The sequence below is a fragment of the Desmodus rotundus genome, chromosome 3 (assembly GCF_022682495.2).
Source record: "Desmodus rotundus isolate HL8 chromosome 3, HLdesRot8A.1, whole genome shotgun sequence".
Taxonomy (NCBI): domain Eukaryota; kingdom Metazoa; phylum Chordata; class Mammalia; order Chiroptera; family Phyllostomidae; genus Desmodus; species Desmodus rotundus.
Genome location: NC_071389.1, coordinates 23875688 through 24157003, shown reverse-complemented (window position 1 = coordinate 24157003; position 281316 = coordinate 23875688). Strand labels below are relative to the sequence as shown.

General features: G+C 50.7%; 6 protein-coding genes, 1 long non-coding RNA gene, 1 other non-coding gene and 1 pseudogene across 15 annotated transcripts; 6 read left to right on the top strand and 3 right to left on the bottom strand.

Moving 5' to 3' along the window:
- Positions 1-19943: 19943 nt before the first annotated feature.
- RSPO1 (R-spondin 1) lies at positions 19944-39480 on the top strand. Its single transcript, XM_053921785.2, has 6 exons — positions 19944-20305; positions 25341-25715; positions 35260-35451; positions 37460-37609; positions 37851-38039; positions 38777-39480. Exons 2-6 carry the CDS (start codon positions 25622-25624, stop codon positions 38941-38943), a joined length of 792 nt encoding a protein of 263 aa, XP_053777760.1. The 5' UTR covers positions 19944-20305; positions 25341-25621; the 3' UTR covers positions 38944-39480.
- Positions 39481-54691: 15211 nt separating this feature from the next.
- Positions 54692-77212, top strand: GNL2 (G protein nucleolar 2). The gene is made up of 16 exons (XM_024554585.3): positions 54692-54874; positions 56528-56612; positions 57731-57825; positions 59783-59922; positions 62615-62799; positions 64701-64767; positions 65626-65784; positions 66327-66440; positions 70180-70308; positions 71209-71313; positions 72063-72221; positions 72442-72555; positions 74813-75270; positions 75640-75722; positions 76261-76346; positions 77018-77212. Exons 1-16 carry the CDS (start codon positions 54811-54813, stop codon positions 77171-77173), a joined length of 2199 nt encoding a protein of 732 aa, XP_024410353.2. The 5' UTR covers positions 54692-54810; the 3' UTR covers positions 77174-77212.
- A 568-nt stretch (positions 77213-77780) lies between these two features.
- DNALI1 (dynein axonemal light intermediate chain 1) lies at positions 77781-85212 on the bottom strand. 2 transcript variants are annotated; one of them, XM_024554804.4, is made up of 6 exons: positions 85086-85212; positions 84414-84559; positions 82534-82703; positions 81416-81594; positions 80923-81087; positions 77781-78977 (listed from the first exon to the last, which is right to left on the bottom strand). In XM_024554804.4, exons 1-6 carry the CDS (start codon positions 85164-85166, stop codon positions 78942-78944), a joined length of 777 nt encoding a protein of 258 aa, XP_024410572.1. In that variant the 5' UTR covers positions 85167-85212; the 3' UTR covers positions 77781-78941. The 2 variants fall into 2 exon arrangements, with proteins under 2 accessions (XP_024410572.1, XP_045046782.2); XM_045190847.3 differs by lacking the exons at positions 80923-81087; positions 81416-81594.
- A 1274-nt stretch (positions 85213-86486) lies between these two features.
- SNIP1 (Smad nuclear interacting protein 1) lies at positions 86487-93957 on the top strand. Its single transcript, XM_024554803.3, has 4 exons — positions 86487-86794; positions 88069-88168; positions 88952-89553; positions 91113-93957. The coding sequence occupies exons 1-4, from the start codon at positions 86571-86573 to the stop codon at positions 91375-91377; spliced, it is 1191 nt and encodes a 396-aa protein (XP_024410571.2). The 5' UTR covers positions 86487-86570; the 3' UTR covers positions 91378-93957.
- Positions 93958-99671: 5714 nt separating this feature from the next.
- MEAF6 (MYST/Esa1 associated factor 6) lies at positions 99672-118944 on the top strand. Of its 4 annotated transcripts, XR_008426426.2 has the most exons (9): positions 99672-99807; positions 100922-101037; positions 103811-103898; positions 104047-104092; positions 112338-112530; positions 115897-115926; positions 116032-116089; positions 116718-116751; positions 117240-118944. XR_008426426.2 is itself a non-coding variant. In XM_053920756.2 (8 exons), the coding sequence occupies exons 1-8, from the start codon at positions 99718-99720 to the stop codon at positions 117246-117248; spliced, it is 606 nt and encodes a 201-aa protein (XP_053776731.1). In that variant the 5' UTR covers positions 99672-99717; the 3' UTR covers positions 117249-118944. The 4 variants fall into 4 exon arrangements, 2 of the variants coding, with proteins under 2 accessions (XP_053776731.1, XP_053776732.1); XR_008426427.2 differs by lacking the exon at positions 115897-115926; XM_053920756.2 differs by lacking the exon at positions 116032-116089.
- Positions 109302-109408, top strand: LOC112299693 (U6 spliceosomal RNA). The gene has a single exon (XR_002974285.2). It is a non-coding gene; the product is annotated as a U6 spliceosomal RNA (small nuclear RNA).
- Positions 111504-112257, bottom strand: LOC112299361 (large ribosomal subunit protein eL36-like; annotated as a pseudogene).
- A 7898-nt stretch (positions 118945-126842) lies between the features above and the next one.
- Positions 126843-138767, bottom strand: ZC3H12A (zinc finger CCCH-type containing 12A). 3 transcript variants are annotated; one of them, XM_045190844.2, is made up of 6 exons: positions 138748-138767; positions 135099-135562; positions 130570-130709; positions 129353-129587; positions 128598-128704; positions 126843-128428 (listed from the first exon to the last, which is right to left on the bottom strand). In XM_045190844.2, exons 2-6 carry the CDS (start codon positions 135485-135487, stop codon positions 127548-127550), a joined length of 1752 nt encoding a protein of 583 aa, XP_045046779.1. In that variant the 5' UTR covers positions 135488-135562; positions 138748-138767; the 3' UTR covers positions 126843-127547. The 3 variants fall into 3 exon arrangements, with proteins under 3 accessions (XP_045046779.1, XP_024410351.1, XP_053776719.1); XM_024554583.3 differs by lacking the exon at positions 138748-138767 and adding an exon at positions 136371-136492; XM_053920744.2 differs by lacking the exon at positions 138748-138767 and adding an exon at positions 136371-136485 and having other exon boundaries at positions 135099-135437.
- Positions 138768-148580: 9813 nt separating this feature from the next.
- On the top strand, positions 148581-154650 carry LOC123479089 (uncharacterized). Of its 2 annotated transcripts, XR_008426401.1 has the most exons (5): positions 148581-148736; positions 151157-151299; positions 151807-151988; positions 152391-153740; positions 154257-154650. It is a non-coding gene; the product is annotated as an uncharacterized lncRNA (long non-coding RNA). The 2 variants fall into 2 exon arrangements; XR_006654580.2 differs by having other exon boundaries at positions 152391-154650.
- Positions 154651-281316: the final 126666 nt, after the last annotated feature.

Below are 281316 nucleotides of genomic sequence, written 5' to 3'. Positions count from 1 at the left end.
ACACCTGGCATGGAATTCCAGAAAGTCACTGTGAATGTTTTTAAGGGCAAAAGGGCTAATACTGTTTGTCACCTGAGTTGCTTTTAGAATCGCTTTCCTGAAGTGTAAAAGTTACTTGTACAACCGCATACTTTAAGTGCACAATTCGATGACCTTCGGTGAAGGTCGAGTCGTGCGACTGTCATCATGGTCCAATCGGAGAACCTCTCCATCCCCCCAGACACCCCTCCCGCCCAGTCACATTCATTCCCTGTCCCCACCCCGAGCCCAGCCACTGCTCATCTGTTTTCGGTCTCTGTGGACCTGCCTCTTTCCAACACTTCCTATGAATGGAACCCTAAACGGGTGGCCTTTGGTGTCTGACTTCTGTCATTAAGCATCACCTTTGGGCCTGACCCGCGCCGCTCCTTTTCACTGCTGAGTCGGTTCCGTCGATGGGTGGATCGCAGGTGGTCCCTCCGCTCACCCGGGTGATAGACATGTGGGTGTCCACAGGGCACTTTAAGGGTTATCAAAATACTGAACATAAAGTGATGAGATCAGAACATGTCAGACAATTTTAAACAGAGGGAGGACAGAGAGCAAAAAATTTCTTTGCAGGCTGACCCAGTGCCAGGCCCAGTTGGGGGCCCTTTACAGTAATTTACTCCTGTCTCCACCCCTCTGGGGTGGGCCGGACTAGCATCCGCTCTGCTTGACGGAGGAGGAGACTGCAGCTTGGAGAGGGGACTGGTTTGTCTGCAGTCACTCTGGGTAAGTGTGGAGTGGGGACTGAGCCCTGGGAGCTGGCTGCAGCCCCGCGTGGGGGGTGGGGGTGGATAGCACCTGCCCACTGCCTCTGAGCCGAATTCACACAGGCCTGCACTCTCCACACCAGCGCCTGCCTCCACCCACAGGGCCTGCCGGGCCCTTTACATCCCCCCTCCCGCCACATTCCCCCGAGGCCCCAGGTCGTGTCAGGCACTGCTTCACAGGTGCTGCACCAGTGGTCCACTGTAACCTCGGGCAACCCTGGGGCATGGGGCTGTTGGTGCGAAGACTCAGAGAGGCTCAGAAGTTTGCCCGAGATCACACAGTTCACGCAAGTGGCAGAGCCCACATTCCAGTATCTGCAGCTGTTTGATTCCAAAGGCCACTCTCCCTCTCCCTCCCTCTGCTCCCACCCTCCCAGGGGATGGAGCTCCACATCTGGCTCCCAAATGACCCCCCAGGGGAGGCAAAGGACACTGGGCAAGGGAGGGGGGGCTCGGGGGTAGGCAAGGCACTGCTTCCCTGGGGCTGGCAGGCGGCTCAGCCCGGAGGCCCTCCCTCGCACCCCAGGGCGGTGGGGGGGTGCTGAGCAGCCCTCTCCTCTCCTCCCAGCTGCTGCCCCGAGACAGGGCGCTTCCCAGTGGGCTGGCACTGGGATTTGCAGACCCCCCATCTGACTGTGAGGGTTTGGTAGTGACTGCGCATCTCACCTCCTGTGATGGGGAGAGCAGTGAGGTCTCTCCCACTTTCCGGAGTGACTCCCGCACACTACGAACAGCTGTGCTCTGTCCTCCGAGTGCCAGCCCAGAGGGGCAGGGAGCAGGCTTCCGGGGAGAAGCCCATCAGAGCAGGGGTGTCAGTGGGGGCTGAGGATAGGCCACCTGCCTTCCTCTGTGTCCGTCGGTCTGTCCAGGGATGGACGAAGCCTCCAGCTCTCTGTTCCTCTGTTACCTCCCCTCTGATTAGGGCTCCCTGAAGGCCGAGCTGAGACCTCAGCCTTTCCCCACACCCAGCGGGAGGACAGCACGAGGCAGCAGTTAGGCTGGGGAGTGTTTTGTGTGTTTGGGGGGAGTGCGGGCAACTGCCCGGCCGAAGCTTTGGGTTCACAGTAGAGGAGCTGCGTAATGAGCGTGTAACTGAGTTAGGCCCCCATGGGAGCCTCTGAAGGCTCCGGTTTCCTCCCCACCAGCGGGTCTGTCTGGGTGACTGCAAGGGGCTGGGATGCCGCCTTCTCAAAGGTTCCAGAATCCTCTGAGAGTCTGAGCCAGGCCTGGGGCAAGGCAGGGGCCACCCAGGAGGGGGCAGGGTGTGAATGTCACACTGCCGGAGCTCCCTGTCACTTCCTACTGTGCACAAACACGCCCTGTCACAGCCACACAGGCACACAGAGACCCACAGGAGACCCTCACTCTGACACGCACACACTCACAGGCGCCGTCTGCTCAGACGCACTGATGTCTGTCCTTCCAGTCACACACACTGCGGGGGACTAACACACATGGACAGCCACCCTGTGCAGGCAGGTAGAGTCACCTGCACACTCACACCACTTCTGGGGGCACACCCAGGCGTGCACGTCACCAGGCTCACTGGCAGGTGCACAGACTGAGACCTGTGGCAGGCATACTCGGCACGTCCTCATTCCCAGGGCAGTTTTAGGGCTGAAGGAACTGTGAAAGCGCATCTCGTCCAGCCCTGCCTGGCAGCCTCCCAGCCCTCCGCAGCTGCTGCTCTATCACCTAGGCAGAGCCCCGCTCTTGCTCCTGACTCCAAGGTCAAGGAGTTCTCAAGACATCTGACTCTAGACCAGTGGACCTTGTTGATCTGGTGCTTTGGGAACCGCCTCTGGTGACTCAAAACCTCAGGAGCTGGAGCCCGGGGCTGTCTCTCAAAGGGAAGGGGTGGACCAGTAGGAGGGTGCACAGGTGGCCCCAGCCAAAGAGAATTGGTTTGCATTAGGAAGGACACCTTGTCCCATCCAAGCTGAGAGCATTCATTTTATTTGTTTCCTTAAAGAAAAGGAGGAGCAAGGGGCCCAGGCCTCTGATCCTGTGATGTCCTCAGTAAACAGGGGTGAGGACCAAGTCAGGGACAGGGGAGGAAACCTGAGCAGGATGGCCAGTCTCCACACCCTCCCCCTTGGCCCCCAGTCTGTGCAGAATGGTTTGGTAGGGAGGAGAGGCAGCCTGGGCTTTGGGGGAAGGGACAGGGAAGGGCTGAGGGTCAAGTGAAGGAGGACAGGCCCCGCCCTGTCCACAGCCAGAGGACCAGAGTGAGCACCTTGAGAATGAGCTAGAACAAGACTTGCCTCCACTGGGACCTGAGGCCTGAGCCCCAGGTCACTGGAGCTCCATTCAATTACTCCCTTCATTCATTCCTAGGTTAGAGCCTTCCTCTGGGCTCCCACCACTCCTGGTCTGCAACTGTGTCTCTGTAGTGTTACCAATTGTCTGCCCCCCTCGAGATGGTGACCTTATTTTATGTCATTCATTCATTCACTCATTCGTTCATTACTAGATGCGTAACCAGGGGCCATTAATCATCTTCTCTGAAGGATGGATAATAATAGTATCCTCCTCAAGGATTTCAAGATCAAACACGTTGTTATACATGCAGCTCACGAACATCACTTGGCACAAAGTAAGTGCCATGGAAATGTTAGCTTTAAAAACGTATAGCCACATGCCGGACACTAGTAGGCACTGGGGACACAGCAGTAAGGTGGACACAATGTCTATCCTCAAGGAGCTCCAAGTCTTGGGGGCTGGGATCATTCTCCTCCCCCCATTTTTTTAAGAGAGAGAGAGAAACATTAATATGTTGTTCCACTTAGTTATGCATGCATTGGTTGATTCTTGTATGTGCCCTGACCAGGGATCAAACCTGCAATCTTGGTGTATCTGGAGGACGCTCTAACCAACTGAGCCACCTGACCAGGGCTATGGGTGTCATCCTTGATCAAGTAGTCACCAAAATGGGTGATGGCTGCTGTGGTGGGGGAAGCAGGATTTTATGGAAGCACCAGGCAGGGGTCCTTCCTCACCTAGATAGAGGCCTGGGAAGAGGCCTCTGGAGGCAGGGACATTCAAGGTGAGACCTGAAGCTCCCTTATCCTCACTCTTCTTCCTGAGCAGGGTCTCTGACATCAAAATCTGTCCATCCTGCCCTGACTGGTGTGGCTCAGTGGGTTGGGCGACATTCCACAAAGTGAAAGGTGGCCGGTTCGAGTCCTGGTCAGGGCACATGCCTGGGTTGTGGGTTCAGTGCCCAGTCTGGGCATATGAGAGGCAACCAATTGATGTTTCTCTCCTCTCCCTCTCTTTCTCCCTCCCTTCCTCTTTCTCTAAAAATAAATAAATAAAATCTTTAAAAAAAAAATCTGTCCATCTTGAGCCTGTGGTCTGAACTCCCACACCCAGCTTCTCGATGGCCTGGACTGGAGACCCTGGCTCACTAGGCCCACCTCTGCCCATCTCTCCCTCCCTGGAATTCCTGGGCGCTGCATCTGGCTTCTGTCAGAGCAAGGCCTCGGGGCCTCCACTCCCCGGGCAGTTCTCAGGAGTGCGTCTGCAGCTGTGGCAGATGTGGGCCTGGGCTGAGGCCATGGTGTGGGGTGGGGGTGAGGCCTGCCAGCATGCCCTGTGTCCAACACCCCTCTCTAGGCCCCTGCCGGCTCCACCAGCCCAGCTGCAGTTTTCTTACCAGACCCTTCAAACCAACACATCTGGGGACAGCAAGGACAGCGTGTATTCCTTTGGAAAAGTGAAGTCTGGGAGGAGGACCGTGTGTGACTGTGAGGGTGCAGGGCTGGAGGTGCTCAGGCCTCGCCGGTGGACCTCAGCAGCCTGTCTCCGAGTTTAAAATGCTTTTCCCTTAGGGTGCCAGGTCCCAGGCCCCAGTGCAAGCACCAAGCCCACTACACAGATAGGAAAACCGAGGCCTGGGATGCTCGGAGGGGCTGGGGGCAGGTCTGTCTGCCCAACCTCCCAAGGCAATCTGTCTTTCCCGGGAGAGAGGAGGCCAGTCTGTCCATCCTCCCACCCTCCTGTCCTCGGGCCACTCAGCCCCCAGCCCCTCTCAATCCTCCCCGGCCTGTCCCCATCGACCCCCTTCCAGGGAACGTGATGAAAGGTCTATTTATTATACTTTAGCTCACACAGTTGTTTCAGATGTTTCCAATCCGTTAGCCTGCTCAGACATCTGTTCCTGGTTGAAGTCAGCGAAGAGAAAGAGAAAAAGACCACTCGGTGCATTTCGCGCACCCTCAGTCCAAGACATGGCCTCGCACTTTCCCACCCTCTCTCTCCCATGCCCCAACGGACCCTCACAATCCGCTCCTTGCCCCCACCCACACTCAGGTCCCATTCCCGTTCTCCCCACTGCACGTGTGCGCACACCCCGCGGATGCGCTCACACCCTGACACGGCCGTGCCGTGTTTGATCGAGCGGCTTTGCCGTGCTTCGCAGATGTTGTGTTTCACGGCCTGAAGGTGAGCCCTTTCACCAGCAGCAGATTATAACTCGCTTTATGGCTGTGCTGTCTTCATTGCGGCGGCCAGCTAGTGACTGGCAACATCCCCGAGGCGTGTCTACACCCAGCTTACACTCGCAGCCCCACGCGCAGAGCCTCGTGCCTACACGCCTCCCGCATCTGTCCCCTTGTGGGGACTCACACCCCCTTCCCCAGCTCCTTCACTGTCCAAACACCCTACAGGCCACAGGCGAGCCTCACAGCCCCGGAGGGTGGCCTGTGGGCTGGGTTTCTGACCCTCTGAGTCCCGTGACCTTGCTCTGGTTCTTTAGAGTATCCGTTCCCTTGTTTACGGAATGGGGTCGTCACCTTCCTTACCTAATGGGGCTATTGGGCTGGTCAAAATCTCGTGTGTAAGCACCTGGCCTGGCGCCTGACAGCTGCTGCACCCGGATCGGCACCTGGTCATTGTTACTGTCTCTACTCCCCCTTCCGCAATGCACGCACATGCACACCCACACACACAGCTGCTCCGGCACTAAACACACGGGCTCAGGATGGGACTGAAAGATCTCCGGGTCCCTGGGATCCTTGAGGTTCTGTGATTCCTGATGCCCCGCCCCCAGATGTGCACATCTTCGCAGGCATTTGTGCTTTAGCAACCCAGCCCAACACACACATGTGAGCAAATGCACGTGCGCTCAGAAGCAAAGCCTCCCACTTACCCACTTCTTAACACATGCGCACCACCACAGTGCACACTTGTACTTGCACTACCCTTCTCTCAGCTCATTCACACATTCCCATCCAGCTCTACACACTGTAATCCCAGGGGGAGGGGTTAAAGATTAGTGGGGTGGGGCAGGTCTGCGTTCTTGGACCAAGGCTGGACTCACTGGGGTGGGGATGGAGGGAGGGGGTCAGCCTCTCCCCAGCTTCTCTGGGGCCCGCGGTTGGAGGGCTGGGAGATGATAAACACCTCTCCTGATGCCTGGCATTGGCCACCCCAGTCTCCCCCCACACCCCGCCTCTGGAGGAACCCCCGAGCAGTGAAAGGGATGCTCTGGGTGGCAGTGGGCGAATCCGCAGGGTCAGAGTGTTGACTCCCCTGCCCAAATAGTCCATTGGTTGGCACTTCAGATCTAGGCCAGGACCTTGGAAACAGCAGCCCCCCTCTCTCCTCTTGCCTCTCCCAGCTCCCTGCGACCACAGGTGGCCTCCATCACGGCCCCGTCAGACCAGCCCAGGACCTCTCCTGCCTGGGGTGCTCCAGGCAGGCCTAGCTGACTGCTCCGCTAGGCTCCCGGAGGCCCCAGCAGGACAGGCAAGTGGTGGTGGGCTGCTGTGGGGCTGAAGAGCTCTGAGAACAGGGGGCAAGGAGAAGGGTGTCCAGGGCCCCACCTGGCACCCTCCGCTTTTCCCCCAGCTGACCCTCCAGTGTCTGTGACAATGTGTGTGTGAGTCATGGCCCCTTCCCCGCCCCCCGCCCCCTGCACACCCCGAAGCAGCTGGGAGGACGGATTTTGCTTGTTAGATCTCAATGATCCCAGGGCAGCTGAGGCACCCCTGCCCCAGCAGCCAGCTCAGCACCTGAGTGTGTTAGGGGGTCCTGAGTCAGAACCCCGCTGCCAGGAGCACCCCAGTTCCCCAGCTGCCTTCCCTGCCTGAGCTCAGGGTTCTTAGGCAAACCAGGGCCTCCTCCTCCTTCTCTCCTCTGATCTTAGAGTCAGAACAGAGCCCAGCTCTCAGCTGTTGACTTGCTCTGTGATTTGGGGCGAAGCATTTAACCTCTCCAAGCTCTGGTTTGCTTCCCTGCCAAATGGGAGGACAGAGGCCTTGTGGGGAGAACCTGTGGAGACCGTGGCCACAAACACCTGACCCTACCTAGGTGCTCACGGAAAGCTTGTTGAGTCAGGGCTGGGGCCAGGTGGCCTGTCTCCGCTCCAGGGTGGGCTGCACCCTTGGGAATGTCCTCCACTCCCATTTGTGCCTCCACCTCAGTAGGAGGGGTGTCCTTCCTGGATGAGGAGGGACAGCATCCCCGTCAGGGAGCCTTCCCTGGCTCTTCCAGTTTTCCTGTCGAATCTCCTACACCCTAAAGATCACAGGCCCTTGGGGAAGTAGGGGTGCTACTTGGTTGCAGGCGGTGCCCTCTGAGGGAGACTTCTCCTAGCCACAAGGGGGGACATTTGGGACATGAGCCATTCTCCCCCTCCCCATCCCAAGGCCAAGGGCAGCGCTTGCTACTGTTACACTTTTAACTATTGCACCTCTGCAGGGTTTGCAGTCGCGTGCCCATCCCATTTCTACCCTTGAAGAAGGCTTCTGAGGGTTTGTGGGCTGGGGTCAGGAACTGTGGAGGGAGGAAAGGAGGAAAGGAGGGAAGGAGAGGGGCTCTTGCCTTGATCCTCACCCAGGAAGTAATATCAGAGAGGAGGAGAGAATAAGGAGTACACATTTATTGCCCCCCACGGTGTGCCAGGCTCCGCATCAGGGTAGTATGTGTGTACCAGAACGTAACTCCATGAGGGCAGAGGTTTTTCTGTTTTGTTCGCTGTCATGGCCCCAGTGCCTGGCACAGTGCCTGGCATATGGCAGGCACTCAGTAAATATATGCTGACTAAGTAAATCATACCTGTTATTCTCTCATAACACTGTGAAACTGGTGTAACTATTATCTCTGTGTGATATTATCTTCACCTGAGGCTCAGGGGAGTTAAGTGACTTGCTCAAGGTCACACAGTCAGTCCAGTGAACGGCAGATGTGGGCCTGTCTGGCTATAAAGCCCTTACTCAGTCCACCTGACTCCTGAGCAGACCCAGGTGATCTATAAACGCACCTGTCACAAGGAACAGATTCAGTCTCTCCCTGGGAGCTCCTGCCTGACCCCGCTACCTGCCTCATTGCCTCTGTCCCTCCACCTGTGCCCCCCTTTCCTCAAACCAGAGTGCACTGCAGGGCTGGCTGCACTGAACTGAGGGTTCACTCTGCGGGGGCGGGGGTGGGGGAGGGACTCTCCGTTGCCTGTCCCCTCCCCTCAGAGTCCAGGGCCCCAAGCACCTGAACCTCATTGGCCGTCCTGCCTGCTCTGCGGAACTCCCATCTGAGGCAGGCTGGCAGAAGGAAGGGCTGGCAAGAGCCCTGTGGACTTGGACTCAAGCCCCCCTGCCCTCCCACCCTGCCCTCAGGCCAGCTCCCCAGTCGGGTCTCCAAGGACCCAGGACAACACCCGCTCTGCCCCTTCTGCCCATGAGTGTGTCTCTCGCCGGCCGCCTCGCCTGCACGCTGTCCCCTACCACTCTGCCTCGAACATTGCAGCAAGTGTGGCCAGGCTCTCAGAAATCCGACCCTGTGACCCCTGCTAAAAAAGGAGTCTTCAGAGCTCATGGTGTGCACTCCGTCATCTCCTACTTCCACCTTTGGCCTCCAGGACTCCCACGTGCTCTCACCCTCCATACGGGACCTTTCCCTGAGGCTTAGGGAAGTTAAGTGACTTGGTCAAGGTCACACAGCCTAATAAATAGCAGACCAACCTGTGCTCACTGGTCCCAGCTGAGAGTCAACTTCTTGGGGCATTTTTATGGCTTGTCCCTCTCTGTTCAGGGCTCCCATTGCCTCCAATTCACCTCAAAGGAAGCGCCGTTCCTCTGAATTGCAATTGCTGCTGTGTTATTTGTCCCTCCTCCCCTCTGGGCTGCTCTCAAGGGCAGGAATGAAGTCTGTCTTGTCATTGTTTTCTAAATTTTGTTGTTGTTGTTGTTGTTTTAGTTTAGAACTTGATATATAGTAAGTACTTAACAAATACTGATTGAATAAATGAAATGAGAGAGTGAATGGGAGCTTCAGCTGTCTCTTTATAGACACCCTGATTTTGCTTGAAGGGGCTGGGTGACTAGAGCTGGGACATGTGGGTTCTGTTCTCTAAGCTGCAGTGTGACCTTGGGCAAGTCACCTCTCCTCTGGGGCTGGTTCCCTCCTCAGTGAGGTGGAGGAGAGCTGATAGCCAGAGGCTTCTTGAGGCTGTTTCTGCTCTGCCCCCCATGTGCCCAGGGTGTCTGGCTTCCCAGTCTTGGCCCTGAAGTCCCAGGGCAGTGGGCCATTGCTTTCCGGGAGGGGCCCAGGGTGTGGGTTGGGATCTGCGTATCCTTCATTCCACAGAATAAAGCCTGGCTCTCTGGTTTGGCATTCAAAGACAGTCCAGTCTCAGCCCCAAATTCTTCCTGATTTCCTTCCCTCCCCTCATTCCACGCAATGCACACACATGCACACACACATGCACACACACACACACATGTACTTGCTCACATTGGGCAAAGCAACCACTTGGCTGAGGCTTCGAGTCCAACCCCACAAGAAAACAGGGTTTGGGGCCAGCACGTGTTCCTGCTTCCTGGCCTGGGCTTTCCCCAGCATCTTGGGGTGACAGAGGAGCATGGGTAGTGGGACACTTGAGTTCGTATCCAGGCTGATGGTGTGCTCATGGGCAAGTCACTCAGCGTCTCTGTGCCTCAGTTCCCTCATGAGAAAACTGGAAATGGTAATACTGTCCCTGTGGGGGAGCTTTGATCAAAAGAAGGGAGAGTGTCCACGAAGCACACTAGGTACCATGTCACCCTGGAGAACGATTTAGTCAAAACCTGCTTTGTGCCCTGGCCAGTGCGGCTCAGCGGGCTGAGCACCAGCCTGCAGGGCACACGCCTGGGTTGAGGGCCAGCTGCCCACTGGGGGCGTTGGAGAGGCAACCGATGGGTGTTTCTCTCGCACACTGATGTTTCTCTCCTTCTCTTTTTCCCTCCCTCCCCCTCTCTCTAAAATAAATAAATAAAATCTTAAAAAAAAACACAAAAAACCAAATCTGCTTTGTGCTCAGGCCCCTGGCGAGGATCTGAGAGACCCAGGATGCATCTGAGGTCCAGCTGCTCCTGCCTGTTGAGACTTGCGGTCTCGCCAGGAGAATGGACGCACACTCAGGAGCCGCGCTGGTCACGTGACGGACGTGACAAACCGCAGGCTGGCGGAAAGTGTTGCAATGAATATGACAGGCAAATAGCTACAACTCTGGCCACATAACGACTTTATACAACTTAAAGGGAAAAACCCCACAAAGACCCCAGTAGACTAGTAGCTCAGTCATATGGATACAAAATTCACAGGAGACATATTATAAAGGTTTAGTGGTAGACATTTGTTAAGTATATTCCATCTTACCGATGATCAAAGAGGCAAGTTAAAGCAATGATAACATTTTCTGCCTATGGAATCAGGAAAGTTACTGTTCTTGAAAGAGAATGCCCAGTGTAGGCAACATCATAGGGAAAAGAGGACCTCAAACATCGCCATCCTTTTCATTCATCAGTCCGGTGTTTCTCAGGCACCGCTCCGGGGCTGGAAAGCAGGTTGGCAGTAGAGCTGCCGAGGCTTCCAGGCACTCACACCAGCGATGCGCCCAGAAGCCGTGTCTATAGCGCTAACCGACAGGGTTGAGTCAGGTGGCCGTTCACACAGCCGTGACTCCAAACCCAGGGTCTGTCATTACTGGTTGTGACCCCTCACAGGGGCTGCCTCGTGGGCAAGCCCTGTCTCCTTGTCTGTACAATGAGGATAAGAATATGCAGCTCACGGCGGTGGCGTGAGCACTAAGAGGAACAACACCTACAGGCATACCTTGGAGATATTGTGGGTTTGGCTCCAGACACCGCAGTCGAGACAATATCTCAATAAAGCGCATGACACACAAATTTTTTGGTTTCGCAGAGCAGATAAAAATTACGTTCCTACTGTAGTCTGTTAAGTGTGCAATAGTGTTGTTTAAAAAAAGGTGCATACCTTAATTAAAACATACTTTATTTCTAAAACATGCTACTATCCCCTGAGCTTTTAACGAGTCGTAATCTTTTGGCTGCTGGAGGGCCCTACCTTCGATTTGGAAAAAACGCAATATCCGTGAAATGCAATGACGTGCAGTGCAATACAATGAGTTGCACTTGTGTGAAACGGCAGGCCTCGCGTGGCTGCCCAGTCAGTGGCGAGCCTGTGGAGTCAGGATGCCCACGGAGCACTATTTATAACAGGGGAGCCAACGGTGGAGGAGGAGAAACGTGTTGTGACATTCACCACTTCACCTGCAGAAGTCGTTCAAAATGGCACTTCAAAAGATCTTTAATGACACAGCCCCCAAAATAGCAAAATGACAGGTGATATAGACTGTATGTGACGAGTGACATAATTGTTGCAAAGCAGCGTACGTGGAAGGAATGAATTCTACCACAATGGCGGGGGGAGGGGGCACGGTTAAAGGGCAGTTCTAATCTCTCAGGCAGTCACCTCAGTATCCCACCCCCAGGGGGCTGCATCAGGGGCTGACCAGAGACTCCATGTGGGGCAGCTGAACCCAGTCTCCCTGCCATGGGCTGGGACACTGAGAGACAGAAGCAGACAGTGGGTGGGACGGTGTGTGGTCACAGAGAGTTGAGGCCACGAGTGGACATGTGGAGGCAGAAGAAGCCGGTCTTCAGAAAGAAGGCGGAGATGCGTGCGTACCCAGAAGTGGTGAAGAGGGAGAGCTGCGGAAAGTGACTGTCGCTCTCCCGGTTCCGGGAAGCAGCCCGTCTCTCCTGCACTTGCAATCCTCTCCTGCATCCTTACCAGATTATGGGTTGCAATAACCCTCCCTTTCCTTAAACTGGCTTCTGAGGATTTCTGTTGTTTTGCCACCGAGACCTTGAGTTAAGGTGGGGATATTCCACCGTACGTGTCAAGTCCCTGGTGAAGTGCTCGACTTGATGCTGGCAGCAAAATACAGTCAATATTATTATTTCACTGACTCCTCAAAGTAACCTGATGAGACAGAACGTATCATATCCATTGGAAAAATGAGGGAATTGAGGCTCACCGATGCATTCCACGATACTACCAGTTGAGTCCCACTGCTGGGGATTCGGAGAGACAAGGTCCCTGCTTTGAAGATGCCTGTATTCTAATGGGGAATATGGACAATGAAGAAGTGAGTAATAAATGAGAAGATGTCGCACAGAGACAAAGTGCTATTAAAAAAAGCACGCAGTGTCGCTCATTAGAGCTACTGTGGACAAGAGCAAGCCTCTCTGAGGAGGTGGCGTTTGAGCTGAGACCTAAAACGACAAGAAGGGGCAGGACGCACAGCAGCAGAAGGAAACACGAGAGAAAGTCTTTCCGGCAGGATTGGGTTTGGGGCCTTCAAAGGACAGTGAGGGGACCCCCGTGGGCCGGGTAGGCAAGCAGAGGCAGGCCCCCGAGAGTCTTGTGAACCAGGGGACATGTTTGCCTTTAATTCTGGGCACAGCAGACGGATTGAAGAGGGTTTTGCTAAACAGTCCCCCCAAGATATTTACACCTGAATCCCTAAAACTCGTGAATGTGGCAAAAGGGATCTTGCAGATGTGATTAAGTTAAGGTTCTTGAGATGGAGAGATGATCCTGGGTCACCCAGGTGGGCCTGATGTAATCACGAGGGTCTCTGAGAAAGGGAGGCAGGGGAGTCAGAGTCAGAGAAGGCTACGGATGATAGAAGTGGAGTCGAAGTGGTGCGCGGAAGGGGCCATCAGCCCGGGAATGTGTGCGGCCCCGGGAATGTGTGCAGCCTCCGGCAGGCAGAAGAGGCAGGGAAACAGGTCCTCCCCGGAGCCTGCAGAAGGAATGCAGCCCCAATAACCCGTTGTAGACTATCGACCTCTAGAACTGTGAGACAATAAACTTGTATTTAATCCACTGAGTTTGTGGTGATTTATTACAGCAGCAGCAGGAAACTGATGCGAGCGCTATGATATGATTGATGTTTTTTAAAAGTCAAAGTGGTGTTGCGGGTGCAGGAGGGAAGCCAGGGGACCAGGCGGGCAGTGATGGTGCTTGGGGCAGGGTGGTGGTAGAGGAGATGGAACCCCGCTCATGGGTCCAGATCTCTTCCGCAGACAGAGGAGAAAAAACTTGCCGCTGGGTCAGATACAGGTAGGGGGTAAAGGCAAGACGCCACCCAAGGGTAAAAACTCCTGGGTTTTGCCTTGAGCAGGTGGGTGGCCGGAGATGCTGTTTACTGAGGTGGGTAAGAGTAGGGGAGAAGCAAGTTTAGAAAAATCAAGGGTCTCTCTTGGATGCAATCCTCCAGCCAGCAAGTGGCAGATCTGGGACTAGAACTTGGATGTCCTAACTGTCAGGCCCAACAGGCTTGTATCTGTGAATAAATCTCATTAAGGAAAAGAGTTTAGGAGATTTTTAGTTAACATTTAGTTGATACTGTATTCCGATTCTCCAGAGAAACAGAACCAATAGTGTGTGTGTGTGTGTGTGTGTGTGTGTGTGTTTTAAGGAATTGGCTCAAAATCTGCAGGGCAGGCCAGTAGGCTAGAGACCCAGGGAAGAGTTGGTGTTGCCTTTGAGTCCAAAGGCTGGCAGAATCCCCTTTTCCTCAGAGGTCAGTCTTTGTTGCGTGGAGGCCTGCAACTGATTGGACAAGGCCCACCCACATTGTGGAGGGTAATCTGCTTTAAAGTGCACCAACCTAAATGTTAATCTCATCTAAAAAAAAAAACAAAACCTTCAGCCCTGGCTGGTGCGGCTCAGTGGATTGAGTGCAGGCCTGAGAACCAGAGGGTTGCTGGTTTGATTCCCAATCAGGGCACATGCCTGGGTTGTGGGCCAGGTCCCCAGTTGGGGGCACGTAAGGGGCAACCACACATTGATGTTTCTCTCCCTCTGTTTCTCCTTCCCTTCCCTCTAATAAATAAATAAATGAAATCTTAAAAAAAAATAAAGCCTTCATAGAAACATCTGGGATAATGCCTATACCATGGCCTAGCCAAGTTGAAACAGAAAATTAACCATCACACTTACTTCTTATTAGATATTATACTTTTTAAAAAGATGTTATTCATTTATTTTTAGAGAGAGGGGAAAGGAGGGAGAAAGAGAGGGAGAGAAACACCAACGTGTGGTTGCCTCTTGTGTGCCCCCTACTGGGAACCTGGCCTGTAACCCAGGCATGTGTCCCGACTGGGAATCGAACCAAAGACCCTTTGGTTCACAGGCCGGCGCTCAATCCACTGAGCCACACCAGCCAGTGCAGATATTATACTTTTTATCTATATTAGTTCATGGTGGAAGAGAAGGGCAGAAGGCCAGAAATAACTATGGGCTTGCCCACAGTTAAGGGCCAAGAAGAGAGGTGGGCAGAGGGACAAGGAACAGGAATCAGGACAGCGGAGAAAAGCATCCCAAGAAGGAGGGGATGTCAAGAGGTGCAGAGCTACAGAGGAGGAGGAAATAAAAGGAGTTACAGAACACGGTAATTAGGAGGTTGTCGGCGACCTTAGTGATGGATGGTGCAGGAAGAGTGAGGGCGGTGGACAGAAGAAGAATTCCTTCACATGCAGGCACTGGGAACTCGAGTCCAGTAGGGGAACAAGCCAGTAAGCGATTCCAAAACACAAGGTCCAGTAAAACGGAAAGGCAGCTCTGATAGGGAATGATGGGGCACCACTCAGATAAAGAGGTCAGGAAGGGCCCTTCTGACAAAATGATGTATCAGCCGAGATTGGAAGGAAGAAAAGGAGCTGCCCACGTGAAGAGCTATGGGAAGGGTGAGCCGGCAGAGGACCTGTGCAAAGGCCCTGAGTCAAGAGAGAGTGTAGAGTTCTCAAAGAATCGAAAGAAGCCCAGTAAGACTGAAGCTGAGAGACAATACATGAGGCCAGAGGGATGTGGCCTTATAAGGGATGGTGTTTGGATTTCATTGTAAGTAGGACGGAAAATCACTGGAAGGTTAAAGCAGGGAGTGAGTGATGGGACCTGCTTCATAATTTTCAAAGTTTTCCCGGGCTACTGTGTGAAGCCGGTGTTGGTCGGAGATAGTGTAGAAGTGGGGGAACCAGTCAGGGATGCTTACAACCACCCAGGTAAGCCCTGTAGGTGGCTTAAAGCGGTAGCAGCGAGGTGAGCAGTAGATGTGTTTTGCGAAACGGTCTGGAGGTAGGTCCAACAGAATTTGCCAATGGAGTGGATGTGGGAGGTGAGAGAGGGGGAAGAATGAAAAACAACTCCCGGCTTCCTGTTTATCAGGTTTGCTGCTGTTTACCAAGGGGGAAATCTGGGGAGAAAGAGGTTCTGGGTAGGGATCACAAGTGTGGTTTTAGGGGCAGGAAATTGAAGGAGTCACTCTTGGCTGTCTGGGCTGTCTTGACGAGGGTGGGGCCTGAGTGGCTGGGGGCCCAGTTGAGGCTGGCTGTGACTTCGCGGTGGCTCTGTCCCAGGTAGCTGGAGGATTCTCTTGCAGAACTCAGCAGAAAGGGGTGGAGGGATGGCAGGGTGGCTGAGATGTGGAGGCAAGACCAGCGTGGAAGTCATTACCCAGTGGTCAAAATGTCAAGAATGTGAATTAGGAGGAAGAGAGCAAGAGGTTGGGAGCAAAAGAGGGTTCTGGTGGGCATCTGGGGGGCGTCTGGGAGTCTGGGGTCTTAGAGTCTATGATCTCAGGGACGGAGTGCTTTGGGTGAGGCCAAGGGGGAGTGGCCATGTGATTGGGAGGCTGAGTGGACAAGAGCATTGGAGGATGTTGGTTGTGGCACGGACAAGGAGCATGAGGTCCCCAAAATGATGCTGGAGCCCATGATGGAAAAGAGGACCTTGAGACAGATGTCAAAGTCCTATGTGAGCAAAGAAGTCACCAAGGGCCACTTGGCAGGTCCCCAATGTGAGAAGAGGAGGGAGGTATCAGCAGGATGGGGAAGGGAAGGCCACAAAGAAAGGACGCAGGGGCATGGGGGGGGGGAAGGTGCTCACTCCTCCTATGACAGAATGAGTGGTTTTCCAGACCCTGCTAGGTGAGGGCTGCTTTGTCCCGGGTAGCCCCATTTGTCCCTGGGATGCAAGAGCTTATGGTGTAGCAGGTTCCCAGCTGACACAGCAGGACCTCTGGAAGGGACACTACAGGAGGAAAGGGGAAGAGCCCAGCAGTACTCTTGCGAATGATCCCCTGACCGTCTCTAAATGGGGCTCCCTACCTCCTTCAGTCTCTCCCTCTCAAATTCAGCCTTCACAAGAGCTCCCAGGCATTCCTTCTAAAGCCCAACTCCAGTCCTGCCTCTGCCGCTTCATAATCCCCAAGGGGTTGCCCCCTGCAGTCCAGGTACAGTCCTTGCTCTTTAGCTTGGTATCTGAGGCCCTTCTGGATGGATCTTAACTGCTGCCCTCCTCCTGGCCTCTCTCATCTTAAACCCCCACAAACCAGCGCTACTTGTAGCCTCTGGGCCTTTGCACGTGTCATTCCCTCTACCTGGCAGGCCTTTTCATCTCGTGTGCCTGGAAAATGCCAACAAGTCTTTCAGGCACCTCCTCCTAGGAGAAGCTTCTCCAACTCCCTCAAGGAGCTATGATCACCCCTTCCTTTGTGCCATCACTCTGCCTCACCTACCTGCCTCTCCCACTAGACCAGGAGCTCCTTTGGAAAACAGACACTGTGGTACTCATTTCTCTATGCTCCATTCCCAACCTGGTACCTGGGATGCAAGAGCACTCGGCAACTATGCAATAAATGAAAGGATGACGTTATAGGAAATTATAAGAGCCGCTGTACTGAGCACTCACTATCATCCCCAGCACCACATGAAACTCTGTTTAAACGCACCACCTGTGTCATCCTCCTACGGACTGACAGTGGGAGGGATGGTTTTGAACTCAGAACTCCGACAGGGCTAATTCCAGTGTCCATGCACTTACCCACTATCCTCTATTGGCTCCATAGAGGAGAGAACCACAAGATCTCAGAGAACGGGAGGGCCAGGGAGACTAAGGTGTGCGGGGGAGTCTGCGAGAAACTGACAATAACGAAGTCAGCTTTTCTTGGAGTTAACAGTGAGGATCACAAACGCCATTGGTTGCCTACCCGAATGCCCATTTCACCCGCCTTTGGTGCTTCCAGAGTTCTCTTCTTGCCTGTGAATGCCCTTGGCCACACAATGCAGGTGCGCCCTGACTGGTCTCAGCTGATTTTAGTGGCATCATCTCTCTTGTCTGTGATTGGCTCATTGGTGGGTATGTGATCCAGTTAGTGCCTTAAAAATTTTTTTAAATTGTGGTAAAATATACATAACACAAAATTTGCCACTTGAACCATTTTAAAAGAGACAGCTGAACTCCTTGCAGGACTTGGTTGGTGAAGATGCTGTGCCTGGAGCTTCTGCAGCCATCTTGGGATCATGAGGATAGTAGCCAACACAGTGAGGTCCATAGAATGAAAATATCGGAAAGAATGTGATGTGGTTGCAGAGCTACTGGATCACCCAACCTCAGTCCTTCTTGACACCTGACATAATAAACCACCCTGCTATCTAAGCTATTTTGAGTGGTCTTCTATTCCTTGTAGCTGAGAATATATTGAGATGGCAGCAATGCAAGTGGTAGAAGAGTTTTTTGCCTGGTGAAGGATGACACAAAGTATATGAACTTTAACAATCTCTAGGAGCTACTGCCCTGGTCTGGTCCACTGATCTTTGGTCTTCGAACGAGAATGATGATCTTGGTCTGGGTGAGTAGTGATAGCGACTTGGGACATCATCTGAAGGTACAGTCTGGCAGCCTTGGGGTTCAGTTTACTAAATATCAAATAAGTATGTCCATGGTGCTGGGACCACAAGGATGAATCAGACACAGTCCTTGCCCTTCAGGGACTCACAGTGTAATGGAAGAGCAGATCACAGCCCAATGATGAGTGATGCACAGTCTACATGAGGCCCAGAGGCCGATGGGCGAGGTGGCCGGGTAAAACTTACATGCCGGCATTTCAAAGGATCAGAGAAAAAAAGCATTCCTAGGCAGGATGAACAGCACATGCAAACTCAGGGCAAAATGGTTCTCTCAGGGAAATTACAAGTCGTTGAGCATAATAGGAACTAGGCTAGCCACTTTCAGGTCATGTGTCTCTGAGCAAATTACTTGACCTTTCTGAGGCTCAGAATTCACATTTATAAGAAAAATAGAAAAAGAAAAGGAAAGCAAAATGGTTGCAAAATTAGGTAACAATGCATATATGTAAGCACAGTGCTTGGCGTATATTAGGTGCACAAGAAATCCTCTTTATTATTCATCCACTGTTGTCACATGGTTCTAATTCATTATCTCCTCTGACCCAGGTGGCTTGCTTCCCTTTCTCACTAATTCCTGAGCCTAGTAGTGAGCACTGCACCCACCCCCCACACACACACCCACACCAACTCCCACAGACTTTACCTCGGGCTAGAAACCCGAGCCCACTGCCTGGCCTGAGACAGCTTCTAGGGCTGGGTGGTTTGTGTTATTCCTTCTCTTCTCTCTCCCTTTTTTTTCTCTAAATGCAACAAAATAAAACCAAACAAAAAGCCCAATGCCTGGCGTGGCTTGTCGGGGAGTTATGCAAGTGTGTAAAAAAATAAAATAAAATAAACATTGAGTTTTTAGCATTTGGGGCTGTTTGATTAGGCACGGAGCAGAGCCAAGGGCCGGTGAGACATAGGGAAGGCTCAGGGCGGAGGGGAGAGGGGAGGCGCTGGAGAGGGGGCTGGAGGGGGCCCAGGACCAACTCGGAAGTGGCCGTTTGCCTCCTGCAGACTTGGCAATGCTCTGGCTGACTGAGCCCAGGCACAGGGCATTTGGGACCCAACTGCTCCACTTTCTCTGGCCATCCACCATCCCTGTTCCCTGGCCATCAGGACTCACCAGGGGTCACTCCACCCTTTCCCCCTTCACGGCAAAAGACTCCCTGTGCTCTTTTCTCAATAGTCAGTGTTGCCCCCCACCCCCTCCTGAGAAGGAGATTGATTCCACAGCCTGTCTTCATTACCCACCACCCCCACCCCACCCCCACAATCAGTATAGCTTTTCAATGCTCTAACTTAACTCCTGCTAACTACGGTTTGTGCCCATTTTCCTTTACCCTGTCTAAAATTAAGCTGGAGGACGGCTGGGTGCCACTGGCAGAGTGAGTCTCCCTGCCTCCCTTCCTCAGGCTTGCCTCGGGTATCATCTGGGTCACTGCAGGTATGTGGCCCTTCGGCCGCCTTCCACAAGCATTTGTAGAGCCCCTGCCATTTACCAGACAGTCGAATCCTTTATTTCATGGAACCCTCAGAACAGGTAACAGCCCCGAGGCTCAGAGAGGTTGAGTAACTGCAGCCTGACCACACAGCTACTAAGTGATGGAACAGGGTTTGAATCTAGGATGTATTTCAAAGTCTCCCTCACTCGCCCACACCAGTTCCGTGTGGAAGCGCCCTCACCTGGGTTCTAGGACCGCGGAGCGTCCTGTTCTCTCTGAACCGGGAAGATGCTCTGCAGACCGACCTGAAGAGGAGGAGGGCGTGGCCCGGACAACAGACCCCGTTGAGCTTGTTCCTGTCACTTTCCATGATCCCGAGAGGGAAACTGAGGTTTCGAAAGGCTTTTCGGCCCTGTTCCGGCCCCAGGACGCCCGGACCTGCAGCCCCTGCTCTGGCGCGTGAAATCCGCGGGCGGCGGGCGGGCGGGGAAGGGCGGAGCAAGGGCACAGGGTCCGCGCCAGGGTCCTGAGCGCGCGCGTGCGGCCGCCAGCCCCGCGCTCCAAGCGCAGCGACCTCGCTGCGGGCAAGGGTGGGCGGGAGGGGGCTACGGACTCCCGGGCCTGGCGCTCCAGTCCGTTTTTTGCTGCGGATCCCGGGCAGCGGGGCCGGCTCGGGGGTGGGACTGCAGAGGGGGGGTGGGATTCCCTCCCTCGTGCGAGCAGAGGACTGGCCCTTCTCCGGGCTGGGAGCTGCGGCCGAACGGAGGCGCGACGGAGAGCACGGCACCGGGCGGACAGTGAGGGGCGGACCGCCAAGCGGGGCACTGGGGAGAGCGAGGGCCGGACCGAGCCGCCCCAGAGGACCGATGTGCCGGGTGGGGCGCTGGCCCCGGAGGGCGTGAGCCGCTGGCAGATTGAGCAACTTGGGAACCAGCGGGCGGAGCGCGGGAGAGCCCGGCGCCCAGGACAGTCCTGCGGCGGGCGGGTGAGCGGCCGCACCCTCGCCCCTCCCGGGTCTGCCCCCGCCGCGGCTGGCAGAGCGGAGGTGAGTTCCCCCCTTAGGTGCCCTTTCCTCCTCCCTGGCGCCCCCTTCCCCGGGACCTGGGGCGCTGCGGGCCCTTGCGTCGGGGCTTGGCCGAGCTGAGTTGCGGGGGGCAGACAGCGAGAGCAAGAGGACTCTGACCGCTCTGGCGGGAGAGGGTACCACTTGGAGCCCCTCCTGCAAGCCCCGCTGCCCCTGGCCCGCGTCATCCCTCAAGCCAGGGAGGGGGCAGCCCCCTCCCAGCTTCTGCCTCGGGTTCCCCTCAACCCCACAAACGCAATGATCGACTTCACTCGCAGTTCTGAACGCCCCAAGTCCGCCAGCCCTATTCAACACCACCCCTCATCCAGAGGCTTCGATTCCTGGTCTCATCACCTCGGATTCCCCCGAGTCCCCCGGTCCCTGGTTACCCCCCGACCCAGTCCCGCAGCTCGGGCCCCGGGTCCGACGTGGCAGGCGGCGTGCGGGGCGGCCCCTGACACTAGAGGTGGAGCGGCTCAGGGGCCCGCAGGGTCGAGCGCCGAGGGCCGGATGGCATTCGTTGGTTGGGGAGAGGTGGGGGCTGTTTGCCGCGGACTCCCAGGAGGGCAAGGGCGGACTCTGGGCGCGCGCACTTGGGTGCAGGAGTTTTCTTATGAAATCGGCCTCTGGACTTGGAGAGTACGCTTGGATTTGGGGGGGCAGTCAGGGGGACTTCGGGTCTGCCGGCCCTCTCCCTGCACCTGTCGGGCCTCTCCTGGATGGTAGGAGGGAAGAATTTACTCGCTCGGAGCAGTGATGGAGGAATGAGGAGAAGCAGCCTTCCCCGCTGCCCCTCGGTTTTGGGGGACGGGCTGGGCTGGGGGGCGGGGGCAGGGGCAGCTCTGGTGGACACTCTAATCCCGACAAGTCGGACAGGCACGTCCTTGGTCCCTCCCCCCGCCCAGCAGTTCCTCCGTCCCCACCCGGCAGCCCACTCTGCAGCCAAAACTCTCCACCCCCTAGCGAGTCTTGGGGAGGGCTGATGAGAAATGATGTGGATGGTTTACATTTTTGGGTCTGTGTCCCGCCCCAGACAGAATACCAATTTATCCTGATAGTGCTGCAGGCAAGAAGGTGAAAGGTATTCCAGCCCTCTAGGGGGACTGAGTCCCCGCCCTCCGCTCCACCCCCAGCTGTGTCCCCCTCCCTAGCTCTGGCCCTCCCCCTTCCCCGGCAGCCTAGCACGTGAGTCCTCTCTCCTCAGTCTCCCTCTTAGGTCTGCCTCTGTCTCCAGTCCCTTCCCTACCTCCTAGAGTCTAGTCCCCAAACTAGGCCGTGTCCCCCCACCCACCCACACAGCTCCTCGCCCCTTGCCCCACCCCCTAGATCCCCTGTCCCGAGTAAGCAAACTGGCGGGTCATTGGGTAGGCAGTGACCACAAGACTCTTAACCTCTCAGTGCCAGTAAAATGGGAAGAATTTTACTTTCCTCCCTGAGGAGTACATGAGGGCCTGGCACGTAGCAGGTGGTGCAGGTTCAGGAGGAAGGCGAATCCCTCACCCCAGCCTGGCAGAGACAAACGGCCCTTCCTCGCCCCGGGATGCTTGCAGCCTCCATCGCTGCCGGCAGTTCCCATTACTGGCTCTGCCTGTGCAGAGTAACGGGCCTCAAAACAGTGAGCTGTTTGATTTTTAGAGAGGGCCATGTAGCCCGCGGGGCGAGGGAAATCAGACAGAGGAACTAGTAGAAATGAGGCAGCTACTCGGAAGAAAGTCCTCAGCTCGGTCTCCTCGCTCAGCCCCAGTCCGTGTGGTACTGGGTGGGGTGTGTGTGTATGTGTGTGTGTGTGTGTGTGCGCGCGCGCGCGCGCGCGCTCACTGCCAGTGTGGGGGGTGGGCAAGGACCAGCTAGGGCTTGGTGTTTCAGGGTTCCTAACCTGAGACCTACCCAGCTATTAAAATCAGAGTTCACATACATTTCTGAGTTTTCCACCTTTAAAAATATCAGGAGCTCTGGCAATACTGAGCCGTCGTTTCTGCCCATCGACAATGAACTGGAGTTGAACAGCATATGCTCCCTTTATGTGGGGCATTCGCCCTTCGGTGTGTCCCCCACCCCCACCCTCCACACATGCACACACATTCAGCTTCCTTCCTATTTGTTGCTTGTAACCCTGGCATAATGAACTCTATGTCCTTTTCACGGTTGATGCTATATGTATTTTTTTAAGTGCTTGAAACACTTCCCATCTAGTGATGGGTGACAGAGGCCAGTGTCACTTGCTCCAGTGAAATTCAGATCTGGATCCTCCTCCCCATTTCCCAGCCGAGATCCTGGTTTGATGGTGGTGCAGGTGGGAACGGGCCACATAAGATCCTCACTGGCCAGACCTGGGTGAGCATGACGAGAGCTGGGCTGAAAGCTAAGACCTGGGAGGAGGGGGCGTGGCGGGGCTGGAGAATTTAGGGGAAAGTAGAGGAAGGGAGAGGAAGGTAGCTAACTGTTGCTGAGCTCCAACCCTGAAGTGTCAAGACTGTGCAGGGCAGACAGGGAGTGCAGAAATTCCTGGGAGACCTTTTCTGCACCGAGGACCCCAGGGGCACTGATCCCACAGGGAGACCAAAGAAAGAAAGTCTCAAAGACCCAGGATATTTTTTAAATTGACTTTTAGAGAGTGAGGAAGGGGGAGAAAGAGAGAGAGAAACATCCACTTGTTCCACTTACACATGCACTCATCGATTGATTCTTTGTTTTTGTATGTTGTCTTTTTAATTTTTTAATTTTTATTTGTTTATTTATTTTTAGAGAGAGGGGAAAGGAGGGAGAAAGAGAGGGAGAGAAACATCAATGTGTGGTTGTCTCTCCCACATCCCCCACTAGGGCTCTGGCCCACAACCCAGGCATGTGCCTTGACTGGGAATGGAACTGGTGACCCTTTGGTTCTCAGGCTGGCACTAGGTCCACTGAGCCACACCAGCCAGGGCCATGGGTTGATTCTTGTCTGCGCCCTGACCCGAGATGGAACCCACAACCTTGGCATATTGGGACAGCACTCTAACCAACCTAGCTCCCTGGCCAGGGCCTCACAGACCCAGGATCTAAAACCAGGTGTGTCTGCTGTGGTCTTCTCCTCCAGGGTCTGTACCTGCCTGGGCTCCTCAGACCTCAGCTTGAGAAATGCCACAGTTAAAGGTTAACCCCTCACTCTGAGTGATCCCTTTGGGGCCAAGGTGACCAACGATAGAGATCAATGCAAATACAGAAATTCTATAACAGTGCTCAGTGTTAAGATACGTCTCTAGAAGATACAAAAGCTGTTTATATTGCTTCTTAGAACCATTGGAATGTAGACATAAAATAAAGTCTTGGTCATAGAAAATACAGCAGATATTATTGAGTTATCACTATGTGCCAGGCACATTCTAAGCAGTTTCATATATCAACTCATTTAAGCTGCAAAAAACAAGAGCCCTCTTGCAGATAAGGAAACTGAGGCTCAGACTAGCTAAGCAACTAGCCCAAGGTAACAGCCAATAATCAGGAGAGCCAAGATTCGAAGCCAGTCTGACTCTGAAGTTTATGCCCTTGACCATCACGCTCTATGGCCAACCTCTGAGACTATATGCTTGGGGCTGAAGTCCCCAGTTTGGTAAACTGAAGGTGATGGAAATGTGCAGTGGGGGCTGGGGAGGGCAGGAAGGCATTGGCAGGTCGTACAGGGAGTACTGGAGGGGCAGGTAGGGGCTGGCAGCTAACAGGGCATTGGGGGCGGCTGGCCACAGCAGCAGGTGGGATTCATCAGCCTTGTGTAAACACTTCTCCAGGCAGCTTAACCACTTGAGTGTGTCTGGCCTTCAAAGCTGGTGGGAGAGGCCGAGGAGGGAGGTGCTAAGCTCTCCTGTGGGATAATGATTTATCTCCCAGGCAGGTGGGCTCCCCTGGGGCCTTCCTGAGAGGCAAAGGGGGTAGAAGATAGGGGCAGGGGCTGGGCGGGACACTTCCACTCCAGCATTCAGATTTCTCATTTGTAAGCCAAAAACTCAGCCAACTGTCAGAGCAAGCTTGTGAAATAGATGTTAACTATCCCCATTTTATAGATGAGGAGACTGAGGTTCAGAGGGACTAAGTGACTCGTCCAAAGGCCTCTAACCAGTAGAGGAGAGGGTGATGCTTCCCCAGCATCTACAAAGCTTCCCACAGGCACCTGTTTCCTCCTGAGCGTGTGTGGGCGCGCGGCAATGTGTGGCCCTGTGTCTGCTCTGTGTTCAAAGTGTGTGTTCCTGCGAGTGTGCACCGGGGTTTGGTCTTCTGACTCCCAGGCTCCCAGGTTGGGCTCCAACTTCCCAGACACATTTTGCTGGGGAGGGACCAGCTCCCCCTGCCCCCAACACTAGGCCAGCAGCAGTCCAGAGACCTGGCTCTCACCGGGCTGGGGGATTATCCCCATTCTCTGTGTCTCTGCCCAGGGCTGGCGTAGCTGCCTCTTTTATCCCCTCACAAAGGCCAGGCCCGCCGGGCCTGCTGTGTCAGAGTTTCTGTGGCCGGGGGAAGCCTTATTTCCTTTCCTCCCGCAAGCCCAGAGGGCCCTGCAGAGACGTGCTGCTTGTCAGGGGCCACTGTTCTAGCTCTAGGACAGGTGAAAGGCACAGTGGTGACTCAACACCGGAGGAAAAGAAAGCTGAGGGGTCACTCACAGAAGGACAGAGAGCTCCTTCTCAAGAGACACTTTATTCCTGCAGTGTGAGGTCTGTAGGGCAGACCTAAAGAAAGATTTTTGGTTAGAACTGGCCAATAGTGGGCAGGGTGAGCCAGCTGGTCCCGTGTCCACAAGTTTAGTGCTGTGCGGGTCCACCAGGCTCCAGCTGCTTGGGTCGCCAGCTCTTGTCCCAGGGAATTCTGCAAGATGGGAAAAGGAGCAGATTTCTCCTATAGGGTTGCCAGATGGGCAGCTTGTCATGTCTGAACATCCTGAATTCTCATAGGCTTCTGCGTAGGAGGCCACATGGGAGTGTAGAAGGCATAGGCTGTGGACCCGTTGGTACCCCAGAATTAACCCTTCTCTCTCCTCCCCCAACAGGTTGGGTTTTGGAGGTGTCCCTGCTGAAGTGACAAGTTCTTCCATGTGACACTTCAGGTGTCTTTAAGGAAAGCTCTCTGGACCTCCTCATGGGCTGATGGAGGAGTGGGCTCCCCATACCCTTCTCTGCCCCCAGCTGAGATCATGGTGGATTTGGGACTCAGCCTGGGCCTGGGACTCCTGCTGCTGACCCAGCCTCGGGGGCGTTAACAAGAGCCCTGCGCCATCCATAGCCCCAGAGACCACCCCTCCTACCAGGGGCCCGGAGCTGGCGAGTGACTATGCGGCTTGGGCTGTGCGTGGTGGCCCTGATTCTAAGCTGGATGCACCTCACTGCTGGCAGCCGGGGGACCAAGGGGAAGAGACAGAGGCGGAGTGAGTAATGATCGGGGCTGACCATGGAGGGCCTCAGAGCTGTGGGTGTGGTAGGGGGGCCCCTGGGGGACCAGAGGGCTTTTGGTGGCTTCATTCCATGATGACAGTTCCTGATTTCTGCTTGTGTAGATTTGTCAGTAGATGATCCTGTTTGTAGATTATCCAGTTTGTGGATTAATGTGTTGAGATTGCCTGCTCTGTAGATTACTCACTTGGTCTATTTTCTCCTCGGTAGACTCTGCTTTCTAGATTAGCCCCTCTCCTGTGAGGATCCAGTGTGTGGATTATGCCCTTTGACATAACACCAGCTGTGTGTGGTATCCATGGAGATGATCCTCGGGCCCCAACCCCTGGGATGCTTGGTTCCCTCTGCCCTGACAATTCAGGGCCCTTTCTTTCAGTGGTGACTGAAGTGTAGCCCTCAACCCTTTGGGTCCGGAACTCTGCCCACCTGGGTGGTAGGCCACAGCTTTCCCCACCCAGATCATGGGACAGGCACAGTGGCGCTGGAAGATCGTGAGCCTCTCCACTCCTGTGGCTTTTAACCCTGCCCAGTGGGAATCAAGGAGTTGCACTAGGGGGTGAAGGAGAGGCAAGTGGGCAGGTGTCAGGCACTGCCCCCCTTCAAGTCAGGGCAACTTTGCTCTTTCCTACTTTCTGTTAGATTCCACGTACGATATCATTGGCAGAAAGGGTTCTCAGAGATTAAAATAAAATAAATCCATCATTGTACAGATGGGGAAACTGACGCTACAACAGGGGAAGAGACGACAGGCCTAAGGACACACAGTCAGCATTGGAACCCAGGTCTCCTACTTCCTGTGAGCCGAGTCTTCTTGAAAACAGAGCTTGAAAGAGTTCAACTTGAACCTGTCCCCACTGCCCCCACTGCTGCCCTCACAGAGCTTTGTTCTAGGCTCTCCCAACCTCTCTCCAGCGATGGGGGTTCCCTACCTGCCTGTTAAGTTGTGGGAGTGGCCACTGCACGGTGAGACGTGCGTCAGGAGTGAGGCGGAGCCTGTGTTGCAGACCTGGGGCTCAACCCCAAGGCCTGTCTTTCAACATTCTCGGTCAGAGACCTCCCTCCAGTGGGCAGGCAGGTCCTCTGATGCCCGGCCCAGCCCTGCTTGCTTCCCTTTTGAGTCTGGTAGACCGACGCTTCCCGTAAAGGTTGGAAGGCAATGGAGTTTGGTTGGGTCTCCACAGGAGTGGCCAAGGGCAGAACCCAACCCAGGGGCAGAAGCTCAGAGAACCGGTGAAGCTGAAAATCCCCAGCTTAACAGACAATTAGAGATGGTTAGGTTCAATCAGCAGTGAGGCCTCGCTTTTCCTGCCTCCTCCTCTGTCATAGCCAGCGTTTTGGACTCGGACTCCGCGGGCCAGAGGTAGTTGAGCAGTTTATAGTGTCTCTTCTACTTCCGAGATGAGAGAAGGAGTCTGAGTGCAGCCACTCGTGCTCGTGTGACATGCACAAGTGATCGCATTGTCCCTGGCCTGGGCAGGGCCACACACCCACCTGAACCAGGGGGGCAGAAGACCTGTTGTTCTAAACTTTGTCCTAAAAATAAAAATACTGGCCTGGCCATCAGAAAAGGCCTGGCCCCAGCCATGACCAATTGAAAACAGCAATTGTGACACTTTCGATACAGCCACATCCCACAGTCTCGGCAGCAGTAGCCCGGTTTTTATTACCAAGTGATGCGAGGGGCAGACACTGTTGATGGTGAGATGCAAGGTCGGGATAAGGTGAGGGGAAAGGCTTGGGGCGCAGTGAGGGTCCACGAGGGACGTGTGCTCAGCGAGGGAGGAGGGTGGCTGTTGCTGGGCAGTACTGCTTAAAGAATACCCGTAAACCTGCAAGCGTCATTGCGTAGGAATATGGTGAGGCTTGTGGGAGAGGATGTGTTGTGTAGTGAAACCTGTGTGAAATACAAGCTCCGCACTGACTTCGGGAGGCGTGTCGTTGTTATATAAGCGATGTGTGGACTATTTTGCCCCGGAGTGTCCAGGGAAGTGGGGGAGGGAAGAAAGAGGAGCCAGACACCTGTGTGTGGGTGCTCTGGCCTGCCTCCCCCGTGGAAGGACACTGGGCGGACTGTGGGGCAGAGAAAGGCTGCTATGCATATGAGCCTCAGGTCTGTCGACTCTGTCCAACACCCTGCAACCGTGTGACTGTGTGGCCACCAGAAGCCACCTGATATAGCTCTGATCTGGAGCCACACACCAGTTTTAAGCCCCCAAATGGCTGGAGTGGGGTATGAGTGATGGTCTTCCTGCATGGAGGGGCAGAAGTTGAGCAAAGAACTTTTCAGCTGCGTTATAAACCCCAGTAGGGCATCCTTCTGCTCTTCAGCTTACTGAGGATGCGTCCCAGCCCTGAGCCTCCTGCTCACTCACCCTCACCCTGTCCTGACCACCTTCCCACCCAGATGTCCTGCCTGTCACGGGGCCCTTCTTCCCTCCCCATCCCACACATTGAGTGCCCCTCCTCTTGCTGAGACCCTTCCCCATCAGATTCCTGGGCCTCTTCACTCAGTTCTGCCCCCATGAAACCCCTATTCCTTCCCTGACCCCTCCAGAAGCTGGACCCCCCTTTTGTCCTTTCTCACCACCCCACTCCCCATCTGGAGCTTTCATCCCCTCCTGCACTGGTCATCTGTAGAGTTCTTCTTCCCCCACCGAATCCCCATTCATTCCTGGGGCCATTCCACAAACGTCCATGTGGAGCCTACAGAGCCTGGCTCTGGGTCATAGAAGTGAACTTTGGGAAGTGTCTGGAGGAGGTGGAGGAGGGACAATTTCAATCTAGTGTCTCGATGCTACAACAGAATGAAAGGGGGGGCTGGGAGGGCCCAGAGCCAGCGCCTCCTGAGCTGTGATTTTAGGGATCAGTAGGTGACCTCTGGCATGGGAGTGGGTGAGGGTGAGCCAGCATGGACACAGGTGTGGAGTCGGGAGGGGAAGAGACTGTTTGCTCTGGAACTGGGGGGGGTAGCTAGGAGTTGTAGATGAAGAAATGGTTTGTAAGGGGAGTTCTGGGGAGCCCTAGCGTTTCAACCGGGGCAGCTGTGCTCGCATCTGTCTCGTGCCTGGAGGATCTTTTCTATTAAAAACAAGGGCTGTGCTGTTGAAACGAACAGCCCAAACCCCCTCAGGATAGAGCACAGACAGCCGCCTGGGGCCGAGGGAGAGTCTTGGGGGGATGACGCTGCAGAAGCGGGCGGAGGTCAGGTGGTGGAGCACTTTGTACTCGTCAGGCCGAGGAGTCTGCACTTGACCTGCCTTGAGCTATGGGTAACGAGGAGCCATTGAGAGGCTTTAATCAGAGGAGCAGCAGGTCCAGCTGCAGGACAGGGTGAGGGGAGGTGGCTTGAGGTGGGAGGCAAATAGGTCAGTTCAAAATTTATTTGGGCCCAGGTGAGAAAAAGTGAAGGTCTAAACGAAGCTTCCCGTTGAGTTAAAGAATGCTGGATCTTCCCAGGGAGGCATGCCGGATGACCTTGGGCACCAGGAATAGATGTGTCTCCCGGGAGAGTGTGAGGCCTGAGAAGGGCCCTTGCCTACCCCCTCACTGAAGCCCCTATTCCCTATCACCCCCTACCCCCACTGCTGCCAACTTAACTCAGGTCCCTTACTGAACCGATTTCCAAGGTCATTCCTCCTCTGAGTCACTTCAAGTTCCTCTCCACCCCTCACTGACCTTTATCCAAGCCTCCCTGAGCCCCCCATTCCTATTCATCCCTCTCCCCACACTCTGTCAAACACTCAGTGAGCTCCATTCATACACCTGCCTCCCTGAGCCACTGTCCCACTCACCACACCCTCAGCCCTACGTGCTGGGGGGGCCCTCATCCTCTCCCTGGGCTCCCACTCAGAAATAAGACAGGTTCTGCCCTCCAAAGCTCTTTCAAGTGGGAAAAAAGATGTTTAGAAATGATAATGACACATGGTGGTATCTACTATGATAGATGCAAGTACTTGGGACGTGGGAACATAGTGAAATACTCTACCCAGATTCTGCAGAGGGGGCAAGATCAGGAGAGACCTCCCGGGGGAGGTGACTTTAGTTCTGAGGCTTGAAGGAGTCAGGCTCTGGAGGAGGCAGGCTCTGGGGGAGGCATAGAGTGTCCCAGGCAGAAGGACCAACTTGTACAAAGGCAAGAGGTGTAAAGTGGTGTGATGTGTCCAGAGAAACAAAAATGGTTCCATATTGCTTAGGGATAGAGTTGAGAGATGAGGCAGGTAGGATCAGCTCTTGGAAGCTTTTTAGGAGAGGTGGACGTGCTGAGTCTTAATTCTGCAGGCATAGGAAGCTGTTGAGGGATTTTACACAGGGGTGAGACAACCTCAGTTTTGGTTTTAGGAGATGGGTAACTGGGAGAACACGCGCCATTCTTCAGGGAAGCTGATTATATGGACATCAACTTGAAGAGTTTTGGACAAGGATGAAGGAGGAGGAGAAGCAGCAGAGAAATGGAGGAGGGCACAGCCTTGCCTCCCTGGCTCAGTGAAACGGGCTTCACTGTGTTTGGGAGCAGAGTGGGAGGGGGGTGATGGGAAGGGCAGAGCTGTGCCAGGGGGCTTGTGAAGACATTAGGAAGAAGGTGCCACCCCCTCTTTAAGCCCCCCTCGACTGAGCCCACCCAACCTCTTTGGGCAGGCTGCTGCCCGGCAAGGCTGCTCCTCTGCATGCCCCTCCCACCCCCCTCACAGGCACAGGAGCTGGAGGGAGACTGTCCAACTGACTCTGACCATGCCCTTCGGTGGTCCCTGGCCTTGCCAATAGAACAAAGCCCTCTTTTCAATTCTGTGAACACCCTAGGTCGGTCAGTGCCTCGGAGCCTTTGCACAGGCCCTTCCTCCCTCTTGGCACACCCTCTTCACCTAACCGGCTGGGGAAGGGAGTGCCTTCCATTGCTCCCGAATTCACCACAGTGCATAGCCAACCCTGTTTCCCACATTCCTGGGTGGGTTTTTGTTGCTACACCTCCACACTCCCGGCTCCTAGCAGCTCTGGGCATGTGTTAGGTGTGCAATAAACGTCTACGGAGTGAACAAGCTTTGGCTTTTCCCTTTGCATCATTATGCAACACCCCCAACGCACACAGAGCCCCCCACCCCCTGGCTCTCCACCCCCTCTCTGCCCATTCTTTTGCCTTGCTAAGCTGAGGACACCCTTTGATTCCTATCCCCTTGATAAGATAAGCATCATTTTCCTCATTCAGCTGACCCCAGCCCATCAATGACCCCCTCTCCTCCTTGCTGAGCCCCAAAACCTCATGGAGCTCAACTCCCTGATCCCTTGTCACTGACCCTGGCCTTAAGCCTCACCTGTGTGCTATAACTTGACCCTCCCATGTCCTTGGGCCTTCAGCCTGGCTCTGAGTCTTGAGATCACAGTCCCACTCCCAGATGGTCTCTTCCCTCTCACTCTCTATGTTCTCTGACTCTGTCTGTCCCTCTCCTTGCTTTACCCCCACCTCCAGCCCTTCTGCTCACTCTCCATCTCACTGTGGTTTGGCTCTCATCCCTACCACTCCACCAACACTGCCCTTCTCAAGGCCACTCCTAATGCAAGCCTCCCTAGATTGGCCTGAGAGCTCACCGACCGGGGTCTCCTCCCAGCCCAGGTCCCTGTGATCTCTCCCTTTTCAGCTCGGCTTCCAGCCCCACTCTCTCTGTCTCCTCCCACCTCTCTAATGATTCCCACTCAGCTTCTCTCTGCGCCCCTCTTCCTCTGCTTGCCTGCTGACCATGAGTGTTGCCCAGCCCTTAGCCTTTGGACATCTTTTCCAGCTGCACAGCTCCGGGAGAGCTTTTCCTGCCCCATGCCTTCCACTCCCAGGCTTTAATGCCAGTGACGGATGGATCTCGAGTTCTCTCCACCTTCCCAGCCAGCTTCTTGAAATAAGATGGCTCTCCTTCCTCACCTTCCTTTCACTTCCCAACCACTGCCCCCTGCTCTCCATCCCCACCTGAGGCGTCAGCAACCTGCTTGTTGCTGTTCTTTACATGACAGCTCAGCAGCTTTTGGCGTGTGATGCCTCCCTCCTCTGTGGAGTGTGCTCTTCTCTTGGCTCCCATGATGCAGGATGCTTTCGAGTGTCCCCTGCCTGCCTGGCTGCTCCTTCTTGGCCTCTAAACTAGCCCTTATTTTCCTGTCCTTCTCTTAAATGTCTGACCCCTCCTCTCACTGTCTGTACCCACTCTCCTTGCCACCTCATGGACCTCCATGCCTTTGATGACTATTTACGTTTTAAGGACTCCATGTCTCAATCTCCAGCCAAAGTGTTTCCCTTGAGAAACCAGACCATCAGTTCAACTGCCTCTGGGTCTCCCACAGGAACCACAACATCAACACATCTGAAACTCTGCTACTCATCATTTCCTCACCCAAAGCTGCTCTTCCTCTTGTGGTCCCTCTCTTGGTGAAGAGCCGACAACTACCTTGTCACCCAAGCCCGACACCTCCAAGTCATCCTCAACTTGTGCTTTCCCCGACGTCACCTAATCTTGTTGATTCTACCACCTGAATACTTTACATGTGTCTCCTCCCTTCCATCCTCTTGGTTCAGCTCTGTGTCTTTGGACCTGGGAGTCCTCCAACCTCCAGTTTTGCCCTCCCACAGCCCTCTCTGCACATTACAGAGTGATCTTTCTAGAACAAAACCCAGACCGTGTCCCCTGTTTTAAAGCCCACAGTGACTCCTCATTGCCTTTCAGATCCCCACGCGTGCCACACTTCTTCTTGCTGCGTCATTGACAGATCCGAAGGGAAATGCACTCAGGGATCTGTTATTGGTTGAATGGGAGGTAGGCAGCGGGATTCTGAGACGGCCTTTTGCAAACCTGTTCTTCACCAAAGTGGTAAGGAAGGAATAAAGGAGTGTGGGAACCTAGCTGTAGAGGCTGCCTATGGGACCCCTGAATGACTTCAGTTATTGAAACCAAGGCAGAAGCCTAGAGGGAGCACTCACTTCAGCAATGCATTAAATAAAAATCTTGAGTAATAGAGGATTTAATGTATTTGAGGTAGAAATGGTACCTAATATCCATGGTGATTTAATTAATTTCTAATACAGTTGAGTAAAGGCCCAAAGTGGAAAAGGAACCCCAAGGCTCTCTCATGGATCCAATACAGCATTTGAAGTATTTTTGCTCTCAAAATAATTAAACCAACAAGAGCAATAGTAGCTTTTTAAATTTTTTTATTAATTAAAAAGCACCGACTCTGGACAAATAAATTTAAAAATCAGCTAGTCACACTTTCAGTCTCCACGTTGCCTCGTATTGCCCCACCACTGGCCCCATAGACTTCGTGCCCTCTGCCTGGAACACATACTGGCTGCGAAGGCTCATTCCAGCGATTCGGCTTCTTCGTTTCCTCAGCAGTGAAAATGAGGATTCAAAAGAAAACAATAGTACCCACTTCATGGGTTTAAGGATTAAGTGAGTCAATACTTGTGAAGCCACAGAATGCCGACCTTTGGAAACAAGCTGCCGTTATGAAGATTATGATTTTCTTGTTATAGTTGTCATTGTGTTTGTTCTTCTCCTCTTCCTTTCCACTCGTCTTCCTAAGTCTTACTCCTCTCCTGTTGTGAAATCAGGGCTCATCCCTGGAGCAGAGGCCGCTCCCCACGGCCCTCCCAAGGGGGCATCCTCATGTCCCTTTTTCTGAGGTGGGAAGCCAGGCTCACCAGTTGCAGGGGGACAGGCTGGGGATGGGCTCCAGGTCCAGCCGACACTGAAACCCAAGTTCTGGGTGCTGCGGGACCTCCTGCCATCTCCATTCTCCTTCCCCCAACTCTCTGTCTCCAGCCTGTAGCTATAGCTCCTCGCTGCCTGGCTCCCCCTTAGTGACTCATAACTGCTCTCCTTCCTTCTCAACTTGCTCCGCTTCCCATGGGTCTCTTTTAGGGACTGGCCCCACAGTTCACCGGTACCCTAGGCCTGAATACTGGACTCCTCCCAGACTTCTCTTCCTCCTATTGGTCACTGGGGCCTGTTGACTGTACTCCCTCAGCATCTCTGAACCAAATTTTAAGACTCTCTCATCTTTCTCACCTGGATGATCTGGTCAGTTTCTTTCCAAATGGTCCTTCACTCTCTGGTCTTCATCCAGGCTGCCAATCAGAGCAGGCCTTGCTCCCACTTAAAACTTGCCAATGACTCTCTGTTGTCTATTCAGCTGTGAGCAGGGTCCCAAGAAAACCTCTGCGAAATGTTTGGGAAATGAAGCGCTCTCTCTCCCTTTCTTGCCATAGAGAATCTTGTTTAGACCTGTTGGACCCAGGGGTTCTCGGTCTTACCTGATACAGAGGCCCCTGTGAACATTTAGGGGAATCACTTTCCGAGGAATGCTCTTTGGGAGACGCTGCCTGGCAGGATCAAGTGCAAGTTCCTTAGCATGATATGAAAGGCCCCTTAACATAGGACTCCTTATCTTTTACCACTCCCCTCCCCACTCCCCTGCACCCGAAATTACCTGCTATTCCTCTTGGGTTTTTTTATACCTCTATCGTCCTGCTCCTGGAGAGCCCTAGTCTCTACTTTCTAATGGGTAAATCTACTCATTCTTTAAGAGTTGGTTCAAATGGCACCTGCTGTGTCACTCCTTCCCTCTCTTCTTTTTGGGTCTACTACTGCTTGGTCTTGTGGCTGTCAGCATTTGCCTGTTTGTGGGCCTGTCTGCGCCACTGAAAGATCGCTGCAGGCTAGGTGTCTCTGCCTCCACGTCCCAGTCGCTCACACTGCACCTGGTACCTGGGAGGGGCTGGGTGAGTGTTGGTGGAACAAGTGGATGAGGAAACAAGATGAAAGGTCTGCTGTGGGCTGGCCATCACACTGCCTCAAAGGACGATTCCAGCCAGGGTTGCTCAACCTCAGCACCGCTGACATTCCCAATCAGATGATTTGTTGAAGGGGCTGCCCCCTGCACTGTAGGCTGTTTAGCGGCAGATCTGGCCTCTCTCCCATAGATACCAGCAGCAACCCCCTTCTCCAGTGTAACAATAAAATTGTCGCTAGACATTGCCAAATGTCCCCTGGGGAGCAATATTGCTTCTGGTTGAAACCCCTGTTCTAGACATAGGCATTCCAGTTGTCTTCTTATCTCTGGGCGGGTGATGTTTTTCTCCGATAGTTCGAACCCATCATCCTTCTTGTCCTTAAAAGTTTCTCAAGGATGAAAATCCCTCCTTCTTTTGGAGAGGGTAGGGATTAAGTTCACAGAAGGGTACGGCTTCAGTAGCTTCTCTGGTGAAGTAAGCCTGGAGGGCGAGCTTATGCCGTGCCTGGAGCTGTGGAGGCATTTCTTATGGATCTGAGCTCTTGCTCCAGGCATATGTGCTAGTTCCCCCAAATGAGGACCCTGGGGAGGTTTATAAAGCAGAGAGCTGCCAGCCTGGCCTGCGCTTTCTAAGAAGCACATTCATTCTGCAGCAGGGAAGTCCTAGTTACTCACTGCACATCCTTGTGGGAGCCTGGGAAAGCCTGAGGTCTCTCCCACAGCCACCTTCTCACCTTGGTTCTGTCCTTGCAGTCAGTGCCGAGGGGAGCCAGGCCTGTGCCAAAGGCTGTGAGCTCTGCTCTGAGGTCAACGGCTGCCTCAAGTGCTCACCCAAGCTGTTCATCCTGCTGGAGAGGAACGACATCCGCCAGGTGGGCGTCTGCTTGCCGTCCTGCCCTCCTGGATACTTCGATGCCCGCAACCCCGACATGAACAAGTGCATCAGTGAGTGTGGGCAGGACTGGGGAAGGGCTCCAGAGACTCCGGCCCCGGGGGAGGGTGCTTGGAACTGTTGGTGGCCAGCAAGAGGTGTAGGGGGGCTCCAAGAAAGGAAGATGAGGCTTCTGATTCCAGAATCTGGTTGTTGCTGGCCAGACATCTCCCCCGATATCCCATCCACATTTCCAACTCTGTGTGTTGGTATCAGAACTGCATCTCCTCCCTCCAGACCTGCACCCACCATTATTCCCACAGGTCAGTCTGTGTCCCAAGCCACCACCCAAACCACAGACCTGAGAGCCAGCCTCTCGTTGGTGCCATTCCCCATCCATCTAATAACCAAAGCATGCCTGTACCATCTCCCTTCTGTCCTCACTGCCATTGTCATACCCAGGCCCCCTCTTACCTCTCCTGGACAATTGCAATAGCCTGTTGATCTGTCCTCCGACCCTCCTCTGGTTCCCTTCGACCTGCCCTCCACACTGCAGCCAGGAAGATGCTTCTGAGACACACAACTATCCCATCACACTTTGGCTTAAAAACCGCCGCTGGCTCCATGGACTGCAGAGAAATGCAGGCCCCGGCCAGCCCGCCCATCCCCTGGTCTTCTCCCTCAGCTCCTTTCTCCCACACCAACTATGGTCCAAGGGATTCAAGGCACGTGCTGTCACACCTCCGTCCCATCTCAGCTGTGACATGCTGGGGGACACACGGTGAACACACTCCAGTGAACAGAACCAATCCTCCTATTTGTTCAGTGCCTTGGACTTTAGAATGCATTTCCAGCTCTCGTATCAGAAGGGAGATGGGCCCTGAGTGGCGGTTCTCTTTTTATAGCTGCTAACAGCGAGGCTGGAAGGGGTACAATGGACCCCAGCTCGGCCAACCCAGGTTGTGCCCTCAACTCGACTACCTGTTCATTGTGTGACTTTGGGCATGTCATAACCTTTCCAAATCTCATCTTTAAAATGGGAGTACCAGTTCTTACCCCTGAGGTTTGTGTGGGAGGCATATGTAAAGCCATTCATGTCTGGCACTCAGTAAATGGTAGGTGCTATTGTTCTTACTGTATTCCACCTGCAACCAAACCCAGGAATCAGAACGTGAGAGAGGGAGGGAGGGAGGGAGGCGAAGCTAAGATAAGCCACAGAGGCTAAGAGGGTGCAGCGGGGGTGGGGAGCTTTCGAGGTTGGAGGTAGGACCCTGGGGCTGCCGCCTTGGCCCTCAGGGTATTTGGGGTGGGGAGTTCCTGACTGTGCCAGCTCCTGGGAAACTGGCCGCCCAGGCTCCAGGTGCCAGAGGCTGAGAGGAAGTTAGCCCCGCCCACAGTCTGGGAAGAGAGAGATTGTGAAAGACCCTGCCTGCTTCTCCGGCCCTGAACCCACCCTGCCCCCACTTCTCCAGAGGAGGGAGAGCTGGCAGGAGGGCATGGGGAGGGACCCAGGAGTCCAACCGAGGCGATTCCTGGAACTCGCCTTGGCCGTGCAGAGGGAGAGGAATTTGCCCTGGGATTTCTTCCCCCTCCTTCAAGCTGATTCTTTCTATCCCAGGCAGGAGGAGATCCAGGGTTTGGGTCTTGTGGATGCCCAGCAGTGAGGGAAGAGGGGACCACACAGCCGTGGTCAGGAGGTCACTGTATCCCTCAGTTCAGCTCTGGCTGGGTGGTCCTCTGGGGGACCCTGCTCTCTCACCCCCACTAACCCCAGAGGGCCCTGCCCTCCTCCTCTGAAACTGACTCTTTTGGGCCTCACCTCGGGTTCCAGGGCCTGGGATTGGGTTTGGGTTGGGATTGGCTGATCCTGGTGAGTCCCAGCCAGCCCTGGAAGAGTGGGCACTTCGGCCTTCTCCCCCTGCCCCTGTCCTGTCCCAAGGCTCCTCTCTGCAGTAATCACAGCTCTGGACCACCATCCTGCTCTCGGTGTGGGTGGGCCTGGACGGTGTGCATTAGGATGGGGAGAAGGGGAGGCGTCCACTTCCAGGCTGAGCCGGCCGCCACCCTGGGTCCTCCCCGCAGAATGCAAGATCGAGCGCTGCGAGGCCTGTTTCAGCCACAACTTCTGCACCAAGTGTCAGGAGAGCTCGTACCTGCACAAGGGCCGCTGCTACCTGACCTGTCCCGAGGGCTCCGCTGCAGCCAACGGCACCATGGAGTGCAGCAGCCCTGGTGAGTCACGTGGGTACTGTGGGCAGGGGGTCCCCAGGCAGAGGGCAGGCCAGGGAGAGTGGGCTGGGGAACTGCCTGGAGAAACCTTACCCCATGACCACCCTCTGGGGTTTCTCTCAGGGCTCATCTGCCCTCTGGGCCTGAGCCCCAGGTAGAGAGCAGGTGGGAGGAGCTCTCCTGGGGCATTCTGGGCCTGAGGAGATGTGACCCTCCCCCTCTTCCTTCTCTCCCTTCCTGCCAGCTCAATGTGAAATGACTGAGTGGTCCCCATGGGGGCCGTGCTCCAAGAAGAAGAAGCTCTGTGGTTTCCGGAGGGGCTCTGAGGAGCGGACACGCCGGGTCCTCCACGCCCCTGGGGGTGACCATGCCATCTGTTCCGACACCAAAGAGATCCGGAGGTGCACAGTGCGGAGGACGCCCTGTCCTGAGGGTGAGCTGCAGCCTCTGCCTCCCTGGGGTTGGGGGTCAGGCACAGCCACAAGCGATCTGGCCACCTCTGCTTCCTGCCTGTGGCCCAGGAGAGGGTCTCAGGCCAGGGCCAAGTGAGGCATCCCCAACTCAGTAGCCCATGCTGTGCAAACCGGGGCCAGGTCCTGGCGGAGACCCAGAACTCTGTGTGGTGGGAGCTGGAAACGTCTGGGTCCCTATCCTTTCGGGTTCTCCATTTCTTCTGAGCCAGTGGATGCTGGCACTGGAAGGGTCCTCAGAGGTCAGATGAGGGCATGGAAGGGGGTGTGAAGACCAGAGAGGTGCAGTGATTTGACCAAGGTCACTCAGCCCGCCGTTGGCAATGATGTGGCAGCTGGCTGCAGAGTGGGGGTGGGGCCATCCTGCCTGTCCTAAAAACTGAACTGAATGTCTTGGCCCATTGGGATCCCAGGTCCGAGGAAGACATGAGGAAAAGGAGGGTGTGTGGTTTATCTAGGGATAGAGGATGAAAAGGCTCTTGGGACACCCCCATCATAGTGCAGGGTCCTCTGAAGTAGCTGATGGGCAGAGGAGGCCTTAAAGGAACCCCGACTGCCTAGAGGCAGCGTTTCCAGCCTCCTCCTGGCCTCCCCCTGCCCAGCTTCCTCACCACCTCCCTCCCAGGCCCATGGCCATGCCCGGGGCCTCCCTGCTTGTAGCAAGAGGTTCTGTGTTGAATCTTCCTGCTGTTGGTTGCAGGGCAGAAGAGGAGGAAGGGAGGCCAGGGCCGGCGGGAGAATGCCAACAGGAATGCCAGCAGGAAGGAGAGCAAGGAGGCGGGCACCGGCTCTCGGAGACGCAAGGGACAACAACAGCAGCAACAGCAAGGGACAGTGGGGCCACTCACATCTGCAGGGCCCACCTAGGGACATTCTTCAGCCTTCAGGCCCATGCAGAGAGAATGATGGAAGTTTTATTGAACTGGAGCCCGGGGTCAACATGTACACACACTCTGCACACGTACATGGACACGCAGACACACACACAGACCCCACGTCCAAATATGCAATCAACATACATGCAAATGTGTGTGCACACGTGAGGCCACCGGAAAACACTTCTGTCCCTCAGACATCACGGTGTGAATAGGGCAGGAGGGTGGCGGGGTCATCTCTGCTCAGAAGAGGCCCAGCTGCACACCCTTGGCCTGTGACGACCCCTGTGGATGTGGCCGAGAGAGCGTTTTTCAGCATCCAGGCCCACACTTTGCAGAGTGGAGCCTTCTGGAGGAGCTGGTAGGATGAGCCCAGAGTGGCAGGCAGGACCCAAAGCGTGAGGACTGGTCCACGTTTCCAGCCGTGTTACTTGATAGTTGTTACACATCCATGACCCATGCCAGGATGGCCTTGACTCTGAAAACTGCTTAAAGGTTTATTTCAAATTAAAAACAAAAAGTAAATGACCACAGTAGCCCCAGGCACCACATTCTTTTTCAGGGTACAGGGAGTGGTGGGGTATGCCTGGGAGTGGGAAGGGACAGGGCTGGACTTTAAGAGACCCCCCCTACTGGCCTCCCAGACAGAGCAGGAAGAAAATTTTGGGGATACTCATGGTGGAGCAACTTTTCTATGTCCATGTTACCCAGAGTGTGGTCTGGCTCACCACTGACGTCATCACTGGGCAGCTTGTTAGAGATGAGAATCTCAGGTCCCATCCCAGGCCTGACAGACCACAGTCTACATTTTTAAAGGGTTCCAGGTGACTGGCATGCCCAGTCAAGTTTGAGAAGCAGCGCGCTAATTACCTCTAAGGATGAAGGGATTCTGGTCAGCTACAGAGGAGGACTTTCTGTCTGGGAGAGGTGGATCTCTCTTCCGAAGGGCTGCAGTGGTACTCCTAGGGGAAGGGGGTGCTCAGGCTCTCTGAGACGGTTGGGGACAGTGGACCCAAGGGCAGAACTGTGCACATCTCGTGGCATTTGGAACGTCCACTGGCAGCCATCCATGTACCAAGCTCTGGACTAAGTGTTACGTTTCTGGAGGGGAACCAGACACGGGCTTTGGGCTCATGGAGCTTAGAGATTGGTGGGGGTCATAGGCGAGAATCCAGTACGCATCCAAATACATGTGTAATTCCAAGTGGGTGGAGTTAAGGACAGGCCGCCATGGGCACGTACCATAGCTGTGAAGGTGAATAAAAGTGAATACATGTAAAAGGCGCTTTATCTCAGGGAGATTTGTCACCTGCTTTTCAGAGCAGGTGACATTTGAGCCAAGCTCAGGACGAGTAGAAGGAGTGAAGAGAAAGAAGGACTGGCATTCTAGACCAGTGCTGTCCAATAGTAATGCAATACAAACCAATTATGTAATTTAAATTTTTCTAGTAGCCACATTTAAAGAGTAAAAAGAAACCAGTGAAATTAATTTTGATTATATCTTCTATTTAGCTAAATATATGCAAAATGTTACCTTTTTAACATGTAATCGATACAAAAAATTATTAAAGAGATCTTTCACATTTTTTCAAACTAAGCCTTCGACATGTAAAGTAATTTTATAGCATATTTTATTTTAGACACTGAATTTTCACCAGAAAGGATTGAGCTATATTAACACTTGATCTTAGCCAAAAGGCCGAGAAGAGATAGTTGAGCTCCATTTAGATTTCATAAAAATTAAAGTTGAAAAGTAGATTTACATACTCAAGTTCTTTCAAGAATAGTTAAGTCTGCCAACACTGAATGTTTTTACATTTTAAATGTAATTAATGAAAATTAAGTAACATTAACAATTCAGTTTTTCAGTTGCACTAGCCACACTTCACGTGCCCACCAGGCACCTGTGGCTAGTGGCTACTACTGTATGGGACGCACAGTTCTGCACAGCGGGCGTGGCACCTGCAGGTGTCCTGTGGTGGGCTGGAACTCGGTGTTCAAGGCACCGAAAGAAGGCCAATATGTCTAGAAGGCCTAGGGCGAGTGAGGTGAGATAATCTCAGAAAGGCCACCTGGAGCTGGGTCTTTATTCTCAGAGCCAGGAGAAGCTGCGGAAGGGTTTTTAGTTGCAGGCCAGCATGACCAGATTCGATTTGTACCTTGCCAAGGTCACGTTGGCTGTTGTATGGGAGACAGATGGGAGGGAAGCCACTTTGGAAGCTGTTGCTGTGATCCAGGTGGCAAGAGTTGAAGGCTCGGACTAGGGTGTGGCGGTAGAACTGGGGAGAAGCAGACGAAGTCGAAAGGTATTTCGAGGATAAAGTTGGCACAGCTTGGCGATAAACTGGATAGGAAAGAAGGGAGAGAGGGAAAGGGAGGTGTCAAGGACAAAGCCCCTGTGTCTGGCTCGAACACCCAGACAGATGATGGTGCTGTGCTCTGCGATGGGGATCCCATGCAGAAGAGCGGATTGGGAGGAGAAAGGAGAACATCACTTTGATTTTGACCCTTGGAGTTTGAAGTGCCTCTGAGACAATCCAGTGAGTCGCCATTCTGTCTACACAACATGGGTCTGCCGTGCACAGGGGACGTCTGAGCTGGAATATAAATGGAGGTAGAGAAGGCCATTGAGGCTGTGGGTCTGGAAGAGGTTGCCGAAGACAGTACTGGGTGACCAGAGAGTTCAGGACTCAGGTCTGTGGCCCTGCAAGTGTGAAGATCAGATCATGGCAGATCGGTCGGCCAAGGAGTCAGAGAAGGAGCAGGCAAGAGGGAAACCAGGGCAATGCCGTGTCCCAGAAGCCAGCAAGCAGGAGGGGAGGTGGAGAGGCCCAAAGCCTGCTGAGACACCAGGTAAATGAGGACTGGAAATTGACCACTGGACTTCCAACAGGTGTGCCAGTAGTGACCTTAGCAAGAGCTGTTTGGGGAAATTGATAGAAGTAAAAATCAGTACAATTTCTCCAGGAAGTTTAGCTTAGAAAAGGAGAGAAATAAGTGAGGGGCTAGAAAGAGAGATGGGGTCAAGGGAGCGTCCTTTTCCTTTTTGTTTTTTTACGTGGGATTGACTTTAAAATGTTAAAAACTTGCTGGGAAGGACCCAGTTAAGGGAAAGAGAATGAATACAAAGGAGAGACCAGGGGGAAGTCGGTAGTGGAAGGCACAGTTGTACAAGAGCAAGGAGAGGGTGGTAGAGGTGTGGGAAGGCTAGGAGTTTGGACGGTGGGGCATCTCAGGTCTGCCCACCTGACACTCTGTGAGCCCATACCTGTGAGCCCCTTTACTGCTGGTCGGGAGCCGGGGTGGTCACAGGCTCCCCTCCACCAGCTCTGCCCCTCCCCCAGCTCCTCACCTTGCCTCCTTTCCCTGACCGTGATTCTGTCTTTGCCAGCCTCTCTGGCCGGTCCCAGTCTTCCATCTCTGGTTTTGGTCTCTCTGCCTTTGCCCCTCTCTGTGTCTCTGATGCTGTCCCCTCCTCCGTCTCTCTTTTCCTCTCCCTGTCTTTCTCTGTTCCTACCTTGGCCTCTGATTCTATGTGTGTGTGCCATTGTTTCTCTCTGTCTTCCTGCCTCTCTTCTGGGTATCCATCCTCAATCCCTCTGTGTCTTGGTTGTCTCTGGCTCTGATTTGCCCCCATCTCCCAGATCCTCAGGTCCTCGATACTCCAAGTGTGGCCTCGGATCAGGAACCTTGGTCTCATCTGGGAGCTTGTTAAAAATGCAGAATCTCAGGCCCCTCCCAGATCTAAAGGATCTGAGTCTGCCCCATAACAGATGACCCCCCAGGTACTTCATGCACATGTTAAACATTTGAGGAGTGTTGCCTTTAGCTTCCCTCTAAAACAACATCCAAATAAAAACCCAGAGTTTTAGCAACATGGGCTGATCTAGATCCTCCTGTACCTTCTGCACCACCTTGGAGACGCTCTGAGGCACTCAGCTTCTCTGCATCATCTCCCTGGGTGTCCTGAAGCTGCTCCTGAAGCGCTAGGCAGCTAAGGGAGGGAACATAAATAAGCTCCCACGTCTGCAAGGTACTGGTGGGAGGGAATTCTCCTGATCCTAATACACTGGGTGCTCCCAGGTGCAATCCATCCCTGAAAACATTAGCCCCACCTGGGCCTACTTCTGCCTGTCTCACTCTGCCCTTTCAAGAGTAAGACTGTTGTGCCCTGGCTGGTGTGACTCAGTGGCTTGAGCAGCAGCCTCTGAACCAGAACGTGGCAGGTTTGTATTCCCAGTTAGGGCATGTGGCTGGTCTGTGGACCAGGTCCCCAGCCAATGGATCAATGTTTCTCTCCTCCTCTTTCTCCCTCCCTTCCCCTCTCTCTAAAAAGAAATAAAATCTTTTTTAAAAACAGACTAAGAATATTTTTGAGCAAGAGTTGCGGTGTGGATTTCAAGATGGCGGTCAGTTACCTAGTCACAGACCTAGAAGCCGCCCACCCGAGGCCAGAGACCATAGGATGGCTCAGAAGTCACACATGACTTTCAGAGTGAGTGGGGTGCTGGAGAGAGAGGGAATCATGTGAAGATTCCTGCCTTAGCCGGGTAGCTCAGTTGGTTAGAGCATCCTCCCTATACGCCAAGGTTGCAGGTTAGATCCCTAGTCAGGGCACATATGGGAACGAACCAATGAATGCATAAATAAGTGGAACAACAAATCGATGTTTCTCTCTCTCTCTCTCCCTTCCCCCCACCTCTCTAAAATCAATAAATGAGTTTTTTTTTAAAGATTCCTATTGCTGCTCCCAAGGTTTAGGCAACAACAGCACATGGTTTGTTTGCAACTGTTATCTGCCCACATGTTCTTCTGGAAAATGTTAGCTTTTTCCTCTACAGGGTCACAGACTCGTCCAGATTAACACCTTTCTGTCCACCTCACCCAGTGCCAGTTCGGCGTGTTTCAGACTAAGTCTCCAGAGAAAGCATTTGTTTTCCATGTCAATATTTTGGGTGATGGGGATGTGTTTTCTAGGTTTGTTTCCCTTTAAGTATGTCCCCCCACTCTGGTTGGGTCGGTTTGGTTTGGTTTGGTTCAGAAGGACTAGGAGGGAATTTAGGAAAAGGGTGAGCTTCCTGGGCCCTGAGTCAGGTCCCTGACACACAGCCTGCGATCTAGGTGCTGGCTTCTTTGCCCCTGACCCTTCCAACGGTGGGCCAGACCCAATTGAAACCAAGAACAGGTGGAAACCTTGCTGAAAGGTGGGAAAGAAGGAAGAGAAGACCAGAGAGAACAGGTTCCGTTTCGAAGGGTTAAGTGGATTCATTGCAAACAGCCTGGAGGCCTGTCCGGCTGGTGGGAGAGAGCTGAACAAAAGCCTAGTGTAGGGGAGCAGAGAAGGTCTGGAGATCAGATGCCGCAGGGGGTGCTGAGCCCGAGCGTACCAGAGTCGGGTGCACCTGTTTGGTGTGGTCAGGTTCCTGGCTCTCCTGAGAGAAAGCCGACACAGGGTAAAGAATAAACAGGTTTTGGCTGGAGGCTTAGTTGAGGCTCCTTCAGCACCACAGAGACTCTGGATGAGCAGCCGATGAAGGGGGTGGTGGGACAGCTGCTAAACGTGGGCCCCCTTTGTCTAGCACCTCTAGCCTACCAGGTGGGTGGTGGGGAGGAGAAGAGACCCAAGTCAGTGGCTGGAGAAGGTGGCTTGGGTCCTACCCTAGAGCCTTCCAGAACTTAAGTAGGAAATTGCGAAACAGGGCTACATTTTAAAAGAGAAAGTATGTGAAATATGGTTCCTCCCTCGCCTGTCCGCTCTCCCGGAGCTTGGTGCGGGGAGGTGGGTGAGATGGGCTGCTGGCTAGACTCGGTCTGGCGTGAGAAAGAGGGCAGAGCCAGGCCCCCGAAGGCCCCGAAGGCCATGCCACAGCAGCTGTTGGCCTTTGATTATTGATTATTGGTAATGGGATGTACTTTTTCCATCTGGTGAGCATCAGCCTAGCCTGTGGATAAAGCCGGCTCCTTCCTCTGGCTGAGTTTTGTCTCCTGAAAGGGCTGGCTTCTGAGGGCTCCCTCTGCAACCCAATATGTACCATGGGCTGCTGATTAAATACTTGGAATGTCTTCAGGTCGACCAGGCCTGTCCATAAAATGGGAGGCATTTTGGCAGTTCCGAGGCCCCTGGCACCCAGTCTTGGCACTGGACCGTCTGTCTTCTTCAAGGAGCTGCGGTGGGCCTCCCGCCAGCATGCTTCCCTGGGAAACATCGAAGTGAGTTAAAGTCAACAATGAGTTCATCTCCAAAAGGAATAAGCCGGCAGCCTTCAGGGCAGAGAAATGGGAGGAGGGGGGAACAGGGAATTGGGGGCAGTGGAGGGGGTTAAGTGATGCTGGAACAGCCAGACCAGGTCCAAAGCCTGTCAAACAAGCTGGCAGCTCAAGGAACAAAGAAAAGTGCTTTCCCAGGCCAGCCCTGGAACATTCACTTGGCAAAGTTGGTGACAATGAGGGTGTCACAATCCCAGGGACCATGGGAAGCATCCTCCCAAGGGTTGGCAGCTGGAGCAAAACATTGACATGGCAAGAGGCTGGGGTAGTTAGGTTGGTGCATCGGTGAGCTCTGGTTCTGCTTGTTCCTGGCCTGCCTGCTGGGCATGTATGTGAGGATGGCCACTTGGGCAGGTGAACTTCACTGTCTCATCTTTGAGGATTCAAAGAGGGAGGACTCAGGTGTCAAGGCCAAGTGAAGAGCAGGCTCATGATTGCAGAACCCAACATCCTAATCCAGACATCTCGGTCATTAGATTTATCTCTGAGGGCTTTGCATGTGGATAATTGTTCCCGATTGGAGCCAGAGTCTCACTCCTGTGCCCTTCACGGCCTGGAGCATGTCCTAAAGGGCCTCAGAGGGCTCTCAACTCACTGCATCTGATGCGTCTGATGCTCTGGGGGCTGAGGCACCTGCAGCAGAGCCAAGCCCAGGTGAGCTGCACTCTGGGACTGGCCTGAGCACCCAGTGGAGGGAGGGAGCAGCACCTCCCTGCCTTGGACAGAAAAGCCTGATGGTGGCCCAGCAGCTGCTTGTGCCAGCGGAGATACACGTACCCCATCTGGTTCAGACTCTGGATCTGCCCCAGGGGCTGGGAGACTGGCAACAACTGCCACGAATATACACTTGACGTTTCTCCCAGGGGCAGGACCATTACCGACAGGCCGTGTTTGGTTTCTCTCAAGCCCTCACGTTCATCTTCACAAGGTATTTTATTGTAGAAGGTATTTGCCCACCATGCAAATTTGCAATTCTTTTCCCACCACCAGACCAACAAAATGTCCACAGACACTGCATCTCAGTTTCTCACAAACACATTCTTGTCCATTCCCATGGTTTTACCCTTTTCCTGTCCACCCCTCCCCGCCTTTTTATTTTGTTAAACCTGTTTCACCCTTCTGGTGCTTCCGATTTCTCTCCATGCCGGCCAACTTCGGCATTTCCACTCCACCCAAGAGAATTGCCTCAGCTCCTCCCACCATCATCCTTTGTCTTCCATTCTGATGTGCGACCACGCATGCTTAATAACCATGCCTTGCTAAGTCCTATTTCCCCTGTATATCTGACCAATTGCATTTGTCTTTTGTTATTATAGGCCAAGGTTTGTTGAATGAATGAAAAAAAGTGAATGAATGAAAAGGTCCCACTGGAATGAGTTTATTCTCATATGATTCCTGGAGATTATAGTTACTGATAGTGTCTATTCCTTTTTCCTCCTGGAAGGTAAAGCAAGGCCAACCTCAAAGTTCATTAGGGCAGTAGATCAAAAGCAACTTGACTTTGATCTTTTTGTCATGGGTTGAAAGCATGGGTTGTGACCACCCAGCTTTCCAGAATCATCTCCTGCCACTCCCATCCCTCCTCCCATCTACTCTTCTACTCAGAACTACTCAATAGTGCCCAATATTAATGAATTTCCAAATTTCAGTGACTTTGTACAGGCTGTTTCCTCCCCTTAATACAGTTCATACCCAGATCAAATTGTTATGTGAAGGAGCATGCTTCTCTGGCAGTTGCTCCCCACTCTGTGTTCCTAGGGACGGTGCACTTTTATTACAGCTAAGTCTCTGCCCCCAGCCTAATGTCAGCTCCTGAGACCAGGGGCTGCGGGGGTCATTACTATATTATTCCCTGTCCTTCCCAAGTCTCACAAAGCTGTGTCTGCATTGGAGACATAACTTACAATAACAATGACGAACATACCGCACTTATACTGTGAAGCCATTTACTGTCATTGCCTCACTTCTTAATTCTCAACCTGAGAGGGGGATACGGTTACTATGCCCACTTTACAGAAGAGTGTACTGAGGCCCAAAGAAGTGAAGGGATGTGGCCAAGGGCACACAGCGAATAAACGGTGGAGCCAGGATTTGCACTCAGCTAGTTTCATTGAATGACTGCCTAGCTGTGTGAAAAGTCACATTTCGCATGTCCTTACCCTACCTGCCTGCCGTGATATCCAGCCTGTTCAGTTTCAGCCTGGTTTATTGAGAAGAAAAGGGGGACTAGGGGATGGATCCCACTTGCTCACAAATAATGATTCGTGGGCGTCCAGGAGGCCCTGCCTCTTCACCCCAGCCCCTCATCAGCACCCATCACCCATGCGGCTGCCCGGGACGACCTCACCACGGCACGGCTGCCAGCATGTGGTGCCAGTGTCGGGCCTTCGAGCCACCGGGACTGCCGCGGGACACTCTGGAAGCTGCCCACCCTGGGTGCAGCTCCTGAACACTCCAATGCACCAGGACCATGTTGAGCGAAGCCAAGAGTCTCCTTTCTACCCGTGTCATGCTTTGCCTGGATTGCACCAAAGCCTGTCTCACAAAGGCTCTGAATCAAGGAGCTCCTTGGGTTTCTCCCTGAAGCCCCCTTTGTCTTTGGACTCAGAAAAAAGTCCCTGGGTTGGGCCAGAGGACTGACAGACGAGTGTTGCTCCTCCCAGACCCCCTTTTCTCCTCCTCGCAGACTCCCGGTGTCTCCTTCCCATGAAATTTCAAACTTGGCAGAGCGCCCCCTGCTGGCCCACTAAAGCTTCCGCTACACTCAGATGTGTGTAGTGGACCCCTCGTTTGAATCCCCAGAGCAGAAAAAAATTTATGTACCTCCACATTGGGACAGGCACTGTTCACTCTCAGAGGACAATGGCAACTAGAGGGTCAGCTGATAGTCAACATGCCTATTCTATGTGCAGAACACACACCAGAGCCCTAGGACAGAGTTGTGAGCAAGCTTTTCCTGCAAAGGGCCAGGTAGTAAATATTTCAGGCTTTGCAGGGCAGCTACTCGTCTCTGCCACTGTAGTTCAAACGCAGCCAGAGACCATCTGTAAACAAGTGGCATGGCTGTGTTCCAATAAAACTTTATTTATAAACACAGAAATTTGTGTTTCGTAGCGTCTTCACATGTCATAAACTATTCTTATTTTAAAAGCATAGAGACAATGGGCAAAAATTAGAAGCATTTCCCTTTAAGATCGGGAACAAGGCAGGGATGTTCGCTTTCACCTTTTATTCAACATAGTACTGAAAGGATTTTGCAGAGGGTTTGAACAGTGGAAGAGATGCAGGGAGAACTATGTGAGGTCCCAAGGTGCCTACTTGGAAGGGGACTGAGGTGTCCTTGTCCTATGTACACTGTTTCTTGTATCTTCTTCAATAAATGTCTCTATTTTAATATTTAAATAAATAAAAGCATAGAGACCGGCCCTGGCTGGTGTGGCTCAGTGGATTGAGTGCCGCCCTGAGAACCAAAATGTTGCCAGTTCAATTCCCAGTCAGAGCACGTGCCTGGGTTGCGGGCCAGGTCCCCAGTAGGGCGCACGTGAGAGGCAACTGGCAGATGTACCTCTCACACATCGATGTTTCTCTCCCTCTCTTTCTCCCCCCTTCCCCTCTCTTTAAAAATAAATAAATGCAATTTTTTAAAAACATATAGACCATTCTAAGCTCCCGGGTCACACAAAAATAGATGGCTGGTATTTCATATTTGGAGGGAGGGCCCTTGTTTGACCACCCCTGCTCTTGGAGATAAACTACTTGGTTTGTGTCTGGTGCATGCGGAGGTGGGGGAGGGGAGAGCACAGCAAAACCTGAGTCCCCAGGTCCTGGGCACTGTGGCCAGGCATCTTGGGGGGTGTGCCCAGCTCTGGGCTGGAAGCAAAACGGACAACTCTAAAGTCACTCAAATAGATGTTAAAGCCCCTAGAAGATTCCTCCAACCTGGTTACACTGAGTTGGAAGGATTGCTTTACTTGTCTTTTTTTTTTTTTCTCAAGATTTTATTTGTTTTTAGAGAGAGGGTAAGGGAGGGAGAGAGGGAAACATCAAGACATGTGGATTGGTTGCCTCTTGCACACCCTCAACGGGGGACCTGGCCCACAACCCAGGCATGGGCCCTGACTGGGAATCAGACCAGCAAGTTTTTGGTTCACAGGCCAGTGCTCAGTCCACTGAGCCACACCAGCCAGGCCTGACTGGTCTTTTTCTAATCAAGGCTCTACAGAGGCACATGTAGGTTTTGACCACTTCTTTCTCTGCTGCTTGAGAAGGTATTCGTTCTACCCTTCGGCCACACCTCAGTCTGAGTCTCTACTTGGGAAGGAAGATTTTGTTCTCAGGCCTGACCAGACCAGACAACCGAGCAAAAAGGACACAGGAAGCCAAGGAACACCTTAGTGTCTTGCTGGGCAGAAGCTGCCTCTTGGGCAAGACTGACCTTCTGACAGACAGAGGTCCCCCTGACACGCTGGTTTTGGGAGTTGACTTTTCAGGTTCTTTAACATGACATTATTCTTCTGGAAACAACCCAAGGGACCTGGTTAACATTTTAGAAAGTGTTTTCCTAAGGAAAAAGGCAGGGGGAGGGTGTAGGCAGGAGATGTGGGGGTAAAGAATTACACAAAGGTTTAGTCTAACGGCTTAAAAATCAAAAGGATCATTGGACAGATAGGTATCAAGTGTAATAGGAAACACACCGATCCCAGGGAGATGACTTAATAGGGGCTCTCCAGCCACCTTGGAGCTCAAACAGTTACCTACGATCTGGAATTATACTTTAAATTCCCGCATCAGTGTGTGTTCTGCATCCATTTCTCAGGACGCAGCCAGCAATCTTGAGTTATCTAGTAAACCAGGCTGAAAACTAGAGGCCATTAATAGCATCTCCTAAAATGGCTTCTCAGGTTTTCTTAAGAGGAATATGCTGAGGACCAGGGGGATTCAATGACAGGAAGGAGCAAAACGCTGTTAGTTATTTTTCCACAGCTTAATCTAGAGATCTTTTTGAAGAGCTCCTTACCCAGCAATGCGATGAGTGCCAAGACCAATACAGACCATGTTTTTCCCACTTAGGAGTGGTGACCAGATACACCATCCCTAAAGAGAAGTTTCTTGGGGTTCTCAGAGGTAAGTCTCTCAGCCACTTTTCGGAGCCATCCAGCCCACCAGCTTGCTGCACCCTTGTCCCCAAACTTCCAGGGCATCCTGGACTAAAAGCAGAAGGCCATTTGGCCCGCTGAGCTTCCATTTAAGGCACCTTACTTTTCTTACATTCCCTTGCAAACTTTTGAGGTTGTACGACCAAGGACTCCCTTCTTTCACTTTCTACAAACGAAACACAACAACAAAACCCTGAAAGCATATTCCAAGTGCTTCCCTGTTGTTCTTGGGTCCCAGAGCCTCTGACTGTTACTAGCCCCCAGTCAGAGCAGCAGCCCCTGCAGGGGCCCAGCTCTTGGCCCCAGCAGGCAGCGAGCAGGTCCTTGTGGACTTGCCAGAGCAGAGACCCAGGAGGTTGACTAGAGAAGCCTCTGCTCTCCGTTCAACCAGGAAGGAAAAACCAACAAGCTGGCACTAATTAAGAGCTAATGGCCTTACAATGGAGCATTGCCAAAGGATAACGACCCTCCAGCTGCAGCATAAATATCAAGGCATTTGGGGCAGAGCCAAGACATATATTTTCAGAGTGCGTTAGACACTGCTGCAGCCGTCCTCGGCCTGGCTCTGCGGAGGAAAATGAGAGGAGTTAAGATAGGTGGGACAGGAGCTGGGTCTTACTAGGGCTGCCTTCTGGTCCGCCAGTCGGAGAGCCTCAGGGAGACTTTTAGGAAAGACTTTGCTTTTCAGATCTCACACTTTTGTGTATAAATGAAGCATGTAAGGAGCTCTTTCCAATGGATATTCTCTGGACCCCACCTTCAGAGGGTCTGATTTCAGTAGCTCTGGGGTGAAGCCTGGGAGTCCACATTTTTAACCAGTTCTCCCAAGTGATTCTGATGCTGGTGGTCCCCAGGCCTCACTTTGAGAAATGCTACTTCTGAAGCTGCTGCTCCTTGTCCATTAGATCCTAATAAAAAATTTTTACAGAACGATGAAGGAGGTGAGGTCAAGATCCTCTACTTCCTGTGGAAACACCAGCTTATTCTTTCCTGTCAGAACGTGGCAGGAGGCTGTTTCAGAGAAGTGGCATTTCCTGACAGTTTCTGTTGGGGTCTTCCCATTCATACCAGCCTGTGGTTCCTGGGAGCAGGAGTCCAGGGAATGAGGTGCTAACCATGAGTCTGGAGGAACGGGGAAGGCAGCCCATCTGTACCATGTCGACAACGCTTTCGTGTGCTGTAATTCCTATAAACACACAGCTATCTTTCAGAGTAGTTGACGTGTCTGTTTTACAGCTGAAGCGATTGTAGATGTGTCTTGCCTCCACTGGTTACCGCGACATCAGAAAGGGGAGTGAAAATAGCCAGTGCATCTCGATTGCCGTAAGCAGGGCAGGCAAAGCAAACCCATAGCGTTAGCTTGGCCCACCTTGACCAAGCTTTACTTTGGCTGGTGGAACTGAAGTTGGTTGTCAGGATCAGCAAAAACTGTTGTAAAAGGATTGATGGATCAGGTTATAAAAATAGATGGAAAGTTTATATGATAAACGCAGCTGAGTATGAGAACAGGAGAGAAACAACCCACCATATCATCTGGGAAAATGAAACTCCTTGGCAAGACTTCACAACAGCCTGATTCAAAATTTCATAATGAAATTATGTCTCTGATCAAAGTCTGAATGAGCTCATGGGCTGATTTTTGCCATTCGTGTTTATTCTGGTCTGAACCAAACTGAGGCATCAGAAACACATTACCCTGGCCTTTGCTCTGGGAGTGGGCTATTGCACCTTCGTTTGGGGGACCACGGAGACAGTGCGAGGCAGAAGGGGACGTCTTTGGATCCTCATCGGTTTCTGATCGGCTCTCAAAGTCTCCCTGGGACCCCAGGTCAGGCCTTTGTAGCTAAGTTGTGTTTAATCTCCTGACACTTGCCCTGGGGGCAACGAAAGTGAGTCTTGAGGGAGAGAATGTGTTTCCCCCGCTCTTACTTAGGACATGGCCTTCTTTTGTTCTAGAAAGAATGTTTTTGGGTTTGTTTGTTTCAGACTCAGAGAAAAAAAGACTCAATCATTCCTTCCACAATTAGAGTACCTCTTTTATACTAAGTTGTTTGTTTTTACGGATTGAGCTTCATCACCGGCTGGAACCCACCTTCCTCCTGCCTAACCGCCTCTTCTCTGGCCTGTCCTGAAAACACATCGCTGGGCATTTCCTAGCAACTTGAAATGCCCTCCCCCGCCCCCCCCCCCCCCCCCCCCCCGCAAAGCGGGAGGGATTCTTGGTTGAAACACTGGGATCTAGAGACTTTATATTGACTAGTAGAAACAGAAACTGTTGGGTCTTACCCCCTCAAGGCAAGAGACACTCCCTTCTACTATTAACTGTGTCCCCTTAAACTTCACAGGTTGAAGTCTCTAATCCCTAGTGTGGTTTACTTGAGTGAGGGACATTCAGGAGGTAATTAGATTTAGATAAGGTCAGGCCCGGATTAGTTCCCTTGTAAGAAGAGGAAGAGACTAGAGCCTTCCCTATCTCTCCCACCTGTGAGGGCACAGTGAAAAGACAGCGGTATGCAAGCCCGGAAGAGAGTTCTCACCAAGAATCCAACCAGACTGGCACCCTGATTTGGAGCTTTCCAGCCTCCAGAACTGTGAAAAATGTTGTTTCAGCCACCCAGTCTATGATACTTTGTTACAGCAGGATAAGCTAAAACACCGTCTATTCATTCTTTCATTCAGTGAAATACTTCAATAGTTATTGAGTCCTTACTAAGTTTCAAGTGCTGTTCCAAATCTTGGAGATACCACAGTGAAGAAACTTATAAGGTTCCTGCTCTCAAGAAGCTTACATTCTAGTTTTGGGGAAGCAGCAGATAAACTTGTAAATAACATAATTTCAGCTACTAATAAACGCCGTGAAATAAATACAACAGAATAATGTAACAGAATAACTGCAGAAGGGTGGGAGGTGGCTGATTTAGAAAGATTAGTGTTCAGAAAATTTAACCAAGTACATTTGAAGTTCTAATTTACTTCTTAAGTTATAAATTAGGCAGTATCCCATCTAGCAACTGGAAGGGCACTCCAAGGATTTGTACAAGATGGAAGGTCGTTCTTTTAAATCTTCGCCCGATATGTTCACTGATTTTAGGGAGAGAGGAAGGGAGAGGGAGAGAGAGAGGAACATCGATGAGTTGTCTCCCATGTCTCCCGTGGGCAACCTGACCAGGGATCAGATAAAACCAGCAACATAGGTATGTGCCTTGACGGAGGTGGCAGGGTGTGCAGGCTGTGGAACGCCTGGCTTTTCGTGTATGGGATGATGCTCTGACAAACAAGTAACCTGGCCAGGGCCAAAATAGAAGGTGTTTACAGGCAGAAAGAGAATGGAACTAAGAAATTAAAAGAGTGAATTATTTCGGGCGAGGGTCCAGTTATGCAGATTATGTCACTATTGTTGATCAGGAAATTCCAGATTGATTGGTTTAAAAATCCCACTCCTGCGAGAGGCTGAAACTAGTTAGGTTAATCATTAAGTTTTGGTTTGGTGATGTAGCTTAGCAAAAATGATTCCATTTTGGCCTTTTCTTTTTTGTTTTTTTAACAACAGAAAGACCTCTCCCAGGAGGAAGGGTTGCCAGATAAATTACAGGATGCCTAGGTAAATTTGAATTTAAGACAATGAATTTCATTTAGCGTATGTCCAAAATATTGCAAGGAGCATGCTTATCCTAAAAATTATTCATTGTTTATCTGAAATTCACATTTAACTGTGCATATTTTTATTTGCCAAATCTTGCAACCCTCCTACCAGTAGGTGACATTTGAGCTGAGAACTGAATGACCAGGAGCGATTCAGGAAGAGGGAACATCCCGTGTAAATGTCAGAATAACCAGAGGAAGGGAGGTACTGATGAAGTCAGATAAATAGGCATGGGCGGGATCACGCAGAATTCTGTAGGGATGATAAGGAGTTTGAAGTTCTCTCTCTTTCTTACTCTAAGCCATTGAAGTTTTAAGACGATGGTGACAAAATCTGATTGATATCTGGCTTCTGTGTAGTCAATCTCTTTTAGAAGGACTTAAAGAACAAATTCAGATCATTAAACTTGAGCTTATGCCATTGGCCTGGGACGAGGCTTCTCTGTTTGGGGGTGGACACAACTAGCAGCTCTGGGCCCTTCAGAGGGTAGCTAGGCGGTTGCTACATAGGGGCAGCTTGGCGGTTGCTAGGGAGAGAGAGGGGCGCGGCCTTGGTGCGGGGCCTGGTCCTAGAGGCCTGGACGGGGGTGGAGCCAGAAGTGCGGCGGCGCGCTCCGCGCACTCGCAGGAAGTCGCGCGGGGGAGAAGGAGGGACGCGAGCGGAAGTGACGCAACCCTTCCACACGTGGTCCGGCGTAGTTCACGCGGGTCACTTCGCTTGGGTTTGGGAAGTTCCGAGCTCGTTTATCCGCAGTAGGCCGAAAGTAGCACTCGGCCCTCGATCCGTTGGCAAGATGGTGAAGCCCAAGTTCAAAGGACGGAGCAGTATCAACCCGTCTAAGGCCAGCACAAACCCCGGTTAGTCCCGGCAGCGGGGCGCGCGGAGGGTGGAGCTTGGAGGAAGCTTGGGGGGAGGGCTCCAAGGAGACAGAGGGGGCGGAGGGACACCAAAGTGTCGTTGCCTGGAGTGACTTCGAGCTGAGGGGCTACTGGGGAGTGAGAAGGTGGTTTTTACTTTCGGAGGCACTGTGCATAGCTAACATCTTGCACGCTTGTCAGGGCTGTATGTCAGGCCCCAGGTCTAAGGTCAGGAAAGTGAACGCTCAGGCCTGGCAGCCGTGGGGCTCCTCCAGTTGTGAGATGAAGAGACTGGGAAGCTGTCATTTGGAAGGGGCAGTTAAACTTGACCTCTTTGGTGTACCAGTGTGGATCAGGTGTTGAAGCCCCTCCCCCAATACATTTCAGTCTTAAAGGATTCCACTTTTCCAGCTCAAGGAATTTCCAGAAATAAATTAGATAAAGTCAGATTAAAAGTGGTGTAGGCCAACCCGGCTGGCCTTTTATACTTGACCACATTTGCCTGCCACCTATTCTTTGACCACTAAAATGAGAAAGGGATTGTAGATTTGGCTCTTAGACTCATCCCATGTCGTAAAGCTCAGAGAAAACCCTACAGATGAATACACGAAGGTGTTTTGGGAGATGCGTTTGAGTTTGGAGGAGGTTCCACCTAATAGGATGAACAAGATAGACTTCAGGGGAACCCCTTTCATTCAGATGTAGTTAATAAGACTTTGTTTTTATATATGATTTAAAGTTTTTGATGACTTTGATGTTGAATGTTTTCTCTGGATTGCTGATAAATTATTCAGTTTGTGTATCCTGGAATCTTAGAATGCAAGACCCAGAAAGGCCCTTAGAGGTCGTGACGTTGTAGGTGACACTGAGCCAAACCAGGGGAAGTGGCTTGTTACAATTGGTACAGTTAATGAGCAGTAGGGCGCCAGTCCTGTGGTTTTAGCCTGTTTCCTAGTACTTCACTTAGAGAGTAGACAAGTGATTTGAAGGGATCCCGAAATGAGAAACAGCACTAGTATTACCATGGTTAGTTGTCCTTCTGAGATGTGAAGCAAGAGTTACTAGCTGTTGCTCAGACTAAAATCAAATATTAGAAAGTCAGGAAACTGGTACATTAGGAGCACGTATCAAAATTATAGTCTCCATGGCACCTTGCATGTAGCAGACTCTTGGTTTTTGTTAAACTGAGACCAAGAGGTAGGTGTCTTAGAAGTTAAAAGCTCTAGTTCGAATTGTGGCTTTGCCATGTAGTAACTGTGGGACCTCAGGCAAGGTATCTGACCGCTGTGCATCAGTTTCTTAGCCTGCAGAATGGGGATAACGTGTCCATTTTTACGGGATTATTGTATGGATTATGCGAGATAGTGCCTGTGATGTGGATAACACAGTGCCATAACTAATGCTTAAAAATATTAGCCAAGATCATTGTCAAGTACAGTCCTATTGAGGATCAAAAGTTAGGTCAGCTTTGTCATACCATGTAACTTCCAGGAATAATAACTTTGTTGGGACAACACATGGAGAATGTAGAGATTTTGCGGCCAGGTGTCAGCCTGTCTACTCTGAGTGAACTAATTGGTGTGTTTAAAGCAGTGTTCATACTTAGACTTGTTGATTATCAAAGAGTGTACAGCCTACTTCTGTGTTTCCTAGATCGAGTGCAGGGAGCCGGAGGCCAAAACATGAGGGACCGGGCCACGATTCGGCGCCTGAATATGTACAGGCAGAAGGAGCGCAGGTGAGCATCGGGCCCTGTCCTTCTTCCCCTTTTCCTCCATGCCCTTGACTTGCAGCTGAGACCCATTTGGTAGTCCCACCCCCACGTTCCCCAAATAGAAGTAGTGTATTTTATTTTTTTAAATCCTCATCTGAGGATATACTTACTGATTTTAGAGAGGGGGGGGCGAGAAACATCGTTTGGTTGCCTCCATTATGCACCTTTTGGTGCACAGGACTAGGTACGCTGCAGCCAACTGGGCCACCCAGCCAGGGCAGGAGCAGTGTATTCTCAAATATTTTATATGGGTGGTGTTAGGATAAATTGGGATGTTTTGGTTCAAGATGAGGATGGTGGACGGTGACATTGTGAGTGTCTAACAAGACAATTAGAGGTCTCGTTCCTCACAGCCCCCGCCTCCATGAGTGACGCATTAAATCTCCAGTGAAATACCTGTCAGATAGAAACCTGGTTTTTAACAAAGCGTATAGGACTGTAGGCATAAAGGCAGCCAGCAAACTTGGGTTTTAGTGCCAAACTTTAGAGCACAACACTGTGGCACTTGAAAACTCGTCGCAACTCTGAGTTCTGCTGAGGCGGCCTCTACCACAGGGACTTGCTGAGTGTGGCATTTTGCTTGCTGCTCTTAATTTGTTTGATAATTAGATTCTTCGTCCGTTCCAAAAGCTGTCTGTAAGATACAAATGTCACTGAACCGAATCTGCCTTAGTCACCTACTCTGAAGTTTGTTTCCGACTTCTGAGTTCCAGCAGAAATCACCCTCTACTTAAAATTCATTTAAAGCAGCCTTTAAATAATTACCCCCAAAACCCAAGTATGTGGGGTATTTTTTTTTAAGCAAGAAGCAGTAAACAGATTTTAAAACATCAGCATTATTTGTTATTCATCTAGCAGAAATCATTACGTGCTCTGTTGCAAGAGGTTAAATGGCTTTTGGACAATCTGTTTCAAATGTAGAAGTGCTTTTTGTTTACTGAAATCTGTGTTTCATGATCATTTAAAACCAAAAAAGAAAAAATAGAAAAGGCCCTTTTGGTGGAAAGGGTTTTCTATAAACCAAACTGTGCTGTTGCCTTTCTTCTGTCCTCAACCAAAATCTGTTAATTTCCCCAATTTAGGAACAGCCGTGGTAAAGTGGTTAAGCCTCTGCAGTATCAGTCAACGGTGGCTTCTGGCACAGTGGCGAGAGTGGAGCCAAATATTAAATGGTTTGGTAAGTATCGTCCTCTGCGACAAAACATGCGCTGCATGGAAAAGGGTGGGATGTGCAGGTGTCTAAAAGGCAGGAGTTGGGGGTGAGTGGAACTGGCCAAGGGCAACATGAGGAAGGAATGAGATAAGAAGTGCCCGTGGTGGAAAAACAGCAGAGAAAAGTAGAGATAGTAGATTTTGTGATTAACTTCTTTTTGAAAAGAGGTCGTCGTCCTTAGTCGTAAGTGATTCTCGTAAGCAGGTCAGACCACCCTTAACAACCAGCATTCGTAGACCTTAAAACTCTCGTTTCTTCATTTCTGGTAACCTGGAGAGGGTACTGTTGGAGAGACGGCTTGTGGGTGTGTTTGGGCTTTCGCCTGGAGGGTGAGTGCATTAGCCTGGAGCCCCTCTGAAATGGGTTGCGTCTGACCTGAGTGACAGCGCACGGATCCCATTGTCGGCCCTTCCCAGGGCTGCCGTGGCAAAGTCCACCTTCCTTTCTGCCCGGGCTTTCGGGCCTTCCCTTAGCCACTGCTAAGGGTGTGCGCGTCAGGTGTTGGACCGCTCTGTTTGTCTGGCGCTTGACCTCTCTGCTTAGGGGCACGTGGCAACTGCCTTTGAATTTCTCTTACATCTTTTGATGGGATGCCACCCAGGAAACTGCAACACAGAAAAACATCAAAGAAAACTCCATAGGGAGGCCTTCAGCATGTTGGCTCTGTACTGCTTGAATCCCCTGGATTCTGCCGTTTCTGTGACCTTGGGCACATTATTGAGTCTGTCTGCCCGTCAGTTTCCTCATCTCTGAAAGGAGATAAAGACAGTAGTATCTCATAGACCTGTTGTGTAAGGGAGGGAGCCTGTACAAAGTGCTGATACGGCGCTTAGCCAGTAGTGTGCGGAAGACGCAGACGCACTGCCGATGCCACCGTCAGCGTTCCTGCCGCGCAGAGTCCAGCTTCTGAGTTTTGTGTCTGAGCAGCCACGTGCTGCTTGAGGGAACACGTCCTCCGCGGTCTCTCCTTTGCTAGGTGTTCTCTCCCCAGCTAGTGTCGTACACCTGTATTTGTCCCCTTACCTGGATTTGGTGGTTCATCTAACAGTCCCTTCAAATCCTCGTAACCCTAAGAACAGCAGCTGACCCTTGAGGTCCTGTGCTTCGGGATTCTCTGTGTGTACCACCTGATCAGCTGTGATTGGCTTCAGATTTCTTTGCCACGTCTAACAGGAAGGAGGACACTTGTCAAATCTGAGTTCCATTCAGTGATGTTTATTTTTTCAGTTTCATCCAGTCAGGAAGTTGGGCTTGGAAAACTGGAAACCCCTGTGTGTCTGGGCTGCTGGGTGAGTTCGTAGTGCAGTCAGTGCAGGAGAGGCGGCTTTCCCTGTTTTTGTCCCCCCACCCCTTTAAGTTTGAAAATGGCTACATGGATGGATGGATCAGGTATTTGGGTGGGCACGGGTAATTTAAACATTTTACTGTATTTTTTGGACTATAAGACACTTTCCCTGCCAAATTTGGGGCGGGGTGTGTCTTATACTCCGAATACAGCTTACCTGGTCGGGAGAGGGTGGGTAGAGCAGTGTTGGGTTTTTTTCTTCCTATTTTCCTCCTCTAAAACCTAGGTGTGTCTTATGGTCCTGTGCATCTTATAGTCTGAAAAATACGGTATTTGTTTTTAGAGAGAGGGGAAGGGAGGGAGAAAGAGAGGGAGAGAAACATCTATGTGAGAGAGAAATCGATCGGTTGCCTCTTGCACACCAGTAGCCACGGACCTGACCTGCAACCCAGGCGTCTGTCCTCACTGGGAATCAATTGCCGACCTTTTGGTTCACAGGCTGGCACTCAGGCCACTGAGCCATGCTGGCCAGGGTAGCAAGGGTAATTTAAAATCATACCTTTCACAGTGTTACTGGGAAGATCGATGCAGAAGCAAAAAGGAATTATTAAATGGCTACATTCTTTTATAAAACAGGAAACACACGTGTGATTAAGCAGTCATCATTACAGAAATTTCAAGAGGAAATGGATGCAGTTATGAAGGATCCATACAAAGTCGTCATGAAGCAAAGCAAGTTGCCCATGTCTCTTCTCCATGATCGAATCCGGCCTCATGTAAGATGGAGATGTCCCTGGCAATGGGATGTCTTTAGCAAACGCCTTGCAGATCCTATCATACTTGTCTCTCGCTTTCCCACAGAGGATAGTGGCTTTGATGTGGTACTGATGAGCTTTGCAAGGCTTTTCTCTCCACCTTTGTTAGGGGGTCTCACCTGTAGCATGAACCGCATTCTGTCAGTGAAGTTCGGTCGTATGCTCACCGAACCAGCGTGGGGGCAAGACCTGGATTTTAATCTTTGCCCTACCCCTTTCTGTGGCCTTCGTTCCATTCCCCTGAGCTTTCACTTCCCCAGCTGTGGAGTCAAGATAGCCCATCTGCTCACGGGACTGGGCGCAGATGAGATGCTGGGAAAACTATGGGCACATAGCGAGCACATAGCCCGCCACCTGATCAGCTGAGTAGATAGATCATAGCTATTACTTAACACTGTTCTTAATTTTTTTGGGGGGGGAGGGGTAGGCAAACTTGTTTAAGCAGTAATTCCATCAAACTTTAGAATTAGGATTGGGTTGGTAGGAGGGAGACCTTTGGTGGTGTGTACTTGCAGCTTCTGTGAGATCCTTGGAGATTCTCCTGAGCTAAAGAAAAGGGTGCTGGTCAGATTGGTCGGTAATCACTGAAGTTCAAAGTGCGGTAAGGACTGAATCTGGCTTGAGTAGAACGAGTTTCGCACAGAACCAAAGAAATGGCCTCATGTTTTCCTGCACGTTTTTACTTGCATTGAATAATAATTCCCAGAAACGGAGCCAGTGCATAAGCTCCAGTTCCAGTATAAGGAGGAGAAGAAACATCGACATGCATACATGGATTAACAGTTCAAAGAAAAGTGTTTACTTGCAAAACAAAATAAAACCCAAGGCCTGGGTATTGCCTCAGGTTTTATCAATTATGCTTTGTTTCATGACAGACTAGAAGAATGGCACCTATTAGTGGAATGACTGTTTTCTTTCAGAGAAACACATGAGTGTAATTCATGAACCACAGACAAGTTGCTCATTTCCCTTGTTCTCTTTGTCTCTTCTCCCTGAAGCCATCTTTCAGCAAACTATTGAATCCTGTTTATGAGAAGAACAGAGAGGTTCTATTAGGGATTTATGGATTTGTTGCCCATTCCAGTTCACTGTTCCCAAAGCCCAGCGCCTAGCACTCTGATGTGCAGGACGAGGGCTCCGCGGCTGCAGCAGTTAGCTTGCCCTTTGATGCGGGTGGGCACTTGGTGACTGATGAGTTTCCTGCTTCGGCCTCCAGAAACCTTCCCTGTTTTATTTTAGCACGATAACCTACTGCTCGTTCTAAAATCTAATTTGGAGGATTGCTGCACAGTGAAGTCAAATCAGATATGGTTTTAACTTTTGCACATTCAGTTAAATGTGCATTATAATTATATTTCTGTACCAGTACATTAAAAACACAAACTTACTTTGTATGTGTGCTTTGTGCGGTATTGCACAGTACTGCATTTTACTTGCTAACGTATAGATTTATATACACAAATCCATGGGTACTGTACCTTAGGTTATTTAGAAGACTTTCAAGGATAATTGTAATCATAATTTCCCCAGTGACATTAGAAGCTAGTTCCCATGTAAACACGTCTGTGCTTGGGAATGTTCCTTTGTTGGAAGGTAGCAAGTAAAACTGAACTAAGAGGTGGGCTAAGGATTTGAGAAAATGGTAGCAGCTTAAGGGTCTTTAGGAGTTGGAGGGGGATCTGCTCAGAAGCCACTGGGTTGTCCCGTCATCCGGGTAGAGTAGCTGGTGCTTATGGAGGAGCTTGTACAGAGGGGCAGAGAGTGGTTTTTTGTTTTGTTTTGTTTTTTCTTCACTTTTTCTTTTTCTTTTCTTTTCTTTTTTCTTTTTCTTTTTTTTTTTGAGGCTATTCTCTGCCGGCTGTTAACTTTGTTACGTGATAGATCCTAACTCAAACTTTGACTTTTATCCGGTTTCAAAAATTCCTATGCCCATAACTCCTTTACAGTCACATCTAGTTCTAGTTAGTATCAAGTTCCTTTTATCACATCTAAACTATTATTTTGGACTTTTGCTAGATGTTTTTCATCTGAAGACATTCCATGTGCATTTAATAAAAACGTTACCTAAATTAGGGAAAATGTTATCTGAAACTAAAATGCATCTTACAAAGCAAGCAATGCCTTTTAGCCATGAAAGAAACGAACTTCCAAGAAAAAGTTGGCATTTACAGTTGGTTTAAAAAAAAACACAAATTTGGGTATGATTGTCCTTGACAAAAATCTGTGAATTTGACAAATTTTATGCATTTATTGGAAAGCCCCCTTCCCCCCCAAAAAAAACTGGGCAGAAAAGATAAGTTTTAGGCATTGTAGCCTTAATTACATTTGACTGAAGTTTATGATAAATGAAATAAAGCAGAGTTTTTGGCAACTATTCATATTTGCTTTGACTGTTTGTATTACTTTTGTATTTCTCCAAAGAAGCGCACAGAACTTCAGAATATAGGAACAAGTGCTTTTGCTCTGTGTTTATTTTTGCTTTTGCTATTTACGTAAGCGTCTCTGATTTGAAGTCAGGGTGCATCTGTGTAAGTTTTCATGTGGCTTGAGCTTTGGGAGAATAAAAGAAAGCCTTTCCTAGGTGGGTTTTTCATTGTTTTTGCATTTTCTCAGTCTTTCCTTAGTTTTACCAGTAATTCTCCTTTCTCTTTAGAACTCAAAGGTGCATATTCTCGATACCGAAAGCTTCGAAACTACATTTGGCCCCAAGTCACAGAGGAAACGACCAAATTTATTTGCAAGTGACATGCAGTCTCTTGTAGAAAATGCGGAAATGTCCACTGAGAGCTATGACCGGGACAAGGATCGTGACTTGGTGACTGAAGACACGGGTGTGAGGTACAGTTTGCAGTTTACACAGGTCTCGTCGTTCGCTCTTCTACAGCGCTCTCTCTACGCTTGTTTTGCCCAAACGAAGCTCCGCGATTTAACTCAGAGATGGAGAGTTGCCCACTTCCCTTAGATTGGAAAAATCAGTGAGATCGGGGCCAGACTGAGTAATTTAAGGTGACTTGTTTACTGTTGGTCCCTTTCTTTCTTCATCCCCCAAATAAAAATGCATAACATTTTCTTCATTATAAGGACAGTATGTTCTGTCACAGGCACATTAGGAAATAGAGTTAAAGTTGAAATGCAACAAAAAATGCATTGTGAAGACGAGGACCACCGGGGGATTCGAGGTTGGCCTTTGCGGTTTCTGTGACCCTTTGAAGATGTGTGTGTGTGTGTGTGTACGTGCGTGTACCCAGATGTTGGGATTTTGCTGATTTTAGTTTTGTCTTGTTTGGGGGGGGAGGAGGGGACAGAGGGTCCGTACATTCATCATACATGTATCATATTCCCCAAGAAGGTGAAGGATCAGTCACCGATACGTATATTCTAAATCTGTCTTACGCTTAATTTTTATTTACAAATATAACACCTTCAGACTGTATTTTAACTAGCCTTTTATTTTAATACCTTCTTCTAAATGTGTTAGCAGCAGCACAATATTCAGTGTCAGAGCGGCGTCTTGTTATGGCCAGTCCCCTCCTGGACGTTTACACTGCTCGTAGTTTTCCCTGTGGCAGACACCGTTAGCAAAAGCCACCGGGGTGACCACACTTTTCTCATCCTTAATTACCGCCCAGAGATAAGCTCTTGGGGTGGGGGGTCACCTCATCACAGGCTTTACCTGCATCGATGAGCAGCTGCCACATTACCCTCCGTTTCTGGGGTTACTAGTTCAGTTTCCCTGGGCCGTGCCGGACAGTCCCCATACTGTCTCTCGTGTCTCCTAAGAGCCTCCTAAGAGCCTCGGCACAGAGCTGTTTGCCCTCAACTGCAGCGGTGCCACCTCAGCGCTGCCGTCAGCCCACGGCGAGCTCTGGGCCTCCCAGAGATGATATCAGGCCATTTGGGGCCCAGCCAGAAGAGACGGCTGGGTCATTTATTCTTAGAATTATTTGGACTTTCCAGCTGCCTTTGTGTTCTTCCTCTGAGTTGAAGTTTTTCTCCCTCCAAAAGGTACATTAGGTAATAGGGGGAAACAAAACTATTTTTGTTTCAGAGATATTGGTAAATGTCTTTGAGGCTAGAAACAGATTCTCAGCCTAATCAGAAAAGTTCACCTTACACAGGAGCAGTGGCTGCGTAGGTGACGGTTTGTGTCCTGCCAGTTCCTTTTCACAGTTCTCTGACATGTTGCCTAATTGCACTTGCTTTTTCCAAAACAGATTTTGCTGTGGTAAAATACACATACCATAAAATTTCCCACTTTAACCTTTTTAAAGCATACAATTGGTGGCATTAAGTACATTCATGTGGTTAAGAAACCATCACCACATTCCATCCTGAACTGGAACTGCACCCGTTAAGCAGTAGCTCCCCCTGCTCCCTCTCCCCTGCAGGCCGCCATTTATCTGCCTCCTGTCTCTCACGGGTTCGAGAGCAATTAGGAGCAATACCTCGTGGAAGGGCGGTCCCGTGGGAGTTGTGTAATGTCTCCAGGGTCATCCGTGTTGTAGCACTAATCAGAGCTTTACTCTTTTATTACCGAATAGTGGGCACTTTTTTTATCCATTCATCTGTTCGTGGTCATTTGGATAGAGTCACTTTTAAAATAAAGTTTGCTTTTGGTCCATCTGTAGCTAGTTTTGATCCCCTTTTGCTTTGGTAGATGGTTGACTCTCCGCTAAAACATCTCCTGAATCTGAATTTGCAGTGCCTCAGTTGCTCACTGTGGGTGCTTTCTTCCTCAGAAATGAAGCCCAAGAGGAGATATATAAAAAGGGACAATCCAGAAGAATATGGGGTGAGCTCTACAAGGTAAGGCTTTCAGTTCTTCGGCTTCCACCATCTTCCACGAGAAAACGGACCCTGATCCGCTGGAGCTCTGTCAGAAGAGGGCAGGCTCTGCCGCCCGCTCCCTCCTCTGCAGAGAAACGGGGGTCAGGCAGCCGTGGGCGTGCCCCTCGGACTGGCGACTGCATTGTGTTACTCCTCGCGTGATGGCCACAGCTGCCTTACATGCAGCCATCTATCTACTCTGTCAGTATTTCTTGGGGTCACCTGCTGAAATGAAAATCCTGTTTAGATTTACCATCCGTGGTTGGAGCTGCATAAGAAGTGTCAAGTTATTTAGTGCGGGCCTTTCATTTCGTAGAGGGAACCCAAGTCTAGAGAGGCTGACTACCTCACCCGGCCGGTTAGCCCTTGTGCATCCTGAGGCCTGGCCCAGTGCTTGTCAGCTGGCTGCGTTCTATGTCCACATGCTGCTAATGCTTTCTGTAACAAAGAACTTCAAGCATCGTTGCATAATTAAACAGTAACATAATAGGAAACTAGTCCCATGAAAGCAAACTAAATTTCTTGGTTTTTCTGTAAAATACACAAAACCTGTCACAGTAGAAACTTAGAAGTCTTAAGAAGTAAATGCTTCCATTCAGTAGCATGTAGTCATGAGATGAGTTTCATCTAAGCTAGTTTTCCAATTCAGCAGGTTTCAAGGATGATAAAAACTGCTGAATTCTGATCCTTGGGCATTGAGATTGTACCTCCAACTCTCATAAGACCGCTGTGAAGTTCTCGCTGGTGTTTTATTTTCCCGGGTTTTGTTAAATGTCAGCCCTTGTTCATTTCACCCTTGTCCGATAGCAAATCGTCTTTGCCTCTCTGAACTTGCAGGTGATAGATTCATCAGATGTGGTCGTCCAAGTCCTTGATGCCAGAGACCCAATGGGCACCCGTTCCCCTCACATTGAGACTTACTTGAAAAAGGAAAAGCCCTGGAAACATCTCATTTTTGTCCTTAACAAATGTGACCTAGTTCCAACCTGGGCGACAGTAAGTACAGCTGCTAATGCAGAACAGACTCCCGAGGCCACGCCACTGCTGTGAGCTTTGAGTGCCCACACATTGGGTAGCTTCATGGTTCCAGGCCTTGGGACGCGAGCTAAAGCGCTGCACTCTGTGACTGTAGTCACTGAAGTGCGCTCGTCGAAAACACAGCTGAAATGTGTTTCACCGGCTGGACAGAGTTTATTCCCTGATGGCGGGTAACCGGGCAGCTTCAGCACCCACAGGATGAGTGACCCGTGCCCCTTCAGAGGGAGGCCACTGCCACAGCCCCTGGCCTGTTCCACATTGTGTTACATTAATCCTGTTACATTAATGAAGGCATTGGGGGAATATTGTTTTGTATTTAGAAGACAAAGGACAAAGCATTAACTGTCATACTTGAAAAAAATGTTCAAAGAATCATAACTAACATTTTCCGTAGACAGCTGTATTTTTGAAGTACAGTCCTGTAATTCAGGCTCTAATTCTTCCTGTGTTGTAAATAAACACATTGCAATTTACCAGCGTCTTTTCTTTTCCCTCTTTAGAAACGATGGGTTGCTGTCCTCTCCCAGGATTATCCAACACTGGCTTTCCATGCAAGCCTTACACATCCCTTCGGCAAAGGAGCGTTTATCCAGCTTCTGCGGCAGTTTGGAAAGGTGCTCAAACCCGATCTGTTTCCCCGGTTGTGTAGCTGTGGGTTTACGTGACTGATTTCTCTTGCCAGTATGTCAGAAAGCTACAAACCCCACTTCCCACATCTTGATAGGAGAACCGTGTTCTACAGGTGTAAAAATGTAGAGTCTTGGGATGATAAGGGATTCGGAGACATTTTCTAGGTCAGTTTGACTCCCAAACCTGACCAACACTGCTGCCTTTTTTTTTCTTTTCTTTTTTTTTTTTAAGATTTTATTTATTTATTTCTAGGGAGAGAGAAAGAGAGGGAAAGAAACATCTATGTGTGGTTGCCTTTTGCATGCCCCAACTGAGGACCAGGCCCGCAACCCTGACCGGCAACTGAACCAGCCAGCCTTTGTTTTGCTGGCTGGCGCTCAGTCCACTGAGTCACACCAGCCAGGGTGCTGCCTTTCTGCCATATCCCTGGCACCTCATGGCCCAACCACTCCTTGATGATGCCTCCTCACCCCCCCCCCCCCCACACACACACATAAACACTCTCTCTCTCCCCTCTCCCCCCTCTCTCTGTGTTTCCTGCCCTGGGCTTTGCCCTCGGGGCCTGAGTGGTTTCTGTCCCCTCTGCCTGGACGGCACCCTGCCTGGACGGCACCCTGCCCAGCTCCAGCTTCAGATCCGGTCAGCTGTCAGTTCCTCGGGAAAGCCCTGAAACCAGATCACCCTAGCAAATGTTCTCAAAGCTTTGAGTTCTGCACCTGTAACTTTGTGTATTTAATTAGTTCTACCTGGCTGGTTCTAACAAAAGACACGCGTTCTCTGTCTCACCCTTCCCAGCTTCGCAGAGGCAAACACTTCCAGCTCTTAGCTGTTTACTTCTGTTACTTTCTTCCGTATTTTTAATACATGCTTATGAATCTGTTTTTAGGATGATTCCCTCCCTTTCCTGCTCCCTGCCCCGCCCGCCCCCCCGGCCCCCCCCCCACCCCCCCCCCCTCTGTTAGATACTTACATTCCTATGATGGAAAGTGAGGATTAGTTTTCTTACAGCCACCCTCCCTCCGCACATCCTTCCTTTCCCTCTATTCTCCCTGCATCATTACAGGTTTGGTTAAATTCGGTGTTTACATCTTACGGCCGTAAAATAACAGCTAGAGCTGACCCACACAGTGCTGTGATTCTAATCGCTTTCTAATAAAACCTGCTGTTTTCCCTGGTGTTAATTTGCTCCATTTTATTTGCCACTAATGGCCCACCAGATGCCCTGACGAAGTGGGACCTTCCAGAACATCGGGCACCTCCCTTCCAGTGGGCCTGGCTGCTCCCAGGCCAGCTGCAGGGTCTTCCTCCCGGCACTCCCTCCACCATCCAGAGAATTCTCGTGGCTGTTTTCTGTGTTGGATCCCTTGTTCATTGGGTCTCTTCTTTCTTAATTACTCCTTCCTTTTGATGGAAACATATTTTCTAAAAGGTTCCTGAGAAGGAGTGTTTAGCTAGGACATTTTTGAAACCTTGCATTCTAGAAATATCTTTACCCTCACACTATTTCTCCTCAGAATGTCGAGGGCATTGTTTTCTGCTGTTTCTGTTGAGAAATCAGAGGCTATGCTGGCCCCCAGTCCTTTGTGGCTGGGATCTTTAAAATTCCCGTTCTAACATTTCACCGTCATGTGCTTTCAGATGGGTCTTGTGTTATTCTGTGGGCTAGACTTTGGATGGGACTTGCAGTCTGATATTGTCCTATGTTATTTCTTGGAAATCCCTCCCTCCCCATGGGTGTTCTTGTTGAGGAATTTGGTTTTACCTCCTGGTTTAATTCTTGAGGGTTTTTTACCTTTTTAAAAAAAAATTTCAGTATATTTATGACATTTTGCTCTATTTTCTAGGCAGTTTCTTGACTTGATCATCTGACTGTTGTAGTGCAAAATTTATTTTTCCTCTCACTTTCAATTTTTAGTTCCGAGAGCTCGTGCTTAACTCTGAAGTGCTCTGCCCCCGGACAGCTGCTGCTTTCTTTTCGGGTGGATGTCCCCTCTCTCTCGGGGTGACAGGGGTGGTTTGAAGCCTCCTCTCTCCTTGCACTGACTCTGTTTCCCCCAGCTGCTTCATGTGTGTTTCCGTCTTGTCTGCCACACACACGCCTTAAAGCCTGGCTGTCCTGGGCTCTCCGTCCGCCATACGTTGCTGTGTACAGTGCGCGTCCGCGGTTGGTGCCCATCACACCCAGGGTTTTCGTGCCCACGGTATGCAGTCACTGTACCCACGTGTAATGTGCACCCTTGTTTTTCCCTCAGAAATTTGGGCAACAAGGTATACGTTATGTACAGCAAAGTACGGTGTATTTAAGAGCTACGGAAAAAAAGCTGATAGTTTTATTGGGGGGGTCGTTGGATGATAGACTTTATCGTAGGGTGATTGGATAGATACCCAGTATTTTTTTGAAGGACACCCTAGATGTCAGTGTCTGCAGATCTTTACTCGTGAGCCTGTGAGTTTGACCAGAGGGAAGTTTTCCCGTCTCCGGCTCAGGGGTGGATGGCCCCGAGAACCCTGGAAACTCAGAGTAAGGGCCCGAGGGTCGCACTGCTCCATATTTAGGCTTTCATTGTCACTTTGCTTTCAGCCACTGTTAACTCTGAGTCTAGGGTCCTTTTCAGGTTTGAAAAGTAGAGATCTTTCCAGAAATGCAGGGTTTCAAAACAATCATCATCGCTGAAGGCTCAGGGTTGGACAAGTTGTGTGTCCGTGATAACAGAGGGAGGGGATGGAGAGTTGGCTGTTTGTATACACTTCCCGCTAGTCTCCTGAAATTCTGTCCAACCTTAGAGCTATCTATATTGCTGAGGTCTTTTGTGATTCATTGACACTATTTTTGCTGGATTTTCAGCTTTTCTTCCTTGTTTAGCCACTTAGGTTTTCATGTTTAAAGATTTTATTTATTTATTTAGAGAAGGGGCAGGGAGGGAGAAAGAGAGGGAGAGAAACATCAGTGTGTGAGAGAAACATCTATTGCTTGCCTCTGCAACCCAGGCATGTGTCCTGACTGGGAATCGAACCAGCAACCTTTTAGTTCACAGGCCGGCGCTTAATCCACTGAGCCACACCAGCCAGGGCAGATAGTACTTTTTAACTGCTAGCATTTTGCTAATATCACGTTAGTTTTTATTGGCTCTTCTCCAGCTCATCCTTTGGTTTTATGCGTGTTAATTCCCACTGCTGTCATTCTAGTAGAGTTTGGGGAAGGAGTGAGGCAGGCATGGATATCCACTCCACCGTCTTTAGTCACAAGTCCCCATCCGCGTGTAGACCCTCTTCTGGAGCTCAGCCTCCTTCACTTCCTTGCGGCAGTGAAAATGCAAAGTATGTTGTGCAGAGGGAAGGAGGGAGAGGACGTGGGATTGACACTTGCAGCGTCTGCTAAGGTTCTCTTCCCTAAAGACATTTTATCAGTGGTTGGCGTTCTTCTAAATTGATGACTAACAAACTGTTTCTTCCTTTGTTTCTTGACCTACATATTTTCAACCTTAAAACATTCAAGAATAATTTCACATGGAGGACTGAGGAAATGACTCATCACTGATGTATTAATAGGTACATGTATCCAGCTGGCTCAGACCTCATAGGTGGTGTGTGTCTATGCTTTAAATCAAGTTCTAGCAACCATCTTGCATGGCATCCATTATATTAGGGAAGTAACACAACCTGTTTGTCCAAAGGAATTTTCATGACTGTGTGTATATAGTGTGTACTCTTTTCTTGGAACAGTTGCACACTGACAAGAAACAGATCAGTGTGGGGTTCATTGGCTATCCAAACGTCGGCAAGAGCTCTGTGATAAACACATTGCGCTCCAAGAAAGTCTGCAGCGTGGCCCCCATTGCCGGTGAAACAAAGGTATGTCTGGCTTGAGGGGTCGTGCTCACTTCCAAGATTTTTATGGAGGCTGGTTATTTGGGACGGGGATTTCTGTCAGCTTTTCTCTGTCTCTTTTTTTTAAAGATGTTATTTATTTTTAGAGAGAGGGGAGGGGAGGGAGAAAGAGAGGGCAGGGAAACATCGATATTCGAGAGAGAGATCAGTCAGTTGGCCTGCAACCCAGGCATGTGCCCTGACTGGGAATCAAACCAGCGACCTTTTGGGTCATAGGCTGGCACTCAGTCCACTGAGCTACACCAGCCAGGGCTCTATCGGCTTCTCTTGAAATGAAGACTACCATTAAAGGGTTAGTCTCAACACAATAGTTTGGACTGTACTGGAGTGGTTTCTGCCCATTTTGATAAGACCAAGAGTACTTTGTATGCCATTGTGTGGCTTTGGCATGGTTTGGTTAAGTGCCATTCATGCTTAAGTCTGTTTCAGATTGTCGCCGCAGCCTTTGCTTTGATCAGCAAAGCTAACTCAAGAATATCTGGTGGGTTAAGAAAGCTCAACATTAGGGTAGATTCTGGCAGAGTTGGGGGTCATACCCTGAACACGGAATATTTGGGGAGCCAAACAGTATTAAGCTCCCCAGAATACTTTTAAAAATTAGGAAAAGGCTCACCGGATGTTATTGCACAGTACTGGTGGGGATCCTGCCTCTGCATCACCTGTAGCCTCCTGGCTGACGGAGACTCTAGTTTGTGCTTAGTGAAGTGCCTGTGCGTGGGGCAAGTAGAGGAGAGACCTCGTAGCCTGATACCTCAGCAGGCAGCTTCTCTTTCACTCCTCCCACCGCCTTTTCTGTCGTGAGCATCGGGGGTTTGTGGAATTAGACTCCGAGCGTGTGACCCGGAAGCCTCTTTTCTGTCTCAGGTCTGGCAGTATATCACCTTGATGCGGCGGATATTCCTTATCGACTGCCCAGGGGTGGTGTACCCCTCTGAGGACTCGGAGACAGACACTGTGCTGAAAGGGGTCGTGAGTACTCTGGTCCTCGTGGGCGCTCGGTTTGCCTTTTGGGGGTAATGTTCCTTGGGGACACCAAATTCCTTTGCCTTTCCCTCCTTCCGGAGACAGATCGGGGCCGACCTGTCTGAGCAACTTTAGGGACATGATGCTGAGCAGGCAGCCTCCCCGCACCCCTAAAGCCTGCCCGAGGAGTCGGTGGAACCCTGGGCGGATGTGGTCAATGTCATCCCACAAAAGAGTTGGTCGTCCACACACAGGACCCGAAGGGAGGCAGGGCCTGCTTGTGTTGAGTGATAATTCATCTTCATGGGTTCATGGGTTGAGTCACTTTGGCACTCAATTGTTTCCTCACTTGTTTCTGAATATGACCAAAAACTTCTAACTGGTTCCACTTGACCTTAACCAGTGCGCATTCCTCCCCTCCTGTTCCTTTTGTGCCCTGGGATTGGCAGGCTTTTAACCATTTCTGCGAGTGAGAAGCACAAACCATTCCAAGCTGAAACTGCTTGTGGAAGCCACTCAGTTAGTTTGTGGTGAGTTGGGATTAGAGCTGAGTCCTGGGCGCCGTGGCTGCGGCCGGCTTTCAGTGGCGCTCCGTCTAGCCGACCACATCCACCCCCCTCGGAGACAGGCTCCTGCCAGGCCGCACTGCTGTGTGGTTTTGAAATCTTTTTTTAGGTATTATTACAAACAACACCGAGAACTTCCCTGCTTCCATGGTAAGGTTTGTAAGCAAGAGCTTTCCTATTAACATCCAGGTTCAAGTTGAAAAAATTAAGAGTCCCGAAGACCACATTGGTGCTGTACTTGAACGAGCAAAACCAGAATATATCAGCAAGACATACAAGATTGATTCTTGGGAGAATGCTGAGGATTTTCTTGAGAAGCTAGCGTTCCGGACTGGGAAGTTATTAAAGGTGAGCCAGGGGCGTGAGAGTGTAGACTGGGACGTCCTGTGGCACATGTGGACGTGGCCTGGACTGTGGCTTGTCCGTGGTGTGGGCAGTGTGGAATCTGACAGCCAGTCGATGGTGACAAGTAGATGGTGACGAACAGCTGGGAGAGCTGCCGTGCCTGCAAACTGGGGGGTGGTTTTGTTCCTTGAATTTAAATGGGAGTCTCTCTCTGACATTCCAGGGCGGCGAGCCCGACTTGCAGACTGTGGGCAAGATGGTTCTCAATGACTGGCAGAGGGGCCGCATCCCGTTCTTCGTCAAGCCGCCCAATGCAGAACCCCCTGCAGCCCCCCAGGTACGGACAGGTGGACCCACCTGTTGGAAAGCATAGTCTCCGACCTAATGTGGTGTCTTGATTACCCCGTGTGGGGAAGGTGTTTCAGCTGCAGTGTCTCCCAGTCCAGAGTGCCGTCACCATGCCCTTAGTGGTGGGTGGTGTTTGGAGACTAGGGAGGAGATGTGTGACAGAAGACCAATTTTAAATACCTGTCTTTAGGGCCTTGGAAAAGGCTTGTTCAATGTAAGTGCTCCTCTGGCACTTGTGTCTTTTCTTACACTCGAGGAACAGAGGCATTTGCACGATTTGTTTCTTGGGCAGGCATGTGTTAGACCCAGCTCCGCGCCCACCGGGCACGGGCGTGAGGGGTCCGTAGCATAACCCTTGCTGTGAAGCAGCCCTCACCAGGTGGGGAAGGACAGTGGCACAGGCGGTACTCACGAAAAGAAGCCTTGGATTTGGGGCCTCGGGGCTGGATTGAGGCACTTCTTCCTGCTCCATTTCTCTCACCCTGTGGACTTCCATGGGCTCCAGCTCTAGCACCTTAGTTTTCTCTTTATAGGATCGTTCCCAGAGCTCGGCGAACCATAGAGCTCTGGTCTCCTCTTACTTGAGCTCATTCCTAGAGTTTCAGTTGTCAGCTGGAAATTTCCGGTTGAATATTTTCTCCAGTATTTTATTTTATTTTATTTTATTTTATTTTATTTTATTTTATTTTATTTTATTTTATTTTATTTTTACGATTTTATTTATTTTTTAGAGAGGGCAAGGGAGAGAGAACGAGAGAAAGAGAATCATCAATGTGTGGTTGCAACCCAGGCGTGTGCCCTGACTGGGAATCAAACCAGCGACCCTTTGATTTGCAGGCCGGCGCTCAACCACTGAGCCCCACCAGCCAGGGCCCGAAAGGAGCTTTTATGAGCAACAGAAGATACCCTTGTCTTTACTCAGAAAATTCCAAGGATTTTTAGAACTCTTATGCCAGGACCTAGCTAGGGTCAAAGACCAAATAGGTATTTTTATTATACTGCAGGAAGAGAGACAGAAACCTAAACACCCGTCGAAAGTATTGATTGCAGTGAGGAGAACTGACCCCAGGTAAGGGGTCTGTGGCAGACAGGAGTGCTTGTGTATGTGTGGCGATCAGGGCCGGCCTCTGAGGTGGTGGCGCCTTAGCAGAGACCGTGACGACCTGAGGCAGGCGCCTTACGAGTGAGGAGAAGAACATTCCTGGCACGGGGAGCAGAGCACCCACCACCCCTGAGGCAGAAGAGGGCTTGATGTGTTCATAGTCCTGACGGAAGTCGTGGGGCGGGGACGTGTCAGGCAAGGGGAAGGTGGTGTGGCGGGAAGCCACAATCGGTCCTAAGTCAGGGAACCGCTGGGTCGGAGGCAGTCCATCACTGCTCTCTGTGATCCTGTGGAAGCAGTGGAGTATCATGAATTCTTCCTCCATATCCAGTCACTAAGTTTAGATAATTAGTTCCTCCATTCTGTGATTTCTTTTTCTTTTTTTTTTTCTTGTGGTGGTGGTGGTAGAAACTGCCTTGAGAATCCAAAAGCTAAAAAGAAATCATGTTACTAGAAAAATGTACATACATGTATGTATACATTTTATATGTAGTTCCCTGAATTTTATGGATTCCTGATTTATTTAGCAATTCTTTTTTAATCATTAAGTTCTGTGAATTTCAGTTGCAAGAATAAAACAGTACGTCTGAGGGGCACCAGTATCAAGTCTGGCACACACTTGTCTTTGCATCGCTACATAAAACAGGCTGTCATTTTCATGTCTCTGCCGCTTCTGAACTCACCTTAACACCCTTCCTTCTAGAGGCCTCCCCAGGGCCTCTCCTTAGTACTCGACGCTTTCTGAACTAAGGGCTGCTCCCCTTCTTAGGCGGCCGTGTGTGTGAGTCTTGACTGTATGTATCTCCACAGCCCCAATCCTTACAATCCTCAGGAAGCTGTGGCGAGTCTTCCCTGTCTCACGGTAAATCGGCGATCGGTTGCAATGATTAAATACTCTCTTGGTCATTTCCTCCTCTGGAACCACGGTTGTAGTCCTTTGATCTTTAATGCTGGGTTCTGGGTTTAACGCACGTTGGCTTACAGTACATCAGTGATGTGACTCCGGCTTGGGTGTTTCAGGGCTCCGCCCCAGTCCTGAGAGGAGGACCGCCTCACTTGAGAGCAAGGTGCAAATTCAGAAATTCAGCTTTTGTGTTCTGATTCCACTTCTCTCCCCCACCCCCGCCCCTTTTGGCCTGAACAGATTCCATCCTCGCCGGCTGTGGAAGCTGCCACAGAAACAACCCAGCACAACCCAGAAGAGAACGTCACAGGAGCCGTCGGCGAAGAGTCAGACTCTGTCACCGAGAAGAAGGAAGGAGGGGAGGGCAGTCACTGCGACACCAGCTCCGAGATGCAGCAGATCCTCGCGCGGGTTCGGCAGAACTTCGGCAAAATCAACGTGGTGCCGGAGTTTTCTGGGGATGACCTGGTTCCTTTGGAGATGTCAGATATCGAGGAGGAGCTTGAGAACTCTTCTGCAGAGGAGGAGGAGGAAGAACAGGAGCAGCAGGGAGACAGTGAGGAGGAGTATTCTCCAGAGTCCCAGGAAGGACACGTGGAAGATGACACCAAGGCCGTAATCAAAGCCCTGGATGAGAAGATTGCCCAGTACCAGAGGTTCTTAAACAAAGCCAAAGCGAAGAAGTTTTCAGCAGTCAGGTATTGTGTGTATCTCCTCGCCAACTGCAGTTTGCGCCTTTCTTTCCGAGAAACTCACCATGAGTATCAGAGTGAGACATTTATTGGGGAGTGGGCGGCGGGGGACTAGGGGGTATTGCCCACATTTTTTAAAAGTGATACTATATTTTTAAAAATTTAGCTCCCTGAAACATGAGAAGCTTTGGTGTTGTCTTTTAGAAGTGCCTGGAGAGCTGCAAAAACCGTTGGGTGATGTCTCCTCCCAGGGGTGGCGGCTGTGTGAAGGGAAGTGGGCCACCTTTCATCTGCCAGGCTGTGGCCAGTCAGCATGCGACTTGGGTAGTGGAGGGGAATGTGGGATGACTTTGTGATGTGGCTTTTCTGTTGCAGGATATCCAAGGGACTAAGTGAAAAGATTTTTGCAAAATCTGAAGAGCAAAGAACAAGGGCTAAAGAAGATGTGGAAGATGCAGGTAGAGTTAAATTATTAAATCATTTAGATATGATTTGCATCTTTGAATAAATTACCTTGTACCACCATTATCCACACAATCTTTACACTCAGCAGATTACCAGGGTTCCACAATCAGTTTACTACAGAAATTGGATTATCCACTTTTTGTTCTGTACATTTCTTAGGATTAAATTGGTAATTCAGGAAACTTCCTCTTAAACAGGGTACATTGTTGACCTTATAATTTAAGGTCTTCGGGCAGATTTTATTTTTTGCAGTGGGCTGGTGGTTCATGCATTTATTTATTTTTTACTCCACTGGACTAAATCAAGGAGGTATTTTCGCGACGTAGATGCACATGCTGCGTGGCCCAGGAGACCCCCCAGCCTGGCACCTCCTGGTCTCTGCTTCACTCTGCACTTTGCTCACCAGGTCCACGCGCTCCGGCCTTCTCCCTTCTCCCACCTCATCATGCTTATTCCCACTTCAGGGCTCTTAGACACATTTTGAATAAAATATTCCTGTTTGTTTTCTATGTGTGTGTTCGATGTTTCTAGCCCCTGCCAAAAAGGGAAAGAAGAGGAAGGCACACAGGGAAGAGGAGCATTTAAATAAAACTCGCAGGACGCTTACATCTAAGGAAGTACGTGTTTTTGGCCTTAAGTATCATCCAGGTGTAGAAAGTAGAGAGGAGGAACCCAGTCCTTAAGATGCACTCTTTCCGAAACTTGTGGTCTAGAGTTGAGTTCAAGGGGCCCCAGTCCTAAGTGGCCGAGTTGAGGGCAGTTACATAGCATCAGGAGTTGACCCCGTGGATGAAGGTCTTGAGTTCATGTCTTACGGTTTAGGACGTCCTAATCGCTGTCCTCAAGTGTGGCCTGTCACCTGGAACAGTTTGGTTTTATGTGGCCCAAGGAAATGACACACGATGAGCAGAGCTGTTACTAGGCAGGCAGATCACTGCTCCCTGTGACGTTAGCTTTGTAACTGGGCTCTTCAGAGCTGGAATGGGCCCTCTGGGGACGCTAAGGGCTTGTTGTCACAAGTGTTCGGCCTCTGACCAGGGGACCACAGGTCGGGAGCGCAGTAGAAAGGGTCCAAGCGCTGGACGAGGGCTCGGCCAGCCGAGTCTGTAACGTGGCGTTGTCACAGACCACAGTGGGAGGGAGTGCGAACTTGGGCCTGGGAGTGAGCCCTTGTCGTGGTCTGCACCAGCTGCCCACAGTTGTTGTGGAGGGAGCGTGGGAATGGAGCTCAGACACGGGGACCTGTTTTGTGATTTTCAGAGTTTGAATGGCTTGCCTTTTTTTACAGCGGAGGCGAGCAGAACGGCAGCAAAAATCCAAAAAAGTTGGTGTCCGCTACTATGAAACACACAACGTGAAGAACAGGAACAGGAACAGGAAGAAGACCAATGACTCAGAGGGACAGACACACAAACAAAAAAAATTCAAGCATAAGCAGCAGTAACGTTTTGAAGGCTGTTTATTAAATTACACAAAAATACGCCATTAGGAACTCATTTTCTTCCTGCCCAGTTGGCATTTTTGAGGCCACGGTGTCTTTGTTCCAAGGCTGACAGCCAAAACCATTCACCAGTGCCAGTGAGAGTACAGAGCCCCCGCCCCGCGGATTTCCGCAGTGGAGTCCACTGGCACCTCGACCCTGGAATCAGCCCTCTCGGTTCTTCCAGAGTGAAACCCTGTCACGTAAATGACAGAAATGGGTGAGGGCCATAAAATGGAGAGAGTGGTAGTATTTCTTTTGGACTGGCAGTTAGCAGTGTTTGGGTAGAACAGTAAAAAGAACAGTTTCAAGGACGAAGTGTTCAAGGCCTAGGCTTTAAAATACAAAGGAAAAAGCTACAGCAGTTTCTATTGTCCCTCGTTGCATCTGGTAGGTGGATCCAGCTGGGACACGCGTGCTGCCCTGCTGAGGAGTCCTGGCAGTGGTCCATCTCTGTGACCAGCATGCTTGCGCGTGAAAACGACAACGCAGACAGGTCCCAGGGAGTCTCAGACTGCTCAGGACCCCGGATGAGGGTAGAAGCCCGGACTTCAAGTTTGCGAGTTGCGTGAGTGGGGTGTGGCTGACTTGGTGGAGCGCAGCTGCGGGGCCGCCGTTCAGGGAGCCTCTGAGCCCCGACCGGGGCAGGTGGCAGGGCAAGGCTCCGCCACAGAGAGCCCCTCTTCACTCCTCTCGGGGCGATACCGAGCACCGGAGCAGCATTTCCACTTGAGAGGGACTGTTAGTTCCTTCTTAGGTGTGTTGCTTAGGAAATTTGAATGATGGGAGTCATACGGCTTACTGCCCTAGCCCACCCTGGTCTGCCCTGAATTAAGATTTATGCCGCTCACGTAGTCGTCTAGGTCTGCTAAGCCAGAAGAGACCTGAGCCTCCAAACTGAGTCTAACAAGGGGAATAGTAAAATGCAGTTGCCTGCAGCCTGCTGCCTGGTCATTAATAATCAGAACTGCATGTTAGGTTTGGGCACCTCTCCCGTTATTAAACATAGCTAGTTAGAGGGATGTAGGGCAAGGGTTCAATGTTCTACAGACTGAAATGAACAAATCGGTGTTGGGGGAGGAGCTGAGGTACAAGCAGCTGCCACTGGACACTGACTAGTAGCTCTTTCCAGGAAACAAACTTTCTTGAAAGCCATGGCTTTGCTGCCATTGCCCCCTCGCCTGGGCTGTCTGAAACGGGAGGAAGGGGTCCAGTCAACTTGGCAGGCGGGGGTCAGATGATGCAATACAAACCCCATACTCCAGAGTGAGCTACTACCGCTGTGTTGGAACAGTGCTGGTGAAAATAAGGGAAAGACTGAGGCCAGAGGAGCCCAAATTAGTGCACAAGATGAATTGTGAGCCGGAAATGTGGGGACAGGAGCAACTTCATTCGGCCAGAAGTGTGAGTATGGGCTGGTGAGAAAGCATTGGCTTCGCCTGAGAGGGATGCAGCAGAAAGGAGTGGATGCTGAGGTTTACTATTTGAGCCAGCAGATCCCAAGGCTGGCCGTGTACAGAGACCGTCCAGGCTGTACCACCTTCCACTGCCCAGCCAGGAGCCTGGCTGCCAGACCGAGGTGTTTCCTGGCACTGGGGCAATGACATGACTTCCGACAAGGACATAGATGGCGTTCGGGGGAGGGTATGGCATGTTCCTTCAGGAAACCAGCTTTTTATTACAAAGGTCTTAGGATGGGGTAGTAGCGCTTGTGAGACCCATATGGAAATTATCACTTCTTTGGTGCAATAATGCCTTCCAGTTGGGCCTGAAAAACAAAAACAAACTCCATTAATATTTGAAACTTGCAGCCTAACACAAATAGCTGAGAAGTGATAAAAGTCTCTGGGAAGGATTATCCCATTGCTGCCACTCCAAGCTATTTTTTCCCTTCATTCCCAACTCCATATTTTCTAGATTAGCTGGTTTCGCGCTTGGCACAGAGTCTTGCTACATTAGGAGAAACCAGAGCTGTCCTGGTTTCCATACAATAACAGCTCGGTGCACAACACAAAGCACTGAAAAGGAAATTGAATAAAAGTTGTTGAAATAGTGGTTTTTTGTGGCTCAGATTTCAGACCTAAATATGTCTGTGAAGCTAAACTTCGGGATCCTGGGAGCTCTGTGCTGGGACAAGAGGTTTGGGAAACAGCAAATTTTCAGCCACTGAGACAACTTGACACCCAATTAGAGAAAATTGCTACCAGTGAGGAAGGAGCTGTCCGTCTTGTATGTAAAGCCGAAGACACTCGGGAGTTGTTTGCTCTGCTCCTCTGGCAGCCAGTAACAACTCACCATCATGGTGTGTGGACAGACCCTCACGGAGGTCCATCCCGGGGGCTGCAAACACTGCTTTATTCGCAGTGCAGTTCTGAGCCAGTAAAAATAACTCACTTCTAAAGAGTCCTTCACTCTGGGGATTACAGGGTTGCCTGTAAATGTTAGAAAGATGCCAAGGCATTCCGCTTTGCTCTTGCTGCCAGTGCTATCCTACAGGAGGAACTGGGCTTATGATAAAGGAATACGGCAGATAAGGGAGGCAGCTTCAGAGGCTGCTAAGTAAACAGATGCACATCTGGCAGTGAATGTTTCTAGCTTTACTTTGTTTTCGTTAAGCTCAGCAACAAGAAAATCTCTCATCCCGCACTAGCTGTTAACATAAGCCCTTCTTTATCTTGAGTGCCTGTCTTTCTCAGTTGGTAGTGCCAACAAGCCTGGCAATCGCAAGAATGTAAGCTTTCTATGAGAGTAGGGAGGAGAGGGAGAAAAATCCAGGGGCCCTTTCTGGCCAGGACCATGGGAGACAGCCACAAAACATCAGTGGGCCACACATATATCTAGAACAGTGATTCGCAAGCTTGAGCGAACATCAGAATCACCTGGAGACCCTGTTAGACCAGAGTGTTAGACCCCAACCCCGAGTAGATCTGGGGTGGGGCCCACATCTGCATTGCGAACAATTGCCAGGTGATGAGATGATGCTGGTCAGAGACTCCAACCTTTGAGAACCTCTGGATGAGACAGCCTGGAGGGTTAGAGGCCTGGCCCCTGCCCACCCCTTTTCTTCCCCTGCCCCTTCCTTGCCTTTCCTTCAGCTCAGCTGGATCAAAGTATACACCCACAAGAGGGCTTTCAGGAAAAACATGTACAGCCCAGTTCCTCTGAGCACACCCAGGGAAGGTTCCTGATTTTAAGTGGTTCTTCTCGCTCAAAGGGCCTTCGTTGCCTGCCCCAAATGCAGTGCCTCGGAGGGGCTGACCGCGAGTGGACAAGCACTCCCATGCTGTAGCGCTCCCGCCACTCTAGGAAGGCTCCAGATTACTTGCCACCATGGGAAGGGAAGTCCCATGTCTTGTCATAGCCACCTCTCCCAAGGATAAGCAACTTTTTTTCCAAGTGGAAAAAACCTCCACTGGAGAGCCAGGCTGAGGTATCATGGAGCTTCGGAGTTAAGAATAGAGCCCCCTCCAGAACCAGATGGATGGAGAATCTGGGTAATGAACCTTCCTCTCCCACCCACCCCAAAAGTCAGCTTCCTTTACTCCTGGGCAGTGCATGTGAGCAAGTATTTAAACTTGCAGGGGTGTCAAACTCATTTTCACTGGGGGACTGTTATTTAAAGTCATCTGGAGGAAAAGGAACCCAATGCTTGGCCTGCATGCCTAGGGGGGCAGGTGGGCTGGCGCCTCCACCTGGGCTTGTGTGAAGATTACCTTCAGCTGCTGATTCGTGCGCTTTAGGAATTGAATCTCCTCGTTGTGCTTCTTCTCCTCCACCTGCCTCCTCTCACTCTCCCTCTTCTCTGTGGCCTCACATTTTGCCTTCTGCTCGTTCACTTGCCTCTCCAAGTCTCTCTTTTCTGCTTCTAATTCTGCAATCTAAGGGCAGAAACCCCAGTCATCCCAGGATGTTACCAACTGGATGGGGTAACTTGAATGCCTGGGTGAGGGGACCTGGAACACAGCTGTCCGACCCAACATTGCCAGGGTCTGTACTGCCACCCAGTGGGAGGTCAGTGCGTGGCATGCACGTCCAAGAGGAGACAACCCTGCCACAACCAGATGGCACTGACACTCCAACCCAAGGGTCATTGCTCAGGTGATGGAGAGCACCCTGGAGGCCAGAATTCAGTGCCAGAATGACAACCACGTGGCCCTGAAACAGAGGAGTCACAGAGGGCCAAATGCTCATGTAAACCCCACTCACTTTCCTCTCCATGTCTGACTTCCCCTGTTCAGCCTGAAGCGCCTTCCTCATGCCAAAGGCCACGCTGCTCTCATACAGGGTCTGGTAGGCGGCAATGGTCATGCGGATCTCGTCCCGGACTCGCAGCAGCAGCAACCCCCTCTCCGCACAGTTGATGGTCACCTCGCGAATCAGCTCATCTTCCGGTGCACACACACAGGGAGGTCAGAAAAGGCCGGGGGAGGGAAAATGCACCACGCCTACTGCAAACCACCCTTCCTACTGGGAAGGGTGCTAGGGTGTGTCCTGTCCCCTCACTGGGAGACAGATCTCAGGGAGGGGCACTTGGGAGTAGAGGCAGTCGGCCAGCCTGGGGCAGAGGGAGACAGGAGCCCCAGGTTTGTCTGCCGCATGAGGCCCCTTTCTTCCATCCTCAGCCAAGAACTGGATACTATTCGAAGAAATCTGACTTTTGAATTTGAAAATGGTGGCTGCTTTAAAGCAGCGGGAAAATCCTATGTGCCTCCTTGGCTGGACTGCTTTGGGGCTGAAAACAGCACAGTCTAGAGCTTGCCCACTCGTCTCCTCCATAAATGCTGACCTGGACGGCAAACCATAATCACACTCAGGCTGCAATTGCCCCAGGGTGTCCCCCTGGCCGGTGACACTGGGCTGGAGGACAGCCACCACACAGCGGCACGTGAGTGGGAGAGCTGGAACCCCCATGTCTGTCAGTTAACAACACATTACCCTGAATGTTTTCTGGACCAAGGGCCGAATGTTGATGGGTAGGTATAAATATAGACCATACATTTTTCTGATTAAAAAATCCACACATGCCTGCTACTGGAATCTTTGAAAACACAAAGATTTAAAATGGAAGTTCTTGTTTACTGCAAGCATCTACTAAGGGATGAGGAACCAGGTTGTCAGGCTGACCTGCAACGGATGGGACAGGCAGGGCTGGGAGGCAGAAGAGGGTGCATTTAGCAGATTCCAGGTGAGACAGGTTTGGGGAGACAGAAGATTCCAGATGGGGTGGGCTTCCGCTCAAGCATCCTCAGGGCTTGGGGCTGTGCTGAAGGGGAAGGGAAAGAGGTGGCATAGTATACCGTCCTCCCACCCCGCAGGCCACTCACCAAAACACTGAGAGTAGAGCTCCCTGCGGACAGGGCAGATGCCAGTCTCCCTGGCCTGCCGCTGCTGCAGCTTCAGGTCCAGCTGCTCCTGGAGGTGCACCACATCCATCCTGGTGCTGGGGGTGCTGGACACCTGCTGGATCCATAGCTGCGTGTCTTCCACCCACTCCCTGCAGCACAGACACAGCCAGGCTGAGCAAAACCCATTACCAGAGAGGGTGGGGGCTCAGAATGTGAGCAGAGATGGCCCTTTGAGCTCTCTGCCTGAGCAGGAGTGAGGGGCAGCTCAGTCACCAACCCACCAGAATCCTCTATCCTCCCTCTTCCTTTGCAGCTCCAAAGCCACATCCACTCAGCTGCCTCCACAGGGCCCCTACCTTGAGGCAGGCCAATCTCCACTTTCCCGTGGTCCTCTGGGAAATCATCACCCATGTTCCGATCTTACCCTCCTAATGTGTTGAGGACAAATTTATGGTTGTTGCTTGATCTGAACAGAAGGCCCAGTGGGAACTGCCTGCTGACTTGTGGGGTGGGAGACACAGGGCACCAGAAACCTTGTGCCAGTCAGAAAGAGGTGAATGTGTGCGTTCGGGGGTGGGGAAGCTCTTGAAGGTGTGTAGCCCCTCAGAGCAAACCCTGTGTCAGAGGCATGGCTAGGTCCTGGAATCACGAGGAAGGAGCCTAAGGGCAGAACCACCCTGGGGGAGAGGACTTTCATGCATTGGTGGGAGGTAATCAACAGAAAAATCACTCCCCCCTTTCTTTGACATCCATCTCCGGTCAAAAAGGCATGGCAGGCAGTGGTAAGGGTGGCTACAGAAGAAAGGAGCAGGGCAAGGGGATTGTGAAGAGGGAAGGTGCTCTTTTCCAAGGATTCTCAAGGCCCCCTTGAGGAAATGGCTTTTGAGCAAGACCCGCGTGAAGAAAGGAAGGGAACCAGGCAGGTATCAGGGGAAGAGCATCCTTGGCAGTAAGAACAGCAGCAGTCAAAGCCCTGAGGTGAAAAGAGTGAAGTGTTTCAGAAACAGCAAGCAGAGGGAACAAGAAAGAGAATAACAGGAGATAGGCTCACGGGTATATTGGGGCTAGATCGTGCCAGGTCTTCCAGATTGCTGGATGGACTTGGGGTTTTAGTCTGGGTAAGAGGGAAAGCCATTAGAATTTCTGGCAGAAGCCTGGCATGATCTGACTTATGGTTTTGGGGCTGTGTGGAGGAGTACAGATTGTCAGGGCAAAGAGTGGAAGCCAGGTGTCAGATGGGAGGCCACTGAAGGGGTACAGGTGACAAACAGTTACTAGAAACAAGATGGTGGAAGCAGCGGTGGTGAAAGTGGTCAGACTTGGGATATAATTTGCAGGTGGGGCCAACCGAAATTGGTAAAGGCTAGAACACGCGATGTGAATACCAACAGGGATGAAAGGTGGCCCGCACCCCTAGTAGAAAGAGAAGACTGGGGATAAGCAGGTTGGGGGGAGGAAGAAACTGTGAGTTAGTCTGGACATGTTGAGTTTGAGATGTCTATTAGCATCTTCATGAAAGTAATGAGCAAGCAGTAGAATGTATGGGAGTTTAGGGGAGAGGATAGAGCTGGAAACATACACGTGGGAGCCATCAGCATATAGGTGGTATTTAAAACCATAAGCCTTGGTGAGAGCACTCTGGAACCAGGGTGGGTAGAGGACAAGGCAGATCCACCTTCCCAGGATCCAGCCATCTGTAAGTTCTAGGAGCACTGAGATGCTGGGAGGAAGGAAATCCCAGCCAGTAACAGAGGCAGTATGCCTCTCTCCACATTCCCAAGTTCCGGGATGCAAAAGTCTGGGCCTTCGAGTCACTACGCCTGCTTTGTCTTTTTTTTTTTTTTTTTTTTTTTTTTTACCTCGGGGGTAGGATGGCATTCAAGATTTCTTCTGCCTGCTTTGTAGGGTCTGGGACACCAGAAGTTGAGGGAAGCTTGCTCTTTGGTGGCTGTGGGACTGGACCTGAGGGTCCAGGTTGCTGAGAACTGACTTTCAATGGCCGAGCCTGTGAAGAAGGGGTAAATCAGGGTAGGAGGTGAACAGACACTAAGCTCCATACATCCTAGCCCTTGCTCCAGGTCTTCCACACACCCCTCCCTTATTCCCAGCTCACTTTCCCCATCTGTCGTCTCCGCAGAAGTTATGTCTCAGAGCTAAAGGAGGCCATGAAGAGTCTCTGGTCCCACCCCAATCCAGTGCTTGTGGCATCCTGAACTGATGTTTCTGGCCCAGGTGCTCAGGCCTCTGTCTGCTTTCAGTACCAGATCTATTCTTGGACGCAGCTACCGTGAAAAAAAGTGAGCCGCATTCATCTCCCAGTGATTTCCTGCCCCGTCCTAAATCTGCCCTCTGGAGTCGCTCAACATTTGGGCTTCTTGTACTCCCCTCCCATCCTCCTTTCCACATCCCAGTTCCCTCTATTCCCAGTTGCTTCAGCCTCCAGCCCTCGGGACTCTGCATCCTCAGCGCGGGCATTTGTCTTTCCCTATTGGAGCTTCTGGGTTCCTTTACCCCCTGTGACCCGTCCTTACTTTTGGGCTCCGTTTCTCTGTGTTCCGGCTCACCAGTACCGGGGTGTCATATTTGAGCAGAGAGTCCGAGGGGGGAATCATGGCGACGGCGAGTAGCTCAGCAGCAGCCCCTCCAGGTAGGGCCCTGTTTACCGTCACCATGGAAACCCCTTGGGCACGCGTCCTGGGCGGGGCCAGCAGCACTTGATTTTATTTTTGCGCAGCTTTGGGGAGAAGTTCTTCAGCGCTTAGCTTGTCAGGCTTCATGCTTACCAGGTCGCTCCTGTACTCTTGGAAGAGGGGAGGATGGGTTTGAGTCACTGAGACGCGCCTAGCTCGCTATTTTAATGAGGTGGCAGATCACCTTCTCTGACCCTCGATTTTGTTATCTGCAAAGTGGAAGTCATAGAGGAAGGCATCTGGAGTTCCCCAGGTTTTAAAAAGCATTTGTTTTTAATTAAGTGGATAAATGACAAAGTAACAGAAAGTTCAAGAATACAGGGGAACCCTGGCCGAATAGCTCAGTTGGTTAGAGCGTGGTTCCCATAGGCCACGGTGGCGGGTTCCATCGGGTCAGGGCACAAAAAAGAATCAACCAATGAATGTATAAATAAGTAGAATAACAAATCGATGTTTCTGTCTCTCAAAAAAATCAATAATTTTTTTTAAATAAAGGGAAAATACTAAGGTTTGCCCATGATATACCATTTATGATTGCATTTCCTTCTTTCATTCCTTTCTATTTCTAAACGTAAATGTAAGCACAGTTTGAGCGCAATTTTGTATCCTGCTTCTTCCTTTAATGTCAGGTTTTGTTATTTTTGTCGTATAGAGTTTGTAGGTAGCACTGCAAATGGCTATATAACATCCATCAATTGCCTAAACAATTAAGCAGCTGCTGGGCATTTACCGTATTTTGCCATGTATAAGGCGATCCCCTGTATAATGCGCACCCACATTTTTGGCCCCAACTTTCAGAGGAAAGAATCTTTCACTTTAGTTTTTAAATTCAATTATTTATCTATATCTAGATACTTGTTTTCTGTGTTATAAAGGAATTTTACCATTTCTTTTTGAACATGTTATAGTACAAGAAATTTCATGTCACAAATAATTACAAAGCACAAGAACAGATACCAGGTATTTCAGGTACTACCCATGTATAATGCACATCCATATTTTTCCCTCAAAAATTTGGGCAAAAAATGCGCATTATACAGAGCAAAATACAGTAGGTGTTTAGGAATTACTAATGACGTGGCAATAGCCTTGAGCATAGCTGCTTTCCAGTTCACTTTTGAAACTTAAAACTCCCGCCACCCGAGCCTTGCCACTATGACCCCGCCCACAACGGAGTCGTAGTCACGTGTCTAGCCTCTGCACCGCGAGGGTTTCTGGGAGAGCGAGCATCCCAGAAACGGAAGTCCAGGGGTCTAACACGTCATTTCCTTTCTACGAGAGGAGCGCAACGGCTGTGTTTTTGCCTTGCTCCGCGGCTGTATCAGCATGAAGGAGATGAAGAGCGAGCGGGAGCGGGGAAGCCGGCGAAGGCACCGGGACGAGGACGTGGTGGCCACGGCGGCGGTGGTGGTCAAGCAAGAGCGCCTCAGCCCGGAGGCCTCGCCCCCGGCTCACCGCCGCCCGGACTGCTCCCGCGGTAGCGCGTCCCCGCCAGCCGGCGAGCCAGGCCGCCCCGGTCACCGCGGGACCCGAGCCCGAGGACATAGCCGGTAAGTGGGAAGCAGCCGGGGTGGACCTTCAGCCCGGCTCATTGAGAAAGGAGGACAGGGCTAGCGTTGGAAACACACCTTGAATGCCGAACTCAGCGGCTTGGACTGCATCCTAGGGCGGTGGGAAGTGACCCGGTGGTGCTTGTGGTGTTGTTTGCCCGTCACTGGCGTTGTACATGGGCGTTAATGGACAGGATCTCACCCCTTCATCTCTGTGTGCCTAGCACTTCAGTGATTAAAAGCTCAGCGGGAAGCACTGATCATTTAAATGGAAATGAACGGTTTTCCCCATCTGCCTGCGAAATGAGTGCGGGCGTTGCCCTTCCAATTATCTGCCCCAAAAGGTTTCCACATGGAGGGCCTAGGACATCTACCTGATAGAACTTCTAGGAAAAAAATTGTCTCTTTCTAGACTCGTTCATTTATTCACTCAGCGTAGCTTTACTGAGTACCTGTTATGTGCTAAAGACTGCCCCAGGCCCTGGGGCCAACAGGGTGAGCTAGATAGACGGTCACTACCCTCTCGCATTGATGTCCTCTAGCCCTGAGAAAATAACTGGCAAACAAAGGAAGTAGTTTTCGTTAGTTACAAGCGTTAGGGGTAGGTTTAAACAGTAATGTTACAGAGATTGGAGGGAAGTGAGAGACCTCTGTGAAAAGGTGCCCTTGGTGCTGAGGCCTGAAGGATAAGTCGAATCCAGCCTTGTAAGGATCCAAACAGGGGAAACGACTCGGGCAAAGAACCTGTAGTGGAATTGATTGTGGTTGTTTTAGAAATAGAAAAAAATCCAGCGTGGTGATCAAGGATGGTGGCTGGAATGGAGGTGGGGGAGGGAGGAGCCAGAGCAATCGGAGTTGCTGATGGATTTAACGGGATTGTGGGGGAGGGGTGTGGAGCGCTGTTTTGGGGGTGAGGACAAAAAGAATAGAGGATGACTTACAGGGTTTTTCTTAGCTTGAAGAACAGGGGGGATGGTAGTGCCGCTTACTGAGATGGCAAAGACTGAGAGAAGAAAGGTTTTGATGGGTTGAGAAAAGAGATGCTGTTATCTTAGGTAGGAGAAGGTTTGGTAGGCAGTTATGTCTGTAGGTCTGGAACTTAGGGGAGACCTTCGGCTAGGAAGATGAAGCTCCTGACTCCTATAGTGTGAAAAGCAGAGACCTTCACAGATGTGGTGTTTGTGTGATAGATAGGCCTGATATTCGAAGGTAATTAATTATATGGGGGAAGGGAAATGGAAGTAAAAATCCTGTTTATACCATTTTCTTCACAGGTCCCCGGCCAAAAAGAAAAAGTCCTCGGGGAGAAGAAGCAAGTCTCCTCGGAGTAACAGAAGCCGAAGTCCTCACCATTCAACAGTCAAAGTGAAGCAGGTAAGAGGATTAAGATTAAGATGGTTTGATGTTGGGTCCAGACCTAGAGCCCGTTACCATCACAGCTGAAGTGTTGTTACACATGTATCCCCCTGTACCTACAATGGGCTGTTCTCAAAACTGGGTGGGCTTTTCTCCTTGTTTTGCTAAATGAAGCTTTTTATTTTGAGATAATTGTCGGTTCACTTGCAGGTGTAAAAATAATACAGGTGTATGCGCTTTACCCTGTCTCTCCAAATGGCGACATCTGTATAGTCGGGACATAAAATGCCTCCATCGCCACAGGGACCTCTCCTGTTGTCCTTCTATAGTCACACCCCTCCCGCCCACTTTTACCCTCAACCCTTGCAACTGCTAGTCTGTTCTGCATTTCTACAATATTGTCATGTCAGAACATACAAATTTCTTAAATGTATTTCTAAGTATTGAATAATTTGTGTTACTCTTGAAATGAGATATTTTAAAATTACTATCACATTTTCATTTTGGCACAAGAGAAAGCTAGCTTTTTTTTTTTACATATTTATTTTGTACATGACTAGTTAACTTGCTTTGTTAGTTCTCCTTTCTGTATGTGGTCCCCTGTCAGTGTGCCTGCAGGTACTCTTGTTTCTAGGGCTCTGAACACGGGCTTGCACTGTTAGGGCTATAGTGCGGCAGTAGCACGGGATACGCAGTCAGCGTGACCTTGTGCAGAAACAGGACCATCACAGATGACTTTGAATGCAGCTAGTTCATAGATTGTGGACTGCCTTGAATGTACTGAATCTGTTCAAATTTCAGGAGCGTGAGGATCATCCCCCCCGGAGAGAACGGGAGGATCGGCAGCACCGGGAGGCGTCAGGACAGGAGCACAGGCGATCTAGGAACAGTGACCGAGACAGGCACAGGGGCCACTCCCACCAGAGGAGAACCTCTGACGAGAGACCTGGGAGTGGGCAGGCTCAGGGACGGGATCGAGACCTCCAGAACCTGCAGGCTCAGGAAGCAGAGCGGGAGTTCTATAATGCCAGGCGGCGGGAGCACCGTCAAAAGAATGAAGTTAGTGCCAGCGGTAATGAGCCTCAGGAGTTGCTTCCTCCAGCTGGTGGCAAAAACAAAGACAAAGAGGTGCCTGTTAAGGAAAAGCCAAGCTTTGAACTTTCTGGGGCTCTTCTTGAGGACACCAACACCTACCGGGGTGTAGTCATTAAATATAGCGAGCCCCCTGAAGCACGTATCCCTAAAAAACGGTGGCGTCTCTACCCCTTTAAAAATGATGAAGTTCTTCCAGTCATGTACATTCACCGACAAAGCGCTTACCTCTTGGGGCGACACCGTCGAATTGCAGACATTCCAATTGATCATCCCTCTTGTTCAAAGCAGCATGCGGTCTTTCAGTATCGGTAAGTAGATTTGCAGAAAGGAACTCAAGTGTGAGCAGAACCTAGTCTCAGTTAGTTAGCGTTACTAAATTTTGGGGTTTTTGTTTTTGTTTTTAAATCCTCACCGGAGGACATTTTTTCATTGCTTTTAGAGAGGAAGGGAGGTGCAGAAACATCGATTCGAGAAAGAAGCATTGATTGATTGATTGCCTCCTGTAGGCAGCTGGACTGGGGCTCGAACCCTCAGCTTAGGTATGTGCCCTGACTGGGAATTGAACCCACAACCTTTCTGTGATGGACAAAGCTCCAACCAGTTGAGCCATACTAGCCAGGTCAGGATTACTAAGTTTTGTGTGCATGTATATGCGGAAAAATCCATACCTGTAATATCTGAGATTAGTCTTGAGTATTGATCTAACTGCCCTTTGAATAATCACTTGTATTTGTATAAGAGCATTGAACTTGGTGTTGGGAATCCTGCCACTGCTACTTACCAGGTGTTTGACCCTGGACAAAGCCGCTCTCTGGGCTTTGGCTTCTACCTACCTCACAGGGTTATTATGAGGGTTAAATGGACATACAGTTGAGAATGCCTGGCTTATGTGTTGGCTTTGTCTGTATCTTGACAGTGTGTGTGGTACACCTGTTATTGTTTGGTCCTCACCACAATCCTGTGAAGTGGGTAGCACAGGTATTAAATTCCCATCTGACAGGTGAGAAGACTAAAGTTCAGTAAAGCCACATGACTTGCCTAATAAATGATCACCATAGCAGAACTCTGGCTCAAATCTAGCTCCCTTAACTCTGAGGTTCAAATCTGCTTCATTTCCCTGCCCTGGCTGGGTAGCTCAGTTGCTTAGCATCTTCTTGATTTGCCAAGGTTGTGGGTTCGATCTCTGGTCAGGGCACATGCAAGAAACAACCAATGAATGCATAAGTCGGTGGGACAACAGATGGATGTCTCTCTCCCCCTTCCTCTCTCTCTCTGAAAATCAATAAATTAGAAAAGTCTTCTTTATTCACATTGGGACAGGAGATAAAATAAGTTGAAATATAGGCGAAAGAAGCATTAGATTGATTATAAACAACACCAAAAAACCCCGTATTTTCTTAACTATGGCAAGAGGCCTTCGATTTTACATTTTAAGCTTCTGATCTACTGTGAATTTCCTGTCCTGCAGTGACCAGGTCTCACCTTTCTAATAAGTATTATTGAACTTGCTCCTGATTTCTAGATTCAAGGCCATACGTTCCCCTTGATTTCTCAGAGTTTGAACTTGAACTGTATTAAAGCCACATTATTTACCTCATCTAGGCTGTATTAGCAAAAAGCTGGATGATCTGAGGCAGGATTTGGCCTACAGGTTTCTTTTTTTTTCTTTTACATTGAATTTATTGGGGTGACATTGGTTAATAAGACTATATAGGTTTCAGGTGTACAGTTCTGTAACACATCACATGTATGTTGTATTGTGTGCATACCACCACAGGTCAAGTCTCCTCCCATCACCACTTATCCCCCCTGTACCTTCTTCCACTTCTCCACACCCCCTTAGGTTTCTCTCTCTCATCTCTTCTAGGCTGGTGGAATATACCCGTGCTGATGGGACAGTTGGCCGCAGGGTGAAGCCCTACATCATTGACCTTGGCTCAGGCAATGGAACATTCTTGAACAACAAGCGCATTGAGCCACAGAGATACTATGAACTGAAGGAAAAGGATGTACTTAAGTTTGGGTTCAGCAGCAGAGAATACGTTCTGCTTCACGAGTCCTCTGATACTTCCGAAGTAGACAGGAAAGAAGATGAGGATGACGAGGAGGAGGAGGAAGTATCCGACAGCTAGCGAACTAAGAGACGGAATCTTGAGAGACCTTTCCTTTCTGCGAAGGCTTTGTGATTGACTCCGGAGCACCACGGTGCCCTCTGTAACGCCTCTTATTGCCTTAAGTCTTTATGTTTGGTTGGACTCCTTTCTGTGACACATCAGCCACTCGCCGTGGGCACATGTTTTCAGAACAGTCTCACCAACACCTTGTGTTTCGTAGAAGCATTGTGGCTTTTGGTTGGTGCTTTCAGAACCGCTGCCTAGGAAACTAAACCCTCGGCTAAAGGGAAACTGTGGCTTGTTCTCTTTGTACAGTTACTTTATTTATAGGCTTTGTGAACTGGGTTTGTTTCGTTTTTGTTTCTGGGGCAAATCCCTTAACAGAATCTCTCTAAGCTTTGGTTATCACCAAAACAGCCTCCAGTATATACCAAAGCTTTGAACTGGTGAGCTCTTGAGTCACAGAAGTTGATTTTGCACTTCTTTTTTGGGGGTGGGGGGGGAGTTTACCACGTGACCTCATTGTCGGCTGTGGGGCTGAAACGGACGCTTTGTGGAGTCTGATTAAGCACGTGACTGTACAGGAAGATCATGACTACTGCCCGGGGGTGCTGATGCGCGTCCCAGGAGGCCGGGACGCGTGTGGCGCGGTTTCCTGTGAGGGAATTCTGATTTCTCCATGCAGCATGTACATAACAATTGTGATCATCTTATCTTTTCTTCCACTTTATATTTTTACTCAAATATCATCTCTTTTTTTTTCTTTTTTTGAGGAACACTGTCATTTATGTGGCAGGGTCCTCGCTTTATTCTAACAACATGTGTATATGTCTAAAGAAGGTTGTGTAGTTTATGTTTCATCTTTTTAAAAAACATTTAGAGAGGTTGTCTTTACCTTCCCAAAGCTGGAAAGCATGGAAATCGCCCAGTTTCCTAATTTTCCACTAAAGGGGTCTGTGTAAGCAGAAAATGTGTAACAACTTCCATATATATTGTGTTGTGTATATATAATTGTGTGTGAAAGAGCCGCACACTGATTTTCATATGAGAATGTTTTGTGATGTAAATGTAATACTACATTATAGGCAAAGGCCTCCCTGCATTTGAAGAGCAGGTTTTCATTTATATGTATTTTTGGGATGCAAAATAATAAAATTTGTAAATATAGCCCCATATCTTGGCAGGTGAGTGTTGGTCCTGTTGAAGCAGCAGCGTTTTCTCAATTGGCAGCGAAGGGATTTTCCTTCCCAGGATAGTCAAGAGTCGGGGCAGGTTGTACGTAGTGGGCCCGGCTGATTCACCCTCAGGTGGGACGGAGAGAAGGGAGAGAGGATGCAAGTCAGTCATTGCTGCTGCTAACTCTTGGGTTGACACTTCCGATACTATTAGATTGTTTTAGATTGTTTATATTGTTTTTCTGTTAAGGTCTCACATACACCCTTGTGTACTCGGGGGAGCAGCTGAATAATCTTTATTCAAAAGAAATGAAAAGACCCTCTTTGAAGAGTGAACACTTAATAAGATTAGTTAGATGTAAGGTTAAATGAAGGGAAGCTATAACCATGAGCGATTACTAACCCCCCACCGTGTTGGACATGGGCTGTTGTAACAGCTATTCGTTGAATTTTGATACGTCCCATAGATCACAGATTGCATATGTGCACGGGTTCCGTTGTGATGGATTTTTCCGTTGGTCATGGGATTAGGCACTAGTCTGGCATCTCACTCCAGGGCCTCCTTGTTCGGTCTGTGCTATTCCTACTGCTTCCCGTAGGCCTTGGACTTGGCTTCAAACACCATCCTGGTGGGCACTGTGATGGATGGCCATTTCGCCTACATTTTTCAATAAGAGGTTCCAATGGTGTAGTAAACTTTCACTTCCTGGATTAAGAGGTTCTTTATGCCAAAAATCTAGGAAGGTGCTCCCCACCCGCCTTTTTTCTTTCTTTTTCTTTTTAAGAAACAGGGTTAAAGAAAAGACACTACCCATCTCCAAAGCCAGGTATCACCAGCAGAGTTCTCATTTGAAGTTGACATCCTAAAGCTTTCTCCTGAGTTCATTGCTTAGAAAGTAATGTTCATCTAAGCTTTTTGCAACTTTATTCCTGACATTTTCTCCACCCTGGTTGGCTTGTCTATAAATCACTGTCAAAATCAAGTTACCTCCAGAATAGCCCTTTGCTTCCAGGACCCTCCCCCAGATGCTCTGTGGTGGTCTACACGTCTGCAGAGGTATGGGACCGAATCTTTAGATTTTCCCCATCAAGCCTTTTCCTAGTCGTCTGGTTCCCTCATTCTGACGCTGACTAAGGACAGCTCATTAAGTGCAGCTGGCGAAGTGGCTTCAAATACTTTTATCGTATCCTGGTGATAAGTGAAAGCAGAGTAATCAATGCAGTTAACTGAAAAAAAATTCTTTAATTGTTTTATTGAGTATGTTTGGTAGACTGCCCAAATGGTTATAGTTTTTTAAATTTTTCCCTTTGGGGAAATTGTGGATGTGAAAAATGAAGTGATACAATGTTAATTGAAGCCTAAGAGTGACATACAACACGCCCCTCCCCCCCCCGCCCCCCGCACTGTTCCTGGGTATATGAGTCTATATCAGCCGAAAGGCTACTTGATCTACATTAAAGCTTTGGAATTGAAAGCTTCATTGGGTCTCTTGGGTGAAGCTTCCAGTGTATTTATCAAATGGGAAACCATTTTAAGACTGTTGATTTGTTCACATACACTCTAAAGTGAATTAACTCACTAAAGCAACGGTTGCATTAGCTTACTATGCTAGCGCTTGGTTTACAGCTGTCAGAAGCAGGGAGCAATAAGATGGAGGCTGCGCTGTGACAAGAGGTGGCACTTAAGGCTTTCCTTAGAGACCAAGTGGATTTCCAACCAGTTGTGAGGAGCGGTCCAGGCCACAGCAGGGCTGCAGTGGGAGCTGTGGAGAGGGTCCTACAAAGCTGGTGAGTGGGGGAGCCAGAAGCTGCAGGTTCAGGGGCCATTCCTCTGGACTGTGGCTTCCCACCTCCCTGGCAGAGCTTAGTGGGGCGATGTGAGAGAAACAGGCTGTCCTATTCATAAGGGGTTCAAGGAAATCGCAGTGGGTGGGGTTCCTAGGGGTAGAGAGTGGCTCAGGCAAATCCTCGCCTCACCCCACCAAGTCAAAGCCAGAGCTGCTTGGAAATCATCATAGTGACTCATAAAAATAGACATTTTCAGTAATTGGGTGCCTAAGAAGTGCTATGAACCCAGACCTCAATAATAAAATTGGCCAACACTGAGGAGCACTTTCTCTGTGTGGAGCATGGTTCTAAGTATTTTACTCGTATACTAATGACACCTTAATTCATTTCTTCCTCATAAGCCAGGCCCCTTTCATCATTCTACTTTGTGGATGGGTACACTGAGGAACAGAGAGGTAAGCTCACACACCGGTAGGCAGGATTGGGGTTCAAACCCAGTCACTCTGGTTGCAGATGCCACATTCTTAACCACTGCCTCTTGCAGCCCTGGGATGAACAAGGTCTGGCTCTGGCAGAGCGACATCATCAGGAGCTGCAGACGGCGCTGGACAGAAGCACTGGGGGCCTGTGGAAGCTCAGAGGAATCATATTCAACAGAGCCTCAGTAGTCAGGGAGGAACAAGCAGTTAGAAGAGGCCGGTGGGGATGAGGAAAGAAAGGAAGACGTATTTCTAGCAGAGAAATATGAAAGACTAGCAGTCAGAAATACCCGAGGTGAGCCCTGACCGGTGGGGCTGTGTTGGCTGGGCATTGCCCCTCAAAGAGAAAGGTCGCGGTGGTCAGGGTACATGCTGGGGTTGCGGGTGCAGTCCCCAGATGGGGCATGCGGGAAAGGCAGCTGATCAATGTTTCTCTCCTTGCCTTTCTTCCTCCCTTCCCTTTGGTCTAAAAGTAAATAACTAAAATATCTTTTTAAAAAAGAGAAAGAAATAAATAGCTGAGGTGATAAATTAATGAGGCTTTGGAAACAAAGGTCAATAGGGAGAAGAGGGTGAGTGAGACCTGGATTCTGAAAATGGTGGACTAAATTATTTTTCTGAAACCTGAAAACAGTCAAAATTTCTGGATAAAATATAAGCAAAAAAAAAAAAATCTTAAAGCTTCCAAAAACTGACAAAATAGTAAAAAAGTTATCAGTCCAAAAGCGAAGATAAATACGAATCCAGAGAGAAATGGAGTGCAGATGCCTGGAAACATTCGGTCTAAAGGCAAACCATATTTGATTCTAGCTAATCAGACCTTACCCTAGGTTGCGTAAGATAGAACAAAACCCAGAGCCTACGTACAATGCGCAGTATAATAGATATTTCTCACACACACACACACACAAAAGCTGGCATGTCAAAGGGCTATCATTTTAAGAATAAAGGAGTGGATCAGAAATCGAATCCTCTCAGGTATTTGTAGCCTGGGAATTCAGGAAACCTCCAGCCTTGAACTCCATTTAAGATGACCTTGTACTATTAGTGCCTTCAGGTGTCTGATAGATATAGGTGAGCCCTGGCTGTGTGGCTCATAGGATTGAGCACTGGCCTGTGAACTGGAAGATAACCGGTTCAATTCCCAGTCAGGGCACGTGTGTGGATTGCAGGCCGGGTTCACAGTAGGGGGCGCACAAGAGGCAACCACACATTGATGTTTCTCTCCCTTTCTCCCTCCCTTCCCCTCTCTATAAAAATAAATAAATAAAGATCTTTAAAAAAAAAAGAAATAGGTGAAATTACCTTTTGGAAGGACTTTTTAACTCCCCTCCAGTTATTTCCAAATTTCCCCCCAAATATACAGTTTCTTTAAAGCACACAGTTAAAGGCCCTGTAGATGAAAACCAACAGAAATGACATAACAGAAACTGATTCTCAAAGAGCTTCAAATACTTGAGTTACAAGATAACTATAAAATGTTCATGATCAGTGGGAACTGACTATGGGACTCGGGGCAGGATGAGTGAAGGAGGGCAAGGGGGGAAAATTGGGACAACTGTAAAAAAATAACAAAAAACCTTAAAAAAATAAAATATACCTCTAAAAAAGAAAAAGAAAAAACATAAAATGCTGATGATCATTGTTTTCTAAGAAATAAATGACAAGTTTGAAAATACCCACAAGGAACAAGAAACAGCAACAAGTGAAACGGGAGTTATTTAAAAGACCAACTAGACTTGTTAGAAATGAAACATACAGTAACTACACAAAAACCCATCAATGGGCAGCTTTAAGAGAAGCTTCAGTGAGAATTAATGAACTGGAATACAGGCCAAAGGAAACTATCCATGCACATAAATTTACTTTTTTAAAGATTTTATTTATTTAGCCCTGGCTGGTGTGGCTTAGTGGATTGAGCACCAGCTTGCGGAACCATAGGGTTGCTGGTTTGATTCCCAGTCTAGGGCACATGACTGGGTTGCAGGTCGGGTCCCCCCCCCCAAAAAAAATATATATATAAAGATTGTATTTATTTCTAGAGAGACAGGGAGGGATGAGAGAGATGTGAGTGAGAGATGAATCAACTGGCCACCTCTCACACGCCCCCAGCCCGGATGCTGCCCGCAACCCAGGCTTGTGCCCTGATGGGGAATCGAACCAGTGAGCCTTCAGTTTGCAGTCCGCTGCTCAGTCCACTGAGCCACTCCAGTCAGGGCATGCATATAAATTTAACAACTTAGATGAAATGGACCAATTCTTCAAAAATTATAAGTTACCCAAATTCACTCTATGAAATAAATCATCTGAATATTCCTATAAATATTAAAGAAATTAATTAAAGAAAATTAATTAAAAAGCTGCTAAAAAGAGCCCTGGCCAGGTGGTTTGGTTGATTGGAGCATCGTCCTGTGCACCAGGAGGTTGCAGGTTTGGTACCCGGTTGGGGCACTTGCCTGGGTTGCGGATTTGACCCCTGGTCAGGGCGAGTACGGGAACAAATCGATAGATGTTTCTCTCTCTCTCCCTTCATCTCTCTCTAACACCAAAAGACATGCCCTCAGGTGAGGGTTAGGAAAAAAAAGTTAAAAAAAAAAAAGCTTCTGCTCTTTTTTATATCCTTGAAATATCGAGGCACAGATGATGATGGTTTCACTGAAGAATTCTATCGAATATTTCAAGAATTAACACCATTCTATACACCTCTTGAAATTAGAAGAGCAAGGAACACCCCCAATTTGTTTTATAAGGTCATTATTATTTTGGTACCAAAGCCAGAAAGGAAAGTACAAAGAAAAAAAAAGCTTATAGAACAACATCCCATGAATTTAGCCACAAAAATTCTCAATAAAATATTAGCAAATGGAATCTAGCGATATATAAGAAGAATTATACCATGACCAAGTGGGGTTTATTCCAGATATGCAAGGCTGGTTCGACACTTGGAAATGATTCTATGTGAAGCACTATACCAAGAGACTAGAGAATTAATTGACACAACTATGTCAATTAATGCAGGAAAAGTATTGGACAAAATTCAATACCCATTCATGATAAAAACTGTCAGGACACTAGAAATAGAAGGGAACATCCTCAACTTGATAAAAAGCATCTGCAGAAACCCTACAGCTAACATCACACTTGACAGCGAAAACCAATTCTTTCCTCCTAAGGTAGGGAACAAGTCAAGGTTGTCCATTCTGACCACTCTTACTCAACATAGAACCGGAAGTCCTAACCAGCATGGTAAGGCAAGACAAGGAAATAAAAAGCATACAGGTTGGAAAAATCCCTCCTGGAACTAATAAGGGAGTTCAGCAAGATCCCAGGTTACAAAAGCAACACACAAAAGAAGTTATCCAGAATGCAGCAGAGAGCAACAAAAAGATGAAAAAAAGATAGTTGACTGGGGGGAGGGAGGTATAAGGGGATTAAATGGTAATGGGAAAAGAATGCAATGAAGATTAAATTTTTAAAAAGACAGTGGGTAAAAAGAATAAAGGATTATTATATTTGAAGTTCCAGAAGGAGAGAGAAAATGAGGCAGAGGCATATTTAAAGAAAGATAGCTAAGAATTTCCCAGATCTGGTGAATTTCCACAGACTGTAGAGGCCCAAAGAAAAGAAGAAACAAGGGAAGGAGGGAGGGGAGGCAGGCAGGCAGGCAGGAAGGAAAGGAAACCCTACCTAGATTCATGAACGTGAAATTTGCAGAACCTTGAGACATGGAGAGAGCTGAGGCTGGAGAGGTAAGGGGCCAAGTGAAAACGACGTTTAAGAAGACTGGACTTAAGGAAAAAGGCTAACATTTAGGCAGTGTTATTACTGGCCAAGCCCAGAAAGACCCGCAGTGATTTACTCCTGGCAGCATTTATACTACGCAAGTACTGTTATTACCTCCATTTTACAGATGAGGAAGTTGAGACGAGAAAAGTTTGGTTACTTGCCCAAAGCGGCACAGCTTTCAGTGGCAGAGGTAGGATTTTTTTAAAAAATCTGTTTTTTTAAAAGAATCCTCATCCAAGAATATGTTTACTGATTTTAGAGAGGGAGGGAGGGGGCGGGGGTGGGGGAGAGAGAGAAAGAAACATGGATCTGTTGCCTCCCATACACATCTACCACGGTCAAACCGGCAACCTAACGGCAACCTAGGCATAGTGCCCTGACCAGGGATGAAGCCCCCAACCTTTCAGAGTTCAGGAAGATGCTCCAACTGAGTCCGGGGGCCAGGTTCTAGAGGTAGGATTTTGAATAAAGTAGTTCTGTCTCCAGTTTGCGTCCCTAGCCTCTATACACACCATACCTAGTACCTGACTCTATAAAGGGCAATGGGAAGTCATTGAAAGGTTAAAAACAAGGGAAAGGCACAACATTTGTTTTCCAGACAAATTATCTTGGCACCACTGTGGATCATGGATTAAATGCAGCTGATTGTGGAAACAGGAGTCTATTGGAATAACGTAGCCCAAAACAGGGAGGGCCTGGATGACCGAGGGAGGTGGCAGACAAAAGCAAATGGATTTGCGGGGTGTTCGGGAGCCAGGCCAGGGTACTTGGTTTTGGACGGGGTCAAGGGGTGAAGAGGAGTTTTCTCGCTTGGGCTGCTCGGTGGGCAGTGAAAGTCATGCGCTGAAGGGACTTAGGAAGAGTCTGGTTTGGGCACTGTGAGTTTGAGAAGCCTGCAACGGCCAGCCATCCACGAGGAGCAGAAACGCGTGTAGTACCAAACCCCGAGAGCCCCACCACCACGGTCGCCCGAGCAGCGCGCGCGCAAGCTGGACGTCCAGCGCGCTGCGCGGCCAGCGTCTCCGGTAGCCGCGTGCGCAGGCGCAGTGCGGCGCGGGCGCCCCCTGGCGGGCGGCGGCGCACAGGGACCGCCCCGTGTCCGGCGCCGCCGCTGCCCGCCTTAGCCCAACATGGCGATGCATAACAAGGCTGCGCCGCCGCAGATCCCGGACACCCGGCGGGAGCTGGCGGAGCTCGTGAAGCGGAAGCAAGAGCTGGCGGTGAGGGGCTAGCACCAAGAGAGTCCGGGCGGGGGCCCGGCGCCGGCCCACGCCTCCAGGCCCCAGCTCCGCCGCGCCAGGCCGTTACTTCGCGGGCGCTGCGCTGCGGCGGGGAATCCGGCGGCCTGAGGCTGGGCTGCGCATTCTGCGGCCCGCTGGCGCCTCGGCTTCCCGGCTGTGCGGGAGCCGGGGTCAGGGGCTGGGCGCCGAGCCGGAGCGGAGGAGGGGTGACTGAGCGGGCGGGGGGCATGGAGAAAGGATGGCGCCTGGGGCTGTGGGGCTTCAGTGTGGCAGCGCTGCAAAGGCGAGTGCCGGTGAGCTTTGGGGGTGGGTGAGGGCGGGTGTGTGGGTAGGCTGTAGGAGATTGGTTCGGGCGTGCTGGTGGGCTTCGGTGGGGTGCGGCAGGAGGTGGCTGTGGGAGGGGGACTCAGTCATTCATTCTGGCCCTTGGAGGATAGAGGGGCGCGTGTTCTTTTGGGGACTAGGAGTAGATTCATTGAATGGGATTTCTGGTGGGCAGGGATGCGATGTGTTTGGGAACGTCTAGAAGGTGACAGGCAAGGGGAGTGGACTCCGTCCAGGGAATTAAGAATTGTGACAGTCACCCAGGTCCTCATGCACCCTGGTGGCTAAGCCCTCTTCGCCTCCTGCGGCTTGGTTGGGCACCTGGGAGCCCATCTAACCTGAAGCCCTTCCAGGTTTCCATAGCAACTGGCTGTCCAGCGCAGGCGGCCTTTCTGAGCGAAGAGGAGTGAGTTGGCTAGCACTAGAAGGCTGCTCACCCTACCTTTTATGCGTGGGAGTGGAGTCTGCATGAGCCAGGGTTCTTCACAATTGGGTTTCCATGAACCCTCTGAAGTAGATACAAAATTTTGTATATGTATGCATTTTCCAGGGGACAGGCTCTCTGTGTTCCATCGTATTCTCAAAGGGCTCCAACAGGACAATTCTAGACTGTCTTAATCTGCTTGTCCCTCCCGGTATCATCCATCTCTCCACGATGTTAGTGTATTTGTGCTTGAGTTTATAAGTCTAATAGCAAGATTTCAGTTTGGTCAGATCTGACGCTTGCGTTGAAGAGGCAGTATCCATTTCCTTGTGTTTCATCTCTCAGGAAACGCTGGCAAACTTGGAGAGGCAGATCTATGCTTTTGAAGGAAGCTACCTGGAGGACACTCAGATGTACGGCAATATTATTCGTGGCTGGGATAGGTATCTGACCAACCAAAAGTGAGTGTCAGAAGCCTGTGGTGTTTGTATCGTGACCTACTGATACTTGTTTTTAGGACAGTGTAAGTTTTGGTAGCAACTTTGCAGGGAGGCGCTGTATAGTTAGTGGTAGTAGGAAAAGAGGTTTGGGCTTGAACTTGGACCCTGGCTCAGCCTTAGCCTCACTGAGTAATCCTAAACAAATCCTATATCTGTAGAACAGGGGAAGTCCCTCCTATGGCACAGGTGTGCGTGAGGCTTAAATGAAATACAGCGTATAATACCTTACACAACAGCGGCCTGTTAGTGTTTTCCACATTGAATCAGTCGTGATGAGTTCTACCCTCACAGTGTTTGCCACACCTGGTGCCAACTGCACCCCCATTTGTTTATTTATTTCAAAGGTTTTGTTTATTTATTTATTTTTAGAGAGAGAAGAAGGGAGGGAGAAAGAGAGAGGGAGAGACATTGACCTGCGATTGGTTGCCTCTCACATGCCCCCAGCTGGGGACTGGACCTGCCTGTGCCCTGAACGGGGAATTGAACCTGTGACCTTTTGATTCGCAGTTCAGTGCTCAACCCACTGAGCCACAACAGCGAGGGCCACAATTTATTAGTAATAATATTCTTGAAATCTTTTGAAACTTTTTGAAATTTTTTAAATCTGTAGAAAATTGAATGAATAGAATATGAGCACCTGATACCCTCCACGGGAATTCATCAGTGGTTAACTTGTTGCCACATTTGTTTCCCCTCTCTCTTTTCTCTTTCTCTGTTATATATATATAAACACACACAGCTACATCTATGTTAAGATTTTTTTTAAATTTTGAAATAATTATAGATACATAGGAAGTTACAAAAGCAGTACAGAGAGGTCCCGTGACCCTCCACCCAGTTTTCCCCGTTGGGTTTTATGAACTATAATATCAAACCAGGAAATTGCCATTAGTACTGTGTGTGTATGTTCTTCTGCCACTTTTATCGTGTGTGTAGATTCCTATAACCACCACTGCAGTCATGGTACAGAACTACCCTATCACTACAGAACTCTCTGTTATGCCGCCCTGTCATGGTTATAGCTCCTCTTTCTCCCTACACTTTCCTAGGGTTTTTCTTGCTACCCCTATTAAAGTTAGAAGGAGATGTCACGGCACATCGCCCCTAAGTATGTCAGCAATTACGTCCTCTAAGAATAAGAACATTTTTCTTCCCTAGCCACAATCATGCTGAGAAAATTAGCACAACATTAAAAGTGTTATCTAATACACAGCTTTATTAAAATTTCCCTAATTGTCCCAACATGCCGTGCCACCTTATTCTGATCTAGTCAGAGTTGTTCATTGTGTTACCTATGCTGTCTCTTTAGTCTCTTAATTTACAAGAGTCCCCCACCCTTCTTGGTGGTGAAGCTGTTGTTTATGACGTCATCTTGTAGAATGTCCCAATTCTAAATTTTTCTTATTGTGACCTCACGAGGGATCCTTTAAACATTTTCGACAGAAATGTTGCATTAGTGGTGTGTGTACCTCTCGTTTATTGCTATTGTGTCAGGAGGCACATAATGTCAGATTGTGCCATTATGGGGGCTGCTAACTTTGACCACGTCATTTTTCCATTGTAAAGGTTATTTCTTTTCTTTTAAATTAACATGTAAGTTTGGAGTTTATACTTTTAGACAGTAGGAATATACTGCTCCCCCTACGCCCCATTTTTATTCAGTGGTTTTAGTCTACATTGTTGATTCCTATCAGAGTAAGTTATTATACTGGAGGTTGCAAAATGGTGATTTTAATTTTACTATATATTTTTTTACATTTATTACTGGTATTCTGAAAGAAGAGCCATCCCTTTTTATCTCCTCCCTTTCTTTCTTTCTTTTTTTTTTTTTTTAAAGATTTCATTATTTTCAGAGAGAGGGCAAGGGAGGGAGAAAGAGAGGAAGAGAAACATCAATGTGTGGTTGCCTCTTGCATGCCCCCTCCTGGGGATCTGGCCCACAATCCAGGCATGTGCTCTGACTGGGAACCAAACCGGCAAGCAACCCTGCGGTTCCTAGGCGGGCGCTCAGTACAGTGAGCCACACCAGCCGGGGCTTATCTCTTCCCTTTCATCTTCTCTATCTCTGTCTCTCATTAATATCCCTATAGACTCATGGATTTTTTAAAAAAAATTAGTGTTAAAATCTAGCACTGTCACTTTTTTATTATAGATGTTTATTTTCTGTATAAATTAATTTATTGACATGTAGACAGAAAAGTGCACGAATCGTAAATATACAGCTCAGTGATTTTTCACAAAGCTGACGCACCCATCATCCTCCTTGATGATCAGTTTATCCCGAACGTGGCAGGAGGGAGCCTCCTTAAGATGACTCCTTTGTCCTTTTAACAGAATTCTATTAGTCTGAGCACCTCGTTCCCCTTTCTGTCACCTTTTTCTTGTCCCCAGCCATTTTTCTAAGGAACCCTGGTTTTTCCTTTAAATTTTTTAAATTTAAGTTTATTTAACAAAGATACTTCATATCACTGGTCTATACTAGTTGTTTTTTAAGTCATTAAAATACACATCTATTAAAATGAAAGCGACTGTGAGCCAGCTGAAGGAGCCTCGCGTGCCGCGGTGAAGGCATTGCTGTTTGCACAGGCCTTCAGCACAAAGGTCCTTGTGGTCAGTCCAAGTGGTGTGGAGGGAATAAGAACAAGACGAGTTCCGTACACGTCCCCTGGGACATCCTCAACTTGAGCCGTAGACAGAGCTTGGTGCTTACCATGAATCCTTGTGTGTGTTTTAGAAACTCCAACAGCAAAAACGATCGAAGGAACCGGAAGTTTAAGGAAGCTGAGCGGCTCTTCAGTAAATCCTCCGTTACTTCAGCAGCTGTAAGTGAGGTGGGGGGAGCTTTACGTGGCCCACTGTTGAGGAAGACCTCAGTTAAGTTTCTGTGACTTTTCTCGACCCCTTCTCTCAGTAAGAGCTCACCTAAGGTCTGTGATAATTTTTCTAGTAACTAGTGGTTTTTCCTTTTAGGCAGTAAGTGCATTGGCAGGAGTTCAGGACCAGCTCATTGAAAAGAGTAAGTTTATGTTTTCACTTTTTCATCAGTTTATTTTGAAGCTACCGTGGTTTCTACCTTTAACTCCTTTCCAACTGTGTATCTGAAGACCGCATCTCTTAATGCTCTTGTGTCTTCTTTCTAGAAGTCCTTCCTTCTGCCACTTCTGTCGCAGGAAGGTTGATGTAAGCCGCTCAAAACCAGAAAGATATGTCTTCACTCCTGATAAGTCTTAGGGAATTTTTTTAAAATTAAAAAAAAAGAAACTTGTATCATGAAAAATTTCAGACATATCCAATAAATCCCCATAGACCCAATTGAGTTTTCAGGAAATTCTGACCCTGCAAACAGGACGTACCTGCGGGTTCTTAAATGTAAAATGGAAGTAGATAGTGTTTACTTCGTAACGAACTGTGTCATTTTCTGTGAGCCGTGCGGCGTAATTCTGTTCTAATTCCTGGTGATGGGATATAGGCCCGCACACTCCTGAGTCGGCCTCTGTGTGGCTGTGCGGAGTGTTCTCCCTGTGCACTGGGTCACTTTGGAACGTGACCTCCTTCTCGTATTGTGGCTGTGCCCTTCTCTCAGATGGCATGTCTTGTTGTGGGGGTCCAGTGTTTGCTTTGGGGCAGTGGTTTGAGGAAAAGGGATTTTGGTAGTTTGCGAATTGGAACTTCTCAGCTACTTCAATTATTTTCTCTGTGGACAGATTCCTAAAAGTGTAGCTCTATCCTTAACCCCTTCCTGAGCTTTAGTGATACATTTTCTAGGAAATGTCTTCTGTACATTTCCATTCAGATATTCCAATGCAGACATTTTGTCTAAAGCTGAACTGTTCTATTTCCTTCAAAATATTGTCTGCCCAATTTTTCTGTTATAGTACTTCTCCATCGTTCAAAACTTTATAGACATTTTTACTCCTTTTTCTGCCAACCTCATCGGTTGTACGAAGTCCTGTGGATTTTTCTTTTGCTATGACTATCAGTTAAATCTTGTTTCTTCTCAATTAATGCCACTTGTAGAATGTAAGGCCATTTTATCTGCTTTGTAGAGTAATAAGACTGGTTAAGGAAAATGCTTGATCTCCCCCTTGTGAACTGAGATGGAGTGATGTCTCGCTGCTCAGTGTTTACAAGAGTCTCTCCTCCTGCCCCTGGCATAGTAGAGAGTCCAGTATATGGCTCTGCACCTAATTATTCACACAGAGTAGCCGTGCCTCGATACTGCTTTTCAGGAGCTTGACTGAGACAAGTACTTAAGTATTCAAGATTTTCTGAAGCATACGTAGACCATCCATTACCCTGAGACGGAGCTTCACCTCCGCAATACATCGTATTAGTATTCTTTGGTCTTCCCTATAAAGTTACATTTGGTCTTGTAAAATGTATCTCTGTGTATTGTAAGAGGATGTTGCAAATGTTGTTTATTATCATTCCTTTCTTTTAAAAAATATTTTATTTATTTATTTTTTAGAAAGGGGAAGGGAAGGAGAAAGAGAGGGAGAGAAACATCAGTGTGTGGTTGCCTCTCATGCACCCCCTACTGGGGACCTGGCCTGCAACCCAGGCATGTGCCCTGACTGGGAGTCTAGCTGGCAAGCCTTTGGTTCTCAGGCCAGCACTCAACCACTGAGTCACACCAGCCAGGGCTATTTATTTATTGTGTTTTAAAGAGAGGGGCAGGAAGGGAGAGAGAGGAAGAGAAACACTGATTGGTTGCGTCTTCTATGCGTCCCAGCTGGGGCCTGAACCACAACCTAGGCCTGTGTCCTGACGGGGAATCAAACCTGCAACCTTTCAGTTTATAGGATGATGCTCCAACCAACTGAGCCATGAGGTCAGGGCTTATCATTCTAATTATTATCTCCTTTAGGAATAGTTGTTTTCCCTGAGGGACTAGTTTTTTAGTGCAAATCATGTAATTGACTGTTTCCCATTTTGCATGGGTGCTAAATGCTTAAAGCCAGATTGGTGGTGCCCCTCTGGAAAGCAGACGGGAATTTATAGCATGCGTTGTGGGACTGAATCTTAGTACTGTATCCGGCTTATTTTCCTCTTTATTCCTCTTTGCCTTATCTCATTTTAAATTTATTTTACTGGATTTCATTATATAAACCTTGGCAAGCTGCCTTGAATTTTTTTTTGGAATAATGCAGAGTATAGAGAATTACATAAATACTGGAGTTCATTCTTTTAAATGGTTAGGGCCCCTTTAAAGTAATCCTATTGCTCCCTGGAAGGTATGGCTCAGTGGATTGAGTGCCAGCCTGAGAACTGAAAGGTTGCTGGTTTGATTCCCAGTCAGGGTACATGCCTGGGTTGTGGGCAAGGTCTCTGGTTGGGGGCGAGCGAGAGGCAACTAACTGATCAATGTATCTCTCACAAATCGATGTTTCTCTCACTCTCTTTCTCCCTCCCTTCCTGTCTCTCTAAAATAAAGACATAATTTAAGAAAACATCAAAATTGGTGAGTTTTTGTGTAGCCATTTTAATATTGAAGATAGAAGAAAATACACAACACTTTTGGCATATTATGCTTTATTATTTCAAGAAAGGTAAAAATACAACTGAAATACACACAAAAAAGATTTGTGCAGTGTACGGAGAAGGTGCTGTGACTGATCGAACGTGTCGAAAGTGGTTTGCAGAGTTTTGAGCTGGAGATTTCTCACCGGACTGCTCGGGCAGACCAATTGAAGTTGAGAGCCATCGAATTGAGACATCAATTGAGAACAATCAACATTCTGCCACGTGGAGGACAGCCGACATACTCAAAAATTAAAATCAGCAGTTATTGGTGAAAGTAAAAATGTCTTTCATTTTACGGAAAAAAACTAAATGGTCTTTTTGGCCACCCCAATATCTTTTTGTCTCTATACTGCATTATGAGTAATTTTTTCCTGACGTACCAGTTCCTAGAATTCTTTTTAATTAAATCAGATTTGTTGTTAAATCTTCCCTTAATTTTAATTCTTTTGTTATTGCAATTTTGTTTCCATAAATTCTACTTAATTATTTTTAAAATCTGCTATGTAGCCTTGGCTGGTGCGGCTCAGTTGGTCGGAGCGTCATCCTGTAACCTGAAAGGTGGCAGGTTCGATTCCTGGTCCGGGCACACGCCTAGGTTGCAGGTTTGGTCCCCAGTCAGGGTGCGTAGGATAGACAGCTGATCGATGATTCTCTCCCTCTCCCCTCTCTTCCTCTCTCTCTAAAAATCAATAAGCATGTGCTCAAGTGAGTATAAAATAAATAAAAATAAAATCTGCCATGTAACTTTTCAAGAGCTTTCTGTGCAGTTATTTTCAAACTTGTCTATTACTTCTTTAAGTGTAGGAAGTGCAGTTACTCTGTAGTCTGTGTTTGATTTCACTTTCTGAAGTTCTTAATGACCTGTTTTTGTTCGTTGTTTCTCCCGGTCATTACTCATGAAATCTGGTCTCCCCATGTGCTTGATTATCTTTAAAAGTGTTCAGAGAATAATTTCAGGGCTAGGGTGAAGGTGCTGTGCGTCTTCCAGAGAAGAATTAACGTTTGCTTCTGCAAGGTGCGTGGGCCTCTTTAAACCAAGTTCAAGGCTTGAGTGTCCCCGAATGACTCAGGTGGTTCGAACTAAGCTTTAATTCCATGAGAGGCATGGTCTGCTTTGCCTTTCATATCTTTTCCTTTGTACAGAGTCTCACCAATATCTCAGAATTTCCGTGTAACAAATCTCATGGAGTGATTTCTCTATTTTTGATGTTTGGTGGCAATGAAGGGAACATCCTTTTTTCTTAGAATTCTGACTTGCATGTTCTTGGATCTCAAGGATGTTAGAGTTTTGTGCTTTTGGCCTATTTTGAAAATTTTCCTTAGAAATGAATTACATTCTGCTTCCTTTGGCTTCAGATGCACCCAAACTGGAATAACAAAGTGGATTAGTGTGGCTGTAAAGGGGGATTTTGTGCAGATTAGTAAAGCATTGTAGTTTTTTTTAAGAAAAGGAGAAAAGCAAAATAGGCAGATTTTACCCAGTTTCCTTTAGAGGATCAGCACAGTTTCTACTGTTCGTTCTCCTGGACGACTCTGGCACTCCCAGCGGCCCGCGTCTCCCCTCCGCTCTCCCGGCGTCCCAGTGGGTAACCGCGCTGCTGCTGCTGCTGCTGCTGCTGCGCGCAGCGTCTGGGTCTTCCTTGCCCCCTTCAAATGTTTAGTGCCGACCCAAGTACTGCCTCGACACCAATAGCTGTTCCTTTCTTTTCGTAAGTAGAGTGTCTCGTTTGTATATTTATTAATCAAAATCTGATGTCCTTTGCTCCAGAAATGGGTTGCTCACTGTTACGTCAGTGCGAAGCAGACCCGCGGGTCTTTCCACGGTGGCAGCACCATCCGATGGACTGACTTGCTGCGGCGCTTTGACATGTTGCCACCCAGCCTTCTGCCATCAGTCCCCTTCTGCTTCCCTGAGCTCAGGGAGAAAATTACTCTTACTTTGTGGTCTCGCTTTGTATTTTAACACTGTTTAATCTAGTCTTCCGGGCTCAAGTCCCTCTTATAAACCTCTTCTAGCCTAATAACCCTAAACCATGGATTTGTACAGAGAACTCCATAAATATTCATGGTTGGATGTCACTTCTCTGTTCCGAGGTCCTTGATGTCTTGGCCATTATATGTCCTGCTAACAACTGTTTCCCGCGAATGGTCTTTACGGCTTGTTTAGAATTTGACTTGGACGTGCCTGCGTGTAGGTCTCAAATCTCAACTGAGATTTGAACAATTACTGTGTTGCTGACACTAAGCAAACACTTTACTTACATTATCTCATGTAATCCTTAAAGCTACTCCCTGAGAACAGGGAACACTGTGTAGCCCCAGTGTTCAGCCCAGGGCCTCACCCGTAGCACTGGGCTGAACATACTCAACACAGGAAAGAAAGAATTCTTACATTATAGATGGGGAGCAGGCTTAGGAAGGTTAAGCCACAGTCCGCTCTCTTAAACCTCACCTTATACTGTCTCCCTGGATGAAATCCTTTACAGTACAATCCTTTACTGTGACGTTTATGAGTTCTCTTAACCTATTCCATTTTATCTCATTTCTCAAGTTCTTTGTTTAAATGATGTTTGATTCACTGGTCCCAAATATACCTGTGTTTTCTCACCTCTACACTTTTGCTTGTGCAATTTTTGGTACTTATTTTGGCTTTGCATTTTTAAAGGTCCAGTTTAAATTCTACCCCTTAAATGAAGCTTTTCATGCTCACTTTGGCAGCACATATTCTAAAATTGGAACGGTACAGAGAAGACTGGCGTGGCCCCTGCGCTGGGATGACACGCAGACTCATGAAGCGTTCCATTTTGTTTTTAAAGGGGAAACAATGAAGCTTTTTCCTGAATAATTCACTCTCTCTTCTCTGGGACTTCAGTTACTACCTGGCACATTACTGTCGCCGCTCACAGGGCTTGGATTCGATGTGCGACTTCAGCTTGTAGAATGTGAGCACTGCATCTGTTTACGCAGCGCTCCCACGGCATCCGGCCCACGGGGGAGACATAGTGCATTTGCTCATCTGTGTCCTCTAATCGAATTGCCCGTCAACTGCAGAAGAGCCAGATTAGTCAATGTACCTTTGTTGAAAATCAATCAATCATAAATGTTAAAGGTCTATAAGGTCTGTCCAGAAGGTGTCCAGCCATGTAATATAAAAAATAGAGACATTTATTGAAGAAGATACAAGACACAAGAAACATTGTACATAGGACACTGACACCTCAGTCCCCTTCAAAGTAGGCACCTTGGGACCTCACACAGTTCTCCCAGTTGCTGTCAGCTGCCCCGTCATATTTTCCTCAAGCTCATCGACGGTCTGAAATCTCTTCCCTTTCAATGGTGATTGTAGTTTTGAGAAAAGCCAGAAGTCGCAGGGTGCCAAATCTGGGCTGAACAGGGGCTGAGTCACCTGAGTGATTTCATGTTTCACCAAAAAACTCTGCATGAGATATGCATGAGTGGGTGTGTTGTGATAAAACTTGCCAATCACCAGTTGCCCATAGCTGCAGCCTTCTGAATCATCCGAATAGTTTCTGCAGAGGAATGTTCAAGCTTAATGCAAAATTGAATGCAGATGTTTTGCTCTACTTGCTCGGTCATTTTGAATGTGACAGCCACACAGTACACATGCTCACTCCACAGTGTCTACTGCTCCCACTGACCAGTACAGTGAAGTCGTCACTGTCCACACATGCGCATTCCAGTCCACCCTCCTTGGCTGCCCAGTTACATCGATGTTGCACAAACTGTTCTCATTATATTAATAATGGCTGGACTTTTTCTGAACAGACCTCCTATATCTGGCCTCCGAACTCTCTTCTCTGGTTCTGGATGTCTGTTCTTATGCCACATAGTTGTGGTTACTGTAGTTTTATGTGGTAAGTTTTAAAGTTCTTTTGCTAATTTTTGCATGAAATTATTTTCCTGATCTATAGAAAGGCCAAATTGGTTAACATACTTTTTCTAGCCCTGGCTGGTGTGGTTCAGTGGGTTGAGTCCTGGCGTGTGAATCAAAGGGTCACCAGTTCAATCGCAGTCAGGGCACGTGCCTGGGTTGTAGGCCAGGTCCTCGGTTGGAGGTGTGTGAGAGGCATCCACACATTGATGTTTCTCTCCCGTTTTTTCTCCCTCCCTTTCCCTGTCTTTAAAAATAAATAATAAAGTCTTTTAAAAAAATTTTTGAAATGTATACTTTTTCTAGCTTCATAGTTCTAGAGCTCCCTCTTCTGTTGCTTTCATGAAGTGTTCAAAAATAGGATTCTATTAAAAAAATAGGATTTCATGGTTTCTGCAATCTGGTTTTGTTTCTCTCTTGATTTTGAGGGACCATCTCTTTCTTTTACTTCTCATGTGCATGTGCTACTCAGTTTGAAATCTCTTCCCAGCAGTTTATGATACAAAGACACAAAAAGGAGAAAACTAGCCCTTGGACCTACTGCCTACATAACCCCTTTGTACAAATTTTAGAAACAGATAATGTACATATATATTTAGGATTCTCCAACAGTTAAGTAAAGTGAAAGTCTTTGCCCATCCTTACCTATTAAGAGTTTCCAGGAATTTTTCAGGAAAAAAATAGACATTTACCAAAATTTTATAGAGAGTGGGGAAGGGAGGGAGAAATAGAGGGAGAGATTGTGAGAGAATTGTGAGAGATACATGTTGCCTCTCACATGCCTCCAAGTGGGAACCTGGCCTGCAACCCACAGAGAATTGAACCACCACCACCACACCATAGGTAAAGGGAGGGAGGGAGAGAGAGAAACATCGAGGTCATTGATTGAATGCCTGTAGTATGTTCCCTGACCTGGGAATTGAACCTGCAACGAATTGAACCTGCAACCCAGGTATGTACCCTGACTGGGAATCGAATCCATGACCTTTTGGTTTATGGGATGATGCTCCAACCAACTGAACCACACTGAACCACACCTGCCAGGGCTCATTGGTGCTTCTTATTTATGCCCCGACCAGGGATTGAACCTGCAACCTTGATGTGTCAGGACAGTACTCTAACTTACTGAGCTGTCTGGCTAGGGCCAAATAACCTTTATGCAGTGAGGCTATCCTGGTTAGCTTTCCATTTCCCAGCTGTTCTTTGATCTGTTGCCTCTAGTTATACTGTTTCCAATTATGTGTCAGGAACTCTGGTAACTGATACTTTGATTCTTTGTATCTTTTTGTCATTTAGATGGTATGATCAATGAGGACAGGAGTATAGTTTGCTTGTTTGTTTTTTTCCTGAACAGGTTTCATTACACAGGGGACGGGGCTCAGGCCGTCTTGGCTGCTGCCTTCCTCATGGCTGCAAGGACACTGCTCAGCTCCTTTCCCTTCCTCTTGGCACGGATGTGTGTCCCCACCCTTTTCTTGATGAATTACAGGGCCCTTGTGTCCTTAGAGACCTTGAGCAGCTCCATGGCGTGCAGTTCGTAGGGGACAAAGCTACACACCTCCGGGATCCTGTCCCGCGGGAACTTGGTGTGCTGGGTGAGGCTCCTGTGGTGGCAGCTGTGCTTCGGCTTGCTCACATTCTTTGTCACCTTGTGGTCCTTGTTGAGGCCCACGGCCATGGGGCAGCATAGAGCCATGGCTACTGCTTCTCAGTGGCTGCTGTAGGGGAAGCTAGTTTCGTTTTTTTAAATATACAGTAGTGCTCAAAACGTCTCTCCTGATGACGGGTTGCCTGAGGAGTACTGACACTGACGGTGCTGCTGGGGATTTGTGTTTATTCCCTCCAGGGGAGCCAGGAAGTGGGACGGAAAGTGATACCTCTCCAGACTTCCACAATCAGGAAAATGAGCCCAGCCAGGAGGACCCTGAGGATCTGGATGGATCTGTGCAGGGAGTGAAACCTCAGAAGGCTGCTTCTTCCACTTCCTCAGGGAGTCATCACAGCAGCCATAAAAAACGAAAGAATAAAAACCGGCACAGGTCAGTGGTAGGGAGCCCCTCCCCTCCCATTGCCCTCCCCGCCGGCCCCGAGTTTCTGTGACCATTGCCACGCAGGGGCTTTCCCAGAATGAGGACTCCTCAGGGTTGACTCGGTCCTTCTGTGGCCTGGGAAGGAGTTCTGTTGGTCCCAGTGAAGCAGACTAATTGAGGGATCGGTGGGCGTGTGCATACCCATGCAGAAGGGCCGCCTTCTCCCTGTTCCTAGTGTAGACGAATTTTATTTCACAAAAAATTGGTTTAGTGCAGTGAAGTTGGAGTCCGTTTTGAAGTGGCAAAGGGAAATAGAAATGGAGTCTGTGTAACGGTATTTGAAAAATGTCACTAGACCATTTGGGATGCTGCAAAGTGGGTTAAAGTCCTCCGCTCTTAATGCTGATCCCTGCCTACTCTTGTTGCCTCACGAATGGAGAGAACTGATCTGACGTGCGTGATTTCCTTTCTGAATACACGGTTTTTTATTGCATGTGGTATCTCTGTTTCTGTGTCTCTCTGCAACACGCTGATTTCAGATACCAGAGGAACAACATGGAGCCTGTGCGCCACGAGAGCGCCTTCCAAAGATAACGTTTGTCCACTGTGTTTCCTGCAGTGCGCAATGAGATAGGAATGACATCAGTGGACAGAGGGGTCAGTGCCACCCAGAGAGGATTTTAGCATTCACTCCGCTTGGGGTTTGTATGACAATGGGGGGCCACTTGTATCGGGTCATGGGAAATTACGCAGCTGCCTTCAGAGAGGGTGATGCACTTTCCAGAGTGAGGAGGCCTGGCCTGGCCGTAGACATTCCGGGAGGCACGGAAGCCCGCAGGAGCCTGCGTGCTGAGGAGATGAACCGAGGCCTGCCGGGGGTGGGTGGGGCTCCCTGCCGTCCAGTTTGCTTCTGGATCGGGTCACTTTGCACACTGGTGGGGTTTTCCTTCTTACACCCCAGGTATTCAATTGTTAGCTCTCTGGGTGTGGCACATGGGATAATACAGAATTAACTCTGCTGGTTTAAGCCTCTTTGGAATCAGTTGATTCTTTCACTCTGTTAAGAGTTTTTCTTGTTGATGGTGGTGGTGGTTTTAGACTGCAGAAATAGTATTTCCTCCAAATCGTGGCTAAGGACTGCCAGCTTAGCGTTTTTCTGCAAACCACAGATCACCAGGCCGATCTCACGAGCACAGCAAGAAACAGCACAAAGGATGTATCTGTTCTTTTTGTAAGGGCGGCACGTCTGATCACTGGGGCAGGGCTGGTGCCGGCTTATCACAAAGAGTAGCAGAGAACCACGCTCTTAAAGATATTTTTCAAAATTGTCGAGATAATTAAATGTCATGTCCTGTGTTGCTTTTATTAAATACACTCCAGTGTCATTTTATATTAGTAATGATGCTTTTCCTATTTCAGTGTAGAGTAAGGGGGGAATTCCATTAACGTTTCTGGGACATTTTTTTGAATTACTGATGCCAGTAGACACTCTCTAGACAGCTCTTGTTTATTTCAGGTAATACCTCATTCCCCTTTGTGACATGATTATCTGATGATAAAACGGAATTAGGCATTGAATTTAACTTCTTGTGGGTTCCTAGTAGATTTCTGTAGGGACTGCACTTCTTTCTATCCTTTTTTCTCCTGGCCCTAGGAGCTAACTTCTTCCAGAAAAATACTAGGATTTATGAAGATCTTTGTATTGTTTTTACAAATAGTGTTTCCTGTTTGGAAACAGGATCCTTTGACCATTTCCCTGGTTTCATGTGGCTGAGCCCGCCCCAAGGGAGCAGAGTAAGGCTGATTTACTTTCTTTCTAGGGAGCACAGGTTGAGCGTGCCTGACTGGCAGCTCAGTGGCCAGTTAAGGTTCCCAGATTGCTGCTATCTTTAGTCAGGAAGTGCGTCTGGCCCAACCCCCTGTCCCCGAACTAATGTCCGAGTGAGTCTGGCAGCATGGGCTGGGACGGAGCGCTTTGTACAGGTTGCTAAGTCCGTACTCTGGGCAGTACTGTTTCTCCTCTAGTGGGCCAGACCCCGTGTGGGTGGATAAAGTCAATAGTAAATTACTTCCGCAAGTGTCTGAGTACCTACTGTGTGCCAGGTGTTGTTTGGTGGTGGGTAAAGCAAAATGGAAGTAAATATGCTACTTTAGCAAAAAGGAATAACTTTTGAATTTGTCCTCTTCAGGAACATGAAAATTTATTAAATAATTTTTAGCATTCATAAATGATCACACTGTTCAGAATTTTTATATTTTACATGCTTTCTGAGTAAGTTTCAGCATCTTTAAAGAAAAAACATTGAAATAATAACTTACAGCCACTCTTTTAGGCCAAACTCCAGGACTCCTCTAGGTCGTTTGTGAAGTTGTCCTTAGGTAGGTACCGTCTGCTTTGTGAACGAAGTTAAGTGATGCTGAAAGTTAAAGTTTTGACAGTTCCTGGTTTGAACACTTACTTTATATTCTTTCCCAAGTGGCCTGGGTGCAACTGTTGCATAAGGGAGGTGGGTGTTCAGCTTTCTTCCCTCTTCATTCTCGCAAACATTGACTAGGAGGAAAGATAGCCATTTGCATGTCGTTCTAGCAGCTGTGTGCAGTCTGAGAGGCGGGAGGCAGCCAGGAGCCGGCGTCAGGGGCTGGGCTGTTGGCTGCGGATGCTGCCCTCCGGGCTCCTGAGCCCTGGGTGCTTGTGGGTGTCAACTTCCCTTTGTTTTCATAGGGGTGAAGCCCTTGTGGGTGTCCCCTAACTGCAGCCCTGACATAAACAGTCAACTGCTGTCACCAGTTCAGGCTCTGCAGTTTCTGGAACGAGACTCACCTATCGCTGACGGGCACTCATTCAGCTCCTGGCTTCTAGAATGAGTGCTGTAGAAAAGGAGGCCCACGTTTAGAGCATGTAACTTGTTTAGAACATATACTGAGTTAAAAGGTGCAAAATGTTTTTTTAAATGTATGTTTTTATCTTTTGTTTTGCTGAGTTGTTAGTACTGTCTTCAAAGTGCCTTTCATTGTATGACTAAACCCTTCTTTCTCTATTTCTCCTAATGCTCCAATTATATTTGTCATTACAACTAAATATTTTCCAAGTTCTAACTCTGAATCTGACAGCTATTAGAAGGCCTGCAGGTATCTAGTTTTTTAATGAAATAACTTTTCCTTTCATAGTCTGTTCTTCTGATATGAGAACCACTGAGGGAAGGGACTCTCCCAACCACTAAGTCTTCGATGCTTTGATGTTTGAAAACGTTATGGCTTAAGATTCTTAAAGCTGATTTTGTTTCTATAAATCTTGCTAGGGTGGCTAATTGACTAATTTATTCAATTAGTATATTAATTTCTATTGCTTTCTTCCTTTCAAATGCTGCCCCTCAGCCCGTCTGGCATGTTTGATTATGACTTTGAGTAAGTCTGATTTGAATTAGTATTTGTGCTGTGTTGTTTAGCGTGTAGAGACCAATGTGCCTTTTCGAGACCTTTCTAACCCATAGTTTGTCTGTTTAATTGTAGGTATGTATATTAGGTTAGGCTGGGAAGTTTTTTTTAAAAACAGAAAAACGTGATGGAGGTAACATTTCATTTAATAACTTCAGCAAAATTAAGTAAACTTCACTTTTATGCACTGTAATTGCTTTTAAAATAGATAACTTTTACTTTAATTCATATTTAAACTGATTTTCTGGCTTTGCTTCATAAGGAGGTTAATAGTTTAAGATCTTGATATCTTGCTTTGGAAAGATTTAAAAATTGAAATTTGTTTAATTTCTTTTGTGTTTCATGTCCAGAAATACAAATTCCTAGTCTCTTTCCTATCCTTAATCACTGCGTGTCTCAGTGGTTACCAGTGATGCAGTTACAGAGCTAACACATTAACATAGAGCATGCCCTCCTAATTCAGTCTCTTTAATGTGGAATTTTGGAATAATTTAAAAAAATTGTATGGCTTTCCTAACTGCTCTGTATTTCTTTTTGAGTCATCTAAGTTTGCCTTGTGGCAAGAGTACCTGCTCGTGTTTTTGCATACTTGCTTAATAATAATACCTGGATAAACAACTAAATATGACATAGTCTAATGAAGAATGTGGATTTCACTTAACCGAATAGCCTTTGTTATAGCGTGTGCCCTATTCAGTAGCTGATTGCTGTATTCTTTTTCTGTAAATTAAAATGCAAATGTTTTTATTTTTCCCACACAGGATTGATCTGAAGTTAAACAAAAAACCACGCGCTGTAAGTATCAGCCAGGCCATTTCAGAGAGGCTGGGAGCCTTGCGGATGATGGAAAAGTGATGGGAAAAGTGTCTTCAGAACCTGAGTGTCCCTCATCTGGGATCACAACTCAAGTTCCAAAATCGGGGGTGTCGGTCTGTGTGCACTTCAGCTTTTGGTGCGATTTGGTTTGTTTATATTGGGTAGAGAGAGGAGTTGCACATTTTTACTGAAGAAAACTTCCCTTTGACTAACTAGTGAATTACTACTGGTAGCTTCTTGTTTCTGACTGGTGAGCTCAGGATGTCTAATGATGAGGGCAGACTTGGTGTTTCAGTCCCTCTGTGCACTCAGGTCGTTTTCAGATGTGCGATACTTACATTACATCTGAAATAGAATCTTTGGCTACAGAATAATCTCCTAACAGAGTTGTTTATGAGATTTTTATTTTAAGATTCAAACCAACGTTCTGCTGAGAATGAATTGGGACTTCGTTTTTCTCTCTCTAGGACTATTAGAAGACTCATTAGTGCAGAAGCTTCCAGGCCGTAGAGCCCTGCTTCCCTCTGCCGACCTCGCAAAGACACACCTCCCTTGCCCGAGTGCGTGGCCTTCCCGCTCTGCTTTCCCAGACCCAGTGCCTGTGACTCTGAGTAGTTCGTTCTGAAATGTGGTGACAAGTCATTTCCGTAAGACCACATTGGATCATTTACTTTGCGTCATTTTTAGTAACAGAACGGCAGGAACACCGTGACATGGTTACAATCCCGGCAAGTTGCTAACTGAGTCTCTCCCTTCTTGGAATGAATGTCTGCCCCTGAGACTGGCCAGCATCAGCTTCGTCTGTGATCCCCATCGAGAAATGGTCTCTGCTTTTGTTTTGTGCTGAAAGTAGAGCAACAATCACATTTCAGAGGGAGGCTGTAAATACTGGGCATTTTCTTATTTCGTTTGTGTTTTATCACTTTTCTATTGTTGTTTTTACCATTTTACTTTCTTTTGGGACTTTTTGTAGTGACTGTGTACAGCTCATACCTTCCTGCTGACGTATCTAACAGTCTGTTCCGCAGAGTCGCCCGTGTTCTTGAACCGAAAGCAGTCCGGTTTACCATAAATAAAGTGGGGAACTCGGCTCTTTGGTTTTGCACAGGGGAAAGGCAAAGTGTTTATTTAATAATTACCTACCTTTAATCTTTCTGAATTGGAAGCAGTTTCCATGTTGAAGGAATAGGAAAAGCTTAAAAACATAAGTTTTAATCAGTCCTTTTTAAATATTTTTATTCTTTTATATAAATAAAGTATCGTAGGGTTTGACTTCTCATGCTTTACTTTTAAACCTGAGATTTTTTTTCACTTATTTATTCATATCATGCCTTATGGACATTTTTTTCCCCATCTTATCTCTCTTTGCTGGTATTTGCCTGATTAAATAGTGCTTTAAATAGTGCTTTAAAAATCACTAAGGCATATGGAAAGGCTGGAAATTGCACCCAAAGCTGATAACACACGGAGTTCTTGAACAGAGTGAAAGATAGGATCAGTGAGAGCCAGAAGCGCCCACTGCTCCCTGTTCTCGTGGGGGAGCCGAGGAGCCTGCTGGTCATTGTTGCCAGCCTCTGGAGCAGTGGTGCTCTGCCTTGGCTGCACATTGGAACCACCTGGGAAGCTTAAAAAATGCCGATGCCTGGGCCCCACCCCCGGAAACTCTGGGCCAGGTTTCAGTCTACTTATGGGGACTTCCTTTCAGAGACTCCCTGGGACTCTGATAGGAAACCAAGGCAGGAATTACTGTGCTGGGGGACTGGCTAGTGCGATTTAAACCCTGCGTCATGAACCAGTCGAAGGGGTGAGATCTGGGGGCCTCGCCTTTCCCCTGACTCTATTTAGTCGTAGTCCTTATGCCTATATCTCTGTTAGAAAAAAAATATGTTCCACTTGTGATAATATTGGCAGAGCCGAATGTGGGTGGCGTTGATTATCCAAACAATTCTACCTTGTCTGTGCAAAAGCTTTCACTCTTGTTCTCAAATAGACCTTTTTTTTTTCCCTTTTCTTTTTTCTATTTTTGGACTCTGTGGCTATTTAGATGTCTTTGGCTATATCTTTGGTAGCAGAACTCTAATGTCAGGGTTTTTAAGGAAATAGTTTCTTATGTTAAGGTTGTTCCTTTACAAAATGATAAACTGAAACAATGGAAACCAGAAGCATTCTATAGCCTTTGTCAGTGTGTCTCTTTTCTGGGAGGGTTGGGGGGATGCCTCAGGTTTTCTTAACTCGGAGGAAAGCACGTGGCAACCCGAAAACATCTCTCATAGTTTGACGTTGGCTGGAGGTGTAGTAGGACTGCTCCTAAAAAGCTGTGTTACTCAAAGGCCTATCCTCGTGTGTAGATGCGCCGTGTGTAAGTGTGACCCCAGAGCCAGGCTGCTTGCTCTATACTTCTTCTCTCCATGAAGTTTTACCGTGGGTTAGGGGAGCCTCCCAGTGTTCCTGTAAATTGGCTGGGCATACTAGAGATTTTCAAATCCTAAGAGATTGCATAGGTTGCCTACATTGGGGTGGTTTAGAAAAAGGCACCAAGGGATACCTGTATACCGTGCTTGGGATAATTGTAACCTCAGTTGTAAACTCCTGTATTTTGCCATGTACAGTGCACTCCCATGTGTAATATGCACCCACGTTTTTGGCCCAAACTTTCAGGGGAAAAAGTCTTTCGTGTTTTGTTTCGTTTTTTTTAAGATTTTATTTATTTATTTTTTAGAGAGAGGGGAAAGGAAGGAGAAAGATAGGGAGAGAAACATCAATTTGTGGTTGCCCCCCTCACATGCCCCCAACTGGGGACCTGGCCTGCAACCCAGGCATGTGCCCTGACTGGGAATTGAACCGGCAACCCTTTGGTTCGTAGGCCTGTGCTCAATCCACTGAGCTACACCAGCCAGGGCCCTCGTTTTAATTTTTGTAATTCAATTAGTTATTCATTTATATTTAGATACTTGTTTTTTGTATTACAAAGGAACTTTATAATTTTTTGTATTATAAAAACATAAATAAAAGAATTAAAAACATTTATATAGATACAGAATTAGTACAACCCACGTATAATGTGCACCTTTATCTTTCCCTCAGAAATTTGGGGAAAAAAGTGCACGTTATACATGGCAAAATAAGGTACGTTTGCCTGCCTTTAAAGATAAAGTAATGGCCCTGACTGGTGTAGCTCAGTGGATTGAGTGCAGGCTGTGAACCAAAGGGGTTGCCAGTTCAACTCCCAAGCAGGGCACATGCCTGGGCTGCAGGCCAGGTCCCCAAGTATGGGGCATGTGAGAGGCAACTACACATTGATATTTCTCTCCCTCTCTCCTTCTCTTTCTCTCTAGAAATGAATAAATAAAATCTTAAAAAAAAAAAAAGATAAAGTGATGACTCTGACCAAGTCATCGCTCCAAAGAACGAAGGTGCGCACACAGAGGCACGCATTTACTAGGTGGCAGGTGCCTGCGTAGTCACTGCCCATCACATTTGGTAGAGGCGGTGTGCTAGGTGGCCTATTCTGTCCCATCTTAGCAGCCCCCTGACCTGGGGTGACTGACTGCCGGGACCACCGAGAAGGTGCTTCCTTCCTGGCCTGCCTTCAGGTTAGTAGAGTTTGGAATAGGACTTGGCTTCGGGTTTTAGGGACAGAAAATGAATTGGTTTAAAGAGCCAAAAGAGGAATGGGAGGGCCGAGGGCAGTCACGCTAGTTGATTTCTGCCATCTGGGTAAATTTGGTTTTCTGTTCTTTAGCCTTCTCATCTCTGAGGTGGGAGTAGGTTGTCCTTTGTTCCTTTTGGTAGTTATAAGACATTTTCAAAAGCCAGGTACTTTGTAGTTATATCTTGTCCTGGAAGGGTGGTGTCTATGCAAAGCTTCTTGGGGAGTCTCAAGTATCATTTTCCAGGGAACTGAGGAAATAGCTTATTCAAAGTTAAAGCCAAACACCCTCAGACCCTACAAGTTTTCCACAGCAACTTTTCAGGAACAACCCACAAAATAAAAGGTTGGAAACTTCCCTGGCTGGTGTGGCACAGTGGATTGAACGCTGGCCTGTGAACCAAAGGGTCACCGGTTCGATTCCCAGTCAGGGCACATGCCTGGGTTGCAGGTCAAGTCCCCAGTAGGGGATGCGTGAGAGGCAGCCACATTGATATTTCCCCCTCTTCCTCCCTTCCTTCCCCTCTGTTATGTGTGGGGCCAGGGGAGGGACTGAAAGGAAGCATCTTGAATTTAGACAGGACCAGTATAAACTTTTGAAAGCTGCTCTACATATCTTGGGGTTCTTGGGGCTCTCCAGAGTGCTTTAAAGAAGTACTACACTAAAAAATCACGCCCAAAGCCCCACTGTGTGGAGAGCGGATCACGTGGTTTGCACACACTTGCTTCTCCCAGGCTGGTGGTGTATTCGGTGCCCGGAGCAGGTGATGTGCACAGGAGGCAACGGGAATGGCAGGAGGGGTTGGGCCCCATCCTCGTTGATCTCCATTGACGCTGTCGTGTCTGAATCTTACAGGCCCTCAGCTGCGAGCTTTGCACGTGTTCACTTTGGAGCACTGCTTCTGTGGAGGAACGGTTCTCACCGCCGAGACGGGCTGTGGTAGAGGTGGTTCTGGTCCTCACAGGGAAGGGCATTCGTCCCCAAGGGGAGGGTGTGGAGGTGGCTGTTGAGGTGGGGGGTGGGCATATCAGGCCTTTGATTTATATTTACTTTCTCTGTGTTATAAAATATACTCAAATCTTAGTTCATTAGTACAGGTAGATGATTTATTTATAAATAAATGTTAGGTTGAACCACAAGCAATTGCTGCTATTCAACCATTTTGATCTTCAAAAATGGCACGTTGTCACAGATTAACAACATCCAGGGGTGTCCATCCTTTTGGCATCTGGGTCACACATTAAATACATTGTGACACGTAATCACAAAAACCCCATAATGTTTTAAGCAAATTTACAATTTTGTGCTGGGCTGAGTGCGGCCTGCGAGCCACAGGTCGGACACCCCTACACGGTGGGGGCGTGTGCGATCTAAGTTTGGCTGTTCATGCACAAGAGTGAACTTCGGAGACCCTGCCCCATATAACCCTCCCCATCCCACGCCCGTGACTTAATTCTGTATTACAAGGGGGCTGTAAAATACTTAATTTGAACAAGTAATACATGCAAATGGCGTAGTCAAATGGTACTGAAGTGTGGTCAGTGCAAAGTAAGTCTACCTGACCCTCTGCTACACACTGTCCTTCCCAGAGACAGTTTCTGTGCAACCTAACAGGGGGACTCTACACACACATGTGAGCAATACGGACGTTTCTCCTACACAGTGTCAGCACACGTGCGCACTGTTACGTCCTCGCCGCAGAGCTAGGAAGTGCCTATCTGCTGGCCCTGCACTGTCGCGCTGGGGACGGCGTACCGGAGTTTATTCAGCCAGTCCGCTGTTGATGTTTCCCATCTTTTTTAAAGTAAGATGCCTATAGGATAAATTCTTAGTAGTGAGATGGCTGAGCCAAAGGGGAAGTTAGCACATGTGGGTCTCGTGACTTTACCCTCCCAGATCATTTAAATAGAATGAATACTTGTATTTTTTTTCTCCTTTTACTTTCTTTCTTTCTTACTCTTCTAGTCCCTGATAATTTGACTTGGGGAATTTGTTACCCAGAACAGTTGGAACATTCTGGAACTTTAAACTTTGTAGGAGGCATGACTGTGACCTCTGGTGTTGCTTTCCAGGCTGTAGCTGCAGATGCCACTAAGAATTCCCTGCTTGTCCTGGCTGGTGTGGCTCAGTGGATTGAGCGCCGGCCAGAGAACTGAACGGCCGCCAGTTCGATTCCTGGTCAGGGCACATGCCTGGGTTGTGGGGCAGGTGCCTGGCTAGGGGCATGCCAGAGGCAACTACTAGTCGATGTATCTCTCACACATTGATGTTTCTTCCTCCCTTCTCCTCTCTCTAAATAAATTTTAAAAAGTTTATAAAAAAAGTAAAAAAAATTCCTTGCTGAAGATCCTGTCTTGAGGCCCTTAGCTCAGGTGTTGAGGCCGTGCTGGTGGCTTAGGCAGTTAAGCCGCCTCCTGTTCCTCAGGCAGTCATTCCAGGAGGCGCCGGCAGGTGGCAGGCAGAGCACCACCAGTGGCCCTGGCCTCTGTGAGGCTTTCTCTGGAGCCCTGCCAGAATCGGAGCCTTCGGACCCTTTCCCAGTGCCCTGCCCCCCCAGCAGCGTGCCACTCAGCAGGGGTGGGCGTGGGGTTGCCTGATCCTTTTCTCCCACCTAGTTTTGCAGTCATCTCCTAAGTGAGTGAGCAGTTTAAAATCGCAGCAGCTGCCTTGAGTTGGGCTTCAAGAGGCCACACCCCAGGGTGACAGCCTGGTGTCTACTCCCCCTCCGGGAACTCGCTGGAAGGATTTACATACCATGGCCTGGGATGGCTCGGGTGTTCTTAATTGTAGGGCCCTACTTCCTGTCTCTTTCAGCCAAATCTCCCACACCCTTCCCATGAATTGGGATCCTCAGAAGAGGCTCTTACTCACCACCCTCTACTCCACCCGCTCTGCTGCTCTGCTGAGTTCTAGAGGGGAAAAAAGAGCAGGTGATTTGAGAAGCCCTGGGGCAAAAGTGCTAATCCTCGGCCTGCCTTCTCTGGGGGCATAAGCACCCTGGGTACCAGCTGGGCCCAGGGCTCAGGCTGAGGGCAACCCCCGACCCCCACCATTGAATCCCAGTTTCTCCTGCTTACTCACTGTCTTAGACAGACAATGCCCAGCACCTCCTTCAGGCAGGGGTCTTTCCCTTCTGTGTAGGGAGACCAGCTCCGGCTTTGCCAGGAGACTGGAAGAGCTGGGAGGACTCTCAGCTTCACTGGTGGGAAGAGGGAGGAAGTGGCAGCTGCATTGGTGAGTGGTGGCCTCTTCCCAGCCACTCCCCCCCACCACCCTGCAGGAGACTAGCCATGTTTGGGGTGTTAGCAGCATTGGAGGGCCCTGGGAGAGGTGCTTCCCTGGAGCTCCAGAGCTTTCCCACTTAGTTTAGGCCCCCAGATCTTTAGGGACAGCTGGGGTTTTTTCGGGCTAGTGAAGTGATATGGAGACAGAGTAGGCGGGGACATTCAGGGCACGGGAGTTTTCATCCAGTCGAAGGCCAGTTCATTGTCAGCCAGGGAGGCCCAGGTCTCTGTGGAGGCCTCCTGCACCCCAAGTGGGGTTAACCCGTGTGAGAGAAAGAACTTGTAAGAAGACTCAGGCTCAGTGCCCTGCCGGTGACAGCCCTAGGGTGCAGTACGGGGGACTGGGGGGGTGGTTCAGGGAAGGGCTGGCAGGAGGCCATCCTCTGTGAGCTCCCCAGGATCATTTCCCAACAGAGCAGGAATTTGCATACTCACTGGTTTCCCCACCAGCTCCTCAGCTCCTGGAACCAGGAAAAGGAGGAGGAAACAGTGCGGGGCAGCTGCCTGGCTTTGATGCCCTCCAGCACCCGAGTACCTGAGCTGTCCCAGGATCACAGCCAGGCCCTGCCACCCTCTTTTTCGAACGAGCCTATAAGAACCTTACAGCTGTCTAGTGAGTCAGGCCAGGGAGCTGTGGCTCTGGGAGTGGGGGGAGGGGAGGGGAGGGGAGGGGAGAGGAGTTGAGTTGCTCAGGGCCACACAGCCGGTGAGGGGGACTTGAAGTCGGGCCTTCTTCCTCTCATGCTGCTGCCAGCAAACTGAGCTATCATAATATCAAATCCAGAGGGATGCAGGGATCTATGTGTCCCTTGTACAGGTGGGACACTGAGGCCCCATTCATAAAAGTGCTTCAGAGGATGGGGCAAGAGGAGTGACATCCGGGGCATTAGCCTGGCAGCCTATGAATGGCTCAGCCTGGAAGTCAGATTGGGAAAGAGGCCTGCAGGGGAGGCTACAAACCCTGGAAGGGCCAGCCCAGCCAGGCTGGGGCTGCTGGGAAAGCACAGGATATAAGCTCAGGCCAGCGGGGCACTGAACTGACTCAATCCTCCCTAGAGCCCAGCCCCAGCAGGCACCTGCCACATGGGCTCTGCTGCCCTCGTTGGTGCCTGTCAACAAGCCAGCAGGGACAGACACGGCTGTAGACATTAGCCACAGCCAGCCTGGACCTGCCACCTCCTGCCCACTCCTGTAGGATCTGCCTCCACCCCACCTCCCACCCCCATCCCCCACACACATCTCAAAGCAGAAGCAGCAAATGACCAAGAGCTCAGCTCTAGACAAGGTCCAAGTATGAGCTCTCAAGTCCAGCTGGTGGGACAGGAAGAGGGGTGAAGGCACCCTATTCTGCTTCCTGGCCACTCCTGAAGCCCCACTGCCCTCATGCTCCACTGTGGGGTGCAGACAGAGGCGGCTTAGTGGGTGGGGCTGCTGGGTAACGGTCACTGAGCAGGTGAGCGGGGTGGTCACGTCGCTGTCATGCTGGAAGGATTCCTAAGTGAACGTCCTAAACGTAAGACGGTTGTGAGGTGCGAGGCAGGGAACACTGCCTCCATCCCTCTCAGAGCCCCAAACCTGTGGCCATGCCCCTGTCCGTCTCTCTCCGCGGGACAGTGGGCAAGTCACTCAGCGTTGCCAGTGACTGATAATGAACAGGACCATCCGGTATTTTAGCTTCCTGTCCCATAAAAACAAAGGCCCGTAAATAGCCTTTTAACCTGGAGTACACTTCTTGATTGGAAAAAAAAATTATAAATAAGGCAATGACATTTCTTTGTGCAGATTAACTTCCTGAGGAGGCCGGAAGCAGCAGGCACAGGCATCTTAATGAGCACGCTGTGGACTGTGTGTGGATTCCTGCCTCCAGTGCAGGCGTGTGCAGGAGTGCAGGTGAGGAACAGGGCCTAGTGTGTGGATCGCCAGTGTGGTCTTTCCTTTAACATGCTGCACAGCTATTCTGTGGCAAAGCGGGTTTTTAAAAAAGACTTTATTTATTTTTAGAGTGAGGGGAAGGGAGGGAGAAAGAGGAGAGAAACATCTATGTATGAGAGAAACATGGACCAGTCGCCGCTCACACTCCCCCAACCCAGGACCCGGCCTGCAACCCAGGCATGTGCCCCGACTAGGATTCGAACCAACGACCTTTTAGTTCGCAGGCCAGCACCCAGTCACTGAGCCACATCAGCAAGGCCACAAAGAGTTTCTTTAAAAAACAAAACAAAACACAGATGCTATAAAAACTTCACAATAGTAAGTACAAATTAGGTTGAGATGTTCAAAAATACAATTATTAAAACTATTTTTTCCATTTTCTCCTGCTGACAGTGTTTGAGGATCATCTGGCAGCCTAGCTTTTCACTGAAAATATTTAACGTTTAAACCTCATTTATTCTTCTGCAGAGAGAGAGGTGCATATTCCTGCCTGGCCTCCTTCCTTCTACGGGCGATGAGACAGTGGGTGGAGGTGAACACAGCCCACCCAGGGCAACACCGCAGGCCCTTTAATGAGCACTTGCTGTGAGCCAGGCACTGGGTCACACACCCGACACCCATGACCTCACGTACTCCTTACAGCAACCCTGCAGGGTAGGCACCATTATTATCCCCACTTCACAAATGAGGAAACGGAGACCTAGAGAGGAGCAGTCACTTGTCCTGGGTGACGTAATCAGTGGCAGAGCCAGTTCTTGAGTCTGGGATAAGGACCTCTAACGTGCCACTTGGAGGCTACCCCGGCATTGCCTCCCCTGGCTGCTCTGCCCCTCGACTCAGACACAGGCTCTGGGAGGATGGGGCCAGAGCTGGAGGGCCCCCCTGGAAGCCATCTTCTCAGCCAGGTGGTTCCCCATCCTGAGTTCTGGTCACAGGACAGCAAAGGGGAACAGCCTCCCTTACTCCCCCTCCCACCCCACACAGTCTCAGGAGCTCTTTCCCACTTCTGCTTCTCACCTTCCCCTCCTGCTGCCCACGCCCCGGCCTCCTCTCAAGGCCTGGCCCAGGGCCTCGGCAAGGGTGCCTCTGCCCCAGAGCTGAGCACTCTGGGGCAGCTGGGCAGGTCCTCGTGCACACCTCTGGCCTTCTGTCACCCGAAGGCCAGCTCCGCCCCCGAGCACAACAAAGATCATCACCACTGAAAGGGGCTCACATGGTCCTTTATTGACATGTTAAGGAAGGCAAGGCCTTCCCACTTAGAATATTAACTTTACACATGTCTCCCGCTTTGGTGAGAGGACTCCAGGTGCAGAGGATGGGGAGGAAGAGAGGAGGTGCAGAGGGTTCTTGACCCCTGGCAGGGGCCACAGGACAAACTGAGTGGACAGAAGGTGGGTTATTAAGAAGCATCTTGCTTACTAACATGAAGCCTCATGCCCGAGAGCACAGGTGAGGCCTCATTGGCTTAGAGGAGGGGCCCTTGGAGGGCAGGCACACGGTGCCCAACTAGCCAGCCCAGGCTGGCATCCCAGGGACAGGGCGGAGGTGGGGGACTGTGCCCAGGGCCCCCAGCCCAGGCCTCTGCTCCCCCAGCCTCCCTCCCTGCCCTCTGAGAGAAAGGAGGGTTTGGGCTTCAGCCACGGACTGACAGCCGTTACCGGCAGTGTCTCCTTAAACTACAGAGATACAATGTGTATCAACAGGGTGATCGTTCCTGACCCACCCGGGCAGACAGCCAGAGGTGCCGCGTGGGTCAGAACCAATCCTACAGTATCTTTGGTTTGTGGGTTCCCTTCCCTACTTTAATCCTCCCTCTGTCCAGCCTCCAGGGCTGGCCTCGGGGCTGGGAATGGGCTGCTCGATGGCCCGCACCCCAGCCTGACAGAGCTTGGAGGGTGGCCAGGACTGCCTACTCACTGAGGTGCTGGGACTTGTAGGAGAGGATCTCAGCAGCCAGCTGCTGGGGATCCAGGAGCTGTGGGAAGCGCCTCATCACGGCCTCCACCAGGTGTGGGGGGAAGACGCCACACAGCTTGGTGTACACACTGGCCCGCTCCTTGGCCAGGCTGCCTGCCCCACCCCATGGGCCTCTGTCAGCCCCTGGGCCCGGCACCTGCGGCTCCTGCAGGACTGGGGTGGGTGGGGGCAGCTGGTACGGCTCAGACCAGTACTCTCGAGGTGGAAAGGCAGCCGGCGGGGGTGCATAGTCGGCAGGGACACTAAAGTGGCCAGCACCCATGGCCCGTCCAAAGGCAGGGAAGGCTGGAGTGGCTGGGAGCTCAGCCCCGTAGGGGTTGTAGCCAGCGTAAGGGCCATGAGGTGGGCCTGGCTCACCGGAGCCCCCTCCTCGAACTCCCCACAGTTCTGACATCTGGCTCTCCAGGGAGCCAATGCCTGAGTCCAGACAGCCCTGAGAGGAGTAGGGGAGAGAATCCAGAGTCTGCGGGAACCAGTCTGTGGGCCCAAAGCTGCCGCTGCTGCCCCCACTGGGTGGGAGGCTCCTGCCCGTGGTCCCCGGGGCAAAGGTCTGGGCCAGACTGTCTCGGGGGGGCCCCGAGGGGGCCTGGGCTGCCAGCTTTTTCCTTTCCAGGCTGCACTGCTCATGCTCAGTGGGCAGAGAGCCAGACTGAGATGGCGGTGAAGGCCGCTGGCCACTTTTGTCCTTGCTCGGGGCCCTAGGGGGCGAGAGGAGGGCATTGGCGCGGAGCTCGTCAGCCACGGAGCGCTGGGGGCGGCTTGGCCGCTCAGGGTGGAAGAACCGGCACTTGATCCCATAGGTGCACTTCCTCCCTGCAGAGGAGGAAGGGGGGCTCTGAGCAGGGGAGCTTTCGGACCAGGGTGGCATGGGAAACGTGGGGTTGGGTGGTTCCGAAGAGGAAGAACTTTGGTGAAGGCCAACTTAGGTGAGAGGAAGGGGAAGGAGTGAGGAGGGCCTGGAGGGTGAACCTGGGTCTCTTACCATAGGGACATGGCTGCTTCCTGTGCTCAGCTGTGAGCGGCTTCTTACGCAGGAAGTTATCCAGGCTTGGCCCATGACGGCCCAAGGGGTCATCGGGCGGCATGAACCTGTAGAGTAGGTGGGAGATAGGAGGGGGACTTCCAAGAGCTGGAGGGGGCTGGATGGCGCACCTCACTCGAAATGACAGGAGGGCGGCTCCTAAAGCTGGTGCTCATCCAGTGGGACCAGCCCAGGCAAGGCTCCCAGGCTAGGAGCTCTCCGAGGCCATTAGTGAAGCTGGCAACCTGAAAAACCTAACCCTAGCCCTGGCCCGTGTGGCTGGGCTGGTTGGAACATCTCCCCGTAAACTGAAAGGTCACAGGTTTGATGCCTGGTCAGGGCACATGCCTGGGTTGCAGGTCTGGTCTCCTGTCAGGGCGCGTACCAGAGAGGCAATGATTGATGTTTCTCTCCCTTTCTCTTCCCCACTCTCTAAAATCAATAAGCATGTCCAAGTGAGGATAAAAAAGCCCCATCTGATCTAAGGCTGCATCCACTGGTCAGAGATTCAGCACTAGGACCCTGGAAGGCTCTCTTGGAACCACTGACCACACCCCATCACAAATGCTACTGCTCTGTCCCCCAAATCAAAATCCCCCTGCCTCAGCCTGACCCTTCTGATTCCGGGCCAAGTCAGTCTCCCTCTCAAAGCTGCTTGGAGCCAAGGCCACGCCCTCCAGCGGAGCGCCCCTCCCAGGGCAGAAAGCAGAACGCACTTGTCATTGACGAAGGAGTACATGAGCAGCCGCTCCTCGATGAAGCGCTTCCACTCCTGCCGCTCGCTCTGGAGGTCCCGGTACGTGTCGTTGGAGACCACCACCCCGTCAGACTCGAAGGCCAGCTTGACGATGAAGCGGTCATCGTAGCACACCACCCGCTTGCCGCCCACACGCCGCGACGGTGTGAACACCAGGATCTTCTTCTTCTCCAGTTCCAGCAGGATGTGCCGGTCTAGAGGCAGGGGCACTGGTCAGGGCCCCACCTGGCCCCAAGCCAGGCCCACTAGGCTCCCTAACCTCCCGGTGGCCAGCATGAGGGCTCCTGGCTCCAGGGCAGGGAGCGGCTCTGCCGAGGCCACTGCCATACCTCAGCCCTTCACCTGGACCTTGCACACAGTTCACTCCCTAAAAATCAGGAACACCTAAGAGGCGGGTAGGTCGGCTCAGCAAAGGCTCCAGAGTACAGCACGGGGCTCTGTCCTTGCTGCATCTGGACAACAGGCCTGTTCCTGCCACGGGGTTTGGCTTCGGAGCTCCCCCAGCCAGTCCCGTAAGGGTCTGTGAATGAGCCCCAGCTTGAGCTGGGGCGGGAGATGTGTCCCAGCTCCGTCTCCTACGTAGCCAGGACAAGGCTACGAGAGCCCATCCAGGAAGGGCCACTTTCCCTAGAGTGGGTGGCCCCAGTCTGCCTTCCCCCAGATCTCAAGGCTTCTAGGGAAATAAACTCCGGTTCTACTCCCAAAGGCTGGGGACTCTTGTTGTGAGAACAGTGGCAAACAGCTGGCATTCGTCAGGCACTCACCACGTGCTAGGTGCTCTCCGAAGCACTCGCCACGCATGTGACCCTCATGGCCCTGTGAGGTCACCAACCCCCACCCCGCCTCAGATCGGAAGCAAGTGGCTCAGAGCATAGTGCCCAGAAGTGACAGAGTCAGGATTCAGGAGCCCACAGGCTCACCCCACTTGGTGCTGTCCCTGGGCCACTGGGGATGTGGAGAGCGCCCCACCATTAGCTGAGGGAGGTGCCCAGTACTCGGGGACAGAGGCTGCACGAGGTGACCTCCAGTGATCACCATTCACAGCAGGGATGCTGAGAGCAGCACAAGCCAGGAAAAGAAATGCTGGTCCCTGCTTGAGGCCTAGGAGTCGTCGGTCACATCCAAAGGGTCTGTCCTGGGGAGAACCAGGGCTCCCGGGGCAGCAAGGCCACTCACCTGTGGTGGGCATATCGGGCCGAGGCTGCTCCTTTCTCCAGGATGGTACAAACACTGTGATGTCGGTGTGGCCTCGCTCCAGAAACCAGTTCACGGCCAGCAGGATGCCCCGGCAGGAGAAGACCTCCTTGTTCCCGTGGCTGCAGGAGAGAGGAGGGTGGGGGTCAGCCCACGAGGGTGGCTCACCCTCTCTCCTCTAGGCCTGGAAGGAGGGAGGCGGGTCACACCGCTGCCTGCCGCTGCCCCGGCTCCGCCCACCCCCTCAGGCTGGGGGCCCAAGGCCTGCATTCCCTGCTGGTTCCCACAGGGCCCAGGATGACCAGACCTGGGACTTTCCCTGAGGTTCCATCTTCCAACTGTGAGGAAACGCCCAGGAATCTGGCAGCACTCGATCCCCACATGGGGGAGGATCAGGCTGCTTGCAACACACCTGGGGGCGGGGGAAAGGCTCTGGAGACGTCTGGTTCCTGCCCCACCCGGGGACGCTGGGACCAAGGGGACACCGAGGTGTACAGCAGACTGAGTCACCACCCCTCCCTCATCTGGGGTGGGGGAGGGGAGGCACCCGCCTGGCTAACAGAAGAGAAACCAGATTGTTCTGGATTAAATTTGGATTAAAGTTCATTCCTGCGCTTACCACATGGGCTGGGACTGAGGAGGGCAAAGGGGAAGGAGCCACATCCCAACCTCCCTGGTGGGCAGGCGGGCAGGCTGGGACAGACAGATGGACGGAGGAGGCTGCCGAAGGGCCTTTCAGTTTGAAAGTGAAAGGATATTGCTTTTCTCCCAAGACTGCCAATTCCCCCAAATGCCTACATTGCCTCTCTTCGCCTCTCTCAGACAGGCATGACCTGAGGCAGGACTGTCTGGACCAGGGGACGCGGAGAGTGGAAGAGCTGGGACATGGGACATGGGACACGCCCCTGCTGCGCTCTCAGGACCAGAGCCCACTGGGTCCAGAAGAAAGCTCTGAGGTGCTGCTAGGTTGCTCTGACTCAGTTTCTCTCTCTGAAAAATAGGCCCGGTCATCTAAGTCCTTCTTAAGGGCCCATATCAGTGGGTCAACTGTTTTCTCGGGGCCAGAAAAGTGGAGTGTCTCACTGGATTCCTGGGAGGGTGGGAGGGGTGGGGGGCTCCCAGATAATACTGGGTGTGGTGGATGGGCTTAGGACCAGGCTGAGGGGCTTGGAGGAGGCCAGCTGGGGGCCCCTCCCAACACTGCTCCCCTCACTAATTCCTAGCGAACAACTCAGACACTCCTATTTGGCAAATAGAACAGAATAAACGTTACACAAAAGAGGCAAGTCCATGGCCAACCACATCCTGTGGGTGGCTCTTGGGGGGGGATGTTGAGAGCTGAAGCCCCAAGAGTACGTAGAGAGGGAGGCAGGGCAGCTGGGGGACACAGGAGCTGTCTGCGGGTGAAGCTGGGACTCCCAGGTCTGAAGTCTCTGTAAACTGTAGGGGAGGCAAAGTCCAGCCGGAAGGCCATGCTCATCCCCACCAGGTGGGGCCCCCCGCTGCCAGGTGCATCCGCCAGCCCGGAAGGCCATGCTCATCCCCACCAGGTGGGGCCCCCCGCTGCCAGGTGCATCCGCCAGCCCGCTTACGATAAAAGTTAATGTTTACTGAGCAACTTCAGCCAGGCCCTGATCTACGTGCTTACCACCACTGAATCACCAGCCAGCCTCAGAGGGAGGGTGCTGTTATTACAGGTTCCCCTCCCCTTTATTCAGATGAGAAAGCCATGCCCCACAAAGGGCAACTGCCTGCGGGCATCATACAGTGGGAACGAAGATGCCGTCCCAGAGCCTGTGCTCCTAACCAGTGTGGGTGTTACCCTCAGACAGGGGCCAGTCCTGATGGGGGGTGTCAGGGGGGCTGTGCAGCGGGGATTAGTGGGTACCCAGCTTCTATTAGGGGCCAGATGCATCCTTGCTCCTCGCTGAAGAGAAGGAAACCAAAGCTCCAAAACTCGCCTAAGTTCCCCTGGCTAGCGGTAAGAGACCGATCTTGAACCCATGTCTGGGGCCACTGGATTGCCTTTCTGTCCCCAACAGCAAGCCCCGGAGTTTACTGAGGAGAAAAGCTTCCAAACTCGAGTCTGAACCAAGCATTAAGAGGCAGGGGACTCATAACGTTAACAGCACATCTGGCCAACTTCTGCCCCTCCATCAGGGCCCGTGTGATGTGTCACCCCCTCTGGGAAGCCGTCCCTGACCTTCCAGGATGGGTCAGGTCCCTGGTCTGCCCTCATCGCGCTCACTGCAGTGAGAGGGACTAACGTTAGCTGTAGGGAGCCACTCCGGGCCTGGGAGGGCAGTACCTGCTGTTCTGCCTCCCCTGTCACATTACTCCTGTCCCTGGGTCTTCTGCTGTCTCCCCAAGACTGTGAGGGTGTAATCATCTCTGGCTTGGCTTCCTCTCTCAGGTGCGCAGTCTGCCCATGCATCCACCTACCTCCTCCTATTTACACGTGTGTACACGCATATGCCCCATCCTAGGCCAGCATCTTCCAGCCCTGGGACTAAATGAGATGCCAGGGCTTCCAGGACAGTGTACTGCCTCTGGGCATCCCAAACCTTGGCCGGGGGCAAGTCTGCACTCCGCAGCCCCAGCCTTCACAACAGTCCCTCTGCGGGTCATCAGAGCCTTACTCCTGGCAGAAGGAGAATATTAGTACTGCCTCCCAGGCCGGGGGTGAGTGCTCCCCTCAGCTAACTTTGGCCCCTCTCACTGCAATGGAGGAAGCTCTGCTGGCAAAGGAAAACCAGACATCCTCCCACCCCACTGCAGTCCTGTTTGCCCAGAAGGTCAGGGCCCCTCGGCCTGACTAACTAGACATGGGTAAGACATGTAGGAGACTCCAGCTCAGTGGCTCCTACGGTAGGACAGAGGGCAGGGCCAGGCTACTCAGGTGAAAAGATCTGCCAGGGCTCGGCCCAGCTAGAGAAAAATTCCCTTAGAAGGAAACAGAGGTGAATTTCCCCACGATTTGCATATGGTGGGGGCTGGCCCGCCTGCCCTTGTGGGGGAGGGGGTGGCAGGGCAGGAACCCAGAAACAGCTGAGACAGGAAGTCTGAGGCTGGAATTCCCCTCCAGATACAGCCTCAGCTCAGAAACCCCCAGCGGCTCTGCCTCTCTTGCCAGCTCTTCTGGCCAACCCCCTTTGCGATCTGCCCCTCCTCCTTCCCAGGCCCCTCCTTCTTTTGCCAGGATACAAACACACACAGCACATGGCTACCCAGGGCTCAGCACTGGCCCACGCCCCCAGAGAAAGGAGTCACTGACCCATCTCAGCCACAAACTGCTGGAAACTGAGAGGGGACCCCTAACTTTCAAAGCACATACTGTGACCAGCTGCCGCTGACATGTGGTAGCCAGCTTGACCCAACCTTCCACCCAGGCTTAGACCATTTCAGAGATGGGAAGACTGACCTAAGAGGGCTACGTGGTCCTGGAAGTGGGAGGGGCTGAGGGGCCAAGGGCAACAAGGCCTCAGGCAGCCCACCTGGGAGAGCCCTGAGGGCAGCCAGTGGAGAAGCCCTGCCTGCACCCCACCCTGCGTCTAGGGTCTCCCTGTCCACACCCACAGGAACTCTTCCTTGTGAACAATCTGTCTGCCAGCCCTGACTCACCAGCCCTCATTGGCTGGATTGGAGGAAAGCAGGGCCAGGGACAATTCTGGCCCCATCCGACCCCATTCCCTGTTAAAGCCTGCATGGGGGGAAGGGGTGGTGGGGTTGAGTCCTGGCTCTGGCCCCAGGGGGCCCAGTCCAGCCCAGGTAGCTCCAGCTGAATCAGCATGGACCCAAGTCACAGCTCACCTGAAGTCAAAGCATCAAGTCACAGGCCCATACCCTCCTTGTAGAGCCAGACACTCGAAGTCACCCTTGGTCATCGCTACAAAGGCCTCAGGAGCTGGGCCTGCTTCCATGGGAGCCCAGGTCTGAGACAGCAAGGCCTCAAAGGTCCCAGACCCCGAGCCATTATAATAATATCAGCTACTGCTGTTCCCGGAGTAGTGACTCTCTCCGGGTACTGCACTGATGCCTTACAACTGCCACGTAAAGGGCTGGGTTCGACCTCTCTTACAGGTAAGGAAAGGGGACTCAGGGAGGGTAAGTGATTCCGAGTCCTTCTAATGTGTGAGCTGGTGCCCTGTGTGATCCCTTCCACGGTACTGCCTCATGTCACAGAGGAGGAACTGAGACTGAGAGTTTGGCCCTTGGGAAGAGACAAAGAGCACAGGGTGGGCTCTGGGGACAGAGGACCCAAGTTTGAATCTTTGCTGTACTGCTTCCCAGCAGTGTGGCCCTGAGCAAATCTTTGAGCCCCTAAAGCATTCCTAGCAAACCCACTTCCAAGAAGCCATGAGAATTACAGGAGCCTCCTGGCACACAGTAGGGCCTCAATAATGGTCTTTCCCTTCCTCTAGACTAGTGTGTGAGAAGAGGCCCCTCTACCAGAGGTGCAGAGACAGGGCCACCATCCCTGGTCATGTTCTGGCTGCAGAAGTAACACGTACCTCATGGCCACGTTACTCCCATCGATGACCACAGGCCTCAGGTCACTGCCGTCCTTGTCCTCCTCTAGGGGTGAGGGCTCCAAGGTGGGAGCCTTGGGAGTGCCCCCACCTCGGGGGACCAGAGGAGGCTGAGGGTCTGGCGAGGCCTGGCGTTCCCGCTCAGCTGCTGACCCATGTTTCACCAGCTCGCCCAGCACTGTGTTGGTGTCTGCATGGACTCCCAGCTTCTGCAGGACGCTGTGGATCTCAGCTGATGAGTAGCCCAGCTTTCGGAAGAAGTCCACCTTCATCTGCAGTTCTGCCGCTGATGCCTCCTCAGTGGGGGGCTTCTGGGCTGACCTGGTGGTAATGTGGCAGCTGTGGCTATCTTCAAGTTCCCACAGACTCATGGTGGGGGCCTGGCTTCCTGGGTGGGCCTCTCTCCACTCACAGGTCAGACTGGTGGAAGGCACCTGTCATAGCTCCTTGTAGGAAAACCACAAGGGTTAGGGATAGGGAATGGCTCTCTTTCCATCCCTCTCCTGCCCTGCCCCACCCAACAGGATGAGGCAACACTGGCGGCACTATGCAAATCCATCTTCAGAGGTTACCTCTGTTGGGCCTTTCAAAAGCTCTCCCAGCTAGGGATCATCATTCCCAAACATGCAACTGAGCCACAAACGTTAAGAACTGGCTCAAGGTCATCCAGCTGTTGGGTGCTGTCGCAAGAATTCGAACTTAGGCAGTCTGACTCCACCTCCTACCCCAAGCTCAGCCCCACAGCAACCCAGGGGACTCAGATGTCCTAGGAGGCCTTAGAAGACCTGCCGCGCCCCCACAAACTGCGGGGCGGCGCGCTGAGATGGAAACCCTGGGTTGGAAGTGCGCTGTAGGAAGGCCGGGGGCTTCCCCGCTGAGGCCTTCGCCCCCACCCGCCTGCCCGGCGCTCGTAGTCGGGCACAGGAGACGCAGAGCCCGTGGCCGAACTCCTGGGCCGGGGGAGGAGAACTTTCTGGGAAGACCCACCGGCGAGAAAAGTTGCTGGGAAACTTGGTTGGCCAAGGGCTCGGTGACGCACAGGCTGTCCCGGCCCCAAGCTCCCTAGGCTCCCCCTCGGGAGCCTGATCTCCCTTTCCCCAGGGTCCCCTAACTTGGGCTAAGTTGAACGGGGTCCCTAGAACCGGCGAGGCCGGAGGGGACCAACCCTACGTCCCTCCTCCTCCGGTTAGTTCAGCGGAGACAACCCCCACCCCTCCCCTCCCCACAGCCCGCGCCCCTCCAAGCGCAACTCACCCCACCGTGCGCCCTGAGGCGGCCGGCGGCCTCTCCATGGGGCCGAGTCCCAGGGGGCAAGGCCGGCGGCGCCTTTATACCGGGCGGTGGGCGGGCAGGTTGCCCTGAGGACTGATACGCGGAAGCCCCGTAGGAGAAGAGCTAGTCAGCCACCGCCCCTTCCTGCTCCGCCCCGCGCCCCCCCCCGCCCCGTCGTTGGCCCCGCCCCGTCACTGGCCCCGCCCCACCCCGCCCCCGCCCCTGGTTCCGCCGCAGCGGCGGAGGATTGCTGCCTGGGCCTGGAGTTGGTACTGGGGGCACCGGGACGCCGCCCAATTCGCAGGCTTCCAGGCCCGGACGGTGAGGCGATCCAGAGGGCGGGAGTGCACGATCCCCGTGCGGGAGGTTAGGACAGGCTGGACTAGGTAGGCGCACCGAGTCAGGCACTACTGACCGAGGTGCATGCAGAGTTGCAGGGACAGGTACAGTCATGTACACCCAGACGCTGGACAAGTACGGCCTCCAACTGTTGAAGGTGCAGTCAGGGAGGCATTGAGTGCGTCAGGTACACAGAGTTTGACCCACGCATCATTGTAGGCAGGGTCATAGTAATAAAGACAGGTACACCCAGACAGACACTTCTCACGTCTAGACACGAAGACTCAACATGTACCCTGTGACTGGAGCAGGTCCACCGAGGTGGGGCCACACTCAGCGCCAGGCACGCGTTTTCTGAAATAAGGACCTTACCAGGGGAGAAAGGCAGGTACAACTAGCAGATAAACAGTGACGGAGGCGGAAAACCAGGCAATGGAGGCGCATTTACACCAGCCACCACCTGAATGTTCACAGAATTCTCTTACGCAGCTACGAAGCTCACTGGGCCACCCAGTCCTCCATGGGAATGTGTTGAGGCTCCCAGGTCAGCCAGTCATGACCCCACGTGGAGCACAGCACTTTACAGCTTCTGCCTATGGGCTGAGCTGAGGAAGACAGCGGTTACTATGTCCATTTTACCCTAGAGAAGTTCAGAAAAAGCTTAATTGCTCCAGCTGGAAAGACTGGGTCCAGGAGCTTCCTTTCCAGGGCATCAGGTGCCACCTTTGCCACTTTTGAAACCACCAGTGCCCTAGGGCAGAGGGGAAGCTCTTGTGGTGGAAGAGTGAGGCCTGGAACCTGCCTTCAAGTGTGTGTGTGTGGGGGGGTGTGACCACAGGGAACAGGGAACCCACGGGGTAGAAGACCAGTCCTTGGCAGTGCCATCGGCCCACTCTGCAGATGGGGAAACTGAGTCCCACGGAGCCAAAGCACTCAATGCCTAGTGCTTCCTGCATGCGCCAATACTTCAGTTACATTTTTTCTGCCCTACCATAGGCCTGTATCCGGTCAGGTTGCATGCTATTAGTGTTGTAACCAAAACTTGTTCATTGTAAAAGACACTGTATACTCTTGACATGTGCAACTGAATGGATAAAAATAACAAAACATCCAGGTCTCTATCACCTAACTTAAAAAACCAGACCTGTGCCAGTACCTCTGAGGCTCTCCATGTGCCTCCATGGCGACCCCCGCCCCTCATGGGAGCGGCCACTGTCCTGAGCGCCGTTCTAATTGTGCTAATCATTTCTTCGATTTCTAAAGTGTTATCACCTGTGTATGAATCCCCAAAGAATATATTGTTTTGTTTTTTATTTTTTTACTTTGTGCAAATGGAGTCATTCTATATGCTTATGTGACTTCCTTTTCATCCCAAATTGTTTGTTTTAAATCCATTTTTATTGGCTCTGTTCCTCTAATTTATTTATTTCGCTATTGAATAATGTTCCACTTTAGAATGTACCACTGGTCATTTATCCATTCTCACGTTAGGAGATGTTGTTCGTAGGCTTTCTTTTTCTGCTACTACAGAGAGTGTGCTTTGGATACCCCTGTGCCTATCTTAACACAGGCGAAGAGTTGAGGAACCGGAGAGTTAGAAAGGTGAGGTCCCTTGCCCAGGCTCCCGCAGCAGGTGGAGTCGAAGCCACACAGCTCTCCCCAAGGCACCCATCTCCGCATCGACACCTGCTTGATCCTGGGGCCCGCAGACCACCCCAGGGAGGAGGGAGCATGCATCTGTAGTTTGGTCCTGAAGCTGTTTCCCTTCTCTGAGCCCCCCAGGGAGCACGGCGACCTTGTGGCATGCTCACAGCCACTCCCACTGAGCACTGTGTATGCTGCACCCCTCATCTTTCCAACAGTCCCATTTACAGTTGAGGAGAGCTTAGTGATGCTAGGCATTTATTCATTGTAGTAACTACGTTTAAGGTAGGAAAGATGGCAAGTAACGAGTTCGGGTTAATAATCATAACGATAAGTCAAGCATGCCACCGCAATAATGCCTCTCATTTGTACTCACCAGGCGATGGGCACTGTGCCAGCACCTTGCAGACACTTCCACGCCTTTGCCTCGGCTTCTTCCCCAGCCCAGGAGTGTCCTCCCCTGCCCCCTCTCCACTGCTGCCTGGCCAATTCCATTCATCTTGTTAATGATGTCACCTCCTCTGTGAGGCCTGCCGGACTTCTTAGAAGCTGCGTTGCTTCCTCCTCTTTGCTCCCCGCTGTGTCCCTAAGTGCTGGATTGTGATTGCATGATTGGGACCTCCTCTGGGGCCAGGACTGGGCTGGGACTCCACCCATGCTCCCAGGCTCCATGCTGCCCAGCACGGGGGCCAGTGGGAGCTGGCAGGACTGAGTGATGAGTCACACAGCTCTGCGCCCTCCCAGAGAGAGCGAAGTCTAGCTCTCTTCCGGCTCCTGAAGGCTACTGTTTCCTGAGAAGTCCACTCTCTTCTGTAGAAACCAGGGCTGTTCCGGGGAACCCCTGCTCCACTTACAGCTGGATTTTGCAAACCTTGTCCCCAATACCCAGGAGGCCTCTGGACCTCCTGGTGCCCAGCCACACACCCCTCTACCTCTTGCATGCATGATGCAGTAGCTGGGCTTGCCAACTTCCTTCCTGGAACCTTCGTGCTCTCCTGACATCTGCCTGTACCTGGACGGCCTGGACGAGGTCTGCAGAGCTCCAAGGCTGGCCACCCCCTGGGTGAAAGGAGGGGGGCGGGGAGGGGTTGCCAGAAAGGGAAACGTCCCAGGATATTAAATCCCTTGCCCTTTGGTGGCTCCGCTGGGCAGCTGAGACTCCAGTGGACGCAGGACCTAGGCCACCTCTGTAGGAAGGGTAGGCAGGCTGCCCCCGACCCTTAGCAGAGTGGCTGCAGAGGTTAAATTCAACAAAGCCTGAGTAAGACTTCTGGTACATTTAAAAAAGACTTGTCGCAATAGAGATACAAAAATTGAAGTATGTTTTAAACTGTAATTGAACACATTAACACTTTCCATCACGTATTCAAATGCAGTGCAATGTATTTGGACTATTACCAAGGTACCTGGAGTGTTTGTTTGAAAAATATATTACTTCCTTGGGGAAATGGCTGACTCTAGGGCGGGGCAGGGAAAAGGTGGGCCCGGAAGGTCTGCTGGTGCCAGAGTTAGGAAGTGCTCAAAACACAAAAAGGTGGGGTGTGCCACAGGGACCCAGCAGCCACAAGCCCCCAATGGCCAAAGCCGCAACAGTTAGAGTGATACAGTAAATAATAGTGTTAGATTATAATCCAAAGCATCAAATCCATATGTGGTAGAAATAAACGACTGACTAATGACCACACTAGAAGAGACAGGTTTTCCCAATAGTGTATGTAGATTCTCCTCCCGTCAGCTCCATTATCTCCTCCTCTCTGCCTGGTAGTAACTTCACAGTGGGGAAACTGACCGACACCACCTTGACCAAGGGATCCAGGTTCACATCGCCAGTGGTGGGTAAGTCAAGTGGATTCCAAGAGGGGGCACTTCACTTCGGTGGTATTCTTCCCCCAAACTCATAGCCCCAGAGAAAAACACCAGACAAACCCCAGCTGAAGGATATTCTACAAAATACTTGACCAGGACTGTCAGAACCGGAAGGGGTGTGAGAAGCGAGGAAGGACAGAAACAGTCACAGGCCGGAGCAAACCAGGAGACAGGTAGATGGGGGGCGCGTGGTTTCCTGGGTCGCATCCTGGACCAGAAAGAGCATTGACGGGAAAGCTGGTTCAATTCGAATAAGGTCTGCACTTCGGTTAAGGGAGCTGTACTAAAGGTGTTTTTATGTTTGGTTTTGGCAACGCAGCACCATGGTGTGAGACAGCATTAGGGGAAACTGAAACCACGTGAGAAATCTATGGGAACTCTCTGTACTACCTTTGCAGGCTCTTTGTAAATCTACAATTAATCCCGAAAGTAAAAAGCTTATTTAAAAATATAATTCCATGGGCCTTGCAGGTAGTATGTTTGAGTAATAAAGCCAGATGTCTTTGTTCATTTCCACTGGTATATGGACATAGCTGAGCATCGCTTTTTGGAGACAGTGTCCAAAGTCTAAACTTGGGGACTTTTTGTCTTTGGAGCCCTTCGCAGCTGGCCCTCTTGCTCCCCTCCTCTCCTCAGTTCCCTGCTCTGTCTTTTCTGAACTTGAATGCTCATATTCTTCACCATTAGGCTGGGGAAGCCCCGAAGAGATTGATCAGCCTGAAACCTGTGTTTTACAGCCAGGGAGACTGAAACAGGGAAAGGGATTTGCCCCCGGTCATGTGGCAAGTTAATGTAGGCAGAGCTGAGAATGGGACCAGCCATGCCTTCTCCATCCCAGGCGTTCCTGGCCCCATTTGCTGGAGATGTGGGGATCAGATGTGTACGGGTGCTCAGAAGTATTCGTGGCTGACTTTCGGACCTGATAAAGACGACCCAACTGGAGAGAACAGTAGGCTCTCAGTTGTTGGAGAGGGTGGGTGTAGGGAAGTCTTCCCTTGGCCTCACTGTGCACTCCCTAGCCAGTGAATCCCACCTGGTTTGGAAGATCCAGGAAGAGATGGGTGTAGGAATGAGGCTGCCTGGCTCCTCCCCCATGCTGGAGCCACTGCGGTAGGAGTCAGGGATATGGCAAAGCCCTGAGAGTGTGCAGAGGCCTGGATTCCAGTCTGGAGGTTGGACACTTCCTAACCTGTACTAGGGGACACAACTTTGGTGGTGTGGGAAGCTGTCAGAGAGGGCCCTGGCTTTCCCTAGAGCCAAGAGACTGGGGCGGGTCTGAGGTGGTCCTGCAGCTTAGCATGCCAGGGTGGATGTTCTTGCCCTCTGGCCCCTGTCCCAGGGCCTCCTTTTCTGCCCCTTCACTGTGTTGTCAAACTGAACCGTCTTGGTCTGGGGCACCACCGTCTCCCTACCTGCCTGGCTCCTTGAAGATGCATCTCCGGGACAGGACCTGGCACGATGCTTCGTGAATCAATGCAAGAGTGGGCCTGAGCAGTTCCAGGTGTGTTTTGCTATGGACCTCTCTGTTGCATCCCATTTTCCAAGTCCAGCTCATGGATGTCTCCTAGTGTATGAAAAGGGCGCTCATAGGCCTAAGAACTCCGGAGCTTGAGACTTACCTGTAGTCTCCAGCTGAGCCACCCGTGAACGGTCATATGGGAGTGGAGAGCTAAAAACTGGATGTGGATGAACTAGGCCAGGCCTAACCAGAGTCAGGAGCCTGCTGCCTGCTGGGCTGATGTCAGCTCTTGTGGGCAGAGTCGCCACCCACAGAGGGGGTTGTCACTGTGACCAGATCACAAGATCCTGGAGGTCACGAATGTGCAGCTCACGTGCTGTTACGAAGTTCAGACAGGCTGCAGGAACCCTTGCTGGCTCGTAAGCCTGCTGTAGGAAACGTGCTGGCTGCTTCTACAGCACTGTCTGACCGATTCCCCTTCCTAACAGTCCTGGGGATTTCCCAGCCTTGTGATCTGGTCAGAAATGACCCCATTCTAAGAGTGGGGCCTAACTGGCTTAAGCAAATGTCTTCTGGGCTGTAGTAATTGGTTGGAATAAGGCACATGATCCCAATCGGGCCAACCTGAGTCTCAACTGTGGGCTTTTTTTTTTTTTTTTTTGAGCTAACTGGGCAGGCTCTCTGTTTCTTGCCAATCACAAATGAGAAAAGCAAGCAGTGCCATGGGCTTCTGGAAGCCACCTTGAGACACAGCATAGGAGGCAGAGTCAAGAGACTGAAGGACATAGGGCCTTGGAAATAGCTACTGAATCAAGCCTTGCCTGAAGCTATGCCTGGATTTTGATTTTTTGGTTATGTATTGTAAATCCATGAATCCTATCACTCACAACAAAAAATATCCTTTATAATGGTAACAATAATTAGTAACTATTAAGTATATAACAATCACCTAAACATCGCTTAGGGGATAACATCTTACAAAATATGAGGTCTGTGGGGATGGATTGGAAATAATAAAACAGACTCTTAGAGATGAAAGGTCAGCAGATTGCTGATCTAGTTCAAGCTTTACAGTTTGGCACGTGGTAAAACTAAGGCCCAGAAAGGTCAGGAGATTTACTCCAGGTTTTATAGCTGCTCAGTAGGGCCTCCTTACTCGGTTCATTAACTCTTGATGTTTAACGATACTAATCGAAGTGCTCCAATGTCTATGCGTTCCTTGTGAAATCACTACATGTTTTTCTCTTGTATCTGTTTTTCCAACAGACAGAGAATGACAATAATCCTCTTCATTTTGCAAATAGGAAGGCAGAGCCCAGCGAGCCTTAAAGATTTGCCAAAAGTCATACAGAAAGGCAGTGGTAGAGCTGGCTCTGGAGGCCCCATGTGCTGAGTGTCATTAAGGTTCGACCTTCTCTATCTCGCCCCTTGTGCCAGCCGCTTCTGCCTGTATTAGGGGAGGAGTAAAGATTAGGGGTGTGGTGTGGGCCCTTCTCCTGGCCTTCCTTTTCAGCTGCCCAGGGATTAAAGAGGACTTGAATTGTATGGGCCAAGAAAGCGATCGTGGGCCCTGGCAGATGGATCCGTTCCCTTAACCTTAGGAGAACCAAGGCACTGAGGATATTTTTGTTGCCAGAGCCTCCAAAAGGGAGGCCGAGCTAGAGCGACGAGAGGCATCACACATGAGATTCTGGCTTCAGAATCCATGTGACCTCAGCTCTGACACCTTCCCTCCCCTGCCCAAAACCTTCCGAGGTTCCTCAACATTTTCAGCAGCCACAGGGTTGATATGTACAGCTAGACAGGTGGTGCACTGCACAATGTGGATAATGATCTGAATGGCGGCCCCTGGAGTTGTGCGGTTCACAGCTTGCACAACCAACCACACACAGTGAGCCCAGGTCTCGTTTCTCAACACGTTTGGGCACTCATACTGTTTCACAGCGATCAGTGACCTTATAAGCCCTTTTTTTTTTTTTTTAAGATTTTATTTATTTACTTTTAGAGAGGAGAAGGGAAGGAGAAAGAGGGAGACATCAATGTGTGGTTGCTTCCCGCATGCCCCCTACTGGGAACCTGGCCTGCAACCCAGGCATGTGTTATCGACTGGGGATCGAACCGGTGACCCTTTGGTTCGCAGGCTGTCACTCAGTCCACTGAGCCACACCAGCCAGGACACAGCCCTTTTTTTGAATAAAAAACATGTCATCATTTTTGCAAGCTAAAGAAGATTATCTTGAGGAAATTTAAAGATTTTATTTATTTAATTTTAGAGACGGGAAGGGAGGGAGAAAGAGAGGGAGAGAAACATCAGTATGTGACAAATACATCGAACAGCTGCCTCTCATACACCCCCAGCTGGGGACCTGGCCCACAACCCAGATATGTGCCCTAACTGGGAATCAAACCAGTGATGTTTTGGTTCACAGGCCAGCACTCAATCCACTGAGTCACACTAGCCGGGGTAAGAACATTTATTTGAGGTCAGTCTGATTCCAAAGATTGTATTAAAATTTTATATTTAATAAGATTTAGTATTTTTTTAAAAAGATTTTTAAAATTTATTTTAGACAGAGGGGAAGAGAAGGAGAAAGGGAAACATCAATGTGTGGTTGCCTCTCGTGCGCCCCCTACTGGGGACCTGACCCATATTGCAACCCAGGCATGTGCCCTGACTGGGAATCAAACTGGCAACCTTTGGTTTGCAGGCCAGCACTCAATCCACTGAGCCACACCAGCCAGGGCAAGTGTGTGTTTACTATTTTTAAAGGCTACTTTTGACCCCCTCCTATTTTATAAACGAAGCCTACTTTTTAATAGAATTAAATACTTTTGTGAGGAAAAATCAAGATTTATAGACAAATAAAATATTTCGTCAGGCTTGGTTTGGGGTCTGAATGTATGCTGAAATTATCTTTATAGATTGAAATTTAACTACATGCTATGAATTAGAACAATAGATAGAATTGCTTTCAGTACATACGAATTTAGAATTTTTGCATCTTATGCTTTATTTTTGTGATTTACCTAGTTATTTTGAAAACAAATTTTGTACTTTGTTCCTAAACGAGGAGGTAAGAGAGAAGATATCATCTCTTCAAATAACCCATTTCAAGTATGAATAGCTGTTATTTCCAAAAGATGAAAAGCTAAAATGGCTATATTTTCTCTTTCTAGTATTGGGTTTTGAAGTACTAGAGGCATCTTGATGTTCTACACAAGATTTTTTTTTTGAGCAGGTGATAAACAATGTAAAATATTCAAAAAGTACAGGTGTGTTTATAGTAGAACCAAATCTTTTTTCCATGGTCCTTAAAATGATTCCACTCTCCAGGAAAAACTGAAGTTAGCAGTTTCTTATGTATCTTTCCGGATTGAATCTATGCTGCTACAACAAATATATATATTCTGCTTTGTTTCTCTTTATTTTTATGCAAACGAGCCCCTCTATACAACCAACTGCACCTTGCTTTTCTCAATTCATAGTAAACCTTTGAGACAATTCCAATCAGTACGCCTGTTACGTGGCCTCATTATTGAAAAATACTCAGTTGAAAATTATCCCACTGTAAGGCTTATTTAGGCCGCTTTGGACGGAGAGACATTTAGGCTGTGTCCGATCTTTTACTATTACAAACAGTACTGCAGCACAGACCCTGGGCTTCTTGCCGCCGGGCGGTTGTGCAAATGTGTGCGCAGTACGCTAAGCTCGTCTAGCTGGGTCAAAGGGTGCATTAGTTTGCTAGCTGCCATAACATAGCACCACCAACTGGGGGACGAAGCAACTGAAATTTATTATTTCCCAGCTCCAGAGGCTGGATGTCCAGGATCAAGGTGTGGGCAGGGTCGGTTCCTTCCAAGAGCTGGGAGGGAGAATCTGTTCCAGGCTTCCCCCATGGATTCCCGCGGTTTTGCTGGCAATGTTTGGTGTACCTTGGCACATCACCCCTCCTCTGCCTTGATGTTCACGTGGTGTTCTCCCTCTGTGTGTGGGTGTCCTAGTTTCCCCTTTTCATAAGGATGCCAGTCATATTGGATTAGGGCCCACTGGACTCCAGTATGACCTCATCTTCACTAATGACATCTGCAAGGACCCTATTTCCAAATAAGGTCACATTCCAAGGTATTCAGGGCTAGGACTTCAACACAGGAGTTTGGGGGATTGGTGAGGGGGCGACACAACTCCTAACAGAGAGCATGTGAGCATTCACCTTTAGAAAAATATTGCTAAGTTGCTCTAAATATTTTCTAAATATTTAGAAAAATATTACCTTCCCCCAGCAATAATGAAAATAGCCCATGTTACCATATCCTTGCCAGCACACCAGACGTTTTTTTAAAAATATTTTATTTACTTATTTTTAGACATAGGAGAAGGGAGGGAGAAAGAGAGGGAAAGAAACATCAATGTGTGGTTGCCTCTCGTACGTCTCCCATTGGGGACCTGGCCCATAACCCAGGCATGTGCCCTGACTGGGAATCGAACCAGTGACCCTTTGTTTCTCAGGCCGGTGCTTAATCCTTTTACCACTCCTCCGGGGTGGCTTTGCCTATGAAATAGTTTTCAGTTGTTTTTATTTCAATAACAAGTTTATACACATCATGGATCGATGGCTAAAATCACAAATTATAAAAAGAATTGATGCTGAAATACAAGTTAATAGGAAACAATTTTTGAGGAAAAGGCCTCCGCAAATTCCCCACATCTACATGCTGCTCACCCCTGGGTCACGGTCTAACACGTGTTTGATGAGCACTGTTGAACCACCATGTGCCCAGCAGGACCCTAAATTGGGTCCCTACTTTACACCTGTGCCAAAATTTATTCCAACACATAAAAAAACTACACGTAAAAAGGAAACCATAAATGTGCTAGAAAACAATGGGAGAATTTGTGTCAGAATTTTCGAGTTAGAGAAGCCTTTATAAGTAGCACACACACACAAAAAACCCCAAGCCATAAAGAGAATGATCTGTTGGTCTACATAAAATTGAAATTTTTTCCTAAGTAGAAAAGAAATTCCTATGAAAAGTTGAAAAAAATTGACTAACAGGAAAAGAAAGTATTTGAAATATATCATCTTTAAAGACCGACAAATTTCAAATCAATAAGGATAAAAGACCAATAATTCAATAGGAAAAAAAAGCAGGCAAAAAATGTAAACAACTGGTCACAAAAAAACAATGTAAATAAATCAGTCTTAAATATATGAGAAAAATGAAATACCAGAAAAATGAGATACCATTCTTCATCTGCTGGAATGACCAGAATCAAAATGTCTGGTGTGCCCTGGCTGGGGTGGCTCAGTGGATTGATCACTGGCCTGCAAACCAAAGGGTCACTGGTTTGATTCCCAGTCAGGGCACCTGCCTGGGTTGCAGGCCAGGTCCCCAGTAGGGGGTGCATGAGAGGCAGCCACACATGGATGTTTCTCTCCCTCTCTTCCCCTCTCTCTAAAAATAAGTAAATAATTAAACAAACAAACAAATAAATAAATTTTAAAACGTATACTTTAAAAATGAATATTACCGAGACTGGGACTTTCTTACAATCAATGTGTGCATTTAATGCATCCTTTCTGAAAAGTTGTTATTCAAGCATTTAAAAAATTTTTATTTATTTTTAGAGAGAGGGGAAGGGAGGGAGAAAGAGAGGGAGATAAACATCAATGTGTGAGAGAAACATCGATCAGTTGCCTCCCGCACCCCTCCAGCTGGAGACCTGGCCCACAACCCAGGCATGTGCCCTAAGTGGGAACCAGCAACCCCTTGGTTTACAGGCCGGTGCTCAATCCACTGAGCCACACCAGCCAGGGTGTTATTCAAGCATTTTTGAATTAGCAAGATAAACTGTGTGATTCAGGAAGGTTTTTTTTTTTTGACAATCTGTATTTCATCTTGTACTTGTCCTATTAGAACATCTGCCTTGAATTAAAAGAAATCTATCTAAATAAATAACATTAAAAAAAAAATCCAACATTCTTTTCTTGGTGAAGCCATACTCAATCTACTGCATCCATCAGCGGGTGACATTCTATCTTGTCACTGCTGTCCTTGCTGCATCTGAAATGGAACAGAGACAGGCTATTAAACCATTTTTAATAAATTCGGAGCAGCAGGTTCTTGGCTTGGCTTGCGGAGAAAACATTCCACTTACCAAGAGATGTTATTCCTCCAATGGATAAGAAGCTACTTTTCCATAAAGAGAATGTGGAGAGAGCTCTTTGTTCTGAGGGGACAACACGTGGGTTCGAATACGTCCATCCTCAAAAGGAGATTTCTTGTACTCAGACCACAAGAACCGGGGAGTTTTCAAAAGGAGACGGTTCCCCCACGCGGAGAGCCCTCGTGTCCCCGCCAGCGTGGGCTCTGGAGGTGGGCGGAGGGCCGGCCGCCCTTGCCCCTAACGTTCACGGTGAAAGGAGACCATCATCTTCCGTCTGCCCACCCCACTCCGGGAATTCGGGACCCGAATTCATTGAAAAACATTTGTGGTTTCAGGAGGCTCTTTTTTATTGTAAAGCTGCCAAGGAGCTCTTACCACTTTAGAGATGAGAAAAAGGGAAGCTAGGCCAAGGCCGGTGGTGCGCTCTCTCGCTGTGGTTTTGTGAAGGGCGGGCCCGGGAGCCCGGCCACCTGTGGACGGCGGGCACTGGGCCCACGCGCCAGGCGCCCACGCACCTGGGTTCGAACCCCCCGGCCTGGCCCTCTCTTCCACCCTGATCTTGGGGAAGTTGTGTAACCTCTGGCCCCGCTACGCCCCTTCCTGGAGCCCGGAGCTGGAAAGAAGCCCCTTGAAGCCCTGACATCAGAGGTGACGCGAGTCTTCGCAGGCGATGACTAGGCAGAACGCGATGCCACTCCTTTTCCCGTGTTGGGGCGAAGGAGGGTGTCGCCTGCTACCGGCAGCACCCCCCGCTGCCCGCACCCCTAGGCTCCCAGGGCCCTCCAGTCCCTCCCTCGCTGGATCGCACGACCCGCAGGCTGGACTGTGGCACCCCCTCCTGGTGACCGCAGAGAGGCAGGGCACCCGGGACAAGGTCGGCACTTTTCTGAACAAAAGGAAGTGCTTTGGGGGGGGGGGGGGGTAGTGCTTTGTGGGAGGGTGTGTGTGGGGGGCGGGGAGGGAAGGGAGGCTCCTGATTTCAAGCCCTGGGGCCGATGATCAGGTCACTCGGAGTCCAGGTAGTCCTTTTGCTAGGCTGGGCTGGGCCATCTCGAACCCAACGGAAGGGGCTACCTGGAGTGCAGCCGTGCAGGGTTTCGATGCCGACAGGGCCCATTGGGGAGTGAGACGGACTGTAGGCCTCGGTGCAGGTGGGGCGCTTGAGTGGGGCTTTCACCTGAGCATGAGAAGGGCAGAGGGGCCCTCGAAGGAAGGGTGGTAGATTATAGTTTCGGGGGGAAAATGAGAGGGGAGAGGGGAGAGAGCCTCTGCTTAAGGTGGGGGGGTTTGGTGCAGCCCCACCTCACTGACCTGGTCACTGCGGCGCCCCCCTCGCCCTGCCCCGTTCTCCCTGGATAGATGTGATCACCATTTCAGCTGTATCGGTGAAGGGTCTCAGCCACTTCTCTCTCTTTCTCTTTTTAAAAATAATTTTTATTTTTCTTTTTAAAAAATTAATCTCACCAGAGGATATATTAATTGATTTTAGAAAGAGAAGGGGAGAGGGGAGGGAAAGAGAGAGAGGGATTGGTTGCCTCCCGAATGCACCCTGACCAGGGACAAAACCCGAAATCTAGACACGTGCCCTGACCGGGAATCAAACCAGTGGCCTTTTGGGCCCAGGCTCCAACCAACTGAGCAAGGTGGCTAGGGCTAGGCATTTCTCTTAGGAATAGAGAAAGCAAGAAGGATTCAAATACCAGGCAGAATTTCTCAATTAAGATGGATGTAGGACCTCAGAAAGGAAAGCAGAAGGGGGACCTTCCTATCCAGGTGCGTCCCCAGCTGAAGTGTGGTCTGGACAAAGAAGTGAGAGCCCCCTGAAGCACCCTGCTGGGACTAGGGCTGGTCGCTGGGGTTCCAGGATGGAAAGGCCTCTTGTGAGGTTCTTGCTGGCTCTGGCCTTTGGGTTGGGATGAACCTGGGTGGGTGAGGATGGGCAGGGGGAGAAACAGGGTCCAGAGTCATTGCCACCCCCATCCTGCCCCACTTGGCAAACTCATCTTCCTTCATTTCTCAGCCGGCTTCTTCTCTGATCCTCCCTAGCCCCCCAGAAGTCTGCTGTTCCTCCCCTGCCCCCCATGTGTTCCGATCACTCACATTCTATAACGGTGTCTCCATGTCCATCCTTCCTGCTGGGCTGTCTGTTGTGCCTGTTCTTGTTCTTTCCCAGCGCCAAGCACGCTGCCCAGCACACCTCTGGTGCTCAGTGAATACCTGATGTCAGTTGACTTGGGCAAGTGCTCCAGGTCTTCTTTGGCTTTAGGAAGGATTTGAGCAGGCAGAGAAGGAGGCAGAGCCTGAGGCTTGATTGATGGATAATCTGGGCAGTCCCTCCTCTTTCTGCACCTCCCCCTGTCACGGGGTGACTGCCCAGGCAGGGTTGGTCACCCTTTCCCTTCGTTTAGATGCCTTTCTTGCTCTTAGGCCCTGACTCCCTCTTCCAGCTGAACCATCTTCACCCAGTTGGGCCTCTGATTTCCCACACTGGGCCCACCCCCTGCTCTGGCCCTCCCAGGTTCGTCCACCCCCCATGCAGATGTCTCCTTTCCTCTGCTGCACCCGAGGGAGTTAGGAAGGCAGGAAGGAAGAGAAGAGGATCCACAGAACAGTGTTTTTGGGAAAAAAATTTTTTTAAAGATGGAAATTTTTGTGCAAGCAAAATCTTGGAAGGGATATATAAAATAGAGCTGCTCTGGTTGGCCAGAGAGGGATTGGAGAGAAAGAGATAGATGGAGAGAGGGGAGAAAGAGGAGAGGTGAGAGAAAGGAGAGATGAAGAGAGTGGAGAGAGAGAGAAAAAAAAAGGGAAAGAGAGGAGGAGAGAGAGGAGGGAGGGAGAAAGAGAGAGAGAGAGGGAGGGAGAGGGAGATAAGAGGTAGGGAGCTGTGACTGAGAGCCCCACCCACTTGGTTCCACTCTTGGATGGGTCATCAAGTCCTGGCGTACAATTCTGTGACCACTGGGAAAGAAATTTGCTTGAAATAGAAAAGGTGCTGATTTTCAGCCTCTAAGATGTCATCTCCGAGCTTTTCTGAGGAGCAGCCCACGAGGCAGCTTGCTCACTTTCCGTTCTGAAGTGGGGTGAAGCCTGGGGCGCCAGGTGCTCCTGCCTGGGGGAAGGATCTCTGAGGAGGGCCTGAGGGCCCTGGGCAGGTGTTGGGAAGTGGGCCAGGGTCTGCAGGACACAGGCTATGAGTTATAGGACCTCCATGAGCCAAGGAGCTGAGCAGACCACCCCTTCCCTCTTTGCGCCTCTTTGTGACTCTATGTCCCCATCTGTGGTCACCTCCAGGAACAGGAGCTGGAAATTCTGCTCCGGAGGCTGAAGCAGATGTCATTGCCCTGAGGATACTCATCAGACTGTGAGCAACACTCGACAGTTTCCAGCCACATTCACGTCCAGGCACCGGTTCCATGTGATCTTTGCAATCTTTGGTAAGACGGGACTGTTACTAATTTCCTCCGGGAGAGAAGAGGAAGTTAAGGATCAGGAGTTGCGTAAATCCCCGCTCTGAGCCACATATTGCTCTGAGCCACAGAGAGGAGGACAAGAATCCCAGATGCCAACCTCAGTACCCTCGACTTTTCCCCAGGCCTCTCCCCCCACCCCTGTCTCTTTATCACGCTAAGTGAGGCAAGGAGCTTCCTTAGCCTGAGCCATGTGTGAGCTTAGGGCTCAAGGTTAGCATTCAGTGGTCATTTAGAAAACAGTCCAAGGGTCTGGACCCTTTCCCTAGACCAGGGGGCAAGCACGGAGGCCCCTCTCTGTGGCGGGGGATTTGGAGTAGGGTGACCATATAGGTAGTTAGTCATCCAGAGCAGGACACTTGGGAGAATGAAAGGGAGCACCGTGAATAATTTCCCTATGGCAACAACCAGGAAGTAGGAGGTGAGGTCAGTCTATTAAAAACCACTTGTCCCACCCCTTGTCCACTCCCACAGCCTCAGACCCCCAGACCCGATGCCGCACAGCGGCCATTCACTGCGAATTCAGCCGTGCTGGGCACGCTACAGAGCCCGCTTGACTGGATCGGCACGACGACATGTGGCTGGTCGGTTATTGTTCCCATTTATTATTGGAGAGGCTGAGGCCCAGAAGACTCTTGCTTGAGAACGCACAGCTGGTAAATGGTGGAGCTGGGATTGGAGCCTAGGGAATCTGGCTTTTCTTGGAATGGTTGTAATAAATATAATTTTAATGAATTGATTTGGGCCACAAGAATTGTGCTATAGCATGGGGGTTCCCAAGCTTCTCCTCAGATCTTCTCCCAACCTCTCTTAGCTGCGTTTAGTTCAGGGACATCGTTAGAAAGACCTTTGACTGGTGAGGAAATGTGTAGATGAGGGAGGGAGGCAGCTGCACTCAGCTGAGGGGTTAGGAGCATAGGGTAGCAGCAGGATCGGATAATAAAAGCGAACATTGACGAAGCATTGACTGAATACCAGGCTCTCTTTTAAGTGTTTTCAAGGTATATGCTACTTAATCCTCCTCTAAATGAAGTAACATTATTATTCCCATTTTACAGATGAGATAACTGAGGCCACTCGCCCTCCACTGCACAGCTGGTAAGAGGTAGATCCAGAATCACCCATTTTAAAGGTCATGCAGGTTGTCCTTGAGGAAGAGGATGCTGCTGGCCCTGGGGTGGAGTCCCTTTAGCCTGCTTCTTCTAGGATGCCCAGTGTGCCAGTTTTCAGAGAGGAGAGAGTCCATGGCCCAGCCTTCTCTGAGCGCCAGCCTAGGGGGTTTGCCGATGCCCCTTTCCGCTCCCATGTCCCGCTGCAGGAGGTGCAGGCAGGTAGCCGCGGGGCAGGGGCTATCTCTGCGGCCCTCCGCAGCAGCTCATTTTCATTCATTGTCTTTCAATGCTTCTCGCTCTGTTTTTAAATCTAATTCCTCAGCTTTAAAAAAAAAATCTTCACTCAAGTTCCTTTAATGAAACGAAAATGTGTCTGTTTTCTCTGCTGGAGCTGCCTGGGAAATTTCAATATAAAACAAACAAGTCAGCTTTTAAAATTAAATTTTTATGGGTGGCATTTCCTCATTTAATGGGAGGTACAAAAGGCTGAAGTAAAACCAATTAACACGGGGTTGGGACTGGGTGTTCAGCGAAATTAAACAACAGGAGCATGGTGTGCCGGGAGCTGGGGGAAGTGAGCAGAGGAGGCAGCCGTGCAGGGTGGTGGCTGCGTGGTGCCTGAGTGCATTGGGCCCTGGGCGCTGGGTGCTGGAGCTTATGTCGCGCAGGCCTCGCCCCCGCCACTTCCCCAGGACCGCGTGCGCAGGTGCTGTGTGCACGCCTGCGCTGTGGGTTCAGATGGCAGGGGGTGGTGGGGGAGCAGCAAACGGGGGGATGGTTACTTTGGGTTCCTGGGGTCCTGGATCCTGGAGTCCGGAGTGTGGCAACACCAGCTGGCCACCAGCTATGGGCCTGATTGTGTTGAGGACAAAGGAAGTAGACTTCACACTGACAGTTGCAACTGGATCCTGTAAATTCTGGGCCATGGTGCCACAGCCCGCAGGTAGCTCCCAGGTAAACAGTTTCAGAGAAGGGGCCTGGGCCACCATTTCTGCTCCCATCACCCCTCCCTCCCCTCACTGACTCTTTCTGTCCTCCACTGGGGCAGCTTTCTCCCCTCCTTTCTGCCCTCTGACCCCTGATCCTATGGAGAGGGCCACTCTGGTTACCAGAACCCCCAGAGGAACAATCGGTGGGAGAAGGCGCATGTCCTACCTGCTCTGAGTCAGGAAATCCGGCTGGTTGTCATGGTCACTCCAGCACACTCAGTCCTCCCTGGTAAGGCCTTTGAATCCGCAAAGGCCCTCCTGGACAGTCCCGCTGGCCTGAGACAGACCTCCAGCAGGGGAGCGGAAGGTGGGTGCCTGGCCCTGGCTCTTTGGGGAGGGCGTCTTTGAGGGAACATCTGAGGTCGGAGGAAGGGGCTCCTTCTGAGGTCAGAGGAGATGGGACGCGTGCAGAGTGGTGTGGCCACGGATGCTGGCTGGAAGGCGCTTCCTGATGCAGGTCTGTGCTCTGCTCCACGACCTCCAAGGGGCCCGCTGACACCTGTCTGAGGATCCAGGTGAGGGTCTCTTTGAAGCCAACCTGAGGAGTCTTAGGTTTATTTGTAAGCCTCTTTGAGACCCGTTTGAAGACATAAGATCAGTTGGCCTGAGGACCAGTAGCCAACTGGTCCAAAAATAAAAACAGAATGAATGGCCCAAGGCCAAGACTAACATTGACCCTTCTCCCTCCATACAACAAAGAATAAATCTGGCCAAGCTGAAAGTGGATTATTATGGCCAGGGGCTTGGCAGAGTGACTGGTGTCTTTCCTTTGGTGACATGTGAAGTTGACTTCAAACCTGACCAGAACGCCCATTCTCTCCAGACAACCAGCAGGCTGACCTTGACAAACCGGCAGAGGCAACACACAACTTGAGAACACATCACCATCTTCTTGTAGAGAACAACACAATTTGCCCTGTCTGAAATGGGTTGTAAAGTATGAATAAGAGTGCACCTGGTGAACGAGGTGGGAAGGACAGTATTGACTAAGCGACGCCAATGAAGACACAGAAATGTGGAACAGTTCTCTGTGGGCCACGGGGGCCGACTACAACTACATCGGTTTTCCTGGAACCAGAACTCGCAGGAAGTGGGCACGTGCGTACCACATGCAGTGAGGTAGGAGAGAGAGCTGGCAAACTGTAGAGTGCAGCGCAGAACGAGACACGGCTGTCACCACCCACCTCTCTGTCTGTCGTGGGAACCAAACGGGTCAGGATGCGTGAAGTTGCATTGTAAACTGGAAACGTGTTAATAAAAATGTTAATACATTTAAAGAGTAGGTAGATCAAGTGTGAAAATATGGAGATGGAGTAGACAATTAAAATATCTGCAAATTTCTCTCTTGAATTCACATTTTAGGAAATGTTTACAAACTGAAGATTCTAATTACTCTTCTCCCTCACACCTCTTTTCAGATGAATACACTGTAAGAGAGTTAGAGTAGCTATTAAAAATATTGTCAGTTTATTGGTGTATCAGTTGGGACTCTTTAACAGGAAGTACTGAAAGACCCAGCGCAAAAGCGATGTGTGGTTTGTGTGATGGAAAGGCTGAGGGTAGCATGAACTTCAACATAGGTTTGTTCTACAGTGTGATTTTTGGGGTGCTCCAGCCAGCTTCTCCATTTTGGTGCCAGTAGCCTCTAGCTTCTTCCTCTAAGTCCTGGGAGAGAGAGAGGGGCTTCTGTTTGGCCAACCATCCAACAAAATCTCTGAACTTCCCTTCTGATTGGACCAACTAGGTCACATGGATGGGGAATACCAGGGCCTTTTGGCATAGATCTGGATCCAGTGCCCATCCCTGAAATAATCACTGTGGTACAGGAGGTAGAATGGGCGTCCGCCATACCTGGTCACTCAGGTGGACCGCTGGACTGCAGGTGTGCAGACCTGGGTTCGTGTTTGGTTTCCATCCTCATTGCTGAGTCAGCATCTAAACTCCCTCCTTTGAAGGCGTGATCTTGGTCCAGGTCTCGTCCCATCACACCATGCTCAAGCCACTATGATTTTATTCTTTAGCTGCTTCCTCAGTCTCTTCTCTCTTTGATCACCAAGACATTTTTCGCAATAGCTGCTCAAAAGCCCAACACATTTAATCATGGCAAAGAATGCATATTACAGCCAATGTGATAAGACAGAAAACATAATTACAAAATTTAGCTATGGGAAAATTATCATCATTTGCCAAAGACACAATTTTATCACTAGAAAACCCAATAAAATTAACTCAAAATAATTAATTATGGCAAATAATAGAGCTTAATAAGATGCTAGAAACAGAATAATAAAAATAAGAAAAAAGGCTTTTTTTCTATAACAACAATAATTAGTTTTAAAATATTGTAGTAGGTTATTGGGAGAAGAGGGTTTTACTCTTTTTTTTTTTTTAGACTTAATGAGGATGCTCACGTGGGGAAAGTTGATTTCTGGAAACCATGTTGTTTTCTAGAAGTGGAGACACACATGACCTTGAATTAGGCCCCCTCCCCACCCTTTAAAAGAAAGTCACCAGGATGGGTCTTTGATCAAATAAGGCAAACACCACCTGTTTTTGTAAAAAGAGGCCTGGAAGAAGAAATCTAAGTGCAGGAGGCAGACTGAGGTGGTAAATATTGTGTTTTGTGATGATAGCATTTAAGCAGTTTGCTATAGACGTGACCTGGTTTTGTTGGCTGGAGGAGGAACAGAAATTAGGGATTTTCAGGTGTGTGTGTGGGGAGAGAGCAAGAGAGAGAGAGCAGGAGAAGGAGCAGCAGGACAATGGGGTGACAAGCAGCCCCCTGGGACTGTGTGTGGAACACATGAACGCCTTTCTAAGTACTCAGATACTCAGGTATAAATCTCAAAATGTTAAAAACATAATTCTCCTGCAATACGTAGTGAGCACAATCAAAACATTACTTAGCTCAATGAGAGAATCCTTAAACAAAGGTGATTCGAAGAACAATATGGGAAGCTCATATGAAAAACAATGATGGAATAAGATTACTAAATTAGATACACAATTGGCCAATATCTCAGAGGGCAATGAAACCACAGCCTTTGGGGTTATCTTCTCTACTGGATGGAAATCACTTGTACCTTATCAGTTTTCTACAAGTGAACATCTAACTTTACAGAGCACGGCCCTAATCAATAGTAATTAGAATGTCAAACAAAGTCCCATGCCCTAGAGAGTCAGCGGACTCTAAATAGGCTTGTTGGCCAATTTACAGGAGGCGAAGAAGAAGACTCACAGTCATCTTTTTGCTGATTTCCAAGTTTTGAATAGGATGAGGGGAAAAGAACCTTGTAGGGGGATGGGCTTGGTGCAGTTTGAGTTTTGGGGACTCAGAGTCATAGATGGACCCCAGAAAGAAATACAAGTCGACCTTGAATCCCAACATGGTGGAGTGGGACAGGGTTGGTCCGTGCTGGTGGATCGGTGGGCTCCCTATGGGTGGGAAACCAGCCCTGTGCCCACCTCTATACGATGCTTTGAAATGCCCCTCCTTGGACTCAGAGGCACACCAACCTTTTTATTTTCTGGAAGTTTTTTCCTGCTTTATTTTAATTTAATTTAATTAATTTATTTTTAATTTATTTTATTTCTTTATTAAAATATTTTTTGTTTTATTTTTAGAGAGGGGAAGGGAGAGAGAAGAGAGGGAGAGAAACATCAGTGTGTGGTTGCCTCTTGCATGCCCCCTACTGGGGACCTGGCCCTCAACCTGGGCATGTGCCCTAGACTGGGAATCAAACCAGCGATGCAGGCTGGCACTCAATCCACTGAGCCACACCAGCCAGGGCTCTGCTTTGTTTTTAATTAATTTTTTTATTGTGGTAAAATATACATAACATAAAAATGACCATTTCAAGAATTTTGAAGTGTACAGTTCAGTGGCATGAAGGACAGTCACATGGTTATGCAACCATCCCCACCGCCCCTCTCTACAGCTTTCTCGTCATCTCTAACTGAAACTCTGTATTAAATGACAGCTCCCCACTGCCCCCCCACCCCCACTTCCGGCGACTGCCATTCTACTTTCTGTGTCTGTGACTCCAGGTTCCTCGTACGAGTGGACTTTACGGTGTTTGTCTGCTGCGACCGGCTCCCTTCACTTAGTACAATGTCCTCCCAGTTCATTGATTCATGTTGTGTTATGTGTCGGGATTCCATTGCTTTTTAAGGCTGAGTAATATTTTGTTGAACGTATATGCTACAGTTTGTTTATCCATTCATCTATCAAGGAAACTTGGGTTACCTCCATATTTTGGCTGCTGTGAATAATGCTGCTGGCAATATTGGTGCACAAATATCTGTTTAAATCCCTGCTTTCAGTTCTTTTGGGTATGCGAAGTGGACTTGCTGGAACGTGTGGTACAATAATGGTTAATTTTGAGGAGCCACTATACTGTTGTCCACAGCAGCTGTGCCATTTGACATTCCCATCAGCAATGCACAAGGGCTCCAATTTCTCCACGTCCTTGCCAACACTTGTGTTTGTGTTGTGTGTGTGTGTTTTTAAGATTTTATTTATTTATTTTTAGAGAGAGGGGAAGGGAGGGAGAGAAACATCAATGTGTGGTTGCATCTCACGTGGCCCCCAGTGGGGACATGGCCCACAACCCAGGCATGTGCCTTGATTGGGAATCGAACTGGTGACCCTTTGGTTTGCAGCCCACACTCAATCCACTGACCTACACCAACCAGGGCTGTGGTGTTTTAAGTAATAGTCATCTTAATGGATGTGAAGTGAAAACTTTTAATTTTTAAATAATTGCTGAGGGCCACTAATTATTAGAAGAAAATCCGATTGAGAATTTCTTCCCAGTGACTCAGACGGCAGGATTCTCTGTGGATGATGCTTTCTAACTGAGGTCAGCCAGCTTCCAGGACCACTCCTAGAAAAAACAAGAAAGCCCACCACTGCTCCTGCTCCTTCCTACCACATGGTGTCGCTGTTGAAGACGAGTCCCGCACAGTCTGATGGACATGGCTTGTCCATTGCTATGCTGATTCTCTGTAGGTTCAGCTCCCTCTGTGGGAGCCACCTGATCTCACAGAGGAAACAATAGGTCTTGGCTAAGATTACAGTTCCTCATTTAATTAGACAAATATTTACTGAGTGCCTACTCTGTGCCAGGCATTGAGCTACGTTCTGGGAAAACACCAGGGCAAAATAGGCAATGATCTCAGCCTCTCTGGGGGCGAGACAATAAACAATGACCACAGTAAAAAAGTAGATTATAAAGCACGTTAAAGGGTGTTAAGTGCAATGGGAGAGTGAACAAGTGAAACAGGGGAGAGGGCTTGGGAGTGCGCGGTGGGACGCTGAGTGAGTGGTACCAGGGGGAAGGCACTGAAGACAGCCTTGAAGGAGGGGAGCTGCATGTGGAGGAGGAGCTCCAGACCGATGGGTCAGCCCTGCCGGCAGTGGGGCCATGCCGGAGATCAGAGTGAGGGGAGGGGTAACAGGAGAGGAATGTGTGGCCTTGGGGACCATCGCGAGGACTTTGGCTTTTACTCTGCAGGATTCTGAGCAGAGGAATGACATAATCTGACTTTTTAAAAAGTTTAAGCATTTCTTTACTAGTTTTGAGGGGGCAATAAAAGACTATATTTCAGGACAGTTTCAGGTTCACAGCAGGAGAGAGAGGAAGGTGCAGAGATTACCCACATACCCTCTACCCCCACACGAGACAGCCCTCCCGCATCATCAACGTCCCCCTCAGAGTAGTGCGTTCGGTGCCACCGAAGAACTTACAGGGACACGTCATCATCACCCAGGGTGCACGGTTTACCTCAGCGTTCACTCTTGGTTGTACATTCTACGGGCTTGGACAAATGTGTAATGACATACGATGTCTGTCTGGGAAAAGTGCAGCCATAGTTAATGTGAGAAGAGCAGTTTGCATGACATGGAGTTAACCGGGCAGCCAAGGAGAGAGGACTGAATGCACATACATGAACAATGACGACTTCACTGTGCTATTCAGTGGGGTGGTGGGCATCACTGAGTCAGCATGTGCACTGTGTGGCCATCACATTCAAAATGACTGAGTAAAGCAACGAATCTACGTCAAATTTTGTTTTAAGCTTGAACATTCCTCCGTGGAAACTATTCAGAAGGCCGCAGCTATGGGCAGCTGGTGATTGGCAGCTTCATCGCAACAACACGCCTGCTCATGCATCACGTCTCATGCAGAGTTTTTTGTGAGATATTCAAAGCACCCAGGTGCCTCAATGTCCCAGAGCCCAGATTTGGCTCCTCGTGACTTCTGGCTTTTCCCAAACTAAAATCACCTTTGAAAGGGAAGAGATTTCAGACTGTTGATGAGATTCAGGAAAATGTGATGGGGCAGTGGGTGGCGATTGGGAGAACTGTGTGAGGTCCCAAGGTGCCTATTTAAAGGGGACTGAGGCGTCACTGGGCTATGTACAATGTTTCTTGTATCTTCTTCAATAAACGTCTCTATTTTTCATATTACATGGCTGGACACCTTCTGGACAGACCTCATACATCCACATTATGGTATCATACAGAGTAGTTTCACTGCCCTAAAAATCCTCTGTGCTCTGTGACTCACGTTTTAAAAGATTCGCTCTGGCTAATGTGCTGAGAGTAAATGGGAGGGTAGGGGCAGGCACAGAAGCAGGGGGCCGGCTGGGAGGCTCTCGCAGTGATCCTGAGTCACAGGCATCGTGGTTCACAAATCATCGCAGCCCTGAGCCTGGCCCCCGCTCCAGCCTCCTTAGCAGATCCTCCTGCTTTACCCCAGTGATCCTCCGCGTCAGGGGAGCGTTGAAGAGAACCCCTGGTGATTGAAGTCCTACTGTGTGCTGGGCCATGCTTCAGGGGCTTGCTGTTCATCATTTCATTTAAACTTCTGAGGCCTTCATGAGGAAGGGGCTGCTCCACAGACATCTCAAAGCCCATGCTATGGATGGAATTGTGTCGCCTCCTCCCAATTCACACGCAGAAGCCCTAACCCCCAGTGTGGTGGTGTTTGGAGGTGGGGCCTCTGGGGGTAACGAGGGTTAGATGAGGTCATGAGGATGGGGCCCCCACAATGGCATTAGTGCCCTTAGAAGAGGAGACATCAGAGAGCTTGTCCCTCTTCCCCTCCCTCTCCTCTGCCCCTTCCCCAGGTGCAGGAACAAGCAAGTGAGCACACCGTGAGAAGGCCCTATCTGCAAGCCAGGAAGAGGGCACTCAACAGAACTGAACCTGTCGGCACCTTGACCTTGGACATCCCAGTCTCCATAACTGTGAGAAATAAATGTCTGTTGTTTAAGCTGCCTAGTCTGTGGTGTTTGTTATAGCAGCCTGAGCTAAGACAGCCCATTTTGCAGACAATGGAGCTGAAGCTCTGGGGTTTAGGTGCCCAGGTCACTTGGTTGGGTAGTGTTAGAGGTCTGGGCTGGGCTGTGTTGGGAGTTTGGGGAGCCAGAGAGAACAGCACCTGGGGGAGACCTGACTGTGGGACTGGGGGTGCCTGGCACTGAGGAGTGGCAAAGGGACAAGGCCAAGTCTTGAGGTGACTGGGCCTGGGGGACCTCTGCTCCCTGGGACTGTGGGCTGCAGAGCGAGGGCTGAGTCAGGGCCGTGGGGCGGCCTCTCCATGTAGTTTCCCAGAGGCCTGGCTCTGGATTTTCCAGGGGTGCGGGGTCTGCCTGGGGTCCCACAGAGACCCTTTCTTCTGGCCTCCTAGCCTTGCTGACGCCTTGAGCTGTCCAGGCTGGCGCTCCTGGAGGTGGCAGGTGGTGGCAGTGGTGCTGGTGGGGGTGCTCGCGGTGGGAGGAGACACCAGGGTCCCAGCACCACTCCCCGGGGCCTGTTGGCTGCTCACTCTCAGAGCTGGTGATGAAGAGGGCAGGGAGTTAATGACAGTAATAGCTTTAATTATTTTTTTGGTTTGGAGAGTCATAAAATGTGACAGCTCGATCAGTGCTAATCATAGTAATTAGCAGGGGCTGGGGGCTGTGCTGGGATGGCAGTTGTTAACTAAGGAGGAGCGACAGCCTGCAGAGACAAAGAGAGAGGCGAACGATCAGTTTCCCTTTCTCTTCTCCCCTCCCCTTCCTCCCCTTCCCTTGAAGGGCTCTGGCCTTTTATCTCCTCCCCCGCTCCCCCCCCCCTCCCTCTGCCCTGCCCCCTTTGGAGGGAGACCTCTCTGATGGTGGCAGTGACTGCAGGAATGAGGGTGGCAGTGGTGGCCTGGCTGGCCTCAGTCGCAGGTCTGGAGGGAGCAGCTGTTCTGGGGAGTTCGGCCAGCAGCAGAGGTCTGTGCCTGCTCAGCACGCTCCTCTGGGCTTCCTTCAGGTCTGGGCGGCTTCATTCTGCTTTATACCACACATCTTGACCCTTACAGATGAGCCAGGAGAAGGAGCAGAGCTGCATCCCTGAGTGAAGTGGGGGTTGGGGTAGGGAAGCCTCAGGGAATAGAAATTGGACCACCTACCTGCTTCCCTTACCCCTAGCCAGCCAAGCAGGGTATGCTCGGCCAGCATTTCCTGAACACCTATACTTCGGCAGGCTGGAGATTCACTGGGGACCCAGGCTCTGCATCAGATGGGGAACTAGATGTGCAGAAGTAATGACGACTGAGGGGGGGCATCAGAGGAGCAGTGCTCAGGCCCAAGGTGCCAACTCTTAGATAGGGAAGGCTTCCTGGAGGAGGTGGCAAGGCCATCAGTGGAGACTTCCCAGAAGAATCAATGTTCTCTCAGTCTTGCAAGATGAGTAGTAGTTTCCTGGACACGAAGGGTGGGGGGTGGGAGGAATCCAGACTGAAGAAACGGGAGGATGGGAGACACAGAGAATAAAATCGCTCTGGGCTAGATTGTGAGGGGTCTTGAAGACCACACCATGGAATGTGGGCTAGACCTTGCCTCTGAGATTTCACATGTGGGGTTGTGAAAGGGTGGGAGCCAGGAAGCTTTTTTTTTTTTTTTAATGGGGAATAAATGAAGACATGTGGGTAGAGGGCATGGCACCAAGTGAGTGCTCAGTGGATGACAGCAATGGTATTGGTGACGGGGACAAAGTGCCCAGCGGGGGACAGTGTCCCAGGGACACACAGACATACTTACACAAGTACCTGGAGACACAGGTACACATAGATGTGTAAGCTGCCATCATGCAAAGCACAGAGACACAAACACAATTACTGCCCCTTTGTCCCGGACGAGTACAGATAGAAAGACTCACAGCTGTGGCCGGGTGGGTCAGCTGGTTGGAGCATCGTCCCATACACCAAGAGGCTGTGGGTTTGATTCCGGGTCAGGGCACATACCTGGGTTGCAGGTTCGATCCCTGGTTGGGCATATATGAAAGGCAACCAATCAGTTTCTCTCTCACATTGATGTTTCTCTCTCTCTCTCTTTCTCTTTCCATTCCTCTCTCTCTGAAAATCAGTATACATATCCTAGGTGAGGAAAGGAAGAAAGGAAGAAAGGAAGAACACTGACAAACAGCCCCTCCAGACACACTCGCCACGCCAGCTCCACAGAGGGGCTTGCTAAGGCCGGAGGTGTGCCCCAACTCCTCCACCTTGTCATCCTGTTCCCTGGGACTGTGGGGTGTAGGGCTGGGGAGAACATCCTCTGCAGATCAGCCCAGCAACCCCTCTGCTCTGCCAGAACATGACCTTTGGCCCTGCAGCTGGAGAGCCTGAGGTCAGCCATCAGGAAGAACCATCCAGCTGAGAAGGCAGCTTTCTGCAGACAAACCTGGTTCGAACAGGAAGCTGTTTCACCCTGAGAGAATTCTCACCCTCTTCCAAGACCAGGGGCTCGGAGACACAGGGACCCTGAGACACAGGGACCCTGCCCTGGTGGGCTCAGGTGGAGGAGAAGTGAGCTCAGCCTGGAGCACATCACGCGTGGTGCATGCAAATCTCAGCTGTGGATGATAAAATAGAGCTTTGCAGCAGGAGGGGTAGAGGTTAGACCTCATGGGGCTCTTCTGGATTGTGAGGGGGTGTGAGGGACGACAGTGGAGCGGTGAGGCATCTGGGGTTTGGTGGGGAGCTACTGTTCTGGGATGCTGAAGGTGGGCAGAAGGGGCTTGCCGTGCGCCAGGCACTGCGCCAAAGCGTGTCACTCTAACACCCCATGAAGTGGGTGTCGTTAGCGTCCCACTTTACAAATGTGAAACTCAAGGACCTTGTGCAATTCACACAGCTCGGAGCGGGTGGAGGCTGAAGGGAACCCAGGCAGCTGGGCTTCAGAGTCCTGCTCCATCAAAGTGCTCCCCATGCCACATTTGATGGTCTGTCCCCGCCAGTTCCCCATACTGTCCTCCTTGAGGACAATAGTGACTTTGTCCTTGCGTCTCAGTAGCCAGCACAGGGCAGTTGTTCAGCAATTCTGGATGGAGGGAGGGAGTATGGGGAAGGGAGGGAGAAGGGAGGAGGGATTAGAGGCAGGGGCTGGTCCCGAGGGTCTTGGAACTCCTGGCCGGTCTTTGCACCCACTCCCCGCCTGTCGGCAGCTCTCCTGCTCCTGCCACCACCCCCAGAGCCTCCAGGTCTTTCAAAGCTCAGCTGTCTGCTTGTCCAATTCTATTTTCTTACCAGACAAACGAGGGGCTGGATCCACCTTCCCGTTCACAACGACAGGCTGGTTGTCAGCTGCAGTGGCATCTGTTCTTGTCAGAAAAATTAAGAAGGAAGTGAAAGAAGCCATAGCCCTAAGACTGCAGGCTGGAGGGAGAATCTGGGCCTGGCCTCTCCTGGGAAGGCCCTCTCAGGGTCCCCCAGGAGGCGCGGGGGCGAGGGAGCGTGGGCCTGGCCAGGGTGCGTCCAGCTTCTTCACCAACCGTCTCTTAAGTCAGGAGTGTGGTGGACAGTGTGGCCTCTGGAGCCCACTCCGGGCGGAATCCCAGCTCCCGACCCCCCAGCTGTGTGTTTGGGCAGGTTACTTACCCTCTCTGTGCCTTAGTCTTCCCATCTATACAATGGGGATCACGTTGTGAGGGTTAAATGAGTTGATGGATGTAAAGCACTTGGAATGAATACACCTGGCACTTGGTCAGTAAGTATTTTGTTAGTGTTGGGATTCTTGTCTTTCTCTCCCTGAGAGAAAGATCCCTCTAGAGATTGCTCCTCTGATTGACGGGCTCAGCCCACCGGTGTGGTGGAGCAGAGTGGGGACAGCCCCCAGGGAACCAGCAGGTTGGAGAATGCTTCCTTCAATCTACAAAGCTCTATTGACCCCAGGCTCCGTCCCCGCCCAGGTGGGTCCCTAGTCTAGTGCGGGGAGGCAGACACGTTACAGAGACTTGTGAGAGGCGGGTATGTAGTGCTCAGGAAAGAGGAGGGCCCTGGCGGGGTGGCCCAGTGGGTTGGAACGTCATCCTGTACAACCAAAAGGTGAGGGTTCAATCCCTGGTTGGGACACGTATGGGACACATATGGGAGGCAATTGATTGATGTTTCTCTCTCACATCAATGTTTCTTTCTGTCTCTCTGTGTGTCTGCCTCTTTCTCCCTTTCTCTCTAAAATCAGTACACATATCCTCAGGTGCGGATGAAGGAAAGAAAGAGGAGGGAGCAATAATAGATGTGGAGTGGTGAGGTGAGGAGGACAGGCAAGGCCCCCTGGAACAGGCCACACCAACAGAGGTGGAAGAGTAGGAGTGCGCTAGGCAGCCCCAGGCTAGAGGGCCTTCGCAGGGGCTGGGCATAGGAACTGGGGTGAGGGGCTTGCTCAGCTGCATTCAGGAGCCTGAGCTTTATCCCAAGGTCAGTAGGGGAACCAGGGCTGTGGAGCAGACAAGAATGCTGTCAGCCTGGGGGAGGTGGCTTGGACAGCTGTTGGAGAATGGATGGGCACGGGAGAGGATTGGACACACCTCCGTGGTGGGTCCCCTCACTCATTCATCCCTGTAGCCCCAGACACCATGGCCAGCCCAGATCATTGGCATTACTGGCTACCACTGAGCGACTGAGCAAAGGAAAGGACTTCTGGGATCACCCAGGCCCGAGATGGCTTGGACCAGAGAGGTGGCTGCACTGTCGCAGGAGGTGCAGACTGAGGGTCTGGGGACTTCTCTTCAGGACCGCGATCTTCTAGCTTCCCCCACATCTCAACCTGGAATCAGCCCTGGTGGGGAGAAGCCGCTCGGGGAGGCAGCTGTGCTCAGCCAGAATCTTCCAGCAGGGGGCAGCCGCAGTGCGCAGATGGTCGCTCCCCATCACCGTGGCTCGGCTCTGCACTATCCGCACTTAGAAAAGGGTCTTTGGAGGGTATCAAGGGCTTCCTGGATGAACTAAAGGGTAGGGCGAGATACACCTTCTGCCTGAGAACTAGGACCAGCCTGCAGGACCCTAGAAGCTAGACGGGTTGCTCCAGTAATTTCAACTCTGAAAGCACATTGGTATCACCGGGGGCGGGGGTGGGGGGGAGTGGTAAAACACATGCTCGGGGCCCTCCCCAGACCAGTGGAATCAGAGCCTCTGGGGTTGGAGCCCAGGCGGTCATTTAAGCTCCACCCCCCTTGTGGTTCTCATGTTACCTACAGGGAGCTACCTGGTGGCAGGGCCTCCTTTCCCCCCTGGGATAGGTCTGCCTTACTAACATCTCGTGGCCGTGACTACGGTGGGCCTGAGGGCCCTCCATTCACGACCTCATAAGGCCCAGAGAAGGTGGCGAGCAGGGCACGCTGCGAGGAGACACGGGCTCCCACCCGGCCCAGGATGAGGCATTCAGAGCGGGCTGTAGCGCGTGTGCACACTACAAGCATGTCTGTGTGTGCACAGGCACATTCTCGTGTGAAGGTGCTGGGTACCTACGTGCACGGAAATGTGTCCTCTGGGGCACGAGCAGGTACCCCTGGACTCGGGCTGTCTGCACGGACATGTGAACTTTAGCCTCCGTGCTACACGTCCGTGTCAGTTCACACGAGCGTTGCTTTATGCCGCCGCTGGGAGCTGCCTCTGCGCCTGCGTGGGTGTCCCTGCATCCGCGTGTCTCACGTGTGCGGCTGTCTCGGGGCTGGCCTGCGTGTGCGCAAGTTCTTGGGTCTTTAGGACCCGATGACGGATTTGAAGCTCGGCTATTTGAAGGTGTTTTTCCTCTTTCTCTCTCGTCTTCCAGTCTGATCGATATGCTGCTCCCGTGCAGCCTCCCCAAAGACCATACACAGGCGATTCTGTGTGGACAGAGTCAAGTGTGGGTTTAGAAAAATCCACCGCGGCCCCTCCAGGCACAGGGCTTTCAGTCGGCCTCCGGGTGGGCAGCTGGTCTCGCTGGCAGAGCATTCTCAGGGCTGATGTGGCCCCGGGTGTCCGCTGTGTTCCCGGGTCTCCAGGCCCTCCGTCCTTCCCCCACCCTCTTGGAAAAGCCGGAGCAGGGAAGGAACTTAGCAGAGCCAGATGGGGACACGCGACCCTCCCAGGCAGGCCAATTACCTAACACCACTTTATATCAATACTCCTTATGTATCTGCTCGACATTTATTTGGGGTGCATGTGTGTGTAAAAGTGATATTCTATTGGTAAAACTGTGACCTGCTTATGGTAAAAAGTGGGAATTATTGCACGCACCAAGCATAACATGCATTTTCATTTTTTCAGAGCTGCCTTTGCTGATGTCAGAGTTTCCCTGTCATTTATAATTGCAGGTGCATTGTCACACACCGGAAGGACGAAGATAACTCACAGAGATGTGTTTACGAAGTTTGTTCCCATAGACAGGACTCTATCAGGCATTATTTGGTTTGGAAATTTCAGCCAGCTCTGCAAGGCTACTGCTAACCTAAGTAAATACTGCCTTTTCATGAGTGAGAAAAAGGGGCCTCATTCAGGCTGCCCCGGTCCGTGGACACAGCTTTCTGGGTGGAGGTGGGTGGCACTCCCCGCCTCGGCCTTCCTTGGCCCTGGGTTGGGTGGTGTGGCAGGTGCCCGCATGTACCCGTGTGGTGGGCCAGGCCAGGCTTGTCTGTGTGAGGGTGGGTGGTGTGCACCGGGTTTGTATGTGTTGGTTGTATAGGGGACGTTTGCATGCATGGCGTGTACATTGTATGAGTCTGGGGCCTGGGTGGGGTGTGTGATGGACTGAATGTAGGATGTCTGGGTGTAGTGGAAAATGGGTTTTGTGTGGGTGGGGGTCCTCTGTGGGGGGGAGGAGATGGGTGAGTATATAGTGAGTGTCACAGTGCACGGGATGGGTAGTGCAGGTGAGGCAGGTGCTATGCGTGTGCCTTCTGTTGGATCGGGTGAATTGGGAGTGCCTGTGTGGGGGGGGTGTGTGTAGAGTATTGTGTGTGTGCATATCTATGGGTGAGGTTCCTGGGGCAGGTTCAAGTCCTCTGCCCTTCTGGCTTCCTTTGGGGCTCTCTCAGGGGTGCTGCTGGGCCAGCCTGGTGCCTCAGGGCCGTGTGCCAACTTCAGGGGGCCCGCCCTGAGCAGGCTCCAGGGCTCACCCATACTCTGGCGGGGGTGAGGACTGAAGGCGGTGAGGTTTTCTCTTTTTCCTCTACTCAGGCAGGCAGCTGGCCTGAGCTTCCTTGCCTCTGGGGAGGTTTGTGGTTTGTGGCTGGGAAGGAAAAGATATCTGAAAGGCACTTCTTGTTGGGGTTTCGTTTCCCTAAAGCTGGAGCCTCTCTAGGGATTAAACTGGGTGTCCTGGTAGGTGAAGGCAGAGAAAACTGCAAAGAGAGGAGGGAATTTCTCCCAACTGGACTAAAGGGAGAATCTTCATGGACAAGAGACTGGGAGGTGAGGGAGGTCTGGGGTTGCCCAGGCGAGGGGACTCATGTCTGCAACCCGGCAGGGGCTTTTTGTTTTACGTATTTATCTTTAAAGATTTTATTTATTCATTTTTAGAGAGAGGGGAAGGGAGGGAGAAAGAGAGGGAGAGAAACATCAGTGTGTGGTTGCCTCTCACATGGCCCCCGCTGGGGACCTGGCCTGCAACCCAGGCCTGTGCCGACTGGGAATTGAACCTGCGACCCTTCAGTTCACAGCCCAGTACTCAATCCACTGAGCCACAGCAGCCAGGGCTCGTTTTATTTTTAAATCTTCACCTGAGCATATGTTCTTTGATTGTTTAGAGAGAGAGAGAGAGAGAGAGAGAGAGAGAGAGAGAGAGATCTATGTGAGAGAGAAACATTGATAGGTTGCCTCCTGTACACGCCCTAACTGGAGATTGAACCCACAACCTAGGTATGTGACCTGACCAGGAATGGAAACTTTTGGTGTCCTGGATGATGTTCCAACCAACTTTGCCACCTGGCCAGGGCTTCCTGGCAGGGTCTTGGAGGAGGGAAGGTCCTGGGGGGACTGTCTGGTTCCCAGCCTTGCCAAGTGTGCTGGTGGGGGAGCTGAAGGAGTGCTGAAGGAGTGCTGAAGGCCTGAACAGTGGGGGCTCCCACAGCAATCACTGTTGAGAGAGGCCCCCTCCCCTAGAACCTTGACACTTCGCTGCCAGTTCTTGGACCCCGGGTGCACTGGTGACGGCAGGACAGCGAGCACGTCCTTGAGCTTCATCTGTAGAGCGGAGATGAGAATGGTAACTCCCTCCGGATGGCAAGATTAAATGAGATACTAGTGATGACAGTCAACTCTTAGCAGATTCTGTCTGCTGAGTACTCCGAGGGCTGTACACACAATAACACATTTAGCCATCACGTTATCAACGCTGTGCGTTAGATACTGTTATAACTTCCATTTTCCAGAGGGGAACCTGAGGCGTTAACTTGCTCAAGGCATTAAACTGCTGACGGGCACCAGCGCCTGCCCCTCTGCGGAAGGGTGCCAAGTCCGGAGAACACAGACAGTGTTTGCCCTGTCCAGGGACGATGTCCCCTTTCAGCAGCACTTGCCCAGGAGGTACCAGAACTGAAGGCTGCCGTCACTGTGTGACGTGTGCCGGACCCTTACTGGACCAAACTGGAGATTTTCTGGGCTCGTGAGCCAGTCCTCGGTGGAAGGCAGCTGGTTGTCCTTGAGTAGCAGAACCGCCTCCAGCTGCCTCCCCTTCTCTGGCACAGAAAGCCCTGAGTTCCCCTCAGCAAACCGCTCGGGGACTCTGTTCACTGGTCCCCTGTTGGGCATGGTCACACACTCAGGGTTTGTTTTGTTTGTTTCTTATTATTTGCTTTAGCCCTGCTGGGTTTTGCTCTGCTCCTGGGCAGTTTTCAGTAAGTGTTAGCTATGGTATAGGGATCTCTGTCGGCATACTTAAGTGTGCAAGAAACACCACATTCCAGTTTTGGAGCTAAGTTGGAGGAGTGTGTGTGTGGTGGAGGCGAGGGTTCTGGTACCCAAGGTAGAGTGAAGCCACAAGCCAAGCGGGAAGGGTTAGGGGCACTGGGGAGGGTGTCCCCCTGGGAGGGCAGAGAGACGAAGCAGAGCGTTGGGGCGGGGACTGCCACCGAGCAGAAGCGTCTCCGCTAATGTGCAGCCTGGCTTTTCTCCCTGGGGATGTGTCCAGGACACCTGTCCGGACCTAGCCATCAGAAGAACCCTGCTCTCTGTGCCCTCTCGGAGCACCTTATCTGGGCTCTGTGAGGGCGCTGAGCACGGCCTGTCTTGAGTCGTGGTGTTGACTCCATTCAATTCAGCATGGCTGGGTTCTGCGCCAGATGCGGAGGGTTAGAGAGTGAGCACAGCAGGCTTGGTTCCTGCCAGAAGTTCAGCGGGGCCACAGTCGGGCAGGCACGTGATGGAAGAGGTGCCGCCATGAGAACGGGCTGGGGGAGCATCGGGCTGTAGTTTCTAAGCCAGGCTGGGGGTCAGCGAAGCCTCCCAGATAGACAAGGCGTCCAAGGCAAGACTCAGAGAGGAAGGGGAGGAGGCTGCAGGTGGAGAGGATGTTTCAGGCAGGGCTGGTGTGTGGTGGGGACAGACGGCCAGTGAGTGGGGCCTAGAGATGATTTTTCTGGGAACCAGAGACATCTGGAAAGACATGGGGAGATGGGAAGGAGGGAAGCCAGAGTGGTGGGCTGGGGCTGGCTCATGCAGGGCTTTACAGGAGGCCTTGCACCGAAGAGTGTGAACTCCACCTCTGGGCCACCTGGAGCTGCTGAAGGGGACTGACGCTGTTCTGTTTCAGACTTTAAAGAAGACCTGGTGTGTGGTGTGGAGGGTGGGTTTGAGGGTGTGTTGATAGATGTGTAACAACGAGCTCTCTGGAACAAAAGCCCTTTTGCCAAGTTCCCTGGTGTAAATGCTTTCTCCACGACTGAGCTGAAGCTACTGAAGTGGTGTCACACACTGGAATGGGGAGCCGGGATGAGATGCTAAGAGTCTGAACTCCCGAACCGAGAGCAGCGGACTCCAACGCTCCACTGGTTGGAGGGGAACAGAGAACCACTATTTCTCTCACTAGAGTCAGTGAGCAAGTGAGCTCCTCTCTCATCGGCCTCTGTCCCCTCTGCAGAATTAGCACCAAGGCCCAGAAATAGTCCAGAAGGCCTGACAATGAAGAAGAACCCTCAGGGGCATCCCGTTCCATTTCCTGAAGGAGTCCCTAAGAGCCAGCTCTCATGTGATCAGATTTCAGGGCTGACGGGCAGAGAGCACACTGGGATGGGAGACTGATGAGCTGATGATAATAATTATGACAATTATGCAAAACGCACAAATAATAATTACTGAAACCATGATTATTATTATTTGTGTGTGCGTGTGAGATGCCTCCAGCTTTTTGGAACTGCACAGAAGCATCAGATGCCCCCTTTTTCATGGGTGTGTCGGTGTCACAGCCAAGCTTGGGCTGTGTGGTGGGAGATGGAGTCCACATCCCTCTCTAGACAGCTGTCTCCCACCCAGAGCCTGCTGGCATCCAGCCTTCCTCACCCAGTGCTGGGTCTGGGGAGGCCAGACTGGAAGGTCAGCAAAGACAGGGCCCGCTGCTGGTTCCTATATCAGAGCCTCACCCTCACTGAGGACACAGCCATTGGTGGGGATGAGCAGAGAGAGGGCAATAATTTGGGGGAAGAATTTAAAGGTTGAGGGGAACCATGATAAAGGTTCAGGGGCCATGTGTCTCCCCCATGGGCTAGTTTCTTTCTTCTTTTTTTTTTTAAACAGAAGTGTGTGGTTGTCTCCCACATGCCTCCTACAGGGGTCCTGGCCCACAACCCAGGCACGTGCCCTGACTGGGAATGGAACCGGCGACCTTTGGTTTGCAGGCCCACGCTCAATCCACTGAGCTACACCAGCCAGGGCTTGAGCTAGTTTCTTGTTGGTTCATGGCTGATTGCACACTGGGCCCACATGGGGTCCATCAGATTGTCTTTTCTGCAAATTTAGAACTAGGACTGGGAAAAGGCAGGGTTAGGCTCTCTCACTGAGAGGTCGGGAGTGGGTAGCTGATCAGATGGACTGCAGATGGGAGAGAGAAAGGACCGACTGGTTCCTGGTGGCCTTCTGCGCTCCAGTTCCAGTTCTCTTCTACAAAATTCCCTGGGTCTTTGTGGTAAAGCCCAACCTCGCCCACTTGAGGAGGCTTCTGTGACTTTCAGCCAAGATTCTAAGCAGGGCTCTGTCGCAAAGAGCTGTGGCTGTTTGGTTTTATGGCTCAGAGGTTCACTCAAGCCAGCTCACACCAGACCCTAGTGACATGATAAGGGCACTCTTATGGAAACGAAACAAGAGGAGCTGTCGCAGAGCTGGGAAACTGAGGCAGACTGGATTTAAGATGGCACCAGGACTTCCACAGCAGGAAGGAGTTTAGTAATTCTGTTAACATGACTCAGGTTCAAGTCCTTGTGTCTGCTTTTTTGGTCCTGCAATCAATCTTCTAGTTCAAACTCCTGAGAGAAGAAATCTGATTGGCTCAGCTGATGACCATTTTTTCTTTGTAGAGCCTTTTGCATCAGGCCATGTGATAGGCTATTAGGTAGCCTATGGATGAGTGGCTCTTGTGTCAGGTGCTCACTTATGCCCCAATTGGATGTCAGCTCTGAGCAGGATGCCTTTGGCGGGGTAGGTTCAAACAGAAGCTGGCTGCATAGTGATTGACTTGCCCTGTGTGAATGCAATTTAGAGGTGATAGTGAGTCCTGGAAGGTTCTCAAGGATGTGATAGGATCAAATCTGGGACTTGGGAAAAGGACAATTGGAGGTAGAGAGGGGAGGCAGCGAGGCCAGGTGATTGGCTGCTGCCTTAGCTCAGTGAGAGGTGATGAACTGAGCCGGCCTAATGTAGAGGTCAGGGCCTGCCAGGATAGGGTGGGCGAGTGAGGCTTCCAGGGTTCCAGATTTAGGGAGGTGCTCACTCTCAGGCTCAGCACTTGCAGGAGCCTGAGGGTGCCCCTTTAAATTTGGCTCACTCACCTCACTGTAGGCCCTGGGTTGGGGGGTGGGGAAGGCAATTGAATTTTTTAAGGCTCAGTATGGGTGGGCTGCAGGTGGTGAGGGGGTGGGGCACTCCTCTCGCTGGTGAGTGCTGATGCTTCTGGGGTTGTGGTCTGGAGGATTGGGGTGGGGCACACCTGGAGGTGGGGCAGCAGGAAGAAGAGGGGCAGGTTGATGGAGGAGGCTGACAAGTCCACTTGGGGGTCTGCTGAGTCTCAGGTGCCTGTGGGCCATGGAGGGCGAGGTTTCTGGGAGACAGATGGGAATATGGGTCTGACGCTTGGACAGAAGCCAGAGCTGGTCAGGCATAGGGTGGATCAGGGGGTGCCACGTGTGCGGGGCACAGGGCCTGGCACAGAGCACAGCCTCTAGGAAGTTTGGTAAGTGATGCTTGAAGTCATGGGAATGACCCGCATCTCCCAGGGAGGCAGGGGTCTCTACTGGTGAGATTTTAGGCAGCTAGCAATAGCCTCTTGGTTGGGGGACATTTGTGGATAGGACGGTTACTCATATTTGTGTATGTGCCTTGTCCCCAGGATTCCTGAAGCATGGATGCCCGATGGAAGGGTTGAGAACCAAGGGTCATGGTACCTCCTCCCTCCTCCCTGACCTGATGGTCCCTGAGAAGTGGCTTCTTGCTAATCACCCGGAGGTCATGCCAGGCCCCCAGTGGAACTGAGGGCATAATTCCCCACAACACCCTTGCATGGGGTCTTCAGGTGAGTTCGCACTCATGGATTCGTTCAAGCTCTGTCATTTCCTTGCAAAGGAGAATGTGCAGGCCCATCACTCCCATTTTACAGGTGAAGCAACTGAGGCTCTGAGAGGTTAGGTGACTAGTTGAGAGCCACGCAGCTGGTCAGGGGAGGCTGGACTGGAATCCAAGTCTACCTAAAAGAAAAGACAATGTTCTGAGGCTAGAGGTCATTGTGTATTTTAGGCTTTCTTTAGCTCTGTGATAACAAGATGGCATTAGCGTTATAGAAATAAACAACTGATACATGTTACGGACTTATAATGTGCTGAATTTTGTGTTATACGTCTAGGCCTCACAGCAGTCCTGTGAGGTAGGCACTGTGCTCCATCTATTGGCGAGAATAACAAAGACAGATGACGCCCAGTCCTGGCCGTGGTGTGGGATGAGGGCTCTCGCACACATCACTGGGAGCGAGAATTGCTGTAAGTGTTAGGGTGCAAAACTGATGGTAGCAATTAAAATTTGGAATTCAAACATCCTCTGATTCACAAATCCCTCTTTTGGGAGGGAAAGCATCAGGACATGAGGATACACGTACACAGACATTCATTACAGCACCGTTTGCAGGGAACAGGGTGAAACAGACGAACATCCATTGAGAGGGATGCGGGGAAACAAGGCCTGGCTCAGCGGTGCTGTGGGTGGTTCCCCAGGCAGTGAGCGGAGGAGCTTACATCCCCATGCGCTGACCCTGAGGTTGTCCAGATATATGAAGTGAACAAAGCAAGGCTGACGTAACGTGAACCTGATTTTTAAAATTAAATAGATAGAAAGAAATAAAAAGAAAAAAGCCCACGAATTTGTGTGTGTGTGTTTGTATAGGTCTAGAAAATTATATGAAAGGATGTGCACCATCTGTTGTGACCTCAGGGAGAGGAAATTGTCGGCAGGGAGGGGAGAACTTTTCAGGCACTGTTGTGTTCCTCAACTGATGCTGCCTGGGAGAGTCATGGGTGGCTTCACGGAGGTGGTGACATTTGAGTTGTGTTTTGCAGGGTGAATGGGAGTTTGCTAGACAATGAGGGTGGGAGGGGAGGCCAGTTCAGGCAGAGGTGCAGAGATGTGAATGCTGATGTGTGTGGAGACAGGGCAGTGGTCTTATGGGGCTGCTGCCTTGGCTGTTTGCCCTGAGCCTCCACAAAGGGAGTGGCTGTGAAGATAAAAATGAGATCATGTAGGCATAGCGCCTGGGCACTGTGGGCCTCAGCTCCTGTTCTGTGAACTGGACTGTCTAGTTCTTGCCGCATCGGAGTGGGGACTAAGGATCCTGCGTGGCACATGCACGTTTGGTACAAAGGATGGAGCAGGGGTGAGGCTGAGGGCGGCGGGGTATGTGGGCAGGGTGTCTCCCCTTCATTTCCGCCTTCCTTGTTTCTTCCTCCTCTCCTTCAAATCCCCCTTTGTTTTCTCCCCTAATCCTCTCCTTCCAATTCCCTTTGCCCCTTTCCCTTCCCTCCCTTCTCCTAAATCCTCCCCCCTTAAGACCCCTTTGCCCCCTCCCAGAGGCACCTTCAGGGAGAGGGGCTCTGCTGAGTGTTTTACTGCAGGACAGTTGGTCAGCCGGTTGGCTGGACACACCATGACCCTTCTCAGTCCCTCTTATACCTCCCTGATCTGGGCAACTCAGGCAAGACCACGGCTGTGGTGCCAGATCAACTTGGGCTCAAATTCTACCTCTTCTACTTCCTAGCGGAGTGACCTCAGTTACGTGGCTTAGTGTCTCTGGGCTGCAGCTTCTTCACCTGTCACCTGGCCATACGGATTCTTCTCTCACGGGATTGTTGTGAAGATTAAATGTGAAAGTGTTTCTCATTATTTTCATTATTATTAGCATTGACTCCGTAGATCCAGATACAAAATATTTTATTTGTTAATGTTCTTTCAGGCATTTTGGTGGCTGTTCTGGTGAAGTCCTCCAAGTCTGGGAGTGAATCAAGGCAGCAGAGCCCACCTGGGAGAGGAGAGCCCCAGGTGTGGCCGGCTCCCTGGGAGGGATAAAGCGGGCAGCACAGCGCAGTTAGCTGGGGGGTTCACAGCAGGGAATTTAAAGGCTCCCAGCACCCGTCAGAGCCCCTCCCTGGCTCCATGTGGGTGAGGGACCCTGGAGAGGGCCCTTTCGTGGTGACAGAAAGAGCCGAGAGTTACTAATGGTGTCTGTAGTTGTAAGTCCCGCTCATGATTGCAATCACGGATGTTGTAATAACGTGTGTAATGAAAGCTCTAGCAGCGGATTAATAGATCAATTGTGACTTTGATGACCATGCTGAACGAGCTGAAGCACACTTCTATGCGAGCAGGCCTGGGCACAGCCTGGCAGAGAGGGGGTGCCGTAGGGGAAGGAGAGGGCCTGGGGCTAAGGGGCAGCCCTGGAGCGGGCAGGCCGGGGTGTGGATCTCTACTCAGAGTCTTCGGGGCTGTGCGAGTTGGCAGTGCCACATGACCTCTCTGAGCCTCAGTTTTCTCGTCTATAAATTGGAGATGATGACAATCCCAGTCTACGGAGCCGTGAGGATTCAATGAGGTAACGCACCCGAAGTGGGCAGCCCCTCTCTGCACGCCTCGCTTCCTTTTCCAGTTGTGCTGGCTGCTCTGCGGCTCCGGGGAGCGCCCCCCATGCGCCTGCTGCAGGCCCTTTGCACTGGCCGTGCCCTCCACCTGGCACGCTGTCCTCCCAGATATTTTCATGGTTTGTCCCTCCTTCCGACAGGTCTCTGCTCAAGTGTCACCTCACTGGGGCGGCTAAAATAGCACCCCTACACTCTGTCCTCTTTGCTTTATTTTTGTTCACAGCTCTTGACATTTTACGTATGTAGTTGTTGTAGTCGATTACTTTATCATTCGTCTCTTCCTCTGGACTGGAAACGTCACAAAGTGTTTTTGTTTGCCGTGGGATGTCCAGTGCTCAGAACAGCGCCCAGCCCACATTAGTCACCCCGGAAATAGTTATGGCGTAAATGCAGGGGTAGCCCCGTGACAGGCACAGGGTACGGGCTCAATACACGGCGACCAGGCGAAACTGTGAGCAATGGATACGCAGCGATACAACGAGAAAACTGACAGGGAGCTTCTCTCCAGAGGCTCCCTTTCCATAGAAAACGAGCATCTTGTGTTTCTGCGCTTCTCTGCTCACTTGTCTCCCTCCCCGGGCATTCAGAGGGAGAACCACAGGCTGAGAGTGATGCTGGATGAGGAGTCAGACCACAGCTTTGAGCGTGGATACGCCAGGCCTGGGTGGCAGTGTGCCAGTCAGGACTGAGAATAGGGTCTCTGTGCCTGAGAGCCATGAGAAGGGGTCGTAGCCACCCTCCAGCCAGACACCCGGATTCCGTCTAGAACAGCGGTTTTCAGCTTCTTTCATTTCGTGGCACACATCAACTGAGGGCTAAAATTCTGCAGCACACCAAAAAATATATGTTTTTGCCAGTCTGACAAAAATAGATATAATTTTGATAGATTTACAAAAAAAAATAATGGTAATAACCTCGCTTTTTTGCTCCCAAGTGACTTTTTAAAAAAAATCAAGTGCTTGTAGTTGTATATAAGGATTTCTGGTACCAAGAATTAACCAATCGAAACAACCTTATTATGCGATGTGACCAATTAGATGCAGCTCTATTACATGACATATGTTTATGGTTCAAGGCAGGGTGTTCACACAGCACAGCTGTTGTTGTGCTGGCTGTTGTCATTTTTTATTGACAATCTAAGGGAAAAGAGGTCAGTGCCCCTGACTAAATAGTCAGGCACCACATGTTTTAAAAATTCTTATGGCACAACAGTTGAAAATCGCTGGTCTAGAAGATCTCCAAAGTAGTGTGTGCCCATGAGTGTGTTGTGAGGTGTGTGCCTGTGATAAATCATTGTGCATATGCTGGTTTGTGTGTGTGCGTGTGAGCGTGTGAATCTGTATTCCGAGTTTGCGTACTTGCGTGTGTGTGTTGGGTGATCAGTAGTGTGGGTGGTTGTGCACGAGTGTGCTGGGTATCGGCTTGTATGGGAGGTGTGGCAGTGAGTGACAGTGTGTGGGTGTGAATACGTGTGCTCTTGTTTGGGGGCGATCTGGGGGTACACGTTCATGAGTTCGTGGAGATGTGCGTGTGTTTGCATGTAGGCGGGTTTGAAGGTGTTTTGTGTGTATATTGTAGTTGTGAGAGTGTGTGGATGATCAGAGTGTGCACACGTGGATGGGGGGTTATTGTGTGCGCATGTCTGTGACTGAAACCTTGCGTTCGAGTCATCAGGGTTTCTGTGGCCCCGTCAGTTTGTCCGTAGAGCATCCCCCATGAGACTTGTGCTACCAAAGGCACTGGTCGTATCATTTTGCTTGTGCTCATGTGACAAGATATCCTGACACGGAGCCGTGGAGAGAGGCGGGCCTCTTGGGAAGATTTCTGCTGGTTGCTGCTCTTTCAGTAGAAATGCAAGATTTCATAAGGCCAGGCTGATGGCGTTGGAAGTAGCGAAGTGCAGAGCTGAAGCGAAGAGGACCACATCCCATTTGATACTAATTGGTTTGATGATGATAATTGTTGCATCGCAGACTGTGTGACCATCTCCTCATTTAATATCAGTTGTGCTCCTAATCAATAAGGTAACAACAGCTCAATGCAAATGAGATGTGGGGAATGATGGGCCCATTTATAAGTCGTGGTCTTGGTGCATGTTCCTAGTTAGCTACAGCAGGTGCCCCGGGGTTGCAGTGTGGGAGAAATGGTCATTCGAGCCACACTTCTCCAAGCCTTCACCTTCAGAGAGGCTCAGGAGAGGCCTATCCTGCGGCTCCCAGGGACCTCAAAGGCTTCCTTAGGATCAGCTGCAATGGAGTCAGGGAGCCTCCACTTCAATAGGCCACGCCCCCCAGACTCCTGCCATTCCCAGCCTGGAGCCCCGTGCTGGTCTGACTGCCTCTTCCCTCTGACTGGGCGGGGCTCCAAGGCAAGGACCGCGTGGCTCCCATCAGACTGATCCCTCCCCCACTCAGGACCTGTGACTCTTTCATTGAGTCAGGGCTCTGAATGCCTATGCTGATGTTTTAGTCATTAGACCAAAGCCTTGTGGGGTTCTCTTCCATGAAATCAGTGTCCCCCTCCTCGCAGAGCTGTGAGTCCGCTCCGGCTCCTCGCTCAGACCTCGTGTATGCGCACACGTGGCCTGTGTCTATTGCAGTGTGCCCCAGACTGCCAGTCAGGGATGCAGCCTGCCAGCAGCAGCGGTGTGGCTTAATGCTTTGGAAGAGATTCTGGATCCAGACTGCCTGGGTTCAATTCTCAGCCCCACCACTTAACAGCTGTGTGACTTCGGACAAGTTACTTGAACTTTCTGTGCCTCAGCTGCCTCATTCTATAAATGGGGAAAATAATAATATCTCCTCATAGTTCTCTTGGGAGATTTAAATGAGTTAAATATCTCAACTCCTTTTGATATTTATTAAAATAAAATAGATTAGTTCCTCACCCCTGCTTGGTGTGGCTCAGTGGATTGAGTGTTGGCCTGCGAACCAAAAGGTCGCAGGTTCGATTCCCAGTCAGGGTACGTGCCTGGGTTGCAGGCCAGGTCCCCGGTAGGGGGTGGGTGAGAGGCAACCACACTTTGACCTTTCTCTCTCTCTTTTTCTCCCTTCTTTCCCCTCTCTCTAAGAAGTAAATAAATAAAATCTTTAAAAAATGAAGTAGATTAGTTCCTCAGTCCCATTAGCCATATTCAAGTGTTCAGTCGACACACTTGGCAAGTGTCTCGAGTGTTGGACAGACCAGGTTCACCTCACTTCCATGTCACTTCCATCATCACAGACAGCTCCACTGGCCCGTGCTGCTGTAGACCTTTGATGTTGCATGAGCTGAGCTCTGAGGAGGTCCCATGCTTCCCCGGATTTCTGAAAAACCCCTGCGTTCTCTTCAAATTCTAACTCAGTGCATTGCACAAACTCCTCCTGGCAGGAAAAGTCCAGCCCTGTGCCACCTCTTGTCACATCTCCTGCGCCTGCTGCTCAGGCCTGGGAGCCCTGTTGGCTGTTGAACCAGATGGCCGGGGAGTTGTTAACGAGAACTGTGTGTGTGGGGGGGGGGGGCGGGGGATGGTGGGGGGAGACATGTGCTGTGATCACCGTTTTGGACCTTCCTTGGGGAAGTAACAAATGGCATCCCTACTCAGCAGTCTTTCAGCGGGGCCACCTCATAAATCAGTGGGAAAGGCTCCCAGTCCCTGCTGAGTTGTCCTGTGGCCCCAGGGAAGTGACCCAGAGGCTGTAGGGCTGCCTGCCATGGCTTCTCCTCCCACCATCCCTGCCCTGACTGAGCCTCGTGGGCAATGCGCTGGCTAGACCGCCAGCAGCCCCAGGCTCCAGTCCGGGCTCTACCAGTGACCAGGAATCTACCAGATTTCTTCAGTATCACACTCTACCAGTCTGATATTGAAAGAATCACCTTTTCTCTCTAGGCCTCAGTTTTTTCCTCTATAAAGTTGGGGGTGGGGGTGAGAGGGAAAACTATATAGGAATGTAATATTTGGGGTTTACAATCAGTTCTACCTTCCAATCCACTGAAAAGACCACAGGACAGTGAGTCCCGGGCAGTGAGGTCTGCATCACCTTTGCATCTCCCTGGCAACCCTCATGCACCATGATGTCTGAGAGCCTGAGGCCTAAGGACATGTGCTTGTGGGGAGGCCGTGCTAGTGCACAGGGTGCCCGGAGATGGTTGAGTGAAGAGCCCAGTGTGGGCGGCCATGTCTTCTAAGACCCTGGGCCAAAGCCAGGTTCTGGACAGTTTGGCAAACTGGGAGTGATGTCTGGCTCAGCACGACAGCACGGCGAGGAGATGTGACCTGAGGAGCCGGTGGGGTCAAGGCCTTCCATGGAGGTGGGGTTGCTTCCCCAGGTTTCTGGAAGAAAGACCTGGCACTGATGGGAGGGGGAAGGGGCTATGGTAACCAGGCCGGAGAGATGTGGTTAGGTAGTGGTTACACTGCACAAGTTTATTTATTTTTAACCATTTTTAACTTTTTAACTTTTGTTTTTCAATTACAGTTTGCATTCAGCATTATTTCATATTCGTTTCAGGTGTGCAGCGTAGTGGTTAGACAGTCATACACTTTCCACAGTGTTCCCCGATGTTTCCAGTACCCACCTGGCACCTTACATAGTTGTACAGTATTATTGACTATATTCCCTATGCTTCACTTTCAATCTTCCTGACTATTCTGTAACTACCAATTAGTCCTTCTTAAAAAGGATTTTGTTTATTTATTTTTAGAGAAAGGAGAAGGAAGGGAGAGAGGGAGAAAAACATCAATGTGTGGTTGTCTCTTGCGTACCCCATGCTGGGGACCTGGCCTGCAACCCAGGCATGTGCCCTGACTGGGAATCGAACCAGTGACCCTTTGGTTTGCAGGCCGGTGCTCAATCCACTGAGCCACACCAACCAGGGTTCAATTAGTATGTTTTAATCCTTTCACTCTTTTCACCCATTTCCCGCAACCCCCTCCCTCTGGCATCCATCAGTCTGTCCTCTGTGTCTAAAAATCTGTTTCTATTTTGTTTGTTCCTTTATTTTATTCTTTAGATTCCACATATAAGTGAAATCAAAGGGCATTTGTCTTTCTCCGTCTGGCTTACTTCACTTGGCGTAATGCCCTCTAGGTCCATCCACGCTGTCACAAATGGTAAAATAAAGTGCACAGGTTTTGGAACCACACAGAAATGGGCTCAAATCCTGTCTTGGTGACACCTGAGCCACATGTCCTTGGGCAAGTAATCCAACTTCGTCTGTAGAATGGTGACAGTACTGTCTGCCTCACAGGAGCTGAAAAATAGCATGTGTGAAAGCCACTGGCACTTAGGAACACTTGTGTGTTCTGCACTAGCTAGAGTAACGTGCAGGCCTGGGTTGATTTGCGCAGTAGCCGTAGCTGCCCGTGCGCCTTGTTCTGTGATTTACCAAGCATTTTCATGTCCATTACCTCAGGATGGCCTGATGGGAAAACTGAGGCTCAGAGCAATTCAGTGACTTGCTCAAGGTCATTTGCTTGGACATAGGAAAGGGAAAGGGTATGTATCCATCCTAATTAAGCCCCACTGGTCCATAATTGCCACCTGATGCCTGCTGGTGACAGAGCTTTTCCACATTCCTGAAAGACAGTGAATTTGTGGGGCCGAGTGGGGTGGAGTGGAGCCACTGGGAACCAGGCCAGAGAGACGTGGTTAGGGTAGTGGTTATACTTCATCCCTAGTGGTTATCCTGGGGAATTTCCACTTGGGCTGGGCTCCTGCTTCCCCAGATGATGTGTGGGAATGGGTTTCTGTTGTCGGGGAAGCTTGACTCTGCTGTCTGTTTAGGGTGCACTGGTAGGGACGCAGGGAGGGGCGGGTCCATTCTGCCTCTGATCTTGTAGCCTGGCCTTCTGGGTGGAGAATGAAGCTGCCAGGTTGGGAAAGGCTGGGGTAAATAGACTGCACGCTCAGGCAGCAGTTAACGTAAGCTGCTGCATGGTTCTGGGAAGGCAGCTGGCAGATGTGTTAGCCCAGGCAGCAAAGGCAGGAATTTGGGCAGGCTGGAGGGAGTCATAGGCAGGCAGGAAGCAGAGCTGGGCAGGCATCTATCTCTAGAGTTGGCTAAGGTCACACAGGACACGGTGTGGGCTGACAGCCTCAGGCAGAAGCCACCAGGACTATGGGCAGCTCTATGGGCTTTCTGGTGTGGGATCCCTCTGTGAGTGTTTATCTCCAGATTCACTTAACCACCCACAGCTGTCTGGTTAAAGAGCTTCTGCAAACTCTCTTCTTAGCTTGGTCCCTGAGAAGTCCCTCCAACAGCTTTCAAGCCCTTTTTTCAGAGGGATGCCCCTGACTTTGACTTGCCTGGGGAGATTCTCTGAAGGGGTTCACACCCTTCAAGGGTCCAGCGTATTGGTGGGTGATCCTTATCAACCTCTGGGTCCCTTGTGCAGCCTGCGGCCTGAGCCCAGCCAGGGACTCAGTCCTTACATGGGTGGCCTGGTAGGTTTGCCCAGAGTTGGTGCCGCCCATCCCCTAAGTCCCTGCTGCCCTGTACCAACACCTCTTCAGCTCCTCTTTTTCCTCTCCTTTTGCTTGTGGCTGCTTTGAGTGAATCAGGCCTGAAGATCAGAAGTCACTAGTCAGGAAGCTTCTTCCACTAATGAGATCTCTGAAGACCACGGACAGGCCCTTCCTTTGCCCCACCCTGTTTACTTATTGATAACAAGTTGCAGCAGGAAGAAAGAAGGACCAATCAGCTGGCAACACCCAGTGGCCAATCAGAGGGAGGGAGGGCAGAAAAAAATGACTCAGTGAAGAGAATTTGCACAGGGCAAATCGAGAAGTATTAAACTTTAAATTTTTTCGCAGCATAGTATTATCTAGTCCAAGCCCTTCATGTTGCAGATATGTCTGAGGCCCCAGGGGTTATACAGCTTCCTAAATTTGCATGGCCAGTGACAACCGAACCAAGAACTAAAATCTGGGTCTTTTGATTCTCAAGCCAGCATCATTTCTCCTATAGAGCTTCTTTAGAAGGCATTTATTTTGAAAACTGAAGCCTCTGTTCCAATAGACAGCTTGGCGTTTTTCTGTCTGTCGACATTGATACATTTAGAAGAAATGGACTTATTTAGGTATATCTGGGGACTAACAAAAAGATCAAGATCACCACTGTGATAATGTCTTCACGCCTCCACTCTGAAACAAAATGGCAATTGACACGAACGTTTTCAAGGAGACATGCTGTCTTTAATCTGTAGTGGATTTCCACATAATTTGGGTTGTGGGCAGAAGTCACTATGGTTATACCTGCATCGAATGTGACCTGGAGTTCAGAGCCGTTATTCCTCACGCGAGGTGCATTGCTTGTTCCGCCACTGACGAGCCAAGCAGAGCAGGTGGCTAAGGCAGTCTTCCTTTTGAGTGTTTGTTACCATCAATGTTGTTGAAGATGGTGGGTAGAGAGGCATTGGGTGCTTAGTGTTCGGGTGGGACATGGGCCAGAAGAAGCGGAGAGTGGGACAATCCATGTGAAGCCCGAAACCCCCCACCTCCCTTTCCCACCCATTTAGCCACTTTCCTCCCACCATTGAACCCAGGACTGGAGATACCCACATGACCCCGGCCTGAGGGATCCACCGGGCAGTGTGAAAATGACCCAGATCCCATTTCCTTTTCTGTATAATCAGCCCCAAAGGCCAAAGAGTCAACTTTTTCCAAGGGCCTTGGGGGCTGCCTCTGCCAGGAGCTCTGGTGACTCAGGGCACGTGGTTCTCTCGGGAATTGGGGAGGGAGCAGCAGAAGCACGAGTTCAGTAGTCTTGAGTGTGAATTGCGGACCACTCGGCTGGAGGGCACTCCGAGGACGGTTTCTCCTCCCACCATTTCCTACATCTGAGGCCAGAATTGGCTTTCCTCAGAAATATTTAGCTGATTGAGGTCTTCCTGGCTCCAGGCTCCCTTACCGGATATTCCCATGTAGACACCCACAGTCACATCTAAAAACCAGCTCGTCTCCCTGTGTTCCAAAAACCACATATCCAGCTCTGGTCAGCCCCCTTGATGGATTCCCCTACACCAGGGAGAGCCACCGGCATCTTATGACATTGAAGCCACCACTTCCCACTTTCTGCATTCAATCCCTTGCTCCCCTCTGCGTTCCTTTGCCTTGCACCTAGATTCTCCCCATCTATTGAGCTTTTAAAAAATTTTCTACTTAGTGCTTCTTATGTGTTAGGTATTATCCTAAGTACTTAGATGTATTATTAACTCATTTAATCTTCTTAGTAACTCCTTCTGATAGGGACTATTATCCCTGTTTTACACGGGAGGAAACTGAGGCACAGAGAGGCGAAGTATTTTGCCCAATATTTCACCGGAGCTGAGGTTCGGACTTGGAACTCTAACTCCAGAATCCGTTCCCTGAGCTACTTTACCACATTGCCTCCCAAATGCCAAACTGGTGAGGCATTTGATTTAGATTTCTCCTCAAGATTCTGCCTCTCAGATGGTCCTCCTTGGCCAACCTGTCCATCCATCCATCCATCCATCCATCCATCCACCTTTTCATTTAATAAATATTTTTTGAATGTATCTACTATGTGCCTAGCATTCTGCCGGGTGACAGTGGGAACAAACCCAGACTCAGTCCTTGCTCTCCTAGGGCTGGCAGCCTCATGGGACAGATAGATAGATAACACATTAGCACACTGATGAATGCATGTATGTGTACAAGTGGACTTGGGTGCTCTAAAGCAAAGGGACACAGCTCTAGGTGTCACAGGCCATGAGCCAGGGGTGCCGCCCCAGGTTCCTGCCTCCCACACGCTGGGTCCCCATAAGATACAATTCCCTAAGCCTAATCGTTTCCAGGGGCTTCCACCATCCAAGTTCCCAATATAATGTCCAAAGCATCTTTCTAACCTGCCACGGGTTCCTGTTTGGGGAGGGGATACTGTGCCTTCAAGTGTGGCCAATTGTAGCGGGAATATTTTTGTCTGTTCTGGCCCTGCAAACTTTCCTGGTTGTTTGACTACAGAGAGCATTGTTTTCCTTCATCTCGAGCAGTGGGGGAAACCCTTTTGTGAAGGTACTGATTTGTTTGAGTGATTGACAAAAACTAAGGGCGTATTTTGAAAAAAAATGCCTCCTCGGATTTCTAAGCTGCATACTTTTTAAGGCTAATTGGAAGATACTTTTTAAGGCTAAGTGGATTATACTAGCAGAGGAGACAAGCGATCGCCCCAGAAGTTCACTTCCTACTGAGATACAGATGCTCCGTCTTCCTCAGCCCCGCAGAACTCACTTGTGTCTCATTACTCCCCTTCATCTTGAGCAGGGCTTGGAGCCTTCTCTGGTCACGCATGTCTCTGAGAGATCAGCAAAAGCCAAAGACCTTCTTTGAGGAAAAATGCACATACTTAGAATAATTTGCACATGATTTCAAGAGGGTTACGCTCTTCTTGTAGTTCATCCATGGGTTCCAGGTGAAGAATTCCTACCTGAAAGATGCCCTTTCTTTGTTTTTATGGCTTGTACTACCCCTTGACATGACCTCTATGTGCTTGGGCATAATTCATGCTCTCGTACCTGGTCAGTGTCTGGGATTCCATTGCCTTCCTGGATGGGGTCTGTAAGATACCACTCAGGACATCAGTGACCAACCCCAGAGACAGAGATGCTGCTTGGCATTCCTCTAGATGCCACTAGCTGGAGGTGCAGAGAGCACAGGTGGCTAGCCTCGTGCCTTCCCACTGCAACTGCTCACCGCCATGTGCACCGCAGCTGTCTGTTAACGGGCTGATGGAGAGAGGCACCCAAGACTCATCTCAGTCATTCTTGGCAGGGAATCTAAGTACGTAGTGCAGGGCAAACAAGCATGAGACATGTACTCCTCCTCCCGACCCAGTGCCCATAACAGACACTGCTAATCAATCAGAGCTTTCTTTCCCATTTGGCCCAGATATGGTCTTATAATCCTTTTCAAACAGTAATTTAGGTAGACACCAACAATCCATCAGAGCTGGCATGTAGGATGAAATATATTTGCCATCCTGGATGCAGGGGAAGGAGGCCTGGGCCCTTTGGCTCTAGGCCCACCTCTTGCTAGTCTAGGATCTCGGATCCCACAGCCCAGCTGGCCTAGAGCTCTAGGCCTCTGTAGTTCTTGGAGAATCCTCTATTATTTGGTTGGCCAAGCTGTGCCGGGAGGGTGACCCTAGGTATTCGCCTGTATCAGTTCCCCCATTCCTCAGCAGAAATATCTTCAACATTCTTTGTTTTCCCCGAGCCTCAAGGGAGACCCATCATTACATCTAGTCTCGAAATGACGAGAATGTCCCCGCTCTCACAATTCCTGTCATCTGTGCACCATGCTTTCTCAAGCAGGCAATGCATCACATTGCTCTGTTCTTTAAAACAGGAAATTGACTTTTTTTTTTTTTTTACAATGGCATACATAGCCATTTACAGCCTGGCCCCAACGTTTTTTTCCCCAGTTTCACATCTTCCCCTGAGCTCTAACAAGTTCTTACAGCACAGCATTTCCTGGTATTCTGGGCTTTCACAAGCCCCCAGCCCTTTCCTCTGCTTGAGGAACTCCTACTCAAGTGCTCTGGGAAACGCTCTCTGTCCCGTGCAGGGTTTGTGATTCTGCTGCCCTGTGCCTGCCGAGCTGTGCCTATCTAGCCTGGTATCTTCGACTGTTCCGTGATTGCCTGTTTATTTGTGGGACTGTGTCTATGCACCCCTGTGTCGTGGCACGCAACCCAAGACAAGGCCCAGGGCAGGGATCTTGTTGACATGCACTGCATGTGACTCGCAGGGGTGGAGACCCTCAGCCCTCTCTTCCTGTCTCCCAAGGCGGCGTTTGCTCTATCTTGCTATCTTGCCAAGCAAAAGCAGCCTTGGTCTTTTAAATGATGACTTTTCCTCCTCTTCTCAGAAAGGGCACCTCATTGAAATTCACCAGGAATGGGCAGCTTCTAACACGACTCTCTTGGCTGGCCAGAGACACAGCTGCCGATACCTGACACTCCTGGAAGCAGAAGGGCTTTTTATTCATGAACCCCTCCTTCCACCCGTAGACCTCGGTGGGAAAACGTCCCTTCTCTTTCTCCACTGGCCCCTCTGCTTCCCTTTTCTTGGTTTGTGAGGCTGGGGAAGTGAGGGGACTGAGACCCCCAGTGATGGTGGAAATAGGGGTATGTGAGAGGTCTGCTTAAAGTGGTTTGGGGAAGAGCTGGCTGGGTGGGAGGGGGCTGGAGACTCCAACTTAGAACTTGGCTAGTGCGGGAGACTCACATCTGTACAATTGGATAAATGTGAAACATGGGCTCCTCGCTGAACCCAAGGTGGTCCACAGGCTCCTGGAAAGATGGTGCCCTTGCAGATAACCATAAAAATAACATTATGAAGGAAAATAGATCACCCTGTAGCCCTGATTGTACTAGGCAGAACTCCAAATGCTTTTCATATATTAACCTCTTTATGTTCTTAGTACAACTCTTTGTGGTAGGTTTAATTATTATGCCCATTTTTTAGATGAAAATACAGAGACCACAGAGAGATTGCTTCATGTTAACTGTTCTGTGGGTGAATGGGGAAACTGAGGCTGGCCTCGACACCACTGGAGAGGTCATGGATGAGACTGTAGTAGAAGTATAAGAAGAAGAGGAGTGACAGAAGTCCCTGGGTTGGACATTCTGGCGACAGCACTGAGAGAATTATTTCACTCCTCTAAGCCTATCCTTTCTTATCTAAGCGGAGGATAATTATGTCTTCTTAGAAGATTCAACCGAAAGAGCGAGTGAACTCATGTAAGTAAAATGGCTAGCACATTACAGATAATCAATAAACCGTAGCTGTCATTATTAACCACCTAATTTCTCCCTCCTTTGTGCTCTTTCTGTTCCACACACTTCCTTCCCTGAGCCTTATTGGACTATTTCAATTGTCTTATCATATATCATATGTCTTGCTGCCGTGCTGTAAGCCCCTCAAACACCACGGTCAGTCCTCATCCACCTCTGGGTGCTCTAGCTGGAGGATGGGAGGTTTCATGTGCGGAAACCAAGGCTTTGAAAGAAGCTGTTTGCCCAAGTTGACGAGCTCGACCAGTGGAAGAGCCCAGTCCAGGGCTTTTGCCTGGGTGGCAGGCTGCAGGTCTCTAGTGCCTCCAGGGAGAAGGAGGCCCACAGCAGATGGACAGGAGGGCTTGGTGAGTGACTGGGTGTGAGAGTGAGTGAGAAGGAGTTGAATTTGACTCCCAGGTTGCCTTGGGATACAAGAGTTTGCGGACAGAAGGGAGGGTCATGCATTAGACTTTGGAAACGCTCAGGAGAAGGAGTTTGTGGCACAGGCACGTAAGGGTCTCTGGAGGCACTTGCCTCTCAGCGGATATGGGCAGGACTCCAACATCTGCCACAACCTAAGATTCTGTGATGTGATCGGGTAATCAGTTGTCAACAGTTGTGATCGTGTACTGAGTTCGACTGAAGGACTTGAATCTTGGCTCTACTGTAGCTTTCTAGCTGTGTGACTTTGGACATGTTACTTAACCTCTGAGTCTTATTTTCTGTAAAAGGGGTAATTAAAAAGGACTCTGAAAAGTTGTTATGAAGGTCAAATGAGATAAAACAGTCAATGATGCCTGGCTGGTGTGGCTCAGTGGTTGAGTGCTGGTCTGAGAACTGAAGGGTTGCTGGTTCGATTCCCAGTCAGGGCACATGCCTAAGTTGCGAGCTGGGTCCCCGGTGGGAGACGTGCAAGAGGTAACCACACATTGATGTTTCTCTTCCTCTCTTTCTCCCTCCCTTCCCCTCTCTCTAAAAATAAATAAATAAAATCTTTAAAACAACAGGTCAATGATGAAATATAGTAAGAGCTCCATAAATAATGGAGCTCTTTGTTAGCTGCTCCTGCTGCCGGAATGCTGACCCCCACCCTTGTCTTGACACTCTCCTCCCTATTTTAGCCCTTCCCATATCACTGCAACTATATATAGGGGTGGGGCAAAAGTAGGTTTACAGTTGTGAGTGTGCAGAACACAGTTTATTTTTGTATTATTATTTAGTAATTATTGTATCATTTTCCATATGAACAACTGTAAACCCACTTTTGCCCCAGCCTGTATAACCCAGCTATTCATCATAGGTGCTCCAACCTCTGTCTTTTAGAGACCTCTAAGGGACAGAGGTCTCTAAAATACAGAGACCTCTTTGTGTAAAGCCCTTTTGTGTAAAGAGGAGCAGAGAGTTGTGAGGTTTTGTGTTCCTCCAGGGAGCTGTCACTTGGATTTTAACTGTATCCCAACAATGCCTTGACCCATAGGTGCAACTGATGGCGGGAATGTTTGACAGGAACTCTGGGGGCAGAGGGGTCTTTCTGGTGCTGGTCAGACCAATGCATTCAGAAGTTGTCTACTATGTCTTCATGTGTGGACATCTGTACTGAGTATAAAGCTCAGACAGAGGTAGGATCTGGACTTTCTCACTGGAGATTAAGTAGGGGCAGGGGACTTCATACTTTTTTGGTTGGGAGGCCTTTTGGTGAGGTCTGAAGCCCTGTCATTATTCTAGTTCTCCTTCTCTCCTGCCCTAGGTTCCAGGAAGGATGGAGGTAGTGGACAATTGCCTGACATTTAGCACATGTTCAATAAATGTGGGAGGGAGGAAGGAGAAAGCCATTACTTGAGAATCAGGAAGTCCATGTTCAAGTCCTGCCCCTACCGTTACCCTTTGTGAGTCTCAGTTGCTTATAATTTGGGGATAATCATACCTGACTGCTTTAGCAGTCCAAACATTTAGACCAATATGTTTACTTGGTTGACATAGAAATTGAAGCTCAGGCTAGAGAAAGAGCTGGCCAAGGGTTGTGAAGCCAGAATTTGGTTGCAAAACCTGGTAATGTGGTAGTGCTTAGTCAAATGTTGCAAGAGGGTAAGGGATGATAAGGGAACGTGATGTTCACACCTGATTATTTCCTTAGGCTCTCAGACTCATGGAAAGGAAGGAGAATCTCCCTCTGCTGAATCATTTACTGTTTACTGTACTTTCAAAGCCAGTGGGGATTCTTGGAGGGGCCTGTAAGGCCCATAGACCTTGACAGTGCCTGTGTGTCTCAAGTCACAAGCCCTAGTCACACACAAGATGCATGCTGCCTTTGAAGCTCTTCTCAGAGACTCTCTGCAAAGTTTTAGGTCTCAACTCAGCTGCAAAATGAACTGTTCATCTCACCGGCACAGAGAACATTTGGCCCAAACTTCCAGCTCGGTTTTATGGGGCCGATACATCTGCAGAATTACTTACCCATCACTCTGCAGATGGAATGCATTACTTCAGAAAACTTTCTTTTTCCTTCCCCCCCCCCCAAAAAAAACTTTTACTCCCTGGCGGAAATGGTTTATCAACATCTTTAAAATACCGCTCAGATCTTCTTGGCAACCCCTGATACGGTAAAAGACGGGCAGTACGAATGCAAATGAATTGGAGGACATTAAAAAACCCTCTTGCTTTGGCAGCTGAAGTGGAGAATGGCCAGATGATGGATAGCACATGGCTTTCTGCTGAGCGATTTTGCTCTTTTTACAGCTGCCAATGGCTGATGTATTTCATCTTTTGTTTCCTTTACTGCCGCTTAAGCAACCACCCTCAGGCTGGGGGTATGTCCCCCGGCACCCACTTCATCTTAGCCCCAGGGGACAGCTCCAGCCAGCTGTTTTGCACTTGCTGCCAGATTTAGGGAAAGCACAGGAAGGCCCAGGTGGATGGGGCCCTGAGGGAGCAACCCTCCCATCATTGCTGAGCTCAGCCACAGAGACTACTGAAGAGGCGAAAAGCCTCTCCAACTCTCCTTAGGAAACACGCGCTCCTCATATTCCACTTGTGGTCACTGAGGCCTGCTGCGTGCCAGGCACACGGTGAGGATACCAGGAAGTGAAGGACACAGCCCTGCCTTCAGTGGTCTTACCAACACTTGGGAAGGAAGCACACCTCCAGTTGTACACACGGACACGCATGCAGCAGAACCTTCCCGCAGGCCCCAACACTGATCTGCGTGTACGAGGACACATGCTCGCACTCACCTACACACCAGTACAGGCATACACGGAAACAGTCACCCACACAAATGCAAGCGCGCACCCCTGAGCATGCCCGGAAACACACAGACTGCCAAGCCCCACCAACTCTCAGACCTGTGTACATTCACACGCAGGTATGCACAAACATCGTACATGCTCCTGCACACCCACAGGAGGAAGTTAAACAGATAAGGAAACCATGTATGAACTGAAGCCGGAATGAGAGGGCAGATGAGAAAGGATTCAGGGATGCTGCCGTTGAAATGCTGATGTAGGAAATTTGCCTTCTAGACTTAGTTTAGTCTCTTACTAGCTGTGTGACCTTGCTCAAGTTTCTTAATGTCTCTGGGCCTCAGTTTCCTTATTTGAAAATGGGGCTTTTCTGAACACAAGAGCCTATCATTTTGTGAAATCCAGTTCAGAAGTCAATGTGGGCTGGAGTGATACGAGTAATGGTAGTAGGAATAGTAATAGCTAATCTATACCGAGCACTTACTATGTGCTAGGTGTTAAGCACTGGATATCCATTTTCTCTTTTAATCCCCACAACAGTCCTAAAAGGTGAGTACGATTATTAGCTGTGTTTTACAGGTGAAAAACCCAAGGCTCAGAGAGATGCAGTTTCAAGCCCAGGGTCATACAGCAAATAGTGGTGGAGGCTGTATTTGAACTCAGACAGGTTGGCTCCAGGGCCCGCACTTTCATCTGCGTTGACCATGTGCTGAGTTTGACTTGTGCTGGGCACTGGAGGCCAGGAGATGAAGGACACACACTCCCTGCCCTTGAGCGGCCCACAGTCCGGTGGAGAGGCAGCCCCGTGCTGGGCAATGGGAGTGAGGTCTATCATTTGGTGCTGGAATGCTTGGGCTCCTGGAGACCCACCTCTGTGTGCTTGCCACAGCTCTTGCCTGTGAGTCTCGTGGGTCAGGGCAGGTTGGCCTAGTCCTGGGGAGGCACCGAGGGATGGGGTTTCTCTGGACCAGGTGCGTCCAGATAGCGAATTTCATGTCAGGCTCGAGAAGCCAGAGCTCTTCCTGGAGTGTGTTGTATGTGTTTTTATGTCTTGGGTAAGGTCCTGCAGGCTCTGCTGTCCTCCGTCCTGGTCTGACGCTGGGTCTGCACTGGCCTGGAGCCTCCATGGTTCGCTATGGTGGCTTTGGGCAAATTAGGGAAAGAGCTTTTCTCCAGAGGATTGCAGCTCTGTGCCAGGGTGGCGCCCAGGCTTGGTAATGGGGCGTGGGCTGGCCCTGGCTGGCTTGTCGTTCCGTGCACTGAAAGGCTGCCAGTTCAATTCTTGGTCAGGGCACATGCCTATGTTGCAGGTTTGATCCCCAGTTTGGGTGCATATAGGAGGTAATCAATCAGTGTTTCCCTCATATCGATGTTTCTCTCTCCCTCCTCTCCCTCTAAAATCAATGGAAACATGTCCTCAGGTAAGGATTAAAAAAATTGAAATAAAGTATGGGCTAAAGTTTGGTCTCCTACTTACCCTTATATGTGGTGACTCTGGGAGAGCCAGAGGGAGGGAGGATGGCGTGGAATGGGGTGATCAGAGGCTGTCACAGGGCTCTTTGCAGAGAGAAGGAGGGTTGTAGGACCTTCTGTTAGTCTGTCAGGAGAGGGGCCCCCTTTAGCCTGGGGTGGGGTGGAGCCGTGAAGGGAGGGCCCAAGGGATGGGGCTGCAAACCACAGCACAGCCGTGATAATGGGAACAGATGTCAGGATGGAACATCGGGGGAGGGGGGGAGTGGCAGGAGTGGGATTTGCTGGCAGAGCTGGTTCTAAAGCTTAGACACCCACCCATGACACCGTACTACATCCCCGAATCTGCCCTGAGTGCCTTCTATGTGCTTGTGGACTGGGTGGGGCCGCAGGACAGAGGAAGTCGGGGACCCTGAGACAGTTGCTGATGCAGGAAACATGCAGCAAACACACGTGTGCACTGTAGAGTGAAGGAAAGGAGTCTTATCCGATGGCACCCCATAGACACAAACTGCTTTCACTGAGAGGTTGGCCTGATGTTCAGCTTTGCCTCCCTGGTGCTCACTGTCCATTCATCCAGTTCAGGGCTGTGTGCTCCAGGGAGGCGGGAGCTGCTGTCCCCAGGCCCTCAGGTACAGGAAGCTCTCAGTAACGTTTATAAAGTGAGTGAGTCCTTCCTCAGCTCCGACCTCCCACCCCTGGTCTCTGTAGCCCTCTCAAGCCACTGCCTTGTCTTTCTTCCTGCCCCTTAGGCAAGGGGGTGGTCTAGGTCACCCCTGAGGGTGCTTCGGAATCCTTTCTACCTTTCTTCCCGTAGAGAGCCCTTGCTCTCTGAAGGCCCAGGTTCTTGACCTTGTTATGGGCCATAACAGGAGTCTCAGAAGAGGGGCCCTGCCTCTCCTTCCGAAGCTACCTGAGTAGATCTGCTCCATCCATCCTGGTGCTGGGTGGGGACCTCAGGGACAGAGGGCATGGCTGTGACTGGGTTCCTGTCCTCGTCTCAGGCAGAGCAGCAGGGTGCTCCCTGGCTGGGGTCATCCCTGGGGACTGGTCGCCCTGCCTTGTACTGGTGTGTTCAGGACAAAGCCTGCTCTGTCTCTCGGGGATTCTCTCTGCCCTCATTCTCCTGGACCCCCTCTGAAGCTGGGGAAGGCTGGTGGCCCCGCCTCTGGAGGCTCTGTCCCTCTCTCCCAGCTCCCCACCTGATGATAACGTGGGCCAATCCCACTTGCCAGCTGTCCCCACATGTCCTTCACTTGCCTGTCCCCACAGCCTCCTTGCCTGGTGGTCTCTTTCCTGCTGCCTCTCCACAGCCTGCTGACCACACGCAGTCCCCTCCGACTCCGACTCCCCGTCTCCACCAGGCTGCCTGCTTTCTGAGAAATTTATTGAGGTGGGATTCACACAACATAAAGCAAACCACTTAAAGCAAATGATTCAGTGGCGTTTAGTGCTTTCGCAAGGTTGTGCAACTACTACTTCAATCCAGTCGCAAAACATTTCCATCACCCCGAAAGCAAGCCTGGGACCTATGAAGCGGCTGGTTCCCTTTCTCCCTCCTCCCAGACCTGCAGCCCGTGTTCTGTCCCTGGGGTTTACCCCTTCTGGCTATGCCATGTAAATGGAGCCGTACAGCGGGTGACCTTTTGTGTCTGGCTTCTTTCGTTTAGCAAGAGGCTTTCAAGGTTTTTCCATGTTGTAGCGTGTGGCAGCACTTCTTTCCTTTTCACGGATGAATATATCCCATTGCCTGCACGCTCGTCCACTGATGGACATCTGGGTGGTTTCCGCCTGCTAGCAGTTGTGAATAGCACTGCTCTTCATGTGCAGGTGCTTGTCTGAGGGCCTGCTTTCCACCCTTTCCGGTATGTCCCGAGGGAGGGAATGGCTGAGTCGCGGGCTAAGTCTGTGTTTGACTTTTGGAGGTGCTGCCCCGCTGTGTTCCGTTTTGCAATCCCGCCAGAATGTACCTGTGACTTTTTTTTTTTTTTGGTATAGATCTAACTTGCCAATCCCATCCAAAACCCACCTGGAGTTCCTCATTACCGACTCCAAAGGTGGTTTTCAAAAGCCTCAAGGATTGGAAATTTAATATGTAAAACTGACAAAAGAATGAAGAGCCAGCTCAGGGAGATGCAGGGATGGTGTCAGGCCCGCTGCCCACCAGCATCCTCTCACTCCGCGCTGCCACCTGGGACGACCAACAAGCCCTGGTGAAGTGCAGGTCCCCACATTGCACGGGAGGGAGACTGAAGCCCGAAGAGGGGGTGGAGCCCGGCTACGGTCACAGTGAATTAGTGGCAGAGCCAGGGCTGCAACCAAAATCTTCTGGCTCCCTAAAAAGGGCTTTTTTTTTTTGAAGGAAAAAAAGTTACAAGTGATATTTGCTTACACTAATAAATGCAAACACTAAAGGAATATACAGTTATAGGTGAAAGTTTCCTCATCCCTAGCTCCCATCCTGCCTTTTAGAGAAAATAAAAAATCAATATCAAAAGTCTGATGTGCAGCTTTCTAGACTTTTTTCTGCATGCGCACACGCGCGCACACACACGTTCACACATCCTGCTCACCTCCACACATATACCCGTTTGAGTCCGTTGGTTGCTTGCTTGTTTTGGCAAAAATAGTATTGTACTGCACTTCCTGTTCCGCGATATGCTGTTTTTTTTTTGTTTTTTTTTTAGTTCTTGAAGTCTAGGAGAAGCGAGCACTGGCCCTGGAGAGCTTACAGCTGGAGTGACGTGCCATGGAGAAAGGGGAGTCCTTCAGTCACATTTATATGCCTGAGAAGGGCCAAGAGCTCAGTGGCCCTGTAGACTGGGACTGGCTTTATACAGGTGTGAAGGCTCTTACGGGCCAGAACCAGCTGAACGAAGGCTTCCCCAAAGGGGACAGGTGAGCGGAGCTGGACCTAAGGGCTATGTTAGGGAGGCTGGGCTGAGAGAAGAGGCAGAACTGGGGAGGGCCTTGGATGCCAGGGAGAGGAAAGGACAAGGTGTGCCAGGCAGCGGGGAGCCGCTGGAAGAGAAAAGCAGAAGTGACGCTCCTGGAAGAAAGATCAGTCTCCAGTGTGCATGTGCATGCATGCGTGTGCACGTGTGCACGTGTGTGTGCGTGTACCGCTTTAGAGATGGCGGGGTGCTGTCTGGGAGTTTGATGGCGCTAGCAGGGGGAGCCCGCAGGAGGCTGTGGCCCCAGTGGTGTGATGGTGCGTTTGCCTGTGCGCATCAAAGCCCAGTAAGGCACGAACAGGGGCTTGCAACAGAGAGGGGAAGGGTTCGTTTTTAGGAAGTGGCCTATGTCCGGAGTCACAGGTGAGTCTGTGCTCAGAGACCCGGTTCCCCATTGGCTTCCAGGGGATGTTCATAGGGGAAAACATCATCAATCATGGTGACTGAGGGCGTTAGGGTCATGGCCAGGGTCGTGGGGCTGTGTTAGGTAGGGGGTAGTCGATCAGTGCAGCTGGTCCTGATGTCAGCCGCGGTGTCACTTTGTCCGGTTTTGCCACTTTTCTGGGCCTGGAGCTGAAACACAACCGGGGCCTAGGTGTTCTCTCTAGTTTGACCCGAACTCTGTCTCCGAGGTCAACAAACGTGAGGCTTTGTTCCTGAGTTTATTCGATGTGGACCAGAACCTCATTCTCCTGAAGGCTGCGTGATTAAGGGAGCAGCCCTGCGAGGGAGAAGGAGGTGAGTGAGTCAGGGTGCTGGATGAGGTCGGTTTGAATCAAAAAGGAAAAAGGAGGAAACTTCACATTAAAGAAATGGAGTCTGCGTAGTTACAATGGAGGTGAAGGGACATGATGGCAGGCCTGGGCAGACGTGAGAGTGGGTGGAGAGAAGCCCTGGGGGAAGCTTTCAGACTACCCATTGGTAACAGGGAAGGGGAACTAGAAAGATGAAAGTGCTTGACCTTGTGTGAGGGGGAGTAGGGGTGGGGCCCCTGGGATACTGGAGGTTGGGGTGGGGGTTGGGAGGGAGTAGAGGACTCTGGATTTGTATGCCCCAGGTAGAGGGGAAGGTGAGGCACCGCCCCGGGACATTGAATAGAGTCTACAGGATTCTCAAACAGGCAAGGCCTAGACTGGCTGACTTAAAGTGCCCTCAGCCTGCCCACTCTCTCCTCCTGCCCCCACCTTCCTTCTCCACTGCCCTCTCGGGGGCATCGAGGCTGTTCTCAGTGTTCTGTGAGTCAGGACTGAACCAAGTAGAGAGATCGGATGGAGGGGTGGCAGAAGAGCCAAGGGCCGGGGCAGGGGAGGGGGGGCGGTCAGTGTTCTCTTTTGTTGTGGAGAAAGCAGTAACGGAGAAAGGAGAGAATAAAAAAAGCCCAAAGCCTCAAACATCTATATAATGAATTGCTGAGAAAGAAGTGGGGAGGCCAAGAGACCAGAGAGCAGAGAGAGCTGGGAGCATAAGGGCAAGAACATAAAGGTTTGGAGGATGTGGGGCTCTGGGGAAGGGGAGAGAGAGGAGGAATGCAGGGTTTTTTAAGAGTCTGCAGAGTTTGAACCGGGTCCGCTTTTTACAATGCCTTGAGAGGTTCAGGTGAAGATCGGAATTGCTTTTTAAGTGCCTTTGGCTGCCAGTCTGTGTTTCTTTGAATGTAGAACCAAGGCAAGACTGGCCACCCAGAGCAAGGCATTTGTTCAGGTTGCATAAGAAATGCTTTCCCCTCCCCTTCTTTACATTTTGTTTCTGAAAATGGGATGCAAGTGAAACTGATGTATATAGTGTCAATAAATTCACGGTGGGATTTAGGATTAATGGTGGCAGAGATCGCAGGCAATGCCACAGTTGGTGTCGTGGCTGCAGGTAAGAAGCCCACTCAAAGCAGCTTAGTGGTGAAGAGAACTTGGGGTAAGCACCCTGAGTGTCTCCTGGAGGGATGCAGCTGGCCTGGATGGGACCAGACTGCCCGCCAGAGTCCCACCTGCACGTTTCTCTGTCTCTGAACCCCACCCCCCCGAATCTTTGCATCTCTGTCTTGCCTTTTTCCTTTTCTGCAAACAAGCTTCCTTGGTTTCCCTGGGCCACATGGCAGAGAACTCGGCCCCTGCAGCTCTGGGGGTTACACAGAACACCACCAAACACCTCAGAAGGAGCTGAATGCCCCTGGGTTCCAACTCCAAGTTCTTGGAAAGTAACTCTGATGGTCCCTGCCAGGGTGAGGCCCTCCCATCCCCGACACAGACTTTCGCTGGCAGGGTGGAGGGCACAGGGTCATGGTTGCTGGAAGCCACGTGGCTGTCGGAGCCCACAGCTGCAGCCCTGCGGCAGGCAGGGGAGAAGAGCCCCTACAGATCAGGGGTGTCAAACTCATTTTCATGGGGGGGCCACATCAGCCTCGCGGTTGCCTTCAGAGGGCCGGATGTAATTTTAGGACTGTATAAATGCAACTACTCCTTAACAGTTAAGCAAGAGCTCGGTGCTACTGCTGGGTAGAAACAAGGGGCCGGGCTGGATAAAACAAGGTGGAGGGCTGGATTTGGCCCCTAGGCCTTTTGCTTGCCACCTGTGCTACAGGTGGAGCCCACTAGGGAGGCGACCCAGAGCTGTTCTCAGCAGGTATCTCTCCTTTTGAATACTTAATTACTATCCCATTCCAGGAGTGGCTATGAAAGTCTGATTTTCCCTGTACTTCCAGACAGAGCTAAGTCCCCTGTGTTTCATCTGCTGCTCCGAAGGGGACCTAGAAGGGAGGGGCAGCCCAAGCCTCTTTCTCCTGCCCCAGCCCCTTAGCCTGCTGCCCTCAGCTGTGCCTCTGGCTTAGCCCCACCTGGCCGGGCCAGGCCTGCTCTCAGCCAGCACCCTTGGGCCGCTCTGAGTCCTCGTCCCTTGCTGGTTCTCCTGTGCTTAGTTCTGGGAAATGGGCCCCCACCAGACCCCCACTGTGGGAACTTGCCTAGCCCTGCAGCTGGTTGAGGGAGGGCTCTGTTCCTGCCACTCCCGGCCCCTTCTTAGTGACTGCCACTGAGCCTGGGCCCTGGGAGACCTGCCCCCTCCCTGCCACCGGCTCCTTGCAGCCATGGTTCTGGCACGGCGGCAGCTGCTGGTCTCAGAGGGTCCGGGGGTGCTGGCAGGGGGAACGCACTCTGTGGGCAAATTCGCAGCTCCCATGAAGCGATCTAGAATTTTGCAGTCTGAAGACCTGGAAAGCAGATATTTTAATTTTAAAATGCATGATAATGATAACAACGTCTAATGTGCTTTCATTCTGTGAGGGGCTTTGTTCTGAATACAGTGGGCCCTCAAATGTTGTTATAATGATGAGACGCTGTAGGAACTTAACTCTTGTTTAAGTCAATTGGCCTACGGTAAAATGGGCTTTGTTATACATCGTTTTGCTTGAAGTCACAGAACGTAGACTTAGTGTAAATTACCCCCTTAATCCTCACAACCACTTTGTGAAGTCACTGTCACCTCTACTCAGAGGTGAGAAAACGGAGGCGCAGAAATTCAGGCCACTTGCTCAAAGGCAGGCTTGGCACCCAGGCTGACTGGCTCCGGAGCTCCTAACCCCTTTACATGCTGCTTTTGCAATTCCTGTGGGTTTGGTGTCATTTCCAAAGGTCAAATTTTACTTTGACCTCTGTGTTGGAGAGGGGATGGTACTAAAATCTTTTTCTAAGGCATCTAAAGATTTAATCCCCCCTTGACCTTATTTGCTTTGAGCTGATTTATTCATTTGGATTAGAGGGGCTACCGCCCATCTAAACTTTCCTGTGGGTCCCGGTACAAGGCTCAGACCAAGACCCCACCGCCTTCTGTCTGAGGCCCAGGGTTGGCTTCCCGATGGTAATTTCCCCAGTGGGACTGACAGCTCAAGCTCCACTGAGACCAGCGTGGGGGCGGGCGGGCGAAGAGGTCTGAGCCCTTCCTCCCAGCTCTCCCTGCTGGAGAGACAGCAGCCCAGGCACTGAGGTCCCCGAGCCCTCCCACCCGGCTCCTTGCTGGCTCAGCTCTCGTGCCACAGCCCCAGGCTGCTGGCAGATGGCTCAGAGGCCATCGCAGAGCCCACTCCCATGAGGCCCCAACACATCAAGAGCGGATTTGACTGGAGGCTTTGGCCAAGGTGTCTGTGGGGCGGGAGGGGTGGGTACCAGCGGAGCATCATCCTGTTTATTAAACACCTCCGGAGCCAGCTGCTTGCAAGGCCTCAGAGTAGGGGAAGTGCTGAGGCTAGGAGGACAGGGGTGGGTCCTGACTGGCCCCCTCCAGCGAGACATCCTTGAAAGCCATCCCTGGCCTCAACTTCTCCTCTGAGCAATGGGACACCTGTCCCTGATGAAGCAGGAGGGTGGGAGCTGTACCTGGTGGTAATGACAATGGTGATGAGGATGATAATCATGGCTAACACGTATTTAATGCTGATCACATTCTAAACTCTTAGTGCTAAGAGCTATATGTTTATTGTCTACGCAATGCCAGGCACTGTTCGTGGTGTTCGGATAAGGCTACCACCGCAAACAGCGTAGGCTTGCCGTAAGCCAGCGGCACTCTAAGCACTTCATATATAGCACATTGTTTAATTCCTGCAACCATGAAGGGAGCACTGTTATCATCTCCCTTTCACAGGTGTCAAAGACTGAGATGTCAAGAGGTGAAGTAATTCACTCAAGGTCACACAGCTCATAGGTGGTGGGGCCAGGATTCGAACTCAGCAAATTTAACTCTGGAGTTTGTGCTCTTAAACCTTGCGTGGCGCTGTCGCTGTGAATAAAGCTGCCCTCAAGGATCTGACAGTCCGTGTGGGAAGAGGTGTGCAATAAGCAGTATCACATATAAAATTGTTTTACATGCTCTGAAGGGAATAAATTCATACATCAGGTTAGGGATTAACCTAGAGAGGTTTTATTTGAGGTGATGTGGTCGGAACATTTAGTCTTTACCACAACCGTATGGTGAGTCAGTCGATGCTCCCGTTTTCCAGACGACTATGGCAAAGCTTGGAGAGACTGAACAGGGAGCCAGAGAGGGTGTGAACGGGAACGCAGGCCGGGGAACTGGTCTCTACTCCCTGCTCTCTGTGCTCTGAGGCCTCTGCGCTGTGGTGGGGAGGAGGGGTTTTGGTAATTACAGGCCTTGGAGTAGGTGGGCTCTTGGGATCTCTCCAGAAGGATCTGATCTTGCTCTTTGTTCTGGGGCATCAAGAGGAAATTGCCCTTGTGTCTGACTCCCTTATTTTCATCCTGTAGGGCCTGGTGTGTGGTGTGTGCGTGGCGCGCTGTGTGCACGCGTGTGCACGCGTGTGCTGGCGCTCACCCCTGTAGGACTGTGCGACTGCCTCCTGTCCCTGCGCCTCCTGCTCACACAGCCCACTGTCACCTTTTATCAGGTCACTTCATAATTGACTGAAACGTCCCAGGTACAGCTCTCTTAACTCCAGGGTGATTATGGCAATTACGATTATCAAGTAAAGAAAGGGGAGAGAGAGGGAGAGGGGAAGGGGCTGGGGGCTGGGATCACTGAGCGTGCTGTCATTAGGCGACATTGTGTGAGAAATTTTCGCCTTCAAAAGGCAGCTGTGAAAAGGAGAGTGTCGTTTAAAAAAAGGCCCATTATGCAGGCAAGGACCATGGGGCGTAATTAGGCCAGTGACAGCCGGAATTACACGGTGTCTCAGCAGAGTTGCCACCTCTTCTTGGTGGGGGTAGAAACGGAGGAGGGGGCAGGTAAGGGCTGGGAAGGTCTGGACCCTTGCTGGGAGCTACTGGACCAGGGACCGGGCAGATGGGACAGGGAGGGCAGGGCTGCCAGAGCTAATTATCTTACAGCGGGGAGGGGGCCTCTTTATTTCTGGGAGTCTTTTATGGTGGCTCAGTGCCCCTTCCAGGCTTTTTGTGCATTCCCACCCCAACAGGGAGCTGGCAAAGAAAAGCCAATTGTGTGGAACAGAGGATGCAGATAAATAATTTCCAGCCCGCTCCACTCAGAAGGTGCCTGGCTGTTCTGCAAGGAGGGAGAGGGGCAGCCTCCTGCCAGGCTGCCTAGTCCCTGTGGGCAGGTGCTTATGGGCAGAGCTCGCTCCAGTCACCTTCCAGCCCCCCAGGTGGGGACTGGGTGTGCTCAGAGCGGGGGGAAACGCCTGATGCTTCAAACCCTTCCAACCGACAACACAACAGGGGTTCATGGGTCACCCAGTTTCCCGTTTTCATTCCCCCAAGGGCTCCCCTCCAGAGCAGCCTCAGACCTGTGGGCCTCCAGCCTCTGCATGGAGAGGCCTGACTGTCTGCGCTTAAAGCCTCTTTTTTATTAACGGTGTGACCTTGGGCATGTTCTGCCACCTCTTTGTGCCAGTTTTCCCACCTGTGACACGAGGCTAATAATCACCCTTATGCTGCAGGATTAAATGAGTTCTTGATGTAAAAGGGCTCAGCCTTCATAAACGTTCTTCGGGGACAGCCCAGGACAGTGGTTTCCAACCCGTGCGCTGCAAGAATTTTTAAAACATGCCATGCCCGACTATTTAATCAGGGGCACCGACCTCTTTTCCCTTACGGTGTCAAATAAAAGAATGACAACAGCCAACCCAATAATAGCCGTCCAGTGTGAATGAATCAAAATTATACCTATGTTTTTGGCAGATTGGCAAAACACATATTTTCTGGTGTGCTGCAGAATTTAATAATTAGTTTATGTGTGCCATGAGATGACAAAGGCTGAAAATTGCTGGCCCAGGACGACTTTTCTGAAAGATTCTTCTGTTCTTGTAGGCAACTAAAATCTGGCACTTTCTCTGCTACTCCTAGCTCCCTCTTCTAGGACCACACAGTTGGCCATTCATTCATTCATTCATTCAGTGCATATGGAGTTCCTACAGGGTGCGGTGTGCTGGGTGGGAGACAGTTGCAGACGAAATTCCTAGTCCCCAGAGCTTGTGCTGCTCCAGGGTCTGGTTACCTCCCCTGCACAGCTACTCTCATCTGCACATGCTCAGTAAGGAGGGGCCAGACCTGGCCACACCCCCAGGTACCACCAGACCTGAGAACAAGTGGGGAGGCAGGGGGTCTTTGGGCTGGGAGGGGCGGTCAGGGCCATAGTCCTGAGGCTTTGTACTCCCTCTGAGAGCAGCCAGGGTCTTCAGCACCCCCTACCCCCCTGCTTCCCACCCCCCCCTCTCGCCCCCACCCTTAGGATCTCAGGCTGTGGGCCGGGGAAGAGGCCAAATGTCCTTGTTCCTGGTTAAACTCTGATGGTGGGAACAGACCTCAGTCCTCGAGCCAGGGCCACTGCTGCCCACACAAAGGGACTTTGGTGTTATTATTACTTTTTAAATCTCGAACAAGCAAAGTCAGACCCTCTGTTTCCTGGAACTCCTTGTGCTGTTGTTTAGATAAGTTTAAATGAGCTGTGATTAAGCTAATTTTGAGGTAATTAACTTGGGGAAGGAATTCTTCACTTAAAATTCTAAGTGACTGTTCATTATAAGAGGGAGCACTCGCGAAGGAGCCACACAGCTATCAGGAGCCCTGCTTAATTAAAACATAAGGAACTCAGCCACGGAGCAAGAGTTTACCGTCATTAATGAAAAATGAATATTCTTTATCTAATTACGCGGCATAATTAATTGCAGTCTCCAACCACAGAGGCGGAGGGGGCAGGGGAAGCCAGAGAAAGGCAGTGGCTCCTGCTCCCTCAGACCCCCACGAGGGGTCAAGCCTGACTCTCAGATCCTCTTGAGGTCTCCTCAAGGCCCAGAGCCTGGGGAGACCGCAGCCCAGGAAAGCCCAGCGCAGTGTGGAAGGGCCAGGTAGAGAGTGGACTCCTCACCACAGTGGTCCCAGCGGGTCTCTCGGTGGTAGTTTGAGCCCACATCAGCCATCCTGGGTCCTGTTGTTTGCTTGCAGACCCAGTACATTTATTGAGCACCTACTATGAGCCCCACTGTGAATGACACAGACCTCAGCCCTGCCCTCAGGAAGAACCTAGGTTTGAATCCTGGCTCTGCCGCTTACAAGCTGTGCTGATCTTGGGCAAGTTTCTTGATCTTCTGTGCCTCAGTTTTCTCACCTGTCAAATGGGATGAATAATAGCCCTTCTCTTATAGGGCTGTTAATATTCATAAAGCACTTAGAACAGTGCCTGGCACACGTAAGTGCTACGTAATAAACAAATAAATAAAAAGAAAAGTCAGGGTGGGTGCCATGAGGGAAGAGAACAGGACATAAAAGACAATCACGTGGAAGGACTGATTTTGGACTTGGTGTTCAGATGGGAGGGTGAAGGGCACGTGGCTGCTTGGCCCCCCTCCCCCTCCCCCCCAGCTCTATTGTTGCCCCCAGGTCCTGATGCGTGTTCTGGTGTCTCCACCTTCTCCATCTTCCTTCTGGGGGCTTCCTAGGTCACGAGCACTCTTTGGTTTGCCCTCTGAGTGCCCCCCAAACATTTTGCCCAGGCAGGGGGTCATGTCCAGGGACCAGCTATCTCCAGGTGAGGCCCACAGAGTCCATGTGGGACTGTGTCTTGAAGATGGTCTCATCCAACCCATTTTACCCATGCGGAGGCGGAGGCCCAGGAGGGACTGTGAGGTGGCTGACCGGTAGGGCTGGACACCTGGCTCTCTGACCAGCAGCCTGAGGCTCTCGATCCCACCAGAAGGTGGCTTAGCATCCTGCCTTCTCTCAGCTTGTGTGGGCTGTCAGTCCCCCTGGTCCAGGCCTGTTCCGGATCCTTTCATCTGGTGCCCCAAGGAATCTGCATTTTCCCTCAGTTCAGCTTCTAGTCTGAGCTCTGGCTCAGGGCACTTTTCAAGTTCATTTCCTCCCTGATTACCTATGTCTTTTCACCTCTGCCTCTCTTCCTCTTAATTGCACAGGGGAAGCTCCTGGGGTTTCAGAGACAAATAAGGCCCCGCCCCTCCTGGGTAGGGGCATCCAATCTAGTCCCATTCTCTGCAGTCCTCGGATCTACCAGACCCCATGCCTGACTCACCTGTGGTTAATCCAGTTTTTGAGTGGGACCTGTGGTGCTGCTTTTGCCTATGGTCATCAGCTGTGGGCACTGGCCCCAGGCCATACCTATGTCACAGACCAGTGGAGCAGTGGGGGGGGGTTGCATGGGAGGCCAGCCACCAGGGAGGCCACCTGTCCCCAGGCAGGATGCCTCCTAACCCCCCTGCCCCCACTGGCCCAGCCACCCTAAAGGGACAGTTGTGGAGGTCTGAGAGTGATGGCCACTCTCGGAGGAGGCCACACCTGCCAGGCCACAGCTCTGGGGTTTGCCTACCTCTCCCCTTCACTGGTTGGACAGGTGTCTGGCATGGAAGCTGTGATGGAGAAAGGAGGGGCAGGAGGCTTCCGGCTGAGCTAAGCTGATCACATTCTGGATACAGTTTCCATTTAATCTCTAAAGTGTTTTGTTATTGTTTTTGGAGCAGAGGGAGAAGTGGCTCTGAGGAGGGGCAAGGTGACAAGAGAGGAAGAGGGGGAGAGGGAGAGAGAAGCAGGGACTTAGGGAGATAAACAGATGAGAGTTCTGGAGAAGAGGCCAGTGGGAAAATAGTGTAGACTGCCCCCAGGAACGCACTGCTCCGAAAGGAATTTGGAATGATCCTAGCATTTTGGAGAGCTCTTTGTTCCTCTCTTTTGGGGGAACCAGAGTCTTCCGTGGGATGATTCTCTAAGACCAGGTCTCAGAGGGGCCAGGATAGAACATGAGGAGGGAGGTTGCTAGTGGCTGTTGTGCAGAAACGATGTCAGGAGGGGACATTTCTGTGGCTCCCGTGTTTTCCCTGCAAAAGTGGCCTCTCCAGGGGCTGGATGCCTTCCTGGCACGGTGTACCTGCAGCCCAGTTTCTTCCCCCAAACCGTGTCCACTTTCATGCCCCAGCAATGGCGGAAAATGCATGCATTTAGTTCGGCAAAGCTAACCTGCAACAGAAACCGTTACATTTGCTGGAGGGAGAAACCTCCTGGGTGGGAGAGGCGGGAGTCCCTGCTTCCCAGTCCCTGGAGACCCCAGCCTCTTCTGAACCGGCTGCAGCTAGAGATGGGGGCTGAAGCAGCCTCTCTGGTTCCCTGAAGGCTCTAGCTTCTCTTTAATTTGATGATTCTTGAGATAGCGGGAAGCTCTTAGCTCCCTTCTCACAAGGGCAGGTTTGAGTGAAACCAGATCGACTTCTAGCATCATTTCAATCACTGGCCTGAAAGGCTTGATTTAACTTTCTGGTCAGGAAGATGGGATTCAATCACTGTTCATCCAAAAGAGCAAATTCCTCCCAAAAAAATGGCTTTGCATGTTATTAAATAAGAGCAACTCTCCTCACCTCCCAGGGAACCCCAGGTCGCATCTGGAGAAGAGGCACACGACGCCATGGAAAGTGTGATTTATCTTGGCAATTTTGTTTGGATTCATTTGCAGCTCTGTTGACAGATGGGACAAGTGGCATTTGACTTTCTCCAAGGCAGAAGGAGCCGCTGCTGGAGCAGGACTGGGGTGGGGGCGATGCTGGTCAGGCACGGAGGGGGTTTTCATGACTGCTTCAGTCACTCTGGACTGACTGTGACCCTCCCCGTGGGAGACACAGCCCTGGCTTTGCAGCTGGTCAGACGGGGTCTGACTCCTGGCTCTGCTGGCTCCTGGCTGTGTGGCTTAAAACAAGTTGCTTCGCTCCTCTGATCCTCAAATTTAGTTGCTACATGGGGGGATACCACCCCCTGGTAAGGCTGTTGCGTGGAATGAATGGGACGACAGATGAGGAGTTGCTGGCTAATCATAGTAGGTGCTCAGCTAATTTGAATTCCCTTCTTGGAAGGCTGTGGATACATCTTTGTTTTTGTACACTGAATGCCTGGTGCTGACTAATTTGTTGCATACATGGAATTTTTATATAAAAGAAATTTGTTTAGCTTTGAAATTGTAATTCCTGTTGCTAGAGATGTGAACGGTGAGCTTAAATAATGCACATTGTAACACATATACCTTTGCTCAGGCCGGGCTGGCTTGCTACAGCCGAAAGCCGAACCTGCCTGTTTTTGTCAGTACCACTGTGTATTGGAATGCAGCCACGCCCATTTGGTTATGCTCTAGAGCAGCAGAGTTGCCTAACTGTAGCAGGGACTGCTACAAATCCTAAAATATTTACTCTCTTGTCCTTTACAGAAAATACATTTTCTGACCTCTGGCTTAGGCTAGTGGTTCTCAAACTTCATCCCACATCAGAATCATCTGAAGGGGCTGTTAAAAACACAGATTGCCAGGTTCTGCCCCTAGAGAGCCTGGTTTAACAGGTCTGTGCCAGGGCCTAGGAATGTGCATTTCTAATGAGTTCGCAGGGGATGCTGCTGCTGCTGGGCCAGGGACCACACTTTGAGAACCACTGGCTTAGGCCGCAAGCCATGTCTTTTGCCCGGAATGTCTTTTCTCCCGTTTGCTTTTCAAATTCCATCCCTCCTTCAAAGGTCAGCTCGAATATAGCCTCAGTGACGCTTTCATTTGTTTATTCAAAGGTGAGTTGAGCACCTATTATGTGCCAGTCACTCACTGTGCAAAGCCTTGGGGATGTGATTTGATAAACGATACAGACACGCTGTCTTTCCTCCTGGAGCTTAGGGGACAAGGACGACTGACAATTAAAACCCACGTGTAACTACAACTTTTGAAGGGTATGACGGAAGGCACCATGAAAAATGCTGCCAGTGGGCCCTGCATGGGAGTTAGGAAAGGTGTTTGTTTTTTTTTTTAAAGGAAGAGACATTTAAGGGAAGAGTGGAAGGATGAAACAGCTGTATTGCCAAGAGTGCAGAAAAGGCTCTGAGGCAGAGGGAAGAACTCTGCAGAGGCCCCGCAATGGGACGAGCTTGTTGCATTTGAATGAGTGAGAAAGGCCAGTGTGGTTGGAACAAAGGAAGGTGAGACAGTGTGGTCTGGAGAGGCAGGTAGACAATAGATCGGAGATTATGCTCTTGGCTCTCATTCTTTTTCTTTCTTTTCTTTAAATAAAGATTTTACTTATTCATTTCTGGAGAGAGAAGGGAGAGAGAGAGGGAGAGAAACGTCAATTAGTTGCCTCTTGCACGCCTGCAACCCAGGAATATGCTGTGGCTGGGAATTGCACCAGTGACCTTTCATTCCCAGGCCAGCGCTCAACCTGCTGAGCCACACCAGCCAGGGCGGACTCCCATTCCTAACCCCTCACTTTATCCGCACACTTGCCATGGCTCACTGTGGGTGGAGTGTTCCTGCTGCCCCTGGCCTTTGGTCTTGGCCATGTGATTTGCTTTGGTCAATGATATTTTTTTGTTAAATTAAAAAAAATTATATTTTATTGATTATGCTATTACCGTTGTCCTGATTTTTCCCCCTTTGCCCCCCTTCATCTAGCACCTCCCACTCCCTCAGGCAATCCCCCCACCATTGTTCATGTCCATGGGTCAAGTGTATAAGTTCTTTGGCTACTCCATTTCCTATACTGTACTTTACATCCCCATGGCTAATTCTGTAACTGCCTATTTGTACTTTTAATCCCCTCACCTCTTCACCCATCCCCCCATGCCACCCCTCCCATCTGGCAGCCATCAAAGCACTCTCCGAGTCCATGATTCTGTCTCTGTTCTTGTTTGCTCACTTTGAGTTTTAGATTCAATTGTTGATAGATATGTATTTTTGCCATTTTATTGTTCATAGTCTTGATCTTCTTTTTTTTTTAAAATAAGTCCCTTTATTTCATGTAATAATGGTTTGGTGATGAAGAACTCCTTTACTTTTTCTTGTCTGGGAAGCTCTTTATCTGCCCTTCCATTCTAAATGATAGCTTTGCTGGGGAGAGCAATCTTTGCTGAAAGTCCCTGCTTTTCATGACTTTGAATATTTCTTGCCAATCCCTTCTAGCCTGCACAGTTTCTTTTAAGAAAGAAAGTTTAATCTTATACTAAGATTATATCCCAAAGGGGCAGACTCTGTCCCTGGGAATTTTACAAAAAGGCAAAAGCTCTAACAACATGTTAGCTGGTTGGGCTCAAACGTAGCAACGCTCCCCAGGTAGACTCTGTTTACCTGCCTGTTTCAGAAAATGAATTTTAACTAATTCATTAGCTCAACTCTGTGTACGAGAGTTTACTGAGCGAGCACCTAGCACGCACCCCTCCCTGGGCTAGCAGCGGTGGGATGAAAATGTGCAAATGAGCTCTTGCCTCAACAGTGTTGACTTGGGAATGAGATAAGATCGTTCTTTAGACCAAATATTTCACTAAAGTCAGTTTCTTTGACTGGATTGAACAGGGCCTGTGGCCGTTTATTCTACAGTGCGGTATTACCAATGCATAATTCAGTGTCTGACGGCACACAGTAGGTGCTCACGAAAGTTTTGTTATCATTGAGGTATAACTTACATACAGTGAAATGCACAGATCTTTTGGAAACATTCTGATGAGTTTTTGACAAATGTGTCTTCCCATGTGACCAGCACCTGAGTCAGGGTCCACAGCAGTGCTGTCCCAAGTAATATTTGAGCCTCATGGGTCATTTAACGTTTTCTAGTAGCCTTGTTAAAATAGTAAAAGGAAACAGGTGACATTCATTTTAGTAACATATTTACTTAACCCAGTATATCCAAAACATTATTGTTTCATTATGGAATCAATATACAAATTCATTAACAAGGTATTTTATGTCATTTTGCTCACCTCAAGCCTCTGAAAAGTGGGATACATTTTATACTTCGGGCACGTACATTTCAGCTCAGACAACCGTGTTTCAGGTGCTCGGTCACTGCGTGTGGCTGATGGCTACAGAGTCGGACAGCCCGGACCAGGACATTCTCATCGCCCCGGAAAATCCCCGTGTTCGGCCCATCCCTTCCTAGTCCGTGCCCTTGTCCCCCAGAGCAGCCACTGTTCTGTCTCTATTACCATGGATTACTTTTGCCTGTTCCAGGACTTCCTGCAAAGGGATTCAAACAGTATGTGCTCTCATGTGTGGTGTCTTTTACTGCACATAGTATTTTTAAAAAGATTTTGTTTATTTATTTTTAGAGAGAGGGGGAGGGAGGGAGGCAGGGAGAGAAACATCAATGTGCGGGAGATACATCGATCAGTTGCCTATCACGTGCCCCCAACTGGGGACCTGGCCCACAACCCAGGCACGTGCCCTGACTGGGAATCAAACTGGAGACCTTTTGGTTCGCAAGCCAGCTCTCCGTCCACTGAGCCGCACCAGCCAGGGCTCCACATACCAGTTTTGAAATCCATGCTGTCGTATGTACAGGCGATTTGCTCCTTCTCATCGCTGAGTGGGATTCCGTTGTATGCATGTGCTATGTGTATGCACCCACTCTCAACACACATTTGGGTTTGAATGAATGTCGGTGTAACAGGACACGGTACCCAAGGAGCCCCTCGAAAGGATAAACTGTTCTGAGGATTTGAGTGGCAGGACGACAGCAGTTCAGAAGGAAGGCTTTAGGATGGTGTCCTGGAATGGGGGCATCTGAGCTGGACTTGTAGGATACTTAGAGTTTGGATGGGTGAAGAGAAGGCAGGGAGGCCTTCCAGGTGGAGGCGATGCCCGGAGCAAAGGCCTGGAGGTGTGTGGTAGGAATGCGGGGAATGAAAGCCAATGGGAATGAAGGTGGTCTGGGGCCAGGTTGGGTCTTGGAGGCCACTGTGAGGGAGGCTTACAGGCATAAGGTCAGTGGTCACCTTGGGAACAGGAGCACAACCAGAGGTCAGAAAGGTCTTCCTGGAGGAGGAGACGCTCAGCACAGGCCTTGAAGGATGGTCTTTTCTACCCCTTTTCTCACACACCCTGAGCATCCTCCACACACCTGCGCCTGCTTGTCTCCTCATCTCCATCCCAGCTCTTCCCTCCACCTGGCCTGTCCTCACTTCAGGCCTCTCCACAAGAAAGTTTCACTTCCCGGGCCCTCATCCCCTCATCCCTACCACGCTACTTCCTCCCAGGCGACCCCCACGTTACTGTTTCTCCACCCAGCCTCGCGTTGACCAGCAGCGGCATTTACTTGCGTGTCAGCCTGAGCCTGTCTCCGGTGTAAAGGTGTGCCGCGCCGAGGGGACCATTCCCCAGCTGCTGCAGGCCTCCCTGGGCGCAGGGCAGTCACAAACATCCCCGTTTCACTCTGTCTCTGTGGGCGTGGGGGAGGGGAGGGGAGGGGCCTCCAAGTGTTCCCTGGCCTTGGGAAGTGGCCGGGATGCTCTCCCACTCAAGCAATGATGTCTCTGTAACATCACAGAATACATCTTGGGTAGGGAGGAGCTACGGGTCACACCATCGACTTAGATTAAAATTCCCCTATAATGAATCATAGTGATGTACCGGTTTCCAGACTGGAAGCCTGAAAACATCTGTTCTCGTTTACTTTTCACACCAACCCGGTGGGATCAAGAATAGCCGTACCCATTGCAGGGATGAAGAAACGGACCTCTGACTTGCTCGGGGTTCATTATTCGGCAGAAAAGTGACCGAACCAGGGTCTGCAATGCAGGTCTCTTGACCCCCCGCCTCCAGTGCTCACTCCACAAAGCTGAGCCTCCCCATGAGTGGCTCCTGGCAATGGTGACCTTTCTTCCTTTCCTGTCCCCTGCCCTGGGCCTCCCCAGAGGCTGGCTTACTTCTTCAAGCTGCTGGAGGGAGAAAGAGAAAAAGGGAGATGGCAAAATAAATTTATTGCCAAGTTAGAAACATTGGATTGAAGAATTGATCCCTACGGCTAAGTAATTTCCCTCTTTCGTGCAAAATATAAATAAATCTGTGTGGCTTATGCTGAGTGATGAGCCTGGGCCGCCGGCTGGATTTCACAACATGAAATGCCCTTCAGAGTCTTGGCTTCCTCTCCTTGACCCCATCAACGAGCTGTTCTAAATGGCCCTTGTGTTCTCCCCGAAGGGGCGTGTTGGCAGCTCCCACATCTTGCCTGCCACAGTTAGGCAGACGTGGGGACGTCTCGCAGAGACTTTCCACAGCTCAGCTCGACCCCAGCAGGTGTGGCGTGGAACTGCTGATTTTCAGAACCATAAATAGATTGGCTTAATTATTATTATTATTATTATTTGTTTCTCCGGGCTGAAGGGGAGGGGCTGTTGGTGTCTCAAGCTGGTGATTATGTAACATGATCGCTCCTCTTCCCTAAGGGTTTCATCTAATTTCTGGGAAGAGGTGGCCGGTGTGGCGTGTCCTAAATTCACTGTGGGGGAGGGGATAGCTTTTGTCATCCTGCTCTCACTGTGGTTTAATTTTAGCATGTTTCCCTGGGGTAGCCCTTCCTCCCAGCCTCTACCTAGTCTTCGGTACAAACCTGGAAAGAAGGAGGCGGAGTGTTGGCGGGCAGACAACGCCTCCTCCTGGGTGGGCATGCAGACAGAACACTGGCCTCTGAACTCTGAATCCTGCTGTTGTCAGGTGGGGTCCTCTGGCCTTGAGGTGTCAGGAAAGGCCTTCATAAGGTGCAGGGGTTTTCCAGCAGACAGACGGCCTGGTCTATTTGGGTGGTTTTTCCATCTTCGAAGGGTGCAAGCATACAGACAGACAGACTCTAAGGGGTTAGGAACCCCGGACCCAAGGGAGAGGATGAAATCAGTGTCATGGTAGCTTCCCATGCCTTGATGTGGGATTGTGAGTATTGGAGTAGGAGCTTCCAGGGCATATATTGGGCCAGGCATGGGAGAGAGAGAGCCCTTTAGCTTTAGTTTGTTCTTTGAGATGGTCTTTGCAGCTTTTGCCTTTGGCTATCTATGTGGGGGGAAGGGAGGCAGCTCAGCTCATCACATAGGTTCTGCCTGTGGCTTTGACCTCCTGCCTCTGCTAGGAGAGAACACTGGGTTGAAACACGGAGGGTCTGTCCAGGTGGGACCCGCAGTTCCCTTCCTCATGCTTCTGGCAGAAGTTCTTGAGGGTCCTGGGTGTCGTGGAGTCTTGGGTCATAGACCCTAAGTGATTTGACTGTGCAGTGGCTGGCTCCTGCCCCTCTGTCCTTTGAGGCTCACAAATGCCTTGTCATCCAACACCTAGCATTCCTAGTCTCAGACTTGCTGCTGCTGAAAACTAAGTGGGCCCTGACGAGGGCAGACATCGGATTAACCACCTGCGATGGGCATATACCATGCTTGTTGGTCTTCCCGTGTCAGACCCGCCCTTCCATGTTTGGGAATTCTTTCGTCTTCTGGGTATTGGTGGGAACCAGACCGCCTCAGCAGAGAATCTGAAAACTCACTTTCCCAGCTTCCCTTGCTGTAGGGGCACACGTTCAGGACCAATCAGATATACCCATCCTGGACTTTGACCAGGGAGTGAAGAAGCAGGGACAGGCAGGGTCCATTCCAGCGCCTTGTGGGGACAGCGACAGCTGTGTCTGCTCTCCCCCTACCCCCCAGACATGGACAGGGGAAGTTTCCCAGCAGCGGCATCTGGGAAACATGGAAAAGGAGTGGAGGGCAGCGGGACTCTCCTCTTCAGCCAGGGACGAAGCGATGGCCGTCTGTGGTTCGCTGGAGTGAAACTCCTGCAAAGGTCCCCCTGGGGAGATGTGGGCCCACCATGTGGGTACTTGGCTGTGCGCACTATGGAGGAGTGAGTGGGTGGTTACTTTGCCTTTAAGGGAATCACAGCAGCAGGAAAGAGATGAGCTATGGTCCCACTTTTCTGCAGGGTAAGACCTCCCTCCCTAAGGAAAAAGGTATAAATCTTGTAATTCTGCCGCCTTTTCTGCCAGCTGCTGGTCCTCTGAGATCCCTGAAGGCCAGGTCCGAGAGTGAGTGCAGATTACCAAATGGCAGCTTTGGCCTAGTTCTGCACTGGGCCGTGTTCTCATGATCAAGGCTTAGGGGATCCCCAACCTCCGGCTTCTTTGAAGCTGTTCCAGTGCAGTGTCCCTACGGGACCTAGATGAGCTGTCCCTCTGCGATGTGTGTGTGTGTGTGTGTGTGATGTCTGGGACTTAGCCCAATGTGCGTCCCTGGCCAATAGGAAAGGACAGATTAAGGCTCCTTGCTCTTGGGATAAAATCCAAACTGTGTATGACTCATGAGACCCTGCAGACTCGGCCACCACCCACTTCTCCAGCCTCCACTCTAGCTACAACTTGCCTTTTCTGTTACAGCCACACTGGCCTTTCTCACAGTTCCTGCGAAGCAGTATTTATTTCAGATTTTTCACACATATTAGCCTGTTATCTGGAATACTCTTCCCACCCTTCCACCAGCTTTAAAGTCCAGGTCTTTATCTATTAAGACCAAACTCTGCACAAAATTCAGTTTGTCTTTCTGAACGCAATTCTCCGATGGCGATCCAACAAACAGAGCAGAGCAAGTCTGTCACCTCCTTTTTGGTGCATATTATACCTCTATTAATGTAGCCTCTGAGCACTAAATTATTTTTGATAGCTGGTTCATGGCATTGACATACCCATCCTTATAGCTCTCTAATGTCCCTGGAGTTATAAATTTAAGGCTGTAAGTTCAGGTCTGCTTCTGTGCAGCTGGTCTCTGGAAACAGATGTGTCCAGCTTCAAGGCTGGTCCCCATCCTGCTTTCTCTTCTCTCAGGCCCTGTCGGCCTTTCCAACGCAAAGCTGCTCTTCTGTGCTCCTTGCAGTTCCCTCTAGCTTTCCTTGTGAACATAATTGAAATTTCACAGTCATCAGTTTTTAAAATGATGTTTTTGAGATTTGGAAGGCGATAGGAGTCACAAAATGTCTTCAGACTATTCTTCTCAAAGCTTCTTGTAGAAGTGAATGCTTTCTTCCCACCTTCCTGGCAGCATTTGCTAAGCCCCTACTGTGTGTCAGGCCCTAGGCTCTCTGCCTGGAGGGAAAGGGGTGGGAGGGAAGGAGGGCTGTGCGGGGCCCCGCCCCTCCTGCAGTCCGGTGGGGGTGGGCTGGGGGAGAGCTCAGGCTAGCATGCCTGCCTGCATCCAGAAACAAAGGCAGCTGTGATAAATGCCAGGGGAGCAAGGTGCAGGGGGAGCACAGAGCGGGGAGGGGTGGGGAGAAATGTGGATCCTCCACTGGCTTGAGTGTTCCCGTTCTGGAAACGGTTGCTCTGAGCTTCCAGGCTGTCACTGTGGAGATGTTTTCAAGGGACTGGGAAGGTCTCAGAGTCATCTTGCCTGGACACAGGGGATGGCTATCATGACCTTTTCGTGATGTTAGTCTGGCCACTGCCGTCTTATTTAGATCCTGTCCCCGCTGGCTTCTCCACGTGAGGATGCCCACGCTGGGGCTGGTTCCCTGCCTAGAACGGCCTTCTCTCCCTGCCGCCTGCATAAACCCCTCCTGAGCACTGCTATCCTGGGCAGTCTTTCTAGATGATTCCAGCTGTGGGGAGAATGCTCTTGCCTGAAGCTCTAAATGCTGTGTGGGCAGCTGACACTGTGGCCTTGCCTTAGGCAACTCCAAACCCTTTTGTTCTGGGCTTTCATTTCCCTGAGCATCCAGCCTGGGCATGCACAGCTCTTCCCCAGCACCACAGACGTTGACGGAGAGTGCTGGAGTGTGGTGGCTGAGAGCAAACACAGAGAAACATTAGCTTTGTGGTGGGGAAACCCAGTGATCAATGTCAACATCGCCAGTGACAAGTCGTGTTGACGTCACCTGCTCCTAATCTCACGCCAGGAGACAGGCACTGTGCCTCTATGATAAGCCTCCCCAAATCTATAACCTCAGATGGTTCAAGGGAAAATGCCAGGCAGACCCAAAGAGAGGAGCATTTCACAAAATACCTGACCGCTATTCTCCAAAAGTGCCAGGGTCCCAGGTGGGAGGAGAGTAGGAGATGCCGTGCCCAATGTGGTGTGGGATGCTGGATCCTGGAACAGAAAAAAGGCGTTCGTGAAAAACCAGGAAATTCTAAGAATGTCTGTAGTTTAGTTAATAATTTTGTACCGATGTTAATTTTTCATTTTGATAACTATGCCATAGTTATGTGAGACATTAATGTTGGATGAGGGAAGGGCACCTGGGGACTCCGCACCATCTTTTCTACTCTTCTGTAAATCTAAAATTATTTAAAAATGAAAAGCCCATAAAAAAAAAAAGGCACAAATGCTGGAAACAGCAGGGGGGGGTCAAATCTGGCGGCTCCTCTTCCGGGCTGTTTGACTTTGGGCAGGGAACACAACTCTCGAGCCTCAGTTTCCCTGTGTGGAAAACAAGCCTAATAATAAAACAGTGCCTTCCTTGTAAGGGTTAAGGATTGAGTGAATGATGGATACATACCTGGAAAGTGCCTGGCGCACAAGAAGCCACCGATAATGTTTAGTTGACGCTATTATTATTAATGACAGAGGAAATGCACCTTCCAAAAGCGGAGAGGAATGGGCGGTGTGCTGGGTGATGGGAATTGATATGGTTTGAGTAACTCAGCATGATTCAATTAAAGAAATATCTACGGATCTCTCCTGTGTGCCAGGTCTTGTTCCTGGAGGTTGGAGAGAGAAAACAGACCTGGACCTTGCCCTGGAGGAAGTCGCACCTGTGGGTGGGGAGGCAGACCTGGGTGCAGATTAATGACCAGGGGGGGGGACGTGCCACTGTAGGAGCCCGTTTCATTGGCTGCGAGGTCACAGGCAGGAGCTCTGTTGGCGCGGGCAACCAGGAATGGCATCGCGGAGGTACTAATGATTGAATGGGGTTTTTATATATGAACAGGAATTTCTAGGTGTGCAGGGTGTGGGCATATAGCGTAGTAAGCACACTGCAGGCACCTGTAGGCATTGGGCTCGATGCTTTCCCTGCTCTTTCAAACCCTTGCTATAGCCCTGCAAGGTGGATGCTTTTATTAGCAATTTATGGTTGAGGCCACAGAGTGGGAATGGGCTTTCTCAAGGTTATAGACGACTTGTTGGCAGAATGTGGATTACAGCCTGGTCGGTCTGACTCCAGAGCTGCCTGCTATGATGTCGTGATGTCGTGACAAAACCTCTGCTGTGAGAAGGAGCAGCATGTGCCGAGTGTGGCAGCATGGGGACAAGTGGGGGGTGGCCCAGTGTCGTCTGTGAGGGGTGGGGGAGGGAGGCAGGTGGGAGAGATGGGCCGGGCAGAGCATGGGAGACCCTGCTGCTGCTCCCAGGGGTTCGGACTCTCCCATAGGTCAGGAGAGCCGTGGAAAGACTTACCCAGGTGCAGCCAGTCAGACCTGTGTCTTAGGCAGCTCCCCCCAGCTGCAGTGTGGGGTGTGAGAATAGACATAGAGGAGGCAGGAAGCCTGGGGAAGAAGGGATGAGAGCAGAAAGGAGAGGGACAGAGGATGGGAGGGCAGCATCTCGAAAGGTCTACTCCAGTGAAAAAAACACAGCTTTACAAAAGCAGCTGTAAGAAAACAGGGGTCTCAGTGGACCGTGACTTTGTGTGCCAAGGGGCATGGCTGCCACAGGCCAGTGGGCTGGGGCAGCTCCGATGGAGGGACGAGGCGGGGAGGCGCTGGGCCCCACCCTCTCCTCACAGCCCCTCAGAGCACCTGCTCTCCGAGATCTGGCTGAGTTCCAGACGCTCCTCTCCAGGGGAACAGAGACGCCCAGGTCGGTTTGCTATGGGGACGGCATTCCAGAGCACATCCATGAGGGCCAGTGGAAGCACCTGGGGATGTTGAAACCGGAAGAGAAACAGTTCAGCGGAAAGCAGAGCACCGTGCCCACCAGCCCCAGTGAGGGGGCACTGCAGAAAGTTGGCTTGGGATTTTCGCCAACTCTCGGTGTTTACTTTCGTTCCTTTTCTGCTTGTTTCTCTGAAGGCAGGATTTCTTTGCTTCTCTGGTCCACAGGGTAGATGGAAAAATCCGCCCCCACAGTTTCTAAGCTCTGGATACCCAGTGAGACTTCGTATCTTCCTTCCTCTCTGTCTCCACCTCCATCCCCAGTTTGCCACAGTCCTCAAAAAGGGCCTCTCATTGGTCCAGCTTAGACCAGATGCCCACTCCTTGTCCAATGAACAGTGGCCATAGGGGTGGAGCCACAGTGGTCAATCGGCAGTGGGGGCCCATTGCTATGACCACATGGAGGAAGAAGAGGGAGGTTATAGAAAAGGGGGGCTGACCAGAGAACCCAATAGGTTGGGCACAGCTAAGCTCTTTGAACTTCTCTGTCCAGGCTCTTCCCAAGTGAGTGAAGTCTTATTCGCCAATCTGTGGTGATTCCGGAGGAGAGGGTCTGGAAGTGGGAGGGGTGTTGGGTGTCTATTTCTTGAAGGTTTGTCCTGCCCAGAGATGTCGGGAGACCTCCTCTCATTCCAGACCAACTCCAGGTCTCATTTCCAACTATCTCGGCTACTTCCCAGGACTGGAGACAGCTCTGATGCGGGAACAGAAGTCTGCTGTCCTGGGGTTCTGGCTCCATGTCTGGGGAGAGGTCCCAGCTGTTGGCTCTGAGGCTACTCTGCCCCTGGACTCTCTAGGGTGTGGGGTTGTGATGTGAATTGACTGTAAAGAGTGGGCTTGGAATTGGAATTTTCTGGGCCTCCAGGTCCCTGGTCGCAGCATCTGACGCTCAATAAACCACAGGTAAATGAATCGGCTCTGTGGATGCTGACTGCGCAACCTCAGGGAGCGAAGCAGCAGCTGGGATTCCAGCCTGGTGAGGTGCTGACAACACAGTGGCCGGAGCCTCTGACGCGCGGCGCTGGTGCGGACTCACGCAGTGGGCCCGAAGCTCAGCCTTGCTCTCTGTCTCGGGCCAGTCTGTGTAGGAAGTTCTAAACCTGAACCCGCACTAGCCACAATATCTAGTTCTTCATTGCAAGAGCTGCAAACTCTCTCTGCTTTGTGGAAGGTCTGTCCTTCCTCCCGAAGTTTCCCCTGGTCATCGAGTTGCCCAGGGTGGCACACCCCCATATGCACGCCTCTTCTCAACTCTCCTCTGGGGGGAGCCCTCTGCTCGCCATTGGAAGGTGGCAACTGGCCGCTGTCAGGGCTGCTGATGGCCTCACTGAGCAGACCACTTCCGGGAACTCTGCCTGGTGCCCGTGGCCTGGCTCTGCTCGAGTATTGCTTCGTGACCCCCAAATAGGAAGCCAGAGCTGAAGCGGAGGGAAGACTCGCTTTTCTTCTTCTCCTCCACGCCGAACCTGGCCTTGTGGGCACCCAGGCAGCCGGGCCTAGACCCACGGTCCACACAGTCAGCCCTCCGTGAAAATAGCATCTCCATCTCCTGGGCCAAACTGCTGGCTCCCAGGTTCAACCTCAGCCCATCAGGTTGAGCAGGGACACAGAAGCCATCTCACGCTACCCCTCTGTTGTCCTCATGTCTAACTTCCTTCCAATTCAGGGACACACCAGGAGCTCCCACACATACCACTTTATAGTGGGCGGGGGAGGGAGTATGTCACCTGAATCACCCCACTTGCTGGAAGCCATTCCATACCCTGGTCCAGCCCTGCCGGGTCACTGCCAGGTTCTCCAATTTGATTTCTGTTTGAGTGTTTATGTCAATCAAAATTAGCCACCGTTTATTGCGTACTTATTGTGTAGTCAGCATGGGAGAAATTACTTTTTTCTAAAAAAAAAAAAAAGTTTTCTGCTCTCTGATTTTTTTTTTTTTTTTTTTTTTTTTTTGCCTCCCAGGTTTCTCAGCCTTCTGGAAGGGATGCCTTGAATTATTCAGCCTGCAGTACAGATCTCTGGAGAACATTGCCTCGTGGCTACTTTAATCACTAGAAAGGTTCAGAGTCAGTTATAATCAAGCCGGAGTCAACGTGGAAATGCTCATCTCTGGCTTGAAAACAAGATCAAAAGGAAGAGCGAGGAGGAGATAGAATCTGAAAGGAGTAATGGATGCTGGTTTGCAAAGACGCGTAGGTCCTTCTCATGTTTCCAAGAGGGTTGCAGACTGGAAGCCCAGCCCTCACAGCACACGTTGCTGCGTGTTTCTCTGACCTTCTCCAATGTCACTGAGAAGTCCGTGGCGGCTCTCCGCCACTGCAGGGGCAGACCGACCGAGGATGGGACCTCTGTCTGATGGAAGTTCAGGGGAAAGCCATTGCCTGTTAAGAATGTGTGAATCCAGGGAGGTGGAGACGCGGGTGGGCAGAAGGGCTGTTTCTGCCCTGAGCCCACCTGGGATTTGGTATGCTCAGGCAAGCGCAGGCCAGGATGGAGGGGATAGAGAGCTGGCTGGAGGGCATCTCTGGGTACAGCAAGGTGGGAACCCCCCTTAGGGAGGTGAGAGTGGGTCCACCAGCTTTGTCTCAGGGAAGGGGCAAGTCTGTCCTCGTCTGGGTTCCTGTCTCAGACCTGGGAAAGTGATGGGAGTGGAAGTCTGCAAGGGGGTGTTTTTAGGGTCCACCTTGTGCCATCTGTATGAGGTTGTGTGGCCCAGAAGGAGTGGGGAGTGGTGATTGTGCCAAGGTTAGCATGGGGCCTTCCGAGAATGCAGCGTGGTCTTGGTGTGCTGAAGGTCCCACTGTCCCACTGATGGCTTGACAGTGGCAGGGCCACCACCTGCAGCAGGAACGGAGCACAGAGGCAGCTCAGGCGGGGTTCCCCTCTCCCCCGAATGCCTACTATAGTCCTTCCCAAGGATGGGTTGGCCCTGAGGGCAAGAAACGGTGTCCCCTGCCTACCCCCAAGGAAGAAGGATGCGTACTACTTAAGTTAAGGACCTCAGGAGGCCACATCTGGGGTTTGTGGGTGTGCTCTTCTCTTCTCCATCCCCTGCAGGAAGTAGGGTGGGCCACTGGTTAGGGCGTCTCTGAAATGGAAGAAGATCAGAATCTCTGCTCATTTCATTTTCCCTTCCCCAGGAAGCAGCCCTCATAAAGGCAGGGGCAGCCTGCTCAGCCCTGGGCCAGGCTTGGGGCTTTGGTCTCTCTTAGTGTCTGCCTCTCTGTGTTTTTCCCCCTGACCCTTGGTGGCAGGGGCAAGGTGGGGCTGGAGCTGGTCTTGCCTCAGAGCAGTGAGGTCTGGGATTAGATTGGGGGAGGTAGGTGGCTTGGCCCAGTTTAGGAAAAGAGGTTCTTTTGGATCCAGCCCAGCCTGCTGGCACTGGAGTTGTGGCTGGAGACCGGCTGGTACAAAGGTGCCGGCCCCCTCTTGCTGCTGGGTGGGGCTCTTTCCCTACGGACCTCTTAGCAGGAGGCAGGTGGCTGGGCCGAGGCAGGAGGTGGAAACTCTGGGACTGGCCCAGAGGCTCTCCCAGCAAGTCAACGTCAGTCACACCCTCATCCCGCAGCCCCGCCCAGCGGTGGTGGAGGCTGCTGGAAGCCTGACCCCGCCCCCCCCCCCCCCCCCCCCCCCCCGCCCGGGGTGCCCTCCATGGTGGATGTCGGCTGCCACACAGGGTGTGGCTTGTTCCTTGGTGACTGATGGGACCAGATAAGAAAATGGTATGAATGGGGGGCAGCGGATGATAGCATGGTGGCTGAGAAGATGTGTTTGTGGCACATGTGAGTCACCCATGGGCGCCCAGGCCAACGGGGGCCAAGTCTCAGCTGTCACTGCCCGGCTATGTAACCTCATCCTGTCAGTGCCTCAGTTTCTTCCCCTGTGAAGTGGATAGAGGTTGGGGTGTTCAGCAGCTAATGCACACAAAGCACTTGGCACAGTACCCGGCACGTAGGAGACACCCAGCCAACAGCTCCCCACGCTCTATTCTGTCTCTGTCTCTCAGGGACCAGAAGTCCTACGATGGCAGAGCGGGTAGAGCCACGGAAATGCTCCTCGTTGCTGTGGCTGTAAATGCCTTTGCACCCCACAGATGTGGGGGTCTAGGAAAATACTGGTTAATTTTTTTTTTCTTGCTGAACAGTGAAGCCATGCCAATGGATGCGACTCGCGCTCAGCATTCCCCCGTTTCAGTAGAATCAGCAAAAAGTGATTACATCCTATTACAAACACGTGCTGCATAAACAAAAAAATGAACGCTACAGAGCGTATAGGGTCTCTCCACCCTGGTGGTGGTTTAGCAATTGGTGGGTTTCCTTCTAGGCCTATGCAAACATACGTGTCACACATGTTTATACACACCCACCCACACATACATACGCCATGTATATCAGATATCTTTATATGTACACACACATCATATATGTTCACACACACACACACTCTATACATTTCCCTCTCCCTCTCCCTCCCCCGTCTTTCTTCTTTCAGAGGGAGCCTCACTATGCACACAGTATTGACATCGCTTAGCACAGTCTGCTTCCTGCCTCATTACGGTGTCAGGCACAGCGTTCCCTGCCAGTCGTGTGTTTCTACACAGTCCCCCACCCTGTCACACAGTGCTGTTCCCGAAAGAGTTCGGGAATGAAAAGAGACAAAAGATATTCTAATAGCCCCAGGGGAAAATCTAAGAAAGGAGGCACTTTGACAAAAGACTTAAAAAAAACTATTCCCCTTGGTTAAAACATTAATTCATCTTTGCTTTTAGATGGATTTGCAGCACTGTTTTAAAATATTTTTTATTAAATATTTTTATTGATTTATCTTTAGAGAAGGGGAGGGAGAAAGAGAGGGAGAGAAACATTATTGTGTAGTTGCCTCTCATGTGCCCACAACTGGGGACCTGGCCCACAACCCAGGCACATGTCCTGACTGGGAATTGAACTGGTGACCCTTTGGTTCTCAGGCTGGTGCTCAATCCACTGAGCTACACCAGCCAGGGCTAATTTATCTTTTCTAATTTATCTGTTTAAAAAAAAAAAAACTTTCAAAAACTGTATATATTTCATAATCTTACCACCACTTGTAATTGTTCATATTTTGGTATAATTCTTTCTAGTCTCTTTAAAAAAGTATGTTTATTGATTTTAGAGAGAGAAAAAGGGAGAAACATCAATGTGAGAGAGAAACATTTATTGGTTGCCTCTCTTATGCACCTCGACCAGGGAACCTGCAACCTAGGTATGTGCCCTGACTGGGGATTGAACCCACAACCTTTTGGTGTGCGGGACAGTGCCTCAACCAACTGAACCACACCAGCCAAGGAAGTTCTTTCTAGTCTTTCGTTCTATGTCCTCAATTTTGTGTGTGTTTGAACAAAATTTGAAACACACTAAAACATTTGCAATTTATGTTTTCTATTTAATATTATTCCACAGATATTTTCTCTTATTACTATAAGTCATGTGGGTCTAAATACATGGTAACCAAGAACATAAGCCTCTGTTTTTCCAAGTGGAAGATTAAATGAAAAGTTTGGGAGCTGCCCTGGCCGGCGTGGCTCCGTTAGTTGGGTGTTGTCCCCAACTAAAGTGAAAGGTCGCGGGTTGATTCCTGGTCAGGACACACACCCTGGCTGCGGGTTCCTTCCCTGGTCGGGGCGTGTGCAAGTGACCGTGTTTCTCTCTCCCATTGACGTTTCTCTCCATCCCTTTCTCCCTCCCTTTCCCTCTCTCTAAAAATAAATAAGTAAGTAAATAAAATCTTTAACCATAGTTCTGGGGCCAACTTGCCTATGCAAATATTTAGAGAAATCATCAAATGCTTGCTTGTGATGTTTAATTTATAAACTTAGTCACACGTAGATATGTAAAACCACACGTAACGTGACATATGTTGAATGTAGACCGATCGGTTCTTTCCCACTTTCACAGTATAATGGACGACGAACGACGTCTGCACTTGATCGTCCCTGGAGCTGCGCTGTGCATCGGCCCCCATGGCTGTCCTGAGCGCATCATTGCTATTTTTGTCCGACTGGCTTGAGACTGAGATGCAACACCTTTAAAATCTGTGTTTGATATTGTCTCTGGAAACTGCATTCCAAGCCACAAGTGCCTATTTGCATAACATTGGGACAGTCTTTTTATGCGTCTCCTAAGTGTGTGTTAGTGGTCTTTACAATGTACCACTTACTGTATTGCTTTTAAAAACGGTATTTAAAGGCTTGTTTACAATGACAGCCACCACTGGCAATTGCCGGGTTGTAACCCTGAGAATCATTACTAATTCCCTATTAAATTTCCCTGCTTCTTTTTATTTTTTTTAAACCAAATCCGGCAGGTGACCTCTTTAAACACCCCAAACTAGCATTGATTGCGGTCAGGAAGGACTAATGTGATTTCCCCAAACAGCACTTTGTTGTTTAAAATAAAATAACAAAGAGAGAGCGCACTTAATAGGGGACTCTTTGTAAGAACTTGAATTTAAAGTGTTTCTTTTTTCTAAAGGATAATTGTGGAAAAAATCCTCATGTTATGTTTGGACACAGACACGTGATTTTTTTTTTTTAAGACAAGATTAATAGAAACATGGTTTTACATCTTTTGGCTGTGCCCTAATTTATTTTATCATTCCTCTATTGTTGGACAGTTCAATTATTTCCACTTTTTATCCTATTATAAATAACAAGCCACATTCTTGTACTTAACGTCTCTGGGCATGTTGCAGATTACTTCCTTGGGACCAATTCCCACAGGGTGGAATGGTGTGGATATTTTTAAGGGTCTCGATACATTGTGCCCAATTGCCCTTCAGAAAGTTTGTGTCAATCTATAGTCCCATCAGCAGTGAATGCAGGTGGGCACTTTATAATGAACAGGTAGCGTTTCTGAAATTGAGGGGAAAACTGCTTCTCCATAAACCCGTTGAGCTTTTTGTAGACTCATAATTTATTGGAGCTACAGGAGTCCTTAGAACTCACCTAGTCGGACTGATTTCCCAATGGGCTTGCACACCTCTTGTCATGGGAAACTCCCTGCCCCAAGGGGAACCTTTGCCAGGATTGGATGGTTTGGGTGCTCGCTCTCCTTCAGTTCAGCTAAAATCTCTGCTTCCCTATAATTGGCCCAATTAAACATATTTTTGTGCTCCTCCATTATGCACCTGGCCAGGCATTGGAGCTGAGAGAAAGGGAAATGGAGTGTAATGGGTACCAGCCCTGGAGCCAGGCACCACACCAGGTGCAACTCACTGAAGCTGGGGTTATTGTCTCATATCTTAAAGACAGAGAAATTGAGGTTTAGGGAACTTAAGCAACTTGTTTAAACGCACACAGCTGTTGAGTTGAGGGACTGAGATCACACCAGGTCTGCCTGACTTTCCAAGGCCCCACACTGTCTCCCTTAGGTCTAACTTTTCCGGAGCTGCTGAAATTAAGTCTGCTGTAGAAGATCAGTCCCGCCCCCCCCCCCCCCTCCCCACCATCATGGCTGGAGAGCATTCTTCCCAGAGCCGTCAGGGTAGCCCTGATTTCACATCTTCGGCCCTGTTGTCCCCTGGCAGGCACTGGTGCGAGGCGTGTGCAGAGTCAGCTTGTTTAATCGGGGAATCCCCTTTCCTATGTGGCCCGTGATGGACCAGGATTAGGGCTGGCCCAAGAGGAGGCTGTATGTGATTACTCTTGGGAGGTTATCACGATCAGAAGGAGTGACAGATGTAGAGATGCCCATCAGGTTTCCGCTTGTCCTGGCTCTTCTCCATCTGTGTCCAGCTCTTCTCTCTGGCTGCCTGCCCTGTTGACCAGTGGTGGCCCAGACACACAGCTGCCGAGTCTGGAGTTGGAGCCACACAGAGTCACTGGCTCTGCATGGCCCTTTCCACCAGCTCCCCCTTCACAGTCCCACTTTGGACAGGCTTGACTTCCCCAAGTGACTGGTTAGTAGCCCCTCCCAAAGGTGGGCTGCACAGAGATGAAAACGGCAAAGCCCTGAGCCCTGCAGGCTGCCTCACTTGGTTGGACGATGAGGCCCTGATGAGATCCCACAGGTTTTTGGTTTCTCCAAGGGCAGAAGGGTGGCCAGGGAGAACTGCCACCTTGGGTCTAATTCTAGCCAAGATGAGTAGAATCGGTGAGGTGGAAAAGGCCCCAAACCCAGAAAAACATAAAAGTCATAGCCGCACTGGGAGAGTTAGTCTTCCTGGACTTAGGAGGGTGCGGATCAGGAAGCTCAGAGCCAATTCCAGGAGGATCAAAGGCTTGAGCATGTAGATGGAAAATGAACCAAGGGCAAGTGTGGTGGACGGGAATGGGATTCTGACCACACGATGGGGGTTGACCTCACAGTGTCAGCAGTGCCTGCCGGGCGTGGGCCCAGGCATCTGCCGTGGGGTACATCTGCCCGGTGTCTCTGATCATCTGTCCCCGCTGCTCAGTGGACCATGGTGTGCAGCAGCCCTCACCATTTGGGCCTCTCTGGGCCTTTCTAGATCGCCTTCCCACCAACACCGTGGGAATGGCGAAGGGACAGTGGGACTCAGGGGTGATGCTATTGATCAACAGCTTCTTAATCTGCTCCCGCTGGTCGCTAACCTTTAATGATGCAATCTCCCATGCCCAGTCCAAGCAGGCACTTTGCTCAGGCATGCTTTGAGACCCACCCTTGTATAGAAAATATGTGATCGTAGCCCTGGCTGGTGTAGCTCGGTGGATTGAGCACGGGCTGCGAACCAAAGGGTCGCCAGTTCAATTCCCAGTCAGGGCACACGCCTCGGTTGCGGGCCAGGTCCCCAGTGTGGGGGTGGCACTTGAGAGGCAACCACACATTGATGTTTCTCCCTCTTTCTCCCTTCCCCTCTCTCTAAAAATAAATAAATAAAATCTTTATAAACAAAGAAAAGGAAGAAAATATGTGATTCTAACCTTGACTGTCTTGTCAAGCTTCGAGCTACTCAGGTTTGGGACAAATGGCATTGGAGACAATGGGATTCAGGCTAAGGTGTTTTCTAGACAAGGCACATGCGGCAGGAACAGAGCTGAGGGTTGCCCTCTTTTCTCCCAGGCTGACCTCCTCTGGAGTGTGACACCTACTGTTTTGGAAATGAGGAAAATCCTGGGGTCTGTTCCCTAAGCCTGTGAACTCTGCAGGGGTTTATCCTTTCTGTCCGTCTCCTCAGTGGGTCCTTCCAGCTGCCAGCAGCGGTGTCCAGCTCTTCCCTCTCCTGCTCCAGACCCTCTTCTGGAGGGAGGAGGAACAGGCGTTTGTATTAAATCCTAACGCTAACGTGTATCTGTCTCTGGCTCTAACAGCAGAGCCTCCCTTCTATGCTGGGGCCCTACCGTGCCTGGGGGAAGAGAAACCAGGCTGCCCACCTGAGTAGATTCTTCCACAGTGGGTCAGAGAACATTTCTCCATTTTCCTCATGTTGACTGGAATTTGGGAAGCTGGGGCACTGTTTCCAGGGTGTCAGATCTTATTCTGTTTAGCTCCTGTGGCTTAGCTCTAGGGGCAGGGCTGAGCTATTTCCAGTCCCAGATGCCTGGAGAGCTGTGGGTATGACCTCAATTTGCTGAACACGACCCCTGTGCCACGGCCTGAGCCAGGCCTCCATCGCTGGCTCTGCAGCCGGCGAGTCTTCTCCAAGTCATCCTGCCGCTTCCCTCCTGCCCTCCTCCCCAATTGACTTCATTAGTAGCGAGAATTCAGGGGGTTCCTCTAGCCTTCTGTGCAGCCTGATCATCTGCAGCAGCTTTTCATTGTAAAAAGCCTCTGTTCTGTCTTGCTCCAGCCTGGTCTATTCCGCCAGTCTTCGTTCTAAACACAGGAAGATGTAGAAGTGCCTGCCGTCTGAGGCATTTTTAGAAATTTAACTCCCAAGTCTCAGCTACTTTCTGCACAGAAAAACAAAAGTGAAAACAAAACCCCACTCAGGTGCTTGAAGCAGGTGCTGCAGGGGAGGAGGACGTGGCCTTAGCCCATGGGTGAACGCTGGTCCAGGGTTTGAGGGAATGTCTCTTGTATCCATCAGTTCTCAGTCTCAGGAATCTGCTCCTCTCCCACCTGGGCGCTTGGTGGGAATGTCCTCTCCTAGGGACTGCAGCCTTTTTTATGAACACCCTTAGCTCCCATTGCTCTGTGGAAACCGTCATGGCCTTACTGCTTCTCTTTCTGGACTCTTTTGGGAGTCTTCCCACCATCCCAGGGAGAGGAGCTCTAGCTCATACTGCCTTTCATTAGTCCGAGCACCTGGCTGCCTGTCTGTCTCCGTGCTCCCCAGGGGTCCCTCAGGGACTCCAACTCTGCACCTTTATCAACACCAGCACAGCGTCCTGGAAAATAATTTTTTCAGCCGCCTGAGATCACATGACTCTAACCTCTCCATTATCCTTCCCCTCCATCCATACAACCTTTGGCTCCAGTGCCCACCCCTAAATACCCTTTTAATTTCTTAGGTCACATTCCTCCATCTATGACTAGCCAGCTCCTAGGATGCTGACCAGCCAATGGATGCTCTGCCTTTGGGTCCGGCATTCCCTTCTCAGCAATTAGCTGCGGCCAGGTGGTAATGGGGTCATGGGGCACAGCATGTGGCCAGTCCTACTCAGTAGGGGCCATGGGGGGCGATGATGATGGATACCTTCAGTAAAGGAACAAGGGCCAATTTCGCTCTCTGAACCCCACCAAACCCACCCAGGACATGTGCCTGGATCCCATCCCCTCCCTACTCACAGGGACGGGAGCTTGACTCTTCTGTGCTCCCAACATAAAAGGGGAAGAGAGCTGGGAAGCTAGCTGCCCACTCAGAAGGGTCAGTCCAGAGTTCAGAAGGGGACAGGAAGGAATGATTTGGGGAGACCCTGAGTGATGTCGCAGCTGCAGGTAGGCTTGTGGCTGTGGTCTTTCCACGTCAAGGCAGAACACCTGCAGAGGTTTGATGCCTAGTTTAGTCCTGAAAACTGGAGCTGCCTACTCGGGTGCCTGGGCAGGAAAGGGCTGACTTCTGGAATGGAGTGTAGGAAAGGGGCAACTGTCTGGTTTGCTGAGTGGGGTTGGGCTGAGAGTCAGTGACTCGCCTGTGTCTCTTCTTGCTGCTTCTCAAGCAGTGGGAACATAGGACATAAGGCAGAAGTGGTTCCCTACCACACCGCTCACTTTCTAGCAACCATGTCCTCCCGAAGAAGGGCCTAGGCAGATCCCAGCCCTTAGGGCAGCTGAGTGGGAACTCTAGGTTGGCTGGTGGGAGAGGACATCCCAGTCTTTCCTTGCCCCAGACCTGGCTCTGCTGTAGAACGCACATGGCTGTCTGAATATTCTTTATATTTCTAGCATATTCTCAGCCCGTGACTAGTGTGTGCAGTGGAGAAAGCCCTGGTCTAAGAAACAGGGACATGAGTTCTAGTCCCAGATCTTCCAACTTGCTGTGTGAACTTGGGCAAATCCCTTCCCCTCACTGGGCCTTAACTTTCCCATCTGTATAATGAAAGGACTAGATAAGGTAATCTGTTAGAACCCTGCCAGCTTTCAACTCATCATCCTCACAAAATCACTGATGTTCATTGAATGTTTCCAGGTGCTTTGTGCTTTATCTGCATTATCTTATTGAATCCTATGATTACTTGTCAATCTTTTTCAGAGGAGGAAATGGAGGCTCAGAGATGTTAGTCGTGTATCACACAGCCAGGAAATGGTAAGGCTGGTTGGGGCCCTGAGCCTTGGCGGGGACTGCAGATGGGGACTTCAGACGGGGGGCCTCTCGTTCCCAGCAGCAGTGCTAGCTTTCAAGGCTGCTCTCTGGACCCCAGTGCTGTCCTCGCTACTTCCTGTGGACGGGAGTCAGCACATTCAATAGCATTTGGCAGGTTTTGACTCATCTTACCCTGTGCAAGGTCATGGCTAGTCCTCAGCCCTGGCAGCCAGACATCACGCTGTCCCTGGACTGCATTTATGTCCTTTAAATGCCAAAGTGAGATCAGGACCTGTTTTTTCACTGGGAGGCCCAGCACCCCAGAAACTGCAGTCAAATCAGAATTTTCCCAGGCAGCACTTTCTTCATAACCCCTCCAACAAATGAAATGGCCGTTTCTCCGCATGCAGGCGCCGGGGAGTTTTTCTTAAATTAAGAATTTGATACATTCCTTCAGTTCCCCTCCAGGGGTTACAGAGAGCAGAGAAAGCGATGCCTTGTGCTAATGTGCAGGTGTGGTTATGCATTTTGAAGGAGATCTCGACAATCTCCAGGAAAAAAAAAATGTCCTCAGGTGACCCTCCATTCTTGGTGAGAAATGCTAGCTTGTGGGGGTCCTGCAAGGCCTCGTGTGCCCGGGATATCCAAAGTCTGTCTGTTTGAGGGTCAGATGACAAAGTGGCAGGGAGTGTGTGTGTGCACGCGTGTGTGTGTGAGTGTTGGGAACGCAGAGGCCCTGGGACCATCCATTCTGAGCGAGTGCTGTGCAGAGGAAGCGGCGCTGAACAGGGAGTCTGGAGGTGACCTTGGGGCCTTCCTCACTGGGCTGTTGTGAGCTTCCTGAGCATGGCTCACGTGCAAAGGGGCCTAGCACACTGTGAGCTGTAGGCTCCTCTGGGCGGGGTCCGGCTCCCTGCCTTGGCGAGGGCAGCTGTCCATGGGAGGTGGAGGGGCAGGTCTTGGGGAGGGAGGATGGCAGGAAGCCAAACAAACGGAAGTTTTGTCCTGGTTTGGGCGAGTTGCTTGGTCTCCCTGTGCCTCATCTGAAAAACGGGAGGGAAACAGTGTCTAGACCATAGACGGGTGGGAAGATAAGATGTGTGCTGATGACAGTGTGTGGCGCAGGGCGAATGTTGTTCATTTTTTTCCCTACGTGAGTTCTTCTTGAAGCTGTGTGTATCCATATTTAATAGACTCTATTTCTAGAGCAGTTCTAGGTTTAGCGTGGAATTGGTCAGGAAGTACAGAGGGAACAGCTATCCAATGGGGACCCTCAGTACGAGTACAGTTTGTGGCTGAAGTGCCACCGCAGCCTGAGGAATGTTGACCATCCAACACGGAGAAGGGGGGCAATGAGCGTGCGTTGGAAATTAGGAAAAAAAGTAAAGAAAGCACAGACGGTTCCCATATACTCGCTCCCACAGTTTTCCCTATTGCTTACGTCCTGTATGAGTCAGTGTGGTATATTTGTTACAGTTGGTGAACCAGTGTTGATACATTATTATTAACTAAAGTCCTCAGTTTGCCGTTAGGATTCGCTCTTTGTGTTGGACATTCTGTGGGTTTTGACAAATGTCATTACAGCATCATGCACAGCAGTTTTGCAGCTCTAAAAATCCTCTGTGCTCCACTTCTCTGCCCTTCCCTTGTCCCCCGGAACCTGGCAGCCGCTGTCCCATAGTTCTGCCCTCCCCAGAATGACCCATAGTTAGAATCATAGAGAACATAGCCTTTTCAGATCGGAGACTTTCACTTAGTAACATGCACCTAAGATTCCTCCCTGTCTTTTCGTGGCGCGATAGCTCGTTTCTCTTTGTCACTGAATAATATTCCATTGTCTGGATGTACCACAGTTTACTTGTTCATTCACCCAGGGAGGGACATCTTGGGTGCTCCAGGTTTGGGCATTATAACTTTGTAGTGCCTGGGAGGTGTCATGGATTGAGGGCTGGGACTTTAGAATCAGATCCAATGGCTCCAGGTTCTGCCACTAGCTGGGTGATCTTGCAAAGGTATTTAATCTCTTTCACCTTCTTCCTCCAAGAAATGGGGATAGAAAGGCTGTCTCATGGACATCTACTCTGCGATGGCTCAAATGGAATAGAAATTTCTCTCCGGTCATAGTACAGGTGGGTGTCTCAGTCAGCAGGGGGTGCTGCCACACTGGGTGAGTTCAGGGACCCAAGCCCACCATTTCAACACTAGGCCTCCGCAGTTACTCTGGTGGACCCTGACCTGCCAGAGGGCAGGAGGTAAAGTGAATGTGGGGAGTTCACTTACTCCCTTAACCTGGCCTTGCATTGGTACTCATTGCCCTTGCTCACAAGCTATTGGATAGAACTTGGTCATGTGTCCTACCTCACTGCAAGGGAATCTGGGAAATGTAGTCTAGCCATGTGTCCAGCTCTGATTCTAACTGGAGGAAAGGAAGAGTAGAGTTTGGTGGGCAGCTGTCAGTCTCTGCCATGTGATGGAACATTTTTCATAGGTTTGTGATGAGGATTAAATGAGAGGATTTGCGTACAGCCCTTAGCTGAGTGCCTGGTACGCAGTGCTCAATACGTGTTAGTTTGTTCTATGATTACTCGCTAGAAATCAAAGGGTCATAGCACTTCTGAGCTGGGGCCTTTCAACCAGAGACTCTCCTGCCTTATCATGTTTACATACTGGGTTCTAGATAAGATTCAATTGCAAGAGAAGGGTCTGCAGCTTAAAAATCTTTTTAAAAACCACCGACTTAGGGCAATTCCTGGAATCACACAGTGGGTTCTTCCACCTCCCCAAAAGCATAACCTTGTCTTGGCTTTGTCTCTTGGTTGGAAAGGTTCAGGGCTGGGCTCCAGCTTCGTCAGAGCCACCAGAGAAGACACCAGCAGGGATGGCATGAGGACAGCAGAGACAGGGAGCCCAATAGTCCCCTGTGGCGATGGCTAAAGTCAGCCTGGAGCTCTTCCCCAGTCAACCAACAGCACCCTCTGCATCCGATGTGTGAAGACTTCCTAGCCTGACTCTCCTGGCCCAGGGTCCGGGCAGGGACACTTTCTGGGATCAGCAGGGTTGGACACACGTTTCCCTCCTGTCCTTGGGCAGGACTTTGCTTCCGAGTCCAGGACTTCACATCTGCACCTGATACATTCCATCCTGGCACACTGGCCCAGTGCCCAGGGCGCCAGCCTATCCAGATGGTTTGAATCAGCTCTATTGTCCTGAGTATTTGCTCTGTCTCCCGGCCTCAGGGCATCTGTGAAAGTGATGAACTGGCCTTCCTGTCAGATGTGTGCTAGCAGGAGGCTGTGGATCGGAGTGTTAGCAGTACTGGCGTGGCGTCATAGAACCCAAGTTCAAATTCTAGCTCATTCTCCTGTTTGTGTGTGTGTGTGACCTTCAGTGTTACTTTCTCTCCCAGGCCTTCTGTTTCTCATCTGGGAAATGGGGATAGTAGTACCTTCTCAGAGGCTATTAGGATTCAGCAAGATAATGTGCGTAAAGCCCTTAGAATAAGTCCTCAATAAATGGCAGCTATTGTCAATTATTTGCAATCCTAGCCAAGAGAGAAAGTTTAAAAAACTAAGCAATAAATTATAATAGCAATACAGACTTGCTGTCAAAAACCCTGGAGGATAAAAAAGTCTCTTCCCCTTTTATATCTTTGTAATCCCTTCTCCACTCACTTCCAGATCTTGCTCCGGAGGTTGCACTTCTTAGAATCATCTTTAATGAGCCGTAAGCCCCAAGGTTACAGTCAAGAAACCTTGTCACACTTTACCTTATAAAGTCCCTCACCCGTGGGTCTAGCCTAACCTTTCCTCTTTCACCTCCTGCCAATCCTCCCCCTCCCCCTTCGGGTTCCAGCTCCACTGAACTGATGATCCCGGTGCCTTGTCTCTGTCAGAGCTGTTTCCTTTGCTTGAAATGCCCGTCCTTCCTTCCTTCCTTTTCATCAAACTCCTACTCACTCTTCAAAATGCAGTCCACGTATCTCCTCCTTTTTGCGAAGATTCCTCACCCCGCTGTGAGTCATATCACCTTGCTGGAAATGAGTGAGCTGATACAGGTCCCAGCCCTGACTTGGCCCAGGGCTGCTCCAGGGCAGGGAGCTAGGTCTCTGTCTCTTTCCCTGCCCAGGGCCCAGAGTGGAGCCTGTCCCACAGCAGGTAAACAGGGAGAGTGTCTGAAGGACAGATTTTCTTGTGGTTTAATTTACATACTAACGAAAACCCTTCTCCCAGGTGCAGCCCTGTGGTTCCAATTTCCCCTCTGTCGAAGGAACCGTTCTGATGGAAGTTAATGGCTAGGGAGACATAAAGGGGTTTGCTCTCCAGAACAACCAGAGCGTGGACTCCATCTCAGGCAAACAGAGAAAGGCAACATTGGCCTGACTCCTCCCCTTGCCACGTGTCCTTCTGGGGAGACTCGATTGGCCAGGCTTCAGACACCTAAGGGCTTTTGCCCATGGGCCTCTTAGAATGGGACTGGTGCTTGTGAGCCTAGAGTTTGGGAGCAGTTTGAGCAGGTACGAAGGTCTAGAACCTTCTCTCCAGAGATTCTGGGGTTCATTTCCTCGATATAGCCTTCTGCAGCCCCTCTGATTCGGGGATGGAGAAAGCCAGGGAGGCACGTGCCGGGTTGGCCTGGTGCCTCAGCTGAGTGCCGTGCTGTGTCTGCCTGTGTCACTCGAGCACTCTTTGGCCCTGGGACAGTTAACTTGCCTTCTGGGGCACTCTTCCCTTCCCCTGTCATCCCCCCTGTTCTTGCACATCCTGATCCGGCCCATATTTCAAGACTCACTTCAAACACTCTCCTCCATGAAGCCTTCCCTGATTCTCCCTTTCACTCTCCAAGCTAGGATGGATTTTCCCTTTTTTTAATGCCCGTGACACTTTTGCCATGGAGGACACCATATTAATATTTATTTAATTTTTAAGTTATAAAACAAATGCCTACTTATTTTAAAAGTCAAACAAAATAGGGATTTATTTTTAAAAAATCAAGAATTTGCTCCTCCACTCTTCCTACCTCTTCAACCCTATCCCTTTCCCTAGTAACTGCTCTTAAGAGTTTGGAGTTTTCTTTTTGCAGCTTTCTTCATGGTTGACATGCACTTTGTACACACACACGCACGCGGTGGTAGACAGTGTCTGACACTGCTCCCAATGTCCTCCCCTGCCCCCCGCATTCTTGCCCTGATGTATCCCTCCCCTTGAGTGGGAGCTAGATCTAAGAACTGCTTCTAATGAACAGAATATGGCACAATGGATAGGATGTCACCTCCATAAACAGGTTGCAAAAGACTAACTTCTGCCTTCTTGGTATTCTCTATAGCTCTTCTATATGCTTGCTCTGATAGAGAGGGTCACCTGGGAAGGGTCACCTGGCAAGGTTCTGAGGGTGGCTTCTGGACAACCACCAGTGAGAAGCTGAGGACCTCCATCCAAAAGTCCAGGAGGACTTAATCCTTCCAACACCACATAAGTGAGCTTGGACACAGATCCTTTCACAGCCAAGCCTTTGGATGAGTGCCGCCCCAGCGGACACCTTGATTACAGCCTTCCAGGAGACCCTGAGGCTGGACAAGCTAAGCAGCACCTGGATTCCTGACCCACAGAAACTGTGAGGTAGTCCATGTGTGTTGTTCCAAGCTGCTAAACTTTGGGGCAATTTGTTACACAGCAATAGATAACTGACACATCTTACCTGCTGGTGCTTTTTGTTTCCATAGGATAAATTCATAATAGCATTATTAAAGAGCAAACAGGTGTACACATTCTAATTGTTAGCAGAGGGAGCTATAGTTCTTTCCAAAATGTTGTAGCAATACCCTTTCTACCAGACCGTGCCTTCACATCTTTGTCAAAACTGAATATCATCAATCTGTCACAATTTTTGGTACTTTAATGGGTGAAAATGGCATCTCGTGATATTTGTATTACAGTTTGCATTTTCCTTATCACTAGGGAAGTTGAACATTTTTCTTATATTTATTGTCTATATTTTATTAGATAAATATTTATTGAACCCCTAATATGTGCCAGGTGTTGTTATATTATTAAGACATATAATAAGACACAGACCTTGCCCTCAAAGAACTCACAGCTTAGTGGGGAAGATGAACATAAAAAAATAGATGATAAGTGCTAAAATAAACTTTTGCATGCAGTGTTCTGGAAACACAAGAGCGAAAGGACCGTAGTTCCTGGGGTTGCTCGAGAAGACAGGTGGAGGAGGAGTGGGCATTGGAGCAGGATATTGAAGGAGGTGTAGAAGGCTGTCCAATGGAGATAAGCACAGCGTGGGAAAGGACCTGGAGGCACAGGCAAGATGGCGTTCAGCAAGGCTGGGCTGGAGGAGGCAGGGTGATGGGAGCTGAGGAGGGACGGGCTGGGGTGGAGATGGAGCAGCAGACCAGGGATGGCGATGGGGAGGGGATTCGGTACTATGCGCAGGCCCTTGGACACCATCGTGCAGGCCACAGGGTTCCGCTGCAGACTTTTCAGCAGAAGAGTGACATGATGGATTGACGTGACTTGGGCTTTTTGGCATATTTGCCACATCTCACTGACCAGAAGACATGAGGGTCCCTCCCAGCGCACAGCAGCACCTGCACAGCTCTGTGGGCTGAAGGAAAAGACGGGTCCTGACCCTCGGAAGGGACTGGCTAACGTGGGCTGAAAACATTGGCGTGGCTGTGTGTTGAGAGCTATAGGCTGGGACACATGGGACTCAGGAAGCAAGAGAGAAGGTCCTGTCCCGAAAGATGATCCAGGACCACAGATGCCTCCCGGTTGTCCAGGAGCCACATGGATTCCCTGCAGCTGACTCCCAGCGGGAGGGCGCTCACTGCTTCCCACATGCAGAATATCATTTTTCTCTGTGCAGCTCACTGGAGATGTTCTGGGGCCTCGGCCCCAACAGACAGATGGCTTCTTTTCATCTATTGTATTTTGCGTTGGTGTCTTCCGCTTCCCAACTAGCCATGATGGAGGTGGGAACCAGCCTCCTCATTGTATTTTTAATAAGGCTAGATAGTCTCAAGGAGGAAAGAGGATGAGCTGAAAGAGCCCTTCATATTTCTCTTGTGCAGCAACCTTCCCCTGACAAATGTGGTTCTTTCCCCCGTGCATGAGCCCCAATTGATTTTCGCTCCGTTAGAGCCCTCCGGCGCCGCCAGCTCCCTAGTGGTAACCAATGAGGACGCCCTGGGCTCCTGCGGTCCCTGGGGCTGCCAATGGCTGCAGCGTGTCTCTGACCTACTCGCTGCAGGATTAGGACAATTTTGCCAGCAATAACAAAAGCTATTATCTATTGAGTGCCTACTGTATGCCAGGCACAGTGCCCAGTGCTTTGCATATATAATCTGGTTCAGTCTTCTCACCAGTTCTGTGACATCTGCATTATTATTATCCCTGCTTTACAGGTGATGATGAAACAGGCACAGGGAGGTTAAATCACCAGGTCAATACAACACTGACAATAAAGAGAGGGGCCAGGACCTGCAGCCTCTGTACGGAAACCCAGTGCCCTGCACATTCACATCCAGGCTTCAACCAGTTCAAACTCTCCATTGTGGGTTCCCATCACGTCCCTTAAAGGAATGCTTCTTCAGAGGGTGCCCAGCTGACCACTGGTGCCGTGTCTCTGCAGGGGTCTCTCCTTATGGGCACTGGGGTGGGGGATTGGGTTCCCGCCCTGGTGTTTTGTTCAGAGTAAGATGAACAAGGGGGTTGATCTGAGCCAACGGTCTTGATGAGCTCTCCTACCCCTGGGTCAAAGGCAGGGTGGGGTTGTAAGAGGTGCGGCAGAGCATTAGACGCCATAAGGAGCCCGGTGCCTGGAGGAGTGGGCTGGAGGCAGGAGATTAGGTCTGGGGCTCGGGCTGGGATCGCGATCAGGGTGTCTTTCCCGGGCAGGGGGCATCTCCCGTGGGTTGGGAGAAGCTCAGGGGGCCTTTTGGGAGGAAGACTCTTTGTCTTCATCTGTTTTTGATTTAACTTTTCTCCCTCCTTCTCTCCTATTCTTTCTGCCCTCTGTCTTATTCTCTTTTTGCAATATGTAAATAGCATTCCTGTTCTTCTGGGCATAAAGATTCATGCTCTTGCCCTGGCTGGTGTGTCTCAGTTACTGGGAACATTGTCTGTAGACCAAAAAGTTGATGCCTGGTCAGGACACATACCCAGGTCGTGGGTTCGATCCCTGGTTGGGGCATATTCCAGAAGGCAAAAAATTGATGTTTCTCTTTCACATTGATGTCTCTCTATCTCTTCCCTCTTTTTTCCCCTTCCTCTCTCTCTAAAAGCAATGAAAAAATGTCCTTAGGCAAGGATAAAAAAAATTCATGCTCTTTGTAAAACTAAGTTAGACAGTATAAAAATTTGAAGACAAACATAAAATTAATCCCCACCATCTATAACCCCACCACCCAGAAACAGACGTTGTGATATCTGAGGTGTAGCTACTCTGACTGTTATACAATGGAGTCAGATTGTACAAATGGATTCCATCTGAACCACTCGCTTTACAGTGGACCATGGTGGTCTCCAGCGCTATCTACAGACCTGCCTGGTCATTTTATGTGCTATGTGGGCTTTCGTTTTGGGGTGGATCATCACTTATTTAGAGCTTGTTGGTTATTCTTTCCTAAAACAAGGATGCTGTGTTTCAAGGAAGTAGATGTGGAAACATCTAATGTCTTCCTACGTGTCTTTCACCTGGTTCCTCTAGGGCTGGCCCCTGAATCGAAGAGCCTAGGGGTTCAAGGTTGATGAAAGAGAGGAGAGGCTCAGTGTCCTTGCAGGCCAGGGGAAGAGGGGAAGGAAATGATGAGAGAGAGAGAGAGAGAGAGAGAGAGAGAGAGAGAGAGAGAGAGAGAGTGAGAGAGAGAGAGCGAGAATGAGCATCTGGGCACCACGCTGGCAGGGCGCACGGACATGGGCAAAGGGACCCTTGGGAGGCATTGCTTATGCGGGAGGCAGTGCTCTGGGTGGTGGACGGGGCTTTCTTGGGTGACTTGACATTCTAGACGAAAACAACCCCCTGGCCCACGAGAGAATGAGATGTCAGACTTCCATTCACCCATCAGATACGCATCTGCATCCATTCCGTGTGTCAGGCTCAGTGCCAGGCACTGGAGCTTCGGAACCACATACATCATGGCCTGTATGAAGTGCCACGAGCAGATTCATGGAACGGAGAGAGGGAAAGCCTGCCACCACTCCGGGCTGTTTGTGGGGAAGGCGTTTGAACCAGGTCAGCGTAGGGAGCGGAGAGGAGAGGAGGGCTGGAAACTCCAGGCTGGAAGAATTGTCAGGGGGAAAAGCAGAACGCATGACTGACATGTAGGTGGGAGTGAGGAGAACGACGAGAGTGGTGGGTGGGAATTAATTCATGAGGGCTGATGAGGACCAGGTCTTGAAGGGTTTTGAATGTCAGATGTCACGCTAAGGGATTTATCCCGCAGGCCTGTGGGGAGCGATGAAAGGGTTTGGAGTGTGCCAAAGATCGGATCCAACAAAGATCCCTGTGGCCCCTGTCGTGAAAGAAACTGGGGCCAGAGGACATGGTCTTCATGGCCTGAGGGAGAGATGGAGGGCATTCAAGCTAAGGCACATGTCCTGGGGGGTGCAGGCCATGGGTGCCTGTGTAGGAGGAGCTAATGAGACAGGGGGGCACTGGGTTTCGTTGGGAGCAGACATGGGGGTGGGGGCAGAGGTGAGGGCAGATCTCTGATTGTCCAGGGTGGGAGTCCTGGGGGGCAGCAGGTCAGGGTGAGATCAGGACACAGGCAGGGCAGCAGGGATCTTGCTGCCCACGCTCTTGTGCTGCCCCAGGCAGGAGGGAGGTGTCAGCAAAAGACCAGTCTTGCTGTGTGTTTTGCTTTTTGATTCTCATGTACTCAGGGCTTTCTCTCAAGAGGGTCTTGGAGATGATTCCACCCACCTCCTCATCTTATGGAAGAGAAAATTGAGACCCAGAGGGGGAAGCGACAGGCCCGGGGGCACGTCACTGGAAAAGCTGGGGCTGCCTCCCAGGTGCTGCGACTCCCAGGACAGGCTGGTCCCGCCATGCCAGCCGCCATGGCCAGGTGTGGCAGCAGCTGTGCGCTGTGGAGCCAGACACACCTGCCTGGGAATCTGGGCTCTGCTACTAGCCGGCGACCTTGGGCAGGGCCATCAGTCCATCTGAGCTTCAGTTTCCTTATCTTGAGGACTAACGCTCCTGTCCTACAGAGTAATCACAAGGATTGACTGAGACACGGGGGAAACATGCCTCGTCTGGAGCCTTAACAAATGTTGCTCCTCTGCCCTCCTCCTCTCTTCCAAGCCTGGCCTCGTCACTTCCGATCTCCCGCCTCAGGGCCAATCTTTTCACTCTCACCTAAGATCCTACAAATTTTCTCACTTGGCCAGGTAACGTCATACCTTTAGCAAGTTTCTTAACTTCTGCGGGACTCAGTGCTCTTATCTGTAAAGTGGGGAAAATAATCCCTAGCTCCTAGGATGTTCGGGGAGTTAGAGGAGACCGTCCAGGAAAGGCATCTAGCACGGGGCCCCGCCCAGGGCGCAGGCTTCACGCCGTCGCAGCCGTCTCAGAATAGTGACCCCGAGAATCCCAGGAGGCATCGGAGAGCCTGCGGACGCCCTCGGTGGGGCGTCGGAAACGCTGGCAAGCTGAGCCTGGCATTTCACAGGACCCTCGAGGGTGCCCGGGGCACTTTGAAAAGGCTGATTGAGGAGGGGCGGTCTCCCCTTTGCTATAGCTCGTTTGAACGTATTTTGCTTTGATTTTTCCATTTGCTACTCAGCATGCCTGAGTTACCTGCCTCTGCGACCTGTCCATTAAATAGGACTAAATGTTCAGCGGGAGGAGGAGGCTGTGCTCATTCATGGTTTGTTCCTATCTGTTAATAAAAACCAAGCTTTTAATATACATCGGGCTACTATGTGGTCTATTGTGTTTTTGGTCTCAATAAAATTAGAAAGACTTTAGGATAGTGAGTAACCTTGGACAAGGTGGGTCAAGCCTCCGGATTCTTGGATTAACATGTCTGAATTTAACAGGCATGATCAACCGCTACTATTCTGTCTACTTTAAAGAGCAATCTACCTTTTCACACCGAGAATAAAAGCCGAGTCTTCCGCCTGTTCCGTTCTCAGGGCCTTTGCGGGTGCTGTTTCCTCTACCAGAACGTTCTTCACTCAGCCAGTCTTGTAGTGTGCTTCTTTACTTCTTAACAAATACTGTTTCTAAAATTACCATCTTGTAAATATTTTAAGGTCCTATTGCGTTTTCATTGATTGGAATTGTGTTCAGTCACAGTCCATTTTAATATCTTGTACTGATAAATTCTAATGCTGAATGCAGCATCGTTCCATCTCTATTAACAGTAGAAAACAAAACCACTGAGTTTATCTCGGAAAATTGAAATTCAGGCCATTATTTCACAATCTGGAAAGCTGAGCAATCCAATTTTAAGATGATTTTCTCATTGTCGACGTTTTTTTATCTGTCAGTGTGTGATGTGGGACTTCCTCTCGTCTCAAGTGGCGCCCGCACATGACGTACCTTAAAGACAGAATCGTCCTTGCACTGTGTCCGGCCAGTGCTCGGGACCCAGCTCTTCACCCTCCGCCTGAGTGTGAACCTTTCCCACCACTTCCTGCTCCACCGAGAACAGGCTGCCCCTTCAGCCACGTGCAGCTCCACCTTGTCTTCCTCAAAGGCCCCCGGGGTCCCGTAGGTGCCACAGCAACAGTTCCCCTAGCCAGGAAAAGCACCATGCTTAGAAGCTTAGATTGGCCAAATATTATTTATAAACAATGCATTCTTCTCTGTGTCTTTATCAGAGAGGCCTTCCCATACCATCTTATCTAAGACACCTCATTATCCCCTTTCCCCGGCTTTTCCCCCTCATAGTGCTCATCACTACCCATCACTTCACTGTGAGCTGTTTACTGTCTTTGTCTTCTAGGCCCACAGGGGCTGCGTCTAGTTCTCCTCACTGTGGCATCCCCTGCACCCCGGCCAGGGCCTGGCCTGGAGCGGATGCTCGATGAGTCGTTGCTGAACAAGCACAAGTGCCAGCCACGGGACGCGGAGGCGGAGACTCTGGGGCATTATGGGAAAGGCCCCTGGGAGCCGGAGCACCTGCCCTGATGGCAATGGGCACCGAGGAAGAGGCCAGGGCTGCTCGCATCCCCATGTATCTGCTCCTAGCCTTTTGAGTCTTACCAGAAAGAACTGAGGACACAACCCCAGCCTGCCTGCCCTCAGTCGCTCAGGCTGAGGGTTCAGAAATGACAGTGGCTCATCTGGGTGACCCCAGAATTGCAGCCACCTGGGTCTAATCTCCCCAGGTTGAAGCCTCTGCTTGCCTCTGAGTTTTGAAGCCAGTGGTTGTAGGGGAGGACTAGATAGAATCACAGACCACCCTTCCCAGCCCTGGCTTCCCACTCCCTGTTTCCAGGGCCTTTTGTCCCCAGGGGCTCAAGGCATGTGGCAGCAGCTTGCTGTGGAATGAGCACTGGGCTTGCTCTAACACACTTGCTCTGAACAGCATCGAGGCTCTGACACACGCTCACTGGGTGACTTGGGGCAGGTGACTCAGCATCTCTGAGTCCCCATTCCTCCCTCCTTAAAACTGCGTGGCTTTTTAAAGGGTTGTTGTGAGGATTTCATGTCAGAAAGTAAGTCAGAGCTTCTCCAACTTTTCCAGCAAAGCAAAACCTCATGATAGGTACCCTGGGGGTTTGAGGGTGTAGCTTAAAGCCGCCCACCACAAGCTCACAATTCATTTGAAGTTTTACTGTAGCTTAAAAATTTATGTGCATTTTGCATTCTGCTCCATAATATATCCATGTTGTTTCTTTTAATACAAAGACAGTGTTCTACGTTATTTACCATTGGGTAATTTTAATGCCAGCAAGCTAGGCCATGCTTGTCACGTGGCTCTTCAGGCTCCCTGGACCGTGGCCGGGGGCGGCCAAGGGTGGGTGTTCCCCAGTTTAAGAAGCACTCGTGCAAGAAAAAGTGCTCTGCAAAGAGCAAAGCATGCAGCATAAAGGTCAGAGAGTTTTAATGTGACTGTTGGCAGTAATAGGAAGAGGAACAGGGAGCAAGATGGATGAAGGAAGGAGAGGAAAGGGAAAGGCGGGTGGAGGTGGAGGAATGGAGATGGGGGAGGCAGGCAGGCTGCGAAGGCAAATCCCAGGTAAGCCGGTAAACATCCATCCAAGGCTCCTAGAGCTTCCCCTCCTCCTGCTGGGCACCCCTACTCCTTTCCTTGACTTGGGGGACCTACACAAAGAAGGGTACCTCCAAGCCTCTGCGATCTGTAGGTTCGCTTATGCAAATGCTGGGGTGGCCTGGGGCTTGGTCCCTGGGGAGGATGGGGCAGCAGGCACAGGGCTGGACTCCACCCACCCAAGCACTGCTGGAGGCTTCTCTCCCTCCTCTCCTGCTGGTGTCCGGGAATCTTGATTGTGTGTATTTTGCATTCTGCTCCATAATGTAACTACGTTGTTTCTTTTAACAGGAATACAGTGTTTACTTACTTTTAGGCAATTTTAATGCTAACAAGATGAGCCATGTATGGCTCTGCAAGCTCCCTGGTCTGCAGAGGGGGAGGCTGCTGCCTGTTTACTGTCACCAGTGAGCCCAGGACTCATTGACTCCTTGGCGTGGGCTGGCTTTCCTGCAATGGCCGTCTTCCTGAGAGTGCCGTCTGCAGCACTGGGCTCTCCACATTCCTTTCATGGCTGTGGGGCGTAGTGTGTGAGACCCCTCTACGAACACCCCAAATCCTCCTTGCAGGCCCTTCATGTAAAATGCTCCCACAGAGCCAGGGCAATGTCCCAGGATTCTTCAGGCGGGCATGCAGATTAGGCTCCACGGTGACCTGGGCTGGGGGCGCAAACCTTCTTTAGTCTTCTTTCTGCTCCTTTTACTATCTTTTTAAAATTACAAAGCTCCATGCAGGTATATATGTGCTTCACAATATTATAAAATGCCTGAAAGCAAATATTTCCAAAGAATTGTGGGAGCCCAAGCAAACACTGTCCTTTTTTCCACTGTTATTTCTGGGCAAAAGCAGATAATGAGTTATCCTTTTCGCAATCACTGTTCAGTGGATATTTGGCTACATTATTTGGAGCAAATACAAACAGGGTAAGTTAAAGCATGGATTATTGCAAAATAAAATTGGGATACATGAAGCTTAAAACTCTTAATTTTAAACGACTTCTCACAATAGGCCAGAACTTGATCCTCTATAATTCTTTGCAAACAGCGTTTGCATTTTATTATCCAACGTGTTTTATAGTGGCGTAGGATGAGATTCGGCTCATGTTTTTGCATAAATATAATGAAAGGAGGTTTCCCAGCGAACACAGATTTGGGAAATAGTGTTTACTTTTTCCTCTCAGTTTAAAAGAGCGTGAACTAAAATTTTTTTTTGTTTCAGTAATTTTTCTTTTAAACACAAAGGCTGCGTATTGTTTCTTCCCACAAAGAACACAAGCCAGTCTGGGGACAATTACAGTTCTGTGTTTCTCTCCAAGGAGCACAGACCCACACTGAGAACTTGCCAATCAGCAAACGGCTTCATGTGCCCACGTGGGCGGTGATCTCGGCGTGGAGAGGACAGAGGGTTGGGTGTCCAGGCTCAGGACAGGGGCCAGTCTGCCCTGGGGCACACGGGGCCCAGGAGAACCTGTGGAGGGAGAGGACATTGTGGAACAGAGGCTGAGGGGGGAAGGGGAGGAAGGGATGCAGGCCTAACACTTTCCTTCGTGCTTCTCCAGCCCTTCCAGAGGCCTGCTGAGATCACAGGCAGGGCAAAGGCTTATTTCAGGCAGCCAGGTCTGGGATCTCAAAGAGGCCACTTCAGGTCTGGAGCAGGTCAGAGGCTGTAGAGAAATGGTGAGAGTCTGGGGTCAGTCAGGCCTATGCCAGATCTGAATCCTTTCTGTGCCTTTGACTATGGGCATGTGACTTCACCTCTTTGAGCCTCGGTTTCCCCATCTGCAGAATGGGATAATGATAGGGCTTACTTCCAAAGACTGTTGTAAAGATTTAGCGGAGATAAAATATAGAGAAGCACTTTGCTTGATGCCCAGCTTATAGTACCAGCTGTTATGATGAACTCAAGCTGAGCTGCAACACCCACACCCGAATGTTTGACAGGTCTGGATTTGGGCCTCATGCAGCCTTGCATTAGCAGTATTTATGGCTGTCGTGATTATGGTTAAAAGCTCCCTGAAGACTGGGGCTGACAGCCTGATTGGGGTACCTTCAGTACTCAGTGATTGTGATTTCAATTATACTAAATTTAATTTATCTTTAAAACCAGCCATTTCTGCCCTGCTCTGTGCCCTCCCTTTGTCTAGGTTGTTTCTACCTTGGGGAAAGTGGTCCAGGCTCTTGAAAATTTGTGCTGCTTCTGGTACTATTTTCCTTTTAGGATGCTCTTCCTGCAATATATACTTATTACCACCAGGTGGCAGTAGTATCTCAGACCTCTTCTGGGAGCCAGGACACGGCGAGGAGGATTTCTATCTTTGTGAGACATTTAAAAATGTATTTCTATTTATTAAACCAGTTCAATAAGATTAACCTACTCGCCATCCCCAGCTTTAAGCACGGCAAGCATCACAGCAGCTAATGAAACAAAATTACAAAGTGTTCGGCGCACTCAATTATATCTGCCTAACTAATCCCTAAAGAGTGTGAAATCGGTGCGCCCACCCCTTTAGGGGAGACTTTCGCTTCTTCTAACACCCAGGTTTGCTCCACTTGGTCTCACCATCCACTGTGGCTGCCTCATCTATGCTGCTTTGTATTCACGCACTCAAGCAGACACACCTGCCGGTCCTGAGACCTCAGGCAGATCACGGTGTGGGCGGGGTCAGGGTTACAGAAGCAGAGCTGGAGGTCAGGAACCCAAAGGCCTACAGTGTCTGGGCAGGTAACAAGGATGAGGGAAGCAGGTCTGGGGTAAGAAGAACAGGGATTTGGGGGGGGGCTTGGGCAATCTGGAGACTTGGGGCCCATCTAAAAGGGGGGCAGCTGCCGCTCAGTTCCACCTGATTGTTGCCAGGTGGAGAGGTGGTCTTGCATTCTGAGACCTTCCTATTCTTCAAGAGAATTTAACATATTGATTTTTAAATATAAAATCATTTACTTTAAATCTCTTACATGAAGCCCGTGCCTGGTACAGGGGAAGTGCATGACAGATATTCAACAAGCCATTGTTACCACTATTAATTGCTACTTATAAATGAAATCATTTGTGAAGCAAATACCAATCCCGGACACAGAGTAGCTATTTATAGCAAATCTTGTTCATAATCACCATAACTAATGCATGTAACATGCTTAGGGGTGCAGAGCCAGCTCTCGTGGCAAGTCCAGGGGGATTCTGACCGGAACCCAGTGTCACAGGGCCTGCTGTGCGCTAAGGGCTGCATGCACAGGAGCATCAGCACTAATGCTGATGAGTCGTGGGCACGGGCTCAGGCACCTGCTGGCCACTCAGTTCGTGTTTCCTTATGTTGTTGGTTGCTAGCATCAGGAGCTTGTTCCTTAGATCAGAAAACCGGGGAGCCCCAGGCTGCACGGTCCCTTTAGTACCTTCCAGGCACAAAGTTGCATCCCCTCTCCACCATCTGTGCTCCCTTCGGCCTGGCTCCTCCGAGTCCTGGGTCCTGTCTGCATGTGTGGCTCTGGCATTGCCAGAGACCGCTCTGGGCTGTCCTCAAAGCTCCCTTGCTCCTCCCACCCCGTGGCCATTCTTTGGTGGATGTGGCCTTCGTGGTCTCTGGCTTCAACCTGGAACTGAGTGCCCTTTCTCAGATGGTCCCCATCCTGAGGCCCTGACTCTGCACCCAGAGTCTAGGCTGGGGATGGTACCTCTGGCTTCTGAATCCCCCTACACCCCCATCCCTGACCCCAGCCTCCCGGGCAGCTTCCAGGGGTTGGGCAACCTTGGCGTGCATTCCGAGGACCTGAGGGCCTGTGCTCAGGGCCCCCTCCAGTCTTCCCGGGAGGCCTGGGGAAGCTGGTGATGCCATGAACCCTGCTCTGCCCCTCTTTAGGCGCACACATGGGTGCTCACACGCACGCCACACACATATGCTCTCCATCATGTGCCCGAGAATTTAAACAGGCACACACACAGGTCTTTACCCAGACCCCCCCCCCCCAGGCCCTCACACACTCATCCCCCCAGCCTTCTCACCCACAGACCTAGGTGTGTACACACACTGGCACATACACATCCACTGTTGCACACTTGTGCAGACTGCCAGCATCCTGATGCACATAACTGAATATCACCCCCACACTTATCTTTCCTTACACATTGCAGATATCACACCCGCTCCTGCCTTCACTCACAGACACACATCTGCACTCATGCACAGGCACACACAAATGGCGTGGGTCCTCCCAGGCACACCCACGGCCTCCCAAGCACAGACACGCGAAGATGCTTCCCATACACCTGTGTGACACCCCACTCACCCCCGGCCCACACTCTGCGCCAGACCCCCTCCCAACTGTGGCTCTGGGCTCCCGAGCCCCCTAAGTGCAAAGACATGCGCAGGCACACTGCTGTGCCCCCGTTTGGGCCCTTGAAGAGCAACTCAGAAAAACAGTCTTCCTGTGATGGAGTGTCTCCTTTGGGCCTCCCCGGTTTGTAACAGATTAAAGGCGAACAGGCATTTGTCACGGGGAAGTGTACCCAGTTGTGTTGGAAAATGGACTTTTGGACGGGCGTGAGATCTTAAACTGCCTCAGAGGGGAGAGCCCGCGTTATTCCAGCCTGCCAGGAGCGGTGGCCGTCACCTGTGTTATCAGCTGTGGCAGGCATCACCTCCAACGCAAAGGATCCCATTACAGTAAGTAATGGCTTAATCACAGCCAGTTTGTAATGGAGATGACCTCTCTGCGTCCCGCTGGCCTCCCCCATGGATGGCGCCTCTCTCCACATGGTGACTAACAGCACTCTGTCCTGCTTTCCTGCCCAAGGGCCACAGGGCCCAGCTGGGACAAGAATCAGACAGCTCCAGGGGAGGCTGCGGCTGGGGGTGGGGCCAAGGGCAAGGTTGCAGAGAGGAGGAAAGCAGCCAGAGGCCGCTGGGTGACTGTCTGGCACAGGAAGAGAGCTGGAGAGGACACCGCTGTGGCTCTTGTCTTGACTTTGTTTTACCTCTGCTTCCCCCTGGAAGCTCACCTCTAAAGCAGAATATTAGTGCCAGGACTTTCATTTGATGGGTGCCAGGATCTGGGTTTGGCGTGGCTCATGCTTTCCCTCGCTCCCACCCTGGGAGGTAGAGTGTTAGCATTGTCCCCCCATGACAGACGAGAAAACCGAGCCTCTGAGAGCACACATGATAAGCCCAAGGTCTTGGAGCAGCGGAGCCGGGGCTCCCCCTCGGGGCCTGTGAGCCTCTGAAACCAGCATTCTGGCTGCTCTGTCCAGAGAGACACCCATTAGCCTTCGGGTGGCCTCATGGCTTTTGGGGTCTTCGAGCCATCCTCCTTCCCAAGCAGGGTGGGAGCTGAGTTTTCCTCAACCTCAAGTTCACATGCCAGGAAAACTCCGTCTTCTGCCTGCAGGCTGTGTGTGCCATATTTGATCTGTACCCCCTCCGCACCCCCAACCCTGCATAGCTAGCCATGATGGGGCCTGAAGTTCACTTCAGCTTCAGTCCAAGATCAGGAGGGCCACAGCAAGCACAGGAAGCCTGTCTTTGCCACAGCCCAGACCATGTGCCCCTGTGGCTGACTTGGGGGAATCCTGGGGCTCAGGATCCTGGGCACCTTCTCCTCCAGGTCCTGCTCAAGCCACTCGGCCAGTCGCCCAACAGGGCCCAGGCAAGAGCATCTGGAGATTCAATCAGGAGAGTAAAAGGACTGTCCTTTGCCTTTGCTCCTGTCTTCAGGGTCACACTGTGTGGCTGGGGAAGAGGTTGGAGCTTAGGAGGATTTGGGGTTGGGTCCTAGTCCCACCATTCGCTGGCAGTTTGACCCTTGATGAGTCTCACACTTCCCTGAGTCTCAGTGCCCCCACCTGTGCAGTGCCTACTCCTACCTCCTAGAGGTGTGAGGCCTACGTAATACTATGCGTGTGGTGTGTCCGAAAGCAAGCATGCCGCCCTGTGGGGATGGATGAAGAGCACCTTCAGCAAAGCAGTGGCCTTGAGCTGGGCCCCAGAGTGCCATCTAAGTGCCATCTAAGTGCCATCTAAGTGCGGTCTTGATAATCCACAACAGGGAGTGATAACAATGGCAGCCGACGCTTGTTGAGATCTTACTGTGGAGCAGGTACCCATGCCTCCCTTGGACTTCTCACTTAATTCTCCCCAAACTCCAGGCCACGGTTAATATGTTGTTCCCATTTTACAGCTGAGGCAAATGAGGTCAGGGGCTGCTCAGTATGACATAGCTAGAAAATGGAGCTCCTGGTTACAGACCCAGGCCACCTGTCTGAGCGTCTGTCCCCTAACCCCTGCGCCCTATCGTGTTTGGGATGTTTGGAAAGCCCCAAGCCTGCTCTCTCTGCTTTTGGAATACAATGTGAACACCTCCCCAGCATCTTCAACGTTCCAATTCAGGGCAGGGGCAGGGGGCTGCAGGGAGCCTGGGGTGGGGTGCAGGGGCAAGGGCTGAACTTGAAAAGGCTCTGGGGCTGCAGAGAGGAGGGGACATGGGTGGGTGACGGTGACTCTGAGGAGCTAACCAAAGAGACAGCAAAAGAGTCAGGCTGGGGGGATCCAGAAACAGGCCTGTCGAGGGTGCACGTTTTGCAGGCTGGCCTCTGTCATGATGATTATCTGCAAGGCAGCCTGAGATGAGGCTGCTGTCACGTGACTAGAGGGAAGAAGCCACCGAGTTTCATTGACTTAGCAACATCGATTCAAGGAATACTTATTAGTGCCTACTCTGTACCAGGCACTGGGCTGAGTGGCCAGTGAGTTCAAAATGCTTAGCAGCATTTATTCAACAAATATTTGTGAAGTGCCCACTATGTACCGAGCAGGGCCGGGATTTAGTGGTGAGCAAGGCTGATGTGACTTCTCTCCTGGAGGAGAGCCAAGGAGGTGCACAGAAGTCCCAGCTCATCACCCTCAGAAGTGGTCATTGAGGATGTACTCTGTGCCAGGGACCCAGGTGTCCTTTCCTGCCATCCTGGTAATAATCCACAAAGAGGTACCCGAGTGATGTCCATTATTTTCAAAGGAGGAAGCCAAGTCTCAGAGATGTGAAGTGACTTGCCTGAGGTTGCACAGCTGGTAAGTGATGGAGCTGAGCCTTGAGCCCAGATCTGCTGAAAGCCTGTGATGTTAACAACCACCAACGTGGCTCTGCTGTCTCGTCTACTCACAACATCCCTGCGAATTGGGGGGTAACTTAGGAAGTGGAGTAGGGGGTGGGGGCTGCCCTGTCCTCTCCACCTGGAGGGCTGCTTTCTTCTCTCCTCCCCGCACCCCTAGCTTCCCTCAACTCCCTTGTCGGGGCCTCGCCTCCTCTGCAGTTGGGGAGAGCTTATTCTCATGCTAATTGCTAAACTAATTGTTCTTATTGCAAAATCCATTATATAGTATATTTATATTGCAGATAATGAGCTGTTTGGATTAAATAGCTCACTAAAAGTCAATAAAAAGAAATTTGCTTCACTGTTCCTCCCCTCATTTTTCACCAGCACCGTTAACACAGCCGCCCTTCTCCCTGAAGGCTGGAATTCATCAAAATGCCTGGAGCAGCAAAGGGGTGCCGCTGTGTGGGTTTTCCCCTTTCCCTTTGGAAAGGCTTTGAGGGGAGAGGGTTAGAAGACAAGATGCAGGTTCTTTACCCAGTTTTAGTGATGCAGGGGTGGCTAACCAGGACAGGCCATCTTAATTTCTAGCAGAATCACAGCTCATTCCCTTGGGCTTGATGTGTTGGGTGTGTGGGTGGGACTGGGGAATGAGCTGATGGCCACTGCTGCCACTCAGCGGGGCGGGGGACTAGCCAAAGGCCTCCATGCTGGGCTCTGCAGAATGCGGGCGGGAGCCCAGGTTATGCTCTGGGAGAGTGACTATCAGGTTTGAAGTCAAGCGTCTGGATTTCCAGGTTCTGCCCCCTTCTAGCACGAAGATTTTCTTGGTCCACTTATTTCTCTGGCCTTGGTTCTAAACATGAAGGGGGCTTGTTGCAGCTGAGTCCTACTAGGAGGAGGGCTGGTCTGTGAAGTTCAGGGGCCACTAGCTCAGGCACTTCTGAAGTCACTGTGTTTCATTTCATAAAGTGCGTTTCTCAGTAAGGGCTGGAGTCACGGCTTAAACCCAGGTCCACGCACTCAGCACTCTGTGGCCCTGCTCTGGCAATCAAAGTGGGGGCTGAGAGGAAGGGCCTGTCTCTTATTTCTTTTCCTAGAAGCTGGCCTCACATTTGGTCTGCTAAAAAGGCACAATCAGACTGAGAGAGCCCAGCTGGGGGCTGCCAGCTCCCTCAAACCCACAGCAATTAACCTCTTCTCATTCATTCATTTAATTAATAAATGTGTATTGAGTGCTTACGGTGGTCAAGACATTGTGTTAGGCCTTGGCAATGACTCTGAATAAAAACACACACAGTCTTTATTCTCATGGAGCTCAGAGTTTAGAGGGAGCGCAGGGACAGATATTAGTCAAACAGTCACACAGAAGAGTGACTGACACAGAAGAGTGATTAATTAAAACCAAGGCAAGTGCTTGCGAGGAAAGGAGAGCAATTCTAAGAAAGCAATCCCAGGAAGACCTCGCCCAGATTGGCGGGGCCCCAGAAGACCAGCTGGAGGATGCAACACGTGAGCCAAGCTCTGAGGGTGAATGAGTTAGACAAAGAAGGTGAGGGGGCAGTGTGGAAAGGCCTGCCCCAGGGAGGGGGCAGGGGAAGTACTGGGACAGCCAAAGGACCAGTGCGGGGAGGCTTTGGGATGCTGGGCTGGGCCTTGTGTGCCAAGGAGTTTAATCTTTTCGGTAGGAGCCACAGGAAGCCACTGAGGGTTTTACAGTGGTGAGGCGACATGACCTGTGCTTTGAAAAGTTCACTGGCTGTCAGCCACTGAAGCAGCACCGGAAGGTTTGAGCTGCAGAGAAGGGAGGTGGAGCCAGGAGAGAGCAGAGAGAGAAGAGCAGGATGGAAGACAGCCTTGGAAAGGATGGAGAGAGGCAATCTGTCCAAAGGAAATCAAAACGGGGAGGGGGTGGAATGTGGGCTATCTTCTCACTCAGTGTGGTGTTGAGGGTTAAGACCTTAATTTGGGGGACTGATTTTAATCTCAGACGACAGGGGTGTGGCACCTGGCTCCAGAACTACGGAGAGCTCCCCAAGCCATTCTGGAGAGCGTTGGAGCCCTTGGTTGGCATCCCCAGAGGAACCCAGCTCATTGCTTGCAGGGCTGTCTCCTGGGGGCATGGCTCACAGATAGACGCCAGGTTACTCCTGCACGAATGCCCAGGGTGTGTGGGAGGGAGAATCGCTGGCACTGGCCAGTCTGGAGCAGGGGCTTCAGCCCCCCAGCCCCCAACTCACAGAGCAAGCTGGCTGATAGCAAAGAGAAGGCAGCCTAAGAAGGTCCCGCTCCAGGCGGCTGAAATGGCTGTAATCTACAGCCATCTTTACTTAACTGACTTCAAAGGGAAATGGAAAGACAGAGAGGCAGCTGGGTGTTGGAGCAACTTGACTGTGACTGAGATCAAAGGCAACAGAATGTGGTGCCACATCCCCCACTTCCAGGCCTCCAGATCCACAGAGATACTGGAGTGGAAGGGGTGTACAGGGAGGAAACATATTCTCCAGGAAGCTGGAGCCTGCAGAGGGGTCCCAAGGGGTCCCTTGCAGCCCAGCCCAGCCCAGCCCCTAGGGGGTAGTCTGAGGAGCTCAGGGTCCCTGCATTCTGACATCTCTGAAATTCCACCTGCAGATGATCAGGGATGACCTGGAGGAAACAGCGACCTCTTTGAGCCCCAGCGGCACCCTCTGTGTGGGTTGTGTGTGCCCTAGGTTCTCAGCCAGTCCTTCAGAAGGTTCTGAAGTAGGCCTGTGGCATGTAAGTGGGGACCTGACAGACACAGTCAGGGAGGGCTGGTCCCTTCTGCTGCTTCTCTGGGGTTGCTTGAGTTTGATCACCATGCTTGGGGGCGGGGGCATGGACAAGTTGGCCTTCTTGTTGCAAGCCCTTCTTCACAAGTCTCGATGGGGACCCTGGATCTGGGCAGAGGTCATTGCCAGTAGACTGGCAACCAGCAGTGTCCTGCTCCTGCTTTGAACGATCTCTCTGCCCTTGGATTTGGTTCTTCTGCGAATGTCTGGGTCTCCATGGATGACTAGCTCTGTGGCAGCAGCCACTTGGTAGAGGTACTACCCATCCTTTGGACATAGCTTAGAGCAAGCAGTACTAAGTGTTTGCTTAGTAAATGAATGAATGAATAAGTGGATGAGTAATGACTGCCATTCTTAGTGGGCTGTGGCTGGTGCAATGAAGGAGCAGCTCCCACTGGGAGTAAGCAGGGACTGGGGTGCCTAGGCCTTGGGGAGGGTAGGACATTTAAAGCGTGTAGTTTTCAATAACCCATAGTTAGAATGGGAGCTTAGAGAAGGGTCAAAGGCTGATTTCCTGGCAGCACAAGGTAAAAGCTGTGTTTATACAGGGGACCAGGATCTGGAGTGTGAGGTACCTGTGGGTTAGGAGGGCCTTGGGGGAGTGACCAGGGGATGGCTGGGAGTCTCCAGGTGCTATTGATGCACAGGGGCCCCAGGACGACCCCACAGACTTCAGGGAACACAGCAACTCGCACAGCTGGTGAGTGGGTCTGGAGACTGGAGGAGTGTGTGCGTGCGTGTGTGTGTGTGTGTGCATACATGTGTGCGTATGTCTCATTGTGGCTGTTCAGTTTGAAGAGGTGACTGAAAACTTCTGGGTCTGGGACCCCTGGAAACATTTGGAGGGTCTTTGCAAGGTGTTGGAATAGAGGGTGTGGTGAGAAGGTGCCTCCAGCCCCTAGGGTGCCAGGTAGGTGGGCAGGGCCTCTAGGAGGGCAGGTGCAAGCCAGTGGGATGTTGCAGGGAGAGGTGGTCCTTTGACCCTTATCTTCCCGGCACTGAGCAGAGAGCGGATGGAGAGGCTGAGGCTGGGGTCTCTTACCCTTTCAGTTGGGATAAAAAGAGTCTGTCCTTTTTCAGTTTCCTCCTCAGCAGCTCTGCATAAGACAGGAAACAACTCAGGGAGCTCACATGAAATTGCATGCATTCGCTGACGTGGTGAGTGGAGGTGACTGAGGGCTTCACCACGAGCCCCGGCCTTCTCCTCTGCCCTTCACCTGTGTTGTCCCACACAGGAAGCACTGGGCCTGGTGCTGGACTCACTGGCGTGGGAGGAGCTACTGGGAGGAGGAGCTCAGGGCTGGGAGAGCTGGGCCTCAGGGCAACTATGAGGTCTGGTGTCTGGGTTCTCCCCTAGAAGGAAAGGAGTGAGGGGAGTGAGGGCTCAGTGGTCGGCCTCAGACCCAGAGGGGCTCACAGATCCACAGGGAAGACAGACAGACAGTGAGGTGAAAACAGTAAAGGCAATGAGAGATTTGTGAGTGTGCACCCCTGTGTGTGTGTAAGGGTAAGCATGCACCTCTGTGTGTGTCTGTGTGTGTATCCTAGGGGGTAGGAAAGCTGTGGATTAAGATTTGGTGCAGAGTATAGGTCTGCGTTTGTGTGTTGAGGGTTTTGTGATGTACAAACTTGCACGAAGTGTCTCTGAGTGTGTTTGTGTTGCCGTGTATGAGTGTTGTGTGTGGGCCCCAGTTGCATGGACCAAGGGCAGGTGAGTTGTGCTTCTTCAGGGTTGGGGGGAGATCTGGCTGAGGAAGCAGTGAGTGTGCACAAGCATGCCGAGTGGCGGGAATGACAAATGATTAATCTATAGAAATCTATATTCTATTCTTCCATGCGCCCGCTCCGCCTATCTCGCGCCCCCCTGCATCACCTCTGGAAATCTGTCACCTGACTCCCGCCAAGGACAGGCTGCGAGCAGCGAGCGCTTGCCTTATTGATGGACTGGCCCGTGCTTTTTGTACATTTGGACATGCGGAGAAGGAAGGCCTCATCGTTCATTCTCTCATTCATTTATTCAGTCATTCATTCATTGGTCCAGCAAATAGTTCTTGAGTGCCTACTATGGGTTAGGAATGGTCCTGGGTGCTCAGGGTATGATGATGAATAAGGTAGAAGTCGTCCTTATTTTCTCTAAGTTATGAGCCGATGGGGTTTTATTTTTTTATTTTTTATTTTTTAAAAATTTTACTGTTGTTCTATTATAGTTGTCCCAATATCCCCGTTGCTCTCTGCTGCCCTGCCCGTTCCCTGCTCCCACAGTCAGTCTTTATCCTGCTGTTCATGTCCATGGGTCATTTATACATGTTCCTTGACTAGAACTTTCTCCTTCTCCCCCTCCCACACCCCTCTGGTTGCTGTCAGTCTGTTCCTTGTTTCCCTGCTTCTAGTTCTATTTTGCTCATTCCTTTGTTTTGTCCACTAGGTTCCTGTCATAGGTGAGATCATATGGTGCATACTAGTCTTTCACTGCCTGGCTTATGTCACTTAGCATAAATGTCTCCAGTTCTACCCATGCTGTCATGAAGGATAGGAGTTCCTTCTTTCTTTCTGCTGTGTAGTATTCTATTGTGTAAATGTACCACAGTTTTTTTATCCACTCATTTATGGATGGGCACTTAAGCTGTTGCCAGCACTTGGCTATTATAAGTAACATTGCTATGAATATAGGGGTGCATAGGTTCTTTTGAACTGGTGTGGCTCACTGGCCACACCTCACTGGCCTGCGAATCAAAGGATCACTGGTTCGATTCCCAGGCAGGGCACAGTCAGGGCTGTGGGCCGGGTCTCCTGTTGGGGGCTTGTGAGAGGCAACAGATCAATGTTTCCAATGGGGGTTTTAGATAGCATGCCGGCAATTTCATTGGAATGGGATGCAGGAGTTAAGGGAGGGGCTTTGGAAGAATAGAGGTGGGAAATTAACATGGGTGGGTCACAGAAGGCTCCGGAAGAAGGTGACACCTCAAAGGAGCCCTAAAGTGTGATAGAACCAAATGAGAGGGAGAGGGGAGGGTGCACCAGGCAGAGGGAACAGCATGTGCAAAGGGCCAGAAGCAAAGAGAGCCTGCCCCTTGGGAAGACTAAGAGTGGTTTGGATGGCTAGGGCTGGAGTGTGAAGAAGGAAAGGGCAGGAGATGAGGGTCCAGAGGTAGGAGGGGGCCAGGAAGAGCCTTGAGTACCCTGTTTAAAGAAGCTGGATTTCACCCTGAGGGCCATGGGGAGCCGTGAAGAGTTTAGGTGGTGGTAATATGACGTTGCCTTTTATAAGGCCATCTCTGGCAGGTGGAGGAGAGTCTAGACTGGAGGCAGAGAAGCCAGCCAGGAGGCCGCTGTAAGGGGTTCCAGGAAGGTACCATGGTGGCTTTGGTTAGGGTGGAGGTGGGGATGGAGAGACGTGGGATAAATCCAGAGATATTTTGGAGTTGGAACTAAGAGCTTGGTGGTAGACTAGATATTGAGGTGGGAGAGCATCAAGCATGATCCTAGGTTTCTGGGCAAGGTGTTCTACCTCTCTTAGCCTCAGTTTCCCCACCTTTAAAATGGGGATTACAAGTCCTGCTTCGTCGGGTTGGCGTGAGACCAGTTGTCTCCATTTCTGACCACCACTGGAATCCCCTTTGGCAACGGCACGTTTGTTCTTCCTGCCCCCAGGATCCAACGGGCCATCTGCTCCACTGCTCAGTTCTGGGAGGTTTTGGGTGGACCCACCCCCATGAGGATGTTCCCCAACCTACACCCCAGGCAACTCCTGGACTGTGGTGCGTGTCCCAGAAGCCTGAGGTCATCCAGGCCAGCCTCCTGTTCACAGATGGACAGACAGGCACTCAGAGAGGAGGGGACCTGTCATCTCCCCTCACAAGTGTCCAAGAGGCCACAGACACATCCTGTGGTAGCCTGACTCTCTACAAGTCACCGCAGCACCTCTCTGCCTTCAGGCCCGAAGTGTTTCTACTCAGCTGGTGACTTTCTGCTTGCAGAGAAGATCAGGGAGACAAGCCAAGGCATGGGCTTCCAGTTTCTCCTGGGGGAAAGGGTGCTGGCCAGGCCCCAGGAGGCTCGCAGGGCTGTGAATTTTTCACCTGGCCCTTGTGCTATGTGACAAAACACTCAGAGGCGACTTTTTACTCCAATTGCCCCCGGGAAAGCCAAACAACTTCCAGTCATGAAAACCTTGCATCAATCTATTGCTTCTGAACGTTGGATGTAGGTTCTGCTTTGCAAAACAGCAGTCTTTTTTAGACACGGGCAGAGCTGACACTTCCGGAACATTTTCTTTCCTCTCCCTCCCTCCCCCTTCCGAGTGTGCACGGTAATGACACTGTGAAGTCTGCAGGGCAAAGTCCTCTCCCCTGGGGTGCGGCCCTGGGCAGGATGGGGTGAAGGAAAGGGTGGTCTGGCTGTGCAAGGAAGCAGGGGCTGGGGGGCTTCTTGGCTGGCTTTTCTGCCTGGGTCTTTGAGGCATTGCTGCATTTGCGTAGGGGATGCGACTGTGGATGAAAGGGGATCGGTCTCCTCTCAGGAAGAGCTGAAAAGTGCCAAGGAGCAGGCCCTGTACACTTAGAGTATTTTCAGATTAAGTGACAGTGGGCACAACATGATGGGGGAGACGGCTGGTGTTTTTTCGGAGTGTTCAGTCACAATTTATCATTATCCAATTCTTTTTCTCTTGGGTTTTCTCTCTCACTCATTTTTTTACTAGGATCTGACAGCTAAATGAGGAATCACACTGCCTACGTTATCTGTTTTGTTCAGGAATTAATCCGGTCATCAAACACAGACTGCGGAGTGGGGAGCGTGAGCAGAGACTGGCTGCGTGCGTCCCCAGGCAGCTGCGGTGTCAGCGGGCCTTTCCGGCAGGCCGGACTGGAGGAGGGGGCCTGTGGGAGATACACCAGCTTCCTGAGAGGCTCTGAAGGCCCCTGAGCACTGGCCACAGGCCCCTTGGCCAGAAGACTCCCCTGGGTAGCTCTGCCCCAGCTCCTTGTCAGGCGCATGGTGTCAGTAGCTACGACGTCAGTAACCAGAGGTCATCCCTCTGGCTGCTTTGAGAAGAGGGTGTGGACCCCTGACCTGTGTGAAGGGGTTCATTCATCTGACAGTTGTCCTCCTGGGCCACCCATCACTGAAATATGTCGCTCCCATTGCAGCTGGTCTCATGCTACCACCGCAGTGAGTCTCTGGAACCAGGTCAAACCTCAGCCCAGAATGAGAGGGAAGTGCAGGGCTTTGGGGACATCTGGTCTTTCCAAGCGGCCCAGGCTTCTCCCCTTTCTCCCTCCTTCTCCTGTTATTCCTTCTTTCTCCTCTTATTTCACCTTCTATCCCTTCCTTTCTCCCTCCTTTTTCTCTCTTCTTTCCATCTTGCTCAATTTTTGTTCTCTGCTACGGCGATGAGGAAGATCCAATGGTGAATGAGACAGATGTAACCAAATGATTGCAAATGGGGTGAGTTCTGGGCAGGAGAGGCAGAGGACCACCCAGACTGAAGCCTCAGCCGCATGAGGCCTGGGGACAGACAGGATGAGGCTCTGGGCTGGAAGGGAGCCCTAGGCAGAGGCGTGCCGTCCTACCTCCTCTGGTGTCAGTGTTTGACTGATGGCGGCCTCGCTGGTGAGACCGTGGGCTGTGTGAGAGAGAGACCACACCTGGCCTGGTCCATCTGCGCCACTCAGCTCTGAGCACAGCGCAGGTGGGAGTGCTCTCAGGTATGTCAGGCCTGAGTCCCCAAAGGGGCCAGGAGCGAGTTGGTGGCTGTGAGCTGAGTCTATGACCCTGCTCAAAGTCCCCAGATTCCCCCCAGCTGACAATTTCCTGCCCCAAACAGGTGTGCCCCAAGTATGCTCGTCTCTGGACATCACCTTAAATGCCCCTCAGGGTGTGCAGAGGAAGAGAGGGCTACTGTATGATGCAGGGAGGTGGCAGGGCAGGTGCTGTGAGCACGGGCTCTGTAGCACTGTGTCCAGGCCCAAAGCCAGGGCTGCTATTTCCTGCTTGTGGGACCACGGAGCCCCAGTTTCCACCATGGCGAAAAGTGGATGATCAGAACAGGCTTTGTCTCTTAGCAAGGTGATGAGGACGAAATGAGACGACGTGTACCTGGGGCCTGACCCAGCACCTGCCCAGGTATGACAGTTCCCGCTCTGCTTGGGGACTGGGAGGGGCACTGAGGAACTCATCCAGGCCCCCTCTCTCCAGCTCTGGGCCCCAGAGTGTCCTTGTCCTTCTCTGGTCTACACGGTGACCTACAGGTCCACATGTCCTCTCCTTCCTTCCAGCTTGGCTAGGTGGGGATTCTGGTGAAGAAGCAGATGGCAGCTGGGGCAGAGTGTGACAGTGATTACTCTGTGAAAGGGTGATAATTTATTCCGCTCAGCCTTGACTTGGAGTTGGAAGGGGAAATCTATTCTTCTGGAAGATGAGGCTGAGGGTGACCTCGAACAGGCATTGGCCCTCGTTCTCCTGGCTCTCAGCTGGGGGAGGGTGGAAAGCAGGTCTGGAAGGACCCCAGGGAGCTTCCCTGCATGGGGCCTCCAGCAGGAACTGGGGGTGAGGCTTGGCCATGGAGAGGGGGAGCTGGGAAACGGCAGGATGGCAGAGCCCAGGCGGAAGGGACAGCAGCCCAGCCAGGAGTGGTGTCCGTCAGTTTCTCTGGCTTGGCCGGGTCTTTTTCTCATGAATCCACTCATCTTCCACGTGAGCGCTGGATGCCTTCTAAGCAGTGGGGAGAAAGACGTAACACTAATCCCCACTCTAATATAAACAGCCTCCCGATTAAATATGTATGAACACATATTGATTTGCGGATTAAACAGAAAAGAAAATTGAGCCTGTAATTGAGCCGGGGAACATGTCCAGGGTGAGACTTGGGATGAACTTCTCCAAACACACCTGTGGGGCCTGGGCCTGGGCTGCCAAGGACAGGCAGCGGGGGCTGTAGGTGTGGAACCATCCAGCGGCACCTTGGGTGTCCCTGAGCAGGAGATACGAGGCCAGCATCCATCAGCGTTTGGAGGAAAAAGTTGATGTCTCTTTTTGGAGTCTCTTCCCAATTTCGGGAAATTCCAGGGGAGGGTTGTGCTGTTTGGATAGATGGTTAAGCGTGAGGCTTTTGCTGGAGGGCCACTGAAGAGGCAGACATCCTTCTGGCCCTAAGGGAAAATGGTGTATTGCTTACCTGCTATATGAAGGTTCTCATGCTATGCTGGGATTTAGCTCACAGCCTTTGGACTCCAAGTCCAAGGTGGTGTGTAGTACAGGCCAGGGCAGGGCTGTCTACTCCAGAGCTCACAGAATCACGGAGTCACACTTCCTCCAAGCTGGAAAGGCTTTCGGCTTCGAGTCTGGCCCCCCAGCCCCCGGGCCTGAAATGTATCTTCTCGCACTGACACGAGTCATCTAACTTCTCCCTGGGTGTCTCCAGGGATGGAGAGCTCACTCTCTTTTAAGGGGAGCTGAGAGCTCCTGTAAGGGATCCAAGCCTGTCTCCTCTCATGTCCATCCACAAGCTCCATGTCTTCTCATCGGGCAGAGGGAGACACGGAGAGCCAAGTGGTGACTGCTGACACACACTGTGCCCCAGGTGCTGTGCTGAGCAGTCCCCCCAATGACCTTTTAGCTTCCCAAGAGTGCTGTGACATTGATCTGATTATTCTACTCCACGGCCCAGAAAACAGACTCAGATTTTAAGTAATTTGCTAATCATCACCATCCTTATCATAATGGAAACCATTTATTAAACACCTACTATATGTCAGGCATTTTCCACACATGCCAATCTTCGCAACATCCCTGAAAAGTGGAGGCATTTTCTGGACTGTACAGCGAGGAGACCGCAGCTTAGGGGCTGGAGATGTGGCTGCTCCTGTGTAGAGCCAGCCCCGCTTACCTGACCCTGGTGTTTCCCTCTGTCCTTGGAAAGTTGCTGCTGGCTCCTCAGGATCCCCCAGCCCCAGCACCCGGCCCCAGCCCCACGTGGTCCAACAAGGATGCCCCCTCTCTCCCTGAGCCTGACTCTGGCTCCCTGAATCTCTGTGTGCTCCCCTCCCCTGAAACCTGCTGGGGCTCCTTCATCCTTTCCGGGCCCACACCCCTTCCCCTCTGCTCTTTGCAGCTGCTCCCCACCCCTACCCCGACCTCTTGCAGGGTCTGCCTTGCCCCACAGCTGTGGACCCCACTTCCTAAGAGTGTACCATACTTTACAATTTCACACTTCTTGTCTCACTCAAAGTCCAGAAGGACCTGGTACCCCACGTGACAGGTGACGGACTTGCAGCATAGACAAGTGAGGCAATTGGCCTCAAGCCACAGAGCTAGTGAGTGACACTTCTGGGTATGTCTTCCAGGTAATATTGCACATGTCCCAATAACAGGGGCCTTTTCTGGGCTCATACAGAGGACATACCGAGGCTGTGTGATAGAGTGAAAAGAGTATATGGACTTGGGTTCAAGTCCCTGGTTTCCCTTAGCTGGCTGTGTGACCCTGGGCAAATTATGTCATCTCTCTGAGTCATAATTTTTTCAGGCTTAGCTTGACCCCGTCTCTGGGGCTGGAGCCAGAACCCATCTAGGCATATCTTTGTGAGGTGCCCCCGGGACTCAGGGTTTGCCCACATGACTGCTCGTCAGAGAGGCACTTGCCAGGACAGCCACCCCCTTGACGTGGCTCTGGGAGTGAGGAGAGGAAAGGCATCAGAGGCGGAGTGAAGGGACGGGAGTGTCTCAGGCCCTGTGGCGGTGCCCTGTGCATTAAGGCCCACGGGGACCACTGAGAGCCCACAGGCCGCCAGCTGCAGCTGCCTCCATCCCGTGGTTATTAAAGCAATGACTTAATTTTAATAAGAGTCTGAAGAGTTCTTCAGGAAGCTGCCGCCACCTCTGCATCTCTGATTAAAAGAGTGAATCAGGCTGGATCCACTTCCACCTAGCAAGGCTGGGAATGGAGCGTGGGGCTGCACTGTCTCTGAGGACTCCAGCATCTGCAGCAGGAACCCCAGCTTTGGGAGGACGAGAGGTAGGGGACCCAGGCTTCCACCATCAGAGACCTGGTCCTGCCCTCTGGCTCCACTGCTGACCTACTGCAGGGACGGGGGTTGCGGAGTTAGTCTCTCTGAGCCTCCGTTTCTCCTTCTGTGAAATGAGCACAGTAATACCTGGCTGAGACTTGGTGAGATAACAGGAAGCAGGACATACGAGACACGTGCAGAGCCAGTGCCTGGCTCACGTCTGGGTAAGATGAGAACCCATGAGGTGTTATCCTAGATACTGGTTTTCCCGTTCTTGCCTGAAAACCTTGTTTCTCTGCATCTGCTAGATGCAGGCATCGATTCAGACCCTGGGCTGTGAGTCCAGGCTTGGGGCTTTTCATGACCGCAACATTCAGGCTGTGGAACATTTAGCTCTCAGGTCTTCCCAGAAGTTCTGTAGAATAATGGGATTGTAAACTCCCAAAACACATAGGCCCCTCAGGGGTCATTCTGTCCAGTTTATTCCCCTGCCTCGCTCCCCAACTCCTCCTGCAAACAGAGGACACACAGGTGCTATTGCCCTCTCTCTTCTGCACCCCTGTCTTAACCCTCATGACGACAGGAGAAAGAAAAATGTGAGCAGGCTTCCAAAGCCAGCTCTCCCATTTCTCAGCCCGGCAAAGGTGGGCCTGGGGAGGACTCCTGCCTCCCACTCCGGCCGTCCTCTGTAGTTCTGCAGGAAAGCCTGGGGCCTTGTCTGATTGCTTAGGGCTGCCTGCTTGCTCAGGATGGTCCTGTGTGCGAGCCTGTGGCTTTGTCTCCTGCAGGCCAGAGATCCCTTTGGGTTCTTGAGCTGGTCAGTTGGCCGCAGGCAGCCACCATCACAAAGGTGTGTGGAGGTGTGTGGTCCAGGCTGTCATGGGCACGCCTGCCCGTCCCCTCCTTGTGGGTGGAAGCAGAAGTTCCAAGCAAGATGCGGTCATTCTCGTGTCTGGCATTTTCCCACTGTGCTTAGCCTGAAATCCAAACCTCCTACTGGGTCTGGCTGTGTGCCCTATGCCTCCGGATTTCACCCCTCACCATCCTATTTTTCAGGAGGGTGAGCCATGAGGATGTTCTCTGGCTCTTGGGTGGCATTGGCCAGTGGGTGTCACCAGCAGGAGACTGGGGAGAGGGAGGAGAGTGAGGTTGGGTGTTGATGTCACTGGTGGTTTCCCTGTGGGGCCATCACAGCTCGGAGAAGTTCCCCAACTGAAGGTCCCAGCTTCTCTCAAGGCAGCCCTCTTTGTATGGCTTTGCCTGTGGTACCTGCTGTCTCCCCGCACTGTCTTGCTTGGGATGGTTAAAGTCCTAGAGATCTGCACCACCATTGGGACTTCCCTGTCCACGCCTGTATAAAGTGTCTCTTTATTAAACTGTCCTCACATGACCCAGCCTGCGTGCACTGTGGTTGTCCTGCTGGGCCCCTGGCCGATCATCCAGGGCACTTGTCCAGCAGGTACAGTGGTCTTTTACAGCTAGGAACCCCTTCAGCCTGGATGGCACCTGGGCTGAGCCAGAAGTTCAATATTTTGAATTCACCCCTGACTTCACCTCTTCCCCTTCCCACTCTTTCAGAACATTCCAGCCACATGGATCAAAGAAACCTTCGTGTTTCTTGAACAACCCCTGCTTGAACCCACTTCCTTCACCATTCTCTGTTTCTTGGCACCTTCTGTCACATTACCTGTATCAGCCAGGAGCCCAGCAGGAAGGGCAAGGCACGCTCAGCTGGGACTCTGAAGTACCCAGTGGCTAGGAATGTGGGAAGCTGTTAGCACCCATGGGCCTGGGGTCCCTGGAGGAAAGCATGCCAGAACCAGACAACAAGGGGTGGAAGAAGCAGAGAAGACATACATAGACCTCTCTTTCCTGGTGCCCTCATTTCCTATGGGGGTTTCCTGTGTGTGAGCCCAGCTAGCACTGGGTGGCAAGGAAACCTTGGGTGCATCCCACAGGGCTCCATCCCCCAGGGCACAGAGCAGACGGGGGGTGGGAGGAATGCAATCGAGGCTGGGGAAAAAACAGAAAAACCAGCACACCTTTGTCGTACTTACCTCCACCCGAAATATTCTTACTTCTTTGGTTGTCTGGTTGGTTCCTGGCTTTCTTCTCCACTAGAATGTCAGCTCTGCAAGGACAGGGGCCTTTCAGCTAAGTCACTATGGTATCCCCGGCGCTGAGCAAGGTGCCTGACATAGGGCTTGAGGTTCAGTCCAGCTGCCCTATTGCTCAGGGCTCCTGGGCCATCTTGGTCCTTGGGATCAGACTGGAGGTGGGCACCCCAGGGTGGGGAGGGTGTGTGTGTGGATTCTGCCAGATTGGAGCCTGACAATGGCCCCAGCAGGCTTCATGGTCATGCAGGGATTAGGCCTGGTGGGTGGGGTGGAAGCCCTAACCTCTACCCTTCCCCAATGTGCAGGGTGCTGAGCTGCTGGCCCAACTTTGGAAGGATAGTGGAGAGTGGACACTTGAACTTGGGGAAGCTCCAGCATGGTGGGAGGGTCCTGGCATGAACAAAATGACCCTCCTTTGTTTTCTTTCCAGCCACAAAGCCAGAGACTGAAAGAAGAAAAGAGAGAGCAAGATGGTGAAATGTGGTTGGTTTTTCTATTTGGATCAGATGATGCATTTCTATTGTATCTGTGCTGCCTAATGTCCTGGGCAGGCCCTGGGGGCAGTGCTGGGAGCAACGTGGGGTCCAGTCATTCAGTGCATCTGGGTGCCCGGTTATTCATTCAGTGCATCCATTTGTTTGTTTATCAACTATTCATTGAACACCTACTACGTGCTAAGCCCTGGAGATAACTATGAACATGGCACAAACCTGCCTATCTGCACATTGCCTACACTTCCAGGGTGTCCAGCCCTTCTGATGCAGCGATGAACTTCCCGAAGCCTGACCTAACTGAACAGTGGACACTGCCATGGGCAGTTTTCTGCACCGTGGAATCACAGCAGCTCCACGTGGAAACCTAACGGGCAATGTCCATGTTACTCAGTGAACCCTGCCATGGCTGACACTTGCATCACTCAGTGGCCCCTCCCATGGCCATGTGCCCTCTCTCACAGTGCCCTCCCAGACGCATCTCCCACCCCTGTTTAACCTTGGCCGGGAGCATCTCCCAGCGCTGGGACATTCTTTGCACTCTCGAGTCTGCCAGGGGGAAGAACTCAGTTCACTTAGACCTGGATCTCCCAAACTCACAGGAAAACAAGGTCTATGGTTGCTGGTGGCAGCGGAAGGGGACAGAGGAAAGGCTAGTGGCTGGCTCGGAAAAGACAGAAGGCAAAGCCCAAATGCTCTTGGAGCAGGAAGAGACTGCAAAGTGGCCGCAGCTCCTTGCTGAAGTATGAAATGCAAACTTTTTGTGCCCAAAGCTTGGCTTCCCTGCCCAGTGTCTCCTGGCTGTTTGCTGTGAGCACCCATGCTCCCAGCCCCCAGTATTCTGGGACCCCCCTGAGGGTGGGCCTCAGGCCCCTCAGCAGACCATGGCAAGCCCACAGCCCCTCCTCCTCTGGGCTCTTCCTGAGAAAAGGTTCTGCACACAGATCTACCTGTGTGTTGGTCTGGTTGCTTCCGCCTGCCCTGGTCCGCTGCAGCCTGCCCAGGAGGAACGAGAGTTGTAACAGTTGGGGAGATCATCGAGCCCAACCTTGGCATTTCTCAGATGGGGGAGGTGAGCACGGAGTGTGAGGTGAGTTTATCCCAGGTCACATGGGAAGCCAGTGCAGAGCCAGGGCTGGACCCCAAGTCTCTTCACCTCCAGCCCAGGGGATCATAATGACACCAGAGGTGAGGAGCTTCATTTCTTCTGGGTGCCCCTAGATCTTTATTTCTAATTCTGTGGTTTTGAGCAAGCCCAATAACTTCTCTGAGCCTCTGTTTTCTCATCTGTAAAATGGAGACAGGTGTGCTAAACTGATAGCGTTTGTACAGAGTGAGCCTAGTCAGGTGCTTGGCCCACTGAGGCATGCAACACATAGTAACTCTGATTTGTTTTCACCCTTGATAAATCTCCAAAGCTACAACCACACATGCCCAGCAGCTGGTAGCTCAAGGTCGAACACTCATTTGAGCCTGCGCGTCCCCTGAATGAGACTGCCTGGAGTCTCTCCCCACCTGGAGTGGAGCCCCCTGGGTCCTCTGTTCTATCCTGAGACCCCACTCTCTGTCTTCATTCAAGCAGGCACCTTCCCTTGTCACTCCCCTGTGTCCCCTCCTGCCCACTCCCTACCCTGCAACCTCTGGTCTGTTCATCTCTGAATTAGTGAAGGTTTAAAAAAATTCAAGTGATAAAACTCCAACTCAAATGGGCTCAAGCAGGTCAGACCATTTGTTGGTCCATGGCAACTCCAATCTTCCTGTTGCTTCGGCCAAAATTCTCGGCGCCATCCTTGACTCCTCTCTTCCTCGTGCCCCATTAGGAAATGCGGATGGCTCCATCTTCAGAATGCATCCGGAACCAGTCCTCTTCCGCCCACCTCCATTGCCACTGCTCTAGCCCAAGGCACCGTCACCTGTCACCTGCACTGCTGCTACAGCCTCCTAACGGGTCTCCCTGCTCCTGCCTTTGACATCTGCAGTTGGTCTCTGCCCGGCACCTGGAGCCATTTTTTTAGAGCTGAAGTCTGATCACATGGTTCCTTTGCTCATAACCCTGACCTTCTCATCCACTGCCCCCTCCCTCCCATCACACACCAGCCTCGGGACACCCTCAGTTACAGCTCCTGCCGCATGGACTGCCAGTCCTTTAAGTATTGGTGTAGCTCACTCCGGGCTCTGCTCAAACATCACCTTCCCAAAGAGGATTCCCTAACATCAGATCTAAACTCAGGGCAGCCTGTTCTGTTTTTCTTCTCACATTCATTACCACCTGACTTGCTAGTTTATCGTATGGGGTCCTCGACTAGAGTGAAGCCTTTATAAGAGTAGGCTGGCTGCCAGTGTCTGGCGCAGGGTAGGTGCTCAATAAAAATGTTTGAACAAATGCTGGGGATACAAAGATAAACAAAGCAGAGTGGTCTCACACCTTTAGAGCTTGCTACCCCATGGAGATGATAAATATTAAATAATAACTCAAATAATGATTTAATTACTATGGAGAAAATCACTACAGTGGAACAGCACAGGCTGATATGACAGTGAATTAACCAAGGGCCCCAAAGCAGAGGAGAGGGTGTAGGGAGGAAGCATATCTGGGAGGGCTTCCTTGAGGAGATGATATTTCAGGTTGGGTTGGATGGACAGGGAGATATCCCAGGGAATAGTGAGGGGGAAAGCATTTCTGGGTGAAGGAAGAGAATGTTCAAAATTTCTGAGGGGGGAAAAAAAATCAGAGCTTTTATGGAGCAGCGGGAAGCCAGGGTGGTGTGAGCAGAGTGGAAGGGAAGGGGGTTGGAGGGAGAAGGAGCTCAGGATGGGAGTGAAGCTGTGAGCTCCCTGAGGACTCACTGCTCCTGCTTCACATACTCCCAGCCCGAGCTCGGTCCTGGCGTGTTGCTGCGAGGCAGAGCACTGGACAAGGAGTCCCAGAGACCTGGAGTCTGACATTTACCTGCTGTGTGTCCCTGTGCAAGTCCCATTGCTTCTCTGAGCTCGTCTGCTGGTATCAGGACCCACGATAGTGCTGCTCCCCTCCAGGAACCTGCTCTAGATCCTGTGTGGCCCACGAAACTAGACAGTGACCTGCAGTGAGGGTGGGAGGCTGGTCCCCGAGGCGGCCATTGCTGCTGCACCCCCAGGATCGGAGGCTCCTGGAGACATTTGGAACTTAGGAAATGTCCTTTCCCCGATATCTTCTAGGACAGGAGCCGTGATTCTTTGACAGGGCTGGGGTTTCCCCATTGTGGACAAAACAGAACAAAACACCCTTCGGCTCAAGTCACCTTGGATTCAATTCTCATTCTCTGTGACTTAGACAGTCAGGGAACCGTGTCACATTTGGTCCCTTCCCATTTTCCCCAGAGGGATCTGCCCAAGCGCACAGCCTGTCGGGGACACGGTTTGTGTCTGCCGCTGAACCCCTGATGCTTCCCAGGGAAATGAGATGTTCGCATCTTGCAAGGCTCCATCGTGAAGGGTGGCGACGGCGGGCTCGAAGCAATAGGTCATGTTGATATTTTCACATTAGTTTTCTATTCTTATTACATTTTGATGGATGGAGAGAGTGGGGATTTTATTGTAATCTCATTCCTGTCTTAAACTGCTAATTCATGCCTGAGTTCCCTCTTCCATTTTGTTTCCACAGATCCAGTCAAGTGCTGATGGGAAGAAGATTTAATGCGCAGCTGTGAGAAGAGGCGCTGATAGGAAACGCTAGCTGGAGAGAAGCGCTTTCAAGAGAACAGTCTCATCCCATCATTTCGTTATGAACGTGCCTTGTACCCCCGGAGGCTGGGCTCCTGGTATGTAGTAGTAATAACATCGTAACAGTATAGCAATCTCTTATGTTCATGTGGTGATTTTCATTTTTCAAAGTGGTCCATTCCAACATTTAAAAAAAAATCCTCACAACAGCCCATGGGGCTGGGAGGGTACTGTTATTCCCATTTTATAGATGAAGAAACAGAGACTCAGAGAACGGAAGTGACTTCGGTCAGAGCCTCTCCAACCTGAATGAGTGGTGAAGGGCCAGGAGCTCAGAGTTGGCTTCTCTCACAAGCTCCCAGGTGACGACACTGTTGAGTAAAAAGCTTTGATGACATTTGTATATGTGCACGTTGTGTTTTGGGTCTTTTCATCGATTCTATGGCTTCCTTTCAACTGCCCTGACCCTGACCCCACACTTTGGCAGCTCACCCTCCTCCTCACTGCTTCCCCAGCGTGCTAGAGCATTTGCGGGCTCCACCGTCCCCAAACGTCTCCTGGCCTACCTCATTTTGTCTCCCCACTGTCTGTGGTTTTTCTTTTTCCCTGGGGCGAGCCTGCAGGTGCCTCATCTCAGCCCTGTTGATGAACCCCAGACCCTCCTGAGCTCTCAGCAGGAGGCTCCACACCTGGGCATTTGGGGCCTGCGGGCATGGGTGCCGGCAGGCTGGGGCAGGCTGCATGGTTGCAGTGAGCTAAGGAGCTGTGTGGTGGATGGAAGAAGCCTTCACATCAGGGAACTAGGCAGAGCCACAGGCGTAGGAATCCCAGCCTGCAGGGCTTTCCGTGCCCAAGGCCGTCAACAGTGGCAAAGTGCCCTGAGCCGTGCCCTTCAGGTCCTCACACCCATCCCAGGAGGTCCCTCTTGGGACAGATGAAGAAACTGAGGCTCCAAAAAATTTGCATGACCTTGTTCAAGGTCATAAGCCACCCTGGGCAGGGCCTGAACTCGAAGCTGGGTCTTCCAACCCCAAGTCCAATGCTATCAATAGAGATCATCAGAGCTGTTTTGAAATACACCAGGGGCAGCTCTTGCTGGGGCCATTTTGTCTTTTCCTACATTTTGGGCCAGTAGTGGAAGTCCCACTGCAGAGCCCTTGTTGGCTGCTGCTTCCTGCCAGCCTACAGCAGGGAATGTGAGTCCCGTGAATGCTAGCTGCGCGCGTGGACAGCTGGGCACCAGGCGTGTGTGGCCCCAGACCCTGAGATTCCTCAGCTCCCTCCGCCTCTCTCGCAGTCTGCTTCAGCATTGCCACTTCCTTTCAATAGCTTTCCTTCTCCTGCTGCGTCCTCTGTTCCTCTTTTTCTTTCTCCTTGTCTCTTTCTCTCTTTTTGGAGTATAAAAATTACTGGACTTGGCATTATTTGCTAGTTTCCATGGCAATAAAATCTGTTTTCGATAATGGCCCTTCCCTGGCTGTGGTTAGTTTTGGTAATTTTAGCAACACTGTTGCACAAGCCACCTGCATTTCAATACGATGCAAGCTGGATTCGACTGCCGCTTTCAGGTTGAATGGAAATAAGGGAAAGTGCTTGCTCTAAAATTCTAGGCTGGATAAATGCTCAAGAAGAAAAGCAAAAGTTATGTAAACCCCGCAGGCTTGAGTGTGTGCGCAGCTTAAGACCTGAGTGTGATCATGTCACTCTCCTGCTTAAAACCTTTCTTACACACGACCTCAGCTCTTGCACGTGAGTCCACTGTCTCCTGACGTGTTGGGGCGTGCAGCAACCTGGCCCCCAATCACTTATTCTGGCTCATCTCCAGCCTCCCATTCTGTAAGGCTCTGGCCATAAAATGCTGTTTCTTGCCTTTGATTCTTTGCCTATATTGTTCTACGTGTTTACAATGCCTTTCCCACCTGGACAGCCTGGAGAGCTCCTATTTAGGCTTCGGGGGGCTGTCCAAGCACCCTGCTTCCCTTTCTCAAGGTCTTCCTTGTCACTCAGACCGTATTCTAGTATACAAACATACCCCATCATATTGGTGTTTGGTTCACCCGTCGTTCTCATCTGTGCCCTAGTGAGCTCTTTGAGAACGGGGTGCTGGCTGGGTTCCTCTGTGTGGCTCCAGGGCTTGGCACAAAGCGCGTACTCAGTGAATAAAAATGTATGGAGAGTAATAGCTACCACTGGTGAATAGTTCACTTTCTCCATGTGCCAGCCCCTGGCCAAACACTAAGTATGTCTTCTCATGCTCTTCACTCACCCTAGGAGGTAGGAACTGCTATTCTCCCCGTTTTACAGATGGGGAAACTGAGGCCCAAAGGGATCAAGATGCTCACCCCAGATGACCACGTTGGTGAAGGGAATGGATATTAGTCCAGTGAGTGCACAGGTGATAGGAAATCTGAATGACTGGCACTGAGCTCAGGGCCTCCTTTTCACTCTGTAAAAAGATTTTCTTGGGAATCTTTACAGGGAGCTGTTGCAGGCAGAAGTGGTTCTTGTGTTCGTCTGGCCCATGAGGAGGTGGGGATGGTGGGAGGGATGGAGGGAGGGAGGATGGAAGGAGCACAGATGTGCAGGAGGTGCATACGCAGATTTGCTAACGCTGTGAACCTCTGGCGAACAGTGTCAGGGAAACCTGGAGGAGGATGGCCGGAGCCCCGAGCGGCCCGGCCTGAGAATGGGCTTGCATCTCAGCCCTTGATCCAGCCTGGACTCCTCTGGAGGTGCCAGAGAAGGTCTGCTGTGTGCCTGGGCCTCATGAAAGATTTAGGAGTGACGAGCCTCCTCAGGCTCCTGGGGAAGGTGAGATGAGAGAGTCAGGCAGAGTCGGGGGACCGCTCCCCTTCTGTCTGCTGCTGACAGCCATAGCTTCCGGACTGGCTGCGCTCTGATTCTCGTGCAAGCCCAGCCCACGGCTCCCCCAGGACCAGCTCTGCGGCAGCTGTACTTGGAGTTGAAACAGTTCTAACCAAGCACTTAGTTGGCCTGAGCCCATGAGGCATGCAGTGGGGACACTGAGAATGTTGGGTTTCTTAAGCAAGTTACTGCCTCCTCCCTCTAACCCCTCTTAGTCTTGTGAGATTGTGGCTTGAGTTTGCTGCAAAACACAGAGCCCAGGGTCAGGCAGGGCCCCTGTGGGACCTGTGGGGTCTGGGGGAGGCCAAGGGCAGTGGAGGGGACTCCCGCCCAGCCTCTGGCTTCACGAGGGCCAGAATTGAGCCAGACCCCCTCCTTCACCTCCCTCACCCCAGAAACAGTATCCAGCATAATAATGCAGAGAGCTTAGTGTATGAAAGTGAAGTCCGTCCTAACACTGCTCTCATTTTACAGGTGAGAAAGCACAGAGATGCTAAGTAATTTGACCAAATCTTCCAGACATGGGGTGGACCCAGGATTTGAATGCAGGTATGCCCTTTTTTAACAGCCAGGCAAGGAGTGATAGATAGAAACATGGACGGAGGCTTGAAAAGCATCCCCGCTCTTGCATCGGATCAGCACACTTGTGCGTGCCTTCCCTGGCCCAGCCTGGGCTCCACAGTGATCACGGGAAGGTCAGGAGGACCACAGGGCAGGGGAGGCCGGCCCCAGCCTCCAAGGGTGCCCACTGGGCCCTCGGTGCCTTTGAGAGCAGTCTGATGGTATGGGGACCCGGTGATGACCCATAGTGGGTTTGGGGCTCAGAGACCAGGTTTGCCTCCCAGCTCAGCCACCCTGTATGCGCACGGTCTTGAGTGAGAGGCCTGGACGCCTCCCAGCCCCGGTCCTCCTTCTGCCGAATGGGAAGCACGTATCTCAGGTCACTGTCTTGCAGGCCGACCCGTGTTCCCAAGAGATGACAAATGGCTTAGTGTTTTACCACATGTACAGACCTCTCCAGAGGAGAGGGTTTGAGAAAATACCTGTCCTAGAAGGACTACCCGCATTTCCTCAGCGTGGGAACCTAGACTGGAGACCTCTCAGGGACATACTCCCCGTTCCAGACCCTGCTCCTCTTCCTCTGCCAAGCTTTCCTCCTGGCTGTGCACTGGGAGTTGCTTCTCTGCCTGGCACACACGATACCAATAACTGTCAAGCTGTGACGTGAACTTGGAGATAGGGCCGTTATTGACATGGCCTCTGGCGGACACAGCCAGATTCAATTTAGATCGACTTCTGGTTCTGCCATCAGGAAGAACTGCATTAAGTTATTCCTCATTACTCCCACTTTGCGGAAAGTGTAACTGAGGTACCTGGAAGGCCGGCCCAGCTGGTGGTAGGTTTGGCAAGTCTGACTGGCAACATGGGACCCAGCTCAGGTCTTGCTCAAGATTTTGCCTTAAGCCAGGATCTTTCCTGAGGAGGAGTTGACTCAAACTAGGACAGACCCCTGAGTAGCCCCAGGGATCTGGAGGAAACAGATGCTGCCCCCCATGACTCCCAAGGCCCCTTTCCTCTGAGTGTGTCTTCCTGCTGTTGGTCTAGGATCCCCGCACGGCAAATGCTCTGAAATGATCTGCCTGACCGCCTCCCAAAGTGCTCCTCCATGTCACACAGGTCAGAGCTAGAAGGACATCCAAGTATAAGAGGGGAAACTGAGGCCCAAAGAGGGGGAAGAAGCCTTGCCCAAGGTCACTCTCCTAGCATCCTCAGTGAGTCCATGTCTCCTGCGGATTTCTAAGCTGATTCTAATGGCAGGACCACTGCACCCTAATTCCTCTCCCTATCAGGTGGTAACTGTCTTGTTTAAATTGTCGCTAGGATTAGTCAAACAACAGGAGATCACAGCCAGCAGCCGCCCTGTTCTCTCATTACAGGGTGCCTATAATTAATATTTATAAGCTGAGAGGGTGCTTGTCTTTCTCTGTTGAAAAGGAATTCACTATTTCTAGTCGGTGGCTGCAAACATACAGCCTCTTTTTACCCATCACAGAAACAGAGCTGGACTACTTCAGCAGATACACCTGTAATTGTATCTGGCAGAGAACAGAGCCCAGGGAGGGGGATTGAACCTGGGGGGGGGACCCAGGGGGTGAGGGGAAGGGGCGACAGGCCAGGAGAGAGGGACAGATACAGAGAGTGCTAGTCACAAAGACACAGAGAAAAGAAAATGGAAAGCATGAGCGAGAGACAAAGACTGTATAGCCCCAAAGAGAGAAGGCAATTTGCCAGAAGACCCAGGTGGATGGGAGGGGGGAGTGGGTGGAGGGAAGAGAAAGGGGCCAGGAAGAATACTGGGAGAGAGACATACAGACAGAAAGAGACCCAGAAAGTTTCAGAGTTGAAGAAAAGATAGACAAAAAGAAAATAAATAAAGAGGCAGAGAAAAGAAGAAAAGTAGAGAACAGGAGAGAGAAAGGCTACAGATGCCCATTGAGAGCAAGAAGATGAAGACAAAACACCCGGAGAGAGACAGAGAGACAGCGAGACAGCAAAGTGACTCGGAGAGAGAAGTGCACAGGCAGCAAAGGGACGGGCAGGGAAGCAGAGGCGGTCAGAGTCTTGGGCCGTCTGCCACTGAGTAGGTGGTACATCTAACAGATTCTCCCCCCACCCCAAGCATAGATCTGGCCTATGGTAGGTGTTTCCTGCCATGGGGTGCCCTGGGAATGGTGTTGAATGAATTAGCAAAGGAGCAAATTTCACCGTCCAAACCTTTGCCTGTGCTCTTCCACCTTTGACCAGCAGGGGGCAGTGGAAGGAGCACTGAGCAAGGAGTCCTGAAATCTGGTTCCTGATTCGGCCCCTGAAATGTTGACTTGAGCCAAGTTTATTTACTTCCTCTTGCTTCAGTTTCCCCATATATTAAGTGAGTCGTGCCTCAGTTTCCCCATGTGTTAGATAAGGATCGTTTCTAAACAATCCTAGGTCTGTCAGGGTTCCTTCAGACCTAGGATACCATGACTTCAGATCCCAATTATCCTGTCTCATGCCCCACTCCGATGGGCCCTTGTCTTCCAAACCCAGCCCAGCCACCCTCCGTGGGCTTAGCTGTCCTGGCAAGGACAGTGCTTCCGGGGCTGCTGTGGCCCTCTGTTTCACACATCAGAACTCAGGGAGGGCTTTAGCTGTTCATGGCCCCAGGCCTTGGAGAAGCCGCTGGGGAAGAGGCAGCAGCAGCAAAGAGGCAGCCTTGAAGTGGGGCTCTCAGGAGCTGTGAACTTGGCCCTGTGAAAGTGGATGCTGCATGGTTATTCATGAGGCGGAGGCAAGGGGAGCAAGAGGGCAGGGCTGGGAATCTGGGAGCCGCCACAGTTAAAGGAACACCAGAGACATTGCAGAAAGATGCTTAAACCAGCCCCGGCAGCCCCTTTGTTTTACACAGAGAGAAAAATGCTACAAACCAAACCCCCTCCAAAACTCACTGGCTTCAAACAATAGTTATTTATGGTCAGAGATCAGTGGGTCAGCTGGTGTGAGCTGAACTTGGCTGCGGGAGGCTCTACTTCCTGTGTCTCTCCTCTTCCTCCTCTTCTTGAGACCAGGGGGCTAGCCTGGACACAGCCTTTTCATGGCTGTAACAGGGGGAGGACAGCAAGCAGGAATGCACAAGGTCTCTTGAGGCCCAGGGTTGGGGCCCGCAGACCCCCACTTCTACCTCATTCTCTTGGCTGCAGCAAGTCACACGGCCAAACTCCAGAAGAGGTGGGGGACTGTGCCCCCCACACAGTGATAGGGCACTGTGCATGGTGGGGAGCATGAATGCAGGAAGAGGCGAGGAATGGAGGCCAATGAGGAAATCTATCAAAAGCACCTACTATGTGCCAGACACTGTGCCCAGGGCCTGGGATTCCCAGTAGATGGGACAGTCGAGGTGACTGTCCTTACAGAGTTCATGATAAACATGTGAACAAATGAATAAACAATGAAGCCACAGATCATAAAATTACAATAAAGGAAATCACAAGGGGATGTGATGGGGAGAGACTGAGGCATCCACTTTGATATGATGGTCAGGGACCTCTATGGGGACAGAACCTACAGGAATGAATGAAGAGACGGAGGGAGGCCATCTCAGACTGAGCATACAGCCGGTGTGGACTCCAAATTCAGTGCTCTCTCCAAGCTGCCCTGTGCCTCTTGGGAAAGGGAGCTCCGGGGATTCTCAGGGTGAGCCCTTTCCTCCATTGTCATGGCCACTGCCCTCATCACCTCTGTCTGGATGACTAATAGCCCCCACTGGGCTCCCACCTCTCTCCTTCCAATTGATACAGCCCCCACCCCAGTCCCCTTTGTAAACCATGAACCTGACCGTGTCATGCCCTTGCTCGAAGTGTTTTAAGGGCTCTGAGCACCTACTCGACACAGCCCAAGCCCCCGAGCCTCACATTCTAGGCTCTGTATGAACCAGCCCAGCCCCCTTTCCAGCTTTATCTGCTGCCCACCCTCATCCTTTCTCTCCAGGCAGGTCACATTTCTTTGTAACAGCTTCCCTGGACTCTCTTACCTCTGTGGCTTCTGCCTGTATTACCTGTTCCTCTTGTTTGTTTTGCTTTTCCTTCAAGAGACAACTCAAATATTGACCCCTCTTCAGAGTCTTCTCTGATTCTCTCTAGGAGTTAGTCACTCCATCATCTGTGATCCTCCAGTACCCTGTACAACCTCTACCAGCTCTCGCCCCACTGTGTTGATGTTGTCTGAGGAAAGTGCTAGAAGCGTCATTAGGGCCTGGGCCTCCTGCCTCTGTGGGAAGTGCTCTTTCTACCATCCCAGCTGCCTCCAGGATGCAGGACCCAGGATGGCTTTGGATGTTTGATTCCCCGTCCCATGGTCTATGTCTGCACCTGAACCGCAAGCTTGTCAAGGGCTGGGGCCACATCTTAACCGCCTCCGTGTCCCTGTTGCCGGAGGAGGGGTCAGCCAATGGTCGGTGCGACGGTGTGAAGGCATGTCATGTTCTCGGGTAGCACCAGAAGCAGCCCAGAGGAAACGCTCAACCCTTCTCCAGCTGCGGGACGCTCCATCCTCTGCCACTCTGCTCTGGTCCAGGTGGTTGACAGGGGCTTTGGGTGCACAGGGGTGGAGAGAGGTGGGGCTCCCTTAGGAACTGCAGAGGGCTGGCAGACCCCCATGCAGGCTCTGGCTGAGGGGCAGCTCCACTTGCCTCCAAATCCGAGGCAGCAGGATCTCAGGCCATGGCCGTGGTCGGGAGAGGAGCTGAGTCTCTGCCAGCTCTCGGAACAAAACTTCCAGCGCGCTGCAAAGTGCCCGGCGCAGAGTGGGGCCTCCACCATTTGTTAGTGAACGTAGGTAGGTCTGTGAACACTCCTGAACCTCAGAGCGTGGTTCTCAACGTTGACATCAGATTCACCCGGGGAGCTTTTATAATACACCAGAGCCTGCCTCCGCTTTGGACAACGAAGTCAGAATCGGGGTTGGGGCTCAGGCATGCCATTTTCCAAAAAGTCCTGTATTTATTAAGGTGCCTTAGTGGCTGTCACAGGTAACTTCCCTTTAAATCTTAATGGTGTGAGGTGGGAAAAGGGTTGCTTGTTCATGTCCATCTGCCTGGGCGTGGTTATACTTCACACAGTCATTCAGGGCCCAGCTGATGGAGGCTCTGTCTTCACCAGCTCATGGCGTCCAAGGTCACCTGGGCTTCCACATCTAGGCGACAGATGGAGGAGAGCTTGGGAGGACTTTTATGGGCTAGCTATAGAAGTGATGTTCACGACTCCCACCCATATTCCATTAGCTAGAGCTCTGTCGATGGCCCCATCTCTACGCGAGGGAAATTGGGAAATCTAGTCCTTGGCAGGGAGACCCCTTCCTAGCCACATTAGGAGGGAATCGTAAATCTTGATGACCAGCTGGCCACTCTGTCGCAGCTTCCTGGGTGATTCTAATGTGTGGGCAGGGTTGAGAACCACTGGTCCAGAGCGTCACGGCTTGATTAGAGTATTGGCCCAACTCCGCCCATCCAATGTCTAGTGCATGGAGCCGCAGATGGACCTCTTCCTGGGCTTCCGTGCCTTCCAACACCATGACGTGGTCACAGCACGGCCAGGATGGGTGGGAACCACAGAGAGTCTCTGGACACAGCCCTCTTTCCCTGGGGAGGCCCCTCGGGACACAGGGGAGTCCTGGGGGACAAGGCTGTAGCTGATGGCATCAGACCCTGGGGGACCATGAAGCCAGCCTGGAAGGCTGGGCCTCTACTCGGAAGTCATCAAAGATTTGGATGCAGGCAAGGGACAGGGCAGAGGGACATTCAGGAACCTGGAGGAGGTGAGACTGCTGGTCTGAGGTGTTCCGATAGGGCTCTCTGCACAGTCCTGGCTGGTCTGGGGTCTCTTGGTGCCCAAGAGGAAGAGATGGTGCCTATGTCCCGCCTCACCCCCAGTGCCCCCTTTCAGGTGATCACCTTCCACTCTTCCTGGTCGGCCACCTTGAGAGTGTTCAGAGGAATATATTCCAGTCTCTGGAAGCAATTCTGAAGAGCAGTTTCTAATGTACCATGCCAGGAGAGCACTGTTGTAAGAACTATTTATAGTCTCCCAAGGGGATATCTTTGTGGGGGAAACACTCCTTTGTACATGCAAGGTCTGACTTGTTTGTAGAGGAAAATCGGTACTTTATAGTTAAGTTTTTTCACTAATTCATCCAACAAGTACTAATGGAGTCCAGGTCCTATGCTGGGCAGTGGGGACACAACAGTGAACAGGACAGGTGTAGAAGTCCCTGCCCTTGCAGAGCCTGTGGCCCTTCTCTCCTTTGCCTGGAATCAGAAATGCGTCCATTTGCAGATGAGCCGGCCTGTTCCTAACTGCTCCGTTACTGAGCCCCATTCAGGCCCTTTCACATCTAGCAGTGCCCTGGCATCCTTTTACAGAGACCTGATCTCAACAGAGACACAAAGTTGCCTTTGCCGCGTGTGCAGTAAACAAAACCATGTCTTCTTGAGAAAGCGTTGGCAAGGTGTTCAGGCTTAGAAAATTGTGCCCGGAGACGGTGAGAGCCATGGGACTCATTTCTGCATGGGCAATCGTTTGTTCCTAACACTCAGTTTCAGCTGGATTTAGTAATCTCAGCAGTTAAAAAAAAATGCTGTTTATTGTGCTTCTGATGATAAAAGTAGCATGTACTCATTGTAGAACACCGAGACACAACCGGCAGTAACACGTTGTTCTTTTTCCTCCCAGCTTTTCTTTGAATGCTTACGTTTAGAAAGTCGCTATTAAAATATTACATTATAAGCATATCCTCATTTTATTAACATTTATTATAAACATCTTTTAAAATGACTACCTAGTATTGGAACATATGCTTGTGTCATAATTAATTGAACTAATTCTCCATGCAAAGCATTTAGGTTGTGTCTTGATATTGTAAGCGAGGCCACGAAGTTTTGTCTGTTTCTCTGGTTGATTCCTTTAGAAATTAAGGTGCCCAATTAAAAGCGGGCAAATGATTTGAAGGGGGCACTTCACAGGAAAAGATGTGCAGATGGCCGTGCGCTCATGAAAAGCTGTTTGGTATCATCACTCATCACGGAAACACACATTAGAACCCTAATGAGATTCCACTGGGCACCAAACGGGTGAAATTTAAGAGGCTGACAGTATCCACTGTTAGCGTGGCCATGAGGCAACTGGACCAGTCATGCATCGCTGGTGCAGCTGAAAGTGGTAGACCTGTTTTGGAAAACGGTTCCCACTGAAGTGAAACTCACACCTAGACTATGGCTCAGAAGTTTCACTTCTAGGCACATATACTCAGGGCACATCAGTGTGTGTAGCCATAAAAAAAAAACACACAAGAATAGTCACAGCAGCTCTATTAACCGTAGCCCCAAAGTAGAAATAGTCTAAACACCTATCAATAGTTAAATGGATACATTGTGGTACTTCCGCAAAATGAGATATTACACAGCAATGAAAAAGAACAAACCACGGGTATACACAACTATATGGGTGGATGCCTGTAAGCAGGCATTATGTTGAGTGAATAAAAGCCAGAGAAAATATTTGGTATGATCTCATTTATGTGAAGTTCAAGAACTTGCAAAATGAATCAATGTTTATTAAAATCAGAGTGGTGGCTACTTCTGGGGGAGATACAAATTGGAAAGGTGCATGATGGGAGCTTATGGGGTGCTAGAAATGTTCTTTACCTTGATCTTGGTAGAGAGGAAAGGTGCATGATGGGTACTGAGAGAAGTAAAAAAATCATGAAGCTGGTTAATGAAAACAATTACACTTTATGCCTGACTGTGTGTAGGTCATCGTTCAGTTAAAAAAAGGAAGGTGGGTTTTCTATGATATCAGAAGGCGTTACTGTCAGGACTTCAGAAATGCTAGAATCCAGCTTTCCCAGTCACTGGTCACCTTTGAGGACTTAAAGAAACAATACACCAGGAACGGCAGCAGAACAACAAGCAAGCACCGCTTTCTTCACAGCCACTCAAGTGCCCCAAGTCCCCAAATCAGAACTGTAGTGCACAGCTGAGTGGGGGTGCCTGTTAGCCAGGGTTCTCCAGAGAAACGGAATATATATATTTATTTATTTATCTATTATAAGGAATTGGCTCACATAACTACGGTGGCTGAGAATTTCCACAATCTGCGAGCTGGGGACCCAGGAAAGTTGCTGGTGAGATTCAGTCTGAGTTGAAAGGGCAGGCGAAGATCGAAAGGGTCGAATTCTCCCTTCTGCCACCTTTCGTTCTATTCAGGCCCTCAGCAGATTAGGTGATGCCCACCCACAGTGGGAAGGGCAAACCGTTTTACTGAGTTCACACAAACACACCCCAAAATAATGTTTAGCCCAATCTTTGGGCACCCCGTGGTCCAGTCACACTGACATGTAAGATGAACCATCTCAGGGTACATGGCTTAGGCTGCGGCTGGAGTGGGGCCAAGGGGCCCCTTCTCTTTGGATCTGGTCTAGAGAGCAGCATCCACAGGTGTGCTCACTGACTCCATCTGCTGCCGTGCGACTGGGAAGGACCACCAAGAGCACGCCACAGGGGCGCTGACCGGAATGCACAATGACCTGTCTGCTCATGGACGTGGACTGATTGACGACTGACACTCCCATCAATCTGATGGTGACCTTCTCCTTCTTTATGGGAGCCGGTGGAGAGTCCTAAGGGATTGGGCAGGAGATGTCTGGCATGGGGGAGGGTCTGAAGCATCTCCTTCCCCTCCTGATTCCCAGAAGGGCAGAGGGAAGGAAGAGTTTGAAGGGGATGAACATTTTATCAAATTGTCCTCCAGAAAGAGTGCATCGACTCCCACCCTCACCAACAGCACCCAGGAAGGTGCATCTCACCGCATCTTCGCCAGAACTGAGTTTTGTTATTTTGCCAGGCAGGCGTGGGAGCCTCAGGGTGCTTGCCTTGCACACCGTCTTCACAACTTGTTTTTTCTCACCTAAGTTGCTCTGACTCTGATGCCTGGCTGGGGGATCAAAACTAGTCACTTCTGCCACAGGGGGTTAGATTTAGGGTGGGGGAAAGAGGCCAAAGCCAGACCTGAGAATGGCCCTGAGGGCAGAGACAGTGTGAGAGCCTGGGGCGGGGCTTCTTGTGGGCTGGAGTGCCCTTTCTCTGGGCACCATTCAGGTGGGCAGGGACAACCAGAAGGCAAGTGGCTGGAGCTCAGCTCCTCCCAGATCAGGACGAGCTATATTTTCTATTAAGAAGACCCCTGTGTCCACTGGGCTCTGTGCCCACCGCAGCCAAAAAGATGGTTCCCTTATGACCCGTTCCACCCGGATGCCATGATAAACCACCCCCAACAGCAAAGAAATCTGCCCAGTATCTTGGGTCTGGACCCCTAAAGACTCAGGCTCACACGAGCATTTTTTCCTCCAAAACCTTTTTTTATTTGATCCATAACAACGATACCACGGTTGTTGCAATTGGCGTTTCTTTGACTACTAGTGAGGTCGAACCTTTCTTCCTAGTTTTATTGGCCACTTGTCCCTCCACTTCTCGTGAACTTGCTGTTTCTGTCCTCGACCAATTTCTGGAAACAACCCTGGCTGTTTCCAATTTCTCCCCTGGGTGTTTCCTGGTTGTTTCAACTGGCCTCAAGAGCGCCCCCGTGGGCTGTGGACTCTGGCAGCCCAGGCCTCTTGTGAGTGTGCGTGGCTGTATTTTTGTTGGTGGTGGTAGCACTTGGCATTTTTTGTCTACAAGTACTTTCCTGGGAAGCTGTGTCAGCCCTGCAATTAGCTCCCTCAATCAGGAAAGCAGCTCATCGTGAGATTAGACACAACTCAGTGGCTGATTGCCGGGAATTTGGGAGAGAGCTGGCGGGCGATAATCTCCTGCTTTCTCTCTTTCTCTGCGTCTCTTTTCCTTTTTCCATTTTAAATAACAGCTTGATTGTAAAGAGGGATGATTCACTACTTGAGATTTCTTCTGCATCTTTGCGGGGAGGTTCAGAGAAAAGAACTACCTCCTCTGCTTCACCCACCCCTCACCCAGTCCCTGATCCCTTCTGTTCCAGTTGCTTGCATGCCCTCCCCGCACTGCCCCCGGGGAAACAGCCAGCCTCCTTCACTCTGACCCTTGCCCTCTGAGCCCACCTCCTCACTGCAAATCTGTTGCTAACCCTTCCCTCCCCTCCCCATCTCCAGTCCTTTTTATCTCTGTCAAAAAAAAAAATGCTTCCTATTTTTAACTCCAATCCCTCTTACTGCATTTCATTGTGTTTGGTTCTGAAGCGTAATTTATTCTGTCTTCTCTGGTGCCTTCCTCTGCAATACCGTCCAGCTTTCTCCTCCCTCCCTCTCTGCCTTCCCTTCTTTTTCTCTCCTCCAACTAATATTTATTGAGAGCCTACCATGTGTCATGTATTAGTCTAGGCACAGAGGCTCAACACGAACAAACCAGATACAGTCCCTGCCCTCACGAAGCTTCCATTCTACCTGGGGATCAAGGCAAAGACAGAAAACATACACAAACATTTATATTGTAATGGCAGGTAGTGACCAATTCAATGACAAAAGGCAGAACAAGAGGATAAATAGCGACAGAGACATGGTTTTGTGGCGGGTAGCTGTGGCCTCTTGGGGGAGGTCACTCTTGGCAGAGAGCTGAATGAGGTGGGGGAAAGGGTCACGTGGACATCTGTGTGGGAGACTGTCCCAGATGGGGGAGCAGCAAGTGCAAAGGCCCCGAGGCA

Coding starts and splice junctions, on each gene's coding strand:
- RSPO1 (XM_053921785.2), top strand. CDS start 25,622: ATGCGGCTTGGGCTGTGCGTGGTGGCCCTGATTCTAAGCTGGATGCAC. Junction 25,716..35,259: donor GGGGAAGAGACAGAGGCGGA/GTGAGTAATGAT, acceptor CTGTCCTTGCAG/TCAGTGCCGAGGGGAGCCAG. Junction 37,610..37,850: donor CATGGAGTGCAGCAGCCCTG/GTGAGTCACGTG, acceptor CCTTCCTGCCAG/CTCAATGTGAAATGACTGAG.
- GNL2 (XM_024554585.3), top strand. CDS start 54,811: ATGGTGAAGCCCAAGTTCAAAGGACGGAGCAGTATCAACCCGTCTAAG. Junction 54,875..56,527: donor TAAGGCCAGCACAAACCCCG/GTTAGTCCCGGC, acceptor TGTGTTTCCTAG/ATCGAGTGCAGGGAGCCGGA. Junction 64,768..65,625: donor TATGGGGTGAGCTCTACAAG/GTAAGGCTTTCA, acceptor CTGAACTTGCAG/GTGATAGATTCATCAGATGT.
- DNALI1 (XM_024554804.4), bottom strand. CDS start 85,166: ATGATTCCCCCCTCGGACTCTCTGCTCAAATATGACACCCCGGTACTG. Junction 84,560..85,085: donor CAGAGAAACGGAGCCCAAAA/GTAAGGACGGGT, acceptor CCTTCTTCACAG/GCTCGGCCATTGAAAGTCAG. Junction 78,978..80,922: donor GCACGAATCAGCAGCTGAAG/GTAATCTTCACA, acceptor TTTGTTTTTCAG/GCCCAACTGGAAGGCATTAT.
- SNIP1 (XM_024554803.3), top strand. CDS start 86,571: ATGAAGGAGATGAAGAGCGAGCGGGAGCGGGGAAGCCGGCGAAGGCAC. Junction 86,795..88,068: donor CGAGCCCGAGGACATAGCCG/GTAAGTGGGAAG, acceptor TTTTCTTCACAG/GTCCCCGGCCAAAAAGAAAA. Junction 89,554..91,112: donor CATGCGGTCTTTCAGTATCG/GTAAGTAGATTT, acceptor CATCTCTTCTAG/GCTGGTGGAATATACCCGTG.
- MEAF6 (XM_053920756.2), top strand. CDS start 99,718: ATGGCGATGCATAACAAGGCTGCGCCGCCGCAGATCCCGGACACCCGG. Junction 104,093..112,337: donor GGACCAGCTCATTGAAAAGA/GTAAGTTTATGT, acceptor TATTCCCTCCAG/GGGAGCCAGGAAGTGGGACG. Junction 115,927..116,717: donor ATGTTTGATTATGACTTTGA/GTAAGTCTGATT, acceptor TTTCCCACACAG/GATTGATCTGAAGTTAAACA.
- ZC3H12A (XM_045190844.2), bottom strand. CDS start 135,487: ATGAGTCTGTGGGAACTTGAAGATAGCCACAGCTGCCACATTACCACC. Junction 129,588..130,569: donor GCCCGATATGCCCACCACAG/GTGAGTGGCCTT, acceptor CCCTGCCTCTAG/ACCGGCACATCCTGCTGGAA. Junction 128,429..128,597: donor GAAGCAGCCATGTCCCTATG/GTAAGAGACCCA, acceptor CCTCCTCTGCAG/GGAGGAAGTGCACCTATGGG.